At 43.2% G+C, this 259,605-nt stretch overlaps 38 protein-coding genes, 1 long non-coding RNA gene and 1 other non-coding gene across 95 annotated transcripts in view; 18 read left to right on the top strand and 22 right to left on the bottom strand.

Annotated features, from left to right (window-relative positions):
- Positions 1-32,887, bottom strand: part of LOC144004351 (IgGFc-binding protein-like) — a 42,856-nt gene extending 9,969 nt beyond the window's left edge. The window contains exons 1-96 of one of the 5 annotated variants that reach the window (XM_077501550.1): positions 32,123-32,887; positions 30,815-30,840; positions 30,090-30,248; positions 29,750-30,015; positions 28,701-28,785; positions 28,377-28,532; positions 28,136-28,300; positions 27,881-27,981; positions 27,724-27,802; positions 27,087-27,379; positions 26,864-27,005; positions 26,491-26,765; positions 26,257-26,405; positions 26,034-26,162; positions 25,789-25,927; positions 25,556-25,697; positions 25,241-25,437; positions 25,013-25,151; positions 24,873-24,920; positions 24,598-24,791; positions 24,375-24,516; positions 23,994-24,268; positions 23,759-23,907; positions 23,533-23,661; positions 23,288-23,426; positions 23,048-23,189; positions 22,729-22,925; positions 22,499-22,637; positions 22,347-22,394; positions 22,075-22,268; positions 21,852-21,993; positions 21,478-21,752; positions 21,243-21,391; positions 21,017-21,145; positions 20,772-20,910; positions 20,532-20,673; positions 20,213-20,409; positions 19,985-20,123; positions 19,843-19,890; positions 19,564-19,757; positions 19,341-19,482; positions 18,960-19,234; positions 18,725-18,873; positions 18,499-18,627; positions 18,254-18,392; positions 18,021-18,162; positions 17,702-17,898; positions 17,474-17,612; positions 17,335-17,382; positions 17,061-17,254; positions 16,838-16,979; positions 16,457-16,731; positions 16,222-16,370; positions 15,995-16,123; positions 15,749-15,887; positions 15,516-15,657; positions 15,197-15,393; positions 14,969-15,107; positions 14,829-14,876; positions 14,555-14,748; positions 14,332-14,473; positions 13,951-14,225; positions 13,716-13,864; positions 13,490-13,618; positions 13,245-13,383; positions 13,007-13,148; positions 12,688-12,884; positions 12,460-12,598; positions 11,057-11,668; positions 10,775-10,968; positions 10,545-10,686; positions 10,226-10,470; positions 9,976-10,124; positions 9,763-9,891; positions 9,559-9,694; positions 9,336-9,477; positions 8,925-9,121; positions 8,699-8,837; positions 8,475-8,591; positions 8,147-8,271; positions 7,629-7,774; positions 7,294-7,437; positions 6,340-6,447; positions 5,896-6,065; positions 5,470-5,672; positions 5,206-5,347; positions 4,880-5,130; positions 4,167-4,344; positions 3,561-3,669; positions 3,077-3,171; positions 2,803-2,979; positions 2,058-2,411; positions 1,827-1,924; positions 1,612-1,758; positions 1,373-1,537; positions 871-998 (exon numbers count right to left, since the gene is read on the bottom strand). In XM_077501550.1, the coding sequence (XP_077357676.1) occupies positions 871-998; positions 1,373-1,537; positions 1,612-1,758; positions 1,827-1,924; positions 2,058-2,411; positions 2,803-2,979; positions 3,077-3,171; positions 3,561-3,669; positions 4,167-4,344; positions 4,880-5,130; positions 5,206-5,347; positions 5,470-5,672; positions 5,896-6,065; positions 6,340-6,447; positions 7,294-7,437; positions 7,629-7,774; positions 8,147-8,271; positions 8,475-8,591; positions 8,699-8,837; positions 8,925-9,121; positions 9,336-9,477; positions 9,559-9,694; positions 9,763-9,891; positions 9,976-10,124; positions 10,226-10,470; positions 10,545-10,686; positions 10,775-10,968; positions 11,057-11,668; positions 12,460-12,598; positions 12,688-12,884; positions 13,007-13,148; positions 13,245-13,383; positions 13,490-13,618; positions 13,716-13,864; positions 13,951-14,225; positions 14,332-14,473; positions 14,555-14,748; positions 14,829-14,876; positions 14,969-15,107; positions 15,197-15,393; positions 15,516-15,657; positions 15,749-15,887; positions 15,995-16,123; positions 16,222-16,370; positions 16,457-16,731; positions 16,838-16,979; positions 17,061-17,254; positions 17,335-17,382; positions 17,474-17,612; positions 17,702-17,898; positions 18,021-18,162; positions 18,254-18,392; positions 18,499-18,627; positions 18,725-18,873; positions 18,960-19,234; positions 19,341-19,482; positions 19,564-19,757; positions 19,843-19,890; positions 19,985-20,123; positions 20,213-20,409; positions 20,532-20,673; positions 20,772-20,910; positions 21,017-21,145; positions 21,243-21,391; positions 21,478-21,752; positions 21,852-21,993; positions 22,075-22,268; positions 22,347-22,394; positions 22,499-22,637; positions 22,729-22,925; positions 23,048-23,189; positions 23,288-23,426; positions 23,533-23,661; positions 23,759-23,907; positions 23,994-24,268; positions 24,375-24,516; positions 24,598-24,791; positions 24,873-24,920; positions 25,013-25,151; positions 25,241-25,437; positions 25,556-25,697; positions 25,789-25,927; positions 26,034-26,162; positions 26,257-26,405; positions 26,491-26,765; positions 26,864-27,005; positions 27,087-27,379; positions 27,724-27,802; positions 27,881-27,981; positions 28,136-28,300; positions 28,377-28,532; positions 28,701-28,785; positions 29,750-30,015; positions 30,090-30,248; positions 30,815-30,840; positions 32,123-32,184 (15,416 nt within the window). In that variant the 5' untranslated portion in view covers positions 32,185-32,887. Of the gene's footprint in view, positions 1-870; positions 999-1,372; positions 1,538-1,611; positions 1,759-1,826; positions 1,925-2,057; positions 2,412-2,802; positions 2,980-3,076; positions 3,172-3,560; positions 3,670-4,166; positions 4,345-4,879; positions 5,131-5,205; positions 5,348-5,469; positions 5,673-5,895; positions 6,066-6,339; positions 6,448-7,293; positions 7,438-7,628; positions 7,775-8,146; positions 8,272-8,474; positions 8,592-8,698; positions 8,838-8,924; positions 9,122-9,335; positions 9,478-9,558; positions 9,695-9,762; positions 9,892-9,975; positions 10,125-10,225; positions 10,471-10,544; positions 10,687-10,774; positions 10,969-11,056; positions 11,669-12,459; positions 12,599-12,687; positions 12,885-13,006; positions 13,149-13,244; positions 13,384-13,489; positions 13,619-13,715; positions 13,865-13,950; positions 14,226-14,331; positions 14,474-14,554; positions 14,749-14,828; positions 14,877-14,968; positions 15,108-15,196; positions 15,394-15,515; positions 15,658-15,748; positions 15,888-15,994; positions 16,124-16,221; positions 16,371-16,456; positions 16,732-16,837; positions 16,980-17,060; positions 17,255-17,334; positions 17,383-17,473; positions 17,613-17,701; positions 17,899-18,020; positions 18,163-18,253; positions 18,393-18,498; positions 18,628-18,724; positions 18,874-18,959; positions 19,235-19,340; positions 19,483-19,563; positions 19,758-19,842; positions 19,891-19,984; positions 20,124-20,212; positions 20,410-20,531; positions 20,674-20,771; positions 20,911-21,016; positions 21,146-21,242; positions 21,392-21,477; positions 21,753-21,851; positions 21,994-22,074; positions 22,269-22,346; positions 22,395-22,498; positions 22,638-22,728; positions 22,926-23,047; positions 23,190-23,287; positions 23,427-23,532; positions 23,662-23,758; positions 23,908-23,993; positions 24,269-24,374; positions 24,517-24,597; positions 24,792-24,872; positions 24,921-25,012; positions 25,152-25,240; positions 25,438-25,555; positions 25,698-25,788; positions 25,928-26,033; positions 26,163-26,256; positions 26,406-26,490; positions 26,766-26,863; positions 27,006-27,086; positions 27,380-27,723; positions 27,803-27,880; positions 27,982-28,135; positions 28,301-28,376; positions 28,533-28,700; positions 28,786-29,749; positions 30,016-30,089; positions 30,249-30,814; positions 30,841-32,122 lie in introns of those variants that run through there. The other 4 variants (XM_077501551.1, XM_077501552.1, XM_077501553.1 and 1 more) reach the window with 4 other exon arrangements.
- Positions 32,888-32,964: 77 nt separating this feature from the next.
- c16h4orf54 (chromosome 16 C4orf54 homolog) lies at positions 32,965-47,451 on the bottom strand. 2 transcript variants are annotated; one of them, XM_077501558.1, is made up of 3 exons: positions 47,220-47,451; positions 37,816-43,486; positions 32,965-36,501 (listed from the first exon to the last, which is right to left on the bottom strand). In XM_077501558.1, exon 2 carries the CDS (start codon positions 41,523-41,525, stop codon positions 37,824-37,826), a length of 3,702 nt encoding a protein of 1,233 aa, XP_077357684.1. In that variant the 5' UTR covers positions 41,526-43,486; positions 47,220-47,451; the 3' UTR covers positions 32,965-36,501; positions 37,816-37,823. The 2 variants fall into 2 exon arrangements, with proteins under 2 accessions (XP_077357684.1, XP_077357686.1); XM_077501560.1 differs by having other exon boundaries at positions 32,965-41,605; positions 43,401-43,486.
- Positions 34,522-34,603, top strand: trnas-uga (transfer RNA serine (anticodon UGA)). Its single transcript has one exon. It is a non-coding gene; the product is annotated as a tRNA-Ser (tRNA).
- On the top strand, positions 45,038-51,930 carry LOC144004355 (solute carrier family 2, facilitated glucose transporter member 4-like). Its single transcript, XM_077501561.1, has 11 exons — positions 45,038-45,215; positions 45,956-46,051; positions 46,338-46,498; positions 48,098-48,222; positions 48,301-48,416; positions 49,298-49,460; positions 49,658-49,845; positions 49,931-50,035; positions 51,061-51,162; positions 51,249-51,452; positions 51,574-51,930. The coding sequence occupies exons 1-11, from the start codon at positions 45,183-45,185 to the stop codon at positions 51,781-51,783; spliced, it is 1,503 nt and encodes a 500-aa protein (XP_077357687.1). The 5' UTR covers positions 45,038-45,182; the 3' UTR covers positions 51,784-51,930.
- A 570-nt stretch (positions 51,931-52,500) lies between these two features.
- Positions 52,501-55,739, bottom strand: LOC144004179 (Y-box-binding protein 2-B-like). The gene is made up of 10 exons (XM_077501195.1): positions 55,568-55,739; positions 54,680-54,743; positions 54,563-54,596; positions 54,411-54,500; positions 53,899-54,120; positions 53,644-53,726; positions 53,415-53,580; positions 53,245-53,343; positions 53,084-53,172; positions 52,501-52,998 (listed from the first exon to the last, which is right to left on the bottom strand). Exons 1-9 carry the CDS (start codon positions 55,644-55,646, stop codon positions 53,122-53,124), a joined length of 888 nt encoding a protein of 295 aa, XP_077357321.1. The 5' UTR covers positions 55,647-55,739; the 3' UTR covers positions 52,501-52,998; positions 53,084-53,121.
- Positions 55,740-56,822: 1,083 nt separating this feature from the next.
- serpine1 (serpin peptidase inhibitor, clade E (nexin, plasminogen activator inhibitor type 1), member 1) lies at positions 56,823-63,435 on the bottom strand. Of its 3 annotated transcripts, none has more exons than XM_077498834.1 (8): positions 63,131-63,254; positions 59,298-59,542; positions 58,580-58,804; positions 58,301-58,495; positions 58,026-58,224; positions 57,781-57,881; positions 57,456-57,542; positions 56,823-57,106 (listed from the first exon to the last, which is right to left on the bottom strand). In XM_077498834.1, the coding sequence occupies exons 2-8, from the start codon at positions 59,539-59,541 to the stop codon at positions 56,982-56,984; spliced, it is 1,176 nt and encodes a 391-aa protein (XP_077354960.1). In that variant the 5' UTR covers position 59,542; positions 63,131-63,254; the 3' UTR covers positions 56,823-56,981. The 3 variants fall into 3 exon arrangements, with proteins under 3 accessions (XP_077354960.1, XP_077354959.1, XP_077354958.1); XM_077498833.1 differs by lacking the exon at positions 63,131-63,254 and adding an exon at positions 60,429-63,119; XM_077498832.1 differs by lacking the exon at positions 63,131-63,254 and adding an exon at positions 63,325-63,435 and having other exon boundaries at positions 56,824-57,106.
- On the top strand, positions 63,431-66,068 carry trmt10a (tRNA methyltransferase 10A). The gene is made up of 7 exons (XM_077498842.1): positions 63,431-63,849; positions 64,054-64,222; positions 64,282-64,353; positions 64,591-64,665; positions 64,804-64,953; positions 65,059-65,164; positions 65,249-66,068. The coding sequence occupies exons 1-7, from the start codon at positions 63,644-63,646 to the stop codon at positions 65,428-65,430; spliced, it is 960 nt and encodes a 319-aa protein (XP_077354968.1). The 5' UTR covers positions 63,431-63,643; the 3' UTR covers positions 65,431-66,068.
- Positions 66,069-67,982: 1,914 nt separating this feature from the next.
- slc1a1 (solute carrier family 1 member 1) lies at positions 67,983-75,223 on the bottom strand. Its single transcript, XM_077498830.1, has 12 exons — positions 74,972-75,223; positions 72,956-73,096; positions 72,799-72,891; positions 72,588-72,702; positions 72,445-72,487; positions 72,275-72,373; positions 71,896-72,080; positions 71,510-71,617; positions 71,063-71,185; positions 70,616-70,810; positions 69,711-69,845; positions 67,983-68,396 (listed from the first exon to the last, which is right to left on the bottom strand). The coding sequence occupies exons 1-12, from the start codon at positions 75,069-75,071 to the stop codon at positions 68,156-68,158; spliced, it is 1,578 nt and encodes a 525-aa protein (XP_077354956.1). The 5' UTR covers positions 75,072-75,223; the 3' UTR covers positions 67,983-68,155.
- On the top strand, positions 71,062-84,898 carry rap1gds1 (RAP1, GTP-GDP dissociation stimulator 1). 3 transcript variants are annotated; one of them, XM_077498827.1, is made up of 15 exons: positions 71,062-71,208; positions 77,710-77,817; positions 77,888-78,010; positions 78,100-78,225; positions 79,315-79,461; positions 79,794-79,922; positions 80,139-80,264; positions 80,476-80,619; positions 80,688-80,819; positions 80,908-81,042; positions 81,145-81,270; positions 81,429-81,568; positions 82,293-82,419; positions 82,500-82,628; positions 82,963-84,898. In XM_077498827.1, the coding sequence occupies exons 1-15, from the start codon at positions 71,202-71,204 to the stop codon at positions 83,088-83,090; spliced, it is 1,827 nt and encodes a 608-aa protein (XP_077354953.1). In that variant the 5' UTR covers positions 71,062-71,201; the 3' UTR covers positions 83,091-84,898. The 3 variants fall into 3 exon arrangements, with proteins under 3 accessions (XP_077354953.1, XP_077354955.1, XP_077354954.1); XM_077498828.1 differs by lacking the exon at positions 71,062-71,208 and adding an exon at positions 76,172-76,664; XM_077498829.1 differs by lacking the exon at positions 79,315-79,461 and having other exon boundaries at positions 71,065-71,208.
- A 7-nt stretch (positions 84,899-84,905) lies between these two features.
- Positions 84,906-92,088, bottom strand: LOC144003057 (tetraspanin-5-like). Of its 2 annotated transcripts, XM_077498843.1 has the most exons (10): positions 91,621-92,088; positions 91,153-91,203; positions 90,781-90,927; positions 90,508-90,678; positions 88,319-88,444; positions 88,176-88,223; positions 87,979-88,095; positions 87,837-87,898; positions 87,377-87,476; positions 84,906-86,571 (listed from the first exon to the last, which is right to left on the bottom strand). In XM_077498843.1, the coding sequence occupies exons 1-9, from the start codon at positions 91,699-91,701 to the stop codon at positions 87,404-87,406; spliced, it is 876 nt and encodes a 291-aa protein (XP_077354969.1). In that variant the 5' UTR covers positions 91,702-92,088; the 3' UTR covers positions 84,906-86,571; positions 87,377-87,403. The 2 variants fall into 2 exon arrangements, with proteins under 2 accessions (XP_077354969.1, XP_077354970.1); XM_077498844.1 differs by lacking the exon at positions 87,377-87,476 and having other exon boundaries at positions 91,621-92,070.
- Positions 92,089-92,467: 379 nt separating this feature from the next.
- On the top strand, positions 92,468-106,401 carry LOC144003058 (eukaryotic translation initiation factor 5A-1). Of its 7 annotated transcripts, XR_013278878.1 has the most exons (7): positions 92,473-92,770; positions 93,887-94,059; positions 94,135-94,239; positions 94,310-94,441; positions 96,728-96,801; positions 100,253-100,384; positions 106,276-106,401. XR_013278878.1 is itself a non-coding variant. In XM_077498848.1 (6 exons), exons 2-5 carry the CDS (start codon positions 93,892-93,894, stop codon positions 96,788-96,790), a joined length of 468 nt encoding a protein of 155 aa, XP_077354974.1. In that variant the 5' UTR covers positions 92,473-92,770; positions 93,887-93,891; the 3' UTR covers positions 96,791-96,801; positions 100,253-100,882. The 7 variants fall into 7 exon arrangements, 3 of the variants coding, with proteins under 3 accessions (XP_077354972.1, XP_077354974.1, XP_077354973.1); XR_013278876.1 differs by lacking the exons at positions 96,728-96,801; positions 100,253-100,384; positions 106,276-106,401 and adding exons at positions 95,088-95,264; positions 95,395-96,105 and having other exon boundaries at positions 92,468-92,765; XR_013278877.1 differs by lacking the exons at positions 96,728-96,801; positions 100,253-100,384; positions 106,276-106,401 and adding exons at positions 95,088-95,264; positions 95,395-96,105 and having other exon boundaries at positions 92,468-92,770; positions 93,890-94,059.
- gps2 (G protein pathway suppressor 2) lies at positions 97,873-102,173 on the bottom strand. Of its 2 annotated transcripts, none has more exons than XM_077498835.1 (11): positions 102,000-102,173; positions 100,820-100,937; positions 100,630-100,739; positions 100,400-100,512; positions 100,263-100,342; positions 100,089-100,168; positions 98,803-98,974; positions 98,646-98,729; positions 98,413-98,489; positions 98,231-98,326; positions 97,873-98,159 (listed from the first exon to the last, which is right to left on the bottom strand). In XM_077498835.1, exons 2-11 carry the CDS (start codon positions 100,911-100,913, stop codon positions 98,067-98,069), a joined length of 999 nt encoding a protein of 332 aa, XP_077354961.1. In that variant the 5' UTR covers positions 100,914-100,937; positions 102,000-102,173; the 3' UTR covers positions 97,873-98,066. The 2 variants fall into 2 exon arrangements, with proteins under 2 accessions (XP_077354961.1, XP_077354962.1); XM_077498836.1 differs by lacking the exon at positions 102,000-102,173 and adding an exon at positions 101,943-101,990.
- gabarapb (GABA(A) receptor-associated protein b) lies at positions 102,364-104,161 on the bottom strand. The gene is made up of 4 exons (XM_077498850.1): positions 103,927-104,161; positions 103,150-103,228; positions 102,909-103,027; positions 102,364-102,825 (listed from the first exon to the last, which is right to left on the bottom strand). The coding sequence occupies exons 1-4, from the start codon at positions 104,014-104,016 to the stop codon at positions 102,745-102,747; spliced, it is 369 nt and encodes a 122-aa protein (XP_077354976.1). The 5' UTR covers positions 104,017-104,161; the 3' UTR covers positions 102,364-102,744.
- On the bottom strand, positions 105,378-112,191 carry LOC144003050 (serrate RNA effector molecule homolog). Of its 2 annotated transcripts, none has more exons than XM_077498825.1 (17): positions 112,075-112,191; positions 111,890-111,999; positions 111,067-111,189; positions 110,842-110,952; positions 110,625-110,768; positions 110,501-110,561; positions 110,123-110,420; positions 109,123-109,268; positions 108,764-109,060; positions 108,621-108,682; positions 108,471-108,549; positions 108,235-108,399; positions 108,011-108,163; positions 107,795-107,948; positions 106,249-106,361; positions 105,657-106,162; positions 105,378-105,587 (listed from the first exon to the last, which is right to left on the bottom strand). In XM_077498825.1, exons 3-17 carry the CDS (start codon positions 111,183-111,185, stop codon positions 105,512-105,514), a joined length of 2,484 nt encoding a protein of 827 aa, XP_077354951.1. In that variant the 5' UTR covers positions 111,186-111,189; positions 111,890-111,999; positions 112,075-112,191; the 3' UTR covers positions 105,378-105,511. The 2 variants fall into 2 exon arrangements, with proteins under 2 accessions (XP_077354951.1, XP_077354952.1); XM_077498826.1 differs by having other exon boundaries at positions 108,764-109,057.
- ift46 (intraflagellar transport 46 homolog (Chlamydomonas)) lies at positions 108,004-114,396 on the top strand. 4 transcript variants are annotated; one of them, XM_077498838.1, is made up of 7 exons: positions 108,004-111,354; positions 112,386-112,493; positions 112,747-112,845; positions 112,912-113,228; positions 113,346-113,439; positions 113,512-113,643; positions 113,760-114,396. In XM_077498838.1, exons 3-7 carry the CDS (start codon positions 112,750-112,752, stop codon positions 114,105-114,107), a joined length of 987 nt encoding a protein of 328 aa, XP_077354964.1. In that variant the 5' UTR covers positions 108,004-111,354; positions 112,386-112,493; positions 112,747-112,749; the 3' UTR covers positions 114,108-114,396. The 4 variants fall into 4 exon arrangements, with proteins under 4 accessions (XP_077354964.1, XP_077354966.1, XP_077354965.1 ...); XM_077498840.1 differs by lacking the exon at positions 108,004-111,354 and adding an exon at positions 111,532-112,005; XM_077498839.1 differs by lacking the exon at positions 108,004-111,354 and adding an exon at positions 112,039-112,057.
- Positions 114,397-114,708: 312 nt separating this feature from the next.
- On the top strand, positions 114,709-122,170 carry LOC144003393 (RPA-related protein RADX). Of its 2 annotated transcripts, XM_077499572.1 has the most exons (19): positions 114,709-114,824; positions 115,466-115,568; positions 115,635-115,809; positions 116,592-116,686; positions 116,748-116,858; positions 116,955-117,118; positions 117,194-117,350; positions 117,439-117,550; positions 118,312-118,400; positions 118,477-118,593; positions 118,671-118,766; positions 118,830-118,991; positions 119,084-119,208; positions 119,276-119,397; positions 119,986-120,036; positions 120,121-120,164; positions 120,230-120,487; positions 121,131-121,280; positions 121,356-122,170. In XM_077499572.1, exons 1-19 carry the CDS (start codon positions 114,762-114,764, stop codon positions 121,472-121,474), a joined length of 2,313 nt encoding a protein of 770 aa, XP_077355698.1. In that variant the 5' UTR covers positions 114,709-114,761; the 3' UTR covers positions 121,475-122,170. The 2 variants fall into 2 exon arrangements, with proteins under 2 accessions (XP_077355698.1, XP_077355699.1); XM_077499573.1 differs by lacking the exons at positions 121,131-121,280; positions 121,356-122,170 and adding an exon at positions 120,572-121,124.
- Positions 121,599-124,175, bottom strand: asgr1a (asialoglycoprotein receptor 1a). The gene is made up of 7 exons (XM_077499575.1): positions 124,010-124,175; positions 123,730-123,837; positions 123,548-123,637; positions 122,547-122,612; positions 122,249-122,341; positions 121,917-122,187; positions 121,599-121,834 (listed from the first exon to the last, which is right to left on the bottom strand). The coding sequence occupies exons 1-7, from the start codon at positions 124,065-124,067 to the stop codon at positions 121,687-121,689; spliced, it is 834 nt and encodes a 277-aa protein (XP_077355701.1). The 5' UTR covers positions 124,068-124,175; the 3' UTR covers positions 121,599-121,686.
- A 60-nt stretch (positions 124,176-124,235) lies between these two features.
- Positions 124,236-126,127, bottom strand: cyb5d1 (cytochrome b5 domain containing 1). Of its 5 annotated transcripts, none has more exons than XM_077499578.1 (5): positions 125,775-126,127; positions 125,331-125,463; positions 124,974-125,050; positions 124,687-124,905; positions 124,236-124,611 (listed from the first exon to the last, which is right to left on the bottom strand). In XM_077499578.1, the coding sequence occupies exons 2-5, from the start codon at positions 125,452-125,454 to the stop codon at positions 124,381-124,383; spliced, it is 651 nt and encodes a 216-aa protein (XP_077355704.1). In that variant the 5' UTR covers positions 125,455-125,463; positions 125,775-126,127; the 3' UTR covers positions 124,236-124,380. The 5 variants fall into 5 exon arrangements, with proteins under 5 accessions (XP_077355704.1, XP_077355705.1, XP_077355706.1 ...); XM_077499579.1 differs by having other exon boundaries at positions 125,910-126,127; XM_077499580.1 differs by having other exon boundaries at positions 125,331-125,418; positions 125,775-126,126.
- Positions 126,128-126,203: 76 nt separating this feature from the next.
- plod3 (procollagen-lysine, 2-oxoglutarate 5-dioxygenase 3) lies at positions 126,204-131,847 on the top strand. The gene is made up of 19 exons (XM_077499574.1): positions 126,204-126,409; positions 126,979-127,070; positions 127,144-127,280; positions 127,352-127,515; positions 127,831-127,943; positions 128,033-128,096; positions 128,188-128,285; positions 128,437-128,538; positions 128,615-128,746; positions 129,131-129,252; positions 129,325-129,429; positions 129,512-129,637; positions 129,721-129,862; positions 129,937-130,050; positions 130,140-130,211; positions 130,402-130,506; positions 130,760-130,906; positions 130,998-131,123; positions 131,205-131,847. Exons 1-19 carry the CDS (start codon positions 126,286-126,288, stop codon positions 131,358-131,360), a joined length of 2,241 nt encoding a protein of 746 aa, XP_077355700.1. The 5' UTR covers positions 126,204-126,285; the 3' UTR covers positions 131,361-131,847.
- A 343-nt stretch (positions 131,848-132,190) lies between these two features.
- Positions 132,191-141,265, top strand: camta2 (calmodulin binding transcription activator 2). 4 transcript variants are annotated; one of them, XM_077500680.1, is made up of 26 exons: positions 132,191-132,442; positions 132,963-133,056; positions 133,134-133,222; positions 133,569-133,636; positions 133,702-133,837; positions 133,902-133,973; positions 134,075-134,222; positions 134,294-134,422; positions 134,493-134,676; positions 135,153-135,873; positions 135,995-136,459; positions 136,625-136,751; positions 136,836-136,970; positions 137,039-137,229; positions 137,294-137,475; positions 137,851-137,929; positions 138,016-138,220; positions 138,296-138,430; positions 139,200-139,330; positions 139,404-139,576; positions 139,688-139,892; positions 139,969-140,040; positions 140,198-140,218; positions 140,435-140,631; positions 140,699-140,773; positions 140,835-141,265. In XM_077500680.1, exons 2-26 carry the CDS (start codon positions 133,020-133,022, stop codon positions 140,887-140,889), a joined length of 4,032 nt encoding a protein of 1,343 aa, XP_077356806.1. In that variant the 5' UTR covers positions 132,191-132,442; positions 132,963-133,019; the 3' UTR covers positions 140,890-141,265. The 4 variants fall into 4 exon arrangements, with proteins under 4 accessions (XP_077356806.1, XP_077356807.1, XP_077356808.1 ...); XM_077500681.1 differs by having other exon boundaries at positions 132,191-132,529; XM_077500682.1 differs by having other exon boundaries at positions 132,192-132,442; positions 139,200-139,324.
- LOC144003949 (stress-associated endoplasmic reticulum protein 1) lies at positions 141,104-141,875 on the bottom strand. The gene is made up of 3 exons (XM_077500694.1): positions 141,626-141,875; positions 141,424-141,499; positions 141,104-141,347 (listed from the first exon to the last, which is right to left on the bottom strand). The coding sequence occupies exons 1-3, from the start codon at positions 141,707-141,709 to the stop codon at positions 141,307-141,309; spliced, it is 201 nt and encodes a 66-aa protein (XP_077356820.1). The 5' UTR covers positions 141,710-141,875; the 3' UTR covers positions 141,104-141,306.
- Positions 141,876-142,364: 489 nt separating this feature from the next.
- LOC144003948 (C-type natriuretic peptide 2-like) lies at positions 142,365-143,871 on the bottom strand. The gene is made up of 2 exons (XM_077500693.1): positions 143,162-143,871; positions 142,365-142,794 (listed from the first exon to the last, which is right to left on the bottom strand). The coding sequence occupies exons 1-2, from the start codon at positions 143,261-143,263 to the stop codon at positions 142,534-142,536; spliced, it is 363 nt and encodes a 120-aa protein (XP_077356819.1). The 5' UTR covers positions 143,264-143,871; the 3' UTR covers positions 142,365-142,533.
- Positions 143,872-145,419: 1,548 nt separating this feature from the next.
- eno3 (enolase 3, (beta, muscle)) lies at positions 145,420-151,252 on the bottom strand. Its single transcript, XM_077500687.1, has 14 exons — positions 151,100-151,252; positions 150,134-150,223; positions 149,959-150,054; positions 149,835-149,893; positions 148,731-148,800; positions 148,519-148,652; positions 146,906-147,022; positions 146,720-146,825; positions 146,327-146,524; positions 146,188-146,264; positions 145,989-146,113; positions 145,807-145,915; positions 145,638-145,696; positions 145,420-145,556 (listed from the first exon to the last, which is right to left on the bottom strand). Exons 2-14 carry the CDS (start codon positions 150,216-150,218, stop codon positions 145,487-145,489), a joined length of 1,305 nt encoding a protein of 434 aa, XP_077356813.1. The 5' UTR covers positions 150,219-150,223; positions 151,100-151,252; the 3' UTR covers positions 145,420-145,486.
- Positions 151,253-152,633: 1,381 nt separating this feature from the next.
- Positions 152,634-155,293, bottom strand: slc25a11 (solute carrier family 25 member 11). The gene is made up of 9 exons (XM_077500692.1): positions 155,079-155,293; positions 154,567-154,719; positions 154,380-154,497; positions 154,210-154,298; positions 154,037-154,127; positions 153,862-153,952; positions 153,696-153,795; positions 153,076-153,127; positions 152,634-152,980 (listed from the first exon to the last, which is right to left on the bottom strand). The coding sequence occupies exons 1-9, from the start codon at positions 155,141-155,143 to the stop codon at positions 152,825-152,827; spliced, it is 915 nt and encodes a 304-aa protein (XP_077356818.1). The 5' UTR covers positions 155,144-155,293; the 3' UTR covers positions 152,634-152,824.
- Positions 152,829-161,536, top strand: trappc1 (trafficking protein particle complex subunit 1). Of its 4 annotated transcripts, XM_077500690.1 has the most exons (7): positions 152,829-152,986; positions 153,628-153,815; positions 158,823-158,926; positions 160,300-160,398; positions 160,882-160,952; positions 161,120-161,258; positions 161,333-161,536. In XM_077500690.1, the coding sequence occupies exons 4-7, from the start codon at positions 160,300-160,302 to the stop codon at positions 161,459-161,461; spliced, it is 438 nt and encodes a 145-aa protein (XP_077356816.1). In that variant the 5' UTR covers positions 152,829-152,986; positions 153,628-153,815; positions 158,823-158,926; the 3' UTR covers positions 161,462-161,536. The 4 variants fall into 4 exon arrangements, with proteins under 4 accessions (XP_077356816.1, XP_077356817.1, XP_077356814.1 ...); XM_077500691.1 differs by lacking the exon at positions 158,823-158,926; XM_077500688.1 differs by lacking the exons at positions 152,829-152,986; positions 153,628-153,815; positions 158,823-158,926 and adding exons at positions 158,987-159,732; positions 159,856-159,939.
- LOC144003943 (voltage-gated potassium channel subunit beta-2-like) lies at positions 156,042-159,699 on the bottom strand. Of its 3 annotated transcripts, XM_077500686.1 has the most exons (15): positions 158,570-159,697; positions 158,160-158,436; positions 157,920-157,963; positions 157,819-157,856; positions 157,666-157,745; positions 157,553-157,597; positions 157,428-157,472; positions 157,317-157,360; positions 157,140-157,226; positions 156,965-157,050; positions 156,774-156,894; positions 156,621-156,715; positions 156,428-156,548; positions 156,271-156,359; positions 156,042-156,170 (listed from the first exon to the last, which is right to left on the bottom strand). In XM_077500686.1, exons 2-15 carry the CDS (start codon positions 158,432-158,434, stop codon positions 156,078-156,080), a joined length of 1,263 nt encoding a protein of 420 aa, XP_077356812.1. In that variant the 5' UTR covers positions 158,435-158,436; positions 158,570-159,697; the 3' UTR covers positions 156,042-156,077. The 3 variants fall into 3 exon arrangements, with proteins under 3 accessions (XP_077356812.1, XP_077356810.1, XP_077356811.1); XM_077500684.1 differs by having other exon boundaries at positions 156,428-156,715; positions 158,570-159,699; XM_077500685.1 differs by having other exon boundaries at positions 157,819-157,963.
- A 528-nt stretch (positions 161,537-162,064) lies between the features above and the next one.
- On the top strand, positions 162,065-167,701 carry LOC144004048 (7SK snRNA methylphosphate capping enzyme-like). 4 transcript variants are annotated; one of them, XM_077500944.1, is made up of 8 exons: positions 162,065-162,463; positions 162,910-163,203; positions 163,369-163,613; positions 163,758-164,028; positions 164,368-164,902; positions 164,985-165,197; positions 166,445-166,553; positions 166,629-167,701. In XM_077500944.1, the coding sequence occupies exons 2-8, from the start codon at positions 162,929-162,931 to the stop codon at positions 166,664-166,666; spliced, it is 1,686 nt and encodes a 561-aa protein (XP_077357070.1). In that variant the 5' UTR covers positions 162,065-162,463; positions 162,910-162,928; the 3' UTR covers positions 166,667-167,701. The 4 variants fall into 4 exon arrangements, with proteins under 4 accessions (XP_077357070.1, XP_077357071.1, XP_077357073.1 ...); XM_077500945.1 differs by having other exon boundaries at positions 162,895-163,203; XM_077500946.1 differs by having other exon boundaries at positions 162,073-162,218.
- On the top strand, positions 167,639-180,235 carry dlg4b (discs, large homolog 4b (Drosophila)). 7 transcript variants are annotated; one of them, XM_077500937.1, is made up of 20 exons: positions 167,639-167,861; positions 167,943-168,097; positions 169,482-169,552; positions 170,162-170,278; positions 172,238-172,288; positions 172,938-173,062; positions 173,124-173,293; positions 173,370-173,506; positions 173,614-173,764; positions 174,793-175,061; positions 175,136-175,238; positions 175,326-175,422; positions 175,490-175,666; positions 175,733-175,770; positions 175,842-175,880; positions 176,307-176,408; positions 177,595-177,767; positions 177,857-177,966; positions 178,048-178,139; positions 179,342-180,235. In XM_077500937.1, the coding sequence occupies exons 1-20, from the start codon at positions 167,788-167,790 to the stop codon at positions 179,446-179,448; spliced, it is 2,358 nt and encodes a 785-aa protein (XP_077357063.1). In that variant the 5' UTR covers positions 167,639-167,787; the 3' UTR covers positions 179,449-180,235. The 7 variants fall into 7 exon arrangements, with proteins under 7 accessions (XP_077357063.1, XP_077357062.1, XP_077357065.1 ...); XM_077500939.1 differs by having other exon boundaries at positions 167,702-167,861; positions 167,987-168,097; XM_077500936.1 differs by having other exon boundaries at positions 175,136-175,422.
- A 64-nt stretch (positions 180,236-180,299) lies between these two features.
- On the bottom strand, positions 180,300-185,489 carry LOC144004049 (H-2 class II histocompatibility antigen, E-S beta chain-like). The gene is made up of 6 exons (XM_077500948.1): positions 185,349-185,489; positions 184,014-184,286; positions 183,166-183,379; positions 183,026-183,093; positions 181,983-182,096; positions 180,300-181,912 (listed from the first exon to the last, which is right to left on the bottom strand). Exons 1-6 carry the CDS (start codon positions 185,401-185,403, stop codon positions 181,887-181,889), a joined length of 750 nt encoding a protein of 249 aa, XP_077357074.1. The 5' UTR covers positions 185,404-185,489; the 3' UTR covers positions 180,300-181,886.
- Positions 185,490-185,624: 135 nt separating this feature from the next.
- LOC144004050 (H-2 class II histocompatibility antigen, A-U alpha chain-like) lies at positions 185,625-188,513 on the bottom strand. The gene is made up of 4 exons (XM_077500949.1): positions 188,356-188,513; positions 187,545-187,793; positions 187,166-187,453; positions 185,625-186,046 (listed from the first exon to the last, which is right to left on the bottom strand). Exons 1-4 carry the CDS (start codon positions 188,417-188,419, stop codon positions 185,925-185,927), a joined length of 723 nt encoding a protein of 240 aa, XP_077357075.1. The 5' UTR covers positions 188,420-188,513; the 3' UTR covers positions 185,625-185,924.
- A 96-nt stretch (positions 188,514-188,609) lies between these two features.
- Positions 188,610-200,395, bottom strand: ctc1 (CTS telomere maintenance complex component 1). 5 transcript variants are annotated; one of them, XM_077500934.1, is made up of 23 exons: positions 198,008-198,185; positions 197,618-197,705; positions 197,259-197,349; positions 196,973-197,186; positions 196,645-196,856; positions 195,162-195,291; positions 194,824-195,096; positions 194,633-194,755; positions 194,225-194,460; positions 194,021-194,162; positions 192,604-192,812; positions 192,096-192,259; positions 191,904-192,018; positions 191,480-191,843; positions 191,328-191,417; positions 191,115-191,257; positions 190,732-191,037; positions 189,728-189,796; positions 189,511-189,661; positions 189,262-189,317; positions 189,028-189,184; positions 188,858-188,954; positions 188,610-188,796 (listed from the first exon to the last, which is right to left on the bottom strand). In XM_077500934.1, the coding sequence occupies exons 1-23, from the start codon at positions 198,065-198,067 to the stop codon at positions 188,711-188,713; spliced, it is 3,576 nt and encodes a 1,191-aa protein (XP_077357060.1). In that variant the 5' UTR covers positions 198,068-198,185; the 3' UTR covers positions 188,610-188,710. The 5 variants fall into 5 exon arrangements, 4 of the variants coding, with proteins under 4 accessions (XP_077357060.1, XP_077357061.1, XP_077357059.1 ...); XM_077500935.1 differs by having other exon boundaries at positions 190,732-190,867; positions 190,952-191,037; positions 196,973-197,349; positions 198,008-198,184; XM_077500933.1 differs by lacking the exon at positions 198,008-198,185 and adding an exon at positions 200,281-200,395 and having other exon boundaries at positions 196,973-197,349.
- Positions 191,056-193,445, top strand: LOC144004052 (uncharacterized). The gene is made up of 5 exons (XR_013279194.1): positions 191,056-191,670; positions 191,777-191,836; positions 191,942-192,022; positions 192,116-192,264; positions 192,576-193,445. It is a non-coding gene; the product is annotated as an uncharacterized LOC144004052 (long non-coding RNA).
- Positions 199,552-203,208, top strand: LOC144004051 (high mobility group protein B2-like). Its single transcript, XM_077500951.1, has 5 exons — positions 199,552-199,746; positions 201,083-201,241; positions 201,316-201,467; positions 201,546-201,720; positions 202,441-203,208. Exons 2-5 carry the CDS (start codon positions 201,092-201,094, stop codon positions 202,564-202,566), a joined length of 603 nt encoding a protein of 200 aa, XP_077357077.1. The 5' UTR covers positions 199,552-199,746; positions 201,083-201,091; the 3' UTR covers positions 202,567-203,208.
- A 623-nt stretch (positions 203,209-203,831) lies between these two features.
- On the bottom strand, positions 203,832-212,560 carry LOC144003840 (phosphatidylinositol 4,5-bisphosphate 3-kinase catalytic subunit alpha isoform). The gene is made up of 28 exons (XM_077500464.1): positions 212,311-212,560; positions 211,072-211,181; positions 210,895-210,998; positions 210,409-210,571; positions 210,005-210,214; positions 209,672-209,739; positions 209,154-209,282; positions 209,039-209,092; positions 208,857-208,966; positions 208,649-208,790; positions 208,506-208,591; positions 208,323-208,428; positions 208,075-208,227; positions 207,867-207,998; positions 207,674-207,798; positions 207,511-207,592; positions 207,060-207,224; positions 206,877-206,980; positions 206,709-206,808; positions 206,569-206,640; positions 206,390-206,496; positions 206,203-206,324; positions 206,061-206,139; positions 205,821-205,991; positions 205,561-205,678; positions 205,352-205,503; positions 205,128-205,276; positions 203,832-204,417 (listed from the first exon to the last, which is right to left on the bottom strand). The coding sequence occupies exons 2-28, from the start codon at positions 211,154-211,156 to the stop codon at positions 204,293-204,295; spliced, it is 3,213 nt and encodes a 1,070-aa protein (XP_077356590.1). The 5' UTR covers positions 211,157-211,181; positions 212,311-212,560; the 3' UTR covers positions 203,832-204,292.
- Positions 212,561-213,121: 561 nt separating this feature from the next.
- Positions 213,122-217,271, bottom strand: tsc22d4 (TSC22 domain family member 4). Of its 2 annotated transcripts, none has more exons than XM_077500070.1 (5): positions 216,972-217,271; positions 215,389-215,894; positions 214,166-214,287; positions 214,047-214,083; positions 213,122-213,768 (listed from the first exon to the last, which is right to left on the bottom strand). In XM_077500070.1, exons 2-5 carry the CDS (start codon positions 215,875-215,877, stop codon positions 213,559-213,561), a joined length of 858 nt encoding a protein of 285 aa, XP_077356196.1. In that variant the 5' UTR covers positions 215,878-215,894; positions 216,972-217,271; the 3' UTR covers positions 213,122-213,558. The 2 variants fall into 2 exon arrangements, with proteins under 2 accessions (XP_077356196.1, XP_077356195.1); XM_077500069.1 differs by having other exon boundaries at positions 216,976-217,270.
- An 824-nt stretch (positions 217,272-218,095) lies between these two features.
- mogat3a (monoacylglycerol O-acyltransferase 3a) lies at positions 218,096-222,134 on the bottom strand. Of its 2 annotated transcripts, XM_077499647.1 has the most exons (10): positions 222,015-222,134; positions 220,652-221,900; positions 220,175-220,353; positions 220,041-220,101; positions 219,825-219,968; positions 219,474-219,604; positions 218,952-218,995; positions 218,767-218,857; positions 218,592-218,700; positions 218,096-218,506 (listed from the first exon to the last, which is right to left on the bottom strand). In XM_077499647.1, the coding sequence occupies exons 2-10, from the start codon at positions 220,869-220,871 to the stop codon at positions 218,352-218,354; spliced, it is 1,134 nt and encodes a 377-aa protein (XP_077355773.1). In that variant the 5' UTR covers positions 220,872-221,900; positions 222,015-222,134; the 3' UTR covers positions 218,096-218,351. The 2 variants fall into 2 exon arrangements, with proteins under 2 accessions (XP_077355773.1, XP_077355774.1); XM_077499648.1 differs by having other exon boundaries at positions 220,652-222,125.
- LOC144003419 (uncharacterized) lies at positions 220,645-225,842 on the top strand. Of its 6 annotated transcripts, none has more exons than XM_077499644.1 (8): positions 220,645-220,863; positions 221,074-221,143; positions 221,761-222,182; positions 222,637-223,074; positions 223,142-223,535; positions 223,622-223,726; positions 224,067-224,123; positions 224,204-225,842. In XM_077499644.1, the coding sequence occupies exons 3-8, from the start codon at positions 221,784-221,786 to the stop codon at positions 225,082-225,084; spliced, it is 2,274 nt and encodes a 757-aa protein (XP_077355770.1). In that variant the 5' UTR covers positions 220,645-220,863; positions 221,074-221,143; positions 221,761-221,783; the 3' UTR covers positions 225,085-225,842. The 6 variants fall into 6 exon arrangements, with proteins under 6 accessions (XP_077355770.1, XP_077355767.1, XP_077355771.1 ...); XM_077499641.1 differs by having other exon boundaries at positions 221,071-221,143; XM_077499645.1 differs by having other exon boundaries at positions 221,055-221,143.
- Positions 225,843-225,876: 34 nt separating this feature from the next.
- atp1b2a (ATPase Na+/K+ transporting subunit beta 2a) lies at positions 225,877-230,374 on the top strand. Of its 2 annotated transcripts, XM_077499649.1 has the most exons (9): positions 225,877-226,157; positions 227,595-227,723; positions 227,802-227,906; positions 228,039-228,118; positions 228,193-228,318; positions 228,519-228,578; positions 228,682-228,708; positions 228,902-228,997; positions 229,225-230,374. In XM_077499649.1, exons 1-9 carry the CDS (start codon positions 226,052-226,054, stop codon positions 229,387-229,389), a joined length of 894 nt encoding a protein of 297 aa, XP_077355775.1. In that variant the 5' UTR covers positions 225,877-226,051; the 3' UTR covers positions 229,390-230,374. The 2 variants fall into 2 exon arrangements, with proteins under 2 accessions (XP_077355775.1, XP_077355777.1); XM_077499651.1 differs by lacking the exon at positions 228,682-228,708 and having other exon boundaries at positions 225,879-226,157.
- A 177-nt stretch (positions 230,375-230,551) lies between these two features.
- Positions 230,552-233,462, top strand: eif4e2rs1 (eukaryotic translation initiation factor 4E family member 2 related sequence 1). The gene is made up of 7 exons (XM_077500178.1): positions 230,552-230,708; positions 231,216-231,291; positions 231,365-231,499; positions 231,570-231,674; positions 231,772-231,924; positions 232,581-232,717; positions 233,272-233,462. The coding sequence occupies exons 1-7, from the start codon at positions 230,692-230,694 to the stop codon at positions 233,309-233,311; spliced, it is 663 nt and encodes a 220-aa protein (XP_077356304.1). The 5' UTR covers positions 230,552-230,691; the 3' UTR covers positions 233,312-233,462.
- Positions 233,463-233,611: 149 nt separating this feature from the next.
- LOC144003675 (retinal guanylyl cyclase 2-like) lies at positions 233,612-243,380 on the top strand. Its single transcript, XM_077500176.1, has 25 exons — positions 233,612-233,750; positions 234,246-234,415; positions 234,947-235,194; positions 235,339-235,569; positions 235,652-235,807; positions 235,971-236,113; positions 236,264-236,419; positions 236,500-236,649; positions 236,714-236,930; positions 237,052-237,127; positions 237,546-237,630; positions 237,779-237,895; positions 237,966-238,049; positions 238,106-238,282; positions 238,351-238,504; positions 239,722-239,865; positions 239,936-240,084; positions 240,167-240,330; positions 240,449-240,572; positions 241,447-241,515; positions 241,632-241,806; positions 242,501-242,599; positions 242,707-242,792; positions 242,969-243,054; positions 243,162-243,380. Exons 3-25 carry the CDS (start codon positions 234,948-234,950, stop codon positions 243,247-243,249), a joined length of 3,177 nt encoding a protein of 1,058 aa, XP_077356302.1. The 5' UTR covers positions 233,612-233,750; positions 234,246-234,415; position 234,947; the 3' UTR covers positions 243,250-243,380.
- The last annotated feature ends 16,225 nt before the right edge of the window (positions 243,381-259,605 follow it).

Genomic DNA, 259,605 nt, shown 5'->3' with positions numbered 1-259,605 from the left:
GGTGTATGTCAACTAACTAGACAAAGCAATTTCTGAAGAAATTGCGTGGGATGCTGAAAGCCGAATGCTAATAGCAAGTCAAGATGGTCTGTTGCATGTATGGAAGTGGGCGTGGAAAATGGGACTTAGAAAAAATTCAGTGTCAGTCCCATTAAAACTGAATGGGGAAAAGTAGATTTTTAACATTAAATTATGCGAGTACTGTAAGTAATATGAAGTCAAACGATAAATACCCCGAAAGGCGTGAATTTTGTCAGCAAGTTGAAATTTGAACGGTGTAAATCGGAAGTATAATGTAGGAGTAGTTTGATTGCAAAAAGTGTTGAGAATAAAATGCTCTAAGTATAATAATAATAAAGGTTAGAAACAACATATGTGGGATGCTGAAAGTAGGGATAGACCGCTGATTATCGGCGTCGATATTTGGCATTTTGACAAATATTGGCATCGGCCATGTTTTGAAACTGAAGGCCGATAAAGCTCACTGAGCAGGGGATACTTGCGAACGTAGCGAATTTGGGGTTTCCATCAGGATTTGTAAGATGTTCGCAGTCAGTTTTTATTTGTCGTAAACACATTTGGAACATATTCACACAATTTTTCACCGCAAAAATCTTTTTGAAACGTTTTTACGAACCCTAACAAAAACCCCAAATGAGCTACATTCACATGAATTTGTTACTCAGTGAGAAATTATATATAGTTTGAAAGAATTCCCCCCCCTCCCCATTTTACTGCAAATGAATATCGGCTTGAAATATCGGTTATCGGCCGACTTGACTACAAATTATCTGTATCGGTATCGGCCTTGAAAAAACCATATCGGTCTATCACTAGCTGAAAGCACAATTAATTTGGATATTTGCTGACCCAGGATCGCTGTCTCCCTCGGACTTCCAGCTGTTGCCCAGTTGGATGACGTCCTTGGCGGGTTGCTTGTCGGGCATCAGGTTATCGTCAGACATGTTGTAGTTGTAGTTGCCACACATGCCACACAGCTGCCAAACAATACATAGACAAGAATCTTTCGTGACAGTTCTGCGATATGGCGCTTTATATTTCATGCCCCCTATGTAAACTTTCAAAAGGATGTTTGAATGTGTTTAAAGGGAAAGTAAAGTCATAACCTTTCTTTAAAATATGTTTCATGCGCCCACACTAGTCTATACACGGCATTCAGATTAATATTGTGCTTGTGGAATATAAATTAGGCAGCAAAACCCATCCGTTTTGATCAGTCTCAGCGAGTGGACATTTTGCCTTGTGCTGCCATTTGCTGTTGACTGAAAAAGTCTGAAAATATACTACAACATTATCGGGAAACGTATGTTCGGACATGCCCTACATTTTCCAATGAGCGGTTGATACTTACCTTATTAAAGTATTGGCCAGGTACGGTGATCTCCAGGTGATGAACACCATCGAATTTGACTTGCAGACCAAAGTTAGTGTCCAGGAGATTGTACGCGCCACTGCTGATCACCTTTGCTCCCGCCGCACTCACAGAAATTGGTGTTCGTACCCGCCGACCATTTAGCTGCGGGAAGGAAATTGCTTGAAACTGGGAATGTTGAAGACTTGCAACTTGTGACGTGCCATGTGCAGCCGTACCAAAACTCTGCGGCCCTTCTGCAGCTCAATCTGGGTGTCCTGAGGCAGGTAAACCTTGACGGAGCGGACATAGGAGGCCTCCGGTTGTCCGCGCTCCTCGTTTTTCGCTACGATCCGGAACGGCGTCACCATGGAGGTGTTACAAACCTGGCAGGTAGACGGGCAAAGTCACCGTCACTATGTGCATTTTGAGCGGAGCAAAACGGGAGTCGTACCTCAACAAGAGTGTAAGTGCACGTGCCCATGAAGGTGTGCATCACCCCGTCAAAAGTGTAGTAGTGAGGGTCTCCGGCCACATGGCACACTCCTTTACCTGATCAAATCAACACAGACAAATTGTGACTTTATCAGAATGTCTTTTTTCATTATTTGAAAATAAGATCCAGGCCAAATTACGACCTCAACCACATAAAATGGCAACTCAATGTACGAAAATGTAGGCTTACCCGTCGAGTGGCAGTCCAGCACTCCCTCCAGCACTTTGCATTCCTGCGCGGGGCTGCAGCGCCATGGCTCGCAGGTGACATTACGGTTGCTATTACATTTGCAACGCTCCGAGCAGTCGGCTTCCGTGAACCAAGTTCCGCCAACAGGCCTGTATTTTCCGTTCTCGTCGGTGCAGCCGCACTGGCTGAGTGGCACGCATTTGTCCCCGCTCAAAATGAGGCCGGCGTCACACACGCATCCCTCCACGCACGGCTGGTCGCAGGTGCCACCCGGGCCCGCTGGATCCTGACAGCTGGGCTGAGGGCAGGCGGACCCGCATGGGGTGTAATGACTTCCAGCGGGACATTTGAGGGCTATGTTGGGAGAAGGGATAGAATGTTACTCGTAAAAAGATGCAACATCAGAACTATTCTCCTCAAATGACCATAATGTTATAACTGCTGCCATATATATATATATATATATATATATATATATATCATGACTTCAACCAGTTTTCTTGTAATATTGTAAAATGACAACATAGCAAATTGTTATATAAAACTCTAAAATTTAAACTGACTCGATATGTTGTGATTTAATTTGAATAAAATTTCAACTATGAGGTGACTATAATTTTTCTCGAAACGTCTTGCCTCTTAAAAAATGACTGCTCTCGAAATTTAAAGGTATGTTGTTCATTTTGAAAAGTGAATGATTTGTGTTCATTTCCAAGTGAATCCACTGTGGCGACGGCCTACTCACGGCAGAAGGTGTTGTTCCTCCATTGGATGGGGACCCCCGCCGCGGCGCACATGTCGGCGTAGCTCTCAACCGCCTGACAGAGGGCGACGGTCTGGCCGCCAGTGGCGCACATGTCGTACACGCAGTTTTCCAAATACGGCCCCGGGGAGACGACCGAGTGACACGGCTTGAAGATACCTGAGATGAGAATATGTTGGATGATACTGACCACCACTTATTCTTCTGAAAATGCGGCAAGGCTTAAAAAAAAAAAAAAAAAAAAAAGTGGTGTTACCATTAGGATCGGCAATCATGCCACAGCTTGTCGGCTTCTGGGCTTCCTCCTCCACTTTGGGGTCGCAGTCCTCCTGGCCACCATCGTTGGTACAACTGGAACAAACAAGTGGGAATGACATTTACAGTTTTCAGTGTCACAGTAAATTCCTGGCAATTCATGAGTGGCAAATTTTTCTGGAGAACATAAAACTATTAGTACAGCTTTGTGCTCTTTCTTTAACATAAGGTGGTACGTGGGCTCCCTCTAATGGGATGCAAAATGATGACTGCCTAAGTACAGTTAAGTCATATTTATCTCTTCATTACTTTGCATTCAATCTTTCAGGTCTATTTTGTTTTAAACATTTGTTTCAGTACATTATGTCCAGTAATTTTTCCTTCTCATTTAATTGCAATAATATTAAATGCACATTTTTAGGACTTAAAACGTCATCTGATATAGACCACCATGAATATCAAGTTTGCACTGTTTTTAAACGTACTCGGGCCTTGGGTCAGGAACCTGCCAGCTGTCTCCCAGTTCATTGGTGGTAGAAGCGGGCGTCTTGTCTGGTTTCAGGTTGTCGTCTTTGGGATTTCCATTGAAATTTCCTGTTGCACAATACAAGCTTGCATTTTATGTCAACATAGGACACTGATTTGGGATATTCCCGTGACCCGTATTTTCTCGTATTATTAGCAACTTTAGAATTGAAAATAAGCACTGTACTGTATTCTCTTCATCTATAACTTGAACATTTGAACTTTTCTCATAATAGTAGAAATGTTTTTTTCAACCGTAAATCATTGTTGTAAAATTTTGACCATGGCAGCGCTAGCACATAAAAAAAAAAAAAATGTGCTCTGGCATTTTGGCTTGGGCCCACCGGCCCCACTCTTGACGTCCCCTGGCTACCAAGTAGATCTGCCATTGATGCTGATTGCTTCACTTTGCTGTCTATATTGTAAATGGTGATGTTTTGTGGTAATAGTAGAAAGTAGCTTTTGCTTTTTTTTGCGGCAGTAGAAGGTTTTAGAAAGAGACCAAATAAAAGCTTATGTCCAAGTAGTACCACCAAAAATGTACCAGTATATTTAAATGTTCTTACCACACATTCCACAAAGTTGCCCGTTGTACGAAGTGGGAACGGTGACGTCCGCGTGGTGGTTACCGTCAAATCTCACCCTCAGGTGGAAAGACGTCTCCAGAACGACAAACTTGCCACTGAAGTAGATGTTAAGGCCGCCGATCCACGCAACCGGCGGGACCACCGCTGTCCCGTTTACCTGCAGGCCACACAAACGTTATTACAGACTTGGATCAAAATAGCAAATGTGCTTCAGTCGGGAGCCTTTAGGGCTACACGAAACAGAAATATCAAGTAAAAACATCAGAAAGCTGTCAATTTATGTAAATTCAATAACGATATTCTAGAAAAAAATGTCAAAATTAATGCAAGAAGAAAGTCTGTTTTTGATTTAATTTGTTTTTATCTATTCTTATAAAATTGCGACTTAACTCCAAAAGACATTATTTAAAAATGTTACCTTATTTTGAATCACCTTTTTTTTTTCAAGAAATAATTATTTTCTACCATTTGTAAAATTATCTACATATTTGAAATTACAACTACAGGTATGACCAACAAGGGGCTCTAAAACATGAGCCATTAGAACTGCTATACACATAAATGACAAAAGTTATTTGTTAAAATAAAACTCTTTTCATCATATGACCTCTAGTAACAATTGACGAGCACTACAACATTTCCGTAAATATTTTCGTGCAATCCTTCTATACAGGTGTCAAAGCAATGTGCACCTGGACAGTTCGACCCTTTCCGAGGATGACCGTCACACCGTTCACTTGGACCACAACGGCCCGGACGTAGGAAATCTTCTTGTTGCTGCCCCTGCGCTCGTTCTGGGTGTCCACGCTGAAGGATGGTAAGCCGGAGGTCGAATCATTGCAGGGCTTGGTCAGGGTGTACGAGCAGGCTCCCATGTAATGGTGGGTGCGCTTGTCAAAGGTGGTGTAGTGCGGGTCACCAGATACCGAACATATACCATTTCCTGTTCCGTGAAAAATGATATTCAGATTTCCCCAATATATTTTTCACTGAATTACTAACTTTGCGAATAACCTACCCAAAGGACGACATTTGTATTCTCCGTCATGCAACAGGCAAGTCTCGGTGGTTTTGCAGCTGCTGTTGGAACAGCGGATCACGCCTCCGTCTTGGCATGTGCACATCTGCTTGCAACCCTCCAAGTACCAGCCATCGCCCACCTTGTACACAAAACCATATCCATCAAGTGTTCTACACAAGTGACACTCAAACACATATTCATGGGACAGCGTTCCAAAGTGTGTCCATGTGTGTTTGTGAGCACTAAGCAGACCCGACTTACCGGATGGTACGACCCGGCGGGGTCGACGCACCCGCAGTCTTTGAGAGAGACGCACTTGTCGTCGCTGAGGATGAAGCCCGGGTTACAGGCGCAACCCTCCACGCACACATCGCCGCAGCCGGGCGCTCCCACCACGCCGAGGCACGTCTCCGGACACGAGCTCACGCACAAAGAGTACGAGCTGTTGGCGGGGCAGTCCAGGGCTGTGTGGTAGAAGTGCAAATACTGTTACGCATGCATCAGATGCTCAATGGCTGCAGTCAGTGGCAGTCCTAGTTGGCTGTCAATGTGTGTTTTAATAAGTTTAAATGTTTCACGCGTGTTTTGCAGATGGAATGTAATCCTGCTTATCCCTATTTTAATTTGTATACATTTTGAGCACTTGTTGGTTAATTGTTAGCTGTCACAGGCTTCATGACGACTTACGGCAGAAGTGGGGACTCCTCCACTGGTGGACTTTGGCTCCTGCACTGTGACAGGCCTCCGTGTAGGCCTGCAGCTGATCACACAGGACCTGCTGCTGCCCGTTGAACCGGCACATGTCATATACACAGCTCTGGAAGAAGGGGTAGGGGTTCACCACGCCGATGCAGTCCCTGAACGATGCGAGGAAAGTGCAGATAAGGGCCAAGCTCCATAACACAATGCAATGGGTGTTTCTGTTTTACTGTAGTCCAGAGTCCGGCATGTAGGACAATAATAATAATGCTAATCTGATTTGACAGATATGCTGATAACGTGTTCTAATCTTTATGAGTGGATGATGATGATGATGATGATGATCAAAGTTGTGCTTTGAACTACAGAACCCACCAAAAAAAAAAAAAAAAGTAATCTTGACAAAATGAGGGACAACTCCGAGCAACTCACCGGAAGGGTCCAGCGGTATCGGTGATTTTTCCACATTTTTCTGGTTTGACCACCTCAGCCTCAAGTTGGGGGTCGCACTCTGGGTCAGGCTTGGTGCCCGGGGAACACCTGAGTAACCAAATAAGTACAGTGCAAAATGCATCAGCACGCCGTACTGTTTTGAGATAAAAAAAAAAAAATGTCACAGTGTCATGTGAAGAAGTTATAGGAGAATGAAGTCAGTCCTGAATAAAAAAAAAAAAAATATATCTATATATATATATATATATATATATATATATATATATATATATATATATATATATATATATATATATATATATATATATATATATATGTTAGGTTCGAAGTTATGTAAGAATTAGGTTGTACGTTACATGAAAACAAATGTAAAGGATAAACTATTCTGAAGAAAATGAGTAATATTTTTGAGGAAAAAGACGAAATACCTGAAAATAGACAATGTCCAGAATTTTATGAGAATAAAGGCCTTATAACCCCTGACAAAATGTCAGAAAATATTGAAAGACAAGTCGTACAAGAATAAAGTTGTAGTGCTACAAGAAGTACTTAATTATGCAAAGCAACTTTATATTGTTACAGTAATTAAGCCCTGTCTTTTGTGGCTAATGAGGAATGAAAATAGTCATAATGTGACAAGAATCATGTAATAATAATAATAATAATAGTAACAACAACAATAATAATAATAATAATAATAATAATAATAATAATAATAATAATAATAATAATAATAATAATAATAATAAAAATAAATAAGGCACAATACCTGGAAAAAGTTGAGAGGAAAGACGTTTGAGAATAAATGTTACGGGGGGGGAAAAGTGATACATGTGTTGGTTTAATTGATTATGGTAATTTTTTTCTCCAATTGTTCACATTAATTTGGAAATACTACTATTAATCATCATATTTCCAAACTCTAGAACTCACGAGTCATCCTCGTCTTCTTCCGTCTGCCAACTGTTGCAGAAGTCATTGACGTTGGCGACAAGGACACCATCTGGTTTGGTGAAGTCATTGTCCGGGTTCCCGTCCAAGTCGCCGCAGAGACCGCACATCTGGTCGTGGTAGGAGCTGGCGAAAAAAAGCTGGATTAAGCGATGGAAAATTCCTCTCCATGCTAAGTCTCATTCAGATGGTCAAGAGTAAATAAGTGCGGAAATTATTTTGAATTATAATCCACGTTACATAAGAGGACTAGCAAAACAAATGGTCATTGAAAAACCCATTCAAGTTTTTCTCTGGTAAAAATCCCACTGACCAACCTGGGTACTGAGATCTGGGCAAAGTGGTTCCCGTCCCAGCGCACTTGGAGGCCAAAGGACGTCTGCACCGTCACATACTGACCGGCACGACTGACCGTCACCATGCGAGACGGGGAGTGTGGGAGTGCCACACGTAGCCTGTTCACCTGTGAGGATACGGCGAGGAACATAGCACAACGTCACAATATCACACTTGGCTATATTGCTGACTTTTCGTGGATCGTATCTACTTGACTGTCGCGGAAATCTTACTATTTCCTGAAAATTTGGGGTTTATAGAGACTTTTATTAGTACGCGTTAGTGCTAGTAGTTGTTGAGGGGTTAAGCAGATGAGGGATTTGTGGGATTATAGCAGCAAAGCTGAGGAAGATAATGTACAAATGAGACAAAAGGAAGGAAGCCTTGATTGAGATGCAGGAACACAAAACCAGGATTAGCGATGCAGCTCCCGTGAAGAATAAAGTTGGAATGTTATAAAAGTGTATTTGTGTACAGGCCTACAGGTTGTCGTACTGACCAAGGTCCTCTTGGCTTTCATCAAAGTCACGGTGATTCCGTCCACAGTGATGTAGAGTTTTCGCAGGTAGGAGACTCCTGGCAGCCCTCTTTCCTCATTCTTCCCCTCCACAGAGAACCAAGGCCCTTCGCCAGAGAAACCACAATACCAATTACACAGAAGGCACGTTTTCGATATCAGTATGGTTCTCAACGGACTAGAACTAGAAACGGCCCTAGACAGGGGAAAAAGCTCCCAACCTTCCCCTGACTTAAAATAATATAAGCCTATCATATTATTTTGTGAGGATTCTGCTTGACGGCGACAAAAATGTAAAGACTGTCCTTACCTGTGTTGTTCCTACAAGTTCTGGCTAGCGTGTAGGTACAGGTGCCCATGAAACTGTAGAACTTTTTATCAAAAGTATTGTAGTGTGGATCTCCAGAGATGATGCAATCCTGGGAGCCTGAACATTGAAGTGCAAGATCAAGATGGGGGTGTCTTTTGTCATTGCGAAATGTAACACATTCTGTCTGTTCTTAGCTGCTATTTTTCATGTTGAGGGTTACTGACCTGTGGGATAGCAGCCCAGCTCTCCCTCCAGGAGTTTACACTCGTGCATTGGGGGGCATTCAGACGGTTTACAAGTAACCAAGGGGGCGTCACACCTACACTTGAGATTACAGTTCTCAGTGTAGAATTCCTCTCCAGGCTGAAAGAAACACACATGGCAGATATAACCGGTTTTTAGGTGCATTTCATAGTCCGAATGTACAGTGGCTTGTCCATCATGCAGTACCTGATAATATTGCCCGTTGGTGTGTTTGCAGCCACATGAAGAGTTGGAGACACATTTCCCAGCACTAAGGATATAGCCCGGATCACACACACAAGACTCCGTGCATGGTCCACTGCATGAAGGGGGTCTACCCGCACATGTCTCCTGGCAGGGGTCCGCACAGGGCTCGTAATGGCTGTTAGGGGGGCAGCTCAAAGCTACAAGGACAATCAGGAACAGTCGAAGAAATTGGAAAGGATTTCCAAGTATTAGTGTATATCAGTATCGACATGTAAGATTTACCACTAGGAAAGACAAACGGATCTCTTTGCTCTCTGCTCTCACACGTCATAGTTCAGTGTTTCCCTAACTTTTACTGACCACCCAAAAATGTCATAAAAACACATACAGTTCAGTTGTACGAGTACTCACGACAGAATGTTTCGTTCCTCCAGGGTCCAATATCGACTCCACGATCCTGACACTCATTGACGTAGGATTCAATGGCTTCGCACAGGACAGGCTTGGCGCCATCCAGTGCGCAAAGGTCAAACACACAATCCTGGAAGTAATTCTTAACACACACACACGCACACATTTGACACTTCCCACTATAATCCACCACTGTTTAAAGATCTCTGTTGGTGTGACTTACATTGGGGTTGACCTTGGGATGGCACACAGCAAAAGGACCATTCTTGTCCAGCAGCAAGCCACAATATGCAGAGCTCTCATAGAGCTTCTCCTCTTCATCGTCACATCCCGGCTCGGTGGTGTTTAGTTTCTTACACCTTTTGGAAAAAAGGTTTGAGTTCAGTAGGGTGACTGCGGTGAACTGTGAACTGTATTCAGTACTCACTCTGGATCAGTGTTCCAACTGTGTCCAAACTCATTGATATCACTGGTCAATGAGCCATTTGGTTGGCGGAAGTCATCTTTGGGATCTTCGTTGTAATTCCCACACAGTCCACACAGTACATTCTTATAACTGCAGGTGACACGTTACAAGATCCTTCAAGCCTCAACTTCTCAAGGTACTATTCAGACTCCATTGTGTACAGTTTATACTCACTCTCTAATCACTTTGATGTCCATGAAGTGGTTGCCGTCATATCGCACAACCACACCGAAATCCAAGGACACAGTGTATTGCTTTCCAGATTTGAACACGGAAACTCCTGGAGCCGGAGTCACAGGCAGGTTTACTTTGGTCCCATTCACCTGAATGTCGACAAGCAAATGAGTGAGAAAAGTGAACAAGCAGAGAGATTTTATTTGTTTCAAAATTCAATAAATGATGAGTTCGACCAGAGTTCACTTACAAGCACAGAGTCACCTTTGAGGATCGAGACCTTGACCTTGCGTGCATACACGTGTACAGCTTTCACATAAGAGATGGAGGGATTGTTATAGCGGTTCTCGTTGTCAGCGTAGACCTCAAAGTTTTGTGAAGATGTCACATTGCAGACACCGGACATCAAGTAGCTGCAGTTGCCCATGAAGCTGTACTTGCGTTTGTCAAAGGTTGTGTAGTGTGGATCACTCGTGGCAATACATGTGGATGCGCCTAAACGGAATCACCCACATTTTAAGACTATCATAGAGAGCTTGGCAATGTTTTACAATTTCTAGGTGGGTTACCTTTAGGGTAGCATCCAGGGATGCCGTTAACCTCGCGACACTCTTCAGTGGGATCACAAGAGCTATCCACACATTCAAAAGTGTAATTTCCGACACAGCGACATAGCTTGGAGCAGCCGTCCGCATACATGATATGTCCAGGCTAAAGTGACACAACAGAGATTAACTTGATAAAAGATGCCAGGATATTCTAATCATTTCTTTCTGAACATATTTGTAGGTATACTGGCCTCGTAATAGTTGTTATTGTGATCTAGGCAACCGCATTTCTCCAGTGGCACACAGTGTTTGCCCTTGAAGACAAACCCTGGTTTGCAAAAGCAGCCGGTGATACAGGAGCCGCTACAGTTGGTGGAGGGTTCCATGCAGGTGGGGATACAAGCTGGGCCACATTCGATGTATTCTGCATTCGGAGGGCACTGAGCTGTATGGGGAAAAAAAACAGCAGGTTGGTAATAAGAAAACAGCATTCATAGTTATCATAATGGGCTTTATAAATAGATGTGCTCTACTTGGTGTTGTCATTCCCGGAGTTGTTGGTTCAGCTGTAGTTACATTTATCCATCCTGGAGTTGTTGGTTCAGCTGTAGTTACATTTATCCATTCTGGAGTTGTTGGTTCAGCTGTAGTTACATTTGTCCATCCTGGAGTTGTTGGTTCAGCTGTAGTTACATTTATCCATCCTGGAGTTGTTGGTTCAGCTGTAGTTACATTTATCCATCCTGGAGTTGTTGGTTCAGCTGTAGTTACATTTATCCATCCTGGAGTTGTTGGTTCAGCTGTAGTTACATTTATCCATCCTGGAGTTGTTGGTTCAACTGTAGTTACATTTGTCCATCCTGGAGTTGTTGGTTCAGCTGTAGTTACATTTATCCATCCTGGAGTTGTTGGTTCAGCTGTAGTTACATTTGTCCATCCTGGAGTTGTTGGTTCAGCTGTAGTTACATTTGTCCATCCTGGAGTTGTTGGTTCAGCTGAAGTTACATTTGTCCATCCTGGAGTTGTTGGTTCAGGTGTCGTCCATCCTGGTGATGTCATGTTAGGTGTTGGCCCTCCTGGAGTTGTTTGTTCAGGTGTAGTTACATTCGTCCATCCTGGAGTTGTTGATTCAGGTGTAGTTGGTCCTGATTCGAAAAAGATTATATTTAGAACCGATAACTAGTAATTTAATGGTGTCTTGAACGTGTTCCTTTAATCAACAGCAGGTACTTTTGAGCGGTCTCATATTTTTTTTCTCCAAAAAACGTTGAAGACAAGTAGAGGTACCATTATATTATATTTTAATAAAGTGGTGAGGACCTTGTCACCAGTTTTTCAATAACTTTAAGGACACAATTTCATGGCACAGAAAAAGGGTCATGACGTTCAAACACCAGTGTGAACAAATAGTAGGTTTACACAGTAAATTCTGTAGAGTAAATTTGACTCCATTTAGAATAAATTTGACTATATAGAGTGGGAGTAAATAGACTCAGTTTTAGAGTAGGCTAATATTTACACTTGAAAGAGAGTAAAATACAGAATTGGGGGTTGGGGGTATCGATCTTTGGTTGTGGATCAAATTCACGACCTTCAGCTTGGGAGACTGCCACACTACCACCTGAACTATGCCCCTCCTAAGGTTAGCTTATCTCCAAGAGGATACCAAAAACATTGTTTTTGGTCTCATGGCGTTAGGAAGATTCCAGCTGACACAAGCGATATATTAACATTCAGCAGGAGCTGCGTGGCTCAGGGCGTACCGTAGATTGGTCTCCCAAGCTGAAGGTTGTGAGTTTGTTCCTCAACATTTGGGTGACTTTTATTTAATTTGTTTTTTACTTCACTCGCTTCCAAGTATGACTATTACTCTAAAACTCTATTTAGTCCAACTCAGAATTTACTGCGTAGACACAACAGAATAGGATGTGTTTACCTGTTGGGTAGCAGCCCAGCTCTCCTCCCAGAACTTGACACGAGTGCATTGGGGGGCATTGAGATGACTGACAGCTAACTAAGGGTGCATCACACCTACATTTCAGAGTACAGTTCTCAGCGTAGAACTCCTCTCCAGGCTGACAGAAACACACAATGGATAGACCTGTTAGGCTTATAGGTGTATTCCGCAGTCCGAGTGTACTGTTGTTTGACTATCTCGCAGTACCTGATAATATTGGCCGTTGGTGTGTTTGCAGCCACATGAAGAGTTGGAGACACATTTCCCAGCACTCAGGATGTAGCCTGGATTGCACACACAGGACTCAGTGCACGGTCCGCTGCAGGAGGGGGGTCTGCCCGAGCATGTGTCCGGACAGGGATCCGCACAGGACTCATAATGGCTGTTGGGCGGGCAGTCAAAAGCTGTGCAGAAGATGAGATGGCTCAAGTTAGAAGTATGCCTAGCAAATGAATTAACATCTGGACACATTCAGAGAGAAGGCTAAAGGAGAGTCCCATGTCAACAATCTGCACTTTCTACTCACGACAGAATGTTTCGTTTCTCCAGGGCCCAATGTTGACCCCACGGTCCTGGCACTCATTGACGTAGGCTTCGATGGCTTCACACAGAATGGAATGAGCTCCATCAAGCGCACAAAGGTCAAAGACACAGTCCTTGAAGTAATCCTAAAGACAAAACCAGCATGATACAACCTTTTTCCCCAATGTAAATCACAATTCCAATTTTTGGTCACATGCTCGCTCCAAGTGCTTGTGACTTACATTGGGGTTGACTTTGGCGTGACATACAGCAAAAGGACCATTTTTGTCCAGCAGGATGCCACAATATCCAGAGCTCTCATAGAGCTTCTGCTCCTCTGCCTCACATCCAGGATGAGTGGTGTTGGGTTTTTTGTTACACCTGGCGCAAAAGGGAATGTTAGACACAGAGTCAACACAAGGCAATGTTCAGAATCTGAAATGATTTAACAGAATGAATTTATACTTGGCAATAATACTACACTCACTGTGGATCCATGTTCCAGCTGTTTCCAAACTCATTAGGATTGTTTGTCAATGACCAATCGGGTTTACGGAAGTCATCTTTAGGATCTCCATTGTAATCTCCACACAATCCACACAGTGTATTTTTATAGCTGTGGGTGACAAGTTACAAGGTCCTTCATTCCTGAACTTCTCATGAACTTCTTCTATTCAGACCCCATTAAGAACATGTGTACAGGTTATGCTCACTCTTTAATCACTTTGACGTCCATAAAGTGGTTGCCGTCATAGCGCACAGTCACGCCAAAATTCAAGGACACGGTGTAGTGCTTTCCTGATTTGAACACAGAGACGCCTGGAAACGGATCCACTGGCAGGTTTACTTTGATTCCATTCACCTGGATGTGGAAAGCCGGTGAGAATGATGAGTGAAAAGGCAGAGAAGTCCTCATTGTTTAAGATAAGGTAAGGTTCCCCTTCTTACATGCACGGCACCTCCTTTGAAGATGGAGACCTTATGCACTGTGCTCTCATTGAAGAGTTCCCCTCTATGCAATACATACACGTGAACCGCTTTCACATAGGAGATGCTGGGTGTGTTATAGCGGTTTTCATTGTCAGCGTGGACCTCAAAAAGTGGTAAATCTGACACATTGCAGACTCCAGCCATCAAGTAACTGCAGTTGCCCATGAAGTTGTACTTGCGCTTGTCAAAGGTCGTGTAGTGGGGATCGCCAGATCCAATACACGAGGATGAACCTTCAGGGAAAACAATTTCTTTCTGTGACACTCAGATTACAGATGAGTATTTTACAGACTACTGATCAAATTGAGATGTTCAAAGTAAGATTCCTTGATATGTTACCTTTCGGGTAGCATCCGGCGACACCGTTAATCTCCCGACATTCCTCAGTGGGATCACAGGTGTTATCCACACATTCCAAAGTGTAGTTCCCTGCACAGCGACACAGCTTGGAGCAACCGTCTCCAAAGACGATCTCACCAGGCTAAAACACAAAAGTCAGCAACCTGGTTAGTGGCTACTGTCATTCTTCTGAACACAAGTGTCGGTATGGTCACTTTCTGACCTCATAATAGTTGTTATTGTGATCCAGGCAACCGCATTTCTCCAGTGGCACACAGTGTTTGCCCTTGAAGACGAACCCTGGCTTGCAAAAGCAGCCGGTGATACAGGAGCCGCTACAGTTGGTGGAGGGTTCCATGCAGGTGGGGATGCAAGCTGGGCCACATTCGATGTATTCTGCATTCGGAGGGCACTTAACTGTATGGGAAAAAAATAGCATCATTGCATTAATATCTAGTAAGTAGATACGGTATTGGGCTTTTAAAAAGACACCATACTTGGCTTTGGTGTTGTTGGTTTTGGAGTTGTTGGTGTGGGTGTCGTTCCTAAAATGACATTAAAATTCATTCAGTATTGGAATGATTTTTTTTCCCCATTGCTCAAATGAAAGACAAAGGTAGAAAAAGTGTGAGCTTACCTGTGGGATAGCAGCCCAGCTCTCCCCCCTGGACTTGACATTCGTGCATTGGGGAGCATTGAGATGACTGACAGGTAACTAAGGGTGCGTCACACCTACACTGCAGAGTACAGTTCCCAGTGTAGAACTCCTCTCCGGGCTGACAGAAACACACAGTGGATATACCTGTTAGGTTTATAGGTGTATTCCGCAGTCCGAGTGTACTGTTGTTTGACTATCTCGCAGTACCTGATAATATTGGCCGTTGGTGTGTTTGCAGCCACATGAAGAGTTGGAGACACATTTCCCAGCACTCAGGATGTAGCCTGGATCGCACACACAGGACTCGGTGCACGGTCCGCTGCAGGAGGGGGGTCTGCCCGAACATGTGTCTGGACAAGGGTCCGCACAGGGCTCATAATGGCTGTTGGGGGTGCAGTCAAAAGCTGTGCGGAAGATGAAATGGCTCAAGTTAGAACTATGCGTATCAAATAAATTAACATCTGGACACATTCAGAGAGAAGGCTAAAGGAGAGTCCCATGTCAACAATCTGCCCTTTCTACTCACGACAGAAGGTGTCATTTCTCCAGGGTCCGATGTTGACACCACGGTCCTGGCACTCATTGACGTAGGCTTCGATGGCTTCACATAGAATGGAATGAGCTCCATCAAGCGCACAAAGGTCAAAGACGCAGTCCTTGAAGTAATCCTGAACACAAAACCAGCCTGATATAACCCTTTTTCCCAAATGTAAATTCCAGTTTTTGGACACATGCTCGCTCCAAGTGCTTGTGACTTACATTGGGGTTGACTTTGGCGTGACACACAGCAAAAGGACCATTTTTGTCCAGCAGGATGCCACAATATCCAGAGCTCTCATAGAGCTTCTGCTCCTCTGCCTCACATCCAGGATGAGTTATGTTGGGTTTTTTGTTACACCTTGTGCAAAAGGGAATGTTAAGACACAGAGTCAATACAAGACAATGTTCAGAATCTGAAATGATCCAGCAGAATGAATTTATACTTGGCAATAATACCACACTCACTGTGGATCCACGTTCCAGCTGTTTCCAAACTCATTAGGATTGTTGGTCAACGACCAATCAGGTTTACGGAAGTCATCTTTAGGATCTCCATTGTAATCTCCACACAATCCACACAGTGTATTTTTATAGCTGCGGGTGACAAGTTACAAGGTCCTTCATTCCTGAACTTCTCATGAACTTCTTCTATTCAGACCCCATTAAGAACATGTGTTACGTGTTATGCTCACTCTTTAATCACTTTGACATCCATAAAGTGGTTTCCGTCATAGCGCACAGTCACGCCAAAATTCAAGGACACGGTGTAGTGCTTTCCTGATTTGAACACAGAGACGCCTAGAAACGGATCCACTGGCAGGTTTACTTTGATTCCATTCACCTGGATGTGGAAAGCAGAGGAGAAAGATGAGTGAGCAGGCAGGAAGGTCCTCATTCTTTCAGATAAGGTAAGGTTTCGCTTCTTACATGCACGGCACCTCCTTTGAAGATAGAGACCTTGTGCACTGTGCTCTCATTGAAGAGTTCCCCTCTATGCAATACATACACGTGAACCGCTTTCACATAGGAGATGCTGGGTGTGTTATAGCGGTTTTCATTGTCAGCGTGGACCTCAAAAAGTGGTAAATCTGACACATTGCAGACTCCAGCCATCAAGTAACTGCAGTTGCCCATGAAGTTGTACTTGCGCTTGTCAAAGGTCGTGTAGTGGGGATCGCCAGATCCAATACACGAGGATGAACCTTCAGGGAAAACAATTTCTTTCTGTGACACTCAGATTACAGATGAATATTTTACAGACTACTGATCAAATTGAGATGTTCAAAGTAAGATTCCTTGTTATGTTACCTTTCGGGTAGCATCCGGCGACACCGTTAATCTCCCGACATTCCTCAGTGGGATCACAGGTGTTATCCACACATTCCAAAGTGTAGTTCCCTGCACAGCGACACAGCTTGGAGCAACCGTCTCCAAAGACGATCTCACCAGGCTAAAACACAAAAGTCAGCAACCTGGTTAGGAGCTACTGTCATTCTTCTGAACACAAGTGTCGGTATGGTCACTTTCTGACCTCATAATAGTTGTTATTGTGATCCAGGCAACCGCATTTCTCCAGTGGCACACAGTGTTTGCCCTTGAAGACAAACCCTGGTTTGCAAAAGCAGCCTGTGATACAGGAGCCGCTACAGTTGGTGGAGGGTTCCATGCAGGTGGGGATACAAGCTGGGCCACATTCAATGTATTCTGCATTCGGAGGGCACTTAACTGTATGGGAAAAAAATAGCATCATTGCATTAATATCGAGTAATTAGATACGGTATTGGGCTTTTAAAAAGACACCATACTTGGCTTTGGTGTTGTTGGTTTTGGAGTTGTTGGTGTGGGTGTCGTTCCTAAAATGACATTAAAATTCGTTCAGTATTGGAATGATTTTTTTTCCCATTGCTCAAATGAAAGACAAAGGTTGAAAAAGTGTGAGCTTACCTGTGGGATAGCAGCCCAGCTCTCCCCCCTGGACTTGACATTCGTGCATTGGGGAGCATTGAGATGACTGACAGGTAACTAAGGGTGCGTCACACCTACACTGCAGAGTACAGTTCTCAGCGTAGAACTCCTCTCCAGGCTGACAGAAACACACAGTGGATAGACCTGTTAGGCTTATAGGTGTATTCCGCAGTCCGAGTGTACTGTTGTTTGACTATCTCGCAGTACCTGATAATATTGGCCGTTGGTGTGTTTGCAGCCACATGAAGAGTTGGAGACACATTTCCCAGCACTCAGGATGTAGCCTGGATCGCACACACAGGACTCGGTGCACGGTCCGCTGCAGGAGGGGGGTCTGCCCGAACATGTGTCTGGACAAGGGTCCGCACAGGGATCGAAATGGCTGTTGGAGGGGCAGTCAAAAGCTGTGAGAAAGATGAAATGGCTCAAGTTAGAACTATGCGTATCAAATAAATTAACATCTGGACACATTCAGAGAGATGGCTAAAGGAGAGTCCCATGTCAACAATCTGCACTTTCTACTCACGACAGAAGGTGTCATTTCTCCAGGGTCCGATGTTGACCCCACGGTCCTGGCACTCATTGACGTAGGCTTCGATGGCTTCACATAGAATGGAATGAGCTCCATCAAGCGCACAAAGGTCAAAGACGCAGTCCTTGAAGTAATCCTGAACACAAAACCAGCATGATATAACCCTTTTTCCCAAATGTTAATTCCAGTGTTTGGCCACATGCTCGCTCCAAGTGCTTGTGACTTACATTGGGGTTGACTTTGGCGTGACACACAGCAAAAGGACCATTTTTGTCCAGCAGGATGCCACAATATCCAGAGCTCTCATAGAGCTTCTGCTCCTCTGCCTCACATCCAGGATGAGTGGTGTTGGGTTTTTTGTTACACCTGGCGCAAAAGGGAATGTTAGACACAGAGTCAACACAAGGCAATGTTCAGAATCTGAAATGATTTAACAGAATGAATTTATACTTGGCAATAATACCACACTCACTGTGGATCCATGTTCCAGCTGTTTCCAAATTCATTAGGATTGTTTGTCAATGACCAATCGGGTTTACGGAAGTCATCTTTAGGATCTCCATTGTAATCTCCACACAATCCACACAGTGTATTTTTATAGCTGTGGGTGACAAGTTACAAGGTCCTTCATTCCTGAACTTCTCATGAACTACTTCTATTCAGACCCCATTAAGAACATGTGTACAGGTTATGCTCACTCTTTAATCACTTTGACGTCCATAAAGTGGTTGCCGTCATAGCGCACAGTCACGCCAAAATTCAAGGACACGGTGTAGTGCTTTCCTGATTTGAACACAGAGACGCCTGGAAACGGATCCACTGGCAGGTTTACTTTGATTCCATTCACCTGGATGTGGAAAGCCGGTGAGAATGATGAGTGAAAAGGCAGAGAAGTCCTCATTGTTTAAGATAAGGTAAGGTTCCCCTTCTTACATGCACGGCACCTCCTTTGAAGATGGAGACCTTATGCACTGTGCTCTCATTGAAGAGTTCCCCTCTATGCAATACATACACGTGAACCGCTTTCACATAGGAGATGCTGGGTGTGTTATAGCGGTTTTCATTGTCAGCGTGGACCTCAAAAAGTGGTAAATCTGACACATTGCAGACTCCAGCCATCAAGTAACTGCAGTTGCCCATGAAGTTGTACTTGCGCTTGTCAAAGGTCGTGTAGTGGGGATCGCCAGATCCAATACACGAGGATGAACCTTCAGGGAAAACAATTTCTTTCTGTGACACTCAGATTACAGATGAATATTTTACAAACTACTGATCAAATTGAGATGTTCAAAGTAAGATTCCTTGATATGTTACCTTTCGGGTAGCATCCGGCGACACCGTTAATCTCCCGACATTCCTCAGTGGGATCACAAGTGTTATCCACACATTCCAAAGTGTAGTTCCCTGCACAGCGACACAGCTTGGAGCAACCGTCTCCAAAGACGATCTCACCAGGCTAAAACACAAAAGTCAGCAACCTGGTTAGGAGCTACTGTCATTCTTCTGAACACAAGTGTCGGTATGGTCACTTTCTGACCTCATAATAGTTGTTATTGTGATCCAGGCAACCGCATTTCTCCAGTGGCACACAGTGTTTGCCCTTGAAGACGAACCCTGGTTTGCAAAAGCAGCCTGTGATACAGGAGCCGCTACAGTTGGTGGAGGGTTCCATGCAGGTGGGGATACAAGCTGGGCCACATTCGATGTATTCGGCATTCGGAGGGCACTTAACTGTATGGGAAAAAAATAGCATCATTGCATTAATATCGAGTAATTAGATACGGTATTGGGCTTTTAAAAAGACTGGTGTCTTTACTTGGCTTTGGTGTTGTTGGTTTTGGAGTTGTTGGTGTGGGTGTCGTTCCTAAAATGACATTAAAATTCATTCAGTATTGGAATGATTTTTTTTTTTCCCATTGCTCAAATGAAAGACAAAGGTTGAAAAAGTGTGAGGTTACCTGTGGGATAGCAGCCCAGCTCTCCCCCCTGGACTTGACACTCGTGCATTGGGGAGCATTGAGATGACTGACAGGTAACTAAGGGTGCGTCACACCTACACTGCAGAGTACAGTTCTCAGTGTAGAACTCCTCTCCAGGCTGACAGAAACACACAGTGGATAGACCTGTTAGGCTTATAGGTGTATTTCGCAGTCCGAGTGTACTGTTGTTTGATTATCTTGCAGTACCTGATAATATTGGCCGTTGGTGTGTTTGCAGCCACATGAAGAGTTGGAGACACATTTCCCAGCACTCAGGATGTAGCCTGGATCGCACACACAGGACTCGGTGCACGGTCCGCTGCAGGAGGGGGGTCTGCCCGAACATGTGTCTGGACAAGGGTCCGCACAGGGCTCGAAATGGCTGTTGGAGGGGCAGTCAAAAGCTGTGAGAAAGATGAAATGGCTCAAGTTAGAACTATGCGTATCAAATAAATTAACATCTGGACACATTCAGAGAGAAGGCTAAAGGAGAGTCCCATGTCAACAATCTGCACTTTCTACTCACGACAGAAGGTGTCATTTCTCCAGGGTCCGATGTTGACACCACGGTCCTGGCACTCATTGACGTAGGCTTCGATGGCTTCACACAGAATGGAATGAGCTCCATCAAGCGCACAAAGGTCAAAGACGCAGTCCTTGAAGTAATCCTGAACACAAAACCAGCCTGATATAACCCTTTTTCCCCAAATGTAAATCAAAATTCCAGTTTTTGGCCACATGCTCGCTCCAAGTGCTTGTGACTTACATTGGGGTTGACTTTGGCGTGACACACAGCAAAAGGACCATTTTTGTCCAGCAGGATGCCACAATATCCAGAGCTCTCATAGAGCTTCTGCTCCTCTGCCTCACATCCAGGATGAGTGGTGTTGGGTTTTTTGTTACACCTGGCGCAAAAGGGAATGTTAGACACAGAGTCAACACAAGGCAATGTTCAGAATCTGAAATGATTTAACAGAATGAATTTATACTTGGCAATAATACCACACTCACTCTGGATCCATGTTCCAGCTGTTTCCAAACTCATTAGGATTGTTTGTCAATGACCAATCGGGTTTACGGAAGTCATCTTTAGGATCTCCATTGTAATCTCCACATAATCCACACAGTGTATTTTTATAGCTGTGGGTGACAAGTTACAAGGTCCTTCATTCCTGAACTTCTCATGAACTTCTTCTATTCAGACCCCATTAAGAACATGTGTACAGGTTATGCTCACTCTTTAATCACTTTGACGTCCATAAAGTGGTTGCCGTCATAGCGCACAGTCACGCCAAAATTCAAGGACACGGTGTAGTGCTTTCCTGATTTGAACACAGAGACGCCTGGAAACGGATCCACTGGCAGGTTTACTTTGATTCCATTCACCTGGATGTGGAAAGCCGGTGAGAATGATGAGTGAAAAGGCAGAGAAGTCCTCATTGTTTAAGATAAGGTAAGGTTCCCCTTCTTACATGCACGGCACCTCCTTTGAAGATGGAGACCTTATGCACTGTGCTCTCATTGAAGAGTTCCCCTCTATGCAATACATACACGTGAACCGCTTTCACATAGGAGATACTGGGTGTGTTATAACGGTTTTCATTGTCAGCGTGGACCTCAAAAAGTGGTAAATCTGACACATTGCAGACTCCAGCCATCAAGTAACTGCAGTTGCCCATGAAGTTGTACTTGCGCTTGTCAAAGGTCGTGTAGTGGGGATCGCCAGATCCGATGCACGAGGATGAACCTTCAGGGAAAGCAAGTTCTTTCTGTGATACTCGGATAACAGACTACAGACTGCTGATCAAATTGATTTTGTTTAAAGTATGATTCCTTAACATGTTACCTTTCGGGTAGCATCCGGCGACACCGTTAATCTCCCGACACTCCTCAGTGGGATCACAGGTGTTATCCACACATTCCAAAGTGTAGTTCCCTGCACAGCGACACAGCTTGGAGCAACCGTCTCCAAAGACGATTTCACCAGGCTAAAACACAAAAGTCAGCAACCTGGTTAGTGGCTACTGTCATTCTTCTGAACACAAGTGACGGTATGGTCACTTTCTGACCTCATAATAGTTGTTATTGTGATCCAGGCAACCGCATTTCTCCAGTGGCACACAGTGTTTGCCCTTGAAGACGAACCCTGGCTTGCAAAAGCAGCCGGTGATACAGGAGCCGCTACAGTTGGTGGAGGGTTCCATGCAGGTGGGGATACAAGCTGGGCCACATTCGATGTATTCTGCATTCGGTGGGCACTTAACTATGGGAAAAAAATAGCATCATTGCATTATTATCTAGAAAGTAGATACGGTATTGGGCTTTTAAAATGACACCATACTTGGCTTTGGTGTTGTTGGTTTTGGAGTTGTTGGTCTGGGTGTCGTTCCTAAAATGTCATTAAAATTCATTCAGTATTGGAATTGTTTTTTTTCCCATTGATCATTCCCATTGGTCAAATGAAAGACAAAGGTTGAAAAAGTGTGAGCTTACCTGTGGGATAGCAGCCCAGCTCTCCCCCCTGGACTTGACACTCGTGCATTGGGGGGCATTGAGATGTCTGACAGGTAACTAAGGGTGCGTCACACCTACACTGCAGAGTACAGTTCTCAGTGTAGAACTCCTCTCCAGGCTGACAGAAACAAACACGGCAGATATATTCGTAAGGTTTTTAAGTGTATTTCACAATCCAAGTGTACTGTTGCTTGTCTATCTCGCAGTACCTGATAATATTGGCCGTTGGTGTGTTTGCAGCCACATGAAGAGTTGGAGACACATTTCCCAGCACTCAGGATGTAGCCTGGATTGCACACACAGGACTCGGTGCACGGTCCGCTGCAGGAGGGGGGTCTGCCCGAACATGTGTCCGGACAGGGATCCGCACAGGACTCATAATGGCTGTTGGGCGGGCAGTCAAAAGCTGTGCAGAAGATGAGATGGCTCAAGTTAGAAGTATGCCTAGCAAATGAATTAACATCTGGACACATTCAGAGAGAAGGCTAAATGAGAGTCCCATGTTAACAATCTGCACTTTCTACTCACGACAGAAGGTTTCGTTCCTCCAGGGCCCGATGTTGACCCCACGGTCCTGGCACTCATTGACGTAGGCTTCGATGGCTTCACACAGAATGGAATGAGCTCCATCAAGCGCACAAAGGTCAAAGACGCAGTCCTTGAAGTAATCCTGAACACAAAACCAGCATGATATAACCCTTTTTCCCCAAATGTAAATCAAAATTCCAGTTTTTGGCCACATGCTCGCTCCAAGTGCTTGTGATTTACATTGGGGTTGACTTTGGCGTGACACACAGCAAAAGGACCATTTTTGTCCAGCAGGATGCCACAATATCCAGAGCTCTCATAGAGCTTCTGCTCCTCTGCCTCACATCCAGGATGAGTGGTGTTGGGTTTTTTGTTACACCTGGCGCAAAAGGGAATGTTAGACACAGAGTCAACACAAGGCAATGTTCAGAATCTGAAATGATTTTACAGAATGAATTTATACTTGGCAATAATACCACACTCACTGTGGATCCATGTTCCAGCTGTTTCCAAACTCATTAGGATTGTTTGTCAATGACCAATCGGGTTTACGGAAGTCATCTTTAGGATCTCCATTGTAATCTCCACACAATCCACACAGTGTATTTTTATAGCTGTGGGTGACAAGTTACAAGGTCCTTCATTCCTGAACTTCTCATGAATTTCTTCTATTCAGACCCCATTAAGAACATGTGTACAGGTTATGCTCACTCTTTAATCACTTTGACGTCCATAAAGTGGTTGCCGTCATAGCGCACAGTCACGCCAAAATTCAAGGACACGGTGTAGTGCTTTCCTGATTTGAACACAGAGACGCCTGGAAACGGATCCACTGGCAGGTTTACTTTGATTCCATTCACCTGGATGTGGAAAGCCGGTGAGAATGATGAGTGAAAAAGCAAAGAAGTCCTCATTGTTTAAGATAAGGTAAGGTTCCCCTTCTTACATGCACGGCACCTCCTTTGAAGATGGAGACCTTATGCACTGTGCTCTCATTGAAGAGTTCCCCTCTATGCAATACATACACGTGAACCGCTTTCACATAGGAGATGCTGGGTGTGTTATAGCGGTTTTCATTGTCAGCGTGGACCTCAAAAAGTGGTAAATCTGACACATTGCAGACTCCAGCCATCAAGTAACTGCAGTTGCCCATGAAGTTGTACTTGCGCTTGTCAAAGGTTGTGTAGTGGGGATCGCCAGATCCAATACACGAGGATGAACCTTCAGGGAAAACAATTTCTTTCTGTGACACTCAGATTACAGATGAATATTTTACAGACGACTGATCAAATTGAGATGTTCAAAGTAAGATTCCTTGATATGTTACCTTTCGGGTAGCATCCGGCGACACCGTTAATCTCCCGACATTCCTCAGTGGGATCACAGGTGTTATCCACACATTCCAAAGTGTAGTTCCCTGCACAGAGACAGAGCTTGGAGCAACCGTCTCCAAAGACGATCTCACCAGGCTAAAACACAAAAGTCAGCAACCTGGTTAGTGGCTACTGTCATTCTTCTGAACACAAGTGTCGGTATGGTCACTTTCTGACCTCATAATAGTTGTTATTGTGATCCAGGCAACCGCATTTCTCCAGTGGCACACAGTGTTTGCCCTTGAAGACGAACCCTGGCTTGCAAAAGCAGCCGGTGATACAGGAGCCGCTACAGTTGGTGGAGGGTTCCATGCAGGTGGGGATACAAGCTGGGCCACATTCGATGTATTCTGCATTCGGAGGGCACTTAACTGTATGGGAAAAAAAATATCATCATTGCATTAATATCTAGAAAGTAGATACGGTATTGGGCTTTTAAAATGACACCATACTTGGCTTTGGTGTTGTTGGTTTTGGAGTTGTTGGTCTGGGTGTCGTTCCTAAAATGACATTAAAATTCATTCAGTATTGGAATGATTTTTTTTTCCCATTGCTCAAATGAAAGACAAAGGTTGAAAAAGTGTGAGCTTACCTGTGGGATAGCAGCCCAGCTCTCCCCCCTGGACTTGACATTCGTGCATTGGGGAGCATTGAGATGACTGACAGGTAACTAAGGGTGCGTCACACCTACACTGCAGAGTACAGTTCTCAGCGTAGAACTCCTCTCCAGGCTGACAGAAACACACAGTGGATAGACCTGTTAGGCTTATAGGTGTATTTCGCAGTCCGAGTGTACTGTTGTTTGATTATCTTGCAGTACCTGATAATATTGGCCGTTGGTGTGTTTGCAGCCACATGAAGAGTTGGAGACACATTTCCCAGCACTCAGGATGTAGCCTGGATCGCACACACAGGACTCGGTGCACGGTCCGCTGCAGGAGGGGGGTCTGCCCGAACATGTGTCTGGACAAGGGTCCGCACAGGGCTCATAATGGCTGTTGGGGGGGCAGTCAAAAGCTGTGCGGAAGATGAAATGGCTCGTTAGAACTGCGTATCAAATAAATTAACATCTGGACACATTCAGAGCGAAGGCTAAAGGAGAGTCCCATGTCAACAATCTGCACTTTCTACTCACGACAGAAGGTTTCGTTCCTCCAGGGCCCGATGTTGACCCCACGGTCCTGGCACTCATTGACGTAGGCTTCGATGGCTTCACACAGAATGGAATGAGCTCCATCAAGCGCACAAAGGTCAAAGACACAGTCCTTGAAGTAATCCTGAACACAAAACCAGCCTGATATAACCCTTTTTCCCAAATGTAAATTCCAGTTTTTGGCCACATGCTCGCTCCAAGTGCTTGTGACTTACATTGGGGTTGACTTTGGCGTGACACACAGCAAAAGGACCATTTTTGTCCAGCAGGATGCCACAATATCCAGAGCTCTCATAGAGCTTCTGCTCCTCTGCCTCACATCCAGGATGAGTGGTGTTGGGTTTTTTGTTACACCTTGTGCAAAAGGGAATGTTAGACACAGAGTCAACACACGACAATGCTCAGAATCTGAAATAATCCAGCAGAAAGAATTTATACTTGGCAATAATACCACACTCACTGTGGATCCATGTTCCAGCTGTTTCCAAACTCATTAGGATTGTTGGTCACCGACCAATCAGGTTTACGGAAGTCATCTTTAGGATCTCCATTGTAATCTCCACATAATCCACACAGTGTATTTTTATAGCTGCGGGTGACAAGTTACAAGATCCTTCATTCCTGAACTTCCCATGAACTTCGATTCAGACCCCGTTAAGAACATGTGTACAGGTTATGCTCACTCTTTAATCACTTTGACGTCCATAAAGTGGTTTCCGTCATAGCGCACAGTCACACCAAAATTCAAGGACACGGTGTAGTGCTTTCCTGATTTGAACACAGAGACGCCTGGAAACGGATCCACTGGCAGGTTTACTTTGATTCCATTCACCTGGAAGTGGAACACAGAGGAGAAAGATGAGTGAGCAGGTAGGAAGGTTTCATTCTTTCAGATAAGGTAAGGTTTCACTTCTTACATGCACGGCACCTCCTTTGAAGATGGAGACCTTATGCATTGTGCTCTCATTGAAGAGTTCCCCTCTATGCAATACATACACGTGAACCGCTTTCACATAGGAGATGCTGGGTGTGTTATAACGGTTTTCATTGTCAGCGTGGACCTCAAAAAGTGGTAAATCTGACACATTGCAGACTCCAGCCATCAAGTAACTGCAGTTGCCCATGAAGTTGTACTTGCGCTTGTCAAAGGTCGTGTAGTGGGGATCCCCAGAGCCGATGCACGAGGATGAACCTTCAGGGAAAGCAAGTTCTTTCTGTGATACTCGGATAACAGACTACAGACTGCTGATCAAATTGATTTGTTTAAAGTATGATTCCTTAACATGTTACCTTTCGGGTAGCATCCGGCAACACCGTTAACCTCGCGACATTCCTCATCGGGATCACAGGTGTTATCCACACATTCCAAAGTGTAGTTCCCTGCACAGCGACACAGCTTGGAGCAGCCGTCTCCAAAGACAATTTCACCAGGCTAAAACACAAACGTTAGAAACGTGGTTAGGGTGTACTGCCATTCTTCTGCACATAAGTGTTGGTATGGTCACTTTCTGACCTCATAATAGTTGTTACTGTCATCCAGGCAACCGCATTGCTCCAGTGGCACACAGTGCTTGCCCTTCAAGACAAATCCTGGTTTGCAAAAGCAGCCTGTGATACAGGGGCCGGTACAGTTGGTGGAGGGTTTCATGCAGGTGGGGATACAAGCTGGGCCACATTCGATGTATTCTGCATTCGGAGGGCATTGAACTGTGGGCGTAGTTGGTCTTGGAGTTGTGGGATTCGGTGTAACTGTTCCATTAGTGGGTGTTGGAGTCGACACTGGCGGCTGTGGCGTGGTTAATTGCTCTTTGAATGAAAGTGTTTCAAAAGTATAGTCAGTGAGGATAAACTGCTTGACACGGAGATTCAAAATGAATCATTTCCAGAAGAGGCAGGAAACAACGAAAGATTATTCACCGTCAACATTAAAATCTCCCTTTTAGCTGTCATGATTAATGTCAAAACTTTTACTCTCCTAATTTCCATTTCAGGACATCTTAGAAGCATGTACATTGTACAAAGGCAGTGACGGTAACACTGGCGATGGTGAGTTTTTCCACCTTTTATACCAAAGTAATATGTTTCCTTTTTCAGTCCCACAGATGACCCTACCCCACCGTAAATATACAAACGATAACTGGCCAACTTACCTTGACAGGCCATGACACACACAGCATCAACAGCAATATCAGTCAGAGAAGTCTCTCCAAATGTTCCCACAATAACAAACTGAAATCCAATAAAAACAGAATATTCTTATGCTGCATGTATCAGCGCACATACAGAGACGATAACTTGATTGTTTACCTGGATGTCAGTGTTGCCGAGGTGACGGACTTCGGCAGGCTTCCAGGCTGCACCCTGGTTTCCCTTGACAGTGAAAAGAGTGGGTCCAAGGACTTCCCCTGCTAAGTACAGAATGTAAATTCAACCAATAAGAAGTATAGATTAGCGCTGAGTGGAGTTCAAATTAGATGGAGCTCATCTGAGAATAGACAAAATCTATGGAAAATGAGACCTTCAAACTGAAATGGTCAACTGCTTGTGCATTTCACCTCTTACCTGTCAAGGTGTGGACGCTGAGCTGCATGGTATCACTGGTGCCATATAGATAATAATAGAACGTAAGCTCTAGGCATCCAGAAGAAGAGTTTAACACAGGACTTATGATTTGCCCCTCAAGTCCAGGCACAGCATAGATAGAATCCATAAGCATGTAGAATCCAACTAAGAGAATGTTAGAGAGTAATGAGATGCTTGGCTGGAAACCCCATGACAAATTCGGCCCGCTCAAGCTACTTACATCCCGGCTTGGAGAAATCGTCATCAGGTCCGGTGCCTTCGATGTTTGTTGGGCCAGTCCATTGCTCAAAGCCATATATAATGTTCTCGTCATGTACGAAAAGAGTCCACCCACATAAGTCATCCAGCTTGTCGAAGTCACAGCCAGAGATGCAAGCTGTGGACCAAACTTTAGCCTTCATGTACAGTATATTGTCATTGGCAAACTGTTAATAATCCCGGAGGCAGTATTGTGACCCGTTTTGGGCTTTTTGATGGTTCTAACCAAGCCATTTCAACATAAGATACTGCTTACAAGATACGAAAACATTGTGAGTTTACATACTGGGACACACTCCTTCGAAAATGAGGATGTTGTCTAGTGCTGAGTCGCAGTAAGGAGTTGTGCCTCGCTGAGCCTCGAAGACAATCTAGACAACCACAAAGTGACATCAAGAATCGGCAAGTGTAGGAAGTCAAAGTAATAAGGCTGAAAATAAACTCAAGTAAAATATAGATAGCTGAAAAATCTACCTGAATACAATCACAATCTATTTTTACTTTGTTACTTCAAAACACTGCAAACCATGCACGTGAGAGCATTAAATAGTGTTATGAGGTATGTCCTGGGGTGTGGCACAACCTCAGTGTTTCTGAAACACCCATAATTGCTAACACTGACTGCTGTGATTGCTTTATGGGGCTATAAAAGCAATACAAGGGCAAATAATTTAACTGAGACTGAATGAAGTGATAGGGCAAACTGTTATCTGCACGTGTTGCTGCACTGATAAATCACTGCATACTTTTTCATTTCCTTAAGCAATGTACATACATCATTTGAAACAACAGGCACCCAATTCCTCCCTCTGTTCCAACATTCTGGGGCCTTGGAACTTGGAACTAGTCAAACAAATGTTTGAATTTAAGTTGAAACTTGGAATTTTTGTTGGAATTTAGACTTGGAACCTAGCACTTGGATCTTTCTATAGTCCGGAACCAAGTCCCATTCATTGTGTATGGCAACTCCCTAGCCCCAACCCCATTTTCAAGCCTTAAAACTATCCCTAATCCTAGTCACCATGGCGATAACATTTTCTCCTGATTTAAACCTATCTTCCATCATAGGTCAAACTCCGGTCCTCGAGTGCCGCACTCCGACAGGTTTTGGAGGTTTCCCTCTTCCAACATAAGCTGATTCCAATCAACAGGATCATTATCATGCTTATGCAGAGCTTGCTGATGAGCTCATCACATATCAGCTGTATTGGAGAAGTGAAACCTCCAAAACCTGTTGGAGTGCGGCCCTCGAGGACCGGAGTTTGAGACCTATGCTCTACATACATTTGAAGCCACAATGCACTATATGCTTTTTGCTTGAAAGCAAACACTCACAGTGAGGTCCTGATTGCCTGGATTGGCCACGGTGATGGAACCCATCAGCCACGATGGACTCTGGAGACCGGTTTTCTTCCACAGCTCTTCCTCGCTATTTGGCCTCTTCGCCAGTAGCCTCAATACATAGGTATTGTCCAAACCATGCATGTAATATCGGAACTGGACGCAGATCTGTGCAGCCGCCTCTAAGTACGTGGGACTCAGCAGACGAATCTTACCCCCGTTAGCCACGTTGTCACATTCCTGGTAGATGTAGAATCCGTCTGGGAAAGAAAATGGATTGGATGTTTTTCACAAGTGATTTTAGTGTTGACCGCCGATGAGGTGCAACACTGACTTCCATCGGGGTAATCTCCTGGAGGACCCGTGTGAGGCGTCGGGGTTGGGCCTTTGTGTCGGGTCCAGTCGGCATCGTCCGCCGAGTCCTGGGTGAAGCTGCAGAATGGCTCGCTATTGTTGTTAAAGCTGCAATACGTCAGCACGTGAGCTGGGGAGACTGAGGGGTATCACAAAGAAAAAAGGGCTAGACCAGGGTCGGGAAAGGGTACATGAAGAAGACAAACAACCTTGCATCCAGCCAATTGTACAGCGCTAGTCCACTTTTGAGTTAAGGTTCACCTCAGACAATAAACAACCTCCACTGTTTCCCTGGATTAACAACAGGCCTAATCCAAAGCAATTTTTCTTAGATTGATACTTTATTCTTGGCCATCCATCCATTAGTGAGCTCATGTGTACACTTTTTTTTTTACACTATAACACGGTCATTCACACCCTTGCTGAAATGCTGTTTTTATTGTAGAACTATGTGTTGAAAAAAAAAATCCACAGAATACTGCAAATATATGTGGTTTATAATGATTCTTATATAGGGGTCTTTAAAAATGCATTTCAATCAATTTAAATGGTGTAGATGTAAATCATAACACAGATTTTAATCTGCAACATCTAAAATAGTTGTTTTGAATTACGTCTGTGTTACTTGGTCGTCATAGGATAGCAATCGTTCGTCACGTGCTAAATTAGAGTGCTGGTGCTAATAAAAATCGTGCTTTATCTTACCATTGCTGGTCGGCACGCTCTCGAGGCTGAAAGAGAATGACATAGATCAATCATTTGACATATCACACCTAAATATGACTCATTTACTCTCGAGGCACACCTATATTTAATGAACAAATTTATAGGAAATCTCTTGTTATTCCTGAATGATTTATTGCATAACATCTTACTTCCCGCTCAGATAAAAAGAAAGAAAGAAAGAAAGAAAGAAAGGAAGGACCATAAACAAAAAATATGTGAAATGTTTGGAAAATGGATGGATTACACCACAGTATAAGTTATCCTTTTCATACTGTTATGATATATATTATATATAATACTGTAACCATAACTGTAACAAAATATAAAAGATTAGCTGAGTGAAATTTCATTTTTATAACATATAATTATGTATTACTGGTGTATCATTACTAAACATTGGTGAAATTTAATATGAATAAAATAATTTGTAATTTAATATCGCTCTCAGAGCGTAACATCATTAATCATTTTTAAAACAGTTGTGGTAAAGTATAACCATGTAATCATAATTATGAAAATACAAAATTTAGGGCAGCAAAATTTGGATTTTTGACAGATAGGAAAAAAAATATTTTTACAAGTTTTAAAAAGTCTTGTGTTTAAAATAGGGACGTCAAAGTTAAAGCGTTAAGAGATTAATTAATCACAGAAAATTGTCGCATTAATCACGTATTAATGCATATTAATCACACTATTATTTTCAAGCGCACTTGAGCCTTGAACGTAACCGCGGATGGTTACATTGAAGGCTGCGCAGGTCAGTGATTAGGTCAATGCACGGCATTTCCTACGCCTGTTGTTCCTAAATGAGCGGGGTGACTCCATTTGGTGTGCTCGGTGGAAAATTTCGCTTTAAAAAACACCTCGACGGGACTTTAGATAAAACAAAAGTAATTTGCGTTTAATTAATTAATAATTGCTGAATTGCACCCAATTGATATGATGCTGTTACGTTTTGAGCAATACACGCATGCATGCAATTGCGTACATGCATTTAATCAATGTTTGCAAATGACATTCAGATAATAAAATGTGTTAATGTAAAAATATTACAGTATTTTATATTTATTTTATATTACGCAAATACGCAAGTAATTTAGCTGATTAATCGTGATTAATCAAAATTAAAAAGTGTGATTAATCAGAATAAAAATTGTGATTGTTTGACAGCACTAGTTTACAAAATAAAATAAAAAACGCAGATCACTTACCTCTGAGGATGATTTTATCATTTTTTTTTTTTTTTAACAGTTATTTCACTTTGACAATTCACAGTTTGGGACTCACCTCTGCTGCTTTGTCAGTGTGAACATCCATAAGAGTAAAATAAGGAATCGCATTGCATCCATGGCTAACTGAACAGTTAGCAGAGGGATGAGAAAGGAAGGACACAGTGGGGGACTTTATATATCCACATACAGTACTGTACTTATACTGTGACCTGTTATTGGGTGGATACTGTACAGTATACTGTGATTGTTGCAAAACGTGTAAATAAGTAACAGTGCTTGATATGGACAGGGTGTGATCTTTGTTTATAGGTGTGTGTCTGCTTTTTGAACTCAAAGCACTTCACACAGTGGGTGTGGATGCCCGACAGAAATTAGTTTATAAAACATCAACTTCTTCCGTGAGCATAAAGTTAGTCTGATTAGTGCACCCATCCTAACTGTGTCATTTAATAGAGAGTAAATATGTAAAATTGTGCCTTGTATTGTGTTGTAAAACAGCCCTAATGATGTACAATTTCAAATTAAACCAGTTTTCCGGAAATACTTCTCAAGATTTGTTCGATAACGGCCCTGCCCTGGTGTGGTATAATTAATCATTCACCTTGTTATTTGTGTTTAAAACAGAAAGAAAAAGCTGAATACTGAATTTTTGTGACTTTTGAGGCAAAACATATGCTGAATTTTTCTGACTTTCGAGGCAAAACATATGCGTAAAATATGGCCTCTTTATTTGTCTTTGCTGGCCAGTAAACTCTACTGATACTTTAGAAAAATTTTGGATTAGATTGGATTCTAATCTAATTAACTCTTAATTAGCTCACTGAACTGAAATTTTGTGCTAGTTAAATCATATCGGGAGGGCGGGGGGAAGGGGGGGGGGGGGGGGGGGTTCCAATCAAAGTTAAGACTAGTGAAGTCGAGACTGGGGTCAAAGTTTACTTGAATGTAGTCTGAATGTAGGTTGCGCGTGTCCATTTATAAGCTTTTTATTTTAATCATACACATTAGACAGGAATGTTCTTTTCTTTTCGCTTATAATCTTTTGGCCTCTCTCCTTAAAGTCATTTGTCAGTTAGGCCCACCACCACCACCCTGAACCTTTCAAGGGCCTTAATCAATGCTTAAACATCCCAATGTAATGCCAATTAAACAATAAACATAATATTTTGTGACTCCAAGGGAGTGACTCAAAGGGTAATTCCACACGTTTTGCAATGAAAGCGCCTTTATCAACTATGTATGGACTTTCAGCATCAAGTGATAACGTCATGTGTGAAATTTTATCATCTCTGCTGATCCTTAACTATTACTCTTGGTTTTATGCGTCCTAGTTTAGTATGGGGGCGGGAATTTATAAGCTTTATGCTTCTTCCTGCCAGCCCTTTTTCTTTTCGGTTATCATATGTTAAAATTGTATGTTGAAATGTTTGTTTGTCACAATGCTGTCCGAAAGGAAAAATGAACAAATAAATCAAATCAAATCAAATCAAATCAAATCAAATCATCGTAAACATGAATCAGACCAAATTCCATCATAACTAATGTAATAGTGCCACACATTTATAGTAATGTGGATAAGAAGAGTATGAATTCATTTAAAAAATATACAAGTTATGCAGAAATTATAGGTGGATAATGAAGAGCTGATACTGAATTTAAATATGTATCATTTTAAGAAATCGATATGTAATCTAATAAGTACTATTTAAGAATCCTGTGATGTGGTAATATTAACTCGACACTGTCCGCATTATGAAGCAGCATTCCGACGTGTTCTTCATCTCCTCTTCAATATAATTAACCAGTTAACACAGAAAGAGAAGTACAAGTTTTTCGAAGCTACAGATGCGTCCAAATGCAGCTTGGTTTTGCCATATAGTAACCACTACACACGTAAGACGTAACTAAATGATAACTTTAAGTCTACAGTAATTGCTCGTTGTTTGTACGTTGAGCAAGGATTTAACTGTGTGTCAATATGAAGAGCATACTTGTTGAAAAACAGGTGTTGTGCTAAATGGTACTTACTTACCCCCGAAAAAAAATGTACAACACCGGCACCTAGAGGTGCAACCATAATGGGTCCCTCAGTGACGAACAGTCTATTTTTTAAATTTAGTTTATTTTTTTCTCAATTTATTATAAGTAAGACATTGTAGTATTTCTCATTCAAATACTTTATAAAGTTTCCAATTACCCATCCGCCAGCATTCACTTTTAAATGGCGACGTAAAAAAAAAAAAAAAAAAAAAAAAAAGTCTTCAAAACGGACGCGCTGTGCTGCCATCTGGTGGACAACAGGAGACACCACCGTGGATTGGATTTTACCGTGCTACCTTTGGAAAGGCAAAATATGCTATTTACGTTCTGTTTTACACCAGTTCAAGTAGTACGGCACGTGGTCCCTACTTTACTTTCTTTAAAATATGTTATCTATCACGTAGAGAGCATTCAGCTGCGATGGCCGAGTGGTTAAGGCGTTGGACTTGAAATCCAATGGGATCTTCCCGCGCAGGTTCGAACCCTGCTCGCAGCGTCGTTTTTCTTTACCTGCCAACTTGAGGTAACAGGTAAGACTGTTGTTTCAATATTCATTTTACTCCCTGGTGCACCGCAGTGCGATTGCGTCAAAGTGAAGTGCCTACGTAGTTCTAACTCAGGCCGTTGCATTCTATTAGCTCACCACTAGATGGCAAAACAATTCTACACATTAATCCATTTTCTGAACCGCTTATTCCTAACGCGTGTTGCATTGTCGTTTAAAAATGAATTTCAAGAATGAATAAATTGTCCAACTTTGTTTCATAAGATTAAAACTTTGTTCCTCGTTGTATTATGACTGTCATCGTGTTATATCCATATCATACAACAACTTCATGTAAAACAAGTTTAAAACATTCTTGTTATTACGACCATTTGTATAACTCAGGGGCAAACTCAGTCCTCAAGGGCCGGAGTTGTGCAGGTTTTGGACGTTTCCCTTCTCCAACACAGCACATATAACTATTTTGGTTAATAAATAAATAAATAAATAAATAAATAAATGAATTAAAAAAAAAAAAAAAAAGTTTGCCTTGTTTTGTCATGACTTATCTATTTTACTTTACTCATAAAATATTATTTCCTTTATTAACCATTGCACTTTCACATATAATTGAATCCAAAATGTATGCAGGTACAATTATAGAAAATTCTCATGTTCTTTTGTTAGACATTTTATATCGACCACTCCAAACAAATAATACATAATTAAATATTTACGAGGAAAACGTCAAATTCCCCCATAATAGCTGAGTAAATTTAAAAAATGTAGACTGATATTTGAAATCAGCATTTATTGGGGCCGTGGGGATTTTATAGTGTACGATTAGCAAACTACACCTTTTTGGGGGAAAAAAAAGTCATATCACCAATAAGCAAGAATTCCTGACTAGTTATAAAATATTGCTATTTTATTTAGCATTGTTATTTTACTGGTGTTGTTACATAAACACCTTGTCTAACAAGGTTGACCAGCAAAAAATACTGAATTAAAAATTCTTTATGAAAAGAAATGAATTCTATAAGCCCAATTAAAGACTATTAGCCAAGTAAATTCCAATAGAGATTTTTATTTGTTCAGATAAAAGGAATTCCCCTTACCCCTAATAAAATTAAGCATAAATGGACATCACCCGCCGGTTATTTGAGGAAATTATACATTGAGCCAGGCGGCACGGTAGTCGAGTGGTTAGCACGTCCGCTTCCCAGTTCTGAGGTCTCCGGTTCGAGTCCAGGCTCGGACCTTCCTGGGTGGAGTTTGCATGGTGTGCGTGTGAGTGTGGATGGTTGTTCGTCTCTGTGTGCCCTGCGATTGGTTGGCAACCAGTCCAGGGTGTCCCCCGCCTACTGCCCAGAGCCAGCTGAGATAGGCGCCAGCAGCCCCCGCAACCCTTGTGAGGAATAAGCGGTCAAGAAAATGGATGGATGGATACATTGAACCAAAAGAAAAGAGGCAAGTGTGAGAAGAAAAAAGTTTTATTGAAACACTCCTCCATTTATGAACGGAAATCATTTTCTGACGTGCAAATATGAAGCAAGAAAACAAAAATGTGGATTTTTTTTTTCCATCACATATTGTCCCTTTCACTGTTTCTTCACTGCTCTCAAGCAACCCTCCTCGCATTTCTATAAGAATCACAATGTGCAACTCTCCACTTTCCTCTTTCCACTTACATTTCCTTTCCCACCATATAGACTACATATTATGAGGCAGCATACAGTAAATGTTATAGTAATTTGTTTGTATGTGGCGTTGCCCTGGAAATAACAATACTAGTAATATAAAACATCTATACGTTAAACTATACATTCATTCCTAAACAGAGAGGAGACATTCAAACTAAAGCAGTTCAGTCCAGAAGAGTTACATGGTGGCCACCAACATCTTCCAACCTGCTTGGAAAACAAGAGAAAACAAGTCAAGCGCTTTAAACAGTATTTGCACATAAAAATGGCACTAACCTACGTACTTCAAACATCTATACCTATAAGTAAATACTTGCATAATACTGGCCAATTTACATAATTAACTTAAAATCTACTGTACAGTATTGACTATCTACCAACTAATTACTACATGTACTGACCAAATTAGATAATGCACCTAATTAACGGAACAAATAAAACCAAACCAAACCAAACCAAACTACAAGATAGCGAGTAAATACAATATTGCCTACCAATCTACCAGCTGATTTGCATACCTAACATCTATTACCTCCCTTGTTGCCAACTCACCTATCTACAACAAACTAAACACTTACCAACATACCTACCTACCAACTAAATACTTACCTACTAAGCCACTTGGAGAATGTCACTATTTACCTATCTTGCAACTAAAACCTTACTCATACCAACCAACTAACCAGGCCACTTGCACACATGCTTTCCTACCTACTATACATACATATCTAGTCTACCTCGCTATATTCTTAACTACCTATCAATATACTTATTTACAAACCTTTCTATCACCTACCTATCAACTAATTACTTAGTGTAAATAGAAACGAAACCCCTGCTTACATACCAACCTACTAATATGTACCTACCTAGATAGAATACTTAACCTTTCAATCTTCCTGGTCTTACCAAAATTTTCGACCTAACCTACCAAATAAATAATTGTCTACTTCTACACTGTACCTCTATAACTACCAACCTACTTAACAGATGTCTCAATACATGTTTGTCCTAAGGAAAAATAACATTTGTACAGTCTGGCACCTCGGTTTGTGGGTCTGATGAGAAAGGGCAGCTACCACGGCGCATGTTGTGTTTATATAATTGGTGTTGATCGGAAGCCGGGAGAATTTGACTTGTCACTCTCGCCGTCTCCTATAAAAAGCCTGCTGAATCTGCCGCCACCTGCCTAAGCGGCTTCTTGACATTCAGCAGCAGCTGAAAGGAGTCTCAGCAAGTCTGAGGCTGCCCTTGGGTCCTCTCGGCTCTGTCGCTGTTTCTACCTTCTTATCTAACTGCCTACTAACATTTTCCCCTCCTACCAATGCTAATCTGCTACCATTGTGCTTTTCTGCTTTACTGCTAAATAAAATTAAGGACACTCGTTAAGGGGTTTTCACTTCTATTCATGACAAGGTTTTACAATGGAAAACAGTTTGTTAAGAAGTGTACTATAAATACAAGAACGGGATAAGTTCCTTTTTGTGGTCTCTGCTGGATGTAAATAGTGAGATGACTCACCTCTTTTTTCACCTGTGCTCCACCACAAAGCTCATGGTTGTCCCATCAAATGAGGTTGGTGCAATAATCCGCGGCCCCTGCGGCGATGTGATGCTGATGACCGGCTGCTTGCCACCGGGGATGCCTTGCTGTGGTCTGGTGATGCTGACCACATTCGGGCTCCCTGATGCCGCCTTCCCAGTGGCCATGTAGAAGGGGGTCTCCATGTACATGCCCTCACATTGGTGAGGCAGCCCCTTCTCACCACTCTCCATCAGCATCTGCGGCTGCACCAGCGTCCGGGTCGAAATCATGGGGGGAGACGTCATGAAACCGGGGTAGATCATGTAGGTGTGTCCATATGTGGCAGAACCCAGGGCCAAAGGGGAAATTGGCATGGGAATGGGGGTCATGGGAGGTTGGGGTATGGGTACCTCGACATAGTGACCCGTTTCGGGGTCGAAGAGGCGGCGTGTGGAGGGTTGGACCGGTGTGTCTACTAGGTAGTAGCTTCCACTGGTGGGATCCAGGAGCATTTTCCTCTGTGTGGCTTGGAATGGGTCGAGCACAGGTGTGGGGGTGATCGCAGGGGAGAAACAGTATACCTGTGGTTGATTTGCAGACACACTCAAGGGCATAGAGTGATAAATGGTCGTGGGGGTGGCATCTGATGAATTGGTTGCCATAGCAGTGTTGGAACTTGTCAGGGACTGCTCCTCCTGGCCCTTAGTGCCTGATGTAGCGATGGGCGAGGGAAGAGTGGTTGAGTGGGACTGGCTGGTAAACACAGAAGAGCCCTCTTTACTGCCACTGGCATGAGACTTGACCGGAATGGTTAGATAGTTTTCATTATCAGAGTTTTGCTCCCTGGACTGTATTTCTTTTGACTCGCCGCTTGTCTTTGATGGGTACACTTTTAAGGGCATGGGTAATTTTGGCGACTTGGGGGCAAATGTTTTGGTGTTGTAAGACACAGATGTGGCATTATTCGGCTGCGGAGTCTTTGCGGTGATACCCATGGTGATACCTGTGGATGCCTTGCGGCTGGAATTGACAGAAGTGGCCGACAACCTGGCTTTGGGGCGGTCGTCTGGGTCGCCAGGAGTCCTTAGCCAGCTCACTGCTGCCACGACTGGTGGTGTTCTGTTCAAGCAGGGATATGAATCCCATCTTGACGTTTTCTCCACGACTGAGCCCCTTAGTGCTTCTTCCTCACTGTTCTCCTCACTTGCAATCAGGGAGAGTACATGGCTGTCCATCAGGGTCTGTGGCTCATTTTTCCTTTTCCATTCATTTTTGTCAAACACATAAAGCTGCTCCATTGTTTTCACTGCTGCCTGAAGCTTTTCCAAAGCAACCTGATTTGGCATTTGTTGTTTATCAGTAACCTCGGGTATTTTTTCTTTATTTGAAGCCAATCTGCTTTCAATTCTTAAACCCATCTCTTCTGGGGGATTATCTTTGATCCCCGGGGCCACGTTCCGTGCCACTCTTTGCATTGCTGAACTTCTGGTGCCATCAGGAGATGATCTATCTTGAGATAAGTCACATTTGCTGCTGTTCGTATTCACTGACTGGCATTTTATCACAATGGGGGAAACAGATGTAGGATGTCGACAATCTTGGTGGCTGCTATTGGTGGCAAAATTGGATTTATGATCTACTGAAACTAAGTGATAGGAGCTTTTAACCAGTTTGCGTACATCTCTAACTTGGTGTATGGGCGTCTGCAGCTTTCCTTTACCGTCTCGAATGTCTCGAACCATAAAATGTGGCACTTTATCCCAGGACTCACCCTTCAAAGCTGCAGCCAGAACCCCATGGTCTTTGGAGTCATCGGTTCTGATCAATCTGGCCGCATTGCAGCTCTGGAGATTAATTTTAATTTCTGGGGATCTGGACTTGGCGGCACTCCTGGAGTCTGCTATGTTTAAAGTGTGGTCAGATCCGAGCAGGAGGTCCCTATCCTGCTCGCTACCACTGGCCACACGTTGAATGTTTGGCACAAACAAATGTGACATTTTAGTCAGTTTGCCGCCACTCGTCGAGTACTGATCCCCCATCCCCTCTGGAGGTGGCGTCTCTTCGGGGATTTTATGGTTTTTATGATCCAGTGGAAACCCTAGCTCCTCATTCCTCCAGCATCTGAAGGCGCTATTTTGGCTGCGAAGCAAAGTCCCTTTGGACGCTTCTATTGCACCCCTTTTAGCATCCATCGCTTTACCCGGCGCCTCTGACTGTGCGTCTTTCACCAGAGAGTCCCTTCTCGAGCTGCAATCCATAATGTCCGAAAAGTCCTCCGCGCTGTCGGAGTTGCTCTCAGAGAGTTTGGAGCTCTGTCTTTGCAGACCCTTGCCCCTTTGGCAGTCACCCTTGTGGCTGGGCTCCCTCACCTCCCCCCTTTCCATCCGGCGCTCCTGCTCAAACTGCATCTTTTTGGAAAGCACATTCTGAATCACACTGGACGCGAAGGTGGCTTTCTTGTGGGTGCTCTCCATGCTGTTCGACTTTGCAGTGGACCCTCTACCCCTGCCGCCCTGCAAACTGTTAACGGTAACCTCATCCGAGGAACGTGATCCCGCTCCCATGGGGTTTGGAATGACGCTAGCGAGCCTTTCTCCAGCAGACATTCCCGATTTTACGTTGCAGCGAAAATTCAGTGTCTCTGTGAGCCTTATTACTCCGCTGTGCCCCTGACCAAACTTTCTCATTAGTTCTATTTTCTTTGTAGATGACGCACTGTGAGGAGCTCCATCCCCATTCAGCTGCTCGGCAAAATCACTGCTATTTTTCCTCCTTTCCAGCTCAGCTGTTGGCTGGGAAACAAGACTCTGGCTCACATTGGAGTACTTCAGGTCAACAAACGTGGACCATCTGTTGATACCGTGTTCGGATGTGGAAGACTCACTGGAGGTGCTGAAGTTGATGGCATCCAAGTAAGGATCAGACAGGCTCTTGAAGGCTCTGGCCGTTAGGTTGCGCACCTCTTTGTCAGCGTCATCCAGCTCGCTGGAAGCACAACTGGAATACTCGGCGCTTTCCTTTGCTTGCAATTTGCCGCCCGGTGCGGGAATGACACCCTTCGCCCTATCATGCAGTCCCTCGATGTTCCTCCCATCCACTCCCCCCGCCGTCGAAGGGCTCGTATCTCTGGCGTCTTTGGCATGATAAACAGTATTTTCTTGGATAGGGTCATTTATAGCCCGGGAAGTAGCGTTGACTGACAGGTGGACCTGTCCGCCACCCTCGTCACTAGCGCCAAACTGCAAGGACGGATCGCTTTCATGCAGACTGCTGATTGCCGTGTCTCCCGCCCTCTTCAACATCAGCACCCCATTGCAGTTGAATGAGGCGTAATCCACAAAGGAGAACACCTGCTGTCCATCCTCCATGTCCCACGTGGACGAGGAGGAGGAGCCGGCGCCCGTGTCCGAGTCGGTGTCGTGGTCGTCGGACAGCTCGGAGAGCCGGATGGCGTGTGTGGTGATGTAATGAGACTCATCCTCGGTCAGCAAAGTCACATCATCCTCGTCCTCGTCCACACACTCATCTGAGTCTGTTTCAATCCCCAAATCAGACATTTGCTGACCCATGTCTTCAAGATCCTGCTTCAAATGGTCAAATTCACTCGAATTCCCATCAGAATCTACAATTTGGAGTAAATCCGTCACCTCCCGGAGGGTCAGAGGCTGTGGCGGAGGAGTCATTGTGTGGCTTCGGTCAGTCTTCATAGCTTCAGGGAGTGAGAGCACCCCGGGGTGCTGCTGCTGCAGACGGTGGGGCGCGCTATAACCCCCCTACCCCATTGCAGCTGACATGGAAGAGTATAAAAAAGGGGCGAGACATTATTAACTCCTGTCTAGGCCACATGATACTCTAAGATGTGAACCAATGAGAGGCCTCCCTCAAAATTGACTCATCCGTCCACATTGTTTTCAACCACTACATGCAAAATTGCACCAAATTAAATTGTATATGAAGATTGACATCATAAATGCCTTGAGTGCCTCTGCCTTTTCCTGGGACATGTCCGTCATATTTAATGTGACATCTGTCCCTTAAATTAATGCAAATCAATAATACCAAAGTATTTTACCCTCTGTGAAAAACATTCCATGACTACAAAGAAAAATGGGTTTCACAACGTCGTGCCTCAGTTGTGAAATTCATCTTTGTTTATCTGTATGATTGTATTATACCGCCCCGCTATGGCCAAGGCACTGCATTTTTTTTTTTTTGCTCTTTTTGCTACAACTGAAGATCCCTGAAGATAGCGTCAAAGTCCGAACTAATAACGAAGTAGAAAATCGGTGTCAAAGAAGCATGTTCAAGTGATACATCATTTTAAGGTATTTGTATGTTGGGGAGTACCCCGCCTACTGCCCAAAAGCCAGCTGAGATAGGCGCCAGCACCCCCCGCGACCCTTGTGAGGAATAAGCGGTCAAGAAAATGGATGGAAATGGATGGATGGATGTTGGGGAGGAGCCAAATTTACCTGGGCTGTTAGTGGACCTTCTGGAGTCTTCGGGGGCGTCCATTACTCTCATTTTTTTGCTGTTCAGAAAAAGTTCCTATTCCCCACAAATAGCTGGGGTTTACTAAATGTTGAAATCAGCCGGACTAGGTTATCATTTGCATTCTCTGAGAATTGATGAACTTTTGCATCGTGAATTAAATGTGGAAAAATAAGGGTTCATATATTAGCGAGTATGATACTTTCGGGATAATGGTAAAAGACAAAACCTTACTATTAAGACAGATGGGACTCTACCATGTGCATTCTGGGGAGGAGAAAAAATAACATTTCCACTGTGACATAACAGGTAATACCGGTAATTTAAAAAAATGTTTTTGTCTGCATTATTGCTTGACACAAGACGTGATATTATACGGATGGGACGCTACCATTTGTATTCTAGGGCAGGGGTCTCTGTTTATACACACGGGCAGTATATTTAGCACACTATTCCTAGTGCAACTACAGGACTTGAGAGGATACTGTTACTTCTGGATACCACATTGAAACTGTGGCCAAAAATATGTAGTATTTAATCATTTATAATGTATTTTAATATACATTTTAGAAATAAATAATTCGATCAAAGACATTTTTATGTTAACATTCTGTATAGTATTCACATTATTCAAGTATTTACTCATTAAAATGATGCCAGGAAAAAACAAATGTTTACAAGGCCTTGAATGGCCACCCAAGAGGATGTGAGCTTGCCAGTGCTTGGAATAAATCCTCGATTTGTTTTACATGTCACTTAGCAATAGCTCAAGCATCCAAGTGTATGAGTGTGTATGTTTGAGGTGGGTGAGGGCGTGATTATCTTCAATGTATGGCGTTATTCCTGACCTTTTTGTGATTTTTGTATAAAATCACAGGTTAAAATATATCTTTTAACCCCGACTTTGAGCTGTTTCCAAGCCAAAACACTATAAGAGCCCACAGAAATGCAAAAATGAGCCTAAAAAGGCCCCTTTAAAATAATCACGTTTTACTGTGGGAGATCTTACCTTTGTTTTGCCAGCACTTCCAGGCCATCGTAGGCTTTCTTCAATATTTCATAAAGGAAACTTTGCCTTTGTTTTGACTCACCAATATGTAAATAATTTGTCTTCTCCGTCCACGCTGGAGGCTGTTGGCCTTCCTAACAGAGGCGGAGGCCAATGATAGGCTGTTATCTGTGGGGACATTGGAACAAATGATTACTATTTATTATATACGGTACATACCATATACATTATGGTCATTTGTGGTAGATCAGAAAATTCAGCCCAGGAAGCCAGTTTCACTTCGCAACTTGAAATTTCTTTGGTATGACTGGCTAACATGAGGTGAGCTGCAGCAATGAGTACAGGCCTATGAGCCCCACACAAACAAACTTCTTTGGACGTCAACGCGCAGCACCTGCCGGTGGGTCACGCTACTCCATTTAACCGGAGCATGATTCTGAACCAGCTGACCCGCACACACAGACCCACGTGAGGGAGGTGTGTAAAGTGAGGGGCCGGATTTGGATGACCGGTATCACACGATCCACAGTGGATATTTTCGGTAGAATGTCTTCCCAACGTACACAGATGACCATTAGGGGACTTACGAACATCACCTGGCTGCGACTGGAAAGAAGAATATCGATATCACCATTTATCAATACGGTATTAATATCCAAATTTTATGGTGTTTGTATACATACAAAAATTGATAACTATACATACCAACATCAATGAAACTATATGCCAGGGGTGGCAAACTGCGGTCCTCGAGGGCCGGAGTCCTGCAGGTTTTATAGATTTCCCTACTCGAAGTGCAGCTGATTCCAATTAACAGGCTCGTTATCAGGATTCTGCAGAGCTTGCTGATGAGCTGATCATGAATCAGCTGTGTTGAAGAAGGGAAATATCCAAAACCAGCAGGAATGCGGCCCTCGAGGACCGGATCTCGCCACCCCTGCTATATGCGTTTTTCCATCGTTTGGGTTGTTCATCAACCAAATTTAGTACAGTAACAAAATCAATACCGATACATGGTTGTCTCAGAAAAATAAAATTTGTTTTCATGTTTTGAGTGACAATATTCTATGATGGTACTGATGGTATAATGGTATGGTGTACAGTGCCTGGATATATACTGTACGACATTATCGATTACAAAACAGTATCGCTACACCACACCATCAATTTGGGATAAGGCCACTGTCACTTATTCAAATAACATCTGAACAACAGTAAAATCTGATTTGGTTTTATTGATTATTGCCACTTATTGCTTTTGCTCACCATATGATATTGATACATTGCTTCGAGATGTGTACCTTATCAATTAACGGATAGGTCTCAATACCTAAATAAAAACGCGTGCCCAAATTTAGGTTCCACCTGTTCTCCTGTGGCTTTGTTGTGTGACTACAACACTAGGGGGCGGGGGGGCGGTTTCAACCTTTTGGCTTGTACCCCAAAATAGAAATCCATTTATAGGTGGTAAGAAGTACAGACAATGGCAAAGACGGGGTCAGAGACGACGAGCCCATCTTCCACAAAAGCGCGCTTTTATCAAAATAGACTCAAAGTACTGGATTTTGTGACCTTCTACTTCAAGCTTCAAACAGCATACAACCCACCCAACCCCTCTGCCACTCCCAGCACCAACAACCAAACACTCCCTCACCCCTCCCTTTGGATAGAGATGTGCACGTGGTTGCGCTTGGTGTCACTTTACAGTCCAGCCGTGGACAGTGGACAGTCTTGCTGAAACGCAGGACAGGGCCACGTTTGTCTTTTGGATCGGATCGCATTTGGTCTCCACGTTTTAAGTCCAAGAGGGGAGCTGCCGGGCACGCTCTCTCTCGGGTGGAGGTTGACGGAGCTGCCAAAAGTCATGCCGGCCGGCTTTCAGCAACTAGGAGGAGAGGTCAGTGGCCTTAGGAGGTGTGCCCAAGAGGGTTTTGGCCGGGCAGCCGATCGCATTCGGGATGAAAAGTTTGTGGAGTTTTTTTGGTGGAAAAAAATTAAGCCTCTAGAAGCAAACACTTGATTTGGTTTTGCGCTTTGACCTTGAGGCCACCTCCTTTGACTGCTTCCTGCAGAAACAATGTCGACTGTCTATGCTGCCACTAGATTATTATGATTTAGTTGAAATACTTTTTATAACATAGAAAATAGTCATGTTTATTTTTTATTTCAATGGATTTATTATATTTATACTTGTTTATATTTATGAAATCTTTTCCCCCATAGCAAACATGAGTAATATATATTTTTAAACATTCAGTGGTGAACTGTGTACCTTAATTTGCTTACTATTGATAAACTATTAATAGTCATTTAAAATGTATTATAACGTAGAATGACATATAATTATTTCCCCCCATAATATTCACTATACTGTATTGTAAATATTTGGGGAGGGGTTTTTTTTGGGTTTTTTTAAATTTGGCAACCCACTGTCCAAATTTATAAATTAATTTTACACCACTGTTAATATTATATGTTTGACTTTCTGGGAGGTCTCATTTAACTAAAACATAACATCAGAGACCGGAGGGAAAGTGCCGTGTCTGTCACTGTGGAAACAGGTGCCTGTATTGTAATGTAGCCTGATGGGAATATGGGTTATATTTATATATGTCAATATTAGTGTGCATGTTGCAGACGGTGACTGGAACCCTTGCCCTGTCCGTGTTCACTGCTGTACTGGGATCACTGGAATTTGGATACAACATTGGCGTCATCAATGCACCTCAGAAGGTAAGAGCAACTGAGCAAGAGTATCAAATTTGGTTTGATTTCATTCCACTCAAATCAATAAAGTTATACATATAATTGCTGTAAAACCAAAATGCCCAGAAATTACATTTAGCCATTCATCCCAAGTGGCTGTTACTGGCGAGTCATGTGACCCGTTTCACCTTGAGCGTCACGCAAACACCAGCTGACAACCAAAACCAAAATAGGGGCCTAGATATTTATGTTGAACACAGGCCTTGGCGGACGGTGAGCCCGGGCTTGTGACTTGATGTTGTTATGCGCTCAGATCATCGAAAAAGACTACAACGCCACATGGGTGCACCGCTACGGACAAGCCATCCCGGCGGGGACCCTCACGTCCCTGTGGTCCCTGTCAGTGGCCATCTTCTCCATCGGAGGCATGCTGTCCTCGTTCTGCGTCGGCTTTGTTTCCGAGTGGCTGGGCAGGTAAGGGAGTGCAACTTCAAAAGTTGGCGGAGATGGGGCGGGGGAGGGTTGGGGTCACATGGTGGCACTAGCCCCCATGAAATGTGATTGGACCACCTCGGCACCAAATGATTGACACATCACAGCGCCGCACATCTTTGTAATCTGCCAGCATTTTTAAATATGACAGCTACTGTTATGTCCCTCTACACCGTAGTTAATGTTATGTACCACACAGTAGTTAATGTTATAAACCACAAAATGTTGTAATTTACCTCACTAGGAGAAGAAGAATGATAAAATAAATGCATTGTTGTTACACAATATAATAGTACCCTCAATTGTTCGAACGTTCAGACACATCTACAGTGGTCTCTATGCCCGAACGTTTTAGTCTAGAAGTGGGGGATTTAATAACAAGGTTGTAAATAAAGTAAACTTCAGCAGGCACTCTAAGGAGAAAGAATGTCAGAACATCAGAAGATTGTTTTATTTTGATTCCCGGACTTCCCCCAACCCCGTCCCAATGCGAGCTAATCGGCGTTTGCAATATTATCTCAGGCCGTCGACCTACAAGTTTGGCTCCAAAATTTCACTTAGCGACAACAATGCGAGCACAAAATAACGCAAAATAACTTCTAACAATGAATTTATCGACATAACGCGACCAATCTACTTTAACGTTGAGTTTTATTACTTTAATCATGAAACCTTTTAGGAGAGAAGGGAATACATGTCTTACCTTGAAACATTCACAACGAGAGTGGCAGTCTGGCCAAGTGAAGTCAAACACCACAAAGCGTACGACAACTCGTCATAAAAGCACAGGTAAATAAAATAAGAAAAACAAAAGATAAAAGAAAAAAGAAAAATCATTTTTGGTGAAATTAATTCTTCTAGGCTGTTACACATCTCTAAACTACTACTACTACTGCTACTGCTGCTGCGCTAATCTGACATGTTTGGCGGAGACCGTCGAAATAAAATGATTGTCAAACAGCACTGACCGTCATGACCGATAGGTCTGCGCATGTGCAAACTAAGCTACCGTCTGGTCTGCGCATGCTAATTAGTCACCGTGAGCTCTTACCTATGTTTATCCATTTGACAATTATATAACATCCATCCATTTTCTTGGCCGCTTATTCCTGACAAGGGTCGCGGGGGTGCTGGAGCCTATCTCAGCTGGCTTTGGACACCCTGGTCCGGTTGCCAGCCAATCCAATTATATAACATTTGAAATAAAAATAAAAATAAAACAAACTAAAACAAATGTGAACAATGAACTTAAGTTAATTTGATTTCATCTCTACCTGCCTCAATCCTTGCCTTCGACAAATTTGCGTGTTGTGCATGCACAGTGTCTACAACAGGGCCCAAAGAGTTCAAACGCAAAAGCGGACATCCCCATTACTTGGGAATTGTGTAAAACGATTTTTTTGTAAAACCAGATTGCATAGAGAACGTCTAGAAAAAAGGTGAGCTGTGACGTTCGCAATGCGAGCCCGAAGAAAGTTGTTGTTGTTTTTTTCTGTGTAATGACTATGCCCAATATAAAAAAAAAATAAAAAAAAGAAAGACGTTAACCACTGTTGATAAATATGAAGTGCCTGGTTGCAGGAGAAAAGGCATGCTCATCAACAACCTGTTGGCCTTTGTGGGCGGCAGCCTAATGAGCCTCTCCAAGCTGTGTCACTCTTTTGAAATGATGATCCTTGGACGCTTTGTCATCGGCGCGTTCTGTGGTGAGTGCATTGCTCCGACGTCGCACTATTCTTCCGCCGCCATGGTGTTTGACGGCGCTACTTCTGGTTCACCCCCAGGGCTGGCGTCAGGCTTGACCCCCATGTACGTGGGTGAGATCGCGCCCACCGGTCTGCGAGGAGCGCTTGGCACGCTGCACCAGCTGGCCATCGTCATTGGAATTCTCCTGGCGCAGGTAAGACGGCTGGTGACTAGGGCCCAACCGATGAATCGGCCGCCGATTATAATCAGCCGATTATTGGCCTTCAAACATCGGCCAAAATAAATGGACAACTATTTTCCCTTAAAACGTTATCGAAGAAACCAGAAGTTTCCGACGCTTTCAAAGTACCCTGAATGCACCATTTTGCTTGCGTAGCATTAGCAACTAACAAGTGTGTAACGTATGTTATTCTGGTTATTCTGTTGGCCCTGAGCGCCATTTAAGCTGTTTAATGACACCGCAATTGTAATTAACTGTAAAACATTAAGACTTACATCCACTGTATATTTAAATACAAAATATGCTTCGTTTTTCAGAACATCGCTAGCTTAGCGCTAACAGGAAGTTAGCAAATGCTAATAGGAAGTTAGGATCGACTTCTGGAGTGTTTTTCTTTCAAATAACGAATATCCACCCACAAATCTTGTGGGAACACATACCCACAGATAAGATAACTACGCAAAGGCACAACTTCTTCCCAATGTATGAAAAACTAGTTATGTTAATAGAATTCAATCGCAACTTTCTTCTCTACTCACTTTAAGTGTGTACGCCATGGATGCACGGCACCACACTGCCCCCATGAGGCCAAAGCGCACAGAAACAGTCAGTATTTGTTCTTACTGTTTTTTCTAGTTACTATTATTTTAGTTTATTCTAAGAGGTTAATTTTATGTGTTATATATATTTTTAAATAGGCAGATTAATTGGTAATTGGTATTTTTTTTCTACCTAAAATCGGCATCGGCCTCAAAAAATACACATTGGTCGGTACTTGGGGCCTACTGGTGACCTTGTGGTGATTTGAAGGACAGTCATGGAACAGTCACTGATTGTAAGGCGCCTCGGTTCAGATTCTGGGGCTGGAGCAGCTGCTGGGAAGTGAGGAGCTATGGCCCGTCCTGATGGGGCTGACGGTGCTGCCGACCGTTCTCCAGATGGCGTTGCTGCCTTTCTGCCCCGAGAGCCCCCGCTTTCTCTACATCGTCCGATGTCAGGAACACCACGCCAAGAGAGGTGAGCCACATCCAAGGACGCATTCCTTCATGTTCTTCTTCCTTCTCCAGTTCTACCTTTCTGTTTTTATTCTTCATATTCTTTCATCTCTTCTTCCTCCACCTTTTCCTCTTTTCCCATTGTGAGTAAACAAAAAAAAACAAAAAAAACATGGTTGACCAGAAGGAGTTTAAGCGGCGTTCCCGTCGGGTTTGCAGGCCTGAGGAGGTTGACGGGCCGCCAGGAGGTGGGTGACCTGCTGGCAGAGATGAAGGAGGAGAAAAGGAGGATGGACATGGAGCGGAAGGTGTCCATCCTGGAGCTGTTCCGCTCGCCACTGCACCGTCAGCCGATGGTCATTTCCGTCCTGCTGCAGCTCTCTCAGCAGCTCTCTGGGATCAATGCGGTAAGCCATCAACAGCACGTGACCAAAATCCTTCAAGCAATGAAGCCCCCCCCCCCCCCCCCCCTCCACCTCCACCTCCGTGCAGATTTTCTACTACTCCACGAGCATCTTCACCAAGGCCGGAGTCCAAAGTCCAGTTTACGCCACAATTGGAGCCGGAATAGTGAACTGTGCTTTCACCGTTGTTTCGGTCAGTTGGAAAAATTCCTTCACTATTTCATCATTTTATTATTTTCCATCAGTTTGTGTATCCAACACACAGGATTGACAATGTGAAGAAAATGTTTACCAAAAAAAAAAGGGGGGGGGGGGGGATCACATGTAAATTCACAGTCTTTGCTCAATAATTTGATGTACCTTTGGTAGCAGTTATTCTTTTTTTTTTTTTTTTATATATATATGAGGCCACTTGGTCTCGGTCAAATAAGGACTTATTTTGTAACCTGAGCTCACAAGAGCCGCTACACTCTCATTCACTCAGTCACCAAGGCAGGTTCCAAAAGTCACAGATATTACACTGTAGAATGTGAGGATGGCGACCCCAAGAGGACCATAACAATGTCTTCACCTCACATGCATATTTTGGTGTTGGTATTAACCAATTTAATCCCAATTTTTTCCCAGACATATAAAAATCAAAATCAGGTGTCATTGATTGCCCTTTAAATAATCAATAATCACTCACAGAAATATTTCAAGATTTTTTTATTTTTTTTTTATTACATAAATTCCCTTTTTTTTTTTAAGATAATTTTAACACAAATCTAACTTATATGATACATATTTACTAGTCTATGAATCCTATTTATTTGAAGTGCAAAATCCTCATGTTTATGTATTTAGCATTAAGAAAGTATACTTTTATTTTTATGTGTTTGGAATGTTTGCATTCAGTTTCATCCCAAAAACATGTAAAAAAAAAAAAATGGACACAAATGTTTTTCACATAGCAGTATATGCAATTGAAACAATATACGTTATGTATGTAAAATAAATACTCTCATTATTATTAATTTAGAGTAACTATATTTTATTAATACTAAATACAAAAACCTGAGGATTATGCATTTCAAATTTACTTTATTCGACCAATGAATATGTATGTACCTCTCCAGAATATGTATTGTTTGTAGAAGTTTGAGGGAAAAAAAGGTTGTAACATATGTGGAAAAAGTAGTGCAGCATTGTGACTAATTAAAAGCAACTTCTTGACAGCTCTTCCTAGTTGAGCGGATGGGCCGAAGGACACTGCACATGCTGGGACTGGGCGGCATGTGTGTCTGCGCTGTGGTCATGACTGTAGCTCTCAGCTTATTGGTCAGTGCTCACCCCCAGCGTTCCAGTCCGTCTGGAGCGGTGCGGGCCTTCTCCTGATGCTTGCTTGTCCTTCCTGTTCCTCACAGGACACCGTCCCCGCCATGAGCTACATCAGCATGTTGTCAGTCTTCGGCTTTGTGGCCTTCTTCGAGGTAGGTCCGGGTCCAATCCCTTGGTTCATTGTCGCCGAGCTGTTCTCGCAGGGTCCCAGGCCGGCTGCCATGGCTGTGGCGGGATGCTCAAACTGGACCGCTAACTTCATCATTGGCATGGGCTTCCCCTATGTTGCTGTGAGTACGCCAATCCAGGGGAAAAAAAAAAGAAAAAAAAAAAAAAAAAAAAAAAAAAAAAAAAAGGATCATAATCCAAAGCATTCCACATCACAACCCATTTATGCTCCATCACCCCCAGGAGCTGTGCGGCCCATACGTGTTCCTGATCTTCGCTGCTTTGCTGCTCTTCTTCCTCATCTTCACCTTCTTCCGTGTGCCTGAGACGCGAGGAAAGACCTTCGACCAGATTTCCGCCAACTTCCATCATGCCTCAGCAGACATGATGGACATGGAGCTCAACAAGACCGGCACAGAACTGGACTACTTGGGGGACGAAAGCATTAACTGAGAACTGGACTTTTCCATTATATAAGTTTTGTTGTATTTACTGTATAACCGAGTGTGGTGTTTTGACAAAATTCTAAAACATATACTTCTGATTCCACACAATGGATTTTTTTGCACTTTACTGATAGTGACAGTTTAAAAAAAAAAAAAAAAAGTCTTTAAAAGAGGAACTCAAACAGTTTAACCAAGCCAACTATACAGACGCAAAAAAAAAAAAAAAAAAAAAAAATTATCAATAGCTGCTTTTCCATCAAGCCCAGGATCTTTGAATGCTGCAGGGAGTTCTTGGTTGAAAAGTTCAGCAGTGAATTAAGAATTGTGTTTCCAGTCTACGTTCATACTGTTGGTTTTAATACTCAATTCCGTTTATTTTTTATTTTGGTGAAATCCGACTTTTTGAGTAAGCGTTCACAATATCTATTAATTGCGACCTCAGGGATCATAATAGAGCCGATACAGGTCGCATTTAGAAGAAAAAAAAAAAAAAAAGCCAATTTTCAGTCCATACCAGTTTGCTAAAAATTGAGTTTCTGCCATAGCTTTCGCACTCATCTTTGTCACCAACATGTCAGATGGGCTTTGGTGTCCCTATCAATACAAACTATTCCGTCAACACCTCTTGTGTAGATACTGTATGTATTTGAAATTTTAAGGCGTGATGTTTGTGTACATTTCTTGCCCCCGTGATGTAAATAAAGAGGAACGGAAGATAACAGGATTGAATCCTCAGAATTGCAAACATTGTTTTATTAACATTGCACATAACCCCTCCAAGAAAAAAAAAAAAATTCACAATAAAACAAAGTCTTCCCATTAATACTCCATCCTCAACCGAGGATAACAAAAAGGGAACCTTTAAGAACTGTTAGGTGGTAACAAATCCCAGCCCCATAATGCACCTGCTTTGTTCTCCCCTCATCAAATAAATTAAAAAGTTAAATAAAAATCAAGGCTTGTTCCTGTAGTAGCTACTTGATGCGATTTAAAGAAAAAGTTTGGTTTTTTTTTTTTTTAAATAGGGAATTGGAACAAGCATTTTTTGATCCACATCCTTTTTATGCCCCTTCTAAAGATCATTCCACACCTGTGTCCTTCCTGCCTATAGAGTAAGGTGGGGGCGGCGGGGCAGAGGTGTTCCAAGAGGGTGACGCAGGTTTTGGGGGGGCGGGGGGTTAGTGCAAGGAGGGGAGACGTGCCTTCTCAAACAGGGCCAGTCCTGCAACCCATCAAAACAAAAACATGTGTTGGACAAATTATGGCTGGCTGTTAGAAACGCACTGAACTGAAAGGTTAAGTCGCACCTCTTCCCAAGGGTCCCGTGACCTTCCGCTCGGGAGAGTCACTCCGTCTGTGCTGGCGCTGGGGACGAGGCACTTGTGTCGGCAGCCTTCTGCAAGTCAAGGTCAAAAAGTTGACGCAGTCCCCCGAAATTAACAGTCGGTGGTTTACTTTGTTTCCTTACCTCTGGTGATTTGGACGAGTCCTTGGGGGATTTGGGCTTCACATCCACCTTGGTTTGCAGAGGCGCATCGGCTTCCGTGGGAGGCTTCTCGGTACCATTCTGCGGAAGAGCAACAGCTCAACTCTCATAAAACCCTAACCAAATACACCGTGTACTCGCCGCTAGCTCACTTTGGAGACAGATGACTCCGAGTTCCTCTGCCAGCGACGCCTGGGCTGGCGTCGCTGCTTCTGGCCCTCGGCAGCGGCGGATAATTGCTCCTCGGGGGCGCTAGCCTGCTGCTGATTCTTGTCTTCGTCCTTGGGCTGGTCTGATGCAGGTCGTGGACGGGATGGTCTAGAACCAGTGCGATACATATGAAATCAAGAATTTGGCAAAAAATAAATAATGCAACATTACCGTCGATAAGGCCGCCAGAACCGACGCCGTGGCGGTCTTTGCGTTTGTTCTCCTTCTGTGGCTTTTGGCTCTGCAGTGTCATCCTGAAAAGGAGGGGGGCAATGAATAGGTACCATTAAAAAAAATAAAACAAAAAAACTCAATAAAATGCTAACATGCTACTAGCAAGTATGACGACATGCAGCACAATACACAATAGAAACAAGAGTAAAGAAATCACTCAGGCAGAAGTGGAGCCAAGCATTTTCATGTTACATTTGGAGGCTGTAGGCGCAGTCTGCGAGGCCTTTGGCGTTGCTGCTGGGGTCTGCCATCCTCGGCCTGCCCCTCCTCTTCACCGCCAGGAGGTTGGCCATCTGCCAACTTATCGCTGGGCCGTGGGAAAAACCGCCGGCGGAAGCGCCGCTTGTTGGGAGCATAGCGGCTGCCCTTGACGGGCACCCCACCGGGGCCCGTCACATTGGCTGCTTCTGAACCCTGAGGGAAGTAGTTGGAAACAAGTCATCTTTTAAAAAGGTCCCCTGAAATGAAATGTTCACCTATTGTAGTGGATTAAATCCTAGTTTAAAATTTTTCATAATGAAGTCAACCCATTATGATTAAAAAAAAATAAAAAATAAAAGTCTTTCAAAGAAACTACTTTAAAATTGAATGAAAAATAGACTAAATCATTTTCCAGGTTAAAAAAAAAAAATTCACATTGTATATAAAAGAAAGCCTCTACCACCACTTCCTTTTATAAAAGTACAAGACAAAACTGAGTTTACCTTGACGGCCTCAATCACGTCGAACTCTACCACCTCACCGTCGCCAACACTCCGAAGGAACTTCCTAGGGTTGTTTTTCTTTATTGCGGTCTGAGAAAAGAAAAAAAGCGTGACTGAAAGACGTCGTCCGACGGCAAACTGTCTCGCTTTACCTGATGAACAAACACGTCCTCTTTGGTATCGTTCCTGAGGAAAGCAAAACAAAAAACAAAATCACTGACTTCTGCTTCTAAGACAATCATATGTACAAAAAGAAATGAATAAGATACCTGTTTATGAAGCCATAGCCGTTGCGTACGTTGAACCACTTTACGGTCCCTTGCACCAAGGAGGCTGAAGAAATGTTTGCATTTGATTAAAAAGTATTGTCAACAAAATAATCTACATGCATGTAATATTGCTAATAATTAGAACAGTAGCAAGGATTTAACTTGGGAATGTCCCAGTCATTCTAACGCATGTATGAGAATCATTAACAGTAAGACTTTGAAATCAAGTGCACACCAGGTCACAGGGAAGGGCCATGTCATAAATATGAAAGTTGTCGACTTTTAAAAAGTGCTTTAAATTATCCTCTCAATTTTTTTTAATCACAATCTAACAAATACAATCATTGATCCTTTTTTTTTTTTTCTTCGTTAAAACAGTCACCTTCATCAAATGTGAACAGCACGTTGACATTTTGACATCTTGAGACCATGATGACACCTAACAATCCCTCAACAGTACAAAGCTTAAAAACAGAAGCGGCCACAGTGCAACAAGTTGCTTCAGAGAAACAGACAGGGTCACAGATTAGCATAGAAGTGGATATAATTGTACAGCTCAAACACTGGTTGTCAGTGTTTCAGTTCCACAGAGGTCACTAAAAAGCTTTTAAATCCTCAAAATACATTTTTAAATCCTAAAAATACAAACATTACTTGCAAATATACACATTTAAGTTTAAGCTCACAACTCATATTGATTACACTGATGGTTGCACCTGTGCATGTTTGACTAACTTTAACTAGGTCAAATGAATAAATCACTCAGATTGCCCAGAATCAATTTTCTGTCACACACACACACACACGGCAACAGTACTACAAAAATGGCTGCGCAGGTGACCTCGTTTACGCCGTGATTAGCAATCAACACAAACACACACGATTCACCTAGGACTTTTCTCTCAGCTTGTGGCTTATCTTCTACTGGGGCCGAAGGCGGCTCGCTCTGTGCCTCGGTGTCGGTCATGCTCGCCGTCGGTTTGCTGACTGTAGCTCCTCACTCCGACACCGTGGTTCGCACCCCGACCGACAATACTGCAAAACAGCATCCACCTGCTCAGGTTTTTATCCATGTGTCGCTTGGGGTCACTGAGTAGAAGTCGCTTCCTGATTGGCGGAAAGTGCGCAGGGCGGGATTTGGGGCTGATGGGTCAGCCTCTGACTTTTCTTTTTCTTTTATTTTTTTCTCTCTCTTTTTTGTATACATTTTAATCTACCCATGTGTTAAAATAAGTCATCTACTTTTGAAATTAAGATCCAATAAAAAATAAATAACTTTAGAAGTACAGTATCTGTGGTGCATGGTCCCATCTGCCGTCATGTGCATGTGGGAAAGATGGACGTTACCACTCGGATCTCATAATTACGACCGAGTTCTGTTCTTTTAGTAAAATTGTGTTTGCTATGTAATTGTGCAGATTTTAAAACAGCTTGTTGTGCTAGCGGATGTTAACGCCCTCATTCACGAATCCTTCTGCGCTCTCCGCCATGTCGAAACTTGAAAAGTTCTCTCAACTCTATCAAAAGAAATTCCAAGTTGTCCAGTAAAAAACACGACACGCAGGGGCGTCCACGTGCAATTTTCAACTAGACATGTGGTATTTACCATAATTACGATACCACATGAAGGCTGTTGATCGTTTCTTCTTTTCTCGCAATAACTAAATAAAATAAAATAAAATAAATCCAATTGTCTTTACTCATATTTCCACATTTTAAAAATTAAATTTTTTTTTCTTGTAATGTTATTACTTTCATAGCAGAAAAAAAATACAGCATTATTCTCACAACAATTTCATTTTTTTTTCTTTTTGGTGACATTTCTCTGGTCATGTTAAAACTTTTTCCCATGTAAAGTAAAAACTTTATTCGTGCAGTTTTACGACTTATTTCACCTCAAATTTGTATTTTATTCGTATATTTCCACTTTTATGAATGCGAAATAAGGATTTTGTTCTTGTAATATTAAGACCAATGTAAAAAAAAAAAAAAGTATTCTTGTAATGTTAACACTTTTTTCTCAAATAGGTGCTAATTTTATCTCATACAATTAGGATTTTTTTTTTGTGGTGAAAAATTGCGCTTTGAAGGCAAAACTTGGAGGAAAGATTTTGACAGAATATATATATCTTTTAATAAATACAATATAAATACAAATGTAGCATGGCAATGAGACAATGAATAAAAACAAATAGAAAGAGGAAGTGCATCTGTGTCATTCATGTCAGCAAAGTCCTGGTTTTGAAAAGTTGTTTTCTGGTGTCCAGCAGTAGTCGAGCACAGTGAAACTTGTCTTAGCTTCTTAAGCTGGATGATTGAACTGGCCCATGAACAAAATTGCCCCCGTGTGTTTGTGTTGGATCAAGAAGAGAAATGGTCGATCCAAAGTGAGCTCCTCCACTGCCATTCGGGAAAACATAACAGCAGCTGAAAAGACAAACAAATGCTTTATTGTACAAATCTACCACTTTTCATGTGAAATTGCATTTAATTCTCGTCATGCTCCCATTTTCATAAAAATTACAATTTTATTCTCGACAATTACAACTTTTTCACGTGAAATTTTGACTTTATTCTAGTGATGTTGTCACACGTTATTCCCAAAGTATTATGACTCGCATAAAATTAGAACATTATTTTTATGTGACCATTTTTTGTCGTGTAAAATTAACTACTCATACTAAAGTGCTCAAGTGCTATGTGGTTGTGTGCATGTGTCGGTTTTTAAATATTTTTAAATAAAGACCTCTCATCTGCAGTTGAGAAAGTGCCTTACCTGTTGCCGCCGCTCCCTTTGTTCCTTGTTCATTGACCTCAAGCTTCACTGTCTGCAGGAACTTGGACAGGCAAAGCCTCTCGTCAGCTAAAGGGAAGAATCAGAAATTAAATGCACTGTAGTTCCACGAATAGAACGTTCTGCTTGGGTAAATGCCATGCCCAGTTCAAATAATGGATCTTTGACTTCCTTTGCCGTCAATGAGAGTGAATGTTAATTGAATCGAAACCAGCAAAAACATTCAATGAATAAATATCTAGGATAATAACATGTAAATGTTTGTCTTCAATTTCTCTGGTAAAATGTGTTTTGTTGTTTAACTCACTTGTAATGCGGGTGAAATCGGCAGTAGCCAGATTGAACATGTTCCCCAGGCCCATGCTGGTGAGTGCAGCCTTCAAGTTCACGTCCGAGTTCAGAGTAAACCTGGAAACAGCAATAAACGCACTTTAATGCTATAGGCTAAGAGGCCAAATAAGGGAGAGCAAATGTACGTATATTATGTTACCCTGGTAACATGATGAATTTTTCAAATAATTGTACAACTTTATTAACATTCTTGTTCCTTACCTGGGCATGGTTAACTGTCTCCGAACGCTCCTTAGTTCGGCTCTCCACTGCCAGATCCGCTGGCTGCTCAGGTCATCACTGAGCACGCTCAGCGGCACGTCGGCTTCAAAGGGCGACACCAGCAGCATGCTCAGTGAGTCGCCCTCATACGGGACCTCCACCACGTCATAGTCCACGCCGCTGGCGGTCACAAACTCTCCTATGGACACAGCAAAAGAAGATTGTAAATAAGAAATATGAATACTTGGTAGATTTTTCAACGATTTTGATGCTACCGTAGTTGAAGCGGTTGGTGAGTGTCATCATGTGAATTGGTACAGCGCTGCCGTTGGCGCAGTGGAACATCCTCTCGTGCGTCAGCTTCCGGTCGAACGGAACCTTCCAGAGTCCCTGGAAATGGAGGGCGTTGAGGAGCACCAGGCGGGTTTCGTCGCTCAGAGATCCTTGGGCAATGAACTCGGGAATGGCGCCTGCAAAAATCCAAATTACTACTACTAACTACAAACATTCCACCTTTTACTGTCTGGTACAGTAAAATTGTGTCTTCTGTGTACCTGCGGTGTGGTCCGAGACCCAGGCGTTGATAATGTCCACCGCCTGGTCAGGCCTGGTGAAGTCCACTTGGTGTGGGTGGCTCCTGAAGGCCTTGGACAGGGCCTGGCGGTATCCCTTCTCCAAGCTCATCTTTCTCTCCACCATGACCCCGCTGGCCATTTCCAAGCCTTCCTCGATGTGGAGGTCGCGCTGCAGAAGGCGCTGCTGTCGAGACATTCCTCGCTCTGCCGGAGAGATTATCAACCATTTGGAACTGTTACAGTATCTGTACATTTTCTGATCCAATCAAAGCAAAGTAGAAAGCAGAGGTGGGAGTAAGTCATTGTTTTGCAAGTCACAAGTAAGTCTCAAATCTTTGCCCTCAAGTCCCGATTCAAGTCTCAAGTCAAGACTGACAAGTCATGGCCGTTAGGACTTAGGAATACAACTTTAAGTGCAATATAAGGCAAGATACATAATTATTTTATACATGATCCATGTATAAAATAAGGTACCCTGCCTCACGTTGTATTGCACTTGTAATGCACTTGAAGTTTTGTTTTTAAAATCCAAATGGTCATATTATACATTTTTAATGTTTTTTGGGGTTTTTTAAGTTGTCAAATTCATTACTCTGACTCGAGTCCAAGTCACATGACTCGAGTCCACACCTCTGGTAGAAAGTGAGTAGCTGATCACTATACAAACAAAAACAAAGATGAATGTTGTGGGCGTCACCTTGCAGGGAAAAGCCCATTGCGGCGGTCATGGCTTTGCGAGTGGTCCCCGCCGCGCCGAGCTGTGCCATCGCCAGGACGGAGGACACGCCATACGGGGAGAAAAGCACGTTTTGGTCTGCTGAGGCTGCGGCCAAGTGGGCGTACACCTTCAAGCCTAAATCGCTTTGTTTGTCCTGCAGAGAGCCATAAGATCCTCCGCTCATGGCCACAAACAGCACAACGCTAAAGTACCTGCAAAACATCCTGTTCAGGAAAACATAGACACTTTATTATTGGAATGAACAGCTCTATATCCTACCATCTTTTATAAAAAAAAAAAAAATGTGGCTCATAATATTGTAATTTTCCCATGTGCCTGTTTAATCCCTCCCTGTATTCACCATGTTTACACAGTAAGACGCGTTCGCACCCGTTTGTCATCCCAGGCAACAAACAAGTGCACTATTTGGTCGGTGACCTTTCACTCGGGTTGTGTTTGTGTAACGACTCACTTTTAGCGTTGCGCAAACATTGCTGTCCAAATTGCAAAAGTTGACATTTGACCATAATTATTTATTTAAATAAAATCACTACTTTCCTCTTGTAATATTTTGACTTTTTCCTCATGTTTTTTTCCCCTGTAAAAAGTTAAAACATGTCTTATCTTGTAAAATTAAGATCCCCCCCCCCCTTTTTTTTCTTGTAACCTGACAATGTTTTCATATAACATTATGCTTTTGTTTTCGGAATATTAATTTTTTTTTATTATTACTTTTTCTCATAACATAATGACTTTTCCGTAACATTTTGGATGTGGTCAAGTTGTCACAATATTAAGATTTTTTCTAATAACAGTAAGAACTCATAACATTTTATCGCAACAATACGACTTCTCTCCTAACATTATGATTTTTTTTTCCTGCAATGTTGTAATTTTTCTTGCAATAGTAAAACATTACATGGTAATCATCACAACAATCTAACTTTTTCAAATAACGTTTCAACTTTTTCTTATAACATGCCAACATTTCCACACAACATTTATATTTCTTTTAACAATCACATTTTACTTGTAACATTACAGCCTTTCCTCGCAACAATGTGACAACTTTCCGTAACGAACAATACAACTTTAGGAATTAGTTCTTACCTTGTCGCTTCGGTCTACTAGGCTGTGTGGTTTACTGTGGCTTGTGCTTGAATGTAAATGTCCCGAGGAGTTCCTTTGCTTTTATAGAGTTTGCACACACATACGCAGCCTCAACACCGCCCCCCCCTCGCCGGCTTGCGCACACAGATGTTATTTGTGATGATGATGTCATTTGGCACTGTCTGGAAAGGCTTCCTTTTCGTACACTGACACATCCGCCCACGTCCGACTCGTTCCTCTGTTTGATGAGTGGAAAAAGTCACTTCAGTGTTTTCTCCTCGCCACTAACAACACACACGCATCACTCTGGTATGCGGGAAACTCACTGTCCCAGAGGGGAAAGTGCACCACTGGCTGTTGATCAATGCCGTAACAATGAACAAAAGTATCTCCAAAAATAGTTTCATGCTTAGTAGTACCAAAATTATGGGAATAGGATGTCAACCATTTCAGATAATCATATTTTGCTAAGAGCCAAATTCATTATTTATGTTTGAATGAAATCTAAAAAAAAATTATGATTGACACATGGAACGCCCAATGACTGCATCAGCACTAAAAAGCTGACTCGTGATACTTCAGTCAAACCATACAGAAAAGCAGAATAATATATGCTGACTCATGATCTAACAGTACTACATTCCATTGGTGCTGACCGACAGAACACAAACAATTACACACCGTGTCTTTAATACAACCTTGCCTTAAGACTGGCTTGCTAGCTTTATGCTAACATGTAATGGAAAATCCCATTGACAAGCTAACAGCTTTAATACTCGCAGTTTCAGAACCTTTTAAGCAATGGATGTTTGACCACAAATTGTGCAGTAACACAGTAACTTAATGGCTGATCGCAAAGTAGAAATACTGTACTTTGTTTGTGTCAAATGCCAAGGTGGACACGCCATAAAGGAGCAGCACAGTGAATTAAATTGCAGCATTAAATCATCAAACTGTGTAATGCTCTACATTATTAGCGTGGCAACGGAACAAATAAAATCACATTTTAAGGCATTACAATTACACAAGTCAGCATGTATTCTTCCACTTTGCTAGATGGTTTTTGACTGGACCATCAATGGTCAGCTTTTATTTAACTACGTACTAACCATAGAGTCAGCATGTATTTTTTTCACCTTCTTCCACACATATAACTTATTTTCGCCTGTGGTACAAGTCCAACTTAATTCTCGTCACATGCTATTTATTGCATGATGAGGGACAACTATTTATAACCCCCTCAAAAAATTTGTTATTTATTTTATCCTTAATACAGTCATTCATTTGTACTATCTCTGGAGGGTGACACATTGAAAGAACATATTTTTCAAGGGAATACCAGCATTCCTTATCACCCTACTCACCGAGCATCTGGTACAAACGGGAAGTAACACAATTTTTCCATTCTGTGCGGGGGGTCAGACATTTGGCAACCCCCAAAAAGTCCCAATGGGCTCATTTCTTATCGAACTGGAAGACTTTTAGGCACCCACACCATAAAAGGAAAGGGAAAGTTTGAAACAGACTTGAACAATGGTGTCTAAATATAAAAAGATGCATCGACACAGCTGTTTGCTATTAGCCACATAACCCTGTGCTTTTTTTTTTTTTGCTTTTTTTTTTCCGCCGTAAAACCTGTAAAAGGTTACACATGGCAAAATCATCCAAAAGTAAAATTGAGGATTTTTCTGTGATCACTAAAATGTACTCAAAATCAATAGCAATATTGCATAAAATGTGTAATATGATGAGTTTTTTTTTTTTTTTTTGGTACTTGAGCAAAAACCTCAGCTTTCTGTTTCTGTTAATGGCGTCTATCACCGTGGCAACAGTCCAGTACATACATGACAGGCCGATTGTATAAGACAAGCGTGACTGCGTTGTGTTCACGTTGGCCGCCGCCTCACTGACTCAGCAACACTTCATCCTTTCCATTCCTTCTACCACTCGATGACTCTTGCCATGTGCTCACTTTAGTTACTTTCTAAACTAACATGGAAATATTAAAATAAATAAATACGATGATAAATGTTTGCAAATTGCTCCCCAGTTTCCCAGTTAGATAATATAACTGTAGATGACTGGGGTTAAAAATAAGTTTGTTTGTTTAAAAAAAAAAAAAAAAAAAAAACATCCGATTTCAAAAATGACAATAATAAAAGAGTAGTATAAAAGGAAGGATGGAAGGGAGGAAGGAAGAGTGAATGCGAGGGGGCTAAGAAAGCAAGGAAGGATAATGCAAGGGAGGTAGGAAGGAAGGAAGGAAGGAAGGAAGGAAGGAAGGAAGGAAGGAAGGAAGGAAGGAAGGAAGGAAGGAAGGAAGGATAATGCAAGGCAGGTAGGAAGGAGAGATGTATAAAAAGATTTAGGATGGCGTGAAAGGTTGGAAGTGGGAGGAAAAAGGAAGTATGGATGCAAGAAAGGAAACAAGGATGTAGGAGAGGAAGGAAGGAAGGAAGGAAACGGAGGGTAGAGAGAAAGGATGCAAGTTAGGAAAGGTGGCAAAGAGGAAGGGTTGTAGGAAAGAATGGTGTATAAAAAAGGAAGTAACCGGAAGCCGGAGAAAGACTGAAAATCAGGAAGGAAGAAAGGAAGGAAGAAATGCTATAGAGTGGAGGAACTAAAATAGTAAGGGAAGGCAGGATAAAGGAAAAACGGAATGATGTCACACTAGGACTTTAAACCCTAATACTATTACTTACCTTGAAATGCTAATTTGACATGTTTACTGTTTAAATCCCTAACCCCAAACCCTAACCCAGAACCACGACATTCCCCTTCACGACGCTAAGCCTAAATTGAAACCAATTCAAAACATGTATTCAGTTAATTGGTCATTTGTATTTGAAAAGTGTAAATACAACAAATAGAAAAAATGTTTAAAGCATATACATACGTTTGGGCCACTGTAAAATAGGAAACTGCGATTAAATGACGCTTATAATGACTGAAAAATCGCCGCCTCTGTGGTAAACGGTGGCATGTGAACGCACCCGTCGCGCTTAAATGACGTCACAAATAGGCGACGCCATGTGTAAACTCAGCTGGTCGTTGACGTGCTTGTTTACGCTTGATTTACATTTTAATTTTATTTATAATCTCATATTAGACTCCCGTATGTATATAAACACGTCTTTTTCCTTTTTGGGGGTGTTAAAATAATAATAGTAACGTACTGAGTCCTGTAGTTTGCGATAGGACACGAATATTAACAAATGGATGATGACGGCAGCGTTAAGACCGGTGACAACAAACACCTAAATAATCTTGATATTCATAATAATACTAATAATAGTAATAATTATACAGTAGACGGTGACAAAGAAGACGGAGAAGCCACCGAGAAGCAAGCTTTATCCAAAAGGCAAAGGAAGAAGCTTCTAAAGCAGCAGAAATGGGAGGAGGAGAGGGAGCTAAGAAAGTAAGATGCCAATTTATTATGATAGAATAAAAACTGCATGTTATGTAGCGACCAACCCCCAGTAAAATGCAGTGTTGCAGTTTGATTAAACCAAGCACTGGAAGTGAAAAAAATCAGAATTTTACAAGTATTAATGTTTTTGTTTTTTTTCTTGCACAGAGATTTTGTGACTGCCTGATTAACTTTAAATGTGCCATGATACAGGCAGAAGCGAAAGGACAGGAAGCATCAGCGACGCCTGCAGAGGCAAAGCGATCGTCAGGAGAATGAGGGCGAAGACCACAGGGCCAGGAAGCGCCCGAGGCGAGAGGCGACACCCTCAACTCTTAGGCTGGTGGTGGACTGCAGTTTTGACAACCTCATGTTAACCAAGGTAAAACTGATCCATTCCAGGATCTGCTTCTGATTTATCAGTCGCTCCCCTCTTCTCAGGATGTACACAAGCTTCACAAGCAGATCCAAAGGTGCTATGCTGAAAACAGGCGAGCCACACGTCCAGTCCAGGTTTGTTGCTGTTACTTTGACACATTTTATGCAGGAGGAGAGAACAGGCAGTGAACAAAAAGGCGTTGACGTTTGTTTTCACTTCACATCAGTACAACTGCAAATGGCAAAAAACATGATGGACAAACAAAAAAAAATTGTGTTTTGTTTAACACAGTCGACAAGACGGAAGGACAAATTTTATTCAAGGGGAGAATATGGGCAGGAAAAGCCATAAATTGTCTCCCTTTTGTCCAGTTTTATCTGACAAGCCTCGGAGGACAACTCAAACAGAGTATGGATGAAAAAGATAAAGGATGGATCAATTGGAAGGTGAGTACACAATTTCAATATTACGAGAAAAGAATGGTAAAACAAAAAGTTGGAATTTTACGAGAGAAAAATTATTAATATGGTTTTGCAAAAAAAAAAAAAAAAAAAAATCAAATTATTGCATATTTATTTTTGCAGGACATAAACATAAAATTGGAGCACTACAGTGAAGTAGTAGCCAAGGATGATGTGGTCTACCTGACATCGGACTCCCCCAACGTGCTGACGGAACTGGACCCCAAAAAGGCGTACGTGATTGGCGGCCTGGTGGACCACAACCACCACAAGGTCTGGGCCGCAAACGTCGAAAGCTCCCTCGGAACATAACTGCGGTGTTCCTCAAGGCGCGCCTTCCTGCCCACCTTAATATCTTTGTCTATGCTGTTTTTTCAGGGGATCACATTGGAGCGGGCGCAGAAACTGGGAATCTGTCATGCCCAACTTCCCCTTGGCAGCTTCGTCCAGATGAACAGTCGCAAAGTTCTAGCGGTGAACCACGGTACCAAGACGCGTCTCACTTTATTGTTGTCAGGATTACATTCCTTGGCCTTTTGTTGAGGGTGCGGTATTTATTCCCCATCAGTGTTCGAGATCATCCTGGCGTACGTGGAGAAAGGTAGCTGGCAGGAGGCCTTCTTCTCCGTGCTGCCTCCGAGGAAGGGAGCCAAGGCCGTGTCTGGGGATCCAGGAGACGGCGATGGAGACGAAAAGGAGCAACCAGAGGAGCAGTCGGACACTGACGCGCCCCAACCAATTGATAAGTGAGCCCCAACCTTGTGTTACCGAATTATTTAGATTATTTATTGAGCATTTTGACCTTTTCATGGGCTCGTTCCTTCGTTAGATTGTCAACAAAATGTTTACTTTTTATTTTCGTATTGATAAATTTTGCTTTCTGATTGTGCCAAATCATGGATGTGTATGTTGAAATGCTACACACATACAGTATATTAGAAACAGACAAATTATGTCAGCATTTTATGGGTATGATGCTGGAATATTGAGGGGGATTTTTTTTTTTTTTTTTTTTAATTCTCATTTCACCATTTATTAAGAGCAATGTAATGTTCTCATATATATATATTTTAAATGCTTAAGATGCCAACTTGTGTTGGCATGATTTTCTTTCCTCATTTCTCATGAAATTTCAATATTACAACTTTCTTCTTGTAAAATAATTTTTTTGCACATACTGCTTCATTCTTGTAAAATAAAGAAAAAAATGCTTATATTATGACTTTATTCTTGCAAAACATTTGTTTGTGAATTACAATTTTTATTTTGCTCTTAATTATATGATATTCTTTCAAATGAATGTTATTTTCCTATTGTCACTTTATTACCATAAAGTCAAGTTGTTGTTTTTTTGTCAAATTATAATTAAACACAAATTTTGTAAAAAATTTTCCACATATTTTTGTTAAATGATAACCATATTACTTAATTATCTTATTTTTTTTTTTCCTTCCAACTTTATAAATTAATTAATTATTGGGGGGGGGGGGGGGGGGGGTTCCCAATAATTTTGCGACTTTACATTGGTACGACAACACATTGGAGTCGAGCTCTTGGGGCGGGAACAGGTACAAGCAGTGTGGAGGTGCTCTGACTTTTTGCGCGGTGCCTGGATAACTGCGCACGCTGGCATTAAATCAAGGCGAGGCCATTAGTGGCTAACGGCGTAGCAAGGCTGTAGATCAGTGGCTACGAGAGGAACATTGGGATCTATTGCACAAGATGTGCCGAAGTGGGCTTCTATTTTCGTCAGCTTTTTTCTCCCCAAACCACCTCGTAAATTACGGGACCGACTGAATTACCTGCTTGGCAACAATCAATAGTCATTTGTGCTTTGGAAGCGACTTGTTTTTATTCATATACTGGACAGCGAATACATGAATCGACAAACTCATCAAGCACTCGAGCCACCTCGTCGATTGCTTCGAAGAACCTTGTCCTCTTTCGATGGCAAAATGTGTTAGAGGGTATTTAGTCGTGTCTTAGAGTACACTTGGAAAGATGACTGGAGGTAACAAGAGCATAACAGTACAGTACGTTGGTCTCCTCGGTGTGTGTGTGCGTGTTTACAAATTGGGCTGCTTACAACAACAAAAACAAAACAAAAAGAGAGGTTCTCGTCTAATTTGTAACAGCCTAAACACAAGACACTACTTAAGAAGCCTGTTCTTGGGAGAATTTAATACTACATTTGACATGTTTCATATTTTCCACATTATTTTAATATTGTATTAGGGCGTATAGGACAATACTAGCAAAATATTTAATTTTCACAAATATATATAACCTTGAACCTTTACTTTTGTCGAATAACACTCACTTTCTATTTACATCACATATTAACATTTTTATTTTATTATTAATAGTGTAGTGTAGGACAATATATATTTCTTTAATAAATAGGTATTTATTTTAAATGCAAATCTTAAAAATATCCTCTTGCCAATTCCAGATTCCTATTTGTCTTTTCTCACGTTATTTTTTCGCATTACGACTACTTCCACACATTTTCTGACCTTTATTTTTTAAGTTGCATTTTTTTCTTTTAACGTCACAGCCTCACAACACTTTCACTTCCCGTCAAAATGCTCCCACTGTTTTTTTTTTTAAATATTCCTCTAATAATCTCAAAACACTGCAATTTTTTTCTCATAACATTACGATCATTACAATATTAGGATCTTTTTTTCTAATATTTTTTGCAACATTGACTTTTTCTGTAATTACAGCATTTTACAGCATCACCACTTTTTCTTGTAATACTCTGCCCTTAATCTTGTAACGTTGAATTTTCTTTTTACCACTTTTTTGCAACTTTACCATTTTTTTTTCTTTTTTCGCAACATTCTGACTTGTTCAGATGTTCCACCTTTGTTGCAACATTATGACTTTCGCAATATGACTTCTCGTGCTGTCACGACTTTTCATAATGTACGTTTTTCTCCCTCACATGACTCCTTCAACAACATTCATTTTTCTTGTAATATTCCGACCTTAATCTCATTTTTTAATCTTACAATATCACAATTTCCTGCGACGTTTTCCTCCAAAGAGGACTAAATTCTCCCGAGAACAGGGTGCTACGTTTATTATGCGGCCAAAGTTCACAGTGTTTCATGACTCGAGCCTTCAAGTCAACTCACCTCGTCACAGTCTTGGCACAGTTGTAACATTCTGTACAAATAGTTAATAGGAGCCATGCGTTTCTACTCAGAAGCAAATAAAGCTGCATTGTGGAATGTCGCTGCTCGATAAACACGCCTCACATCCATCCATCCATCCACTGAGGACTTTTCCAGGAGTAGGAGTATAAATGTATCATTTTAGTGTAAAAAGGAAGCACTTGAAATCAGTGGTAAATGTCAGTGATGATGAATGGAAGCTGCTATTGCTGATGATAGGTGCTGATAGAGGGTATTTATCCCTCGGCGTATATGGCACTTTCTTCAGGCAGGGGCGAGGGCGCGGCAAGGGGCTAGAACTGTGACGTTTCAGTGAAGGAGATGGCGTCCGTCTTGTCGACGGCGAAGCCCCCATTGACGTAGGATTTCTTGTCGCACTCGTCGCTGTCCGGCGTGACCTCCAGGGCGAAGGGGTTGGCCACGTCCACGTCCAAGATCAGGTCCATCCTCTCCAGTTCGCTCTTGGAGAGCTTCTGGACGATGCCGGCGCCGTACGCGTCGCCCAGCACATTAATCATGGTGCGGAAACGGTCTCTGTGGCAGAACCACATGGAGGGCCCACTTATGGACTGGGATATTAACACGACTTTCCTCATAATGTTAAAATGGAAATCAACCATAAACATTTCTTGACAATATGTTATATGTGACCTCACTAGTCTAAACATAACATTCTGATTAATAATACATTTTTGGAATATGAGGTATGAAGAAAAATCCTGCAGTTTGTATCCATCTCAGGGGGCGGCCATTTTGCCACTTGCTGTTGACTAAAGATGACGTCAATGTTGCTCAGGCTCAGGCAACACTAATCAGAGCTCACCTGTTTTCTGAAGCTACGTTGTGATTGGTTATGTGAGACCTGAGCAACTTTGATGTCATCTTCAGTCGACAGCAAGTTGCAAAATGGCCAGCCCCTGCGATGGAGAAAAACGGCTAGATTTTGCTGCTTAACTCATATTCCACTAATGTGATATTAACCAGAATGCCATATTTAGACTAGTGGGGCTGCATAGAATATATTATTGTTAAAAAAAATAATAATCTGAAGGATAAGCGGTTCATAAAATAGATGGCTAGATGGCATTCAAAATTTTCTACTAATATTCTGACTCTTTCTGATAACCTTATGACTTTTGTATTAAAACGTTAAAGGGATACTTGACTCATTGAGCCATTTTCAGCAGTGAAAAGTTAATATTTTGTCCATAATTAATGTGGTAACTTCATTATTTTTCATGTAAATGAATACCTTCACTGCGATTGGCTGGCAATCAGTTCAAGGTGTACCCCGCCTACTGCCCAAATCCAGCTGAGATAGGCTCCAGCACCCCCCGTTACCCTCGTGAGGAACAAGCGGTCAAATGGATGTATGGATGGATGAATACCTTTAAAAAGTAATTTTCCAACTTGCTGTCGACTGATGATATCACCTGTGCTGAGAAAGTAAGTAACAACCAATCATGGCTCAGTTTACTGACCAAACCCAGAAAACAGGTGAGCCATGATTGGCCGTTACCTACTTCCTCAGCACAGGTGATGTCATCATCAGTTGACAGCAAGTAGAAAAAAATACTTTTTAAAGGTATTAATTGTACATGAAAAAAATAATGGTTAGCAAATTAATTCTGGACAAAATATTAACTTTTCACTGCTGAAATTGTTCAATGAGTCAAGTATCTTTTTAAACTTAAAAAAAAAAAAAGGTTACCTTTTTTCTCTCTCTAAATGTGTGGCAAAGAGGAATGGTGCAATGAAATGGAACATGTTCCTATAAAGTGACTGAAGTGGCACACAAGATAAAGATGAACAGCTCACAGGCCAACTGTATGGAAACATATCACTTACAGCAACCAATCCACAGCGACGATGAGCGTGACATCACTGGCAGGCAGTCCAACGGCTGTCAAGACAATCACCATGGTGACCAGGCCAGCATTTGGTACGCCTGCAGCGCCGATACTTGCCACTGTTGCGGTAATACTACAACAAAGAAGCGATGTGTCAAATGGGGCCGTGTGGTACAACTATATCTAGTGTTAAGCGGCATTAAATATGTAAAAACATATACAGACAAGAAAAGTCGTTTAGTCCGCTTGTTTGGTCCTGACCAAAAGCGGACTTTCTTTTTTTTTCGTTTGGTGCGGTTCGTATTCACGCTGTGCTTTTTGCAAGTGCGTAATCTCGTCGACCCGCGTGACGATCTGTGCTCCCATTGGACAATAATGACGAGCGCTGAACGCACAACGAAACCCGGAAATAGAGGAAAACATGACTTTCCGACGTGCTGCATTACTGCTAGGCATATCTGTGGCGTTATTAGATGTAAGATATTTGCAAGCGTCAAGAGCAGCTCATTCAACGGAGTTTCCGCGACGCTGTTTCTAATTCATTCTGATTAATATTGCCTTTGAGTTAAGAAGCAACCTGTTTTTTCCCCATCTCAGGGAGCGGCCATTTTGCCACTTGCTGTCGACCAAAAGTGACATACCAGTTGCTCAGCTAACGACCAATCATGGCTCAGCTTCAGAAAATAAGGTGTGGAGCAAACGCAAACATTTTGAGCGAAAAATAAGTCATTTTCTTTGAAAATTCGGAATCTAATGAGGTCATAATGTTAGGGAAATATAATGGTAACATGAGGAAGACAAAGTTGCAATGTTATAAAAAAAAAAATTGTTATTGTTAGGAGAGAAACTGTTGTAAAATCCAACAACGCTTGAATTTTAAATGAAACATTTCAGTCGTCAAACCTGATGGTCACAATCTGTCCCACGTCCAGGGCGTAGTCATTGAGCTGTGCAATGAATATGGCGGCGACGGCCTCGTAGAGCGCCGTGCCGTCCATGTTAATGGTGGCCCCCACGGGGAGGACGAAGCGGGTGATGCGCTTGTCCACGCGGTTGTTTTCCTCAGCGCAGCGGAAGGTGACGGGCAGGGTGGCAGAGCTGCAACACATCATTTCATCACAGGAGGTAGGCCAAGACCAGTCATCGCAACCACATAACTTCCTAAGGTCCACTAGCTTAATGCTAAAAACATACTGAGAAAATTCAGTAACAGGCTAACACTTAGCATATCATCTGCATAGAATATCACTGCAGTTTACTGAGACAGTCACAGTTAAGGAAAAAGCAAAACTTTTTTGTAATGTTATTTATTTTTCTACAAACAATCAGTTGTTTTGATGAATATTAAACCTGGAGGAGATCATGAGCGCCGTGACCAGGGCCTGTGCCATCCCCAGAGTGAACGTGTACGGATTCTTCCTCACAATGACGAAGAAGATGAGCGGCAGGCAGACGATGGCGTGGATGGCGAGTCTACGCGAGAACAAACATGCATGGTGAGCGACGCCGCTTGCTTTTGCCCATTCAAAGAATGCAGCAAAACGTCACGCGTGTTACAATGCAGTGCGTGTTGCCGCTGATGTTGGATAATGGCGCTGGTGTGTATCCATATCTTGAGACCTTAGCGCAGCGAATGTACTGACCCTTACTTTAGATTTACAGGTGTGAGCTTATAGCTTTCATTACGCTATGTGCAGGTTGAGCAGTTTTGAGATGTCCTTGCCTTTATCTGTGACCACTGGACGAGAGAATTGGCCCAAATGTCAAGCATAAATCGCCCCCCTCTCTCCGGCTTACCCGCTTAGCACCGTCACCATATAAAGACCCATCTTGCGGAAGATCTCCCAGTCTTCCACCTCGATAATCTTGGCAGCAATTAGGAACAGGATCCCGATTGGCATGTAGCTAAAACAAACAAACAAAAAAATTAAAGGTACATCAAATTAAAGGAACATCAAGTTGTGCAAAATGTATGAAATGTTAAAGAGACCAATGATGATCTGTAAATTTAGTGCATTTTAGGTTCATGTGTGCGATATTTTGCTGCATGCTTTGAATGGTGGAAATAAGCGGGTGACATAACAGGTGACAAAAATTAAACATCCCTTTTCAAATTCTACCTAAATTTATCCAGCATAGCCAAAATGGCTTTAAAATGAAAACCTCAATGACGCATGACCTACCACATAATTATATGCACCAGTTTCATGGTGGCGTCGTTGAGGGCATCAAAAAACTCCAGAAGGATACGTCCCTTATCACCCATCTTCCCGATGACCAGTCCGAACGCCACGCAGAATACGATGAGGCCCAGAACGTTGATTCCGTCGGAGTAGCTTCCGCTGATTTTGTACTCTTTGGTGATATTCTGATGACAGTGAGCACAAGGAAATGAAGAAATTTTGTCGTCGGCCACAAATTGTCCAGGCCTTATTTAACAAATTTAGGGGGGAAAAGAATGAATTACAGGACTCTTGCTAAGGTAAACATAAAGTATACAGTGTGCTGTATTGTGGCAGACCTGCCATTTGTAAAGCTGACATTTGTAACAGAGTGGCCTACCTCCACGGCAGCCATGACAGTTGTCGCAAGAGGAGGAATGTCCGTGTTTGTGACCGGATCCTTCTGAGGGGGCTCCAACTCCTTGCGCTTGGTTTTGTACTAGAGTGAGACGCTTGTTAGCATTAGCTGCACGTGACATGAGGACCACCCGCTGGTGTACGTTTGCTTACCTGTTGGAAGCAAGCCTGCACCAAGTTTTCCGGAAACATGTTTCTGTTCATCAGAAATGAATACGATTAGGAAGGTGCCGTAACACAAACATAGAGCAGTCTTTTTTTTTTTTTTAATGGAAAGAAATACTTAAATGACACACCTGAGGAGGTCCAGCAGCGTGTCGATGGTGGTGACATTGGGCGTGGTTCCGGCTCTGTCGATATGCTGCGCCGTTTGAGAGACTCCAGGCTTGATGGTCATCACCAAAATAATACCTGCCAAGAATCAACGTGGACACATTTAGGTACTTTTACATAACCAGAAATCACCTGACTCTTATATTTAAAAAAAAATGTGTAAGTTGAACTCGCCAAGAATGACAGCAATAATAGTCGTGGAGAAATAGTAGATGACAGCTCGCAGGCCAATCTTGCCTGACACCTCCGAGTCCAGGGCTGCAACACCTGTGAACATGATGCACATAACATTCAGTATACTGGTGTCATGTAATAATTCTCGTGTTTTTACCTGTTATCATGCTGGAAATGATCAGTGGGAGGATAACCAGCTTTAGCATTCGCATCAGAATCTCTCCCGGGAAGCCAAAATACTGCTTGTGGAGATTGGACAAGGAGGCGTACTCTCTTACTGCAACACCCAGACTGATCCCTGCAATGTCAACAGAATTGTCTGCTTAATGCAACAACAATACACAACTGGAGGAAGACACTCTAATGGTATCCACCTACAGTGCAAGAGTTGTGTTCCCATTAAAAAAAGGCTCAACTCAGCTATTAGCAATTGATTGTAACAACTGCACATGGCTCTTATAGTGCCAGTTTGATTGAATGCAACCATTACAAAAAGCAAAAGCACATGAGGCTTTAACAAATCTCGCGAGACTTTAAAAGGCTTTATCTGTAATGTGACAACAATGAAGTATAACGACAATAAAATCATAGTGCACGATAAAGTAATTTCATGAGGGAAAAAGTCATGTTAAATGTAAGAAATACAGTAATCTTGTGAGAAATCGTACTCTGACTAGAATAAAAAAAAAAAAAAAAAGATCTTATAAGTGTAATGTTACGGAAATTCAACAACAGTCACAGTGTTACAAGAATGAATAAAAACTTCATTTTGTGAGGGAAAAGTCATCATGGTATGAAAATAAGTCCAAATGTAATGAGAAAGACAATTTTGTATGAATAAAAACGAAATATAAAAAGTCAGTGTTAGGAGAATAATGTCGTAATGTTATGAGACTCTGCGATTGGTTGGCAACCAGTCCAGGGTGTCCCCCGCCTACTGCCCAGAGCCAGCTGAGATAGGCGCCAGCAGCCCCCGCGACCCTTGTGAGGAATAAGCGGTCAAGAAGATGGATGGATGGATGGATGTTATGAGACTATGGTCTTAATGATATGAGAATACATTTTACGAAAATGAAGCTGTACTCTTGTTAAAATAAAGTTGGAATGTTACAAGAATAAAGATTTGAGAATAAAATTGTAATTTTACCCAAATTGACACTCAGCGTTACGGGTTGGAATTGGAGGGTTAGCTCACTAAATGGTCCCTAAATACCTGCTGCTGCTCACTGACATCAGTGGTTCTTTATAAAATGCGGGACATCAAATTGAATGTTAATTCAGTTAATACTAAATGAATTAATTTGGTTCAGTACCTAAAATGTTATAATAAGCGGGGTAAAACTTGTTACAGTGTACACGATTCAATATGTAATTGTGTGAGAATAAAGTCGTAATGTTATGATCATAAAAAGTTGGAGGTCAGGAGTTACATTAAGGTGTGGGAAAAAATAAAATGCTCTCTCTCTCTCTCTCTCTCTCTCTCTCTCTCTCTCTCTCTCTCTCTCTCTCTCTCTCTCTCTCTCTCTCTCTCTCTCTCTCTCTCTCAGTGATAACTTATTGAAATGAAACAATGTACTGGGAACCAAATGCAGCGATTCCTGCCCGCCGTATGTCGACTGGTGGCAGCAGTGCATACGGCATCCGACATGCGCAGATTAACATTTATTAAGATTTAACGACGGGCCACCGTCACCCCTGATTATTACAACAAATATTTGCACCGTTACATGAGCAAAGTCATATTACAAAAGAGAGAATGAAGTCATATCTGTACAACTATTTTTTTATGTTACGAGAATAACACCTCACCAACAACTCAAAATGTCGAGAATAGCATAATATTACAACAAAAGTCATAGTATTACATGAATATTAAGTGACTAAAGATTGTAATTCTGACTTGATTGTGGTCGTGTTATTTGCAAGCCCAATTGTGAACACACTTTTTGACTGTTTGCAAATGCAAATTGTGGCATGCAGTAAACTACACCTTATTAAAAACAGTGCACCCAAGTGTTACGGTTGCCCCCCCCCCCCCAAATCTATTTTGTATGCCCCCAAAGATGACTCGATAGAGAAAAAGCTCCCCCACCCTTCATACAGCATCACGTATGCGCTCAGCGTGCACCGCAAAAGACGCTAGGGTAAAATGGAGATGGATGCGCATGCTTACCGAGTAGCACTGATACCACCGTGGCAATCAGCAGCCAGTTCTTCTTCAATAAGCCTTTGCAACTGACGCGTCGCCGCCCTTTGTCGCCCATCATGTCCATGGTGGTCCACGAAGAAGGTCTTCCCCCCTCTTCGCTCGGACACAAAAGCCGGAATGTCACGAGCAGATGAGGCTCTGCGTGCGTCGCGTCAGACGCTGCTGATGGCCAGCGACGGTGTGAGTAGAGGAGGAAAGGAAAGGGGAGGGGAGGGGGGTTGAAACAGGAAGGATGGAGAGCCCCCGCAAGGTGTCTGAGACATTTTCTCCTCTATTACTGGGTGTTAGAATCCAGCACAGTGATGGAAAATTCGGGGTGATAACATGCATATGAAGAGACAAGGGGGGAAATCTTCATTTGAAAATAATATACTGAGGGGAAAAAAAACTGCAATGTTATACGATAAAGGAAAACATTCACGAGAAAGGTGCGATTTCATTTGATTTGAGCCTTAATATGAGGATGAAAGGTCAGTTTTACAAGATTGGTGTAAGATGGATTCCCGAGCAAACAACTGAGAAGAGCCATCCATCCATTCATTTTCTGAACCGCTTGCTCCTCACATGGGTCGCGGGGGGGTGCTGGAGCCTATCCCAGCTGGCTATGTGCAATAGGCGGGGTACACCCTGAACTGGTTGCCAGCCAATCACAGACAACTAAGAAGACACTGTATTTATTTAAGCAAAAAGAACACGCAAGCCTGAGGGAAATGTAAAGCATAAAAGCCAAATGGGGGGAAAAAAAGTTACTGATGCAGGAGACTGCGCCCACCAACGCTCTCAAAACAGATTGCAACAGAGAAAAGAAAAGAAACGAAAAGAGGGGAAAAAAGCAGACAAGCAGGCATACGACACCATTAAATTTTACGAGCAAAAAAAGAGACATTTCGACGGGGGGGGGGGGAAAGTTTAATCTTACACGAATACATTTGCAGTTTTATACAACATTAAAGTCGTAATATTATGAGAAAATGTTTACATTTTTACAAGATTAAAATTGTTAAATTACGTGAAGAAGTTCTTATAGTTTTGCAAGATTAAAGTTGCAATACTACGAGGAAAAGTATACATTTATACGAGAAAGTTGGTGAAACAGAGAAAATGTTGCAATGTTGTCGCTTTCTCATTAATTTGAAAGCGTCTGACATTTTATTTTGAAGGTTCAGCCGGAAGTGTTTACTGACCGACTCGTCGCCGCATTCACTTTGAAGGGAGTGTCTGTGCTTTTTTTTCTTTTTTGAAAGCTTAACCGGACAACTTGTCTTTACTTGCCGACCTCACTCTCTCATTGGTTCTGTACTTAAAAGACCGTCTCACAAAAAATACATATATATATAAATATATATATTTATACATACTTGCGTGAGGTGGGCAATGACAGGAAGTTAGTCGTGTAGCAACAACGAGTCGCAGCTTTTTACCTTTTTTTTGGGGAGTTGCTGACTGGCTGAGTGTTAGCTGGTTAGCTCACTCGCCACATCAGCGAAGACGTGTGGATAAGATAAGCGTGGCAAGAAGAAGAAGAAGAAGAAGCAGCAGTGCGTATGTGTGTATCGTGGGGAGCTGGCCTTCATTAGACCCCGCAACGACGAGCTGGAGAGCTTCCACACCCCCCCCACGTTCGTCTCTTTCCCGGTGCAGCATCCCGTCAAGATGGGTGAGTCGCTAAGCTAACAAGCTGGCCTGTCAATCAAAATCACTATGGCCTGTCAATATATATTTTTTAATATTAATGACGTAATCGCAGCCTCTGACACAGTTGCTATGTTATGAGCGATGTGAAAATGGCAGCCCTTGCGGGCGGGTATCTTGTGTGTGTGATTAGGATGCTGCATTGCAACGGCAGTAAATAGTGTCATGCTTCTCGGGAGGCTTGGGTGTGGGCTCCATCCTCCGAAATGGCACCGCCGGTTGCGCTGTTGATGGTGCAGATGGCACTCCTCCATCTTTTACAGCTGTTACGCAACGCAGTCCGGTTGTATATTACTCCGCTGGAACATTTCTTTCTTCATTTAGGCCAGGGCTCGGCAAAGTAGGGCCACGTATGACCCGCTAGTCAGGACCAGTGCAGCCTTCTCTGCAGAAACACTTTCACAAGCACTGACCTACGTTTTTGAATATAAATTCAAATATTTGATCCATGCATTAATCACATCCTCACAATTCTTCATTTCAGAGGGTTTATCTTGGCTGAACTGCTTCCAGTATGTGGACGTTCGATTCATTTGTCTAATCAGCCTCTCTGGCCTGTCTCACACCAAGCAATTCGACTGAACTGGACAATCAAAAACAAATTACAGTTGGCGACTCACCCTTGCACATGACTTGTTGGAAAGCGCGATATAAGTACTATGGTATGACTTGGCGGCAGCCAGATGGATTGCTCTACCCTGGTTTTGGAGTGCTTTTCGGATTAATGACATTTCCGTTGAGTTATTTCAATGATGAAAAATGACTTGACATACGAGTGTGAGTTAGTCAGGGAACAAAAAAACTGATCTCAAAATACTACTGTACGTATATTCAATATATGTATTATGATAAACTGCTTATACTAGTATTTTTAATCTTGATTTTCCACAAATCTGGTATTAAACATAACATTTTCACATTAGCTTTACAGATGCCATTTCTGCACTGCAGGCAGTGTGCAATGTGGTCTGAATCGCAGCCAACTCTCAACGGAATATTTTTGCTTCCAGATAACCTGAGTGATGCCTTGGCGAAGCTGAAACTGGCGTCCACGGACAGCGCCTCGGACAGCGTGGAAAGCTGCCTGGATTGCTTGCTGAAAGCGCTAGTCAACAACAGTAAGTATGCTTGCTCAAATCCGCTCACTCGAGCTCTAGTGATACCGTTAACTGGGTATGTTTGGCGCAGACACAGAGGCCAGTGTGAAGATCCAGGAAATGGGCGTTCTTCCCCTGCTCTCCTCCCTGCTAAGCCCCCAATCTTCCTGCACCCCTAAAGTCGCCAATATCATCGCAGAGGTCGCCAAAAACGGTGAGGGTCCATCTCCAAGCTAAAGAGGCAACCATTTTGTTTCGAGCCACCCTGGTCTATGACTGCACTGATAATGTTTTCCTCCCTAGAGTTCATGCGAAGTCCCTGTGTGGAAGCCGGCCTCATCCCTCCGCTCATTCAGCTGTTGAACTCCACCGATCAGGAAGTTCTCCTGCAGACGGGTCGGGCTCTTGGCAACATCTGTTACGACAGCCGTAAGTAGCTCTGCCGCATGAATGCGGCCCATAAAGGGCCTGGTGCTGGTTTTGGGTTTCAGGGCCCAACAGGTTGCTAGCATTGTGCGTTTGGAATGTGACATTTGCTGGGGAAAACAGCAGAGCCTTTAGTAACGTATAACGTCATTATGATGAATCAATGTGCATCAAAACATTCAAACGTAGTATGTTGGCTGGAAATACAAATGGTATGCATCGGACAGTGAGTGATATACTTAATGGTTATTGTTGTTGTTGTTTTTTATTATTGTTTCCCCACCTTCTTTGAATGATGGGGTTGATACGTTATGCCAACTGCTGTCGAATTTTTGTTTTCTTGATACGTTTTTAAAGACGGATTAAAAGCACAGCCTGTTGTCAAGCTTTAAATACCAGCTGTCGGTTCTGGCGCTTTCCGTGCTGAAAAGCTTGCTCATCTGTGGAATTCAGTGGGACGTGACATTTGTTTTTGGCTTGATTATGGAGTCATTGGTGGGCGTGTAAAGAAGCATGGCCCTCATTTTGCTGTTTAATGGTGGTGGGGAAAGACAAAAGTGCTGAGCCTTAATTAGTTTCTTACATAAGCATTCATATGTCATATGTGTATCTAAAATCAATAATAGTGCACAATGCACATTTAATTACGAGAATTTATCACCTGCAGACGTTAGATGTTTGTTTGACAAATTGTACAAGCTGGGCAAAATGAGCTCTGCTACATAAGCTAGTACGTCATCTGAGGTGTTCATCCTAAAAATCTTCTGAACATTTAAATTAATAAGGATCCAATACATCCATCCATTTTTTGCACTGCTTATCCTCACTCGTAACAAAAAAAAAATATATAAAAAAAAAAACAGTTATTGTTAGGAGTGTACTACTAGTACAACAGATTAACAAAATATATATATTTTTGACAATTTTCTGTAGATTTGTTGTCTATATTTTTGGTTGATTGTATTACGTTGCAAGGATAATAGATAGATAGATAGATTTTTTATTTTTTATTTTTTTAAATCTAGAGTTTCTTTTCCTTTTTTTCTTTTTTCTTTGTGGTTGATTTGTGTCCTGGCCTCTTTTGTTTTGCAGATGAGGGCAGGAGTGCAGTTGACCTGGCAGGAGGGGCTCAGATAGTAGCTGAACACATTAAATCCCTCTCCCAAAATACAGAGCCGGAAAATGAGAAGCTCTTGACAGTCTTTTGTGGCATGCTGATGAACTATAGCAATGATAATGGTAATGACCGTCAGATCAACTGATCAACTAATCATCTAATACGTCGGTGTTCTCCTGTACGCAAAAAAAAACAAAAAAACGTGAGGGATTTTTCATTCTTCTCATCTTTCTGCAATGCTCTGCTATTTTTCCAGCTTTACCTCTGAAAATTAGATCAACTTATTTGCTACATAAACTAATGATAACAATCTCGCGAGCCAATAAAAATTGACCTGCGACAAATTTGGGGCCCTTTGGTGGACACAGTCTTTAATGGCGTGCTTCACATATTTTTTTTAACAAAAATGTCTGTCTGATTCTACTTTCCCTAAACCGGCCCCTCCCCTCTTTAGATTCCCTTCAAGGCCAGCTGATCAGCATGGGTGTGATCCCCACTCTGGTGAAGCTGCTCGGCATCCATTCCCACAACGCTGCCCTGACGGAAATGTGCCTCATCGCCTTTGGGAATTTAGCCGAGCTCGGTGAGTTTAGCTTCTCAGCCCACACGCAATAAGGAGAACGCGAATGGCCGCTTTATGGCAAAATGACTGACGGCAGCACCTACTTGTCCTCAAAAACAATCTCTGAGAAAAATTAAAATGTGAAGCCTGGCCGCTTGTTCTAAACTAAGCTGATGTTATGCTACGAGGAGACGATGTCCTTTGAGATTTGTGACGTGGCTGCCATTGTCTCGTCAGAGTCTAGCAAAGAGCAGTTTGCTTCCACCAACATTGCTGAGGAGCTGGTGCGACTTTTCCAGAAGCAAGTGGAGCATGAAAAGAAAGAAATGATATTTGAGGTCCTGGCTCCCCTTGCAGAAAATGGTAATGTGCCATATTGTTTTTTTTAAATACATTTTTTAACTCGTACACGGGGGGGTTCTAATTTTACTTAATTGGTCCAAAAATTTATTTACTACAACTAATCGATCTTCGTACATCTATCTATCTATGCCAGTGCCTAATAATATCGCTCCATGTTAATGTTGCACATCCATACAATTCCTGATTTATTCTTGCCTTCGCTATCGTCCAGATGTGATAAAGTTGCAGATGGTCGAGGCGGGCTTGGTGGAATGCCTCCTGGAGGTGGTGGGCCAAACAGTGGATGGCAAGCGGGAGGAGGATGTGGCCCAGCTGAAGACGGCCTCTGACCTCATGGTGCTCCTGCTGCTCGGAGGTAAATCACCACTTTTACAACGGCATTCCACCTCCATCCCTGTTAGTAATTCTTGACTGTCTGTGCAGACGAGTCCATGCAGAAGCTGTTTGAGGGAGGGAAGGGCAGCGTCTTCCAGAGGGTGCTTTCCTGGATCCCATCGCACAACCACCAGTTGCAACTGGCTGGTGCGCTGGCCATTGCGAATTTTGCCCGCAATGGTAAGACTCAATAAGCTGTCGGTTTGTTCAATCATGTTGATAATTATTCAACCAATTTTGGATTGTCCCCCCCGCCCCCTATGGATAGATGGCAACTGCATCCACATGGTAGACACTGGTATTGTACAAAAGCTTTTGGAACTGTTGGATCGGCACATTGATGAAGGCAATGTCACAGTTCAACACGCAGCGCTCAGTGCTCTTCGGAACCTGGCCATACCTGGTGAGTGGAGTCTTGATATATGGTGAAGTTTGGACACATTCTCTCGTCTACATGACTACATGAGGGCCAAGAGTCCACCATGATCACGTCATGTCCCACCAGTTGTGAACAAATCCAAGATGCTGTCAGCTGGAGTGGCAGATGTGGTGTTGAAGTTCTTGCAGTCAGAGATGCCGCCGGTCCAGTTTAAGCTACTGGGGACCTTACGCATGCTCATCGACACACAAGGTAGTCTCATTCTTCTTGTCATAGGGGGATACATTGCAGATCCTCCCACAGTTGGTGAAAATCCGCCATAAAGACAGACAATGTTTGTTGGTCATTATGATTAAGAAGCTGGGAAAAAACATAAAAAAGATGCACTGACTCTGGCTTGTTGGTTTCAGTGGAAGCAGCGGACCAGCTTGGGACCAACGGGAAACTGGTGGAACGGCTGGTGGAGTGGTGTGAAGCCAAAGATCACGCCGGGGTGATGGGCGAGTCCAACAGGCTCCTTTCTGCTCTCATTCGACACAGCAAGTCCAAGGTCTGTAAGCTATTTCGATGACTTGTTTTGACCGGCCATTACTAGGGGTGTCAAAATTAGAGCGTTAGTTCCTTTAATGCCACTAATTTTTTTTAACGCTCATTTAATGAGCGTCCCCTACTTGGACAGACTGTAACTGGGGGAATTCTATTTGCAACGCAGCAGAAGACACGCCCACGTCAAAATTTAGCAATAATTTAATAATAATGCATATATTTTTGTCAAGTTGCATTTTACGCTTTTAAAAATGGGCAGAATTTCACAAGTTACTTCATTGGGCACTATATGGTGTAATTAAAGCGCTCTATAAAAAGCAGTCCAATGTTAAAGATTAGATAGCTCTTAATTTTAAAAGAAAAATACACTGAGCTGTCACTCTTACAAATGCAATTATGCCATCTAGTGGCAGAAAAATGACCTCAAAACAAATCAAGATCACACTTGTTTTTTTACAGCAATCTTTTCATTAATTCCATCTTATGACTTATTATGAAATTGCTGTATCAATGAATAAAAGATGCAGCCGTATTTAAACATTTGTTCCCACTTTTATGTTAACAAGAGTTTGTTTAAAAACATTAAAAAAAATATTTAGAACAGATATAAAATGTGCGATTAATTGTGAGTTAACTATTGAAGTCATGTGATTTATTGTGATTAAAAAAATTTAATCGCCTGACACCCCTAGTCAGGGAAAAAATAATAATTTAATTTGCTTTATCAGGAAGTCATCAGGACAGTCATCCAGGGAGGAGGAGTCAAACACTTAGTCACCATGGCAACCAGTGAGCACATGATCATGCAGAACGAAGCACTGGTGGCACTAGGTCTCATTGCGGCGCTCGATTTGGGTGAGAACAATGACAAGAAATAACTTGCGTGCAATTAGAATCCGTCCCCAAAATGAACTGTTCTTATCATCAATTCACAGTTGCAGCAGAGAAGGACTTTGTGGGGGCGAACCTCGTTGCTGTGCTTCACAAGCTCCTGTCGGATGAAAGGAGTGCGCCGGAGATTAAATACAATTCCATGATACTCATCTGTGCCGTCATGGGCTCTGGTGAGAACACACACGCGTTTGATGATGACTTTTTTATGATAAATGCACGAGCGGTTTGGTTTGGTTTTGTTATTTATGTAGGCCCAGATGATGATCAGTATTCCACTTTATTTAAAGGGAAAATGTAGTGCTGATGGTTATTACCAGCTGTACTCAAATTTATCTCACATTCCTAGTTTCACTTATCAAAGAAACATCTAGCTTATCAATCTTGAGGCGACATAATGCCACACGACTCCTGCAGAATGAGGAACTGCAGTTTTACGACACTTCTCAGTCTCTGTTAGCTTTGTGGATTAAATGCATGCTGAAGAAGAAACTCGTCTCCCCTCAGAGCCCCTTCACAAAGAAGTCCAGAGCCGGGCGTTCATCGACGTGGTGTCCAAACTTCGCTCGCACGAAAACAAGACGGTGTCCCACCAGGCGTCGCTCACGGAGCAGCGGCTAACCGCCCAGAGCTAAACGCCGTCAACACCCCCTCCCAGCCACCGCACCCGAACGCCCTGCACCTGATCACCCGATGAATGCGCTGCCCCCTGTACTGTAAGGCCATCGTCATGTGCCAAGGTACCATGTTGCATTAACTGCCAGACACACATCCTCTTGACTCAAGTACAGACTGAATATGTCATGACATTTGCGACCACAAAAACTACAAAAGCCATCATGATAAAACGCACCAGTCGTTCTTCAGTCCTTTCACTTGTACATGCTAATGTCATGGTACCAAAATTCTGACTTTGATACTACACCTGCATAAAGTACCTCCATTCGGAATGGATACTGAAACGATACCACCACTGCAAAAATCTAAAATGTCAGTAACTACAATGGAATCATAAATGACAAAACATGAAAATTAAAAGGAGTATTTTTAACAATTCAAAATATTTGGGCAGCGTAAGATTTTAAGTATTTATTAAGTTTACGTGGTAATGTTTCATTTTGACGGTGAGGTATCACTGTACTTTTGTAGTACCAGTATACCGTGCAGCACCTTTCCAACTAACATAAGCTGTCACGCCAGCTGTCATTTTAAACCCTTGCGGCCAGTTTACCTCTTACACAAGAGTGGGGAGCCAGTTTCACTTCATTCAAAAGTTTACAGGTTAAATTAAGTACACCGGTTGTAGTGCATTTTAGGTTCATCCAGAAATATCCAAAATTCCAATACCCAAAATTTTTTGTGAGTAGTGTATTTGACCCTCCCAGCCGTTCTAAATATAGTCTGTTCAACTTTCTTTGATATGTTGAGGTTTGAGTATTTATTTTTTGTATTTTTTATTTTTTTTTTGCCGCATTACCTCATTGATCAGCTGTTTATCTACTTAATTGCAGTTTATCGGGCATCTATGGCGGGGACAGAACCAAGCCAAAAGGCAGGATTTTGAAATTTTGTAGGCATGTCTATCATGATTTGAACCACCAAGCGTTTCAAAAGTCCCTGTCTGAAAATACACAGGAAGTCAGCCATTTTGGCTTGAAGCAGCCATTTTGGCTTGAAGCAGCCATTTTAAGGTCTTTTTAGCCATTTCCAGGAGTCCTCCAGGATGAACGTGTCCTCCAGATTTTGTCTTGTTACGCATGTTAGACTAAACTGTGAAACATTTGCATTGTCATCATTGCGTGTGGGCACAGTCAGCTTTACAGATGCTACGTCTGCTCTGGGCATCTGTGTTAAAAAAAACAAAACAAAACAAAACAAAAAACGAGCACTGCAAATTACTTAGCACCCCTGGTCTGTGTCAGTGCTGTTTCTACTGTAGATGAAATAAATTGTGGACACGACTAACCGGAAACTACATACAGATCATGGTTTTGTGAGTTGTTTTCCCCCGCCTGTGTCACTGCTGCATTGTCAAAAACATTGTTGAGATATTATGACATCATTCACTGAGAGCACAAAGGCAAAAAAAACACCTTTTTTAAACACTTTTAGCAGTGAATAAAAGTGCAACTAGCGTCGGTAATTAAATGCACATTAGTAAAGAAATGCATGTGCCGCCGCCCTAATGGATCTCTCAAGATTGCTTTATCAATGTCACCTTGCATATACTGTAAATCTTGGCATGTCCCACCTATAACAAATGTTACCATACCGTTGTTGTTTTTTAAAGGTATGAATGGTTATTTATCAGATTTGTGCTCTTAATGAGTTGTAACCATAGCAACAGCGTAAAAGTACTATAAACGTAAATGTTTGTTGTAAATGTCAAAAAAGTTGTACATTTGGAGGATTGTAACAGAAGATAATTAAAAGATGATAGCTAGTGGGGGTCAGTGTCTTTGTTTCTTTATTACCAGAACAAAAAAAAAATTTTTTACGATGAAGAATGATGCAACACAAACCCCAAATGGAATGTGTTCGTTACATTTTTTTTTTTAAGTCCCTTCACACAATCTTAGTCAATATTTCAGTCATTTATTTTAAACGCACCCCCGTTTTCAAGGTAATAAGTGAGAACATATAAATAATGCTTTTGTGGGAGATACTGTGATCTAAAACAACCCAAGGTAGTAAGTCGTCAGTGATGAGTATTTTACACACTTCTGAATCATATCAAATACATTTTTTTTTTTTTTAGTAATTCAACATGTTTACAAAAAACATACAAGATGCTTGTGTCAGGTGTTTGATTCAACTGCAGAAACATACTGTGTGTCACGAATGAGCAGCAAATATAATAATGAACTAAAACATGGCAGCTCCTGCCACATAACCAAAACCAAATGGGTAGCAATCCTTATTGACACACTTTTAAAACAGTGTATTACACGCCTTATAAAAACTACTTGAACCTCAAAACCTTCACAGCGTTGAAGACCTCAAATGACAGTCAAAATAATAACAAAAAAAAAAAAGTCAGTAAAATATTGTACCCTCAAATGAGTCGTGTTACGTGAAACGTTGTCCTTTAAGTAACTTTTTTTTTTTTTTTTTTTTTTTTTGGTAGTAAATTCCACATCCTCAAACGGTTCATGGTTTAGATAAAAACTCAGTACAGTGAATAGATTTGTTCTTTTTCAGACAGCTAAAGTTGTGCTGAAGCTAATGTGGTGGTTCGCAACTGTTGTCCTGGACTTTTATGGAAGGTAGGAACAATACAACTTCTTTTCTTTTGTTTAAAAATAGCCTTTGAAAATACAAGTACAAAGTACAAACGCTGTTTCAAATGAATTTGGCTTTACCACCAAAAGCATATTGCCAGCTATGACGCCTGTCAGCCAAAGGCTGAGCTGCATTGAGTTTGTTTACAGTGTAAACTATAGTGACTAGAGCAGAAGTGAGTAACATTTCCTGTCACTTAGCTAATATGTTCCATGTGGGAACCTGGTACCACCTCCATATTGTGCTGAAATTTTTTTTTTTTTTTAAAAATCAGTATACAAATACATTTACCTTTTTACTAACTTTCTGTGACCCACCACACAAATATTAACGTGCGCAGGGCTTTGTGGTGAACTTTACGCATTATGGAAAATACTGATCTAACGTTAAAAGCATTAATCAAAATGCTCTCTGTATTTATCAAAACCAGTCAATTGAATCCCTCAAAAATCAACAGGCTCCCAGGTAAGCTATGTATTAGCCATGTTAGCTATTAACGCGGGGCTGAGTTACTACCAGTCGGCACCAGCAAGCTTAGCCTGGTAAGCTAACAAGATGAGCTCTTGGTTGCCCACATTTATGTAATCTTATTGCTGTTAAGGATTGTAATGGTAAACGGAGAACTAGCCAACTTTATGGGAACAGTGTCTTAACTACAACAGTAACTAAAGACGGGCAGTGTTTTTCTTTTTACATGTGTACTGTACATATTTTCTTTCATACAGTAGTAGTGCCTTGAAAAGGTGCTAGGTCAGTGAGTAGCGCAGGTGAATGTCCCCTTCATTGATGTCCTCATGGAGGCCACAATTCCTGCAGCTGACTCGTCAAAATCCACTAGAACAAAATCAGAGAGAGAAAAAAAAAAAAGAATCGAATCAGGTTGTTTCGTGAGCTACAAATACTCAATACTCCTTTTTTGGGCTTGCTTGTCATTGGCAATAAATTGCAATGGGGGAAAAATGAGGAAGGACTTGAGTAGAAAGCAACCCGTCACAACAATTTTAAAGGAGAAGGCAACCCAAAAATTTTGTCCAGCAAAATCCACCTTTTTATTTTATTTTATTTTTTTATAATCTATCTCATGAGGGAGGCCATTGTGCCACATCCTCTCGGCTTAGAAGAATGACATCACAATTGCTTAGGACTTAACGACCAATCATAGCTCACCTACAGAAAACAGGTGACCCATGATTGGTCGTTAGCTGAGCCCTAAGCAACTGTCATTTTTAGTTGACAGCAATTGGCAAAATGGCCACCCGCAATTATGGAAAAAACACAGGTGGATTTTGCTGCTTAATGACATTCCACAAACCCAATATTAATCAGAATTCTGCATTTAGACTAGTGAGGCTGTATAGAACATATTTTAAATAAAATTTCTGGGTTGACTTCCTTTCTAAGCAACGTCACAATGAACACACAAAGCACTGATGCTAGCGCTAACGCAAGACATGTCCTGGCTGCTCCACCAATCTTAAATAGGTGATCCCGGGTCACCATGACAACAGTGGATGTGATTATCCTTATAAGCCGACGACATTTTATCTTTAATGAAATTGAGATATATTTTTGTACAGAACGACTGGTGGTGCAAATTATTAACGTCTAAATACGTCACATCAAGCCAACCAACACCAACCGGATACAAACACACATCGCATGTGCCTCACGAGTAGTACGCCGGAACGTTCTTGCCCGAATGGTGCGGGGGTCGACGTATGGAGAGTTGGGGGGGCACCCTGATGAAGCATGTGAAAGGGGTGGGATTGGAGGGGAGAAAGAGGGGTGAAGTGATTTCCTGTATTGCCTGCTTGTGGAACCTCTGAAGTCAAATTTGTTCTCGAACCAACTATATAACATGAAATACGTTACGCAGGTGGAAAAACAGTTGAAATTGAGACAGATGTTCACGCCTAATCAGAACAGATATCATAACGAGGAACAAAGATGGAAAGCGATGCCATTAAATGATGGTATATTCGACTTTAAGAGGTTCTACCACATTCTCGTCAGGCAGCAAACGGAAGCTACAAAGTGCCGAGATGAAACCGAACGGATTGAAAAAAACTGCTTCAGTGGCTTTCCCGTCATTTCCTTACCAGCTTGCGCGCACAGCCTCAATGTCACTCACTAGATTCTGCGCCAAACAAATTCCAAAGATCTGTGGACAGCAAATTAGCAACTCTTAATAATGAAATGACGTTAAATTAGAGAACAGTGAAATAAGCTAGCAAGACTGACTTGGAGCAACGCAACACCGATGAACATCCCTGCTACTAAGGTAAGGTTGTCCTGTAGCCACTTTTCAAACTGCGGCACGCAGCCTTTCACATTGATGTAATCCTTCTGCTCGGAGTCCTGCGGAACACAAACAAATTAATTTGCACTGTTTCTTGAATGAATATGTGGTTAATAATGCCAATTAATGACACACTTACCGGTTTGGCTCGAATGTCATATCCACACTGAGTGTTTATTACATCCTCCTGAAGAGAGGAAAAAAAAAAAAAAGTCATCCATCTTGTTTCTGTATCAATGAACTAGTAATGTGTCCACATAGACTAGGAGTCTATTCACATACTGCAGGATCCTTAGTGCAACAGGAGAAGGGAACACCGCACTTTTCCCGACTGGGGTTTCCATCAGTGCAGTTAAAGTAGATGTTGAGGTTCCAGTCGTCCGCTCCAAAAGCACCACAGCACTCCCACTGAAATCCGGTAATGGCAAAATAAAAAGTTGCATTATTTACAGTGACTAGTTTAGGCGCACTATATGCATATGGATGTGGAAATATGTGGTCAAATGGGCCATTAAAAAATAGCACTCAATATCACAGGTGTCAAACTCAAGGCCCAGGGACCAGATCTGACCAGCCACATCATTTTATGTGACCCGCGAAAGCAAACCGCATATGTCAACTTGCACGATCCTTGCTTATGTAACAAAAATTGAAAGTAGTAGTAAATAATGCTTATGCAAGATTTTTTGTTACCCTTTTTTTTTTTTTTACAGTAACTTGAACAATCATCCAGCAAATTATACAATAACAACAGTACAATATTTCTAAATAGTTCTCATTTCAAAACTAGTGAGCCATGAGAGGTCGTGACCCAGTAGTTCAATCAAAGATTGTCTGTATATTTGTGGATGCTTACGACTCAGCCAGTAGCAAAGGATTAATAAGTAAATTATATAATGGTATTGTTTCATTAAATATGGTCACCACGGACTATGTGAAGCATCGCTGGGAGAAAGAACTGAACATCGAAATAACGGACAACATGTGGCTGGATTCTTGGAAAACGCAAGCTTCTTCTACTGTCTCTTGGACTTGGAGGGACTTTTGCTGGAAAAACTTAATTCGCTACTTCATTACTCCTAAGTGGAAGTCTAAACAGACTGGTACACAGTTGAGCTGCTGGAGGGAATGTGGAGAGCCTATGGCGGATCACGCTCATATATTTTGGTCCTGCCCCTCCATCCAGTTTTTCTGGAAGGAGGTGGCAGGGATTGTTTCGAGGGTTTTGCATCTCGATATATGTGTGTCCTTTTCAGTTCTTTATCTGGGAATTATACCGGAAAGATTGGAAAAAAGCGATGTTTATCTTTATCGGATTTTGTTGGCAGTTGCCAAGAAGGCTATCACAAAACACTGGATGCAGAAAACCTGTCCCAGTGTGGACCTTTTTATTAATATTGTAAAACAGATACATGTCTTAGAGCAGATGACATATACCATTCGTCTTCAAAAAGATCTGGGTGAAAGACGATGGCAGAAATGGTATGCATACCTGAGTAATGCTGCAGATTGTCTGTAAGGATGTGTCATTTGAGGTATTTTATTTTTGGTTTAGGCATTTTTTTGTATTTTTGTTTGGTAACATCTCGGACCTCTTCTCCTTTTTTTTATTTTTTTATTTTTTTTTTTAGTTTTTTGTTATTTTTGTATTTGGTAATCGCTTGCAATGTTGATTGTTCTTTGCAAGTCTGCTTGTTCATTTGTGTGATTTTCATTTTGTATGTTGAAAAATGGTAAAATAAAAAGTTAAAAAACAAACAAACTAGTGAGCCATCAATTTGTTGTGTATGTGTATATATATAATAAAGAGTCTGTCAATGATGTTTTGCATTGTTGGTTAGCATTAAGCTAAGCAGATGTTCCAAAGGCAAAGTATCCGGTTGTTATTAACTCATTTGCTCCCAAAACCGTATAAAGAGGTTATATTTTAAGTATTACCAGAGTCCCAAAGACGTATTTGTTTTCTGTTTTTTTTTTTTTTTTTATGCTAGAGCATACAGAAGGCTTTGATGCAGCGTCTCAACTGAAGAGAATGGTTGAAGCAATGGTAGTTATTACAAAAATGTCCCGCAGGTGGCAGTAGAATATAAGAGATCAACCATGGCCATATTGCAACAAGCTGTTTTTCCAAGTTTTCAACAGATTTGTGAATAATGATTAAACTTAGCTATGTTCTAATGCTAATTGCTACAAAATGGAAACAGATTTTTTTTTTCCTGATGAAAGAGACTCAAATCTTTCTTTTGGTAGGTTCCATGCTTTTACAGCAATAGAACACAATATTCTGTGGGCCTTTTGAAAATCAATCAAAATCCAGTAGAACAGCCGGGGGTTGCTTCCGTGAAAATGGCTGGGAGTCAATGAGTTAAATACAAAATGTGTAAAAATGTTTTTTTTTTTAAAAAAGATGTTCGTAATTATAGAAAAAAAGAAAAGAAAAAATAAATACTGACTGTATGATTTGAGCTTACATATTCCTGAGTGAAATCGATGAGGTTCTGCAGGTCGATGTCATCCCGGTAAGCTCGGATGTTGTTGTTGATGAACAAGTTCAACTGGTCCTTGATCCAATCCTTGAAGACGAAAGCCAGGATTCCGGTGGTCAGCTCCAGAAAAAAGATGATTCCCAGGAACACGGAGAACTGCGGGAGGAAAAGATTTCAGCCACGCGGGGGAAAAAAAAAATGACGGTTATCGTTCGTGACTGATTGAAGGTGAGCGCTCGCTAATTGCACGCAACGTACAAATTTGAGCAGGAAGGTGTTTTCCCGCAGCGCTCCGATGCATCCGGCGAAGCCCAGAATAAACATGACCCCACCAACCACCATGAAGAGCCACACTGGGTCCAGGCCACCCAGGTCTGTGATGGATGAAATGTTGGACAAAACCCCCTGGAGGAAACACAAAGCATCACGTGTCAAGCAGCGGGAAACTGCATAACCTAAACTGACGACAAGTTGGACTGAGGGGAGACAAGGGAATGCTGCAGCAAAGTGGAGATTGTGCTGCAGGTAAAAATGAGGTAAGCTAATATTTAAAATCAAAATATTGCTGATAAAGTCATATGTGTATAAAAATAATCGCGAGTTGCAGCCCTCATCTCCATCTCCACTCACCTTCTCACTCCATGCCCACAAGCCAATTCCAACTAAGGCCATGCCCAACAGCTGCAAAACAAAGCAACACATTGAATTAGCACAACAAAAAGACACACTCAAATGAAATAAGAACTCGATAAATGCTACACTTGCCATAGGCGTTAAAATAATTTTAAAATGCAGAAGATGAAAAGATGGAAGAAGCTGCTAAAAGTGAGCAGAACATGGGGGAAAGTACATGAAATATAAACGACATTGTCGAAAGTGACTTGCTGCAGCTTGCCACAAAACTTGTGCTTGATGTCTTTGCAAGGCTGACAGTGAAGGGCACCAACAAGCCGATTAGCAGCTGTCACCCAGCTTTTGGTACTGCACCAGCAGGGCTCCGTTCCGTTATTTTCGGAGCAAAACGCATCTTTTAACGCTATTTGGATTAATCCCGATATGAATCGGAACAGATGCGATGACGCAGGCCTTGTCGCTTACCCAGAAGAGGATGTTGAATCCGAAAATGAAGTATTTGATGCAGCAGCTGACTTCGTGGCCTTTGTAGTGATTCCCTGACATGTTTGCTCATCATCAGCTGGTAGAACCACAAGGGGGGGAAAAAAAGAAATGAAATGTAGCACAATTGTAAACAAAAACACGGGCGGGCCTGCTTCACGGTCTTTGTGGAGCGGGTTCAAGAGGTACTCCACGGATACATCTCATCACCATATCCGCTAGTCAAAATGTCCTCCAAAGGCATTGCCTGGCCGGTTTAATGTCATGGTGAGGCGCTCGCTTGGTACGTATGCACGCCGCAATCCGAATGAAACGCGTGCCTCGTTTTGTTGGTCGCCGTTATGCGTTCCTTTGCTTTGGGATAGTGCGCCCGACGGAAGGCGGAATCGCCGAGGCAGGTGCTGTGCTCTCATTGGACTACGGCAACATTGAAGGACGTCACTACAAGCCAATCAGAACTCAGGGTAAAAATGACCCTTGTTACATTTCCGGTACATTATACGCAACTTCCTCTTAAAACAAATACATTATGATCACGATTGTTATTTAAAACTCGAATAATCCAATTATATGAACGTGGATTAAAAAAGAAGAAAATTTGATCAGTTAAACTCAATGTGTTAAATTGTCCATAAATTTCAGCCAATAAGTAAACATTATTGGTTCGTGCGTTTTGAGGATTAAATCACCTTACCAAGATATTACAAGGTGAAATACGTGACTTCAATGTGCTTATTACTGTATCAGCAATGACGGACGGATCGAACTCTGATTTTATTGTGAAGGTCCGGAACCGGACGTTGAGAATCCTGCTCCTTCAGAAAACTGCTGGATGGGAGGAGGCGGCGGCGTGGGGCGGACTGGGGTCTCTGACGCCACAACCAAAAATCTGGACGGTAGGGCGGGCGTGTTCTGTGTGGTCCGGCATCGGACTTTTGTCGGTGGAACCGAGGGGCGAAAAGGGCGCAGCAGCGTGTTGAACAAAGATAACAACAAAGTTAATCGGGACTGAAATGAAAGAATAATAACGACTAGCTTGCCAGACAAGGGAGAGCAAGTGGACGACGAGGACACTCCACAGGGCGACTTGAAGTGAAGCCACACAGGAGATTCTTTGTCCAAAAAGGGTGAGGTACGTATCAGAACATATCATATAGAACATAAATAATGATACAGAACATAAATATCTTCCAATTAGCACATGACACATTAATATGAGTCGGCTTTATCCTCGCCAGCTGAAGTCCATACACCTGACATTAAGCTAATTCAACATCGAAATTAACAAACCCCTCCATAATGTGTACGTAATTATTGCCACGTTTTAAATAAACACTAATAGATGGACTTTTGAATTTTGAGGAATCTGCTGTCTGACTTCAAATACAGAGGGAGAGGAAACAAAGTGTAGCATCAAGTAATGGCTTAGTCATGACAGCTGTAGCTTAGCTCGTACCAGCTACGTTAGCGGGCCAATATTCACATGGACAATGAAGGAATGCTTGTGCAAATGGCACATTTGCGTGGACTATCGTTACGTGTTTGTGGCGTGGACTTTTTTTTTCTTTTTCTTTTTTTTTTTGGGTGGCGACGGGATGATGCTGAGACTGCTGTTACACTGACGCGGTGCCGCCGTGGCACGCACGGACGAGGCCTCAGGCGTCAATAGTTGCATTTCCCCCCCTTTTTTTGTTTTAACTTGAGACAGAGTTACTTGATTTTGAGGATTCACAAGATGTTTTTGTTTTGTTTTGTTTTTTACATAAGGTTTTTATTTTGGAGGAGGCCTTTATTTTGCACTAATGCTTGTTCATCACCTACTGTTTACATGAGGAAAAGGGTGTCTATTTGAGCTGAGGCAATTCTTAAAGTGTACTTACTGATTATTTGGAACACGGCATCTATTATTAGTGTAGGCTACCATTTTAGGGCATATAGTTCATTTGTTTGAAGCAATTATTGCTAAAATGAGACAAACCATGTGTTACAAGATATGTTGTGTCTGACTAAACTACCGAGAGTATAATTTGAAGTAAAGCATTGATTTTGGAGGAGACTTGTGTGTGATAGCGACTGCTATATTTTTTCTCAGGGGCAAAAAAACATTGTGTGTCATTTGAAGTGATGCATTTCTTTAAGTGGATATGCAAATTATTGAGGGCCCGGCGTGTATTCGAGTGATGAGTTGCTTATCTGGCAATGCTGTGGAAATGCTGTGTTAAAAGTGCATGTCCGTGTGCCTCTACAGCAGACATGGCGGATGCAGAGCTGGACTTCCAGACAGGCGATGCCGGCGCGTCGGCCACCTACCCCATGCAGTGCTCGGCCCTGCGCAAGAACGGCCACGTTGTGCTTAAAGGCCGCCCCTGCAAGATTATGGAGATGTCCACTTCCAAGACGGGCAAGCACGGCCACGCCAAGGTGAGCAACGGCACCGCGCGCCCGATCTATCATTTGGTGTTCAAAGCCGAATCCGAGTTTTGCTCGTATTCACAGGTCCACCTGGTTGGCATCGACATCTTCTCCGGGAAGAAATACGAAGATATCTGCCCTTCCACCCATAACATGGACGTCCCCAACATCAAGAGGGTGGACTACCAAGTGAGACTTCACAAACACCGCTAGTCGCCGGACCCCAAATTTGCACAAACCTCCCTTTCTTCTCTCCTAGCTGATTGGTATCCAAGATGGTTACCTGTCCCTGCTTCAGGACAGCGGGGAGGTGCGAGAGGACCTGAAGATCCCGGAGGGTGACCTGGGCAAAGAGATAGAGAGCAAAACCGAAGCCGGGGAAGAGATCCTGGTCAGTATTTACTCAACTGCAAAAATACTCGACATTCATTATTTGAAGTATAACAGTCGTTGAATGTATTTCGTACTTATTTCCCTGTTATGTGTGGTCAAAATGCCATCGAAGTCTTGGCAGTGTTATTCATGTACGTTAGCAACTTAGCAGATGCTAAATCGGACGGGGCTGCCGTCATTTATGCTGTCAAGTCTTCTTTATGGTGTTGGCTAGTTATTCAATTCAACTGTGTAATATCTATTAAACTGTAGCAGCACAAATGTACGAAACAGATTATTTCCCCAACAGTTTGCATGTGCTAACAGTTAGCATCCGACTTTTTTTATTTTGCCTCTTACTGTTGTGGCAGCTGGTCCACAACAGCTGTCAATCATTGTTCAAGTGTGGCGTTTGCCGTTTACGCAAAGTGACACATGCGTTTTCTAACGTGCCAAAACGGTTGCGCTAACGTGAAGTCAACATCAGGATCTCTATAGAAGCGTCACAGCGCCTAAAGAAGACGGATGCAACAGATCATTTGTGTTGAAAAACTTCAGAGCACCCTACAGCAACCCATAGAGCAGCGTTTCAGTCACATCTACACAGTCAGTGTTTTTTTTACAATTCTGGCCCCGAGATAATAAGGACTGCTATTTTGACCAAGCAACAAGCAGGGAAGCAACAGAAGGTGCAATGTGCAGCCTCAGCAGAAAATACTGAAGAGCCAAAGGAGAAGAAGGCCAAGGCAGATGACGAGAAGGTTTCTCTGCTGACAATGTATGAATAAATCTTTCAAGAAAACAACACAAAAGAGCAGACCTAAAGCCAAACTGTTCAGCAGGTAATTCATTTATTTATATATTTTTAAACAGAGCTTTCGCTATAGCTGTAAAAAAAATAAAAAATAATAATAATAGACCGAAACATAGTTATGTTAAATCTATAATTTTATTGTTGTTGCTGTTCTTTAGACTTTAGATTCAAGCCTCTCAGAGCCCACAATTCTTCAATCCGAGAGCCCCATGGAGGACAGCAAAGCCCGCGTCTCACTTGCACCAAAGTACCCGTCCTCCCCTTGTGCCTGCGTAGATAGTGAACGTTTGTTTTCTACTGCTGCAAATGTTATTGATGAAAAACGAAACCGGCTCGGATGTGAGAAGGCAGAAATGTTTTTGTTCAGAAAAAAAATAAAAATCTCCCATTGCTGCTGTTGTGGAAAATAAGTATTTAGCATGTATTAACATAAGTTGATACTGTACTGTATTGTGGACACCTGTATGGGCTTTTCATTTCTTGTACATGAAGCAATAACAAAGTGACCTTGACTGATAAGCCTGTTTGAAACAAACTACTTGCCTTCCTGCCTCGCCGAGCCTCGCTTTCTCCTCCCAAAACCTAACCAGGCATCATAAACTTCCCATGATTCTTACTACGTACACAATCGACCACAATATTGTAGACTGCTCTGTTAAGACTTGTGTATATTTGAAGCTTCAAATATAGAGAAACCCAAAAGACAAATTGTTTTCCAGACTGTTTCATACATCTCGCCTTGCTGCTTAAAATTCCACTTTTATTTAATTGGTTGTGTTTACATATGGTAAATGTTTGTCCTGCAAATGTCTTTGCTGCTATTGTTTTTAACAGCAAATGAGCAGACATTTTTGTATGATGTCACACAAAAATAAACATTTGAAACAGAAAAATTAGTTTTACTGAAACATGTTTTTCATGACTTCAGCCTAGATTAGTTTCTTTCCTGGATGCACAAACCAGATTATATGGAAACTATATTAAATACAAAAATATTCATTTATCGGTTATCTGTATTGGCCATAAACAACAGAAAAATTCTCGGTATCGGTTGACATTTTTCATAGAGTGCATCACTAGAAATTAGTCATTTATTAGAGCATCTATTAGAGCAGAAGATGCTATTTGAGAAAATGCAAAAACCTTTCAACAAGGCCAGAATAATTTTATTTACAAAACTACAGAGGCTACTCAGAACTTAATTGGAGAAGAGCTTCTATTTTAGAAGAGGTATTTAATTGCATTTATTTAATAACCTCGAGATTACATCGTGTTTAATTGAGAGTAGGGCTTTTATTTGAGAGGATCACCAGGTAATATTTTTGGGAGGAGAGAAAACGGTAGGGTTTCTTCATTTAGGGCATGGCCTTAATTAGAGTGGGGACCAGTATTTAGAAGAAAGAAAAAAAAAAAAAAAAACAGTGAATGACATCCCCTGTTATCCTTGTGGAGATGTTTATTTGAGGTGACGCATTGACTTTTGTCTTTCAGGTGACCGTTCTCAATGCAATGGATGAAGAGGCTGCCATCGGCATCAAAGCTTTGGGGAAATAAGCGGCAGCAAGGTAAATACGGACGGTACATATTAGCGCCATTTTACATTTGAGTCATGTTTTGTTCTGGGCATGGCATCACAAAAACTCATTTTTTTCCTTGGATTTTCTGACTGCTCTTTCCTTTTTTTCTCTCTCTCTCTTTTCATCTTGCAATGTGTTAACAGGGGCTGCTGGACCTTTTGGGGGGGGAAAAGGAGGAAATGTTGCTATCCTCCTTTTGTTCTTTCTTTTTCATAGCTCTTCCTCTCTATACTTTAGAGCACGGGTTTCTAATGTTTATTACCGTATTGTTGTATATTATGAGCATTTGGGGTTAAATGTCTTCTGAGCAGATGGGAATATCCACTAAAACACAAAGAGAGTTTGGGGAAGGCAGAGGTTCTATATGGCATTAATGCTACTCTATTTTTGTTTTACTGTATTTTTTACTTGTTCCCCAGTTTTATCGAAGGGCTTCATTGCAAAAATAATGGAGGCTTGCAGTACATTAAGGTTTCCTCATTTTAAGTATGGCCATATTCAGTTCCTGCTCATGTTTATTTTCCAAACGCTTATCACAGGAAGTCCAATTAAAACCGAGGTTACCAACAAATCGAGTTGCTGTTGTTGATTCAACTCATTTACAAAGTTACCAGGTTTTCTCTGTGGTCAGTGATCAGTTTTTCTAATGTTGTGTATTATTAAGTTATTTTCATAGTAAAATAATAATAATAAAGGGATAAATTGTGAGGCATTTGGGGGCAAATAGAAAAATGAACAATCTGTAAAAAAAAAAAAATAAAAATAAAAAGCAAATAAAACATCACTTAGTGTAAAAATCCGACCAATCTTGTGGCCGTTTTACAATCAGGAAATATAAATTAGCAAAATAGAAAATTGAGATTGGGATCCAAATATATAGGGCTTTAAAAAAAAAAAAAAAAAAATTCAGGGAAATTTTAATTATAAGTACTAGTGGTATTGGTGGCTACTGAGGAGTTAAATACTTGTACTGGTGTCTATAAAATAAAAAAAAATTAAAAAAGTGGTATTGCACATCCCTAGACAAAATTATTAATAGTGAACCAATGCACTACAAACTTGTGCACTTTTATTTTATTTATTAAGCAACATACAGTAAAAGCTCGAGCTGGTTTTCACCATAACATAAACTGTACATAAACTTACAATAAAGAAAACATGCAGGGGGATCCAAATCTCCTCCCACGGGAGAAATCACGCATGAAAGCAGAAACTCTAAATGTCAGGATGAAGTGTGGAAGATCTGGAATGAGTCACTTGGCGTGGTGGTAAAACCTCTGGCCGCTCTGGGCGTGGGGCAGGAAGCTGTGGCGCGGCGCAGCCTGCGGCGAGCTCTGGAACGCGGCCTGAGCGACAACAGAAAATCGTGTCACCAGTAAGTCAAACGGACGGCTCGCTGTGGGGGGGTGGGGGTCACCTTAGCCGTGGGAATCTGAACGGCCATGGACGGCGTGGGCAGCAAACCTTGAGCCGATGGGTGCATGGCGGGCGGGTGCATGGGCCTCAGGGCGCCCTACGGGGACAAATGCAAATGGCGGGTTATTCGGGCCGACGTTTCCGTGGTGGGAAAAATAAAAAAATAAAAAAAAGGTCACGTACCGCGTCGGTAAAGCCCGACTGCTGATTGGCGTGTTCCAGCTGCTTCTGGAGAGGGATTCCTGCACCCGGGATGTAGCCTGACATACAACAGTAAGTCACATCAACTACTCACCACATCAACTAACTTAATATTTTTTTTTTTATATATATATATATTACAAACAAAAGAATGGATGCTTTTGTGTGTTTGACAGTCAAATATTTATCGCAAAGCAACGTGAGCAGGAACTGACCAGGCTGGGAGGTGAAATGGCTGTGGACCGGGTAGCCAGTCTGCTGGTGGGGCAGATACTGCATGGCCTGAAAGGCGGACGCTCCTGAAAGGGAGAGAAGGGAAATCCACATGTAAATACTTCCGCTGCATAGCATTTGTCACGTGAGCCATCATACCTCTGATTTGAGAGCCGCCGGCGAAGCTGACCGGCACGGACGGTCCGGGAGCGTAAGTGGCCGGATGCTGGGCCTGCGCCACCCCGTAGGACTCGTGGACCCCCTGAGCCCCGCTGAACTGGCCGTGCTCCGCCGAACCCGAACTGAACGCAGGCGTCTGATAGTGACGCGACTATTCGAAGAAAGGACATCACATTCAAAATCCTTCACTACTCGCTATAGTCAGTCAGCCATTTTGGAGTGCAATTACGGGTTAGCTTAGCCCTATATACAGTATAACGCATCTTAAAGGGATAATTGACTCATTGAGCCATTTTCAGCAGTAAAAAGTTAATTTGTCTTTAATTAATGTGGTAACTTCATTATTTTTCATGCACAATTAATACCTTTAAAAATTAATTTCAGTCTCAGTGCGCAGTCTGTGCTGAGGAAGTAAGTAACAACCAATCATGGCTCAGTTTGCGGAGCAACCCCAGAATGCAGGTGAGCCATGATTGGTCGTTACCTATCTTACCTTACCTCATAGTCATCAATCAGTCTACAGCACAAAAAAAAATAGGAAAAAGTAGTTTTTGAAAGTATTAATTGTACATGAAAAATAATGAAGTTATCAAATTAATTCTGGAAAAAATATCAACTTTTCACTGCTGAAAATTGTTCAATGAATCGAGTAAAATGTATTTACTTGTTTAAAAAAAAAAAAAAAAAAAAACCCAAAAAAACCCTGCTTTTGCACTGCAAAATGTTTGCTTTGTTCTTGTTTGCTGCAAAACTGATGTTTATGTACAGCAGTTTGTATACAGCAATGCCTGTTCTTAAAGCGCTTTATAAATAAAGTTGAGTTGAGTTATAATGACCTTGTTTTTGTAATGTATTTAAAAAAAAAAAAAAAAAAAAAGTTCATTCGACGCATTGTGTAAGTTGTGTAGCCCGTAGGCAGTATCTTGTTTTGAAATGACTTGGTCAGAACCACCAAAATTATTTTGAAGTCCTGCCTTTTAACAGGATGTGACGCTGAAGTTGCCGAGCTGATAGGGAGGCTTGTTATTGTCTTGATTTGTTGTGTAAAACTTTGCCATCTGTTGAAGCCTTTTACACAACACAACAGAAGGTTCTTGTGGCAGCCATGTGATAAAGTACGGTAATACAAAATTTACTTTGTAGTGACTAGGGAATGATGAATGATTCATTCCCTACTCCCTGATCATGCAAGTGGAGGAGCCAAGTCCTGAATGATTGCATGTTGGCAGTATGGAATTATGTCAAAGACACCGACAGCTACTTACAGGTAGAACAGCGCTTTGGAAAAGCTGCTTGCTCCGATCTCCGAGCAGCGCCCCGGGTCGACTGTGGCTGACGGGACTGCCTGATGGACGAGATGGGCAATTTTAGAATCTTAATTGAAAGGTGACGCATCACATTCAAGCATAAATATTCACGTTATCCCCAGTGCGACTCACCCTGAATGTTGAGGAGGTGCTGGCCCGCGTGCATGGGAAGACTGGCCTGGTAGCTGGCCGACGTCAACGTGGTGATGTCGCTGAAAGGACAGGAAGTGAGCGAACGGCACGTCGGGTGTCAGGTAAGAGGCGCTCACCTCTGCTCCTTGCGCCGTCTTTTCTCCTCTTCGTGGAGGACTTTCTTGAGTTGCAAGAAGAGCTGATGTTTCTCCTCTTGGAGCCCTTGAAGCTTCTCACCCATCTTCATGACCTGAACGAGGGTTCAAAAACTATCCATTAACAAATTCATCGATAACTGTTTTGATCAAGGAATTCCAATGTAGTACTTAATCTAATTTGGATTTGCAAAGATTTTCTTGATCCAAACCTGTTCCTTGGTTTCCTCCAAGGACATCCTCTCCTCGATCTCCTTGGTCCTCTTCCTCTCCTCCTCCTCTTTCAACTTCTGCTCCATCATCTTATCCACTTCCTCCTCCTCTGGAAAGAAAAACGGTCAGAACGTCATGTTAGCGGTGTGTCTCCGGAAGAAAAGCGGGGAAGGGGCTGTGGGGTCTCACCTTGCCGCTTGCGCTCTCTCTCCCTCATGATGTGCTTGTGGAGGGCTCGGGCCATCGCGTTGGAAAGCTTGGGTCTCTCCAGCAGGGCGGGCATGGTGACGGGCAGTGGAGGGGCCAGCTAAAAAGCAACAGCACAATTTCAGGGATTTTTGGTTTCATTTTATTTGTATTACAATAAAAATTTAAACATTAAAACAAAAAAATTAAAACATCGTTTTCCCTCTCTATATATTTTACTTTACTCAATTTGATAATCAAATGTATAGCGACAGCCATTTTTTAGCACAGTTTGTAGTACTGTTATTTTATAGTAAGAACATTTCAACTGAGTATAATGGCAGAGATATTTCTTATAATAGAAAATAAAGTACTATGTTACAATACTGTAGCAGCTTTAGTTTCAATATATTTTTCTCCAATAGCAGGTTTACTTCTGAAAGAAAGAAAGAAAAAAAAAGTTCTATTTTTATAAATATAGATACAGGGTTTTTTCCCCCCCTCCATTATTGTTTTCGAAGTGATTATTTTTGCCGTGACCTACCTAGCATCATCTTGCCTTGAATCGCGCGAGAACTACAAGTACAAATTCTGCGCCAGTGAATATGTACCGTCTTGTGGTAGAATGAGTAGAGAAACGTTTTTGTAATTGTTCTCAAAATCTTAAGAGTAAAAAATAAAATGTAGAATTAATATGTAGTTGCAGATTACCTGTCTGCACTTACTAACAATTTTACAAACAGGAAAATTCATTGTGTGAGTGGTTTGGATACTTTTATCATGTATTGGTTGTATGTTATAATTAATTTGGTTCTTTTAATCCTGGAAAATAACCTCGAGTAGCATGAGAGGCGCCCAAAATAAATTGTATAATTTATTATTGCTGATAATAAAAACTGTAAAACTAGCTAGTAGTTAATAAGTTTAGGTAAAGGCCTGCACGTCAGATCAGCTAGCCGCGAGGTTAGCCTTGCATTAGTAAGGTAAGACACGGTTGTGAATTTGTATTTATAGTAACGTTTTAATGCGCAATAGCGACTGAAACTATGCACTTAAAGCAAGCAAGTTCAGAAAAGCATTTAAGTTTGCGCCACCTTCCCGAATGCAGCAAAATGGAAGCAATTACCTTGACGTAGCTAACAGCTAGCGGAATCGTAAACAAAAAGAAATCTAAAACGCTTACTTTTGACGTTGTGCCTGTCCTTGAACGTGAAGTCAGTTGAGCTGATAACTATATAACACTCTTTTATGTTTGACGTTTCTACAAAACCCGGCAGTATTTTCGACACTAACAGCAGCGTAGTATAACGAGGAAGTCTACTGTCCGATGCATTCTGGGAAATGTAGTTTTCTTCACGCAACGATTTCTCTCTCGATATTGGCGTAAATTATTGTAATACCTTTTTATTAATGGTTGAACGTCTCCCATGCATGAAACAGCTGCACTAAAAAAAAACTATTTTCAAGAAGTTTACGATTTAAAATTGGAAGCATTCATATAGTAATGTCAATCATTGTCAGTCAGGAATGAAGAGAAGGGACACAAGTAACTTTCATAACATTTTATGATCACGAGTGGAGAGAAAGCGCCAGTAATGCAGTTCTATAGAGTTCTTTAAAAAAAAGAAAAGAAAAGAAAAGAAAGCACTCAGCTTCACATTACAGTAAATAAAGCCATCTAAAATTAACAATAACCGCAATGACTCATAGTCAACATAATAGTTCCGCAGCAGTCGGGAGATAAGAAATGGAGGCCGATAGATACAACGTGAAACTGACTAATGGAGGAGATGAAGGGAAGAAGGGCGATGAAAGTGCATCTGACGCCTTTTGCTCTGTGAACTCCAAGATGCTGAGCTAGATTAAATATTTCCAACGGATGGATGTACGCGTCACGGGAAGGCGGCGGATAAGCGACGGAGCAGGGATCACATTTCCCTTTGGCTGCTCCCGTACACACTCTCGTCGCTGTAGGCAATGTAGAGGAAAAAATCCTCTTCGTGATGCTCCTAAAGTGACAAAAATAGAAAGCGGGATGTAAATAAATCACAGTGGCGTATACAATCTGAAACAGAATGAGCAGTGAGCTCACCTGGTACAACAGTCCCATTGTGGCCGAGGTGGGTGGAATGACGTTGTTTACAAAGAAGAAGAGCGCGTCCTCAGCTCGCAAGTGGATTCGTTTTCGGATGAGGAAATAAAACTGGCCCACTGGATTTAGAAAAAGGAAAAAAAAAGGGTCATATTTTACACATTTCCGTATGTTTTTTTTTTCATGTAAAAATACTCTTTAATTGTCTTAATATTGGGTAGAAGCATAAATGTTTAGTCACCTGTTAGGTCGGAGGGGACGAGATACTTCTTCTTGTCCAGATCACCTATTCTGGCTTTGGGAGCTTTCTCCACAATAACCTGGAAAATAAATGACAATTAAAACAAGGGAAAATGGTTCCTTCCTGGGAAAATATCAAACCAATTATTTATTCTATTTTATTCATAACTGAATTTATATTTAGTTAAACGATTATTTGCTAAAATACAAAATTGTTAAAAATATTAAAATGTTTGCCAGGGTTTTTTGTAACCATAAAATACACAAACTAATGCATAATTAATTGACCAATTGCGCAAAATGTTTAATCAAGTATTTCATTAAATCATAACAAACATGTTTTTTTTTTCAATGATGTACTGTTTTCGCTTGTTACATAATTTGTATTCAAATATTAAATTAATTCTATGTCAACGAGTGTTTCTTTTTTTATGTTTCGTTTACTTTTTTCCTTTTACATTTACAACAAATCAATTTCGCCATCAAAGGTGATCTCACTAAATAAACGCTTTTGAATGAAGCCTAAGTCGTGTCGTTACCAAACGCGGAAGCTTATTACTACGACGTTGAAGTGAAAGGTAGCCTGAAAGGGGCCTGTTGCTGCCCACTGAGGCGGCGTTCTCGTCAACACCCCCGCAAATGAGAATCGACATCCTTTTCAGCACATTTGTGGAAAGCACTCATTTAAATCCAGACATTCGGTTAATATAGATTTGTGTTGAAATTCCTCATGGTAGCCAGTCTCCGAGTTAGCTGCTAACGTTAGCCGGCTACTTACGGGAACCCTGTCGGGGTACTTCTTCCGAATCTTCTCGCCTTCGGACCGCCTTTTCTCAAAGGAGTGCTCTTCTTTGTACTGGAACTTCATCGTTACGAGAGATGACTGACGGCGAGTCGGTCGGTCGCTCGTTCCTTATACGGACTCGGGGGAAAGAAAATCGCTGACAAACGAACTCAACAACAAACGATGCTAAAATGGTTAGCTATGGCGCGCGGAGGGATATACAATAACAACGTGACGTAAGGGGCTACGTACAAGTCAAATCGACGTATGATGCGAATTCGGTCGTTACAATACAACAATATTCCCTTTGCAGAATGGCGACATAGCTCAAAGTCGACTGTGTGTGTATGTGTTTGTGATATTTGGGGGGAAAGTTAGGTGGGGGACTACTTTATTTTGATCATATGCTGCGCCTGACCACATAGGAACAGAGTGGTGATTCGGCCGCTGCCCTTGTCATATGACACTGCGGTTCGGCCGACTTCCGCTTTAAACTCGATGCGTTTAGGGAAAGCGCCTCTTTCAAAATATAAAAAAAAAAATCGTCAGAAATCAGTATGATTTTATGCCATTGATCATTACCCTTCACTACACCATAAAAACCCTTTGAAATCTGTTAGATGTGACTGCAAATTCAGAACGTTTTGAAAAAAAAGAAAAAAAGAATCACTGCTTTGATAAGTCAAATCTTAACCATTTCAGAAGACCCACCCTTAAAAATCTGCATAACTGCACATTTAGCCTCATTCAGTGTAATTCCCGTCACCACTAAGACATTGTTTATTTATGCAGTAAATAATACTGCAGTATCCCAGGAGGTTGAATCTAAATCTGTGGTATAATTACAGAATGAAGGCCTTTTAGTAATCTAGAAATGCACCTGCAAATTTAGTCACATTTACAATTGACTTTATTTTTTAAAAAAAAGTCACAGTTAACACTGAATCAAAGCGAAAACTTAGTCATTGACAAAACTGTGAAAAGTATATCTAAAAATTTTATCTAAAAATTAAAAGGAAGCATTGGGGATGATAAAGTCATTGGTGGTCAGCATCCTTTGATTATGTAGAAGGTGGTAGGCTTCTGTATTTCATTCCTAGATTCTAGATTTCGCCCAAATCAGTGGAGAAGCAGTCTTCCTGATTACCGGCATTGTTGCCATCAATCATTCTCAGTGAAAAATAAAAACAAAAGACAAACTGCGAGGAATCATAAACACGAGACCAATGCATCTGAAAAAAGTGACAATTTGTATAAACACACATTACAGGCTGCCGCTGATGTACGTGACATTGCATCAGTACGATCGAACTAACCTGTGTCACGACGGACTAAAACCAGTTCATATTCCCTATTAGTGGGTGAACAAGCAAAATGTTGCTTTTACAAACATTGTAAAGGCCTTTTGTTTTCCATTTTGAAAGCAATCATATTAGTTCACACTGTATGGTTATTGTTTTCTTTATTATGACATCATGATTTGCAAAAGTAACCTTGGTCCAGCTGGAAGGAACAAACGCACTCAGCGTACACAAACGGAAGCAGTGAGGAGATCCTGGGAAACAAGTTTGCCGGTTGTTTAAAAGAAGTCCAGGTCATCTGGAGCGTCCAGGTCTCTGTACTCAATGATAGAGCGCGGGTCTCCTCGCATACCCCTACACAAACACAGAAAATTAGACAAGGTACACCCACATGGGTGCCCACTGTCATGATGTTTCCTTTACCTGTTGTTTGGATGTTTCCCCGGGAATCCCAAGTTGCCCCTGAAGTTGTCAAAGTGACCGCGGCCGGCGCCAAACTGGTTGGCGGGGTAAGGAGGAGCGGCGGGGAAGCCGGGCAGCAAAGGCCTGATGCCGGGCGGGTATCCCAGAAGGCTTTGCTGTTGAGGCGACTGAGCGGGGAAGTTGGCGGGGGGAGCTTGAAGCAGTAACGCAAAAGGCGGGATCAGAGGCTTGGGGGGCAATTTTCCCTCAAGACTTCTCTTTTCGAGCTTACCTTGAGTTGGGGGCGGCGGCGGCGGTTTGTTCTCAGGCAGCGCTGGTCTCTTGGCGTCCATCAGGTAGTTGTTAAAGTAGTCCACTTCCTGTCTGACGGCATCCACCTTGTCGCCGTGTTTGTTGAGGATGTGTTTACGCACAAACTCTGGCGCCTTAAACTTCTTGCCGCTCAGAGGACACAACCACTTGTCTTTGCTGAGCTCCTGAGTGTTTGCTGCCAGGAACTTCTCCACCTGCGTGCACCAACATATACGCCGTCGATACTCTCGTACGCGCACACGAGAACGTGCAATAGCTCGCGGGAAGCTCAAAGTCTCACTTCCTGTTCCGGGTCTTTCTTTCCCAGGCGCGCGGCGTCGTCTGCACTCACCACCTCGGGCGGACTCAGCAGAGGAGCCAGACGCTCCTCACACATCTTCAGGTGTTCACTCACTGTCCGACCACAACAAAGTACGTCACAGTGGGTTCAACCACACAGGTATCTGTACGTATTCGCCTCGAATATTCTTCCAGAACTTATACCTTCAGTGGGGACTAGAATGGCGATGTAAATATTCCCCACGTTCACCATCGCTTGCTATCTATTTTGTTTCTGATTTGGGGGGGCGGGACGATTGCAATTGATCGCAATTAGCGGAAGGATACATGAAAAGGAGGGGAAGCGATTGTGACAGTTGTGTTGTGACTGTAGAGGAAGACGAGACAAAGTTGTGCTAGAGCTATTCCCTCCCCGAATGCTGTTTCTTTTTCCCACGATCTTCGTTTGGAGTGATCCACGATACACTCTCGTCTTCCCGAAGACCTAGTGTTACATTATTTTCACGGGTCGTCCCGTCAAGTGCGCATATCTGCCCATATAAACTCAGCACTGATTTATGTAACGTAATTGCTTGTCGTCTTCAGTTGCAATTGCAGTTGAATGTAATAATGCAGTAATCATGACAAAACATTACTGTATGTATGAATAAAATTCCATGTAAAAAATATAGGGGTATACAGTTGAAGAAAAAAAAAATTGGATCAGCATGTTAATACGATAGCATAGTAGACCTAAGTGTTTTTAAAAACAAGGTTGAGGTTTTATTCCTAAAATATACTTCCATTTATTATTGTTGCTAGGCCACTGCAACATTTAGCTGGCAGTAGCCAGATAGACACAAAAAATCTATCTTCCCAGAAGTGATGTGTGTTTATCAGTTGAGCTACAATGTCTCTGCCGTGTGCATGCAGCACTGGTCCACGTAGTGAGATAGCGGCAAAATAGGCGGCACTGCCACCACATAAACATGTGATGTCGTGGCTAGCTGCACTCAAATCTGGCTAGGAGATTTTTATACTGTTTAGTAGGGGTGTTAAAAAAAAATCGATTCGGCGATATATCGCGATACTACATCGCGCGATTCTCGAATCGATTCAATAATAGGCAAAATCGATTTTTTATTTTTATTTTATTTTTTATTTTTTTTAGGATTCACACCTTGAGCATGGAAGAATGTTATATGAACGGAACATTAAGCCTTAATATTTTATTTTAATGCTGTTCAAACATGAAACAGATTACAACCTCTATAAGACTGAAATTTCAGATCAATAAATAATACATTTTCATATAAATCTTACACTCTACAAGCTTACTGATTAGTATTTTCTAAATTTGAATGAAAAAAAATCGCAACAATCGACTTATAAATTCGTATCGGGATTAATCGGTATCGACTCGAATCGTGACCTGTGAATCGTGATACAAATCGAATCGTCAGGTACGAGGCAATTCACACCCCTACTGTTTAGCCACATTGGCTAAAAAGTTTTGTGACCCAGCGCCAATCTTGAGCGTATTCTCTCGAAACGTGTGAGGGTTATACCTTCAGTCGCAGTGATCTTGGCCACAGGCAAGGGTCCTCGCACATGAATGAGCCCACAGCGATGAGGCATGTGGTCCTCGGCGGGATACTGGCAGAAGTTGTAGTAGTCCAGCGAGTGGACCACACGCAAGTAGAGCAGCAGTGTGTCCAGCACCTGCGCATAAACAAATACACTTGCAACACTGCACAAAAAAAAAAAAAAAAAGCGAGTCCCACCTTTAACAAGGTTTTATCCATCTCCACCGCTACTTCAGAGGATGTGACGTCTTTGGCGTCGCCCGCCTCGCCACCCGTCAGCTCCTCCTCTTCGGCGCTCACCTCCTCAATGAGATAATCGGTGATGTTCTTCAGGACGGGGTTGGTGTCCGTCTGGCGGCGCATTCGTAACGTGGGTTTAGAGCCAAGCAGGAAGTGACGAGGTGGAGAGCAGGAAGTCGCACCTGTTCCTGCCACAGCTCCGCCCTCTGGTCCAGCGTGTGCACCAGTCTGGCGGCCAGGCGGACGTCGTTCCTGGCCACGGGCTTGTGCTGGGTCAGCCCGTTGACGCTGCGGACGCGCCGGCACAAGTCGCGGTTGACCACCGGGGACAGCTCGCAGTCTCGGAGCTAGCAGAAGATGAGATGAGATGTGACGAGATGAGGGGGAGATTGCGTCAGGAGCGCCGGACGAGGGTTACCCGAATGTTCTGCAGGTTCCAACAGGTTTCTTTGATGTTGACGCCGCGGTCGAACGTCAGCCAGCACCGTCGGAAGAACCTGACGCACATTTGTACTGTGATGTGCCGTCACTGGTTCGCCACTGCCACATTTTACAGCTTTGTACTCACCCCCTCTCTGGCTGAGGGTCTGACAGCGCCACCCGCAGGAAGCCCGAGTACCTGCGACACAGCTGAAAAAACACCAAGGTGGGTCAGTGTGCGTTCAAAGGGCGGCGGAAGATGCCAGCGGCGGGACCAAAAGCGACACTCACTGCAGCGATCTCTTCTTTGGAGGCGTCGGGTGGGACGCTCCTGATGAAGAGCGAGGTGGTGAGGTGCAGCGGCCGAGGGACGGCCGGCGACGCGGGCTCTTTCTCACCGTCAGAGTGCGAGGAATCGGAGGCAGAGCCTTCGCCGCTGTCGGCCGACATGCTGCGCTTCCTCTTTCGGCCTTTCTTGGCCTCCTCCTCTTCTTCCTTCTGTTCTTTGTCCTCCTCCTCTTCTTCCTCCTCCTCCTCCTCCTCCTCATCCTCTTCATCTTCACCGTTCTGCTTGCCATCCTCATCCTTCTGAAGAGTAAAATCATCAGCGCCATTTATTGGTACTGCAAACATATGAAACCGTATCTCACCTCAGCCTGAGGCTTCTCCACCTCGCCGTCAGCCGGCTCCTTGCTCGGACTCACCACCGAATCGCCTCCACCCCCGCTGGCGTGCTCCCGACCCGGCTCTAGCACCTTCAGGTCCAAGTCTGTGCCACCCTCCATCTTGATGACGGCTGCGGATGAGAACGCGAGGTGTGACCACTCATCTGCGTGCAACCACAGCTGACCTCCATCAAGGTTATTTTAGTTAACAACTAACGAAATCACTAAAGCTAAAATTGAGAAAGCATTTTCGTTAACGAAACAAAATAAAAACAAAAATGCTATTAATTATTTTTCTCCCAAAACATATAAATACGTTCTATTTTAAATGTTTTAAGTGTCCCAAAGACAAATTTATACGTTTTGTTTTGTTTATGCTAGAGCATACTGAAGACTTGACGCAGCCTCTGAACTGAAGAATTGGTGAAGCAATAGTAGTAATTACAAAAGCGGCCAACAAGTGGCAGCAGAGTATAAGAGATCAACCAGGGCCATGTTGCAACAAGCTGATTTCCCCACAGTGCTAAACAGATTTGTGAATAATAATGAAACTTAGCTATATTCTAATACTAATTGCTGCAAAATGTAAACAGAGAGAAATATACTTTTTTTTCTGATGAAAGAAGAGGCTCTAATCTTTCTTTTGGTATATTCCATGTTTTCATAGCAATAGTTCCTTATAAAATCAGTCAAAATCCAGTAAAACAGCCAGAAGCGAAGAGGGTTGCTTCAGTGGAAAATGGCTGGGAGTGAATGAGTTAGAAAACAACATTTTACAAAGCTAACAAAAAAATATAATTATATAAAATTCTTTGGTTTCATCTTTCGGTTTGACTTGAAATGTACAAACAAAACAAAAACTAAACTCTAAGTAAAACTAATAAAAATGAACAAGTTACAACCCACTCTGAAATCTAATTAAAACTTAAAAAAAAAATAATAATAATCAAAATACTGAAAATTCCCAAACTATTTTAACCCTGACCTGCGTCCAGCACTTTGATGATGGCAGTGGTGTGCTCCATGTCCAGCGAAATGTCCTCCAGCCATTTGTTGTCCCACAAAAAGAGAAACACGCCCAGGCGGCGTTTGAGGGCGGCAAGGGACTCCGCCTTCCGGGCCGTGATGTCGTCGGGGTGATACTTTGAGCGGAACCACTCCTGATCTTTGTGCTGAATGAAGAAGTCCTGCAGCTGCTGCCGCCGAAAGTCTACTTTGTACTGATTATAGCGCTTGACTGCCTCCGTCTCGTCCACGCTGTCTTCCGTGTTGAGTAGGAAGTCCTGCGCAACACACCTTCGAGCTTAGGCCAAATATTTTTTTTATCTTTTTTCTTTTTGCCCTCACTGAATGCTTTGCTCACCTTAAAGCTCCTCATAGTTGGGGGTCCAGGGGGAGGCAGGTCAGGATCCACCATGGCTAATCTAAGGAAAAGTAAATGTTCATCTGTCATGCTGCCGAGCGTGCAAGCGCGCCTGTATACGTACCTGCTCTGAAGCGGGTGAGCTCCGTGATGTATGGGCAGTTGAGGAATGTCGGGGGGCCAGCCCTGAGGCCCCAACCTTGGGAACAGAGCTGCGCCGCCTCCAAAGGGCTGCTCGAAGCGGTACGGGTCACCCCGGTGGTCATCCCTGTCAAAACCGGGACACTCTTGAACTGCGAGGCGTCGAGATCTCGGCGAGCTATACACGGGCAACCACTCACCAGTCTCTCCTCATGCGCTTGTGCTGAGGGCTCATATGTCTTGGCGGCGAAAACCTCTCCCTGCGACCGCGATCGTAGTCCCGTCTTCTCTCTCTGCCTCGTTCCCAGTCCCTGAGTGTGCACACTCATTACATCCGTGCTAGCCACTACTCGATTTGCGCTGCCATCACAATATGACCTCATAATTACAAAATACATTTAAAAAAAAAAAAATCTTAGTTTTACCTGTCAGGCCAATCGTCACGTCGCCTCTCTTCTCGCTCTCGCGATCGCCCCATGTCACTCCGCTCTCTTCGGAACTTGTCCCGGCGCCTCCTGTCAAATTCATCATCGCTGTCCCCCATTGGTCTGCACACAGATACACATATACATTCTTTGGTCTTTTTGGATTCAATAGCCTCCGCTGGACTATTACAAAAATATGAGAGAAAAAAAATCCCAGAGCTTTGTATTTTTCAGTCAGCACCTGGCTAGTTCCAGATTCATGGAGGATATTCCACTGGATAACAGAAGGTAAGACAACCTGCATATCCGCCTGTTGCCATTCATGCAATAGAATGATAGCTTTGTGTTCACACTGAGACAAAAACGGTTGGGAAACAGGGGGTTTCCACAAGACTTTTACACAGTACTGTAAATACACTAAATGAAGTATGCATGCATTCATAATGCAGTAGTACTAATTGTACCGGCTAGTCGAGACAAATGCATACAGACATACTAGCCGCCAGATGAGCAAATAGCTAACACGTGTTCGTCGGCGTGGGCGCTTAGTGCTCATTATTTCCTAGCTAAAATATACAAATTAAAAATTTTAAATGGGCTGTTTCGTGTAACAAAGTACATTGCAGGGATACTAACTTTCCATTAGCAGCTAACAGCTAGCGCTCGCGCGATGTTAGCCTTCCTATAGCTTAAGCGCGGCTAGTTATCCCTACTCCCGCTCACTCTGCTTATTACTCGGACTTTAGATCGTATTTACCAAAACTCTGTTGTCGAGTTTGCATCGTATATATTTTTTTTATTTTGTTGCTGTGGCAAAATTTACCTGAAAACGTTGCGAACAAAAACAAGGAGAGCAGCTCACACAACGGTCCCGCCGCTACACCGACCAATCGCGACACCGTCCCTACCGGGCCCAAGTTGCCCTCTAGTGCCCTGGAGGTACAAAGAAACCATCTTGAGATGTACTTTTTGTATTCAACAAATTAATAAGGTGCAATTTTGTTTTACTTTTGTGACTTTTGATGTGTTGTTGGTCCATTTTTCTCGTTGAGAGAAAGCTTATTTAACTCGCGTACGCACCAGTCTACCCGGTGGCGGTAGAGCGCGCTTGCGGCGAGCCGCTTTGTTTAGCGATAGGAGAAGAAGAACAAACCACGCAACGTCAGAGAAGAAGAGGAAAAATAACATGGCGTCGTTGGTTGCTAAGCTACAGAAGCATTCGCTGTTGTTGTTTTGTGGTGTTCTTTAGCGAGTTTAGACTGAGAAGTACAACTTTACTACATTTTTTTAAAACATTGTCTTCTACATTTATTTGACAGGAGACGCCGCTAAAGGAAAACAGTGACTGGAAAACAGGCGCGCAAGATCTCTCACTTTGCCCACAAAAAGCCAATTTTCCGCTGGAGCTAGGTGGCTAACGTTAGCATGTAAGCTATGCTGACACGTTAAATAGAAATCAGACCAGGAATTGAAACGCATGTTATAAAACTAAGTTAATACTGAATCTATGCTATGCTAACACTGTTAAAGTTGAATTAAAAAGTGAGTATGTCAGATATAATATGGAGACGTGAATCGTGTGTTTCACGGTATGGTATAAGTGTGTTACCATATAAGCTGTGATGACAAACGTTCATGTACTACCTTGTTCTTGTACCTTATTGAATTATGTTTGTGTAGTTCATGGAGCGAGCCGACCGTCGACTTGTGAAGAACCAACCTTACGACGAGAGCGTGGAACTGAGTGACTCGGCGGAGGAGGCAAGCATCCGTGGCCAGGTAACAAGGGTCTACCCGTCCGCATCTTCAGTGTCTGGGCAGCGGTCACCATTTCTGCATTTGCAGGCGGAGCGCGGGAGGAACAGGAGGGGGCGCGGCCTGATGTCCAGCAACAACAGCAGTGATGAGATGGACGAAGATCGCGAGCCTTTGAGGGCCAAAGGGCCGATCAACAGGCAGCCCGAGATCAGCCCCAACAAAGAAGACGAGGAGGATGAGGAGGAAGAGTCCGAACAATCAGATGATGACGATGATGATGATGACGACGACGACGATGATGATGAGGAGACCAGCGAGGCTCCCGAGGGTGCGTACGACGCGGCCGACTACGACAACCTGCCTGTCAGCTCCGAGATCAAGGAGTTATTCCAGTACATCACACAGTGAGTTTGGAGTACTGTCTGTGTGGCAGGGACACCACTGCCTAACCTACTAACTGATATTTACTCACTCATACTAGTGTACTAACTGAAAGATTTTGTGCGTGTGATCTCCGCAAGGTACTCTGCTAAGTCCATCGTGCTTGAACACAGCCTGAGACCCTTCATCCCGGACTTCATTCCAGCCGTGGGCGACATTGATGCCTTCCTTAAGGTGGATTCTTAATTGCTGCTCCGCTTGAACCCAAGTTCATAATCACCAGTCTGTTCCCTCTGCGGCTCACAGGTGCCAAGGCCGGACGGCAAAGCGGACGGGCTGGGCCTTCTGGTTCTGGACGAGCCCAGCATCAATCAGTCGGACCCCACAGTCTTGTCGTTGTGGTTGTCCGAGGAGACCAAGCAGCATGCCACCAGCGAGGTACGAAACCTCAGCCAGCCTAGTTCACCAAACAAAATACAAGTTTAGCTACTTAGCCAGCATCTCTAGTGAGTATGATGTTTTTTTTAAATGTTGATTTTTCATGTGTCTCCCAGCTGAAGGTGACCAGCGTGTCCAGTCCTCAGTCCAACCCACGCGCCGTGGACAGCTGGGTGGAGAGCATCGGTGCCCTGCATCGCTCCAAGGCGGCGGCCAGCGTGCAGTATGCGCGCGCCATGCCTGACATCGACGCTCTCATGCAGGAGTGGCCGCCAGAGGTGGAGGAAACCCTGGGGCGTGTGCGCCTGCCCCCAGCCCGCCTCTCGTGCAGCCTGCCACAGTACTGCGATATTGTGTGCGCCCTGTTGGACGTCCCCGTGTACTGCAGCCGCATCGAAGCGCTGCACTTGCTCTTCAGCCTCTTTCTGGAGTTCAGAGACTCGCAGCACTTTGCGCACACTTGATGCGCCTTCCACGTGCATAATATTTTTCATGCCTCCTTTTTTGAAAACCACATTCAAGTGTGCTTCCCTTACCAACTCGGGCTAAACTTGCCGTGGCGCCAACATATACAGTCTTTGTCAGTCAGAGGTCACAAACATCCAGCAATCCCTATGGGATCCCGAAAGATCACATGAGTAGCCTGGGGGCATGTTCTGGAAATAGCTCACTAGTAATGGTGTGTTGTGATTTCCAAGGAATGTTGTTTAAGTGATTGTTTGCAAATAAAACCGCTTGCTGATATTTATAGAATGTTGCATATTGATTTTTGTTTCCTAACTTGTTAAAACATTAGTGATAGTTACTGTAGTAAATAAATATCACCATCAGTGTCTTCATACAGATGAACGTCATAAATTAATAACTTATTTAAAGGTAGTGCTTTGGCACCATCTTGTGGCAAATTTAAGACAGGATTCATTGTATCGCTTTTTTGTTGTTGTTGTTTTTTTTTTTGTATATGCGCAGCGTATATATTTATTTGTGATTTGATTGTTTTTTTTTTTGTTCGTAGTGTTTTGTTTCCGATCACGTGACGTCGACAGACTCGACACCCGTTGGCGCATGCGCGCTCGCAGGGTTGCTTGACGTCAATCCCAATCCAATGATTTTTCAGCATGGCGGCGCCTGACTGCCTTTTACGGCGAATACTGGCGCGCTCCAGAATCGCTACAAACCAGGTTCTTACTTATGTTATATTTTGTTGTCGTCTGTGAAACAAAGAGGAAAACGTGTGCAAATGGATGCTGACACAACGTTATTTTCGAAACAAAACATGAGGGTTAACGGTACACTCACAGCGTTTGAACCATTTTGTTATTGTCGTACACAAACATTCAATTTGCTTTTAAGCAACTGCTGTAAAACGGAGACCCGTTGCATGTTGTCAGGTACACTGTCTAATTCCATGGCTAAAACAAGGTTGCTATTTAACTACTGGCTTTTATGTTTCGGGGCAGGGTTGTGGAATTCAGGTCCAGAAAGCCTGCCACAGATTGGCTTTAGCCACAAGCACCTTTGAAGTTGACGCACCAGTTTGTAAAGTAAACTGTTTGAGGGTTTGTTATCTCTGGACTTGGATTCCCCAGCCTTGTTTAGGGGAGACCTTTATTTTCACTATCATAACGATTGTATATGACACCTGCTTGTATATTAGAGGAAAGGGGGGATCTTTTTGAGGTGAGCAATTTCTTTAAAACAAGTTACTTGGGAAATGGTGTATATTGGAGTGGATAGGCTAGACTAAAGCACAAGTGTTTTAAAAGAAAATAATCAACCAGCTATTAATAAGTGTCACTGTATCACCAAATTGTGTCTTCAGCGCTCTGAAGTGGTCTGCAGGGAGACACTCTACCTGTTGGACGTGCTGCGATACACCAGAGACCTGGGCTTCACCGTCTACTTCCCGCACGCCATTTTCACTGGTGAGTACGCTGCCCTGTTTGGGGCCCTCTTGTTCACCTTTGACCCCGGGTCGTTTCTGTGTCCAGGCGACGACCTCTACGACGTTACGCTGAGCGATGGTGACTGCCGCCTGCGCGCCACTCTGCATCCCAAGCTCAACGGTCTGGTGGAGAAGAACGTGCTGCGGCGGGGAACGGCCATGCGGAACGTCACCCTTGCCCCCGCCATGACGGGCTTAGCGGACCGTGCAGAGGATGAAAGGTAGCCGCTTGGAAGATTTAGGAAGTTTATACACAGTGTTCCCTCGGTTATTGCGGGTTCATCTTTCGCGGCCTCGCTCTTTCGCTGCTTTTTTACAGCATGCTTTCGTGCTTTTGGCTTGTTTATTTTTTTGGGTCTTTGCGCGGCCGTATCTCTCGAACCCTATGTCCGACTGGGGACCTACGGGCATCGGCGGCCTCGTTTCAGTGAGCCCTTTCCAACGGTGGCTGTGCCGTCTCTCTATGACATTGCATTCCGGAGATAGAAAATATAAACTGTGCTATCTAACAAGTAAATTTAAAAAACATACTTTTAATGGAAAAAAATGAATGTAAATGGAAAAAAAACATAAATGATGAATGAAAACGCATTCATAATAAACTAAAAATCATAACAAAACAACAAAATGTATCTAATAAATGAAAAAAATATATACTGGGCTGTACACTGTAGTAAGTAAATCAAAACACATATACTTTTAATGGGAAAGATGAATGTAAATGAAAAAAGAACACATGATGAATGAAAAAAGTATTTATAATAAAGTAAAAATCATACCAAAACGAAAAAAAAATTATATATAATAAACAAAAAAAATATACAGAATTAATGGTAATTAAAAAAATAAAGAAACACGGATTTCGGTAGTTGTTGGAACGTAACACCCGCGATAACAGAACAGTGTAATCATAAAGCTCTCTGAGCAGGAGGGGAGGGGAGGGGAGTTGAGAAGAGGCAATAAAACAGCCCAAAAAGCCACATGTCAACCTTTCTCTGCGCAGCTTTATCGTGGTCAGCATGGAGGTGGGCGCATTTGAGGGTAACCATGACTTGGACCAGGACTCGTTGCCTTGGATCGGCTCGTCTGATGTGTCAGGTGAGTGAGCCAAATGGTGCCCTATGCTGTCGTGCTATTGGTTGACATGCGTGTGCTTCAGGTCCATTGCTGGCCAATAGGAAACTCTTTCTGCCGCTGTGGAACAGCGTCGATTTCTACGGTGATGCCTGGAGAAGGACGGCCCCTACCCAAGAGGATCAAGAGGAGATGGGTGGGTTGACGATGCACGCATACTACAGAACATACGTGATTTCGCATTCTCTTTTTTTCTCTCGTTCTCCTCCCATCTCTCACGTTCTGGCCACAGCTCTCCGTCCCACCGCGACCATCAAAGACCTCCGCCAGGCATTCTTGAATCACGACGTTTGGGTCATGGGCACCATCTTGCGGCGGCTGATCGTGCGCATCACGGCCAAGTCGCACCTGACGTATTACGGGAGGGCGGATAGGAACTGCTCATGCCCCTATCAGGTGGGTGAAGGCGACGGCGTCAAGGGAAGAGAACGCAGCAGCGGTAGCAACGTTTCACGCACACGGTGTGCGCAGGCACTGTTGGAGGCACACGACCCCTCGGGAAGCGTGTCGCTGGTGTTGTGGAACAGCGTGTGCGTGGACTGGTACTGTGTTCTCATGCCCGGCGACATCATAAGCCTGAGCCGCTTTCGCGTCAAGCAGCGGTACAACTCGGAGGGCGACGATATTGGTACTTCCTTCCAGCTATCCATCATTCAATTTTTTTTCCTTTCTTCCATTTCCTCCTTTCATCATTTCCTTGCCCCATGTGCCCTCAGAGCTCAGCATAAACAGCCAGAAACCGGCCGCCCACATCACTGTGCTTCCGGAGGCATCCGTGGCGCCCGACTGCCTGCCGCCGCCCGCGACCAAATTCAGCTTCTGCTCCAGGTATTCTCATGCCCACCGCTGACATGCTGACCTTTTACCAACATCACAATGGTTGCTCAAAGAAGACAAAAAAAACAAAACATTTTCACTTAATAATGAACAAACAACTGTTTTTCATTTTTAGATAATCAGCTTTTTTTTTTTTTTTTTAAACTTACATTGAAACTGTCCTTAGGAACACACTATTTTCCTCTAGAAACATTAGTGAAATTTTAGACAAATCTCCCCCCATAAATTGTGTTCATATTGTCGACTAAAACACATATTTTAGTAATCCCGGTTTGTTAAAGTGATCAATGGATTCAGTATTTTAATTTTTATTTATTTTTTAAAATTCTTTTTCTCTTCTTTCTCCATCACTTTACCTTCTGTCTATTTTTTTTCTAAATGCGTATGTTTTAGTTTTTTTTTTGGTTTTGTGCTTTTTTTTGGGTGTGCCTTGTTGCTGTTGTTTTTGTTTTCTGTTAAGGTGGGACTTTTTATTGGCACTCGGCTTGCGATGAGTTGGAGAATGCTACGAACTGCTGTTTACACAGAATTGTACAGTCCCTTCTGAACAATTGGGTGAACAATTGTTGCTGCATTAGGCTTGACGACTTCCTGGTAGTGTGCATGTAAATAAGTGTGTATACGAGGCATTAAAAATGCCCCTAAGCATTTTTTGAACCAAGGTACTTGAATTTCACTCCTACAGTGTATAAACGGACATGGCAGTGCTGAGCGCAATTGACTTTTTATGTCTTCCGCGTTTGTTGTCATAGTGAGGAACTTGCGTCTCGCCCTCACGGCGCCCTGTGCGACGTCATTGGCTTGCTGACTTTCATGGGGCGCGCCGAGCGGACGAGAAAGGGTGAGGGGACATCGCCGTTGTGATGGGACGCAGACTCGTACTCGCTCAACACTCAACATCGATCGTGTGCGTCCAGGGTCCGAGTTGTTGGAGTATCGCTGGCTGCGGGTGCAGGATGGACGCAGCTCTTGGCCAATCTGGATCCAGCTTTTCTCCACCTCGCAGCCTGAGATGCACTGCAGTCTCCACCCATGTGAGATGAAGTCAAGAGAGAAACAAAGAACTCGGGAAAGGAAGGTCCGCTAACAAGCGCCGTGTGTGTGTGCGCAGTGTCGGTGTTTATGTGTTCGCGTCTGAAGGTGGTCCAGGCGGCATCAGGACTCTTCTACCTGACCAACACGCTGTACACGCAGCTGCACCGCTCAAGTATCAGCTCCATTTGTGACATGGTCATCGTGGCGTCGTGTTAACGGCGGGCTTGATTGACAGGTCGACGCAACCGTTACCGCCGTCTGCCGGAAGTCCGGCGGTTCCTCGACTGGTTCCGGCAGCAGGACGAGGATCGCCTCTTGCGCTCGGCTCTGATTGGCGGATACTTCGTGTACCCGCCCCCTCCCGTCTCCTTGGAAGCATACATGAGACAAAGGCGAGGTCGGCTGACCGACAGCTCTGTACTTGAAAAGGAAATTGAACAGGTCCTCACTGTGTCTGTCTGTCTGCCCTCCCTTCCTCCTTTTTTGAAGGGGAACCCGGTTTCCTCTCGGGGGCAGAACTTCTGAGGGAGATGGATAAACTTTGTTACAAGGAGCGACGCACCTTCTGTATCCAGGCAACCGTTACCATGGTTACATATTGTCGCAGAGGAGAGGTACACACACACCAATAATTCAATTGATTGATTGTTTGTATGTAATAATAATTAAGATGCAAATTAGGAGGAGCGTTGCATCTTTTGGCAAGATGCGTCTTCATCTCAGTCTTCGCCCTCCTCGGCTGACTCGTCCCCCCGGCGTTTGCCATCGTCACCTGTCAATCACTCGACGCCCTGCAGTGGCAGGTAACAGCATTTCCTGCTTCGGCTTTCGACTGAAAATCACATCACATTTTTTCAGGGTTCATTTAGTGACCAATCACGGCTCAACCGTTGTCTGTGTTTGGTCATGTGACTAGAGCTGTCACTCGAATCTCTTTATATCAATTTTCCTATCGATTATTCCATGAAATACTTGCCATTTATCCACTCAGGTTGAACGTGAGTTCAATTGATTGGATATAACTTATTCTGTCTTCTGTGCATGAGCATGATTAGACACCAACAAAATAAGTCTCTTATAAACAGTTAGCAATAATGATTAGCATTAGCGTGCTCGCGATTGCACGCACGGTGTCGGTAACAAATGTGATCGGTCGACTAATGAACACGTCCCGCTACAGGATTGGCTGGAAATTATCCAGTTGATGTCAAACATTGGAAAGGAAATGTTGAAGTTATAATTTAAATGACAAAATGTACGGACTGAAATTATAGAAACGTAAATATATAACCACAAAATATATTGAATAAATAATAATTAACAGTTTAGCCATTGGTTGAACTCCCTTTTCCAGCGTGTTCAGTCAAGCGTGCTTTCGTGTTTGTGCTCAGCATGCTGTCTAAAAGGAAGCTGCTGCTGCACTGGGACACTCCGCAAAAGCGGTGAGACTGGGCCACGCCGCACTCGTTCAAAATGAAGCATTTCCGATTTGCCCAAGTGATGACGACGTCCCTGTGTCTCCGCAGTCGTCCTCGTGCGACCGTCCAGCACGAAGTCGGCAACATGACAAGTACGTGTGTGTACACGACGGCATGGTGTTAATGTGCGTATGTACTAAGATGTCATCTTGTCCAGCTATTCTTTTCGGGAACTCAAGGGAGTTCCTCGAAGACGACGACGACGACGGAGACGAGGAAGAGGAGGACCAGGCCAACTCGTCGTACGCCACCTGCCCCACACCGCCGGATTTCCCGCATGTCGCCGTGGAGACGCTGGTAATGCCCTATGACCTCGACCATCAGAAAGAACAGGTGGTTACCGTGACGATGGGAGGATGCTTGACCTATGACGCCGTCTTCACCTGCGACCACTACTATACGCTCAGGCTCAAAGGTGTGTGCGATGTCTGAGAGTGGTGCGTCTTCCTTGATTTATTCTTTCTTTCCTTTCTGTCTTCCTTCTTTTCTTCCTTTTTAGTTTCTTCCCATCCATCCATCCATCCATTTTGTTGACCGCTTATTCCTCACAAGGGTCGCAGGGGGGTGCTGGATCCTATCTCAGCTGGCTTTGGGCAGTAGGCGGGGTACACCCTAGACTGGTTGCCAGCCAATCGCAGCTTAAAAGAACAACCAGAAAATCCATCCATCCATCAATTTTCTTGACCGCTTATTCCTCACAAAGGTTGCAGGGGGGTGCTGGAGCCACTGTTTCTGAGGTCCGAGGGCAGTGTGAATCCAGAGCGACTGAAGGCTCTGCCCCCCATGGTACTGAGGCACATCTTTATTACAGTTTAGTTTGTGAGGTTTGCAGTGAACCAGGTTTTGAATTCAGAGAGGCAAGAGGTGAGGGGAGTGGGTGCGAGTGTGGAGTTGGGTTTGCAAGAGAGGTAGAGCTGGGTGTCATCTGCAAGGAAGTGGATATTTCTGCCTGTCTTCCTTTCTCTCATCCCATCTTTCCTTTATTCCTTTTATTCCTTCCTCGCTTCCTTTCTGGTAAACACCCACCGATAAGTAACGCGTGACATTGACCTCCACAGCTTTGTCGGACGGTGTGTGCATCCCCGCCATCTTTCTTCCTGAGTCGTCCGCTTCCTCCCTCTCGCCACCCTCCCCCTCCCATGACAACACCTGGGCCTCCATCTTGTCCCATGGAGCCTTCTCATCTCACGCGCCCCCGCCTTCGCCAGGTGCGTACGCTCACACACAGTCATCGCCCAAACTGGCTGTCATAGGTGACGACTGTTCCTGTCTCGCTCCGCCAGGTGACCTCATCGCTACGGCAACGCAGCTGGCCAATGAAAGGCTGGTGTGCTTATTAAATGTGTATAATCTGGGCGGAGACTCAGAAGTGGTAATCAGCCGGGCATTCAACAACTGTTGAAGTTTTGAAAGTTTTAGCGGTACAGTTCGTTCTGCATCACAGTTAAGCGCCAGGGTTCGATTGTTTGCCAAATCGTTTTTGGCTTTTTGCACTTTTGTATGTTTACAGAAAAATTGTTGCACTGTTTACCTGTGTGAATTTGTTGCACTTTATTGTATTTTCATTGAAAAGTGTTAGCACAGACATTTTTTGGACTTATTTTCCTGGCATGGTCAGGCGTGCCTCTGGCAGAGGAATCCCAGCCTGCTGGAGCAGTGCAGGTCATTGAGGCGTCCGTCTGTGTGCACGTGAGCGCAGTCCTCATCTCCGGGCCCCAGGCCGTGGTGGGTCCAGCTGTCGGGCTGCCCTGGCCGCCAGTGCCTATCAGCCGAACAACACCGCTATTATAATCGCTTGACTTCAATCAGAGGATTAGACAAGAGTGTGGACGGATGCGGCGCACCTGCGGTTCATGACATAAGGCGTCTGGTTGACCCACTCCCACGACCCCGTCCTCTCATCGCTCAGGCCCACCCAAAAGAAGTGACCCGGCGCGTGACGCTGCACAAATTCCCACTCCTCGTCTGTCAGGATGATGGCCAAGTGCGACTCGTGTCCGTTGCACCAATCGCGTGCGTCGTGCCAGGACAGCAGAGACTGACCGAACAGGTAACAGCTGGAGCCCACCTTTTCCCAGTTTAGAGGACAGCAGCCGCTGCTTCCTGTTGTAGAGCCTTCCAACCACAAGCCTTCAAATGCCCGCTCAATGTGTATGTTTGTGTGTGTGTAGTGTACCGTTGTTGACGATGTGTTGGATGGAGCATTGGAGAGTGGCTACCGCCCTGCTGATGGCGTCCAGCGTGGCGAGCTGCTTCAAGGCTTCAGAGGCTGAAAAGAAAAAAAGTCAAACTGTCATCATGCGGTAGTGGTATGACAACAAAATATTGCATGATTTGCAACACGTGTGGTGGTGTGGCATGTTTGAGCATGGTGTCATATGACAACGTGGCTTCGTACTATATGACATGATGTGTAGTATGAAATAACAGCATGCTGTGTTATACACAACAACGCGACGTTTGTCAAGACTCACTTGACCGCAGCTCGTCTTTGTTGCTCGCCACCGCAAACTTGAGTCGCTCCAAATCTTTGGCGGCGTCTGCGACATCAACATGAGATGACACAGCAAAACATGGTACGGTGCAATATTACATGGCATTATACAGCATGACATGCTACAATATGGCGATGTTTTACCAGAGTTATAATAATTCTGGATTTTTCATTAAAGCTAGTTTTATTTTCACTTTTGTTTACTTTTTATTCAGGTAGTTTTTATTAGTTTCTAGAGCAGGTTTGTTTAAATTGATGACAATGGAGGCTTTGTTTTAGTTTAGTTTTTTTAGTTTTAGCATGAGTGAAATTTTTTTTAAATATTTTGATTATGGAGTCTGCCAAGACTGTTGGACCTTCCTTTTTGTATCGATGTACAGCAGTACCAAAATAAATCCATTTATATGCACCCCAAAAGCTCTTATATGAAATTTTTTGATTTTTTTTTTTTAAGTTACATTTTTTACTTTATTCATATTAAATATAGATACAGAACATTCATTGACAACACAATAGAATATGTAAGAAAATGAAAAACACTTTGGGACCTAGAAAGTTGAAGAAAGCCGATGAGTGGAAAGTAAATATGTACCAACATGTAAATTAAAATTATAAAAAACATAATGTGGGGATCCAGTCAGTTAAAGAGGTATCTCATATCTTTGAAATTCATCAGCACTCAGTTTTAACTGTGCAGTTAAGGCTTCTACCTCCCCAAGCTTCCATTGTGCCTGTGGAGTCACCCATTGTTATATTTATTGTCAACAGCAATCGAGAATATATGAAGCAGGTGTTTTTCATCTCTAGTGTACATATCTTCAGCTGGCGGATCAAAAATGAACTGTTTTGAAGTACTCACTCCAACTATAGTTGGGTTAAGTACAAATTTGGATACCACGAGAGTTTATTTTGTTAGTTTTCAACTATAATAACCTGGCATTATACAATTGAACGTAACCTGACAGCAAAGCGGGTGTTTACCTGCAGTGAGCTGCTGAATGCTGCTCAGTGATTGGCTTATGTTGGAAATACTTTGCTCTGCTGACCACAAGCGACTCGTCATCCTGGAGTCTGTCACACAGACACACACATTTCTTCTCTTCTCTATGCTTGTAACAAAATTGTCAATAGTTGTGTTCTCTGTATGTATTTTGTGTGCTCACAGCTGGCTCCCAGTGCAATTGTCAGAATTAAGATGGCTGCGAGGGTCAGAATGGGAAACAAGCGGCGGGTGAGCCTGGACGCACCTGAGCGAGGGCTGAGAGGGGGATCTGATACATGGAACAAATGTGAGATAATACACAGAACACACACTCTAATAAGAGAATTGGTGAACCAATTTAAGATTACAAATTGAATTGTTGACCAACTTAAAAAATTGCTTCAATTGGTAACACACGATTGAATTAAGTTAGTCCACATACACTCACGCACACAATTTACTTTTGTTCCAAAAGGAGCTGCTGTCGTCGTCGACCTCATCATGGTATTCCGTCGTCATGGCGATCAGCTTCTTTGCATCGTCTTCGTGATGAAGAGGAGCTCAGCGACAGATCAAGTCGACGTCAACTGGAGGTGACTGACCGCCGAGCGAACTTTGAACTGGAGCGTTGGCCGTGTGTGTTTGTGTGCATGTGTGTGGCGACGTAGTGGCAAAACATACCACACGTTTCAAATTCAAACGTGTGCTTTATTCGCACAACAGCATGGCGGGATTTGATACGTGACACAACATGGCTTGGTGTAACAAATTATATGACATGGCATGATACAAAATGACAACAAAACATGGCAGACAAGACACAACACGGCATTCATCCCTCAGTGAGGTCGTCGTTAAAGTGGAGGAGGATGGCGGGCGTGAAGAGATCGCAGTCGAGACGCAGCTTCTGGAGCTTGACGTCGTCGTCTGGGACGTTGTTCTGACTTAGAGTATTGCTCATGTCCAGGCTTGCGCCATTGTGCTTCCACGTGTAGCTGCACGCGTGCGAGTTGTACGGCAGGTAGCGCTCCAGGATCTCCGCCAGCGTCTCCTCAGAACACACCTGAAGCAGAAAGGGGTGGTATGGGAGCCGTTAGCTTAGCACAGATGGTGGGGGGGGCTAAGCCAGGTGGCTGACCTCCAGCCGCTGCTCCTGCGACGTCAGCGTGTTGATGACGCGTATCCACCTGGTCTTGGCGGAGAGCCGTCCCACCTCATAGCGCCGGTCCTTCCACCAGGCCGGCTCGATGTCGCTGGCCCAGTCGGACCGCGGGCCGGCCGGCGGGACGTGCACAAAGCGACCCCGCGGCGTGTAGTAGCTCACGCAGTCAGTAACTGGGTGGACAAAGGTCAAGACCTGCGCACAAGTGCGGCTGAGTGCTAAAAGGCTCTGTGCAATTGGTAGCTCTATATGCGCACACTCACGTCTTCGGTCTCGGGGTCAAACCAGCTGCTGATGTCCTTGCCCGCAAACTCCATGATGGGCAGCAGCAAAACATCACCTGCATGAAGTTATTAACAATATTATTGTGTGAATGCTGAAGAGCATGTTCTAGTAATTTACATGACAATTTTCAAATGGAGACATTTTTCAATTTACCTAATCTTTCCACATTTCTAAATCAACTCAAATTCTAATGCCAAACAGTTCCGCTCATTTAGGGCATCAATATTACTATATATTTTTTTTTTACATTCAAATTAACATCGTAACACTAAAATACCCAAAGCATTCTCTAGTTAGAATTCTTTTTATAATTCTCCAATGGGCGTGCTGCTTACCCTCATGCTGCTTCATCAGGGGGGTCAGGTCACACACTTTGCCCAGGAAGGAAACCCACAAGTCTGCCGCAGTGTTGTGAGCTGACACCTGAGCAGGCGTGAAGAAGCGTGGCCTTTTTGGCATCAACTTAACCTAAATTAAGCAATTAAAAAGTGACAAAAAGGCTACCTCTATTTTGTTGTTACGTTACCATGGTAACAAGGGGCGGGGGCTCACGACGGTTTTTTTTTTTTTTTTTTTTTTTTTTTTTATGGTGGCAAAAGACAGCTAAGAAGCCAGCCCTCATCCCCGCAGAATAATACAAAGGATACTTATTTTAATTACATCATCTGAGGTGTCACAACATCCTGTAGGTTTACAATAAAAACAGACAATGAAAGTGTGTGACGTGGCAAACGAGAACATTCGGTAGCCTCAGGACACAGAAAAAAAAATAAAAATACCGTTTGTCTTCCTGTGATTGGCTCGTTCGTCGACACGCCCGATTGGCAAGAAGCCGCGGTCGCCAAAGCTGTCAAGCTACTTATTGGCCGCTACGGATGGGCGGCCAATCATTTTCCGTTGATGTGTTTACGTACCTCTGGGTTTGTTGTCTCACCAGCAAATACGCATTTTTATAACTTTATAAGTTGTTTTAAAGTCACCGTAGTCCTGAAGTGGACAATGAGAACGTAAATCGTGACCCTCTGAGACGTGGCAGAGTTTAGGTCCTCGTTCATAAAGTTTCTGTAAGCTGAGGACAGCAACAAAATCACATTTGTTTTCTTGTGATTGGCAAGAAGCCCCGTCGATCAAAGCTATCGCGCTTCTCATTGGTCGCCGTGTCGAGATGGGCGACCAATCACATCCCGTTGACGTTTCGGTGCCAACTGGGATTGTCCTCGCGAGATTTCGCCAGGCTTCCATCGGAGCTGCGAAAGGGAGAGAGGAGAGGAGCCAAGCAGGGTATTTGCGATGGGACGAAATTGTTTACATCGACAAGTGGCCGCTGCCATGTCTTCTTGGCTTCTCGGGTTGCTAACACTGGGCGTTATACTCCATTCTTCCTCCGGGGCTCAAACGCGGAGCCTCTCGCCAGGTAAGGCCGCTCTGGAGGGTCTCCAGGCGGGCCAGGCGGACCGCCGTACTCCGCTGAAGTCTCTCCACACCTTTCGTTTTTCCGCTTCTTGCCCTCTCCAACTAAACGCTTTCCGCTCAACTTACGTCGCTGTAAACTTTACTTCATATTGACGTTTTCCACTTACATCAACTATTATGAAGTCACTCTTGACTCTCCACCAGGGGGCGCTAACTTGACTGTACCAAGACTCCAGTACAGTGAACCCCTTGCTTTCACTTCTCTATCATTTTGGAGGGAATTTTCTTTCTTTCTTTTGTTTTTTTTTATGGGATCATTTTGTCACAGTGGTGCCTTTTTGATTGGTTTATTTATCACTACTGAGATTCACACTTATTTCTCCTTCTGATTGGATGCCTGGGTCTGAAGGGAGTGAGGGAGGCTAGGCGAGCAAGACTGTTGTCATGGGAACGACTGCATTGTTGCATTGTTTTAAATGGCCCTGAGTACTCGTCCTTCCACACATTTTCCCACCTCATTGTGGAATTCCTTCTTTTGGAAATTTCCAACATGTATGTGTTTGCATGCAGAGAATCTCCTGGTCATCACCGCTGCAACGGAGGAGACGGACGGCTTTGTGCGCTTCATGACGACGGCCAGAGAGTTCAACTACACCGTGAAGGTAACCCAGTGGTGACCACGATGATGATGATCATCATCATTTGATGGTTAATGATGGTGATGCTGCGGGTCAGGTTCTAGGCCTGGGGGAGGAGTGGAAAGGGGGCGACATCGCTCGTACGGTGGGTGGCGGGCAAAAGGTGCGCTGGCTGAAGAAGGAGCTGCTCAAACACTCGCAGCACGAGGACCTGGTGGTCTTGTTTGTGGACAGGTAACGCCCACCTTGCTGTTTCAAAGCACTGGGCCGGTTGTCAATTGAACCCCCTTTGTCTTGTCTTCCAGCTACGACGTAGTATTCGCTTCGGGTCCTGAGGAACTCCTGTACAAGTTCTCGCGGCTGGGACACCGCGTGATGTTCTCGGCCGAGGGCTTCTGCTGGCCAGACCAGAGGCTGGCTCCCAAGTACCCCGCCGTGCATACTGGGAAACGCTACCTCAACTCAGGAGGTAGGAGAGCACCACTTGGGCATTGTTGAGAAGCATTTCCGGATATTTTCTGACTCTTGGTTTTCTCACTCGGACTTGGCTGGACTGGTTTTGTTCCAACCAATCAGAGGACGGAAAAATGCTGATGTTATTCTAAGGCGAATTTGAAATCGGATTTGGTTCAAGAAGTAGTCCCAGTGCTTATATAGACTAAGCCAGGTGGTGTTAACTTTTTTGACTTTGCAGCCCAACTTTTCCCATTGTGTACCATACGCATACTAGAATTGTAAATATGTTTTAAGTAACCAAAAATGAACTTCATTGCACATCTGTCAGGATTCATCGGCTTCGCACCAGATGTCAGCGCCATAGTCCAGCAGTGGAAGTTAAAAGACAACGACGATGACCAGCTCTTCTACACCAAAATCTATTTGGACCATAAGCAGCGGGTAAAATGGCATCTGGCCTCCCACATTAATGTCATGAGGACATTCTATTTTGTCACTATTGTTTGTTTGTTTTTCCCCCCCACCCTCAGACCAAATTCAACATAACGCTGGACCACCGCTCCAGAATTTTCCAGAACCTCAACGGCGCTGTTGGTGAGACCTCGCAAGCTGTCAGTTGTTGCGTTATAAAGCGAGCTGTTACTAATTGCACTCGCTGAGTTCTCGTCGATGTTGATTTTGTCAGATGAAGTTGTCCTCAAGTTCGAGAGGGCCAGGGTCCGCGTGAGGAACGTTGCCTACGACACACTTCCGGTTGTCATTCACGGCAACGGACCCACCAAGGTCGGTTGCTCAACACTTTCTTGACCACCAACGCAAATTTTCACAAAGTAAATATAATTGTTGTACCTGTCACTGGCAGAGATAAATGAACCAAGATACATCTTGTAAAATCATCATCATTTTCAAATGTGATGCCACTTTTGCTCTGCAGCTGCAACTCAACTATCTGGCCAACTACGTCCCGACTGCGTGGACATACGAGGAGGGTTGCGGCAACTGTGACGACAACCTACTTTTCTTTGATGAAATCGACGTGCGTAAGCCGCCACTGCTTTATCTGTGAAAGGACCATATTAAGATTTTTTTTTTTGTTGTTTGTGTGATTTCAGGATCAGGACATGCCACTGGTGCACGTGGCTGTGTTCATCCATCACGCCACGCCCTTCATGGAGGACTTCCTAGAGCGGCTGACCACACTCAACTACCCTTTATCACGCCTCCACCTTTTCATCCATAACAACGTATGTGGAGTAGCTTTTGAACCACTCGTTTTGATGAGCTAGCTGACATGCTAAAATATAGCAAAATGGTAAGATGAGAATGGAAAGCAGAGATCTGAAGCTGTAAGGGTTTAAATTGGTCTAGAGATGTGGAAGAGAAAGGTAAATGTGTAAAATGTCTCGTAATTTGGGAACTTTAATGTGAAAATCAGAATTTCTGAAAAATTAGGCATTATTGAAAGATAGAATCCAAGATGTCCTGAATCAGCTGAAAATGTAATGGTTTGAATCAGAATAAGTATCAAAATATGGAACGATGTGTGAAGCTTGAAAAGCATCTCTACTCACTTCAATAGTATTTATTTGTTCTTGTGCAATTCTCAATATGTGGCTTCCCGTTGGCAGGTGGTGTACCACGAGCGCCACATTCACTACTTTTGGCAGCGTCACCGTTCTCTCTTTCCCGACGCCGTGCTGGTGGGACCCGAGGAGAACCTCCAGGAGGACCAAGCTCGCAAGATGGCTGTGTGAGTGCACGACCAGTCCCGGCGAGCTTTGGGTGCTTCCGAAGCTGAGCTTGCCACTGTGCATGTCCGTAGGGAGGCGTGTCGGAAGGATTCTCATTGCGATTACTACTTCAGCATCGACTCGGATGTTGTCTTGACCAACCCTGACATCCTGAGGATCCTCATGGAGGAGAACAAGTATGCGTGACATGTGCTTGGTTTAGTCAGGTTGTTGTTTTTGTTATTATTCTCGTTGAATGAATGCCGGAATGTTTTCCAGGTCCGTCATCGCACCAATGCTTTCCAAACCCGGGAAGCTGTGGAGCAACTTCTGGGGTGCCCTGAGCGCCGAAGGCTACTACTCCAGATCGGAAGACTACATCGAGATCGTTCAAGGGAAGAGGATGTGAGTGTCCGTGACCGTCTCGTCCTTGCCCCCTCTCAGCAATCCGACCACTCGATCACTTACCCCGCTCGTGTGTGTTGCAGCGGCCTGTGGAACGTTCCGTACATGTCGCAGGCCTATCTAATCAAAGGCAGCGTTCTGCGATCCAAACTCTCCAAGCTCAACCTGTACGAGGGCCCCAACTTGGACCCGGACATGGCGTTCTGTCGGAGGGTTCGAGAGCAGGTAGCTATGAATGCTCGTTGGAAAAGAAAATACAACTGGAAACGTAACGTAACGTATCTCCCACCCACCGACAGGGAGTGTTCATGTTCGTGTCCAACCGCGACGACTTTGGGCGTCTGGTGTCGTCCAATAACTTCAACACGTCCAGGCTGCACCCAGACATGTGGCAGATCTTTGACAACCCTCTGGTGCCCTCAACAGACACAAACACTTCTCAACATGTACCTCAATATTCACCTGTTTGTGTAACTGTCACTAATTGCTTGTCCTGTGGCAGGACTGGAGGGCCAAGTATGTCCATGAGAATTATTCCAAGATCTTTGAGGACCCCAAGAGCTTTGTGAAGCAGGTTAATGACATTATTATTATTATTATTATTATTATTATTATTATTATTATTATCATTATTATTATTATTATTATTATTATTATTGTTACTTTTAATATTTTTTTTATTATTGTTATGAGTACTACTTTTATTATTATAATTTTTATGATTATTATTGTTTATTCTGTGGACCATTTTTGTGTTGTTCCAGCCGTGTCCGGACGTGTACTGGTTCCCGGCCTTTTCGGAAAAAATGTGCGACGACTTAGTGGAGACCATGGAAGACTATGGCCAATGGTCCGGCGGCAAACACAGGGTAACGCCCACGTCACGAGTCCCCACGCCAGACTTCACAAGATCAATCAATCTTTATTTGTATAGCACTTTTCATACAAAAAAATGCAACTCAAAGTGCTTTACATAGTTTAAAAACAAATCCCTAACAATACTGACCCACAAAAAAAAAACTACCTTCCGCCTTCAGCCCGGCCGCCATCTTCCTTTCCTCTGACGTAAAAAGGTATGTCTTGATACATGGCGCTGGCTGTTTGTGTGCATGTGTCACGTAGGATGAGCGTCTGACCGGCGGCTACGAAAATGTTCCCACTGTGGACATCCATATGAATCAGATTGGATTTGAGAAGGAATGGCTCAAGTTTCTTAAAGAGTACATAGCGCCCATCACGGAAAAACTCTATCCCGGATATTCGCCTAAGGTAAGAGCTCTCTAGGTTCTTAAGAGTCATAAACCTGTTTTGACTCACAAATGATTTAACACATTTCCTTGATTTCTTGTGCCACATGCAGGCTCAAGCTATAATGAATTTCGTGGTGCGCTACCGCCCCGACGAGCAGCCGTCTTTGCGGCCACATCACGACTCGTCCACGTTCACCGTCAACATCGCCCTCAACAACAAGAACATCGACTACCAGGTACTTGTGCTGACCATGCTAGCGTCAGCTTAGCTTAGCTCACCCCCAGGCTTGACCAGCAGATGTGTTTGCGTGCATCAGGGCGGAGGATGCCGGTTCCTGCGTTACGACTGCAATGTGGAGTCGCCCAGGAAGGGCTGGTCCTTCATGCACCCCGGCCGCCTGACGCACTATCACGAGGGTCTACCCACCACCAGTGGAACCAGGTACATCATGGTGTCCTTTGTGGACCCGTAGACCTGTGAAAGGAGAAATTATAAGGAGCTCCAGGATTTCACTACTCTAGTATTTTGGAGGGGATTTTCTATTTTTTTTATGGGATTATTTTGTCACAGTGGTGCCTTTTTTTCTAGAAACTCCAACACACTGTGTGTGTGCATGTGACTTTTAAGGCGTTTTAGAAAGAGTGAAAAAGATTTTAGTGTTGAATTTCCTTTTTACCTTGGTCATGTAAGTGGGGCTCTTCCGTGGACTATTTATATTTGACAAAAAAAAAAGGATCCACCTCCATGCTTGGCTTTGTATAAACTGCTTTAAATTATTTAAAAGTGAGTGAATTAACTTTTAAGAATTTTTAGACAAAATGAAAATACTCGAAGCTCTTGTGATTTTTATCCCAATTGTATTGGATCAAGAGCACCACTGACTGGTAAGAATGTGAGCCGTGCTGTTGTAACGGTGTGAAGAAAAGTGCTATACAAATAAAGTATAGACTTAAAATGACAACAAATGTATTTGGTGTTTCTTTTTTAGCGAAGCACACAAACGTACTGAAAACCCATACGGGCACATTTTGATCAATTTTAGTGCTCATATCACATCATATACTTTCATCCTCATGCCCTCCTCTGACATTTGTCTGGACACCTCTGTGGCCAGTGATGTTTTTTCCCCACTATTTGTAAAATTGTGATTCACATAAACAAATTCAGATTTAAACTGTTTTACAAACCACAGTATAATAATGTAAGTTCTGAATGGCTGTATTATACTGCCGCCTGGTGGCCAAATTGCGCACCTGCAAATGAACTAATCAGGATACTTGCCTCGTAGGCTTGAAGCTTGTGAAGTTGGGGTGGAGAAACCGAGCCTTGATTTGATTTAATAAGGGAAATAGCACTTTGTAATATTGCTCTTTAAAAAAATAACATGAATAAATAAGATGGAAAGAATTAAACAGTTTGGGCATGACCTCTACCGTTGAATGTGGCCGCGCATGTTCAGCCGTTATTACGGTAAAATCATTCCTACTGGGCATTACGGTCTGGGCGCAAAGACGTCAGAGGAAAGGAAGATGGCGGCCGGGCTGAAGGCGGAAGGTAAAGTAGTTTGTGGAGGTGTTTGTGTCGAACTGCAGATAGTCACGACGCGTCCCCAGATTAGCGTCAGCACCGCCACACTCGGAGGTAAAGTCCCCCTCAGCTTTTTTCCGATGGCGTCAAATCAGTGTTGTTAGCATGGCTAGCACAGCTGGGCTATATGAGCAGCTAAAGATAAATATTACTCCTATTTGACCACTTTGACACGAAACAATGCCTGTTGGTTTAGTTTAGAGTGTAATGTGGCAAATAAAACTTATTTAAATAAAAAGCAAAATGAAAATTTTCGTCCGGGAGTGGCACAGCTTGTAGCCGGCAGAGATCCACAAGCAGCCAGGAAAGGAGCAAGGCGAGTGCCCGGTCTAACTTGGGCCTCCACGAGCAAGGGCTCCCTTTTACGGTGGTTGCTAAGCAACAAGGAAATGTGTTTTCCCATAGTTGGCCACTGCGAGTTCAGCCTGCATGTGTGTGTGTGTGTGTGTGTGTGTGTGTGTGTGTGTGTGTGTGTGTGTGCGTGTAGTGGGTCAGTGTAGGTGGCTGTGCGTCGTGTGAGACCACCCTGCATGGACTCGTCGCCATGAGCAACAAGGAGATGGTTTCCACAGGTCACACTGGTCAGTGTCAGCTCTGTTGCTATGGTAACCCTGTAGATGGGAATATCAAGTTTTGATGGAGTGTGTGTGCGTGTCAGAGAGTAAAGGACAGAGGAACAAGCTGCTGGAGTGCCTCCCTCGCTCGCCCTTTCTTCCAAATGAGCGCCTGAGATGGAACACTAATGAGGTCAGTGTGTACTTATTAAAACCAACTAGCACAGACTCTACGCGACTAACAAACATTTGACTTGCAAAAATTTGAATTTACAACCTGACTGTTGTATAAGCCAGTTTGAGGCTGGCTATTTGGGGACTTAATCCACCTCATAATGTCATCATAATTACATCACAATTGTATAAAAAGAAAAAAAGTCAATCTTAGAGTTTAATTTTGCTTTTTCTGATCAAACAGAGGAGGGGAAAACGTTGACGTTATAAGGCAAATTTTAAAAGTACAGATAGACTTCTGAAATGCATTTTATTTGTAACTACCCTACTGTATTTTTCAAGTCGAAGCTTGTGTGTGTATGCAGGAGATCGCGTCTTATCTGGTAAGCTTTGATAAGCATGACGAATGGCTCTCCTGCACCCTGAAAACCAGGTACACACATACACGCACCTATAAATACAAAGATGGTGGACTCTGCTAACCATGCACCGTTTCAGGCCAAAGAATGGCAGCATCATCCTCTACAACAGAAAGAAGGTTAAGTACAGGAAGGATGGCTACTGTTGGAAGAAACGCAAGGATGGGAAGGACACCCGAGAGGACCACATGAAGTTGAAGGTGCAGGGCATGGAGGTGAGCAGCAGCACTCCACCAGTATGGTGGTCTCAGTTGAAAATGTCGCTAACTGTCTTTGCAGTGTCTCTACGGTAACTACGTCCATTCCGCCATTGTGCCAACATTCCACCGGCGCTGTTATTGGCTGCTGCAGGTAATCACACACACAGCGAGGCATACATGGACAATGTTTCCCAATGTTTATTGAGCCAAGGCACACCAGGTGATCTCTGATTGGGACTTGCATTTTAAAAGAACCCAGACATTGTGCTGGTCCATTACCTGAACGTGCCCTCCCTGGAGGATTCTGGCAAATGCAGTCCGCTGCTGTGCGCTGTGACCAGTCGCCACGACAGCGTGAAATGGAGCCGCGACGACTTGCTGGGTCAGCTCAAGCCCATGTGTAAGTGTACACACCCGTGCATTACAATAGTACACGACAATAGTGTGTAAGTGTGCATGTGTGCGCTTCAGTTCACAGCATGAAATGTTCTGGCGGGAGCGGCGATTTCAGCATCGAGGATCTGGTGCAACTCATCCTGGAGCGCCAGAGAACCAAACCGCAGCCACGCACGCACGCTTGCCTCTGCAACGGCAGCCAGGGTAACGCGATAGACAAAACAAGGAAGTGGAAAATGTGTAAACGCAGTCACTCAAACATTGTGTGTGTCAGGAGGGAACATTCCCCACAGCTGCAACAGCACCAAGCACCGGATCATCTCCCCCAAGCTGCCCCCGTCGTCGTCCTCGCCGCTGTCCTCAGAGACGGGGGAGCTGGGGGGCGGCGGGGGTGACGCCAAACTTCCCCAGCTCCAGGCTCAGGGAAGCCCCGCCTCTTCTCCTGTCCCCGCCTCCACGTAAGTTTGGCACATTAATTTACAGGGCGAAAAAGCCATATTAAAAGTATCAATTCATGGTTTTATGAATCGATATTGGGCTCTGAAAAGCAATATCGATATAGCGATATTTTAGACCAGCCCTAAATGTTGTCCTTCCTTGTTCTTCTTCTGTGGGGTTTGTCAATTGGCAAACCTCTTTTATGGAGCAATACTGACACCTACTGATATTGCCTTTCCATGTTTTTTTTTTGTTTTTTTTGGCTGTCCGTTTTTGGCATTTTTTTTTTTTTAATTGAAACCTATGTTGTTTAATTTTTGTGACCTTTTGTAAACTTGCACCTGACACAGTATTATAAATTAACTAACACTAAAACAAACAAAATAAATAAACTTAAGTCAACAAAAACTAGCAAATGTGCTCTGAAAACAAACAAAAAATGAACAGAATTTGAAAAATTAAGCAAGTGCTGAATCCGGAACTTGTGCTTCCGCAGCTCGGCCACGTCCCCCCCACTGACCACAGTGGCGCTGCCGCACAACGCCGTCATCGTCATGGCGACCACCGCCGCCATCTCCGGGGGCGGCGGGGAGGATCCCCCCAAGGAGAGCCTGGCGCTCACCCGCTCCAGCCAATTACTTCTCTCGCCCCCATTGCCTCCCCATGGCAAGCCCCCCTCACCCTGCCCGCCCTCCCTGCCCGCCCCTGTGCGCCACACCCTCTCCCTCACACTCCTTCCCTCCCCCGTCATAGGAGGCCTGCTCCTCACTCCCTCCTCCTCAGCCTCCCCTCCCTTACCTTTCTCCTCACCCTCTCTCCCCCCACCTTTCCTCCCACCCGCTTTTGACCCAGACTCCTTCCTGAACTCCCCCAAGCAGGGCCAGACATACGGCGGGCCCCTTCCTCCCATCATCTGCTCCTCCTCTCCGCTCTCCCCCTCCTCTCTGGCACTCTCCCCCACGTCCACTCCGCCGTCATCCATCTCCCCTCCCTCGTCGCTCTCGTCGTCCTCCTGCGAGACGGACAGGAAGGACACGACCTCGCTTCCGCCCTCCTTCCTCCTGTCGCCCACTTCCTCGGTGGCGCCGCCCCTCCTGCCGCTCTGTCTGGAGCTGGGAGCCGTTGAGGTGCCGGCAGAGACGGTGGGAGGTGATCACGAGGAGAAGGAGCAGGGACGTGACACTTGCATCTTAACGCCTCCCACAAAGCTGCTGCAGGTGAGGAGCAGTTAGTGCTGGGCAACCGATTGGGGTTTAAAAAAAACTATCACCAGCCATAAGAGTACAAATTTGAGTCAATTTTGCATAATCACCATGGCAACGTGTCTGTGTGGTGCAGCCCAGCCAGTCGTTAACGCCAGGAAGTGAAACCACATCACAGGAGCAGCCCTATGGTCACCTGCCCGCACCCACCGACACCCCCAACCCCCACGATGTCACCATGGAAACCTCCATCCAGGCGCCGCCCACCATGCCGGCGAAGCAGGTCAACGGACCGGGCCCCGATGCCGACCCGCCTCCTATGGACACGCAGCAGGAAGCGGAGGAGCTCGAAATCTCTTTCGACAGCCAGTTCCCGGACCTCATCTCGGACCTCATCACGGTGGAGGCCAACCCTGAGTCGGCGCCACCTCCCCCCGCCGACCCAGCCCCCGGCCCAGCCGTCTTCTCGGCCGGGATTCGCTACATGGTGCCCCCGCAGCCCTCCCCCTCCACGTCCTTCCTGCCCTTTCCTCACCCGCTGCCGTCTTCGTTGCCGCTCGCCTCCATCACGGACTTCTCGCCGGAGTGGTCGTATCCCGAGGTAACCCGCAACTACAACCTGCGTTTCCTTTTGTAAAATAAGATTGGTCAAAGTAGAGGTACTGATATAACTACTCTAACGAAAAAACTGTTTGGTAAAAAGAAAAAACAGGAAGATTAATATCGTAGTGAAGTACAAATTTCTGAAAGTGTATGTATTGTGTAGGGCGGGGTGAAAGTATTGATCACAGGACCGTGGAGTGAGCAGTCGGGTCGATACTCATGCGTGTTTGATCAGAGCGCTGTCCCGGCATCACTGATCCAACCTGGTGTGCTGCGCTGCTACTGCCCTGGTACACGCACACACACACACATTCGCATGTACACACACACACGCACACAAATCCTAACTGCATCATTTGGTTTTCTCGTCACAGCCCACGAGGCCGGTCTGGTGTGTCTTCAGGTCGTTGAGTCCGGGGGTTCCGTGTCGTCGTCGGTTCTGTTTGAGTACCGCGCCAGGAATGCCAGCTCGCTGCCCAGCTCTCAGCTCGACTGGCTCTCGTTGGACGGTCCGTGCGCCATAATTCAATCTATTTGAATGTAATGGAGTGACCATTAAGCTATTTTTGTTCTCCAGACAATCAATTCAGGGTGTCCATCCTGGAGCGCCTGGAGCAGATGGAGCGCAGGATGGCGGCCATGGCGGCACGAGACCTCGCGCAACGACAACATCAGCATCAGCAACATCAACATCAGCGGCAGCAACACGCAGGCCAAATGGCCGCCACCGCGCCCCTTCCTCCGCACACGGCGGAGGACCGCGAGCAGGTGAGGGAGGCCAGAGCCGCCGCCGTGACAACGTTGCCATCGTTAAACTGTGCGCGCGTGCCAGTCGTCCCAGTGGTTCGAGAGGAGGATCGTGAGAGTGTGCGAGAGGATGATGAGAGGAGTGCGGTGGAGCGGAGGCGACGAAGAGCGGCTTCAGCACGCGCCGTGTCACCGCGGGATGACGCTGCTCCATCTGGCCGCCGCGCAGGGTTACACGCACCTGATACACACGCTGATCACATGGAGGTACGTGTACACGCGCTCACGCAGGGGTGGGCCAACGTTTTTGCTCAAGGGCCACATTTGATTTAAATTAACCAAGTATTCAATTATTTTACAAGATAAATGATTAAAAACAAATTAATATAGATATTATTTAATTAAATAAAAACATTATGTCTTTGTAATCATTAACTCATTATTCAACCATTAAGATAAATGGCTATAAATGAACAAGCATTAATAAATACATTTTAATTAACCCATTTCAAAAATGTGAAATATGTATTATTTACAATCAATAAATTAATGAAAATGGATGGATGGATGGATTGTTGATAATGTCAATGCTTAGCTGGCCCCATTAAAACCTGTATGTGAAACCACTGTTGTGTTTTGTAGGCGTATACACAGCGACAGTTTGGACCTGGAACAGGAAGTAGACCCTCTCAATGTGGACCACTTCTCCTGCACGCCTCTGGTATTACTTGCTCCGTCCCGATCATCCGCCAACTGGTTCAGATTCCTGTTCAAAACACTGTGTTGCCACGGTTACCTGCATTTCAGATGTGGGCGTGCGCTCTGGGCCACCGGAGGGCGGCTGAGCTCCTGTACGGCTGGAGCGGCGTGGCTCTCGGCATCCCGGACTCGCTGGGCCGCCTCCCGCTGGCCGTGGCCCGCTCGCGAGGACATACTTGCCTGGCCGCCGCTCTGGAAGAGCTACACACGCATGCCGCCGCTTCCTCGCCTGCCTCAACGAGCCCGGACACAGGTGACACGCACGCCGTCAGTCATGGCTGCCCTTCGGATCTGAATCTGTGACCTGAACTTGTGCCTCTCCCTGCAGGCCTCAGCTCCTCCAGCAGCCTCTCATCGTCCCCCTCCCAATGTTCGGCCGCCCCCATGGACACCTCCCCCTCCTCCCCTTTGTCCCCTTCTTCATCCTCGTCGTCATCCTTGCCTGTGGTGGAGCCGCACGCAGGTAATATTTGATGAACATCACAGCAAAGATGCGATAAATAATGAGACAAGCGTTATCACCACAGTATTATGTATATACATGCACATTTCCAGTTTTTTTTTTTTTTTTTTTTTAAATAGTAATCTGTAAGGCATTTATTTGTAACCGTTTTGGGATCATAGGTTGAGATTTAACAAAACGTATCTTAAAAATAGATGTCTTACAGATTATTTAACTCATTTGCTCCCAAAAATGTATAACTACATTCTATTTTAAATGTATTAAGTGTCCCAAAGACGTATTTATACGTTTTGTTTGCTTTTTTTTTTTTTTTTTTTTTTATGCTAGAGCACAAAGAAGGCTTTGATGCAGCCTTTAAACTGCAGAGAATCGTGAAAAAATTGTAGCTATTTTAAAAATTGCAAGCAGGGGGTAGCAGAGTATGAGATCAACCATGATGAAAACAAGCTGTTTCCCAACAATTCTAAGCAGATTTGTGAATAAAGATGAAACTTAGCTATATTTTAATGTTAATTGCTGCAAAACGGAAACAGATACAAATGTACTTTTTGTCCTGATGAAAGAAGAGACTTTAATCTTTATTTTGGTAGGTTCCACGTTTTTATAGCAATGGAACACAGTATTTTGTGGGTCTTGCAAAATCAGTCAAAATCCAGTGAAACAGTTTTTGACTCAGTAATGCACAAATACTTTCAATAACGCAAGTGAATCTTTTGAAAGAAAATTTCATGAATAAGTGAAGTGGCCCTGGTTCACTCGCACTTTGCAGCTTTGAGCCTCTCAGAGTGTACGAACGAGGGCCCCGCGTCCCCCCGCCTCCCCCCCACGCTGGCAGAGCAGCTTCTGAGCTACAGCGACAACGTAGAGAATGAGGAAGAGGATGAAGAAGAGGAGGTGGTGGTACTGCCACACGCAGCGCAAGTGTCTGTTGCCACGGCGACGCGTGTTTACTCTCTGGCCTCCCGTGCGATAGGTCGACATGGCGGCGCTGGCGGAGCAAATCATCGAGGCCACGCCGGAGCGAATCAAACACGAGGACTTTGCCAGGGGGGCTGAGTCGTTGCTCCGTGAGAGGCAGGACGTCCAGGACACCTGGCTGGCGAACTACCTGGACACGGTGGACGCCCACACGCAGTCTCTGCCCAGGTAGCCCTCTACACCCCGTCGTGTACCTGTGATTTCTCTGCAAAATGGGTCTGAAAGTCCCCATAAAGTGAAAACAAAAGTTGTCCATAAGCGTGATCTCCATCTACGCAGGCGGGTTTGCCCCCCCTCACCCCTCAGCGCGTTGGCCCTCCAGAGGCTGCGGCCGCCCTCCTCCGCGGCGTGGGCCGAGTTTCTGAACGCGTCGGCCAACGGTCGGATGGAGCGCGACTTCGCCCTGTTGACCTTGACGGACGGTGAGCAGAGGGAGCTGTACGAGGCCGCCAGGATCATCCAGAACGCTTTCCGAAGATACAAAGTGAGCTTTTTACGTTGGCTTGTACTGACCTCTACTGAGCCTCATGCTCATTGCCTCTTTGTTTGCATGTGCGCAGGGTCGCAGGTTGAAGGAGCAGCAGGACATGGCTGCGGCTGTCATTCAGAGATGCTACCGCAAATATAAACAGGTACGTCTATTTATGTGCATTTTTTCATGGCTTCTTTTTAACATTATGAAATCACTATTTCTGCTTGACAAATTGTTTTGCAAGGGCGTATCACCCAGCCCTAGTTTGTGCTTCACTAACACTTAACCGCTGTTTCTCTACCTCTCTTTCTGGCTAGCTAACATGGATAGCGCTGAAGGTAATAAGGTGAACAGTAGATGTTTCGATGTTTGTGTGTGTAAGCTCATCGCAAACTGGGTGATGCAACTGAACTAGACGGAACAGGACAATTGAGAATAAACAACCCATTTATGCAGAAAATAGTTGAAGCTAATAATGCTACTGCCTGCGTACGTTTAGGCAGGAAAAAGGTAATACCCCTAACACGTCTCTTCCTTCGCCCCCGCCTCCCCAGTACGCCCTCTACAAGAAGATGACCCAGGCGGCCATCTTGATCCAGTCCAAGTTTCGCTCGTACTACGAGCAGAAGCGCTTCCAACAGAGTCGGCGCGCGGCCGTGCTCATCCAACAGTACTACCGCAGCTACAAGGAGTACGAGAGGCTCAAACAAGGCCCGGGTGGCGGCGGTGCAGGCCACAACCCCAAACTCAAGTAAATGCACTTCGCGGGCGTCATCAGTCACATGTGCAAGTCAGCCTAAGCTCACTCTGTCCACCAGGGGGACCTTCCTGACCAAGAAGCAGGACCAGGCCGCACGCAAGATCATGAGGTTCCTGAGACGCTGCAGGCACAGGTAACACACACTCGCGTACGCCAAGTGACGAGCCAGTGATTTGACACTTGTGTTTGTGCAGGATCAAGGAGCTGAAGCAGAACCGGGAACTTGAGAGAAGAGGCCTGACCACGTAAATCCACCACTCAGCATCCTGACGAATGTAGTTCCCGGCAGGGAGCGCATGGAGGCAAATGCCCATCTCTGTTAATATTGACATGTTGGTACACATGTATCCATACATATAATACACGGGACTTTTGAAATATTGTTATTTATGACTGCAAGTGAGTCTTAATGAACTGAACTGTGATCGCCTGTTTTGCATGACGCCATCACAAAGGAGGCATGTAGAGAAAATATCGGCTTTAATTCAGACACACTTTGAACATCAACAAAGCAAAGCATTGTGGTATGTGTAGTTCACATGCTTTGTATTGTATGTGTAAAAAACGAAAACAATCATCAATATCTGATCAACAATGAAAACAAACTAAACAATGACTTAAACGAGTACAGTGTGTATGTGTCAACAAGGTCCGGGGAACCGCTCATCACATGCCCTGTCTGATACTCTGGATGATTTGGAAGATGGCTGCAAAACACACAAACACACTTTATAGCGGAAAACTGAGTGTCAGTGATGATGTCTGTGTGAAGTTTGAACTCACCTGATCCACAAACCACGAAGACGAAGAGCGCGAGAAGCCACGGACCCACCGGAGACTTTTCCTCGTTGACCGGCCGCTGCAAGGCAAAAATCCCGCAGTCATATCGGAACGTGAGCAACTCTTCGCCTTAAATGACGTTTTCAGCACGGAGATGAAAGACAGTAAGCCCTATTAGCTGTGTAGTTTAGCTGTCGGTACCAACCGAGGTTTTCTGAACGTGTCCCCGCTGCGTGATGGTCTTGCTGTGTCGCTCGTTCGCCACCTTCATTCGCTGCACCGCCGACATGGTTGCGGGTGAGACCGGGACGGGAGAGCGACGACGACGCGGATTGTTGCCGAAAACAGAGGCACTTCTACTCGCGTCCGATGGTAACTGTTAGCAATAGCCAGATGGAGCCCAGCTCGTCACGTGACGCGCTGAGGCTTCTTCGCGGCACCAACGCGTTTCGGGAGCTTACACCGTCACCTGCTGGATGGCGTCACAATAACTTTTAGTAAAGAACATTTGATGAAACGATGATGAAACAGCAGTGCACCAAATACATTGATTGTAAGTACTTCAAGGTAAAGGCGTCAAAAATACAATTTCCTCGTAAAAAAAAAAAAAAAAGAACTACTAAAGTCAAAGTAGAAAGTGTTGTATTCAAACTGTTTTAAAAAACAAACAAACAGCATATTAGGCTTAGACCGTGTGTTAAGAGTTGTGTGTAATATTATAGTCAATTTATATTTAATGCACGTATCCAAGTTATTCACCATAAAGGTGGACTTTTACTCTAACAAGCATTGTTGAAAAGGAATAGATGGTTTAAGCAAAATGGAAGCATGGTGTTAAAGTTGGACGTAATGGATGTTGTTTTTCAACACAAGATCAACCAATGGGGTCAACTATAACAAAAGTGGAGCTATTGGAAATTGATGAATTGAATGAGCAAACAAAGGAGTTTTCTCTTCTTTAATTCAGGGTCACACACAGACACACTTACATCCCACAATGGAATGTTGTCATGGTTCAACACACAATTGCACATGTTTAACACGTTTGTCAAGTAACACATACAACAGTCTTCCAGCAGCCTTTGCCAGGAGTCAGAGGTAGCATGTCAGAGTTCAGCATCCAAGTCGGCTGACGGCCCCGATGCGATCCATCTTCAAGCCGAAGCATCCTCGTCCTCCAAGCGACGTCCACTTCCCGCCGCGTCGATTCATCTTGGCTTGCCGCCGCAGGAGATCCACAAGGAAGCGCGAGCCCCCCGCCGCCTCTTCTTCCTGTTTCGGGGGGACGGCCGGGCCTTCCGCTGAGCCCTCAGACTGGGGCGGAGGGGACAATAGGAGAGAGGAGAGCCGCGATCCAAACAATGCAGTCATGGCCTGAAGACAAAAGCAAGTACAACTATTGGTAAAATTTGCTTACTTGTAATGAATTAGTGATTTTATTTATTTTCTTTTATTTTGTGGCAGCATGTGGTGGATGGGTTGTTATTACTGATTGTCAGGCAAAAATAGGTTTTAAAAAATTAGCTGCATGCTTCAGCTCACTCCACAGGTTTTCAATCAGGTTGAGGTCTGGAAACTGACTTAAGTGCATTACACACCTTCGTTAATGAGGCCCCAGTTGTTTTTAGATCATTCCAACTCATTTTGTAAATCTTCCATGGTTCCTGCATAGGAACCAGCCAATTTGCAGGGAATTGAAATCATTTTATTTCTGCAGTTTTTGATCTGGACCTGGACCGACCTTGACATCGCGGCTCCGAGGCGGCGGCCTGGCCTGGGCGGCGAGTGTGAGGATGAAGATGAGGACCAGGAGGGAGAGGAAGGAGGCGGCCGAGGCATCCATTTTTAGGTCAGTAACGCTGTGCTGTGATTGGCCGGAATCTTTGTTGTCGTTTCAACGCCTGTCCCAAGATCCCGACAGAGCTCGTGTCGGTCGTCGTTACCTAATCGATATAAAGTCTTTTTTCCGAGCCAAAAAAAAAAGAAGTTCCTCCCAGTCGGGATGCGTCTGAGGACCAAGGTCCCCGCCGGCCTTTTATAGCAATTTGGTGGCGTGATGTCACGCATGCTTGGCTCTGGGGTCGCCGTGGTGACTGTGTCTCTGTCTCTCTCTCTCTCTCTCTCTCTCTCTCACGCACACTCACAAACTGAAGGTTTGGAAGTGGTGATTGGGAGTGTTGAAGTGGGATTGATGCTTTGATGGGAAGTCACCTGGACATGATTCCATCCATGTTATATCCATCCATCTTCTTCTCCAAGACGGGCAATTATAGACATCCATTTGCATTTAATTGGACAATATAAAGTCTTCAATGAACCTAGCATGCATGTACATTCCAAAATAATGTATGCTAGGTGAATTGAAAAGTGTCCAAAGTGATCCACACAAAGTGATTGTGATTCACACCTGTGGACAATTCCGGTTCACCGTGCCGCTTCCATCCAGGTTCATGTGAGAAAAGTCATCATCATCATCATCACTTTTTTTTTTTTTCCCCCCACGGTGACCCCCGGACTTCGCATCACGCCCCCTCGTAAAGTGTCGCCGCGGCGACCGGGTCGTCCCGGTGAAATATTTCCTACGGGAGGGGTGCCGGGAGGCACGTTACGGAGGTTCACATGGTGCAGACCCCAAGGTGTGGCTAATGACCCGCCCGCCCCTCTTTTGTCTCGGCCCCCAGATTGACGTCATCGAATACACACGCAGTGATGGGCCTTTTTTTTTGCCTTGTGATTGATGTGCTATTGTGTGTGCTAGCAATATGCACACATCTGTCTATATATATGTTGATAGTGCATGTATTATACATTTTATGTATACATATAACAATATCAAAATAAAAAAAAAAAATGTATATTATAAAATACTATATATCAGTGGTGTCCAAACTACGGCCCAGGGGCCATTTGCCCGCGACATATGCTAAAAATGGCATTTGACTCAGTTCAAATAAAATAAAATAAGAAGGGAGGGGATGGAAAAACAGGCGCCATTAAAGGTTATTTTAGTTCACTAAAACTAATGAAAAAACTAAAATTCAAAAAACAATATTGTTACCGAAATAAAATAAAACCGAAAACACTTTTTAAAAAAACGAAAATTAACTGAAACTACATTTTATGTTTACAAAACTAACTAAAACTATAATTATAGCAAACATGTCCTTCGTTTTAGTCTTTGGTAATTAATTTAATGCATGAGCCTTTGGGGATGATTTTAAATGTGATTTTTAGTAGATTTATTTTGACATAAACCGGAATGATGACGTTTTAAAGTATGTCACACAGAAGTGACGTCATCTAGCAGCAGCCAATAGAAAAGCACCTTCAGATGACGTCGCTCCCATAGTGTTTTTTTAAATATTGCGCACAAGTAATACACATTGAAGAAAAACAAATACTAATACTGAAACTAACAAACTAAACTAAGCATTTTTAAAGAACTAGACTAATAAAAACAGAGCCAGCCTAATAACCCTACTGTCATATTACAAATAAATTGGTTTATATACTGTAGCATTTTTCGAAATATGCAAAAGCACAAATAAATTATTTGGACCTATTTTTAGGACTGAACACATCTATCTATATATGTTATTAACCATTTTTATAAATAAAATTAAAAAAAAAGTTTCATTATGCGTTGTGTAGAATTTTGAGGGTGAAAAAAAACAAAAAAAAAACTATTTTGGAATAATGCTGTACCATAACAAACTATCCTTTTTTTCCCCCCCGCCCTCTTCCACCTTCTCTCTCTTTTCCCATCTTTCTTTCCCCATCTTCTGTTCTTTCTTCCCCCTTTTTTCTTCCCATCTCTCTCTTTCTCCTCGCCCTCCACACACACTTCGACGCGGACATTGCTGGCAGTGGTTTTGTCTTTGATGATGTCTTGTCACATGGCCGCCGCCCATCGCCAGGCAACCGGCGGCCTTCGCCCAAACGTCCACGTTGACGTCACAGATGCGTGTGTGTGTGTGTTATTGACTCGGTGACGTTAGATTGTTGTTTTTCATTGTTTTTATTGTTGTTGTTGTTTTGTCTTCTGTGGAAAACAGCAGCCGGGGCCTCAGTGGATCTTGGGGTGGCGGAAGTCCTTGCCGGCGAACTTGGCCTTGTCGCCCAGCTCCTCCTCGATCCTGGGGGGGGGGCACAGCAGAGAGGAGAAGGGTGGGTGGAAGGAAGGAAGTAAACCAGAATGTAAACCAGGAAGTGCTTACCTCATCAGCTGATTGTATTTGGCCAAACGCTCGGACCTGCAGGGGGCGCCGGTCTTGATCTACAGCACAGACGGTATAGATTGCGATTTTACTATATTTTAGCAAAGTGCAAGATGTGAAGCCCTTATCAATCCTTCTTAGCGCTTTTTTTTTTTTTTTTGGGTGTGACCTGTCCAGTGCAGAGTCCGACCACCAAGTCAGAGATGAACGTGTCCTCGGTCTCTCCTGAACGATGACTGACCATCACGCCCCAGCCGCTGCTCTGAGCCAGCTTGCACCTGCCACCCGCACACAGGTGAGGTCAGACAGACAGACAGACAGCCAAAACGGTTAGGCAAACGGGTGTCTTACGCGCGAATGGACTCGGTGACGGAGCCGATCTGGTTGACTTTAAGCAGCAGGCAGTTGCAGGCCTTCTTGTCCACCGCCTGTTGGATCCTCTTAGGGTTGGTCACCGTCAGGTCATCTCCTACGATCTGATAGGCCGCACTTTTAGCTAAAGCGGACTGTCGGGATATATTTGCGTGTGATGCGAGACGGCGGCCGTCACCTGGATGTCCACGGAGGACGTGAATTTGGCCCAGTGCTCCCAGTCGTCCTGGTCAAACGGGTCCTCGATGGACTGGACTGGACAGAGGAGGCAGGTGTTAACCACCTAGCTTGTTGTTTTTGTGTAGTTTTTAGCCTACCGGGGTAGTTCTTGATGAAGCTGCGGTACAAGTCCCCGAGCTTCTCGCCGCTGATGTGTCTGGAAGGGTCGTCGGGCGACTTGAAGTCCAGGTCGTACTTTCCGGCGCGGAAGAACTCGGATGCCGCCACATCCATACCGATGATGATCTTGTCCGGGTAGCCGGCCTTCTCGATGGCCGTCTTCAACAGCTCCAGAGCTACGGCGCATGATGATGTCATGACCACAGACATCAAATATAGAACGGAATGTACGTACACCATGCCACCATATTGGATGTGTCAAATGGAATGATGGCTGCTTGGAGTTACTTAGTTTCAAGGGCAGATCTGACACATTCAACATGGCTGACGTATTGCGTGCATTTGACACCGACGTCGCGCCGGCGTCTCACCTTCGTTGTTCTCCAGGATGTTGGGTGCGAAGCCTCCCTCGTCACCCACGTTGGTGGCGTCCTTGCCGTACTTGGCCTTGATGACATTCTTCAGGTTGTGGTAGACCTGCGGGACGGACGACGGACCGTTAAAAGGGCCGGCGCCGCGCCGCGCCAACTGCCGCCACGCGCCGGCGTGAGCCTCACCTCGGCGCCGATCCTCATGGCCTCGTGGAAGTTGGAGGCGCCCACAGGCAGGATCATGAACTCCTGCATGGCCAGTTTGTTCCCGGCGTGACTTCCCCCGTTGATCACGTTGAAGGCCTACGGGCGATACACACTGATACCTAAGACACTAGGCTAATAGCGCCCTTGTAGCATTTAGTCCAGATCCCACAAGTGAAGAACAACCGCTTTACTGGTGACGGTTTTCCAAAACTGATTTCCACTAGTGGTTTACATTTCTGCACGTTCGTAGAATTATGTTGCCGCACTCGTAGAACCAATATTTAGGAAAGTTTATTCAACTACTGCCTCTCACTTCGGTGCACTAAGACAACTATGTTTTTTCCACTGCTGGCTTTCACTAGTAGGGATGTAACGATAACTTCAATATCGTGATATCAAAACTACCACAATATATCGTCGCCGTCGTGTCACAATATTAAAACCAGCACATCTGTTCAAAGGTCAGGTTGATTTCCATTTGTGCACTTCTAGCACCCTCTGGTGGCTAGCTTTTTAGTGCAATTTAATTTTCACAAGGCATGTTTTGGCCCCTATATGTTTGAAATCCACGCTAATGGTCACATGAAGGGGCAACGTAATATGCTTATATGTGGGGGAACTCGCTGTGTGCTTGCACTAGCAAGTAAGTGCCTCAATATTAATTATTAGTGATTGTAGGTTGTTTATTTTATTTTTTACAATATTGTGACCTTTTTTGTATCGCCAACCTCCGCACAATATTGTTATAATTATCGTATCGTGAGCTTCGTATGGTGATGTTTGGATATCGTTACATCCCTATTCACTACTAGTGAAATATTTGTCAACTAGTAAAACAACCAGGGCACACTAGTAGAACGACTATCTTACTATTGACATTTTTAGTGAGGCTGTGTGCTACGACTACTACTAGTGACATAAAATTCTACTCGTCAATATCTGGTGCTACAGTGTCCTAGTACCTTCTGCACTACTGTGTAGTGGTTCTAATAGAAAGTAGAAATAATGATAATGGTGCACTAGTAGAACAACTAGAGTGCACTAGTAATTTTCTTTTTTTACACGGTGTGACGTTTCTGTACACTAGCAAAATGGCTAGTACACACTGGTAGAAAAATTACTTGTTACTAGTGAGGCAGAACTAGCTAGTTGGGTCCTGGTTGTTCTAGAAATTTACTAGTGACATTATAAAATGCAGCTAGTTAATAACTAGCACTACAACAATGTTCTTGCACATGGCATTATCTATTTCCTTCCATGATTGTATGACATTTCTGCACACTAGTAGAACAAATGTCTTACGAATGACGTTTTTTCACTTATGTATGACATTTCTGTGCACTAGTAGAACTACATGTTGCACTTGATAGCTGCGCACTATTCACTAGTGGTACTAGTAACAGCAGTTGCCAGCTAGTGTACAGTCGAGCTTCACTAGTAGCATGTGGTTGTCCTACTAGCGTGTCCTAGACGTTCTACTAGTGTGTTACGTCTTATTAATGAGGACAAAAAGTGTACTTGTACTATTATGGACAATGGAGCGCACTAGTAGGATATGGACGAAATATTCTACGCTTGTTCTAAGCACTGACGGGAACGGGAAGGATGACGTCCTTGTGTCCGGCCAGGTCGGCGATGTGGCGGTAGAGGGGGACGCCCTTCTCCGCGGCTCCCGCCTTGCAGACGGCCAGCGACACGCCCAAGATGGCGTTGGCGCCAAACTTAGCTGCCGAGACAGACGGGTGACAGTCGGGTTAAGACGCCGACGGACAAGCCCGAGACAAAACAGGACGGGTGGACTCACATTTGTTGTCGGTGCCGTCCAACTCCAGCATGAAGTTGTCGATCTTCTCCTGCTCGACGACGCTGAAATTCTGGAACGGGACGGATAGCCGCTTAGTGCCTGAGCACCAAATGTGGTACTACTTTCCTATTAGACATGAATAGTGAACTGTGAAGCTGAGGAGGGAATTACTGTGCAGTGGTGCCTTGAGATATGAGTGTAATTTGTTTCCCTGACCACGCTCATAACACTTGTATCTCAAATCATCTTTCCCCATTGAAATGAAGGGGAATACCATTAACACATTCATTGCCAGACCAGAAAAAAAAAAGCATCATTTGACGTCTTTTTCCGTCAATGGCAGTGAATGAGTTAAACATGGTAAAAATCAATGAAGCAATTATAAATTGTTGATATAATGTACAGCAGGTGTGTCCAAACTTTTTCCTCTGAGGGCCACATACAGAAAAATAGAAAGCTGCAAGGGCCACTTTGATTTTTTTTTTTTTTAAGTTATTTATTAACACATTCATTGCCAGACCAGAAAAAAATGCATCATTTGACGTCTATTTCCGTCAATGGCAGTGAATGAGTTAATAAGTTCCAGCATCCACCTCCCCCCCCCCCCAAAAAAAAAAATCTGTTTTTTTTAATAAGGAAAAATATCACAATAATATTGTTCTTAATAAAATAATTAAAATGGGTGTACACAAACAGTTTTTGCATTAGGATTTAATGCTGCAATTTAATTCATTTAATTCACTCGCCTTGGCCACCGGGAGGCAGTATAATACAGTCATGCCGAAACAAACGAAGAAGAATAGTCCTAGTAGTATTCACTAAAATGTTGTAATGGTCACTTTTGTAGAGGATAAAAAAATATATATATATGCTTGTGAGTATTGATTGTGCTCAAGTATAGTGTTATCATGTCAATGATGTTTTCTATTTCATGTTAACACTAATCTAGTAGGCCATCCTAAAGGCAATATTTTTGTTGTTGTTGTTTTTGTCTTTGGTTAATGTTTAGTTTCCGAGTAAATTTCACGTGGGAGTTGAAGCCTCATTTTTGATGAACTCTTAAGTGGGATCAGTCGTATCTCAAGGCACTACTGCAGTATTCACCTTAGCAATGAGGCCGGGGGCGATGTCCTTGTTGACGTGCTCCACCGCCTTCAGGGTCCCTAAAGAAAAGTAACAAACAATTGAATGTCTGGACTGTCGTGGAAAGGCGGCGACGGGGGCGTACCTTTGCCCAGGTAGCGGCTCTTGTCGCCATCTCGCAGTTCCAGGGCCTCGTGGACGCCGGTGGAGGCGCCGCTGGGGACCGCCGCTCTGAAGTGACCTGAGTAAAATGGAGGACAACTGAGTCTTTGTGAACGCTAGGCTAGGCTAGGCTACTCTCGGCTATGCCGCACGCTCACCCTTGGCGGTCCACAGGTCCACTTCCACTGTGGGGTTCCCTCTGGAGTCGAGAATCTCCCGAGCGTGGATTTTTGTGATGGACATCTTGTCTGAGGACAAGAAGTAGTGCATGTGAAAATCACTCAAGCCCCGCAACCCCCCCCAGCTAATCTGAATCAGCGTGGGGGGGTGGCAACACTGTACGGTACAGAAATATTTGCGCTATTAATACCGTGACCTTCTCTAATCATTTCAATGAGCTAAAGCATTGGCTTCGTGCTAACTTCCCAGTATTTGTACAGGAAATAGCTAAGCTAGCTAATGAAAAGTCCTGTAGTATTTTAATTCATTCATTGAGCAGTTCTTCACCTAAATTATGTAATGTGTTTTTTTATTACATGTATCACAAATCATTTAATTGACTTAAATATTTGTAAGAAAAGTAAATGGTTGGTAGTTACCTTATTAGTTAAATGAAACCGTTTTAATATTAAATTATAAATTAAAGTACAGAAAAATTAAAGTAAATTGAATAATGAGTGGATAATACAAATCATGCATTTTTAATTTATAATCTAAAATTAGCATGAATTTTTTTTTTTACATAAAATACAAAACTATTAATAAAAAAAAAAAAAAAAATTATAAATACACATTTTGCCTTTTTTCCCTTTACTTTTGTAAATATTTGTTAGATCAGTTAGCAACAATGCAATTTAAAACAAGCGTCAATTACTCTTATTATGAAAATAAACAATTATATGTTACCATTAAAACTTTTTTTTTTTTTTTTTTTTTTTAAATCTAATCGAGGAGTAACTTCTCAGTCAAACGTGGCCCTTGAACTCAAAAGTTTGTCCACCCCTCTGGACTTTGTCTTCACTTCCTGTTTGTCTCAACTTTGACCTTGTGAAGGTCGCTCACAAATGACAAGAAAATAGCACAAGTGGAAGAGCGTGTGTGGGCGGACATGGGAGGGGGCCTACCTCAGCTGTCTTCAGTGTGGGGGGGCTGCTGGTGCGGGTGGTTTGTCCGATCGGAGAGGAACTGTCCCACTGCCACGAGGAAGTGTCCTGCAAGGGGGCTGTAGGCGGCTCTTTATGGACTTCAGCTGCCTTGGGGGCGGGCCCAGCAGGAGGCCAAGGGAGCGTGTGCAAATTTGTTGCGGCTGTCATCTTCAAGCCTGTTTGCGTGCATGTGTTCGAATGTAACATGTGTCACACGGTAACGTCATGTGTGCGTGAGAGTGAGAGAGACTAGAACTTGTCTTTGTGTGTCTGAGACTTAAGGATGAAACTTGAAACCAATGAAATTTTTGAGTTCATTTGTAGTTGGGTAGAGGATGTTAAGTCACCAATTCTCGAAATCCACATTTGTTGCATTCTTTTTACCCAAAAAAAAAAAAAAGTGATTTTATAGTATGTGTGTAATAGTCAGTCAGTCCCTGGCTTGCACCAAGAGAAGGTCAGAGTTCATCTACAGGAGAAATGTGACACGCTCAGCCTTCAAGCAAAGGTCAGTCACAGCCCCGCACACACTTTAACCTTTACATTCACCTTTAGCGGTGGAGAGCAGAAATAGAAAAGTCATCTTAAGGACTGGCCGGCGCGAAAGTGGCCAGCAGGTCTGCCTCGCACTTGTGAGGCCCAGGGTTCGAATCCAGGCTCCGGCCTTGCTGCGTGGACTCTTAACTGTTTGTCTTGATGTGCGCTGTGATTGGCTGGCGGCTCGTCCAGAGTGTCGCATTGCAGATTAGCGTAGTAGGAAATGGATGATATTCATAACTATGTGTACAACTGTACATCAGCGTGACGATTGCGTAACACTTACAGTCGTAGTCGCCCACCATTTGAGTGACTTCATCATGTGTTCAGTGTCATATGATGACTTTAATCCTTGTGTGTGCATGTCTCCATTTGTGTGTTCTTCTGTCTGTTCCTGTTTGTGTCATTCTTAGTGGTTGTGTCTTCATTTTTGTGTGTATCGCTGTAAGTTAGTGTTTCTGTACATCTGTGTGTCCTTCCAGGTGTTTTGTGTTTGTATAGGTCTGCATCAATATGTATTTGTATGTCTTGTGTTTTTGTATCACAGTGTGCAATTAATCAAAATTCAATTACAATTTCAATTACAAATTACAAAATTGGCATGATAAAAAAAAACAACTAAATAAAATAATACTAATTTTGAGTCGTTTAAATGTATACACTTGTACCTTTTTTATTTTTAAAATGACTAATAAATCTTGCTTGGTCCAAAAGAAATTTGCATAATTCTAGTGTATCAAATAAATTTGTCTTATTTTTTACATTTAAACATATTCCTGTTTTGTACCAAAAAAAAAAAAATCATCCTACCATGTCTGTTTTTTGTGCGTCTACGAGTCTCTGTGTTTGTATGTTTTTGTGTCTTAGTTTCCGAGTGTCCCAGTGTGTCATCTCCATGTTTGTGTGTCTGTATCACCGTTTGTGCGTTCTTGTTAGTCACAAATACAACAACATGGCATTGACATGAAGTCCGACCAACTGTCCCAAAGTTTTTAATAGATCCCCATCATATTTAGCATCGGTAACCATGGTGATGCTGGTTGTTGTTGGGCTGGTAAACGACTGAAAGCTCTAATCCATAAATCCTAAATCCTCATTTGTTCCATTCTTTTTTACAAAAACACCTGTGCATGTGTGTGTTTGTGCGTCCGTCTCTGTCCACGTGTGTTAGCGGTCGAGCACGTAGGTCTTGTACAGGCGGTTCATCTGCTCCAGGAAGATGAAGGTGAGCACCGTGTGCGGTCCGAGGCGAGCGTAGTACGGCGTGAAGCCTTTCCACAGCGAGAAGAAGCCCTCGTTGCCCACCACGCGCACCAGCACCTCCTACAGGTCAGAGCACATACCGGCATGCTCACACCATCATTTTTCGGTATTTTGGAAAGCGGTTTGGTCATTGATTTCATCCCGCGCAGACTCACCAGGCCGTTCTTGTACTCGGGTTTGCCGTCGATCATCCTCATGTTCTGAATCCTGGAAAAAAAAAACAAGGCGTGTGTAGGAATAATTGTAAATAAGTTATCATACATTTGCTGCAAGGAAGAACTGCTTCTGCTTGCAATGAAGAATGTTTTGCTCTGTTCCCAGTCACATTCACATAGCCTGGCTATTTGAATAGGACTCAAAAGCTGAAGAACCACAACATTAACGCAGCAGAATAGTTCGAGCCAGTCTGCTGAGGTCGCCTGTTTCCTGTTAAGAAATGATTGTAAACTTGACCACACGTACTCAGCAATCTTCCACTCACATGCACAACACACAGACAAACAGGTACACTGTGTTCCAACTATGCCTTGCATTTGCATTTTTATGGTTGGAACACCCATGTAACGAGGGGCGTGGAAAACCCAAAAAATAGAGAGGGTGAGGAAAGGAATCTTCGGAGAGTGGAGGAGTGAATTATGTCAGTCAGTTCCTCTCCTCGCGAGCCCTGAACTGAGTGTCTTCTCTCCTTTTTGTGTCGTGTTTAATAGATGTCAAACAGGTAACCCTGACAGCGTGAGAGGCGCACGCCCCGGTCCGGCGACCGATGGGGTCTCACCTGGTCTTGACGATGTCGACGGGCATGGACGCTGCCGTGGTGACCAGGCCGCTGATCATACTGGCGCAGAAATGACACAGGATGTCGTCGCCGAAGTAACCTAAAGGGCACGAAACGCACGTGAGTGGACACAAGCTGGGTGAACGTGCGTGCGAAGCGTATTTACCGGTGTCCAGCAGTGCTTGTTTGGACTGTGAGTAAGACGCCAGCTGGGCGGCATTGACCACAACTGCACGTGCCATGGTGGGAATACACCCCTTTAAAAAAACAAAAAAAAAAAACAGAAAAGTGAGCCAGGGCAGGCCAAGAAATGTGCGTGTGGCAGGCAGGTTGGCGCTCACCCTCCACAGCGTAGTGATCCCCTCCTCACGCATGATCCGAGCCAGGGCGTTAAACACGTTGGTGTAACCTCGTCGCTGGTCAGCAGGAAGTCTGCGTGCATGATGTCATTTGAGAGCATGCCACAATTGTGCAGTGACGTATAGTAGCGAGGGTATGATGACGTGACCCTCACCGTCCGTCCGCCGTCATCCGGATGAGCGCCACCTCGGCCGGCGTTCCCACGAACGCCCCCGTCGCGCCGGCCGTCATCCCAATCAGAGCCTGCAGGGGGAGCACAGTACAGTGTCAGAGTGGAGCGCCGTTCAGTGATGGATGGAGGTCGTGGTGGATGACGTCGAGCACCTTGAGGAAGAAGTTTGGCGGGCGTCCGTCGGCTGACGTCATCTTCTCGAACAAGATGGTGTAGATGCCGAGACGGGTGGTGGTGTAGGTGGCCTGGCGCAGCAGACCTGCCGATAGACTGAGATGGACACACGGAGCGGACATTAACCACTAGTAGTCAGGAAGGTGAAAGGTCACGCTGGCCTACCCAGTGTAGATGCCGCTGATGCCTTCGTTCTTCAAGATGGAGGCAAGCGCGTGGAAGCTGGTTTTGTACTCGCGAGCCTTGGTGCCCTGACCGCTCAGCTGCATGCGGTTCTTCACCAGGTCCAGGGGCTGCACGAACACGGTGGCGCCCATCCTATATGCCAATCACACCCAGCCAGCACACAGACACACACCGTTAATCAGGTTTATGCTGTTCAAAAAAGTTGGCCTAGTTCCAGAGCTATTTTAAAACCGGCTTTTCCATTTACCAACGAATCTGAACATGATTGGATTATTTCAACACTACTATGAGTTAATATGGATAAGGAAAATGATGAACAGGATGCTCTTTATTGGACAGCAAGATGAAAGGGGGAGAAAAAGCGCTTGTCAGTCAGACACGAAGAGCTCAAAGGTGATCGATAAACTCGGGAATGGCGACAGCTAGCGGGCTAACGAGCTCGGTTGCTATCTGTTAGCGCGCTAGTCTAGACAGCTAGCGGTTCCGCTTACCCGGCCAAGCCTCCGAAGAGGAACTTGATGGCCTTCGGAGACGTCTTGCTCTTCGGAGACGTCATGGTTGGGCCGCTCCAATTCCGATTCCCGGCTCCCTTCCTGTCTTTGTACCTGCCTGTGGGCCGGACAGTCCACCTGCAGCAGCCGGGCCAAGGTGACACTGTGAAGAGGCACGGCGGGTCACATGAGGCGATGGGCCAATCAGCAAACGTGGCCGAATGGTTCCGAACACTTGTGCAGGCCGAGGACCAATCAACAGCAGCGACCGAATATTTCCGATCACTCTGTTACCTTTAAAGTAGCTCGGAAATTAGATAATCAGTGTCTGATAACAACGGGAAATGATACGCGAACGCACAGCTAAAGTTTAGAACCGACACTCTTTGATTCTGGGTGTAAGAACGAAAACAAAAAGTTAGTTCAAATGTTTTGTTTTGAACTGTTTTTGAGATTTTAGCACATTTTGTTCTTCTGACGTAAACGTCAGAATTTGCATTTGCAGTCGACGCTCATTGGTTGGCTACTAAAGGAGGCGTGGCTAGGTCATGTTTGAGGCAGTGTAACAAGCCGAACCCTAAATTAATGTTAAACCGGTTAGTGAAGCCAAACACGATTAATGACAATTTTGAAATAATTTAAGAGCTATTGTTGTTCTCCCGAGAGCACACAGTAAAAGAGTAGCACACACTACGTCAAATAGAAATGAAAACGAATAGTGTACTGTTGTCTGTACTTCAGACAAAATGCCATGCAATGCTACCATCTGGCGGCTAATAGGAGTAAATACAACCAAGTGGGAAATGGAATTTATGTTATAATTGGCAAGTGACGTTTTTATGTGTCTGCAGAGGTTATACATTTATATATTAATTCAACAAAAGACAATAACGAAAAGTTATCTTTTTATTTGTCAAATTTGTATTTATTCTTTTAAGCGAGGTTCATGAACGTCTTGGCCACCTTTCTCTCTGCCCCCTTCATTTATATATGGCTGCCTCAGTTTTTTTCCTCCTTCTTGGGCTTCCGGGGCTTGTTGCCTAGCAACGTGTCCATCTCCGCGATAAGGGCCGGACTTAGCTGTGACAGGACCTGAAAGAGAGCAGGATGCGCTCTGTGTTTATTGCTGTGTGACTTCTTGGTGCTCAATGATTCAGATGACATCTGATTGGTTGTTTTAGCCGTGGGTTACCTGGATGGAGCTGAGGTTCTCCATTAGCTGCTCTGTGTTGGACACGCCAAGTAGAACCGAACTGATGCCTTCACTGCGCAGACACCAGGCTGACACACACCAAGTTATGCCTTTACTACTTCGTCGAACTTGTGTATGTCACCATGTGTGCGTATACCAATGGCAAGCTGAGCGGGGGTGCATCCGAGCCTGTCCGCGAGCAGGTGGAGCTCTTTGACTTTACTCAGCTGCTGCTTGGCCTCGTCGCTATAAAGACGTTCCTTCAGCCAACCGTGACCCTGCACATGCATTATGCATCGTTGGTCACCATGGCAACAGATGATAATGATGGTTGTTTTGGGACGTTGCACCTTTATGGCAGCTCTGGAGCTTTGCGGAACACCACTGTTGTATTTTCCCGTGAGCATTCCACAGGCTAAAGGTGACCACGTCATGGTTCCGATACCTGAAATACGTCACATTAACTGGGTGTGTGTCGCATTGGGTGACGGCGTGTGTGGTACCGATCTTGTGGTAGAGTTCTGGCAAGTGTAGTTCCACTTTGTCTCGCTGAAAGTAGTGATACTCGGCCTGCTCACACACTGGAGGAACCAGATTAAACTGTCGAGCGATGGAGTATGCTTCCTGTCAGACACAGAAGACGTCGTTTTTGTAGTACGCTAAAGTTTCAGGCTCCAGCCCAGATGGAGTTTACCATGATCTCCACCGCATTCCAGCGTGAAGTGCCCCAGTACATGGCCATGCCCTGGTTGATCACAAATGTCATTGCTCGCACCACCTCTGCGTACACACACACACACGCACGGGGCTATGTGTTAGCTTGCTAATTGTTAGCATCGTAGCTTTGGATGTCAAATGCCTTCCCGAACCCTCCATGGGCGAGTTGACGTCGCTCCTGTTGGCAAAGACGATGTCGACGTAGTCCAGCTTCAGCCTGGCAAGTGAACCGCGAAGCCCTTTGTACACACACAAACACATTTTTAGTGTTGGTTTAAATTTAAATTCATCCAAGGGTTAGCATGTTTGTTACGTTTGTCTCTTTGCACCTTCAATGATGTGTTTCCGCGACAGCCCTCGCTCTGTCTCGGCCCTGCAAATTGCAACGCAAAGTTAACATCTCTGCTCATCTTTTCTTGTGACTGTCAAATCATACTCACTGTCCACCCCAGTAGATTTTTGTGGTCACCACATAGCTGGACCGCCTGCTCAACAACAACATCAATCAAAACAGCAACAATAAAAGCAGGACACGAGTCACTTTTTATTATCATTCTCGCTTCACCTCCAGTCTTTCTTCTCTAGGATGTTTCCCAAAGTTGTCTCAGCCCTGAAATACACACATGGTTACATGATTCTAGCGCACACTCAGACACAAACACTTGGTGTGCAGCGTACCTGCCAGAGGCGTAGACTTCGGCCGTGTCAAACAAGTTGACGCCGTTGTCGTACGCCAACGTCATCACACTCTCTGCCATCTACGCATAAAAACACACACAGTGTCAAGGACATGTTGTTTGTGAGGTGATTACGAAAACCGCACACACACACCTCATCGGAGATCTGAGAGCCAAACGTCACCCACGTTCCTGTGAAGAGAAAATAAGCACAGAATTCCGTGTGTTTGTGTGTGGTGTGTGCATGGTGTTCACCTAGTCCCAAACAGGACACCTTGAGTCCGGTTTTTCCGAGATATCTGAAAAAGACCAAATGATGTTGGTATTGTATCAATTGGCATTGCGTGAAATAATGCAATTATCAGAAAGGGACCAAAAATTAAAATGATGTGGATAATTGTCATTTGGACGGTGGCCATTGGGTGGCACGACAGCCAACAAACAGGAAGTGGAGGGCCCAAAGAAGGAGGTGCTGTGGGCGTCTAGCTCACTCACCTGTAGGGCATGCAGCTGTCCTCCATGGTGACATCACACTCCCTCATGTAGATTTCCAGCCTCCGCCTCTCCATCACCCTCTTGGCCGCCTCCAGGATGTGAAACGCCAGTACCGATTCTTCTTTCTCTTTTGCATCCTTCCTGCCATCCGCTTTATCCGCTTTCCCGCAATGCCCTCTCGTGACCTTGGGCTTCTTGGTGAAACCGTACAGCTCTTCCACGGAAAACTTGCCGCCTTTTCCCGTCGGCGGCGCTGGCGCCCGGCTCGCGAACATAGCTAAAAAAAAAAAAAACCGAGCTTGGATTCAGAAAGTAACTTTCTAAGGTTCCCTAAAAACTTAATATGTGTTAGATTAATAAGTTAGATTTTCCTGTAACAATGCTAATGACAATGTGGTGCATTTGTCTACCTGGTGGTTTGTGGTCTGTCCCCCGTCCGTCCGTCCACCTTTATCCGCCCGTGCGCTCGCATGCTTTTTAAACCGAGCCCTTGCACTAATCCGACCTATCACGGATCGCATACCATGATTAAAAGTAAGAAACACCAAAATACCAGGGCCTGTATACAGATGTCACGCGTGGACGCTTGCCCACTTTTTGATTTGATCGCACCCTAATCCTCACCCTCCCCATCCCCGCCGTCCCCATCATATGTGTTTACAGCTGTGACGTCTGACCCCGGTGAGGCTGGACTTTAGCTCACAATCCATGATGACCTTGTACGGAGGACAGAGGATTTGGTTTCTTCTGGATGGAGAGTGTTTCAGGTGCATTAATAGCAATAATAACCCGGAATGTTGACACATGCTCTTTTAACCGATGGGAAAACGTGTGGTCAGACCATCAATCTGTTTGTCCTCATATATCTCCACCTCAAATGATAAACAACCTGGCACAGGTTCGTGTAGAGAAAACAGGCTCTATTATCCCAACTCTTGACTCATGGTTGAATCCATAGTTCAATCTTTCTTGGGCCATCCATCCATTTTCTATTGTTTCTCCGCATTAGGGTTACTCGGATTTGGAGCCAATCCCACTGGACTTTGTGTAAGAGAGGTACACCTGGGACTGGTCACCACTCAATTGCAAGCCACATATAGACAGGCAACCATTCATAATTACGTTTCCATCCACGAGCAATTTTGAGTACGTTCAATCAACAACAGGGATTCGAACTCAGAACCTTTCGACTGCCTGCCCTACCCACTCGGTTAGCTTGCCAGGCTGTTTGTCAGCTTCGTAATCGGGGTCATGTCCATGACTCCACCAGGCAGTCGGTGCACGCTTGCGTTCCCAAGCAACACGGCTTTGTCAACATAATAATCTGCCGCCACCTGGTGGACATTAGTACAGCAACAGCTCCGACGTACCAACGAGATGTTCATTAGATTTAAGTCTCACATATTCACAACGCATGTTTAGTAGAAAATCATCCCGTATTTATGGCCAACACCCCGATAATGAATTATTGAGCTTCGTATCATCGTTAGAAATTTTACGCCGCTTCAAAGGTAGCATCATTTCGACACTATCAGGACCCTGGGACTGCTGCCCGTTGCTGCCGCCGTCCTGGGTAATAATTTATGTGAGGCAGTTTTAAAATTGCACACATACACGTGATTCATCGGGTAATTTAAAATGTATTATGTGTTGTGTCTTCCATTTTCTTTCTTTTTCTTTACGGGCTATTTCACAGATGAGTATACGGCGCACATATTGTAATCAGGCATATCAGCAGGCTTCTTTGTATTGGGGGTCCTACGGGAAATGGGAAAACAAGGTAAATACAGATTTCGTTTAATAAATTCCTCTGTAATTTTTTACTTCCGAAGACTTTAGTTCCCTCTTTCGTTTCAAGCCATTGAATTTAACAATACTGTGAGGACGGGCGTGGTGCTTATAAGGGAATTGGCCATTTAAAATCCCCGAATTCCAATGTAAAACCTGATGCGGCAGCAAGGTGAGATAGTGGTTTTCACGTCTGCCTCACAGTTCGGTCGTTGGTTTGAATCTCACCATTGCTTTAGTGGAGGTTTTCCTTCCACATACTGTACCAACAACACGTCTAAGTGCCATAGAAAAAAAGGACAATTTGAAATGTCAAAATGGTATTCCCGATCATTTGTGGTGTGTGTTTCAGATGACAGTTCATAACTTGTACATATTCGACCGAAATGGGAAGTGCCTGTATTACAACGAGTGGAACCGAAAGAAGCAAGCTGGCATCTCAAAGGAGGAAGTACGGTAGAACTTCTTACAGTCTTTACAGCGGCACCTTGGCTTATAAATTGTCCAACTTCATCATTTGCATTGATATCGCAGAAGTTATAAACCTTTGAACAACTGATATTGAACAAAAGTGCTGCAAAAATACATGCAGATAACAGTACAGTAGCTTACTTGTACTGTATTATGTATTACACTGCCCCCTGTTGGGCCAGGCGTGCACACCAGGAACAGCACAATGTCCATTGAATTGAAGTGATGATGTCAATCATGATGTAAACTTGTTAAATTATTTACATTCCATTTAATAATGTTATTACTGTAGGTTTTTGTCGTAATTAAACGTTTCAAATTTTGGGAGTGGAACATATTTGTGGCATTTCCATTCATTTCAATGGGTAAAGTTGATTTCAGTACAAGTGATGTGTTGAACTAATGAATCCTCTTTTCAAGTAGGATAAAAAAATATATAAATCAGTGACTGTTTTGCCTGTAGGAGTACAAGCTGATGTATGGCATGCTGTTCTCCATCCGCTCCTTCGTCAGTAAAATGTCTCCTTTGGACTTGTATCCTTTGAACAAGAACAACCCAGGTTTGTTTGTCAGTCTGTTTGTCATCATTTATTTTCCATGCCACCTGTCCTTGTCAGGGTGAATATCCACCTCAAAAAATGAACAACCTAGACATGAGTGTCTGTCTGTCCGCATCACACATGTTCCTTAGCCGTTTTCAGAAAGGAGGGCTTCCAGTCCTTTCAAACCAGCCGCTATCGTCTTCACTACTTCGAGACCCCCAGTGGACTCAAGTTTGTCATGAACACAGATCTAGCCGTGAGCAACGCAAGGGACGCTTTGCAGCACATCTACAGCAATGTCCGTGAGGCACCACGTAAATCAACACCATTATCCCCACATGAATGACGTGTGCGGGCGCGCTTGTGTTTCAGCTGTACGTGGAGAACATCGTCAAGAACCCGACGTGCGTCCTGGGTAACACGTTGGAAAGCGATCTCTTCAGCACACGACTGGACGCTTTTGTCAGAGCTCTGCCGTATTACAGCCCACGCACCACTTGACACGTTTCTCATTTTGAGGGTTCTGATGGAGGTGACTGGATGTTTGAGTCGAGCATTAAAGTGGTGCGACATTCATGTGGTTTGGGTCTTTTATTTCAAAATGTAAAAATGCCCGTTTGAGGCTTTGCCTGCTTCTGTGAACTTTCTTCCTTTGTTATTTTTTCTCTGATGATTTCACCCATTCTGATTTTCTTCTAATTCGGTATATTTGTTCATGCCATCTTTGTTCCCTTCCGTTCATCCATTCTTACTACCTCCATTTATTATTTTCATTATCCCTTCAATTCGTTCTTTCATTCAGTCCTTCCCTTAACCACCCTTTCTTTCCTTCATGTCACACATCTTTTTTCCCTGCTTCCTTCTATCCTTACCAAACTTGCATCCTCACTCGCACCGTTCCTTCCATCCCACTCTTGTTTCTAACTCCCTTAAGTTAATTTAAATGGTGCACAGCTACTTTGGCTCACCCGTGTACATCAATTTGTCGCTTGTTTTTAGTCAGGCGTCGTCAGGGACGTCTCTTGTATCTGATTGGTGCTTTTGCGGGAGGCGGCCATAGAGCCTGTTTTGTGTGCTGTGATTGGTCATTCGTGTTGTCAACCATCCGGGCTGGCGTATTCTCCTGTCCTGACTGGTGTAAATTAATACAGGCCGTCTCCCCACGACGAGAGACGAAGCCAAACAGCTCGTGGGGGCTAACGCTAGCTATGTCGTCTCGTCAAGGTACATTTGGCCCGCAAGTGCACTCCAACCCGCGGTATGCAACGTTTGTTCTCATTGGACTTCTCGGAGAAGTCGAATTAGCCCGGTGCTAGCCACTTCCTAGAAAGTGCTAATGAGAAGCTAACTGTCCGCTTAGCTTGGTCTGCGATTGGCGTATTTAGCTTCCGGTAGGCGGGACAAAAAAAAAGGGCACTTTTCTATTTTTGCTGTCACACTTGGAGTGGAAGCGAGGGTCGTTTGACAACAACACGCCGGAGAAAACACAAGTCTTTAGAACAAGTAAGTCCCCCTTAAACAAAACAAAAAAAGTAGACTTTATTTTTATTTTTTTTTGTTCTTGTGTATGGTCTGGAGCTCAAGTAGCTGGCATTTTGAGTCTGACAGCATCTGCATACAAAAGGCAAAGGTGTAAACGGGGTGTGTTGAGGCTTCACAAAATAAATTTAGTACAGTGGTTGTCCACTATTATAACCCTGGGAGCCGCATTTTCCCACTCTTACATAAGTTAAGAACAAAGAAAATATTTTTTTATTTAGAAAAACAAAAAACAAAAACTCATTAGCATTTAGGACTATTAAAACCACACATGAAATTTCAGGATGGTCCTAAAATGGACTATAACCATTACAGGTGAACTTAATTGAGCTTTTGTAAACTTTTGAATGCACATGGCGAACTGTTCAACATTTTGTTACTTTGTTAACATCTAGCTGTTGTCTTGAAAGGACCTGAAACAACCGAAAAATGATGTCACTGGACAAGTCAGAAAAAATCACCATCGTCCGTCAGCCTCGACCCCCGTCAAGCAACAGCGGTCAGAGCAACCCGGCGGCACCCGCTCAGCGCATCCCGAGGAAGCGCTACTCTGTGGGCGTCGCCTTCAAGAGGCCAGCCAAGCGTCGTCGACGCATCCGTAGTGACAGTCAAGTGGAGTCCCTGTTGCCCACACACTTCCTGCTGGGCGGGAACATCTTCGACCCGCTCAATCTGAACTCGTTGTTGGATGAAGATGTCAACAGGTGATAAAAGCAGTATATTTCTTTATGTACATTTTGTTATGTTTTTACAAGTACAGTAATGAAGTATTTGTACTTGGTTACTTCCCCCTACTGCCTATATCCATTCTGTATTTTGCCTTCCCTGTATATCTGAGCTCCCGCCATTTTTCTGTTTCTCGTCCACAGGGCGTCTAATCAGACAACTCCCAAGTCTTCACCCCTGCCATCCCGCAGCAGGGAGCCCGTGGACATCCTGGTTCCCCGAGACATCACGGACCCTTTGAACCTGAAGGGAGAGGGAAGACGAGGCGGTGAGGCGGAAGGTGTTCTGCTCTCCCCCCTCAAGTCCAGGAGGAGACACAGGAACCATCATGGCGGCGACAAGGAGGCGGTGACTCGTCCCATCTTTCCCTCCACAGATGGACTGACTGGTGAGACATCCGCTGGCATGCATACAGTACAGTCAACCTAGCTATTTGCGTGGGTTGGTGACCATGACTACATAAAAAAAAAAAAAAATCAGCAAAATAAAATTGAAAAAAACAACAACAGTGCTTGATGTTTTGTTGTGACAGTTCCGGTATTGTCCAGAGAGGGCAGTGCTGCAGTGTCTCCTCTTCCTTGTGAACTCAACACGGCCATCACCTGTCGAGAGGACATCGCCCCGCCCCCGATCCTTCCCAGGAGGCACTCACACCCTCCTCCGGCCGCGGCACGCAAATCCGGTGACCGCCGCCAGAGAGGTCGACGGCGCACCACCTCGGCGAGGTCGACGCACACCATCGCCGACACAGTGGAGGCGACCCGGTTCCACACACCGCTGGCGGGAGTGCCGGGGCCTGACAGGTGAGTGCTCCCGCTGAAATGCAAATACTGGAATGTGATTGGGGGAAGGGCTTTAAAGTAAAGGTCAATTTCCGGGTTCATTTCTTGATCGTAAAATGGCCTCCATCACAGTATGGGTCAATACCTTGCAATAAGACCAGGTATTGGTCCGATATTGATACCTGGTATTAGTATATGCCCATCCCTAATATAAACAGTTTTGTCAAAATCAGAATTAAATAAAATGTTTAAAAAAAATGAGACATATTAGCAGATGTATAAGTAGGTAGACCCTTACAACATTTTTGATATATATATTTTTTTTATTGGCTGTCGGTCCACATGACTGTTGCTCTGAAGGTGCACACGTAAGCCCCCAGAGAAGAAGGACAAACACCGCTACCAGTTTGGCAACTGTTGCCACTTCTACGGCTACCACGGTTTCTATGGCAACGGGTGGGAGGGGCGCGTGGGGCCGGTGGAGGACGCGCGCCTCCGCTTGCTGCAAGCCGACTGGTTCCGAGACAAGAAGGTGCTGGATGTGGGCTGTGGCGCCGGTCACCTGACGCTCACCGTGGCCCGCACCTTCAACCCCGCGCACATCCTGGGGGTGGAGCTGGATGGGCGACTGGTGCATGCTGCCCGGCAGAACATCAGGCACTTCCTGTCACATGACCTGGTGGAGGAGGAGAGGAGGAGGAGGTGCTCCCTCGTGTCCTGCTACTCCCCAAGTAGCGAGGGAGCTCAAAAGGAGCTGAAGGAGGACGATGCCGTGCGTCTTATGGCCTTCCCGCTGTCAATGAGGGTGAGTCGCGGTCCACTGGCCGCGCCCCCTCTGCTCCTCGCCGATCCCCCGCCCTCGCGCAGGTTTCCCAAAAACATCTCCTTCATCCAGGTGAATGTCACGCACTACTTCCTGTTTGTGGCCATCATGACTTGACAAGTTTTGACAAGACTTTTTGTGACTCGTGGCACAGGGGGACTATGTGTCCGAGAAGGAGGCGTGGCCTGGGAAGGGTCAATATGACATCATCATGTGTCTGTGCGTGACCAAGTGGGTGCAGCTGCAAACCGGCGATGGGGGCGTGGCCCGACTCTTCCGACGAGCCTATCAGAGCTTGTTGCCGGGCGGATTGTTCATCCTCGAGCCACAGCCGTGGCGACGCTACGGCCGCAACAAGAAAGCCTCGGTAGTGTACACACGCACTAATCATCAGAGGTGGGCGTTTCGTCAACATTGACGGAAGGTCCGTCAAACCGTCAATGGCGGGCGTCCATTTTGTTGACGATTGGCGATTGACGGCTAACTTAAAAAAAAAAAAAAAAAAAAAAGGACGAATTAACCATTGACGGAAGTAGGTTTCCTTCCGCCAATGTAATCATCAATCCGTCACACCGTCAATTAATGTACCCCAATGACAGATGTCAAATTCATCATTAAATGTGTCAATGTGTCTATGTGTGTAAAATAGATAGATAATAGATACAGCATGTGTCTATGTAGCGTCCTCGTCATTCGCCCCTCGGGCCGTGAGGTGTTTAGATGGTTTTACGTAAATGTATTAATTAACGGCCGACAAATTTGTGCAAAAATTCAAACAATTGGTGATTGATGAAGACACAGTAAGTTTTTAATTGCGACGAGATGGGTCTTTTTTTGGAAAAAGATGCCTCGCCGTACCTGAAGTTTCCATGTAGGTTCGGAATTTGTCGAAAAGAATTACCCAGAAAAAGTGTTCACCAGTCGGGCGATTGCTCACTAAGATGATGTTTGCCTTGGACATTTTTGAAGGAAGAGAAGAAAAAGAAAAAACAAACAAACATCCTTGCATCGGTTCTTTACAAAACACCAGGCAAAAAACACTTCTGAGAGAGAACATGAACCAAAGAGGGCAAAAAAACGAAGAGGACAGCAGTTAAAAAGGTAAATGACCATCATTTGTATTCTTTATTCTTTGTGTTTTACATTATGCACAACTCTCATTTATTGTGCAATAATCTAATTGGAACATGTATTTGTTACATGTTTTGATGCATTTTTATGCGTTATAAAACATGTCTGAATTTTGGGAGGCTTGGAACAGATTAGCGCATTTACATGGAAAATGCGTCTACTTACAAAATGTTCTACTTGAGAACTTCCAGAACCAATTAATTCCGTAAGTAGAAGTACCACTTTATGCGCATTTTAGTTAGATATGTTCCTCGCTGTCCGACAGTCCGTCAATGATGGCGGCGTGCCGATGCATGGCGAATGACTGATTGATGATTACAATGCTGTTGAACTTCAGATATTGACGGATTGACGATGACGGAAGATGGTCCTGACTGTTGACGATTGCTGAATGACGGATGCTCAAAATTCATTGACGCGCCCACCTCTGCTAATCAAGGTTCACTGTATGACTTGATTGACGGAACTGGTGTCGTCTCCTAGGCAACCACATACCATCACTACAGGAATTTACAACTGAGACCAGAGCACTTCACTTCCTACTTGATGGACAATGTCGGCTTCAGCTCCTATAGACTACTCACACGCACTGGTATACACACACACACACACACACAAACATACACATTGAATCACAGACACGCACTGATCTGAAGTTTGTTTCCAGGTGAGAAACAGCCCATCTACTTGTTCCACAAGAAGTGAGCCCCCATGGTGACGTGAGCTTGTGATTTGGATTACACAGACAGGAAGTTTTCCAATCATGCATTTGGTGGGGTTTTGGAATCGTTACACAGAAGTCCGTTTGGCGATGTTCTCGCTTGCCTCTTGTAACGCGTGATGGTTCGGGCCGAGTACAGTACTGCTGGATAGCCAAGTAGGGAGCAAACATGGGCTCAATGTCCACATGTACTCTATTGAAAGAGAAAATATTTTACTCAGTGCTGTCACGCATCAGATCCATGGTAAAAATGTATCCATCCATCCATTTTCTTAACCGCTTATACCTAACAAGGGTCGCACTGAAAGGCAAAAGGAAAAAGTGAGCCACCGGCAAGACAAAACAAAGAGGTGCCACCATGTGGCGCGGTGCCATACTAGGGATTGTTACACTGTCATGTTTCAGCTGTTGGATTTTGAAAGTCACATGACCATCCATCGGTTTTCTGCAACATTTGCCCTTATTATGTTCGAGGGTGAGCTGGAGACTGTCCCGACTGACTTTTGGCTTGAGACGGGAGAAACACGATCAGCGCTCACCTACGGCGTCTTCTCTGGAGTAAAACAGCTGAACTTGAGGTGACAGGACTTGATGTCTTCAAGGTCAAATTAGAAATAAAGAGCTCCTCTGTATTTTACTTATAGGTTTTTACACTGTCGGTTTCTAACAGCACTGAACAGCATTTAATGTTTCATGACAAATGACGAATATATGCGTTTAATCGGCAATACTCCAGCCTTTAAATCTGAGATTCCTGTTCCTTTGTTTGTTTGTTTATTAAGAAATACCCTTAAAAACGTTACACAAAAGATGAAGAAGGGCCTGCATCCCTGCCAGCCACACCCCCAGATAATATCTGAAGAACTGTGAGAAAGTTGAAAAAAAAAAACAAAGCAGACTGTTGGGGAAGTCTTCTACCCAAAATGTATGTGGCATAAGGTCCGAAAAACCACAAATCTAGCGTGCAGCCTGCACTGCCTGATCATTCAAATAAATCAAAACGTTTGCTTTGCATTTCATGAATGATGTCAGTGTTTCCTTCGTGCATGATTGATTCCTTCATTGGAGCTTGAGTAGAGTCAATCAACAGACTTCACTACCCAGCATGCAATGCGCCTGTCAAATCCCTAAAGAGGATTTCCGTGGGATCACAGGACAACATGCCGCTGAAGCGAGACGGTGAGATATGACCTTTTTGTTTTTGTCATTTTCAACAAGTGCTTTATTTATTTTTTTATTTTTATTTTTGCATTCTCTTAGTGTACTTGTGTTGTCTCAGCTCACGTGCTCCGTGCGTTTTCCAGACACTCAGCGAGCGCTGCAGCTGATGGAGGCCTGCTCTGATGCGGTCAAAGGGAGAGAAGCCGAGAAGCTGCTCAACATCTTCCAGAGTGACCTGTTTCAGGCGTTGCTCGGTACTGCAATTTCACTTTACAAGCACCGACACTGGCACTGGAATGTGTATATTGTGTATGTACAGGACTGTCTCCAAAAATTAGAATATTGTGATAAAGTCCATTATTTTCTGTAATACAATTAAATAAGCACAAATGTCATACATTCTGGATTCATTACAAATCAACTGAAATATTGCCTTTTATTAGACAGTCCTGTACATAAAAATAGATTTTAAAAAAGTCTGCACACCCCTGCTCAAATAGCAGATTTGTGTGACAAACACAGCTGTGTTCAGAATTAATCGCATTCAAATTTTGTGTTAAACGGTAATTCATTTTAGACACTTCAATCATCAATTCATAAAAGTTCAGATGTTCTTGAAGGCATTTCCAGACATTTTACATTGAGCAATGTGAATGTATTTGCTAAAACCCTCACCTGGCTGGAATATGTCCTACCAACATGTTTCTCAAAGGGGGGACATGATATATTAAAATATATTATGAGTAGCATCCATGCAGAAGTTATTTAAAATTATTAAATTGTGTAAATGTTTCAGGAAAATAAGTTCATAAAATGAATGTTGTATACAGTAGTCTGTTAAATCATTGTATTAAAAACCCAGTCTCCCCATACCCAAATGGTTTGACCCAACCTGTCAACCACTTGAAAACATAATTTTAAATTTTGTTCATATCTTTTTTACGATGGATGCCAGGATACTTTATGATAATAATTTTTAGGTGCTCTAATCTTTATTTATCATTAATTCTTTCTTTGTTTTTTTTCCCCCCAAAATATTTTGAGAGACCACTACACAAAAAAAGTTCAGAAGTTAAAAGCTCAATAGATAAGTTAGCGTAAATAAATCAAACAATAATGCCACAGCACAGTTTTTTTTTTCTCTCTCTCCCTCTTTCAACCAAAAATGCTTTGCATTTGTTGGGGCTTTTTTGGCTGAGAATATTTTTCACATGGGGTACATCACTGAAAAAAGGTTGAGAACCCCACCTTGACAATGACAGCGCTCGAAAGCATCCCCCATGCCAGTGTGAAATCCTGGTTCACAAGCTGTCAACTAAAAAAAAAATAAAAATATATCCCACTTGTTCTTCTCTGCATGACGTACACACACTCACAGCTGACAACGGGGCACTCTAAAGCAGTCAAGACAAAGCCCTATCTGAAGGGGAGATGCATTTTAGTGGTGTTTAACACTTTATCTCCATAACTGAATACTACATAGTTTTCAGTCTTTGCCTCTTTTTAACAATTATCTTTCGACTCATATAATATTTAGAAGCAAATCTCTGAATTCGCTTGACAGTTGTTTTTTTTTAAAGTACAGTCATGCTGAAATATTTTTACTTCCAAGCACTAAATACGTAAACATGTACGCAGACATCCAGGAGTTCTACGAGCTGACGGTGTGTGAAAGCCAAGCGGCGAGCCGTCCGCAGACACCTGTCCAGGTACGCTTCCCGTCCAACAGCCGGCCGCCGTTCCTTAGCAACAGCTGCATCACACCATGGCAACGAGAGCAGAGCCCCCTTCCTCTCCTCTCGTTCTCTCTCTGTCGTCAAGGAGGTGACCCCCCCGCCCCCCCCCCAGCAGAAAATAACACACTCGTTGCATCGTGCCCCCCCCTCCTCCACCTCGTTGGCTCATTGTCGACAGACGGTGGGAAGCGGAGGAGGAGAACGGCGGAGGGGGGGAGGGGGCGCAAAGTGCGATCAAAGTGTGTGTGTGCGTGTGTGTGAAAATGTGTGTGTGACTGTGTGTGTGTGTGTGGATATGGACTGCCTCTGCATTGTCACCACCAAGGTAAGAGCAGAGCGACACACATCAGCGGGCTCGTGTGTGTGAACGTAACCCGTATGTATGTATACACCTGTGTGCGCGTGCATGTGTGTGTGTTGACTGTCTCGAACGTACCACTCGTGTGTCTTCCACTTCCTGCTCCTCACTCGGGTCACACAAATGTCGGAAGACGGCGCCGCCGGCTGTTTCCGGGTCACGCTAGTCGCCGAATGCTAACGCTCGCTTTGTGACTGTGAGTATGTGCCGCCCCCCTTTCGCAGAAGTATCGTTACCATGACGACGACGACCAGCCGAGCCCTGGAAACGTGACTGACGGACACGCCCCCGAGTTTGCGCGCACACACCTGGACAGCCTTGCACAGCCCGCTGCGCTCACTGTACGTACCAACACGCACGCATGCACACACATGCACGCGCCTTCCTGCTTGTCGCCATAGCAATGGGCAAGAAATGGGGGATGGGGGGGGGGGGGGGGGTCTCCATGGCAGCAGTATTTTTCGTCTGTCTGTGTGTGTGTGTGTGTGTGTGTGTGTGTGTGTGTGTGTGTGACATCACGCAGGGGAGGTGATTCCTGGCATGGGTGGGGGAGGGGTCAGAAAGAGAGAGAGAGAAGAAACGCAGCAGCTGAGTTGAGCACAGCGAGCGGGGGAGGATGAGGATGAGGATGAGGATGACGAGCGCCGAAGAGCGTCGTCTTCCCATCGCCGGATTTTTTTGTTAGTCCGTTTTCTTATTTTTTATTTTTTTTTCTTACTGGGATGAGCCGAGTCAGCGATCACGGCAAGACCTAACAAGGCCGCTCGTTTGTTCATCCATCACTCCTCCATCTTGATGTAACCCTCCTCACCCGCCACCCCCCCCTTACCGCGAAGGGGGCAAGACACCACGGAGACAGGAAGTGATGTTCGTTTCGGTGTGGTACGCCAAGAAGATGGGACGACGCTTCATTAACAATGTGCGCAGAGCCAAGAGACACCGACAGAGGATGATGGTAACGTTACAAGTTCGTTCACCTTTTGCCCGGCTCTACCAATAAGGGGGCGCGTGGTGGTTCGGGAGGGTCTGGGGGGGAGTTGATAACCACCCGGCTTGTCGTGGCGTCCTTGTGTCACTTGGCAGCGGAGGGATGCTGTGCGCCTCTGCCTCACAGTTCTGAGGTCGGGGTTCGATTCCCTTCCTTTGTGGGGTTTGCACGTTTGCCGGCATCCTCCCACATTGCAAAAAGCTTCAAGAGAGCCGCCGCCTCCTACTCCTCCTCCTCATTGTGCGATAAACGCTAGTTTTTGACCTCCACATGCGCGCACACACACAGAGGTGTCATGGGAAACTGAGTGTGAAGTGTAACTAACATCGCTGTTACATAATCACCGACTCCACAACCTCCTCCTCCTCCTCCTGTCATCTCCTCATCTTTCCACCTGCCCATTCTGCTTCTCCGCTCAAGTCCAAATTTGTTACCTCCGCCAAGCATCAAGCTTCAGTGAATCCCTGGGAGTAGTGAAAATCCGCCAGTATTTGATGCTCCCTCTGAAAACGATCAAAATTGCCAGTGTTAATAGTTTTAACTATAAATATAACACAAACTATGATCCCCAAATGCTTACATATTTTAAGATAATACTTTAACATTAAAGAATAAACAGTAACTGCAGTTTGGCAAATCATCAACAATTATAAAAAAAAAAAAAAAAAAAGACACTTCAGGCTGTTTAGTGACACTCCGTTTTTTTCCCCAGCTAGCTTAATGCTAACACTCAGTGGAAAGCGCCATAGACGAGACGGGCTAACGGATAGCATTGATAGTGCACCGTTATATCCCTTGAGCACAAACACTTTGGCAACAAAACACTAATATTACAGAAGCTATACTGATTCACAGCACCTTAATTGTGAAAGTATTCTTCATTTGTGCCCGCATGACTGTGTTATACTGCCACTTGGTGGCCAAGGCAAGTACACCAGAAGGAGCAGCACAATTAATTTCATTGAAGCATGCAAAAGCAATATAATTCTTTTACATTCTGTTTATTGTGGAAAGTGCGATACATAAAAATACTATACAAGTTTCCTGTTGTGTTGCTGCACCCCAACACCCCACCCCCCGCCCGAACCCCATTATTAGTATATACTTGTCGTGCAGTCTCCTGCCTCGTTGCACAACCTGCACATAGGACAGGCGGAAGTGATGTCATAGCAACTGCCGAGACTTGAGAGCGAGACGCTCGCCACGGCCGCCTGCGCCCTGAAGGCGACTGTTTCCGTGGCAACCGGTCGTCAGAAGTGGATGGAGGGGGGGGTGCGTTGAATACGATTTAACCCTCTGTGCGTTTTCACAGATGAACGGATCCGAAGGAGAGCTGGAATATGAGGAGATCACGCTGGAAAGGGTGAGCATGCTCTCATATTCATTGTTACGCACAGGGAACGCTTGTATCATTTTTCTGAAAGAAAATGTTTAAGAAGTTCATCTTGAAATAATAAATACCATTATGGTGTGTATATATAGGTTTAATTAGTAGGAACATGCTAATTTTAAGACATCGGTGTGGATCTTTGATGCTCAATGTGTTTGTTTTTTGTTTTAAGAATAGTCAAAACTTCCATTTAATTTTGCTAAAATTAAATACCACGTGTGCATTAAGATACGAGTGACTCCACGGGCATTTTGTGAGTTACAAGCCGCCATTCAACCAATTTTTACTTTAAAATACGAGCACACATAACTTTGTTTTAAAGTGGTTAGCTTAATGTTATCACATAACGAGAAATGCCCTAGATGAGCTAACTCATAGAATTGACGTGGCACAAATGATGCAATGACACAAATAGTCAATATATGTAATCTAACCACTCAGTCATATATTTTTTATCCTCTCTATAAAATTAGCATGTTGCAGCAGCTTACTGGGTCACTTACAGTAGTTGTGAAACATTTATTTTAGAAAACTAGAATGGATTAATGGCATTTAGGATTCATTTTTGTCATTGCTTTTATCTCAAGGTGCGTAGTTAAGAAGTTTAACTGTGTGTGTGCAGGGAAATTCCGGGTTGGGCTTCAGTATCGCAGGAGGAACCGACAACCCTCACATTGGAGATGACCCGTCCATCTTCATCACAAAGATCATCCCCGGAGGAGCCGCCGCACAGGACGGCCGTCTAAGGTGCGCACGCAAACGCGCGCACATGCACGCACAAACCGACGTTTGCGCCTCCGCCCCCCAGGGTGAACGACAGCATCGTGTTCGTCAACGACGTGGACGTGCGCGAGGTCACTCACTCGGTGGCCGTGGAGGCCCTGAAAGAGGCGGGGCCCGTGGTGCGGCTCTACGTCCTGAGGCGACGCCCGCTCAACGAGCACGTCGCCAAGATCAAGCTGATGAAGGGACCCAAAGGTAGGAACGGGGACGTCCGGGTTTCGCACAACTCCCACACCTGGACAGGAGGGCCTTTGATGTTTTTTGGGGTCAGGTCTGGGCTTCAGCATCGCCGGCGGGATCGGCAACCAGCACGTCCCCGGAGACAACAGCATCTACGTCACCAAGATCATCGAGGGCGGCGCGGCGCAGCGGGACGGGCGGCTCCAGATCGGCGACAAGATCCTTGCTGTACGTACGCCGTGTCTTTCCGTCTGTTTGTAATTTTCTTATCAGTATGTACTGTATTTGCACCTGTATATTTTTTTTCTGTCTGTGTTTATTTTTATCCACTGCAGGTCAACCATTTGTCTCTGGAGGACGTCCTGCACGAAGACGCCGTGTCAGCTCTGAAGAACACAGGAGAGGTGGTCTACTTGAAGGTGGCCACGCCCACCTCGCACTACATCCACCCGGCCGAGCGATTCAGCCCCCCGGACCTCACCAGCTGTATGTCTGCTGTCGAAATAACCGCGTTGAAATGAGCTGTGGAGCTTCAGTTTGGCAAAAGTAGTGCCTTGTCGCCATATTTTGGCATCTGTAGTTGAATCGAAACCTTTATGGGGGAGGGGGGGGAACTTTTGAAGTCTCGAGTCCGCCATATTGCTCCTCCCCAAGAAACGTTTCTCAGCATACGATCGTATACATTTAGAGTATCAAAATTGGAGAATATTTGAGGCAGTACTTACTTAGTAGATGATTTATGATGTTTTAAATTTGTTTAACATAAACAAGAGTTCTTCAGACATTTTACAGCTTGCCTTAAATATGGTTATGGATAAATGATGTGCATAATGATGTTTACAGGGGGAAACTTGTATACTTTTTATTCAAGAATTATAACTGTAATTCAACAAAAGATGCCTCTGCCAAATCTACATTATAATTTGAGGTCTAAGGAACTGAGCGATAAAAGAAAAAGGGTGTCTTCAAAGCAGCACATTACGACGCGTATTAGGGTCACGTATAAATAGTTTTTTAGAGGGCGGGCGGGGGCAATATTCTGACAAAAAAAAAAACTTTGTCAGCAAATTTGTGACTTTCTTAAGTGGCAATTTTATTTATTTTTCCTGGGAATATAGCCCCCGCCCTCTTAAGAAAAAAGAGGAAAAAAAAGCATTTATACCTGGCCCTAATACGCCATCGTACACATACTGACATCCTTGAAATTTTGCTTTAGTTTTTATTTTATAAATTTTTTTTTTACTTGTTAAAAAATAGTGACGAAACCGCTACAAAACCCCCACCTTCACCCTATACTGACTGTCTACTATGTCTAATGTGTATGTACAGTTTACAAAGTAGTCTGCTCGTGAGATGGGAGGAGCAAGATGGCCGCCCTGTGACTTCAAAGGCTTGCAAGGGCGTGTATGGGCTATTGGCTATCCAGTCATATATTCAGATCAGTGGGGGTCATCCAGGGTAGATAGCTTATATCCCATACCTAACCCTAATTTTCCTAACGGACCTGTTTCCAGCCTACATGGAGCCGGACTACATGTGCGATTACCCACAAGCCCTCCCGCCGCCGTCCCCGCGCCGCTACTCGCCGCTCCACCGCGGCATGATGGGAGAGGACGACTACGGCCGAGAGCCCCGCCGCGTGTGCGTGCAGCGCGGCGCCAGCGGGCTAGGCTTCAACATCGTGGGCGGTGAGGACGGCGAAGGGATCTTCATCTCCTTCATCCTCGCCGGGGGGCCGGCGGACCTCAGCGGAGAACTCCAGAAGGGCGACCAGATCCTCAGCGTGGGTGTCGCACGTACGCGCCATCACCCTGACCTGACGTGACTTTGACAGCAACCATGTGTTTGTGCGTACAGGTGAATGGTGTGGATCTCAGGTTTGCCACACACGAGCAGGCCGCAGCAGCTCTCAAGAACGCCGGTCAAACTGTTACCATAGTAACACAGTACAGACCTGAGGGTGAGTGCACACGCGTCATCGTCGACAACAGTGACATCAGTGTGCTTACAAAATTGCTGTTTGTGTGTCTTTTGTCCATGTATGCAGAGTATAGTCGCTTTGAAGCCAAGATCCATGATCTGCGTGAGCAGATGATGAACAGCTCGCCAGGAAGCCTGCGAGCCAACCGCAGCTTCTACGTCAGGTAACATACACAGGAAGTTCGCCACAAGTGACTCATCGTCAACACCACCACATCTGGTGTGTCGCAGAGCCTTGTTCGACTACGACAAGACGTGGGACTGCGGCGTCCTGTCCCAAGCTCTGGACTTTAATTTCGGGGAGGTGCTTCACGTGATTGACAGCTCGGACGACGAATGGTGGCAGGCCAGACGGGTCAACCAGCAGGGGGAGCTGGAAGAGCTGGGATACATCCCGTCCAAACACCGGTGAGGCGCACTCGTGTCACACCTTGGCTTCGTGACTGACGCTGTGTGTGTGCGTGTATGTTTCAGGGTCGAGAGGAAGGAGTGGTCCCGGATGAAGACCCAAGGTGAGTTGTGTGATGATGATGACGAACGTGATGAAGAGGCGACTTGTGACTGTTGTGGTTTCTTGCTGCAGGGCTGGTCCAGAGCTACGAGGCGGTTGCACAGACTGAAGGTGGGTTGGGGGGGTTCGAAACAAGGTGCATTGAATCCTTTTATATTTGCGTCTGTGTGGCGTTCACAAATATCTTCGAACAGTGGAGACGTAGTATCACTTCAATATACATCCTTGACAACAATTACTACTTTCCTATTAGCCAGGGCTTTGGCGCACCCTTGTGGTATGACAGAAAGAACACAAAAACAAATGTTGGAGTTTTTCAATGAGAAACCTTTAACATGTCTTCTGACATAAGGAGAGGATATGATGTGAAAGAACAACCAAGAATAAATCTATTGTAAATTACATTACTTTAAAGATTACAGCTAAGTAGAGTGCAATTAGATAAACAGTCAAGGATTGCAAAAAGGCGTACCAGCTATTTTCCTCATCAATTGTGCGCAAGCGATCATGACGAGCCGTTAACTGCTGTCTCCGCAGTGGACTACGCCCGACCAGTCATCGTCCTGGGACCCACCAAAGACAGAGTCAACGACGACCTGCTCACCGACTTCCCGGACAAGTTCGGCTCCTGCGTGCCACGTGAGTGTGAGGGACGCGGGACTCGCTCGGCTAATGCTTCACCTTGCTCGACTTACAACTTTTTTTAAGATACGAGCTCGTTCTGCTGCTCTTTGGCAAAGAGTGAACAATTCTTGACAAAAGAGGCTTCAAATGATAAATCCTAATTCAAGTTTGCTGTCAAGATAAACCTAGAACTTGGAGAATTACACAATGTGCTATGAAAACAAGAAATTATTTTAGACATTAGTCTGTTAGCCCAATGCTAATGCTATAATGAGAAATGTGTAGCAACACATTCAGACATTCAATGTAAGAATTCTCACAGGAATATTTTCTTTATCATCTGTGAGGAGCTAAACTATAGTAATCTGTCCGTCTTATGCTGCCCCCATGTGGCCAAGTCAGGCAGCCATTCGATTGATGCAAAGTGTGACAAAAATGATCAAGTTTATTGTATTTTGTCATGTCATTACTAAGTTTTTACAAAGTGCAATACGGTGTTCCCTCATTTATCGCGGGTGTTATGTTTCAAAATCTACCCGCGATAATGGAAATCTGCGTTAATTAAAAAAAGAAAAAAAAATTATCAATTATATATATATATATATTTTTTCGTTTTAATATGATTTTTACTTGATTATAATAGCGTTTTCATTCATAACTTGTTCCTTTTTCATTTAGATTCATTTTTACCATTGAAAGTGCTTTAAAAAAAATATTACAGTATACAGCACAGTATTTTTTTTTTCCATTTATTATGTTTTTTTGTTTTGGTATGATTTTTAGTTTATTATGAATGCTTTTTCATTCATTTTTTTTTCTTCTTAATTTATAGTCATTTTTTTTTTTTTCATTAAAAGTACTGTAGTGTTTTTAATTGACTTGTTATACAGCACAGTATATATTTTCTATCTCCGTAATGCAATATCGTGCAGACACCGTTGGAAAGGTCTCGTCGAGATGAATCCGCGGATGCCTGTATTTCTCCGGCCGGGCGTTCGAGAGTTACAGCCACGCAAAGACCAAAAAAATAAAGAAACCAAAAAGCATGTTTTTTTGTTTTGTTTTTTTGTTATTTTTCAAAAAAAGCACGCTGTAAAAAGTCTGCGAAACAGCCAGGGAGCGCAAGATGAACCCGCAATAAACGAGGGAACACTGTATTATAAAATGCTTGCACATGTGTGACCTCCTCCCACCTCCGCAGATACAACTCGTCCCCGCAGGGACTACGAGGTGGACGGTCGCGACTACCACTTTGTGGCGTCCCGCGAGCAGATGGAACGCGACATCCAGTCGCATCACTTCATCGAGGCGGGCCAATACAACAACCACCTGTACGGCACGTCGGTGCAGAGCGTCCGGCAGGTGGCCCGCCAGGTGAGATGATGTTGCTCGAGTTCGGGTTGCCATGGCGACGCTTGCACGCCTGCATTTATCAGCTCTGCTACGGGTTCGTGCATGTCTAGGGCAAGCACTGCATCCTGGACGTGTCGGCCAACGCCGTCAGACGGCTCCAGGCCGCTCAGCTCCACCCCATCGCAATCTTCATTCGACCGCGATCTTTGGAGAACATCCTGTGAGTTTGTCATGCCACATGTAGACCAGTTAGGAAATGTTGTCATTCTTTTGTGCTTCTGTTTGTGTGTGTACTGTGTAGCGACTTGAACAAGCGTCTGTCTGAGGATCAGGCCAGGAAAGTTCTGGATCGAGCCATCAAAATGGAACAGGACTTCCTGGAGTGTTTCACTGGTAAATGTATATTTGTTGGATACGGTATACGCAAATAGTATTCACAGTACTTCACTTTTACATATTTGTTTTGAAGATTAACTCATTCACTCACTGCCTTTGACAAGTATACTTGTCAATTGTATTTTTTAGAGCGGTGCTAAATGGGGGCGAATCTGAGCATGCTCCACTGTAAATATCAAACTTGGAAACAACTTTACTGATGCCCAACCACCGGTAGATGACATCATTGCCCCATTTTATAGGAAATAAACACAGTTTCAGAGTCCATGGGAGAAATGGCTGTATTTTGGCAAACCTACATTTTTCTGCTGTCAATTATAAAAGAACGGGACGGGACAAAAAGTAGGGAGTCTATTCTGTTATTTGGTAGATTCGGTTTATATATAATTATTGAATGTAATATCACGTGAGTATTGGAAATGTAAACATTTTCTATAATGACTGGCAGTGAATGAGTTAATAGTTTATTCCTTCCATATCTAAATTACTATTGTGAAATGTAGGCTAACACATTATATTTACAAAAATCAATAACATTAGACTTTTCCATTTGTAGATATTGTGACATTGAAAACAACTATGTTAATGCAGAAAGTTTTTAATTAATAATGAAATGTTGGAGAACGTTAAAATAAAAATAGTTATTATTCTACCAGGTAACTCAACTAATTCCAACAAACACGTCAGAACAACACTAAAATTGCTTTCTGTTTCAATCGAAAGAGCTAAATTGTGTGAATGAACTAACACTGGAACTTAAAGTATGAATCTCTACTGCCACCTATGGCCAAAAAATGAAACGGCATTTTCCCTTCTTAAATATACATAAATGTGCACATCCACAGAAAAAAGGTGGCAAATTTGAACTTGAATCCTTTCTGAATACTATTGGCCAGATGCTTACAGGAGTTCCAATTATAAACAGCTAAGATGTTTATCTACTAATTAAAAAAATGTTTCAGTTATAAATGGTCAAATAAAAAGGCGATTGTAAAGATATTTTGGGGCAAACTGTTGCCATATGCAGCTTTAAGAATATTACATCACATCCACTTTTCAAATGTGAAATTGGAACGACGTGTCCTCGTTCCCATTTATTTTTAAAACTGAAATGATTCTAATTTAATGTAATCCAATTTTTTTTTTACCGTGGGAGGGCTTCATTTCACAAACGTTGATTTAAACCTGTGTGTGCGCAGCCATCGTGCACGGTGACACCTTCGAAGAGGTGTACCACCAGGTCAAAGTGGTCATCGAGGAGCAGAGCGGCCCGTACATCTGGGTGGTGACCCGCGACCGGCTCTGATTGGTCAGCAGAGGTCTCCCTCTCTCCTCCGCCACCCCCCCTCCTGTGCACATGTTGTATATCCATGGCAACGCCGGAGCGAGCGATGTATGATCGGTGTAGAGTGTAGGTAATGTGTTTATATTCTGATATTTATTTATGGATTGATTGGTTGATTGATGGATGTGCTATACACACACTGCGTGCGTGTGTACATACATTGGGGCTTAAACACGCAGTCACACGCATACACATACACACACACACACAGTGAATTCAGGGCTTTGAGATCACATGATGCTTTGCTTTGAGCACAACACTGGGTCATGTCTGAATCCCCCCCCTCCCCCTTCCACATGGACTACATTTCCCACAGTCCCTTTGTGCAACACTGTGGCCACGCCATGGCTCCGCCACCTCAACTGTACAGCACAGAGACTCTGTAAGCTAACGCTAACAGCTAACGACTGTCAATCGGCACTTCCCAATGATTTCCCCCGCCGCTGCGTCAGTGGGAGGAAAAGCGGCGACCGAATTCGTGGAAATCTTGGAATAAATTGCTAAGAAAAAAAAAAAAAAAAAAGCCAAGTCTCCCGAGTCGTGACTCCGTGCAAACGGAACGCAATTCCACAACAGGCAAATTGACCTGACTCTCCTTTATGGTTGTGAGCATTTACAGGGATGGAATACCTACCAGTGCACTGCTTATCCATGTTTAGGTACGCCCTTTGAACTAATTCGAGCGCTTTATTGTTTTACAAATGAGGACAACGAGCGCACTACTATCAGAATAAATGCTCAAAACGGCTTTCCCTTCTTGGCTGCTGGTCCCGAAGTCCAAAACCTCCTCACCATCACACAAAAAAAAGACGTCACAATCACTGAAGTTTATTCATAAAATGCAAAGCAAAGCACATTCTAATCTACTCCCAACTGTTTTAAGTCTGATCTCGTCTGGTGTCAATGATAAATGGACTAAATGTATGTACAGTAGCACTTTCTACACCGTTATGGTGCTCAAAGTGCTTTAGTCAAGGTCTATCTGAGCTGATCTGATCTAATATAGTCTGTTTTGGTCCAGTTTGGTCTTTTGTAATCTAGGCTAATATGATTGTCTGCTGGTCTGGACTATCCATTTCTACTCTGGTCTTGACAAATCCTGTCGTATTCTCCACTAAACTTTTCTAGTTTGGTTGAATTTAGTCTGTGCTGGGTGGGTCAGTTGCATTCTAGTCTATTGTGGTGCATACTAGGATGGTCTAGATCAGTGGTTCTCAACCTTTTTTTTAGTGATGTACCCCTTGTGAAATATTTTTTCAGACAGGTACCCTCCCCCAACCAGGGCAAAGCAATTTTCGTTGAGAACCATAAATGACTTAAAATAGTGTTGCGTCACCTTTATCTGATTATTATTCAACTTTGGAACCTCATTTGTTCAGTGGTCTCTTGAACTATTTGGAAATAAAAGATATAACTGACAATAAGAAATAGACAAATTATTCTAAGTCAACACTTGTGCACACAAAAATTATCACTATTATGAAGTGTCATCCTTTGGTGTCTCGTAAAGATATCTTCTCAAAAGGAAATCACAAACTTAATTCTAAATAAAGTTTTGAAATGATTGACAGGGTATGTTAGGTGACATGACAGGTTGGGTCGAACCATTCTGTTTTGGGGAGACTACTTTTTTTTTTTTTTTTTTTTTAAGGACAATGAAACTGAATAGCCTACTGAATCGAATCTTTATTTTAAGAACTTACGTTTTTCTGAAATATTTGGATCATTTAATAGTTTTTAAATGAGTTTTGCATAGATGCTACATTTGAAATTTATTTTAAAACTCTCACGTAGCCCTAGAGTGCATTCACGTACCTTCATTTGAGAACCACTGGTCTAGATCGTAGGTGTCAAACTCTGGTCCTTGAGGGCCCGCAACCCTGCATGTCTTAAGAGGTTTCCTCTGTCCAACACACCTGATTCAAAGGATCAGTTAATCAGCAAGCTCTACGGGAACCTGATAACAATCCTGATCATTTGATTCAGGTGTGTTGAAAGAGAGAAAACTCTCAAATCTGCAGGACTGCAGTCCTCGAAGACCTGAGTATGAGCTATGGTCTACTCAATATTGTTTTAATCTGGTGTAGTTGTGTTGTAGTGTGGTCCGTACTCTTGTCTTCTAGTCTAGTATGTTCTAGATTCTCCTGTGCTAGTCAAATTTAATCTGGTTGAGAATAGTCCGTCTTGACTGTTTAGTCAATCCTGCTGGAGTTTAGTCTAGATGTACTGACTTATCTGTCCTTGTTTAGTCTGATCCACTCCGTTCTAGTCTGTAGTGGGGTCAATCAAGCTGGACAAAATAGGCAGCCAATCACTTTAGAGTTATTCTGTTGATCACACAATGCGAGCAGAAATGTGTACAATCTTGATCAAACAAGCAGGCTGATCCAGGAGCAGTTTCAGTCTGTTGGAACCAGACTGCGACCTAGGTGAGAAGAAGAAGAAGAGTCAAGAAGAGGCAGAAGGAATCACGTGACGTGCTGAGCAAGTCTTACCGCGATACTTCTTGCGATAGTACAAGAAGCCCCCCAGGGACAGGACCACACCCAGAGTCAGTCCAGACGCACCGATGGCCAACTTGTTCTTTTCCGACTCGGGGAGGGACGGATCTGCCCGGAGCGGGGAGAGAGACACGCACACGAACAGGTGAGTGAGAGTGAGACAGGTGACTGAGTGAGCGAGAGAAACAAATGAGAGTGGCAGAGAAAGAGACCGTTGATTGAGAATGAAATGGGGGATCAGTGTGAGGTTTTATTCCAAAAGTTGTGCTAGCAGAAAAAAATGTAAAGTTTATGAGAAAAACTTAAAATTATACATTGAGTCATATTACAAAAAAAAATAAAAAATAAGAAGAATAAAGTCTTGGCATGTGAAAAACAAAGTTTACAGGAGTTGATATTACGAGAAAAAAAAATCCAGACTAAAATCAGAATTTGACAAGAAATAGTATTGACGTAACGTGTCATGTACAAGAATAATGTCAAAAATATTATAAACAAAAACTCGACACTTTTGCAAGAATGGTTGTCCAGCAAAATGTTGTGAAAAACTGTGAAAAACTTCGTTGTCAATTACTTTATGAAAACAAAGTATTAATCTGAGAAAATTAGATAAGAATAAGGTCAAAATATTACAAGAAAAAAAATTACACACGAAAAAGAAGTTGTAACATTAGGACAAAAAATGTTATTTAATCAAAGCGAAATGAAAATTAAATAAAAATGAACGCAAAAAGTTAAAGGCAGGGTCTTCCGTTTTATCTCAGGAAAATGCACTATATAAATACAGGATATACACATGAACTCCTTCTCAATCTACACCTCCGGGCTTCTGTTAATGTGTGGTGGTGATTTTTTCCTGACCTATATAACTGATATAACTGAACTGTACTTAGGCAGTGATTCTTTTGCCACTAGAGGGAGCCTGTGTACCACTTGTAATCCTAGTAACCATACTGAGAATTATTGCGTTCAAGTGAGAGGATATAGTGAATGAAACAGGTGAAGAGTGAGACAGGTGAAAATGAGACAGGCATTACTCCAATCCACATGCAGAGGTGTATCAAGGCTGACGTGCTCCACCACACAGGTGATCTTCTCCCCTGACCTTTGGAAACAAAACGCCAACCTTGAGTTGATTTTCATCGCCGCCAACGTCACGGCGCGACGGCGGACTCACTTGGGCGTGTAGACCAGGTGAGAGTGAATCTGGTAGTACCAGTCGCCGTCGCGCAGCTCATCTGTGGACGTCACCTCGGAGGTGACTTCCTGTCCGTCCCTCTGCCAGGTGACGCGGATGTGCTTGGGGTAGAAGTCGTAGACGATGCACACCAGCATGGCGGTGTGGCGGTCGTCGGGAGACGATTCCGAGTGAATTCTGACGTAAGGCTTGACTGCAACGGGTCACGCAAGTAAAATTGACGGTCTTGCAGATGAATAGCTTTTTTTCCAGTGTTTCTTTTGTTACAGCCTTATTCCAAAATGGATTCAGTTCATTTTTGCTCCCAATAGATTTAATCGGACAGCAGATTTAATCTCTTAAAAAAAAATAATAATAATTCCGCAAAAAAAATATGGCATCCTACTACCACAATCTGTCAATGTAATAGTGGTATGCAGGCTCCCTCTAGTGGTTTGCTAAAGTACTGTTCAGTTTGATTTAAAGTTGGACAATAATTTGCATTTCATCTTCAAGAAAACTTTAGTTTGAATTACTGTTATTATTATCTTGATGCTATTTCTACTTAACTTTTATGTGAATACATTTGACATGAGTTTTTTTTTTCTTTTTCTAAGGTTGTATGAAGTTTGAGAACTAGTGGACTCTCGTCTAATGTGGTCTGGTCCTGTCTAGTCGTGTTGTCATTTAGGGGTGTTTGATTGCAGACCTTAATTTGATCCATTTTGGAAAGCGGCTGTAACATTAGTTGCACATACTCAGACGCCATGGATGTAACACACACACACAAACGCACGTACGTGCATTTTCTGTTTCTGCTTTGGTGGCTGATGAACGTGTTTTTGTACCTGACTTGGTGAGCGCAGCTTCATACTCGTTCTTAATGTTGTGTAAACAATATAGTTCCTTTGAATGTCTCGCGTTGGCAATGTAGTCGGGGTTGGCATTAAAGGCTTCGGCCTGCTTGATGCCAAACTCAGTGTAGCCGATGTACTTATCCAAAGTGCTGCTGAAGCGAAACAGTTCCAGTTTGTTGTAGAAGTACGACTCGATGTACTCAATGTTGTTCAGGTCAGTCGAGTTGAACACGCAGAAACTTTCCAGATGCCATAGGTAGCCATCTGCCCAAATAAATAACTTGATGATTCATACATGTTGATCGCGCCTCTGTGCTCACATGCACGTCTACATGTGCATTTATTAAAAATATATAAAGGCTATGTAGTAGTTACTTTTATGGTATTATCTATTTATATTATGTACAGTATTTTTTGTATACATGTTTGTTATATAATAGTACACGTGATGTTGTATTCATGATTTATTGTATGTAGTCATAATAATATAATTATGCAATTATGCACAATATGTAATATATACGCAGTGGACAGTGGAACCCCTGTAATATTCATGGTTCGGCATTAGAAAATTCATCATCGTTGTGGGTGGGTTTTGTTTGCTTTTTTTAGTTTTCTTCTTTTTTTTTATTTATTTCTTTATTTATTTATTTTATTTTATTTTTTTTTTAAACAATTACCCCAATCATTTGTGGGGGGGGGGGGGGGGGGGTTTCCCATCCATTCACAAATGGTTGGTATTCACTGCAGGGCCTGGTCGCTATTCCTTGGAAATAGCAGGGGTCCACTGTCAGGATATAGAAATAAATGTCAGGAAAAGCCTATTACAACTTCTGAACTTTAGTTAGGGTTAATCAGAGGCACTCAAAATGGTGGCAAGTGTGTGCCGCTGACACTTTCAACATCACAGCCACTGAGTTGTGAGGGTATGCTACTTGGACTTTTTTTTTTTTTTTTTTTTTTGTATTCTAAAAAATAGCAATTCAGGTTATAGGTCGAAATTATTGTATAAAAGTTCAAAAAGGATTTATCTTCTTTGGTGTCTCTTTTTAGATCACAAAAGTTGAACAATGGTGTGTAGACTTTTGATATCCACTCATTGTTTTACATACTTTAGTTGCACTGTATACAGAATATATTTTATTATATACACTACATATTTTGTTTCATGCAGTAAATGTGCAGTTGACTGTTTTTATGTAATTGTATGGGGATATTAGAAATTATATTGTAATACAGTTGTACAAAACGTATTTAGTAGCATATAGTCCATTATGCAGTTGTATACGTAGAATTAAATAAAATAGAGCATATAAATACACCTACCTGCCACGTAGAAGGTGAGGAAGAGGAGACCGATGACCCGAGCTAATGAAGCCATGTCCTCAAGTGCCGAAAAAGTGAACTGTTTGCATGAGGAAGTGACTCTTTAAAAAAGAAGCAGCTGGTCACATGACCTGTATCACTTGTTGCCAGGCAGACGAGTTAGCCAACCTGAGCACAAACTAGTCAACTACTAGGATCTCAGTCTGAATCCAGGAAGAATATTTGGAAAACTGACAAAATCGGATAAGACATTTTGAAAAATGAGTGGTACAAAAATGAAAGGATCACATCTTTTTATTTATTGTCATCTTCAAGTAGCTAAAAACTTGGCAAACAAGCAGACAGAATCACCGGAGAAGAGAATGTACAGTGAACCACCAATAAATAGTGATTTGATTTTTCTGACTGCTCTGTATAGTGAAATTCTTAAGCAATATTTTTACCAGATTTTACAATTCCAGTATCAATGCTAATTTCCCTGATCCAGTGCATGGCATTTTGCGTCATATGTTAGCATTGAGCTGGTGGATTTGTGTTGAGAAAAAAAAAAGCAATGATGTCGTCAGTGCTAGCCAATCAGTTGCAATTGTTTCCTTTGATGAGGAAGAAGGTTCCGATGGCCACGCCCATGAGTCCCACCGTCAGCCCCAGTGCACAGAAGACCGTGGCGCCGATACCCGGCTGGGCCACCTTCGCCACTAGAAACAGGAAATTGTGATTAGCACTAGCATTAGCGCTAATAAAGGTCTGCTACATTTCCAAGGCAAGTTCAGATGGCAGATTTTGGAAAGGCAGATATCATCCATCCATCCATTTTCTTGACCGCTTATTCCTCACAAGGGTCGCGGGGGCTGCTGGCGCCTATCTCAGCTGGCTCTGGGCAGTAGGCGGGGGACACCCTGGACTGGTTGCCAACCAATCGCAGAAGGCAGATATCAATCTATCTCAAAATACTCACATAATCTTTCCACACTGGCATGAATGAAAATGCAATTAATCTGTTCCAACCCCTTGGGGGGGGAAAACACATTTTAAAAACGTGTTTATTTTTATGTAAACCTCACTTCAGTATTTTACTGTTTGCTCTCCACATAACCTGCAAACACGGAAAATGCAAGCCCAAAGCACTAAAGGACCTTTGAACCTGCTAGCTTAATGCTAACACTAATTAGCATTTATGTTGTGGTGCTATAAGTCTAGTCATCTTCCCTTTAGTTAACAGACAGATTGAATATGTAGCAATAATGCTGCAAGCATCTCACGTATTACAAGAGTACCCAGTTTATATATTCTTTATCATCTAGATAGAATAAATTAATATAGTGCCGCACTGATGATCTGGAAGAGGAGTTGAGCCGCCTCAATATTCTACTATCACGTGGAGGCCAAGGTGTAAAACATGAAAGTGAAGAACAATCAAAATGATGTTTTTACTGTTTGTTTTTAAAAAGTACAATGTTATGCAGTGCTATATTAACTCATTCACTCCCAGCCATTTTCACAGAAGCAATCCCTTTCGCTGGTTGATCTCCTTCCTTTGCTCTGCTGCCACCTGCTGGCCGTTTGTGTAATAACTACCATTTCTGCAACCGTTCTTTGCAGTTGAGAGGCTGCATCAAAGCCTTTTGTATGCTCTAGCATAAAAAAAAAAACAAAAAAAACGTATATATACGTCTTTGGGACACTTAAAACATTAAAAAAAACAACGTATTTACACGTTATTGGGAGCAAATGAGTTAATCAAGATTGCTGCTTTTCTCATCATTGTTTCCCACGCAAAGTCCCCAAGTCTGACAGTTTTGCAACCACTCACTTACCCCAGATGGTGGCGAGCGGCTGCTGCAGGGCCGGGTGTTCCACCACGCACGAGTAGTAGTCGTCCTGCGCGGGTGTGAAATCCAGTCGGAATGTCTGGTGGAACGAGCCGTCTTTATGGGGGTAGGCGCTGCCGGCTCCGCTCCCCGCGCCTGCCACCCGCTTGCCGTTCTTGGTCCAGTTGACTTTAACGGGCGCCGGAAAGAAGCCGCTCACGTGGCAGACGAGTGTGTTCTTCTCTCCCAGCGCCACCTCGTCTCTCGGGTAGACGATGGGACGAGAAGGAGGATCTGAAAAGACAAACGTGTTTGTTCGCTCTGTCTGTGTGTTTGTCTCTATGTGTGTGTCTGCGTTTGGGCTCGATGGGTTCCATCACAGTACCAGATTCTAGCGGCTGATCCTTCAGTGCTTTCCGGACTATGTTGAGGTTTCGTTTGCATGTGATTAGCTCGCCCACCGCCGCGGAAAAAGCATCTTTGCCGTAGCTCATGTGATCCACAAAGCTGGGCTGAGGTTCAATGCCCTTGTTGGAGGTGAAATCGGCAACCCACATGTCCTCGCCGTCCAGTCCATAGAAATCTTCTCCCTCCGTGTCAGAGCAGCCAATTATTTTTATGTCTGTGTGGAAATCTGAGAAGCAGCAGCCCGTGAAATATATTACTGTCAACAACTTGCTGAGACGAATCTGTTGCAAGTAGTGAAAAGTCACGAGTAATTCATGACAGCCATCCAAAAGCTGTCTTTTGCCCAATTATTTGCTCTCACTTAAGATACGAGTGCCGTATGGCGACATTTAAATCGCCCAAATGAAAGGACCCTGCCCCTTCTGTGGTGGTGTTACCGCTAAGGGAAGATTTTGTAAATGAGACACAGGTAATCAGGAAGTTTAATTTTATTTTTTATGAGGGTGCTGGTAGTTTTCCTCCTGGCCATGTAACTTCACTTGCTCTTTTGCACACTCTGAAGTATTTTTTTATTTTTAATCAAAACAATCGCTTACTTTTTTTCTTTAAATTGTACTTTTACTTGTGTATCTGAAAATGACATTTGCTATATAAATACAGAAAATCTCAGACACTTAAAAAAAGACTTTTAGTCCAGTTAAACTTTAAAAGTTGACGTTAAATTCTATCAAAGTGATTTACTGTTAAGAGACTTCTACTCAAGTATTACTTTCAGGTACAGTACTTACATTTATCGCTTGCCACACCGACGCCGCCATGGAGGAAGAGCACAAGAAAGACGAGCGCCTTCATCTTGTCGACTTGCAGCTTTTCTGCCTCACTTACTGTAACCTGACAGGCAGCAGCTCAGCTCAAGAGGAGCGGCTGACCTCGGGCCAATCACAATGCAGAGAATTGATGGTGTCATCAGTTACCGGGTAAGCCAGTCTCAACATTTCCAAGTTGATTTTGTGTGGGAAGAAAAATCAGAGTGACTTGGTGCTTGTTTCACTTCACTTTATTTAACATTTGCAAACATCACGTGACTTCCTGTTATGTCGGCTGTTGCCGTGACAACCGATCATACAAATTGAGGTCATCTGCTCAGTGAATTTGCAGACAGGTGAGCTTGAGCGGAGGCGCCATCCTCGTCAGGAAGTCTCTCTTGCCTCGTCTCAAACGTTTGACCTCTGAAACAAACCGCTGTGATGATCAATCGCGAAACACATTCGGCCATTTTGTGCGTCTCACCTTCTTTGGCCTGGCGTTCTATGCTGCAGGTCAGAAACAGCGAGTTGACGCCACCCGCGCACAACAACAGGAAGTCAAGTAGCCCGTCGTCGCACGCCTGCAAGAAGGAAGCGGGAAGCGCCTTATTGACGAGCAGGCCGATCGCCTTCATTGACGGTTTCCGACCCGACCTGGCTGCGCCCGCGGGGGTACACCTGGATCTGTCCTCTGGCCTTCACGGCTCTTTGAAGCCCCTCCCACTGGGGACAGCTCAGTCCCAGCAGCTGGCGGACAAGCGGCCCGGGGAAGTGCACGTGAGCTTGGCCTGTGCCGTCCTCCATGACCAACCTGGCGGCCGCCATCATCATCATCATCATCATCATCATCATCAAGGTAAGCAGCCGCCAATCACATGGCACACTTACTTGGCGGTGCAATCAAAGACAGCTGTGGGCGAGAGACACTGACCATGGCAAGCTGACTGAGGGAGGGAAGGAGAGAGGGAGAGAGTGTGAGTCTACCAGTAATTAACACTTGGCGCCAAAGCAATACTTTTATTTTAGACATGGCTTTGGCCTGAACACAAATTAGTGAATAGGGGAGATTTTTCGTGAATAACAGATGTTGACCCCCCCCCCATTAAAAAAAAATAAAAAAATTGTGTGTGTGTGTACCTGTGTGTACACACTGCCACACTCGAAGCAGTTCCACTGCAGCTGCATGAAGAGGAAACACACCACGTGACCCTTGACCCGGCCCACGGTGCGGCTCTGCTGCGTCCACAGGGCCAGGTGCATGATGGGAGCGGGTGGGCGGTGCTCTGACCTGTTGGAGAAGTCCAGGTGATGTGCGTGCGTGGGCGACGACTCAAAATTGGACGCTTGCCAATACCTCTGGTCTCCAACCTGCAACACTGCCACCCAGCTGACTGCTATATTACTGCAATAGACACGGCCTGACCTGGAAAACACACACAAGTAGCAACAGACATATAGTATGACAAGAATGACATTTGTCACCACAAAGTGGCGCTATATGTATAACCGAATTTTATCATATAGATGTTTTCAGGCCCTGACTATTAAGATGCTAAAGAAGTTTGGGATTTTTTGGAGCTTGTACATGGGAGTTATTAAGCATTTGCTCTTTCTGGACAAAATAAAATTTAAAGCCAATATTTGATGCCCCGCCCCCGTCATATATTATTTCAAAAAGTCAAGATTTTTTTGCCCAGTTGTTATCTGATGATGTATGATACATGCATACAAAGTTTGAAGTAAATTAGATGAAAACTGTTTGCAAAGGGGGAAAAAGTATGACCACAGTGAATGTTCAAAAATGAGCCAAAATTGGACGTTCAAAAATTCATAGCTCACTTTCTGTACATTTTAGCTACGTGGTCCAAATACTTTTTTTTTTTTTTGTGTGTCTCGGGGTGCTACACGTGCCTGCCAATTTTCGTCGCTCGAGGTCAAACGTGCCGGGATTGGTTTTTATTTTACTACGATAGGGGGCGCTATAGGGTCAGGTTGTTATGACGTCATATCAAATTTTTTGCCGGTCCCGAAGAGTGCGCAAAGTGATGATTTTAAATGTGATTTTAAGTAGATTTATTTTGAAATAAGGACGTTTGAAAGGCAGAAGTGATGTCATCTCGCAACAGCCAATAGAAAAGTATCTTCAGATGACGTCGCACCCATGGTGTATTTTTTATTTATTTCTTTTTATATTGTGCAGAAGTAATACACTTTTTTTTTTAACTGAAACTAAAACTAATAAAAATGACCAGAACCACCCTGAAAACTACTTAAAACAAACTAAATGTAAAAAACGAATCTCAAACTGAAATAACTAACTAAAATGAAAAATTCCAAAACTATAATAACCCTGCTCACCTGGATAACCTCCTCCGAAAAGCAGACAACAGCAGCGTGTTGCCCGGCAACAGGCCAGGCGGGTACGCGTTAGGGTGGAAGTTCAGGAAGACATGGAGGCTTCTGCCACTTTGGTCACACACTGTGAGGCGCACACCTGCACACACACACACACACCAAGTCGGTGAACTGCTTTCTGTTGTCAAATGCGTGTATGTGTGCGTGTGAGTGCAAGACACACCAACGTTTGTGTGTCCAATGTCACTCATCCTGTCATTCAGATTGATCCGGTCTAAGACAAAACCCTGAAAGGACACTACATCTCCACTGTACGCACACACATGAAAAGAAAAACTCGATTGGCACGTCCTGATGATGACATCACATTAACGAGCGTTGACCACCTGCCGTCCAGGACTTGCGACACGCTGGACGGCGCGGGCCGGACGCTCCGTTGGCAGGCGAGGAGTGGCCGCGTCAGCGTGTGGAACTTCCAATCGGGCCGGACCGTCAGCGAGTCGCCGTCGCCCGCCAGAACGCCGACATCCTGACGGGACGGCCGACAAATGAGCCGACGGACGGCGCGGTGGTGACGTGATGTCGGCGTACGTACGTACGTGCGTGCCGCCAGCCACCAGTCTGTAGAAGCGTCCCGGCTGCAGAAGAGCAAACCAGCGAGCCGACGCGCCCGAACACAACACGGTCACCTGCGCACACACCAGCATCATCTGTATGTGTGTGTCACCTGAAACATTTGTTGACCTCTCACCTTTTTCTCATCGCCTTTCTCAAAGTCTTTCATTGGCGCGTTCTTGGGGTCCCGCCCCCAGGCCGCCACCGGCCCAATTAGAGCCGCTGTGACGGAGAACGACGCCTCCTCGTGCTCCCGCCACATCACGCCGCTCTTCTGCTCCACCCCGAGGACCACCGAGACGCAGGTTGTCACGGCAACGGACAAAGGTGAAGGCCGCGAGGGCTCCGGGTCCTCATCCTTTCGTCTTGACTTCCTCGCCACAGCTTCCTTCTCCTCTTCCTCTTCACCTGACTCCTCCCCTTTGTCACACAGCTGCATTTCCATGGCAACGGACGGACTCAAAATGTGGATGCGCTCTTTGGAGAACTGGAGGTAAATGCTGTTGCACACACAGGATCAGAAACCACACAGGTAGCAATGTGAGTGTATGTGTGCACACCTGCAGTGTTTTTGTGTGATGAACTTGTGCTGATCCAGGTGTTGGTAGGAGGGGAAATCTGATTGGAGGAATCTCTCCGTTACCATGGTGAACTGCTGGATGCACACGAGACAACCTGAGTACGCACACACAGAGGAGTAAATACAAGTTGTACATGCAGTTAATCAGTGTGCGCGTGTATGTGTGCGTAACCTATCCACGCCGTATTGAAGGTCGCGCTGTGGCCTTCAACACCTTCCTGGGTGGTTTCCGTGACGACGCATGCGACAGCCCCCGTGCGATCTCTTAGCTGCAGCGAATGTGGGGACGCGCTTGACGGCAGCTCCAGCACGCCCACAAGCAGCAGGGGGCGCTGTCTATGGTGAGAGGCCCACCGGCACACATTTTATATAACAACATATATATTTTTTTTTTATCCATATTTCACATTTTGCAAGTCCTAGCCCCAGATTAGCTACTTTTTCCATATTTTGTAAATATTTTTTTTTATGTTCCACTTTTTGCATATTTTAGAAAATATTTTTATCATATTTATTAGAAGAAAAAAAAATGCATAATGTGTAATATTTTTCATATTAGCAAATTATATATTTTTTTTTGTTTTAATTTTGCTTGGTGGGAAAAAAAGCCAAATACCAACACGTGTGCATTTTGGTCCCCACAATTGTTAAGATACTTTCCCGCAGAGCTGGACGTGTACCTGAGGGTCTCTCCGGGCTGCAGCCTGGGGTCCGGCGTCAAAGTTCTGCTCGACCAGGTCAGGGCGGCGTTCATCAGGGTTCGGGTCAGACCACCTCCAGCGGGTGGCAGCAGAGAGCTGAGACGCAATGAAGCCCAGCAGTCCTCCTGGAGGGACTCTCGGAGCTCTGACAGGCTGACATACTGATGCTGCACCGAGTCACCCTCGTACTGGAGCGATACGCAGGTACACAATACAACACAATGGGTGAAAATATGCAGCATAGAAAGTACATATAAAAACTTATTTACAAAAAAAAAAAAAAAACATTTCACCCCTCCCAAAAAACTTTTTAACTGATTAAAACTCACCTTTTAGACATTTTATAGTGTTTGTACTCAAAAAAAAAAAAAACTGCAAGTATAAAATGCATTGAAAAGACTGGACAATATGAGCCTACTTGACTTGACTTTACTTTTGCTGTACACAGGCTCCATCTAGTGGTAAGTGAAGAATAGGATTTCAATGTTCAAACTGCATTATGCTAAAAATTATATCCATCTGAACTGTATTTACCATGTACTGTACTGGATTTAAAAAAAAAAAAAAAAGTACAATATTTTCATGTACTGATAGAACTGTTGGTTTTCAATCAAGTTTTACAATTTTTATTTACATTAAAATTCTAATTTGTATACTTTTTTTTGTCCGATATTTAAGCGCAGTGTTGATATTTGACTATTTTAAAGTCAATTATGAATCTTAGGGGTGTCAGGCGATTAAATTTTTTAATCGTAATTAATCTCAAGACTTCAATAGTTAACTCACAATTAATCACAAATTTTATATCTGTTTAAATATACAATATATTTTTTTTCTAACTTGTCATACACATAAAAGTGGAAACAAGTTAAACTAATAGAAATATGGCTGCATTTTTTAGTCAGATAATTCATAAAATTGCATTAAAATTAAAAAGATGTACTGATTACTGAACAATAAAAAAAAAAAAACGATTTGTGTTGAGGTCATTTTTCTGCCACTAGATGGCATACTTGCATTTGTAAGACATTGGTGACAGCTCAGTGCATTTTGTTTTCTAATATTTAACATGATTCTGCACATTTTTAAAATTGTAAAATACAGCTTGACCCCAGTCTTCACAAATATATGCATTATTATTAAATTTATTACTGCTAAATTTTGATGTGGATGTATTTGCTGCATTATAACTGCAATAATACTTCCAATAAAACTTCCTAAAATAATAAGTGAAACATGACAAGCATTTTTGTCACAATCCCCCTTTCAAAATAAACTGAAAACAGGGTGAACAAACTGGCCCTCCAAGGGAAGCCATGACTACGATGTGGCCTGAGACAAAAATACAATAACATATCAACGATGGTGTGGGTTGTGTTGTTGCTGTGGCGTCTACCTGCGTCAGTGGACAGGTGTGCGGCTCGTCCAACATCTCAGCGTAAATGTCTCGTCTGTGTCGTCGTCCTTGTCCAAACGCCTTCTCCATCAGTTTCCACGACAACACGCACGTGCACTGTGTTGACGCGCTGGGGAGAAGGCTGAGACGGCCACGCGAGTTAGCGCGCGACGGCTAACCGAGCCCGAACCGCCCACCTTTCACCTGCGTCGAAGCTGGGCGCACAGGTGGCACGTCCACAGATAACGGGACACGTCCGGGTTCCTCTCCACCAGTAACCGCTGCAACACGCCGTCGTCGGGGCAGTTGCGGTCCGGCTCCGAGGCCGAGCTTAGAACGGCGCTAAACTTTGTCACCCTCACAGTGGACCGCAGGCAGGTGCAAAGCATGCTGGGAGGGAAGTCGGGAGACGGCCGGTACAGGAAGTGGACGTGATGGAGCTGAATTGAGAGGGCAACATTGATCCTTTTGGTTAATAATCACGCTAAAATCAATCCATCAAGTAATAAGCATATTAAATAGTTGTTTTAAAAAAAATACAGTGATGGCTAACATGCAAGCCCCAAAAAAGTTCAAAGCCCGCTTAGCCCGGATTGGCTAACAGGATCTCACCGCCAGCGCGTCGCCAACTCGCAGTTTCCTCTTCAGCTGGGGCTGATAGGCCAAGCACAGGCCCAGCTTCCTGTCCATCACGTAAAGCCCCGCCCCCGCACTCACGACTTCCGTGACCGTTCCCTAACACGGGAAAATGAGCAGCATCAGGTGAGCCATCGTCAAAGTCTCCGCAGCGCTTCTGTTCTCACCTGGTAACTGATGACTTGGGACCGTTTGGTCCTGCCGTCCGATTGGTCCTCGCATCTCCCGGGCTGTGACGTCGGCGGCGAGGGGGGAGTGGCCGGCAGCGCATCCTCGGCCGGCGTGCCCCGCTGATCATGAGTCTTGTGGATTTCGGAGTGGTCGGTCGTGCACAGGATGTTCTTACCTCCCCACGGTGGCAGGACACACACGCGCAACGCTGTCACGCGCACACACTCGCCGACAGACACGCACTGTGCCCACCACAGCTTGTTGCGCTTCTACACACATGCGTCACAAAGTTCAAAACACAATGATGACCATTCATGTGTGTGTTTGCTGGTACCTTGACCAGGACGGGTAGTGTGTGCGTTTCATCTGAAAGCGTGAAGAAGAAGAAGGAAGTTCCTGAGATGGCCAGCAGGGGGCAGACGGAAACCACCTCACCGAAGGTGGACAGCCGCAGTCCTTTTACCCTGACAACAGGTAAGATGGAACTATTTTCTAAAACTGTTAGCACATTTTGGTGCTTTTTCTGTAACTTAACAGGTTTATGGAAGATTCCAGTAAAAATCAGGTAGGCAAGCCTCCTTGTAGACTACATGTAAAGTTGGAATCTATCTTCAGAAGCTAATGTTGACGCTAACAATGAAGCTAACGTCAGCTAAGATAAGTAGTCGTCTGTAATATGTATATCTACTGCTGATAGTCAAGTTGTCATTGGTACTTTAACATGTTGCAACATACTGTACACAATCATTATATAAACTGTCAACAGACCCTTCTAGTGGGACGTCAAGTTTGTGTGCCGCCCATGCTAGAGGACAGACCACCAACGTGAGTGAATGAGAAATCAGTTAGTGAGACGTCGAAAATAGGTGAAACATTTTCTAAATCTGCGACAATTGCAATGGTAAACTTCTGCGAGGCCTATGGTTGCTCTAACCGGCAAATCGTTCTTTTGGCTACCGACAGCGATTTTAAACCGGGGGAAAGTTCACTAAAAACAATGTAAAACTGTGGGACAATTTTCAGCAATCAGAAACACAAAACGTACCCAATGTTGGAATATTCAACATTTATTTATAATTACAAATTTTCACATTGATTTAATATTATACATTTTTCGTAGGTCTTGCAAACATTTTCACATGATAATCATAACATTTCATCAAAGTTTACTTGCTAACTTTGATGGTTTTTTTTTTTTTTTTTTTTTTTTTTTTTTGCAATTAGCAAACTAAGATAGCTTGAAAGGCTTCGCCGTACAGCAAGACGAGTTTATCCGGACACAAACATTTCAATAAATGACGTTTTACACCAGTAACCCGTGTCAACATAAAAATAGAACAAACATTTGCTGCCATGAGGCAAACGTTGCCGTGTTGAACGCAGCCGATATCCCACCCATCCAGACACAACTCCAGGCACTTGATAGCATCAAAGTCCTCCCAAGTGTAGGCGCTCTTCTTAACAATGAAATAATTTAAAATGTTGTGGTAGCTCACTTGGGGGAGCGTTGTGGCTTCCTGTGACCAAGCCGATGGTGAAAGTCCATACATAGGGATCTTGCCCGCCAACCAACAAAGGCTTTTGGAGATAGCGGCTCAGAACGGCTAGTTCCAATTAGGGATGTTTTTTTGCTACATTTGTCATATTTTCGCACCAATTAAACAAAACCCTAACCGAAAACAATGTTCTCTTTGTGTATTTCTATTGATTGTTTGCCCTCCAGTAGGGGTAGCTAAGCATTCTGGGTAAAGTGACGTCAGCTAGAAGGGTCTCTTTTCACAATGTTGAGTTTGGAATGATTGGGAAGTGTGACACACCTGTCGCGCACTAAGGCTGCAGCCTCTTTGACGGAGACAGAACCGGCAGCCAATCCGTGCGCAGGACCAGGACACAGCAGAACAGGAGAGCCAACCAACTCCACGTAGCCATGGGCTTCCGGCTGCGCTTGCCCAAGGGAATCGTGGGGGATGTAATGCCAGTGCGGGAGGAAGACGAGACGACCCATCCACAGAGGTGAGGGGGAGACAACCTAGACAGGCAGATGTCATTTCCTGACCACTATACTGCAGAACATGGATGGATGCACTTCCTCAATTAAGTGAAACAATCATTTTACATAGCGAATCACCACACTAGCTAACTCACTTCACACCAAACGCTACCATCAGCGTCCTTCAGCGTCCACTCTCCGTCACGGCCGTGCGTAAGGCGGCCGATCAGCAGGAGGTGCGCCCGGAGTAGAGCCCGCAGCGGCGCCGCCACTTCCTCGGCCAACGCCCGCTCCTGATTGGTGCTCCACGACAGGTTACTGACGCACGCCAGCCTCTGGTGAGAGAGAAGCTCGGAGACGCACACCGGCCTGGTGAGCAGACATCCAAAGTGAGGAACATATCGCAACCATTGCACAGGCACGGGGACGGTACGTCTTAACCTGTAGCTGACGGGCAGCGTGTGTGTGCTGGACATCTTCCCACGTATCCTCTTGAGCACACTCGCACTCAGGTGAGACACGCCCTCATCAGCTGAAAATCATAGACTGTGGTCAAACATGTATGGTGCATTCGTATATATAATTTTGGACTGCTGTTCAATTGCAGGAGGAGAAACCTCATGCAAACTCCACACAGGTTGGCCAGAGGCCGAATTCAGTATCTAAATATATATACACATATTGTACATGTACAATGAGATATTTTCAACTGTATCCCTCCTATTTTCCAACTTCATAGTGTCATGCAACACAGTCTGTTCAAAATAAATTGAAGTTAACAATTAAATAGTCAGACTCACCCGTCTGACTGCAGGGGGCAGCATCAGAAATCAGAGGCCACACGTGCTCTCTGACGAAAAGAAATAGTCCTTCTAACCATTTGGCCTCCTGCAGACAACATTAGAGAAGGTTTTGCTGCTTTGCAGTTGCAACCCTATGTGAATTGACTCTTTTGCTCAATAGCGAAACAACTATTTCATAGCACACTCGGGTTTTTGAGTCGATCGCATCTGGACTGTTGTGCATTTTAACCACTGTCGTTTTGCATCCCAAAAGATTTATTTAAATTGGGACGTGCCTCTACTAAAACAACCGGAACGGTCTCGTTTTGATCGAGTCAATGCCCTAGAATGGAATAATCGCAAGCGCCAAAAAACACTTGTTTTAATGCTGAGTGTAGTGATACTGACGGCTTCACTCTGCGGATTAAACTGCTCCCGGAACAGATGCACGACGTCCATGTCATCCATAATTTGTACATTTGTATTTTTTCCAAACAAAAAAAAGTGCGCCTTGAGTAGTCCGTGCACACGCACTTCCTGGTTGACGATGGCGGCCGTTAAGGCTCAAACATGACGCGTTAGCTGCCTGTTTGCTTCAACCTATCGACAAATTATCTTTCTACCCATGAAACAAGCCCTACACCATTTCTGCATTAGTTATTCGTTTCCCCCTCAGATTGGATCCCTAAAAAGGAAATTATAATAGTATTACCTGAAAAAAATGTATATAGGCCTATAGCTCTCAGCAGGCACCAGTACGACCAACGTAAATGTTCATCAAAAACAATGCATTAATGTCAAAAACGTAAATGTATTAGAAAATTGGACTTAAATGATTGTTACACTTGAATGCACATAAGATCATTTAAAAAAATAAAAAGTTCTTAAATAAAATGCAAATGTATTTTAGGCTACTATACAGTACAACCGACCTTTAATAAATGTACCGTGCTTGAAAAGTAAAAAAAAAAAAAAAAAAAAAAACATTCCAACAAGCTTTCTAGATGCGGATTGTATTGTAACCTGTATTGTAGAATCACTAATTTAAATTGTAATTATGAGTAAACTTAACAATTTTAAATTAATTTGTTACATAGTAATTTGAATTACATTCACGAATACATACATATATATATATATATATATATATATATATATATATATATATATATATATATATAACGAATTACACATTCTCTTCCCTTTAGCTATGAATGAGCTGATCCATTTGTCCGTTTTAAAAATCAAAATGTCCCTTGAGTACAAAAGTTTGCCTACCAATGTACTACATCATACATTAGAAATTTACGTGGCCCAATGTACAGTATTCATTTTCCTACACGTGCACATTTTTAACACATGCCCTTATAATCCAAGCCAGTGAACCTATAAAGTGAATTATTGCAAAAATGTGGGTTCAAGCAAATAAACTGATTGCATAGAGTGCCAGTGCGATTGGCTAGCGTGGCGACAGGTTTAGGGTGCGACCCGAGTGAAAACAAACAGTTGAGAAAATGCTGGATTTTATTGCACTTTGTTTACCACGAATGTGTCCAAAGTGTGGATTCAATTTGATAACTACATTAATAAACGTGTATTGTTTGGGTTGTTGTTTTACTTTATCGTATATGCATTTCCTTATTTCCTCCAATACTTAGTGACTATAACCGTGTGTTTGTTTACAAATGCAGTGATAATAACTCCCAAAAGCAAATATTTCTATCGGCGCCATTTTACCAAACAAAACAACGTAATGTAACGCTGACGTCATACTTTGACTGACATGGGTTCTAACCAATCGTGCTGCAGTACCAACTCGCCCCGCCTAACAAAAACTAGAATTTCCGCCCCGCGTCAACAACACAGCCAATTAAATACGACTATTGACTCAAGCCCTACGTAGGGCGCCGCCCTCTCTCCGCCCCTCTGATTTAGTAGAAACGACGTGGGGGGCGTGTTCTGGGGGCGGGAGCGGTCTTCAGTTCGACCCAGTTTGAAAGTGAACGGACGATCCAGTCTCCGCTTCAGCCACCAGACATCAACAATAGGCCGACTTGTCAACAGAAAAAAAAAGAAAGAAAAAGAAAAACAAAAGCCCCTGTCCCACTCCCGAGTGTGCTTCAGCCTGTCGCCGGCCCTCCTAACGAGTGAGTACAGCCGGCCATCTTGTATGGAACGCGGGTTTGCAAAAGCTGGGGTACAGCGCTCCATTCACCTCGGCCATAAAAAGGCAATAAAATGAACCGCAGCGGGGCTCAAAGCGTGCCTCCGTTACTGCCGGTTTACGTGCGTGGCCTCTGGCGACTATTCAAGCCGCGTTGCGGTGACCAAGAAACGCCCATTTTGAGGCACTATGAACGCCAGGAAATAGTCTACGCCGCCCCGTGCCCCACTCACTCCCCGGAGTATAGCCGTAGCCCCCGCGGTTGAAAATGCGCAGCTGGGTGGCACTGGGGAGTCAATTTCCATTGGAAACACTTTAGTGTCGCTCGGATAATAATCGGAAAATCGGAAATTATTGTTTTCTTTTCCATGCGCCTTTGTGCTCCAAAACGGCCCTGTTGTGACGTCTTGTAGGGGGATGGGAGGCTTGCTCCGCAGAGGGCGGGAAGCAAATGGTGGCTCATTGTTCTGGTAGCCAGGCTAAGCTAACAGTTGCTAACTGCGTGCCCCTAACATACATCCATTTAGCCACCGATGCTTCTTCTTTCCACGCGTCACCGAGCGGCTGCAGCACTCATCCCCTCGTTCCCTCGACACGTCCCGGGCCCGTCAAGTCGTGCCTCCGAGAAGCCCGACTTGAGAAAATCGATGCCCATCGGTTCTTTGTTAGTGGCTGGCGGATGGGCCGTTATTTGGCCCCCCACATGGAGCTTTAAACGTGACACTTGAAAGTAAAGAACACGTCCAATCACTATATAAATTAATTTCTTGTTACTACCTATAGGTTTTTTGTTTTTTTTTTGTATCATGGAAAATTTTTTACGTTGGAATTAATTTTCTTATATATGTGACCAATGATTGGTCGGCGACCAGTCCAGGGTTACCAAGCCTTTGAACTCAGGGATATCTGGTGGGATGTCAAAACTTTAGTCAAACAAATAAATAAATAATAATAATAGCCATCATACAACTGACAAAAAAATAGTGAGTCAGCCTACATTGAGAAAGATCTCGGAAAGTGCAAAATGTCAATTATTAGTAGTAGTACTTTTTAGCTAGGATAGGTTGAAGCTCACCCTGATGAGTAAGCAGTGTAGGAAATAAACAGATGAATTAAATGGGGTGGGTGGGGATTGTGATTATCACTCATTGCTTTGTGTAAAGATTAGCAACAAAAGTTAAAGTATCCATAACACAACTAGCAAAAATAGAATACTTTCTTGAAGCGAAAATGGTATCACTGGTATCTGTATGATGGACATTGCATTAAATTAAAAAAAAAAAAAAAAAAGGATTTTCACCCTCTGTGTCCTGTCTCAGGCCGCCACCATGATGCGAAAGGACGTTAACAAGCCCAAAGGGAAGACGTCTGCGTACGCCTTCTTCGTGCAGACGTGTCGAGAGGAGCACCGCAAGAAGAACCCGGAGCAGTCAGTCAACTTCGCCGAGTTCTCCAAGAAGTGCTCGGAGCGATGGAAGGTGAGATGGGCGATAATTGGGATAATTGGGGTCGTGATTCTCTTATTGGAGTTGAACATTTGTCTCTTTGACAGGGTTTGTCTCCCAGTGATAAGAAGTGTTTTGAGGACATGGCCAAGGCCGACAAATTGCGCTACAACAGGGAGATGCGAGAATACGTCCCACCCAAAGGCTTTGGAAAGAGAGGCCGCAAGAGGAAAGATCCCAACGCACCCAAGCGGCCCCCGTAAGTCCAGTTCCTACCTGTTGGTTGAAATTGGCCACCTTATCGAGCTGACCGACATGCATCTCTCGCGTCTCGTAGGTCTGCATTCTTCGTGTTCTGCAGCGAGTACCGTCCGAGTGTGAAGCAGCAGTACCCCGGCCTCTCCATAGGCGACTGTGCCAAAAAGCTGGGCGAGATGTGGAGCAAGTTGTCGCAGTCCGACAAGCTGCCGTACGAGGAGAAGGCGCAGAAACTCCGGGAGAAATATGACCGGGTGAGAAAATGCTTGTCACATATCACATCAACACTGCCCCCCCCCCCCCCCCCTTATTATTATTAATATTTTTGTTTTTATTTGTGAAACATATTTAGTTGCCTGCCATGGAAATCTACAGTTTTGAACTTTATACACTAATAGAAATACAGTTTAGGATTGAAATGTGTAAATATTGATAATGCAGTAAAAAGTCAGCATGTATCATGGACATTTAGACAGTCTTTGTCTCTTGGGCTCTGATTGGCTGCTGGTAACACCACACATTGTCGACTGGAACAATTTTAGTTTGGTATTAAGCCCCATTATGGCCCCTGAAGGTTTCTGCTAGTGAGCCTAAGCGCCAGAGGAAGATACTTTCCATTAAGAAGATGAACTCCTGAATATGCTTCAGTTAGGGCGGAAGGATGCTGCTGTTGTATTAAGAAAGGCTTATTTCCCTCTCGGCTTTGGAACTCCGTAACTTAGTCTTTACTGCCACCTAGGGGTGTTCACAGTACACAACACTTAAGAAGACTGAACAACGATCACTGTATTTTCTCTCCATTTTATATTAGCACTTTTTTTACTCCAAAGTGTTTACTGTGTGTTTTAATGTGTTTAAAGCATGTGGCACGGGTAAGACTTTAAAAATATGATTATGGCTTTTCACCTGTCGTGAGTTTGTAAGGTTTTCCTGTTGCAATAAGCAGTGATTCACTGTACTTTCTGTCTTCCCAGGATATGGTAGCATATCGGGGTGGCGTCTCATACGCCAGGAACCCCGGTTCGTCCGCGCAGGGCGTTGAGGAAGAGGAGGATGACGAGGGCGAGGATGACGATGAAGAGGAGGAGGATGACGAGTAGGGACCTGCGGTTGTGTGTGAGTGCGTGCGTGTGGGCATCTGTGTGCGTGCGTGTGAAAGAGAGTGAGAGAGAGAGAGAGAGAGAGAGAGGAGAGGTAAAGTCAAACATTCAAATATTTTGCGTTGTTTTTTTTGTTTTTTTTTTAAGACATGTCTCCAAGCTGCTGATTGGCTTATAAAGTGGCAGGGGCGGAGCTTCACAAGAGGCTCGGTTACAGCCAATCAGAGGCACTTGTGTCGCCCGCAGTGACAGACACTACCCCCAATGGGCTGATGCCTTTTTAATTGTAATTATGAGTTCTCAAAGCACCTTGCTTCCTGTGTGGTGGGTCCCAGATGTGAGATAAACACACTCGGGATGAGTGAGCGAGCGAGCGACTGTGTGTGTGTGTGTGTGTGTGCGCGCTCATGTGTAGGTAAGGTGAAGTCTGAGGACGTTGATAATAGAGGCCCCCCCCACCACCATTGTTGCCATGGTTAACCCAACACCAGCCCCCTCCCTTCAGCCATGCTTACCCGTATGTTGCCATGGAGACCCTGGACTCTTCATTGTCATGTTTTGTTTTGTTTTTTTGTTTGGGTTTTTTTTGTTCACAGTTAACGTAGAAGCAACTTTTATAATAAAACAAGAGAGGAAAACGCACACGGCTGTTTTTTTTCCCCCTCTCCCTCCTTGTTTGAAAAATTCTTCATCATTGTAGCAGGTGTCACTTGCTGGGCGACGGAGTGGTGAGTAGTCTTGGTGAAAAGTTATGGTGGTGGTTTTATGCAGTGTTTCCCAACCAATATTGAGCCAAGGCTAAATATTGTTCACAATAAAATGTCTTATAGGAATGGTAAGAGGTGTTTATCATACCTCTTAATTGTCCTGCCAATCACTATACATCATTGGCATAGATGAACTAAAGATACGTTATTTGTAGTAAATAATTTTCAGACCAATCAAGTGGCGTTGTACCATTTCCTACGGCACACTAAAGTGTTGTGGCATTTGGTTGGGAATCACTAGTTTGATATTGCATAGTTTGTCTTCTGATAACGCAATTTGCACATGTCTATGTCCTTTATTTTCTAAAAAGAAGACCAACTTGGTGCTGCATTTTCTTAAAGTGAAGACAAACTATATGGACTTTATTCTGACAAGCTTTTGAATTTGCACTTAAGCAAAAAGAAGACCAACTATTGGTGTTCGGCACTGTTCTTAACAGAACAAATAGCGTTTTGTAAGTGGCATAGCAAAAGACTACTGCTATAAATCTTTTTTTCATTTATTTATTTAGCAAAAGTCACACTTTGTTCTAGCGAAGTACTGTCACACAGTGCAAACATCACGATACACGTAGTGCACCAAATCAATACACAGTGATCACATCATAATCATTCCTAGAAGCATATAATCTTTATCATCCACCAATTATGCTGCTGTAGATGAGATAATTCAAAAGTTTGACCCAAAATTTTGAAGGTGTATCCCCGCTTATTACTTTGACCTCTGCTATCGAAATCCCACTCTGATTGGCTAAGGCTGATTGTCTCAAAGTTTTTATTGCTTTTTATTTTTTATGTCACAGCAGCTGGTCAATAAAGTTTGTTTCAAATGTATGCTACAACAGCAGCTCACTGGCTTAACATTAGCACCAAAGAAGGGGAAGACGCCTTTGGCATTCTCGGACCCGCAACCCTGAGATTGGCGTTGCTGTGACAACGCTGTAGTGCGTGTGCGTTAGTTAGTGCTCATTGGGCATATGTCGGATAGTGTGGAAGATCCAGTCCATCTTGGTGCTCCAGCCTCCATGATGGGCGTCATTCATCTGTTTGCTGAAGTACTCCAGCGCCTCCTGCTGGCTTTTCTCTGTCCCCAAAACATAAGCCGTAGATATCGTTTTAACTTTAATTCAAAATACTTCATATCCATCTTAAGGCCAATGTAACCGAACGACTTGCCATGATGTGATGACGCTATTTGGTAGGGATAGACCGATTATCGGCTGGGCCGATTATCGGCACCGATATTCAGCATTTTGACAAATATCGGCATCGGCCATTTCGAAGAATCATATGACCAATAATAGATCCAGAAAAAAAAAAAAAAAACGGAAAAAAGACTAAAAAGACTATTAACTAAGTAAAATAAATAAATAAATAAACCCCCAATATTTTACTAACCCTAAAACTTGCTCAATAAACATATGCTTTAAAATAAAAAAAAAATTCAGAGCTGGAGTTTGTATTTTTTTCCAGATTTTGATGCTAATATTTGCTCTTTTTTTTTTTTTTATAGTGGAAATGAATATCGGCTCCAAATATCGGTTATCGGTGTTCTTGACTACTAATAATCGGCATCGTATCGGTCCCAAAAAACCCATATCGGTCTATCTCTACTATTTGGGCATTTATTCAATAGCCTACTCGTGTGCCAAATTATCTTAATACTGAGGAGAAAGAGTGTGCTATTGAACTAGTACATTGTCCTCAAGCTGAAAATCAAGCGTATTGAATACATGTTCAAACGGTTTGCCATTGTTTTCACTGTTTTTCGTATGTGTGCGCACGTGTGTTTACCCAGTGCCAGTGTTTTTCTCAGGTAGGCGATATCGTCGAAGCTCTGCAGTTCAGGCATCCCGCATCCGAGCAGCAGCGAGAACAAGTTGATAAAAAGACTGGCGTGCTGGCGAATGGCCAGGTAGGCCTTGTAGCACATTTCCTGAAATCTGGCGGCGAGGCGCGGGTGAGAAACGTGCTTGGATACGGATCGACAGGCAGGCGGGAAAAAGACTTGAGACCACCTGTCAAACTCCTTTGTCTTTATCGACTCTTGGACTCCTTTGCTGATGACGATCAGGAAGTCCTGCGTGAGGACGAAGGGGACGCGCTCTCGCTTGTAGCCGAACTTCTTTTTCTTGTGGTCCAGGAAGTGACCGAAGTCGATGTGGAAGAGCTGTGGGAAAGCTGGCGGTCAGAGATGGGCTGGACGTAGGGGAGCAGGAGGGCTCACCTGTCCGTTCTCCTTCACCATGATGTTGGAATTATGCCGGTCGCCGATTCCCAGAATGAACGTGGCCACGCAGTAGCCGGCACACGACCTGGTGAACAAGTCGATGGCACGGTCATACCTGAAAAGAGCGAGGCTACACTAAACAAGTTGGATTCCTGTGCAGTGTTGCCTAAATTGCGCTTCACCTAATGTGGCCAAGTAATCTCACAGATTTGTCATGTGGAACCGACAAACGGACACACAGACAGACATATACTGACGCCTCTCCACGATTCTTGTCTTTAATCCAGTGGTGCAAAGTGTTGGAGTTGAACTGTAGCGCCCCCTTCAGGCCTCCTTTGCACTGAATCTGCATGATGGTAAAACTGCTCTTCACGACCTCGATGAGACCAACACAGTCGCCGATGGACAGGCATCCATAGGGGAGCATGCTGAGACCAAAATACACAAAAGTGTGAATCGGGTGTCAAGGGTGTCTGTCATTTTCACTAATGTCTAACCGCAGATCCAGGCCTTGGTTCTGCCAGATATTTTCCATAATCTTGATGATCTGTAGCGTCAGCATGTCCTGCCGTAGATCTGGAAAAACACGGTGGTTACACGAAAGCCATGTCACCCACAATCCTGTGGAAAACGTCCTACCATCGCCATTCTTGAAGATGATCTCATTATTGGTGAAGAGCAGCTCCGACATGATGTCAGGGTTCTCCCAGTTCAACCACAGGGGACGCTTCGCTGATGACATTATCCTGCACTCCTCCAGCCTGGCCACACAAGGTCAAGTTTCATAGACTCCCAAGTAGGAAATCAAAGTCAAGTAGAGTATCACCTGAGGTGTCCTAGCTGGTGCACAGGGTTCAACGGAGAGACAAATCCTTGCAGAGCTTCCATGTAATCTGGACGGGACATGTGCTCAACCAGGAACTTCATCTGAGTCTAACAACCAATCACAGCACGGGGTTACGTGATGAGTCAGACTCGGGCGCAAGGCTTGCTTCCGTTCCTTACTTTCTGCGTCTCGTCCTTCTTTTCCTGTTTCAGCGTATCTGTGAGGTTCACCAGTTTATCCATTGCCTCCACCTGCATGCACATAAGTAAACAACTCGTGGATCAGCCAATCAAGGACAACAACAGAAGGGCCTCCTCACCTGTCGATTCAGGTGTTTGAGGTACATGCCACAGGCTCTGCAGAAAGCCTCCAGCAGCAGGCCAAATCGACGCGACACTGTCTTGTTGTGCATCTCTGACCTGCCGACAACAAAATGTCAATATTGGTTTCGTGCGTTGGCCTCACGAGTCATCCCCTCCTTGCTCACTTGAGATGCCAGAAGAAGAAGTGTCCAATCCTCTGATTGGTCAGGGCTTTCTTGATAAGGAAACGGGCCAGCGGGTTGTCCAGGTACATCTCATACTTCAACACCTGAAAGTACATGACAAAGATACTTCTACGTGTGTTCCGTTGATGGTGGCGTACCTTTCCCCGACGGCGAATGGCGAACCTGTACGAGCTGCAGTAGGTACTGGGACAGCTTGTCATCCGTCAGACTCTGGACCAGGCAGCGCAGTGCAAACTCTCTCACCATCGGGTCGGGAAAGTTGCAGTCCAGCAACTCCAGAGCTGACTCGGACTCCATCAGAGGCCACTCCTTCAAAAGGCAGTACATCTGGTAGTAGGGGGTGGGGAGACAGGGAAGCAAGGGGCCACTCAATTCAGTTTTCCCAGGTTTTTGTACATTAAATAGTGTTTTGCAACAGCTGGTGGAGGTGTGAAGGCAAATGTGTGCATTTCAACAAGAGGAAGGAACTCTCCTTCCCTTTGAGAATTTCTTTGACTGTCTGCCTGGCTGGACTTGACTTGGTACTTATCGGGCTTGAACTACTGATGTGACTGAGCAAGATTCTATGAAGCTTCTGACTCCCACCTCTGGAAGTCTGTTGTACATCTCCTACCTGAGATACTTCATCTCTGGAATTCCATTTGACAGAAAGAAGCAACTTGGGAAGAGACTCTGGGATATTGACACAGTAATGTCTGCAAAAGAGAGACGCACACACACACAAAAAAATTAGAGACGAGACGCTTGGTTGAACGAGCGGGAAGTTCAGACCTCACCTGTGTCTCCACAGGAAGTCCTTCTCTTGTTCCGAAAGTTCGTACAGAGGATCTTTAGAGCAAAGGCATCGAAGCTGCTCAGCATCTGCTTCTGAAACACTGCTGTCGCACGCCAGGCGACTGTTCTACATAGTGAGACAGGCTCTAACCGTCTGTCTGCGAGACCTGTTGTGTATATGCATGTGTGTGTTACCAGGCCATGCGTGTAGTTGAACCCGAGCTCCCTGCTGATGGTCCAGTTGGCGTGTTCTTCAATTTGCTGCTCGTCTGGAAAAACAACCGGCTGGTTGAACCAGGAAAACTCGAGTTCGACACAAGGAGATTCCTAGAGATCAGGAACAACCAATTAGGGGAGTTCATCCGGGACCCAAGAGCAGGCACAAAAACCCCAGGTGGCGTACCTTGTTAGGATTGGACCCAGCCACCCCGATAGGGTTCAGCAAGTCCTCGAGGCCGTGAGGGACGGGCCATAAACTGAGCGCCACTTTCCCCGAAACCAGAATGTCCTTATAGTCGAAAAGGTTGACGTTTCCCCAGGCTAGTGGACAGTGTTCCTGAGAAACAACATTCATACAGAGAGACATCCATTTGGTGGCTTAGCTTCCTCTCCTCTCGAACTTCCTGTTTCCCTTCCTCTCTCTTTTCCTACCTCCTTAGCTCCTTTCCTTCCCTTCACCGAGCAGATAGACAGGCAGAGTCGGGCTGAGCGGGGCAGGTCGGCCAGGTAGATGTCATAGGTCAGCCATTCGTTCCATCTATGTGTTATTCAGGGTGGTAATAGTACTCAGTGTACTTAAGAAGTAAAGATACATGTTTGAACTCCTATACTTACCTCGGGTTGGAGCACGGGACTCTTTGTGTGTTGACATTGTCGCACAGTGGCTCTCCTCCATGATAAATCCCCGTTCTCACGTAAATCTACACACATGAAACAGTTGGACTAAGATCACATGAGACATAGATCGGCAGACGAACCTTGTCGATGTCTCGGATGTTGACGTTGACATAGGTGGCGCAGAGCAATCGGACCCTCAGCCGGGTGTTGAAGGCCCACAGCGAGCGCGGCGGAGAGCCGTCAGACCCTCCAGGACAAGGAGATGGCTGAGGCGTCCGGCGACTGGAACACAAACCAAAGTCCTCTACCTGGCTCCTGATTGGTTCTCCGTCTGAGCTGCAGCCTTACCTGTAGGAAGGCGTGACAAAGCTGGAGGCGGGAAGCTGACAGTAAAGACTGTCCTTGGAGACCAGCATTAGGTGAGGAAGACGACCGACGATGATGCAGGAGCGGATGTACTGTGGGCAGACACAAGTCACAGGCAGGTTAAGACGATCTGAAATAAATGCTCAAACTGTGAAAGCTGTTACCTTGTACTGACTGAGTGGATACTTTTCCAACAGATACTCATCACAGCCACACACCTGAGGAGATAATGTGCGCGTGAGACAGATGGCCATGGTGAGCGTCGACTTCCGCGCATACCTTCAGGATGTACTGGCCCTGGTACTCCTGTACGCAAAGGCGAAGCTGCTGAGGGGAAAGGTGCATTGATCTGCTCTTCTTCCTGATGGACTCTGCTATCAGCTGTTCCGGAAGACTGTCATGGCTCACCTGCACACGCCGAGGAAAATATATCTTTTAGGTGAGTTATTGAAGTAAAAAAAAAAACAGAATTCAAGTTAATCTACCGTGGCACCACCATATTGGGAGAAATCTGCGGTTCATAGTGATTTCTTCTTTTTAATACATTCTTTTTATGTTAAAATACTGTTCAGTATTAAAAAGTCAGTATGAGTTAAAAAGAACAGTTAAGCAGTTTGTAAGCATTTAATTGGGCTCTGATAGGCTGCTTTCATGTCACACATGCTTTGTTGATATCGCGTATATTTTGGTTTTATGCCCGTTTAAAAAGTTTGCTTTGATAGGTTTAATAATGTTTTTGATTTTTCAAATATGGCCTCTCTTTTATATTGGATTTTTCTGTCTCCGTGGTTAGTTACCTTTAACGTATATTTCTGTTTGGAGTTTGTTGGTGACACAATCACCCAGATTGTTACAATCAGTCTGCCTGTAAAGAGATACAAGGAAGCAAGTCAGTTCTTGACATTTCTTTTACGGGAGGGTCTGGGACAGGCGTGGACAAAGTTTCTTCATGTCCTTCAAAGTCCTTACAAGTCCATGTTTAAAATGTCTTAATGTACCAAGAAGTCCGTAAAACTCCTTCCAAGTGTCACCATGTCCCTAAAATTCATGTCCCTTCAAGTCTCTTCATGTCACGTGCCTGTAAGTGAAGGCAGGGCTCATTCAAGGTGCAAGTGATGGACGTCTTATACCTTTGTCCAGCTTGCTGTAGATGTGCTGTGGGAGTTGGTGGCTGGACTCTACATTTGGGGGGTAAACATAGAGTGCTTGGCTGTGGGCGCCGCCCCCCTCCCGCTCCTCCATGGCCTCCCTGCATACACCCAGTATGGCTCGACGAAAGTCCTGAACCTCCGGGTCCTTCATCATCTCGAACTCGCAGACAGGCATCCCAATGGCGAATCCTGTAACACAGCAAGATCGCCAGTGTTAGATTAACATGAGAGTGTCAAATCTGTAAACATCTGCACTCGTAAACACTGAGTAGTGTTGAAAGTACTCTATACTAGTGTTAGTGTTAAACAGTATGACATGGCCGTGTAATTCTAGTCAGGCAGTCGACACTTCGTCCCCCACACATCGCCCCCCCGCACCTTACCGATTTCTCGGTTCAGGATCTTCTCCTCGCGATTTCCCAGAGGCTCAATCACTTTCAGGATGGGGTGGAACAGGCGGAGGTCACACAGTCGCCTCGTCTCATCGTAAAATTCTTCCCTCTCTGCTTCCTGGGTCACACCCACAAAGATGTAGCTGGACTCCTCCTGTAGTCGGCCAGACAGCAGAGTGTCTTACAAGTCACCTCTAGTCTTCTCATTCCCCTACAAATCTCAACAAGTCTTTTCCATGTCCCTAAAAGTCCCTTCATGTCCCTACAAGTTTCCTCATGTCCCTTCAAGTCTCTTAATGTCCCAAAAAGTTTCCACAAGTGAGACGCAAGTTTCTTCATGTCCGTTACTCCTGACTCGATCTCTTCTTGTCCCTACAAGTTTCTTTGTGCCTGTTCAAGTCTTTTTGTCCCCCCACAAGTCTTTTCATGTCCACACCAGTAATGTCCCTACAATAAAGTTACTAAGGATAGCTGTACCTGCAGAAGGTGGTAGAGTGGATACTTCCTGGCCTCTGTGAAGAGCTGCTGCTTGATGCTGATGAGAGGAGTTTCTCGAAGACACTCCAGACTCACCATCATCCCTGTGCACAGCACAACACGGATGTTGGAACCAGCTTCGGATTAGAACCCGAAAACGGCGGAGAAAACCCATACCGTTGGGAAGGCAGCAGTCCACCAGGATGCGCGGGGGCATCAGGTGGAGGCCCCATAGTTCCCCTGACGACGGTCGGGGCGCCATGGCAACTGCCTCACCTCCGGAGTGCCTGGTGACAGACAGACAAAGACAATTAAATGTAATAATGTCTTTGGCATTTGTTCATCTTACTTTCTGATTCAAGTCTCTTCATGTCACTTTAAGTCCTGTTAAGTCCATAAAAATCCAACAAGTTTCTTCATGTCCCTCCAAGTCATGTGTATACAAATCTCATCATGTCCCTAAAAATCCCTACAAGTCGTTTCATGTCCCTAAAATTACTTTGTCTCTTCAGTTCCCTCCAAGACATGTCTACAAATCTCAACATGTCCCCAAAAAGTCCCTACAAGACTCATCATGTTCCTAAAAATCCTTTCAAGTCTCTTCAAGTCCCTCTCTTTCATTGTCCCTACAAGTCTATTCATGTAACTAAAAATCCTTACAAGTCTCTTTATATCCCTCCAACTAAATTTCAAATAAATCCCCACAAGTGCCGTTATGTCCTTAAAAATCCTGAAAAGTCTTTTGATATCCGTACATAGTCTCATCGTTCCATGGCAACCACATTATCTGTGGCCTTTGCTCCTTGTAATCTTTAAGTTTCGTCATGTCCCTAAAAATTCCTTTAGGTCTCTTCGTTTTACAACAGGTATCTATAAATCTCGATGTCCTTCCAAACCACATCCTTTCATGTCTGTGAAAGTCCCTACAAGTCTCTGAGTTCCCCTGACTACGTTCAGGGTGCCATGGCAACCGCCTCACCTACTGCACACGGACAGACAGACAGACAGACAGGTGGATGTGATAAAGCCTGCTGGGCTTTTATTAATCTTTGAGGAACCTTTTGGATGCACTTGACTGTCTTATATGCTTATATGAAATCTCCATTTGTGTCGTCACATCTTTGTGGGTTTTCTATGGGGCCGTCAAACAAAGGCCAAAAAGTAGGACACGTGCGCGCACACGCACATGCACACGTTTCCTGTTGCTCTGCGCGGAAGAGGATTTGTCACTAAAATGATTTATATCTGAAAGGAAGACCTTGACTTAGCTTCATCAAAATGAACCAACAACCTCCCCTTCTTCTCTCCTCCTCGTGACTTCAGACTATTATATGGTTGCCATGACAACAGTAAAGGTAGCATCAGGCGGTGATTACCCACCCCTTTGTTCAGTGTGTGTGTGTGTGTGTGTGTCACCTGAGCTAGTTCCCAGTCCGGCGGCGTGTCTTCACTCAGAGCATCCTTGGATCCACCCGGCGTGTCTTTGTGCCCGGTTTGAGTGTCAGGCTCCTAATTGTGCGTCATCAACGGCGAGCAGGCATTCCACCCCACCCTCCAGCGTGGGGCGAGCGTCCACATCCAGCCCAGGCGTCCGTCAGTCTGTCCGTGTGTGTTTGCCGCGGAGGGCGGCGTGCGGAGGAAGCCGCTTCTCGCCGGCAGTGGCAGAACAATGTGCTGGAGGAAGGGGGTGGGGGGGTTCCAGGGGGGGCTTATCTTGCCCGCTTCCTCTCTTAAAGGGCCAGCATCCTCCGCCAAAGATGCTTAATGGGGAAACAAAGTGCTCTCACTCTGTTATCAAAACAGGAGGCTGAGTTGTCCCGGGATTATTGCAATCGATTAGCTTCGGACTCGAGCTTTTGACCCTTTTGAATAGTAGACACTGAATAATATTTATAAACGTTCACAGGAACAAAATGATAGAACACTGTTCGTCTCTGCTTACGTTCCAGAGTGATGCACCTGTCTGTAGGTAACATCTCTGAACAAGCAGAGGATCAGTGATGTCACATCAGCTGTTAAATGTTACACTCTCTCTCATACACACACAGTAGCTGTCAACAAAGACAATCTAGACAAAGATTAGGGGGGGCGGGGGATTAACAGAATGTATTAAGAAAATCATGATGCATATTTTTTGGTGTGTCTTCTTGATGTCAGTGGTTATAAAAAGCACAAGTCCTAAATTAGAACCTTTGAGAAGCATTTGTTGTTAAAAAAAACAACTAAGTTCTGTTGTATAGACAATTTATTTTAAGATCACTACATCCTGCCCTGATCATCTAATGTATCAATCACATGGAGACACACAAAGCGATCAACCATCACGTCAACTCCCGATGATTGTCCATTTGATGGGTGGCACAGTGAAACACGTCTGCCACACAGTTCTGAAGTTTGGTGTTAAAATCTCGGCTGCGGCCTTCCTGAGTGCGAACGTTCTTTCCTAAAATTTGCCATGCAATCGGCTTGCGACCAGTCCAGGGTGTGCCCTGTTAGATGGCCTACAAAAAACTGAATTATGGGTTAGGCCATGTGTCAAGAGGTGGATAATGGGAGTTTTAAAAAAAACCCAAAAAAAAAACCCGCTGTTAGGCAATTTACAAGCACTATAGAAAATGGACTGAAGTTTATTTGACAGAAAAGTCAAAAGTGCTGTTGCCGTCCTCATACTCCGCCTTGCGTCGGACTGTTGTCCCGTTGGCTTGTTGTTGCATCAGCAGGTGAGGGAGGCCTTGGGTCAGAGTGTGCGTGCGTGCGTAGTATGCGGTTCTCGGCCTCCAGCTGCTGGTTCCTCTCTTGCAGCTCCTTGATTTGCTCCCTAAGAAGCTCCACTTCTTCCCGTACGGCCAGCATCAGGTGACTCTTCACCAGGTCCTGAGTGGGGCAGAGGGTACATTTCAGTTGGGAGCAAACATGAGTACTTTTTTAACTCAATCAACTACAGTCCCTAAAACAGTTTTCATGTTCCTTTAAGTCATTTCCCAGAAGTTCTGACAAGCCTTCTCAGTGCCTGCAAGTGTTTTCAAGTCCAGAAGTCTCTTCGTGTCCGTCAAAATTCAAGTCTTCCAATATTGCAGGGAGGTAAACCACAATATGGTGCGGTGAACACTGTGCCCCACAAAAGGTGTAAAAGTGCACGATGAAAGACTCACCATGGCCTGTTCGATCTTGTTGTCGATGGCAACCACGCTGCCGACAAACAAAACAAAACATTTGATCACAAAGAGCCCTCTCCTGTTGCGCTGTTGTCTCCAAACCCACACAAAACTACCTGATGTCCGCCGGCAGCCTGAAGGGAGCGCTATGGTCCAGGTCGAACGCCGCCCGAGTGGGGATGAGGGTCACAGTGGGAGGGGGAGAGCTTGGCTGAGAGCGAGACAGCCTGACGATGGACTGGCAGAGAGAGAGAGAGGAAAAAATGGGAAATATTTTGAATAGGGTCTCATCTGTGATTCTTGATCATAAGCGCACACACACCATCGTCTGGAAGTTTACCATTCTGTTTCTTCATCATCAACCTCACTATATTCCTACATGTCTCTAAAAGTCCCTAGAAGTCTTTTCGTGTCCCAAAAACTCTCTCAAAAACCTCTACATGTCCCTTTAAGTCCAGAAAAGTCTCTTCATACACAGTAAATTCATCCATCCATCCATTTCCTTGACCGCTCATTCCTCACAAGGGTCGCGGGGGGTGCTGGAGCCTATCTCAGATGGCTTTGGGCAGTAGGCGGGGTACACCCTGGACTGGTCGCCAGCCAATCGCAGACACAGTAAATTCTGTCGAGTGAATTTGACCTTATTGAGCGTAAATTTGACTCTATTTAGAATGGGACCAAATACTCAGTTTATAGTAGGCTAATATTTACACTTGGAAGAGAGTAAAATAAAGAATTTAAAAAAACATAAAATTCACTCAAGGGTTGAAAAACGAACGGCTGTCTGCAAGCTGAATGTCGTGGATTTGTTCCTAAACCCTTGAGTGACTTTTATTTATTTTTTCAATTCTTTATTTTACTCTCTTCCAAGTGTAATTATTACTCTAAAACTGAGTCTATTTGGTCCCACTCTAAATAGTCAAATTTACTCTACAGAATCTACTGTGTATCTTTACAAACCCCAGCAAATGTCCCTTCATGTCTTGTGTCCTTAGAAGTCACTATGTATCTTAAAGTCTCTTTATGTCCTTACAAATCTCTTCACATCCCTACAAGTATTTTCATGTCCCTGAAAGTCTCAACATAACCCTAAAAGTCTCTTTATGTCCTTAAAACTTATATTTGTACAAGTGTCTTCATATCCCCACAAGCCATGTCACCTACAAGTCTCTTTAAGATTCCTTCAAGTTTAGTCCCAAAAAGTCCTTTCAAGTCTCTCCATGTCCCAAAAAGACATATCCCTACAAGTCTCTTCATGTCTATTCAAATCATGTCCCACCTCATCTCTTCAAGTCCTGATAAGTTGCTTCATGTCCCTATTGGTGATTCCTGGTCATACCTGCCCCCCAGCATTAGAGGCCAAGCGTAACGTAGGAGGTGGAGAAGGCACGAGTCGTCCCACTGTCTCCCCATCTCTGATTGGCCGAGATGGTAAATGGACTGCTCCTCTAATTGACTCCAGGGACTCCAGTGATTGGGCGTGTCTCATGCTGTCCATGACCCGCTTCAACCCCGGCCCATCTTTAAAGTCTGTGCACATCCAGCGGCCACGCCCATACGTGTCGCCATGTCCTCGCCCGCTTGTGCTGTCTCTTGTCAAGCGGACCACTCGGAACCTGGAGGAAGCACCTGCGTCATGTGATATGTGTTTCCTTTTCAGGGAGGGTGTCGAGGGCTGGGAGGAGCTGCCCCGGGGACTATGGGAGGCAGCCGACGATTGGACGACGGTCAGGAACACGCCGGGAGCTGATTGGCCAGCCCAGGTTTGACTGAAGTCGGATGTCACGCTGGTGATCTGGAAACCACTGCGCTTTTTTTCACAGGTCATCACCAAGCATACGCTCCCTGACAACAAACACAAAAGTAAGCCTTGAAAATGAATGAATGGATGATCTAAGCAAAATTGACCTATGTGGTTATAGTATGTTCAAAGTTGTTTTTCAACGATGAAATGCACCAGTTTTTTGTTTTGTTTTTTTAAATGAGGTGGAAATGTTCCCAATTAAGGACAGGAATTATAACACATTAACTTATTTGCTCCCAAAGACGTATTTATACGTTTGTTGTTGTTGTTGTTGTTGTTTTTGGCTTTGATGCAGCCTCTGAACTGAAGACAATGCTTGAAGCAATGGTACTTATTACAAAACCGGCCAGCAGGTGGCAGCAGAGTATAAGAGATCAACCAGCAGCATGTTGCAAAAAGCTCTTTTCCCCACTGTTTTAAACAGAGTTGTGAATAATGATGAAACTCAACTATATTCTAATGCTAATTGCTGCAAAACAGAAACAGAAGTATACTATTTTTTGTCCTGGCTCTAATCTTTCTTTTGGTAGATTCCATGTTTTTATAGCAATAGAACACAATAGTCGGAGTGAAGGGGGTTGCTTCAGTGAAAATGGCTGGGAGTGAATGAGTTAATGAATGGTTGTTTGTATGTATGTGCCCTGTGATTGGTCCGCGACCAGCCCAGGGTGTAGCATGCCTCTCGCGGAAACAGACACCTGGGAATCTGGGATAGGCTTCAGCTCATCTACGTCAAGCACAAGAATTTCTGGATGACTGTTTGTCCATTTGGTTCCTTTGATTGGCTGGCGACCAATCCAGTGTACCCCGCCTCTTTCCCTAAATTAGCTGTGATGGGTCTCTGGTCGGTGTAAATCCAATGAGGACAGGCGAAAACTGCGGAACTGCTAGTTTTATCAGATACTTCCACTTCCAACTCAAAGAACATATAAAAATATTTACACAGGGAGGAGCATTTTCCACTTCATGGTGCACTAAAACTAGGAATTGTATGAGGATGAAGTAAATAATTTTTTAAATCTAAGCACAATCACAGTTTAGAGCAGGCTCTTCCTGCACAATCGTAATGTTGTGTAATGCCTGCTAGCGCTTCATATTTGCTTTAAGTATTGTCTCACCTACTTTTTGCGTCTTTGGAACTGTTGTCAAACTTCCTGTTTCTCTCCTCACTTCTTCGCTCGTCAGCTGCCGCTTACGTTAGTGCGCGTGCGTTATAGGAGGCTTCTCTTGTGGAGGGCGGAAAAAAGCAAGAATAAAACAATTCCGAGCTCTTGCAAGACGAGTCACAATTGTTTTGTCCTCGTCCACTTTCGCGACAATGTGGTTAAATGGCATTTTTGGTACGCGTGACGTCACGGGACTCGAGCAGAACAGTCGGTGTAAACAGCTCCTCCTCCGTCCTGCGATGACGTCACAATGAAGCTATTCTTTTCTTTTTTTTTTATTCTTCCCTTCAGTCGGAAGGACATACCAGCTCAATGTAACATGCGCGTTTTACGACCCCGACCCTGGAGAACTCGTTTATTATGTAAGGATTGTGAATATTTAGCGGAAGTTATCCCTCGTTAACAATGCTCTTATTTCTTTATATTCATGTGGCTGGTTGTGCAAACTTTTATACTTAAGGGTCACATTGATTTTTTTTTTGATGTGCCAGGACATTTGTAGGTAGCGAGTGTCAAATGTAAAAAAAATACAAATAGTTTAGGTTCTTTTGCTAACTACAGTGTTAATTTAATTTACCAAAGTGCAAAGAGTACATGTTAAAATGGTTCATTTTGCAAATATTTTCCTCTTCTTAAAATTATTGAAAATAAATATTGAACATAATTCATTTTTAAATTGCATATTTTAATTGATCATATCATTTATTCATTACTAATATATACTTTATCCATCCATCCATTTTCCTGACCACAAGGGTCGCGGGGGGTGCTGGAGCCTATCTCAGCTGGATCTGGGCAGTAGGCGGGGTACACCCTGGACTGGTTGCCAGCCAATCGCAGTGCACACAGAGACGAACAACCATCCACACTCACAAGCACACCTAGGCACAATTCGGAGCGCCCAATTAACCTACCATGCATGTCTTTGGAATGTGGGAGGAGACCGGAGTACCCGGAGAAGAACCACGCAGGCAAGGGGAGAACATGCAAACTCCACCCAGGAAAGTCGGAGCCTGGACTCTAACCCGAGTCCTCAGAACTGGGAGGCGTACGTGCTAACCAGTCATCCACAGTGCTGCACGTATATACTTTATTTACAATAAATAATTATTTAATGACAAAAATATATACTTTTTAGAAGGAACAGATTAATGTGACAAAAGTAAGACTGTATTACAGGACTTTTGGTCATGTAAATCCTTGGTGGGACAGATTAAAGAATATTGTGCCTGACCCTTTTATGAATCAAAAATTTAGATTCATATGTCAATCATGCATTTGTGCGTATCATTTTTTTATTGGACAGAGCGGGAGAAAAAAAGTGCAATAAGGTCAGGTGAATGTCAGATGTTGGTGCTCCTGCAGACCATATTCGTGTTTGTGCCGCTCAAACAGCTCGCTCAGATGCTCCAGGTAAACTTTATGAAGCGCGTCGATATCCTCACTGCTCGGACTCGGACTGGTTGCGACCTGGATTGGCTTCCCCACTGCAAACAGTCACACTGTTGAGTGGCGTGGAGAAACAGACACAGACCACACGGGTGGGGGTTGGCATGTCTGGATGGATCGTACCAACTGTGAGTATGGCTTTTCTGTGCGGCAACAGCCCAAAGCTGTACTGGAAGACTCCTCTGCCATGAATCAGAGGCAGTGATATTCCCATAATACTTTGCAGCCGGTCCTGTCACATAATGAGACTCCTTTCAGTGCATACAAATCGTGTTACTACTATGTCAACAAAACTCACCTGCACTGTCCTGAGACGAGAGCCGGTCGGGTTGTGAATCTGATCAAACAGCTCATTTTCTCCGAATGAGAAGACGGGTACCAGTTGAGCACTGCGCACACGCATAAAAGCACAAGTAGAAAATGCAAAGACAAGCATGTTGATGTGCCCTGGCTAGCCCCGCCCATCATGTTTAAGTCACACACCCGTGTCTCAGTGCCAGTTTGATGAAGCCCTTCCTTTTCCGTAGCTGTAAGAAGAATTAACTTCATTAATACAGACAAACACACATTTTAGTTTCTTGTCCCTAATCCTTATTATGTGCCCACATCTTCGATTTCCTAAAAATCTCTTCAAAGCACGACAAGTCTTAATGTCCCTACTCGTCAAATCCCGCTGAGTTTCTGGTCATGTCCCTCCAGATTCCTACTTACGTCGTTGCAACTTAATTTCCCTACAAGTCATGTCCTAACAAGTTCCAACAAGTCTCTTAAATTTTCAAGTTCCTACACGTTAATTTAAGGCAGCCCTGCATTGCCTACAAGTTCCCACCAGTCTCTTTAAGTTCCCTAAAAGACATGTCACTACAAGTTTCTACTGGTCTCTTCATGTCCCTACATGTCATGTCTCTACACATTCCAAAAAGCATCCCAACAAGTTTCTCAATGAACTCACAAGTTTTCATTGACACAAATGAAGAAACAAACATTTGAATTACATGTTCACACCTGCAGTGTCAAAGCTCCTGGGCGAGCATCCAGCGCCTCTGGAGCTGCGCCCACTGCGATGACGGCGACGTTTCCTCCTTGAGGACGGCTCAGCAGGTAGGAAAGGCTGGACTTGGAGCTTGATACCAGACCTGAGAGACATACATGGTCAGTTTCATTACATCCCTGCAAGTCTCTTCATGCCACTAAATTTCCCCACGAGACTTGTGCTTCTACAATTTGGATCCCTACAACATACAATTCTCTAAAAGTCTTCCGGTTTCAGCATCTCTCTTTTTATTTGGTAAACAGGCACGTTGATATGCAAGCAGACCAACGGTTAGTTTGGCTGGCCAACAGACAGGTGTTTACCGCCACACATGATGTAATCTCTGAAAAACGGCACACGGAACCAGAAGGGCAGCATCAGCAGGTGAGACTTGAGTCCAGGAAAGAGACCGGAGAAACCCGTGGACTCTGTGCAGAAGTTACAGAACGCCCCTGTGGCCAGCACGCCTGGTGAACGACACGGGGCGATTGAGACGGGCGAGACAGACAGACAGGTGGACAAACAAGCATGCGTCTGACCATGTGGATGGAATCCAAATATGTAGTTTTTGTCAGGGTCCAGGTCGACCGTTTTCACCAGCTGAAGATAGACGAGACTGGTCAAGTCCACGTCGCGTGACAAACTTGTGACTTCGTCATGCAATTGGAGACACCTTTATAGGAAAGTAGTCGCGGAAATGTTCCCACGCGCTCCAGCGCCGGATCCACTGGCACCTGCGACCTCCACAGTTGGGTGTGTCCCAGTCCAGCCATAACCAGCCGGCGTAGAGCAGCGCCACAATCCACCAGGAGGAGAGAGACAGCAGGATGAAGGCGGCCAGACAGCACTGGGCTGAGGGACAGATGTGTAGGTTGGTAGGCAGACAAGTCCAGACCGGTATCATTATTGATTAGTGTTTTCTAGCTCCTCCACAAAAAAATTAAAAAACATCATATTGTTACTATTGGAATATAAAGACATATGTATATAGTATTCAGTATTATTTCGTATACTGTAATAGTGTGTTTAATGCGTTTTGCTTTCCTTTATTGACTCACATTGATATTCTTCCAATACCTATCGATTAAGCATCATGAGCGCATCGTTGAAGAAATCTCGCGAGAATAAATTACAGCAAGTTCCCTTTTACCTAAACCCAGGAAGGAGAAGAGCCACTGCAGCACGGCGGCTGTCTGCAATCTTCGCCTCAGAGGGACGTTGAGTGGGGCAAAGCGAATCATCATCGGGGAAGGACTTCTGGGGGAGTCGCGCAGCCTCAAACTCGTCGAAAGTCCGGCGGATGTTCTTGCAGAAACTTTTCGCACAACCAAACTTTGTAAACACGCCTTCACGCTCCCGAAGGTGCGCATGTGCAGTTTTCGTGGGCGGTACGGCGCTGGCCAATCACAGCACTTTTTACACGAATGCTGTTTTTAATCTGTTGTTATTGTTCATTTAGTCATTTCTCGTATTTCCCCCCATGGAATGTATTTCGTGTATTTAAATTGTGTAACAGATTTGAAAACTAATCAAACGCGGCGTTTCACTCGTAGTTTGCATCCCAAACAGCAGGTGGCGAGCGAGGTAGCAAAACGGTGAAGAAGAAGGAAGGCAAGGGCGGAACGGGGCTGCTGTTATACTGGTTCGTGTTTGCTCTTTAAAAAAACAACATTCATTCAATGTCGTTAAATCACATAGCTTTTTTTAAGGTTCCAAAGTAAGTTTACTTTATTGTCTTCTCATTAATTAAGCTTGGGTTTTGTTTCACCAGCTATCGGTGCATTGCACTGAGATGTTAACGTAACTTACCTGCCATTGTGGCAGTAACCGTTAAATTTAGATGTAGTTTTTGCCTCCATTGTTGAATGATTGCTGTCTCGTCTAACAATGGGCTTTGCTTTGGGGAACTTTGAACATCAATCATTGCTTTTTATTAGTTTGTGTTTCACTGCTGGATGGAGTGTGGCGCGAAGAAACGAGTACTGTATCGGTAATGCCCACTGATCTATATATATGAATGGATAGCCGATAGGCCAAGCGTTTGAGTTCACGAGGCCGGACTGTCGGCTATCAAGTCATATATGCAAGTCCGTCGTAATGCCATTTGACAACACAAATGAGCAAAGAAATAACATGACAACAGAACCAAAGAGAAAGCATCCCAACTTCCGGCTTGATCTCATTTTGGACTTTTTACTTTACTGTATAGTTGAAGTGGCTACCCTCTGATTAGAATTGCCATTGTTTCCATGGTGACAGCAAACAACAACGCCAAGATTGCCATGGCTGACTGCAACATCTCCCCTACTAAAGAAATCCCAAAACCAGATGGCCCTGATCCCTGCCAACGAACTGCTGCAGCTGCGGGCAGGCGAGGGCAGAAAATGAAGCGCTGCGGTCTGAAAGAAAAGAGACAACTTCAGAAGGGCAAGAGACGAGTCCAAGAGGTGAAGCCGGATGTGATAGTGAAGAAGATGAGTGGCGGCAAGCGGAAGTGGGATAAGAAACATTACTGCGTGTTCTGTTGCCGGCCGCAAGTGAAGATTGGTCGCCACCTGCTTAGGAAACATGGAGATGAACAGGAAGTTCTGGCAGCCAGCGTACTGCCTGCAGGCTCCAAAGAGCGCCACCTGCTGCTGGAGCAGCTGCGCTGCAGAGGAAACTACCAGCACAATATCGAGGTTTGTTGAAGCAATGGCATAATGTTTATGGTGATTATGATCTTTCTATCTTTCGCAGCAAAAAATTACGTGTGCATTACTGTTGATGTCATTTGATAAATGTCTTCCAAAAAAAAGTTATCAAAACAATTACGTGTGCTATGTGAAGATACAGCCACGACTGCCAACATACAACAGTACTACTCACAAAAATAGTGTGCTTTTGGTTTAAATATCAGGATGAGCCTAAAATTATGAAATTTAAATTCACCTTCTCGAAGCATTTGATGTTGACTTAAAATTACACAAATGTTTACTGATAAGAACTCTAGGGATTGCATTTGTTTGTTGCAGTAAGTTCAGAATTATTTGTAAGGTGTGTCAGTAGCAGACTGCAAATTGTTTGCAATTTTCCAGTTCTGTTTCACTTTTGCGGGTGTATTTCTCGCAGCGTATTGATAGTTCTGTCTATCAGGTGATTAGGCAGGGCAGCGGCGAGATTGTCCCCTGCCGACGGCCTTCTCAGGAAGTGGATGCCATGAATTACCTTCCGTGCCCACGCTGCCTTGGCTTCTTCAAGCGTGCTGACCTGTGGAAGCACCAGGCCTCTTGTCGTAGGAAAATGGCCAGCGACCCCACCACAGATTTAAGTCACCCTACAGCTGACGCATCAAACGGTTCCTCCTCTGACCCAATGAGCAACTGCAGCGATAACTCGCCAGAAGACGCAACTCAGCATCTTTCAGATGAGACGTCAAGAACTGACCAGCTCGGTGCTTGTGAGCCGCAACCTCCCAAGAAGCGATATAGAGTCCAGGTCGCCGCGTCCCGCCTACTGCCCATTTCCAGTGAAGCCTCTGAGAGCTGCAGCAAAATTCTACACCGCATGAACCAGGACCATGTTTCACACCAGGTCAGCAAACATCTTTTTACCCTGTTGTGCTGTCCGTCCGCGTCAACCAGTCAACTCTTCCCTCCAGGTGAAATCGGATTGGTTGATCTGTAAGTATGGGAACACACTGATGGGGAACCAAGACAGAAGCAAAAAGAGATATGACTACATCAGTCAGAAGCTGAGGAAGCTTGGCAAGTTCCTCCTGGCTGCTAAATCTATGGACTCCAGCATTCAGAACCTCCAGGACGTCTTGGCTCCAGGATGCCTCACCCTGGCACTGGCCGCCGCCAGGAAAGCATCCGATCATCGGTTGAGCAGTCTCCCACTGTCCGTGAAGACCACACTGAAAGCTGTGTGTGAGATTGCCATGAGGGAGAGTCTTCAAAATGGCGACGCGGAGGCTGCAGCCAGGACCAACGACTTTTATCAGCTCTTAGGGAGGGACTGGGACAGCCTGAGGCTGCCGACCACAAAGTCAGGTAGCTCCTTGAAATGTGGTTGCTGACCGAGTCCAGATGTTCCTGCTCGTCAGCGAATGACAGTTTTTCAAATTGTGATGTGTCAGCAGCAGAAGAAGAAAACCTGAAGGAGCAGTCGGCCCAATCAAGAGGTGGAAAAAAGTCCCAAGATAAAGGCCCTGGTGATAAGAACTCTGACCATCGACTACTGAGTAAGTCCTCTCCATGAACACAAATTTGGTTGATTCTGATCCCAATACTGACAGCCAAAAAGTGGTAAAAGTACTGTACTTAAATAGAAGCACAGACACTTGCGTAAAAATACTGATTCTACTTCTTTGCCTAGAAGAAAAATAAAAGTACATGCTATGAAAGTAGCAAGCACAGATATAGCAAAAGTTGTCAGGAAGGGTCAAGTACAGATGCTTTGCTTCCCCTTTCTGCTGACAACTGATTTCTCAATTGCATAACAGAAACCTCGATCCATCTCTGGATTACAATGCCTGCTGGCTGGTGCTGTTTTACATTCTTGTTCATCTTGCATGTTCGTAGTCCTGCCGAAGAGCTCAAGCACAACGATGGCGTCCACGCTGCAATTTCCTCTGACAGGTAGGTTTAAATTATTATTAGTCTAATGTCTTCTCGTGGGTCTGTTTTTATCTTTATCTCATCAACATTCTATCTGTTAGTCCTTTCCGCACCAAAGAAGGTGCATCGTCGGCCATGGTTGACTGCAGAGAAAGAGGCCATCTGGAGACAACTGGGATTCTATGTTCTGGGGCAGACTGTGCCAGGCAAGGAGGTCTGTGAGAAATGTCTGGCCCTGGAGCCTGTCCTCAGGGGACGGCACTGGAAAGACGTCAAAAACCAGGTTTACAACCAGATCCAGAGCCAAAAGAAGCAGCAGTTCCATACTCAGATGGAGGTTCTGGAGAACCAGGATCGACAAGACCTGGTCCAAAACCAAAAGAAGCAACAGCAGAGTCATGTGAACCAACAGCCCAAAGACCTCACCCAAAGCATAAAGAAACAACAGTGCCCTTCCCAACCGGATCCGGTGGACCAAACTCTTAATCCTGTCAAACACAAATGCCAGGGCCAAGTGGACAGACAAGACCAGGACCAAATTAAAAATAAACCTCAGTTCCAGGCTCAAATGGACCACCCAGATCACGTTCAGGTCCACAAGAAGCAGCAGTACCATGCCAGAATGGACAACCAGGAACCCATTCCACAAAATCAGTTCCACAAAAAGCACCTTTACCACATAGACCAACAGAACCAAGGACTGCAGACGAGCCTGAACAGGGACACTTACACACTCAGCGACTCCCACTTCAGAATTGGGACATCTCTTGCACCAGGACAGTTGGTGGACAGGGACTCTACCATCAGTCCTTTTGAGCATGTAAGAACATCTGGGCCCCACATGGACATGTTGTCGGGAACCACATGGACAGAGGATTGCCTGGGCCAGAACTACAACATCAACAGGCCACTGGCCAGAAACGTCCTACAGGAAGCAGATTCTGGAGCAACGAATCCACATTCTGGACATATCGGCTACTGACTCTATTCCTGGCTAGTGTGATATCTGTTGAGCTTGGGTTCCACTTCTAAAGACACTGTAACCTTAAATGAGCCCACCATTGTCATGGAGGCTACACTCGTCAATGACTAGTATTTTCTGCTATGATTCCTGGCGTTGGGAACCAGGCCCTGAAGTGAATAGAATTAAAAAAAAAAAAAAAAAAGTATACACACACGTTAACATAATTTCAAACTTATCTTAAATTTTACGAAAGAATAAATGGTTTACAGGTTATTTGATTCTGAAAAAATGTACCAAAAGTGCAACTTGGCACTGAGGTTTGTGTTGCTAGTTTGGTAACTATACCATTACCAACTATGACTTCCTTATTAGCCATAAGCGGCTTCGCCAGCAAACGAGCCTCGGTCAAAGTGCTGATCTATAAGAGGAATCGATAAGTGGAATCTTCAGGTAAGCGAACAAAATAAATCTAAGGAATCAAATTACAAGCAACTGTTTCTCAAAATGAATCTATTTTCATTTCCATCTCTACCTTTCACTGTTAACATACTCCACATTTGAATTATCATCCTTACCCTTACATTTCAAAGCGACCTTCAATCTACCTGAAGCCGCGGATTCAACCAGGCAGCCCTTTTCTTTTCGGATGTTATTGTAAATGTTTGTGGGGTCAGTTGTATTAACATGTCTGAAAGGAAAAAATAAAAAAATATTGTGTCATTGGAAGTGTGTTTTCTGCGCCCACCAACCCCGCGCGTTAAACACGTGCGTGACGTGGCATTGGGCGCACGCGCAGAGAACGGCGTGCGTGACGTCACGCGGGGAGGTGCGCTGCATGTGACGCCATCCTGTCCCTTCCACTGTCGTCCTCGGTCCGTCTCGCTCCTCGCAGAGCATCTTCCTCGCCATCGCCATCTTCATCGTCGTTCGAGTCGACTCTCGTCTGTCCTTTCGCCAGGCCTTCATCCTCCATCTCCTCCTCATCATGTCCGCCGCCAAGCAGGAGGACCGCAAGGGTTCGGGCGAGTGGCGGGAGTTTTTCTGGAACCCGCGTACGCACGAGCTGCTGGGTCGAACCGCGGCCAGCTGGGGTGAGTCACGCGCACGCGCGCACTAGGTAGCGTACCAACAAACAAAAACTAATGCTTGACTTGGAAATCGCATTTTATTGATGCATATATTCATGACGTGTTTGGAAAAAGTATTTTTTTTAAATATATATATATATATATATATATCTCAGTTACCTGAATATGTTGTTCTGGATGCTGTGTTATTATTTGTGCGTGTGCGTGTCAGTCCAACGATGTGGAAGCTGCCCCCTTGTGGCTCACGTGTTACCTTGTCTTTTGCATCACGCACACACTCACACAAACATAAGGACATCCACTCTTTGCATAACCCCCGTGATGATGTCATACATCCCAGCATGCACCAATGCAGTGGCGCTTTGGCCTTGATGGAAGCTGAAGGACACGCACAGATGAACAAACGCATCTAACTGAGGGGGGAAATCTGTGTGTGCTTTAATCGGGATTATTTGCCGGGACGCAGTTGAGTGGATTGTAATCTGTTGAAACATTTTCCTACACCTCCGAGGGCCAGCTCTCTTGAAATGTGTCACATAACCACTATTCGTAGCCTACCCTAAAATAGATGCTCATGACCTGTTTAATAGGAAGGAACTTAAATTCAATTGATTTAATATTTAGCCATCACACCAGACATTCACTTCAGACATCCACACCAGGTCCCGCCTCTTAAAGGGATGTATTGTACTACACCTAACACAGACACAACAATATTTACAGTATGTTCTATACATTTTCGTGCATGTAATTTTGTGTGTATGTTCAAATTTGTTCACGTGTTTCGCTTGACTATGTTAAAAAATATTTGACATGGATAAAGTATTTTTTTATGTCTATGTCGTGGATTTTCACCTATTACAGGTGGGTCTTGGTTTCCTGAATTCTATTAAAGAATGCAGCAAACGAACGTGAAAATAAAAGCCATTTACTCGTTGGGCCTGGACCCGGTCCAGTTTTGCCGTGTGAGATCAGTGCAAGGATCGCGACAATCCTGTTAGTCCACACGCGTTAATCTTCCGCAGATAGCAACACTTTTAACGACTTTAACTCTGCACGAGACCTGCGAGTCTGGAGCCATGCGGGCGCCCACGGGGCTCCTTTTGAAGACCCTTTCACGGGGTTCCTGATTACTTTGGTGGTCTTGGAGTGAAAGGGTAGAGAAGGTGCAGGGGTGCGAAAGTACCGGAGGTAATTCGATGTTGGGTTTCTGTGATAAGAGGATTTTTTTAAGACTCGGTCTGTTGCCGGCTCAAAAGTGTCAATAAGTGAAAAACACAACACTGGTGGCACCCTCCCCCTCCAATCATTCTGAATTGGGTCATCAGTGGGAGGCGGGGCTTAACAACACAAGAGGATTATGGATATTGAGAGCATGACGGGGGAAGGGAGACTGCTCCCCTGGACCCAAATAATGAATGTCGCCCACCCCCTCCCTAGGTCTGATCCTGCTTTTCTACCTGGTCTTCTACCTGTTCTTGGCCGGGATGTTTACGCTCACCATGTACATCATGCTGCTGACGCTGGACGACTACAAACCCACATGGCAGGACCGCCTCGCCACCCCAGGTAGCGGAGAGGAGGGAATTGTGATTGGTTGATGAGGTTCAGCCTGTGATTGGCTGAAATTATGTTGTCATCTTTCAGGGATGATGATTCGTCCCAGGGGCAATCAGCTGGAGCTCACCTACTCCTTGTCTGAGACGAAAAGCTGGGAAGGCTTCGTGCAGAATCTCAACTCGTTTTTGACCCGTAAGAAGCCCCTTAATTCATAATTCATAATGATCCTATTGTATATGACTCAAGTGAGTTAAATCGCCATGTGATGCACATACATGGCAAAAATTGGCACTGCATGTGACTACTTTTTCCATCTGCCCGCAGCGTACGACGACACCCAACAGGTTCAGATGAATGACGACTGCCCTCCAGATCAGTACTTCATCCAGGAGGACAGTGGAGAGGTAAATCCGTCTCTCACCCAGCTGCCTGTATTCGTCTCACCTGTCTGTCTGTCTGTCTGTCTGTCGGTCTACAGGTTAGGAATAATCCCAAGCGCTCCTGTCAGTTCAATCGATCAATGTTGGAGGAGTGCTCAGGGTTTCCGGATCGTTTCTATGGTTACAGCCGAGGGCAGCCCTGCGTGCTGATCAAACTCAACCGGGTATGGCGAAACCTTGTAAATAGTTTTCTGTTCACTCACATTCTCCTCATTTGATAGACCTTAGAACTTGCCAGTTGTATTTGCCTGGCATTTCTTTGACGTGCAAAACAAAAGCAAGCCACCAGGGGGCAGTCTAGGGCCTCCTCTGTCTGTGTCGACAGTGCTGGTTTATTCACAAGGTCCTGTCTGTTTACCTGCAGGTGATCGGGATGTTTCCGGGAAAGGATGGACAATCTCCTTTTGTCACCTGCGCAGCCAAAGTAGGCCTGTCTGTCTGCTCATCTTTCTGTCTGCACATCTGTCTGTCTACACATCTGTCGGTCTCTTTGTGTACACGGCGCGTCTCCGTCCTCTCTCCCTCAGTTGCACAAAGTGGGAGAAGACGAGTTGGTAAGACGAATAGTGCTCATTAGTACTTGTAGCCTTTCAGTGGAAATCAGTTCTTGAATGGAACGCTCGCTCATAGATGAGAAGAAGCAGCTTTTAGTCGTGACAGAACTCTCAGAAGTACTCTAAATGTTTGACGGAGGACTTACCAAAGTTTCCATTTGACCAATCAAATGGCATTTGTGTGTATGTGCAGAGGGAGGACAGCGATAAGATGGGACCTCTGGCTTATTATCCTCCAAATGGAACCTTCAACCTCATGTATTACCCTTATTATGGCAAGAAAGCTCAGGTGACACAAAGCTACACGTCATTCCACCGTTACGTTGTTGTCATATTAATAAATGTTGATTTTGAACTGCTCCAGATGATAATGATACTTTTGTATACTGTCATGTTGCGATTTTGGATAGAATTGATGGTTTGTATAATTGTGACATGATAATGTTTCATGAAGTGGTGGATCAAGTCAGCCCACTGTTAGAAGTCGGTGGTCATGCTGTGCTTTGTGTATGTCAGGTGAACTACACTCAGCCGCTGGTGGCCGTCAAGTTCCTGAACGCCTCCCTCAACACCGACATCGACGTCGAGTGCAAAATCACCTCCAACACGCTCGCCCCCGGCAGCGAGCGGGACAAATTCGCCGGCCGCGTGTCCTTCAAGCTACGGATCGACAACGAGTAGACGCACAGCACCAGGGCGCGCAAGGCCGCGAACGTCACCGCACTGCAATCATGACTCTGACCACCCCCAGTTATGCCCCACTTCACACGCAAACTCGCTGACCAATCACAGCCACCCGCGCAGTTTGACGTCAGCCTACCAGAATCTCAGTCTACCTTACCTAACCTCAATCTAGCCCTTTATTTATTTATTTATTTATTTTGCACAATCACTGTCACCATATCCTGGCTGGAACTTTGGCTTGCATTTCTGTCATTTATTTCGATGGTTCTCAAACTGGGGTCCTCACACCAACTGCACAAGCCGTAACTTGAAAGTTCGCAAAATGATTTGCAATAAAATAATTCATATCATTTTTAATGTAAGTGCATACCTACATATGAGGAAAGATGCGCCAAATAAAGCAAACAAGCCAATTATGCCTTGCTACCTTAGCTTTGGGCCAATTAAGAGCTCTGTTCAGATTATTTATCAAGTAAATTTGATGTGAAGGAATAAAATCCCGATTATTTAGTTATTTATTTTGGTACTAATACTAGTACTAATACTAAGTAGGTAAAGTTGCACCGGACATCCTTCAAATTTTGACTTTCATATCATGTCTTGGAAAAATAGGAATTTATTTAAAAACGATTATGACTGTAAAGATGACTACTTATGCAGAAACAAATGCGACTTCATTCTCATAATATTGGTTATCGTAAAATCACAAATTGTGGGTCTACTGTAATATTGGACTTGTTGGCAGCCACCGTCACTCCAATGGTATTTTTTTTTTCTATTCAATTAAGTACTGTAATTAGTTTCTTACTTCACAAATAGATAAAAGTTTTGTTTTATTGATTTCTTGTGTACTTTCCTCACACGTCTTCTCTCTTCCAATCACTTTAGTTCGTGTGCAACCAATCAAGATGTTGTATGATGTCATGTGACTTGGGTTGTCTCGTCTGAACATAACCACGTGATTAAAAACACTACGATTTTGTGTCTTCTTTTGTCTTATTTCCCTTTTTCGTCTCTTCTGTCTCACCTCAACGATTTATCGAGCTGTTTGCGTGTCATAGTCGTCGTTTTCATTGATAATGTGGATTAATCTGTGGGTTTCTTCATTGACCGGAAATCTCGCGTGGTTTTAACGAGCCGCGAAGTGGGCCGTTGTGATTGCGCATGCGCAATCGTCGACTAGTACAGGAAGTGATCTGTAACGGATGAGAGTCACGAGTGAAAATTAAAGTTTTAAAAGCGACAGCAAAAGGACGTGGCTAAACTCCGAGAATTTGCAGCGGAGCCGTCAGAAAAGCAATGGACCCGCTGGAGTGGTGAGACAACCAAATTTGAGAAATAGACATTAAAAGCAACTGAAAAGTTGGTCGCCGTTAGTGTTAGCATACTGAAAACTGACAGTTGAATGGGTTTAGATTACACGGACCGAGACAACACGTAAAAAACAAAACAACATTATTGTTATATTAGTACATTTATTTATCGTTCGTCGATTTGCTTTTTTTTTGCGGCATTTACAAATTTACATCCTTATCAAATGATGTCAGCCAAAAAAAACGACCTTATACAAAATGATTAAAAAAAATTAAAAAAAAACAGTGCCACAACATTTGAGCTGTTAACAAGTTATTTTCCCCTATTTTTGCCTTTGTTTTTTGTTTTTTATGTAATTGTCGTTTCATACACTCAGTCTAAAAATGATTGCAATTCTATCAAAAAATAAAAATAAAACGCAAACATTTTTAATAGGTTGTGAAAAGATTAGAGAGAACTGAGGCAAATAATGTCCATATAAAGTGACAGTCACACTCTCAAATTTGCAGTCAAAGTGCAGATGTGGAAGAGACCAGATGTCATCATGAGAACAGCAAAGTCGCCAACAACAACATTTGCACCAAGGTGATGTCACTGCCTCGTCATACCCGTCGTCCGTCTATCTGTGTCTGTCTGTCTGTCACGTGTCTGTGTACAGACGGTGAGTCCGGCCGCGGGAGAACATCCTCTGCAGTACAACTACACATTCTGGTACAGCCGAAGAACGCAGAGTCGTCCTGCGAGCACGCAGAATTACGAACAAAACATCAGACGAATTGGCACTGTGGCATCGGTATGCCTTATGCACACACAAACATCCCAACTTCTTTGGATTGCCAGTGTTCAAAGTTTTGTGTGTTCAGGTGGAGCAGTTTTGGAATTTCTACAGTCATCTAGTGCGTCCAGGAGACCTTAGTGGACCCAGCGACTTTCACCTGTTCAAGGAGGGCATCAAACCTATGTGGGAGGTAAGGAGACCTTGACGTGACATGTACTTTCTGGGTGGCAAAAATCTTGATAGTCTCCTAGACAGTCTGTCGTGACATGTCTTTGTCCTCTTTTCAGGACGAGTGCAACCGCAGCGGGGGCAAGTGGATCATCCGGCTTCGTAAAGGGCTAGCAAGCCGATTCTGGGAGAACATCATTCTTGCCATGGTGGGAGAGCAGTTCATGGTGGGGGAGGAAATTTGCGGCGCTGTGGTATCGATACGCTTCCAGGTATGAGAATACGATTGTGATTCTGCCAACAATAGTAATTTATGTAGATGCAATTACAGTAGGAAATTCCTGCAATTTTTTTTTTTAAACTGAATCTTCAAAATTAATAGAATCTTGGATATTAATTATCAAATTAATCAACAATTACTTTACAATTAATTGCTTAGCGACCTCGTTTAAATTATTTTTTCTCAAATACTTGCAAGTTTTATCTTCACAACATTAAATATTGACAGATTTCTGTAGTCCTCTATGAAAAAAAAACAACTTTATCTTTGTGTTTAATTAAAAATAAGGCATTTGAAAACATCAGCTTCTACAGCGATCAACATTTTTTCTTGGGTGAATGTGTAGCAACAAGTGGAGCTCATGTTTTGTAGAGTCAGCGGTACTTTGACTTACTTAGCTAAAGTTATCCACAATTTCGTACACAGTAAATTTATGACTCAAATGAGACTTTTATATTGTGACATTTTTGTTTGGTGGTGTGCCTAATACATATATTTTTGAACATGAAATGAGTGTACCTAATAATATTCTGACATGAGATTGAAGAAAGTAAACTGTTTCAGATCAGGACCTGGTCTCTGGTCCCTGGTTAATGCACAGCCTACAGAAGTGACCGTCAGAAGTGAAATGAAGCTTTTGTGTGTCAGGAGGACTTCCTTTCAGTATGGAACAGGACGTCCAGCGATCAACCCACGACGTCCAGAATCAGAGACACTTTGAGACGGGTTCTCAACCTTCCTGCCAGCACCATCATGGAGTACAAGACCCACAATGACAGCCTCAGGTATGAATGCATCGTAACGATCAAATATGATAATTGTAAGTCCTTCAAAGCATCCTGGGAAACACATCTTTTTGATGACTCATGAACTCCAAATCCCCAACATGCTAAGCAGCATTTTGTAAATGGTTAAGAAAGATTTGTTTATCATTTATGTTAGTTGTTTATTATTACCCTAAGAGTAGTGTAGAATGTAGTTTGTACACATCATGCATGAGCTGCATACAAGACATGATCCTAGCCCACACAAAGATTAAAATGTTGCCAAGGTGTGAATCACCCAGTTCTGACAAAGTGGCAAAAGCGCAAGGAAATGTTTTGATTTAAAAATACTGTAACATTTACTAAAAAGTGTGTTTTTTTGTAGCATGTTACTATTTTGAATTTTATAATTTTGTTCAGTTTTTTGTTGTTGTAGCGGAACATATTTGAAGTTATTTTAAGTTCTTAGCCTGCAACCTAAAGTGTGATTTAAGTTTTTCCCCCTTGTGTGATTTGAGTTTGACACCATAGTGGTTTCTACTCTTAAATGAATTTCACAATATGTTCTGTTTTAGAGACAACTCGAGCTTCAGAAACATGAAGATGTCCTACTGACAGTTGTCCCTGCTCGCTGTCCTGTCCATCCGTGGAACGGAAAGCCCCTCATCACGCCCTTGTCTTGTGTTATTAGAGGTTACGTTGCAGCAGATTGTATGTGTATGTGTGAGTGTTGGCATAGTGAACCAATTAAACCCAGTGGAAGTCATTTAACTGCTTGTTTTCTTTTTTTTTTTTTGCCTTTCATGTTTGACTCTGTAAATGAGAACAGTACTTATCTTGCTCTTCCAGACCTCACCCGGCTGGGCTAATCCCATCTCTATTCCTGGCCGCAGACCAGCTGGGACAGTAGAACTAATCCAGATCTGGATTATTAGATTGGCCCTCAATGGCGAAGCACTGCAGCCAGTGAAAGTCGAGTCCCGATCTGAACTAAGCCGGAGTTGTCTTCACATATACTTATCAGTGATCCCAACTACTGTGCATCAACCATCAGGTGTGACTTGGGAAATTATATAATTTCACTTAATTGCTCTGAAATTGCTTATTCAATTATTACAAGTGATTTATCTTTGTTCATCGACCTATGTCTTTGATGTATAGTGATAAGTGGAGCAATTTAATGCTATGCTCCTAGATGGCAGAAAGTACATAACCTGTGTATCCCGTTTTGCTCGTGGTACAGATATTTGTGTAAAATCAAACCAAAGTATAAAATCTGGTTCAACTTAGTCAAAAGTCAAGAAGTACAAACTGTAAATCAATCAATCACTATTTATTTGCATAGCACTTTTCAAACAAACAAAATGCAACTCAAAGTGCTTTACATAGTTTAAAAACAAATACCACCCCACAGTACTAACCCACAAAAAAAAGAAGAGCATAAACAAACATTCAAAACAAATGATCCAAAGCCACTTCCCATGACTGCTAAAATGATGTGTCAAATGTCTTGATAGCTGACTGCAAGGTCTGGCCTCTGTTTCGCCAGCTCACCTTGCACTCGTTCGCACACGCGACCATCAAGCTTCTCATTAGATGTCACCTGAAGTTAAACGAGATTAAAGTCAAAGCCTCTTTCTGGCGCTCGACGGCTTCTTCCGCCTGACTCAGCGTCAGTTTGCTGGCTTTTCTGTGGACAAATGACGCTCGAACGCGAAGGTAAATGGCGCGTCCTTGCTACCGGGTCTCCAGTTACTTAATGCTTAAATGGGATTTATTTATTTTTTTAAATCAAAGATTTTCTCGTAAAATGTCAAGTGTATTTGTTCAATGGATGACATTTTTGTTTTGTTTTTTTTGTTAAGGAGGTTAAATTGGGGAAATTGGCTATTGACTATTAAGGCCTTGATACAGTATGTTTGTATTCGGTAGAATCCAACAGACTGAATTATGTGAAGAACTAGTTGAGTTATCTAAATTTTGCTGTTTATCGATTTTGGGGCTTTAAATGGGGGATTAGTTGAGTCGTTTTATTGGCATTCAGGAATTTGCAGGAATCTACTTTTGCAACATCAGGTTCAAGCGTGTGGCGTTTGCTCCTTGCTTGACTGCTCTGGTGAGGTGTTTAATCCTGTAAAGCTGCCAAGTAAAAATATCCCTGAAACCTGGATTAGACGCGCATGCCGTTTGTATTTTTTTCATTTTTTTTTTCAATTGGATGTTTTGCATTGTTTGTTTTTTGCCTTCCAGAATGACAATGCCGCTGCCCAGGTGGATGCTGGGGCTGTTTTTCTGGTGGCTGAGTGTTGCAGAGGTTTGGAGCGCTACCTTCAAGTTGGCTCTCATTGGTCCCTGGACATGCGATCCGATGTTCTCCAGGGCAATGCCAACGGCGGCGGCCAACTTGGCGCTCTCAAGGTTACGGGTTGACGGCAGTCTGAGCCGAGGCTATTGGTATGATGTCAAACTACTGGATGAGGAATGTTCCACTTCCAAAGGTGTGTATCGTGCCAATTAATTTGGGGTACCTGTACTTATTGAATGTAATGCCCTCTGATATGGGAAAGGAGAGCAACAGTCGCCAGTGCACTTTTCAGCTGCTTATTGAACACCAGCTGAACTGCTCGCTGTGATTTTTGAAGCTTTAACAGAACTTGCTGACATGGAGGGTTACGGCCACGCCTACGTTGGACCCTTTAATCCCGCCCTCTGCCACGCCGCCTCTTTATTGGCTCAACACTGGGAGGCGGGGCTGGCGTCGCCCGGCTGCCTGGATGCCGATTGGCTGAACCTGCCGCCCATCCCTCGCCCCAGCGCCGTCCTGTTCGCCGTGCTCCGGTTCTTTCACTGGGCGCACGTTGGCGTCATCTCCGGTCAGGAATGTGATGAGCTCAAATTTGTCGAGAGGTTTGAAAGCTCGCTTACCGACTTGAGTTGTCTAACGTCCCAACTCAGCTCCGGTCGATATTTGGAGGAGCACCGGAGAGGAAGTGGCGTCCGCCCTCAGGGCCCTCGGTTTACCGGTCGGTCCTGTTGTTGCCATGGAAACAAAGAGCAAGGACGGCCCTCGGGCTGCACTTCAAGCTATCAGAGATGCGGACAAGGTCAAAGGTAAGCACTGCTTTTGGTTCATAATTTTGGCATGGCCGAAACACGCTGACGAAACATCATTGACTTTGGCGGACATCTTGGAGCGTCAAAACAAATTTACTGTCTGAGCATGCGTGAGTAGAGGTTGAACGGTTGTGTTTTTTTGTTGTTGTTTTTTTATCAGTGGTGATCTTGTGCATGACTTCTGTCCTTATTGGTGGGGAGGATCAGCGAAAGCTCCTATTGGCTGCTCTGGACATGGGCATGGTGTCTGCTGGCTACATCTTTATTCCATATGACGCCCTGCTGTATGCGCTGCCCTACCAGGTAACTGATGAGTGGAAATGGATTTCCCGTTATTATGTTTACCCAAACTTGGAGCTCATCCGAAGCAGTACTGTCTGCAACAGTTTTGTCATATTTACATTTAGCAAACTGAGCATTGACTGAAACCTTTTGTTGCCGTCCTTGTGGAAGGACATGACGTTCCCCCAGCTGACCAACAACACCAAACTTCGTCACGCCTACGGCTCAGTTTTGACTGTCACCATGGCGTCGGATCAGAATTTCTACGAAGCTTTTCATCAGGCTCAAATGAACCGGGAGATCCGATCGGTCGTGGCGGCAACAGAGGTACAAAAATGAACAGCACGATCACGGTGATACTGCTAAGAAAAAAAAAAAAAAAAAAGTCAACCTTATCTCATCAACAGGTGTCTCCACTCTTTGGGACCATCTTCAACATGGTTTACTTCGTCGCTAAGGCCGTGGAGGAGCGTCGCCAGGCGGGCGGCGGGCGATGGGTGACCGGTGGTCAGTTGGTGCAGTCGGACGGAGGTTTTGACTACCAGGGATTCAACCAGGTCGGTCCTTGTTCCAAATCCGAGTTGTGCTCGGTTAATAACCCGCCGCTGTGGCTGCCGTCAGGTGTTGTACGGCGGCAGAGACGGCCACGGTATGCAGGCCGGCTATGTGGTGCTGGACTGCGGCGGTGACAAACTGGTGCCCACGCACACTCTCGCTCCAATGCACAACATCGGGTCGGTTGGAAGTTTGAAGCCGCTCAAGCGCTCCTTCAACTTCCCGGGAGGGAAACCCCCGAGCGGCAGCTTCTGTTGGTTCAATCCAGATGAGGCTTGTAAAGGTGCTGTATGATCCACTCAGTCGGTTTAAAGTCAAATGTGGGCACGGGATTTTTGTAGTATGTCTTCTTGTACTGAAAGTGCAACATCAGTAGATCTTGACATTTGATTTTTGCCTTGTAGACACAGACGGTGTGACGGGCTTCTTCTTCTTCATCTTGATCTGCATTCTGCTTGGAGCCATTTTCTTTTGGATCAGGTAAGGAGTCATAATTACAGTAAATATTTGTATGGAAAGTAGAGATAGGCCGATATGTTTTTTTTTTTTTCAGGGCTGATGCCGATTATTAGTAGTCAAGGAGGCCGATAACTGATATTTGGAGCCAATATTCATTTTCAGTAAAAAGCGTGGACCGAGTTTGCCCAGCCCTGCTAATGGAAAGCACTTCTAGGTCATAAATATAAAACAATCAAATGAATAAACAGTTAATTTGGCACTTAATGAATGTCTTATTTTGGCAGAGATAGCGATGTATTCTTACATCGAATGTGCCCCATTCGCACCCTTGCAACGTCAGAACTGTCGTAAACCGAGGCCCCCCCCACACCCCACGTGTACAATGTCTGACTTCCATCCTTTCTTCCCAAAATAATCAGATCATAATCTGTTTGCACAGGAAGCACAGGGGAGCAGAGAACACCTCGAAACTTGTTCTGACGCTCGATGACATCGTCTTCATCGACACTCAAGTCAGCCGAAAGGTTTGCAGTTAAACCCGTTTCAAACAGTCCAGTCGAGTTTGGTTGGCTATTGGAGCTCCTCAGTGCTTGGATGGCGACCGTCCGTCTGCGCCCTCCATTTGAACTGATGTGCGTAACATCTGTACTGCGTTGTGAATGGACTCCGTAGAAGCTGAACGATGAGTCGATCATGAGGAGTCTTCTGGAAATCAAAACGCCATTCCGCTCCATCGCCAGAAGCTACATACTGACCACACCCGAGAGCTCCAACATCGGAATACTGGAGGTACGTGTGCTCCTTGACTGGAAGTGAATGCTCCTTTTTGCGGTACTTTCGATCTCCGCTCTTTTATCAGGGTGACTGGGTTTGGCTCAAGAAGTTCACAGCGACGGGGAATATGACGGCTGCCAGTCAAAACACACAGAAGCTCTTCAGCCAGGTATGAAAGACATGCGTCACAGGACTGTGCCAAATCTCTGAATTTCTGCTTTGCAGTTAAGGGATATGCGGCACGAAAACCTGAACCTCTACTTGGGCCTCTTCGTGGACTCTGGAATCTTTGCCATGGTGGTGGAGCACTGCCCTCGCGGCAGCCTGGCGGACTTGTTGGCCGACAGCGAAATGAGGTTGGATTGGATGTTCAAGTCGTCCCTCCTGATGGACCTCATCAAGGTGACAGCATGATCCTCGCAGTCAAATCCAAAAGGAACTGCTGAAAAGAATCGACGGGTGTGTTTCAGGGGATGAAGCATCTCCATCTACGGGGTTTAAGTCACGGCCGCCTCAAGTCCACAAACTGTCTGGTTGACGGGCGCTTTGTGCTGAAGATCACCGATTACGGAATTCCCATGCTCCTTCACTCGGGGAGTCTTAACATTTCTGAGGACCCGCAAGGTGAGGAAGAGCGTCGTCCACATTGAGAAAGATTCGTCTTTCCATAGTTTTCAAAGTGCTTCACTTTTTCCACCTTTTATATTACAGCAGTATAGTGTTCCCTCGCTTATAACGCGGTTCACTTTTTGAAGCCTCGCTTTTCACAATTTTATTTTATTCCAATTTTGCATGCATTTTTTTTTTTTTTGCTCCATTAACTAATATTCTTCAAATTGATGGAGGAGGAAATATCCGGCAAAAATACGTTTTAGAGCCTGTACTTTTTTTTGTTTTTGTTTTTTTGTTTTTTAAACTTTTACTTGAGTAACTATTTGAGTGAGTACTTTTACCAAAGTAATTGTATTTTAACTCAAGTAGAGAAAGTCAGAACTTTTCCCATCTCTGCCTCCCACTAGGGATGTAAATCATCACGATACGATATTATCACAAAATGAAGGTCGTGATACGATAATTATCACCATATCGTGGGGAGGTTGGCGATACAAAAGGTCACAATATTGTAAAAAATGAGCTCGTACTAAAAAAAAAAAAAAAAATGTACACAATATTGTTTTTGTACATTTACAGCAATGAAAAATATAAATATTATAACATAAAAAAGATGTAAAAATAATATATATATTGAGGCACTATTGCAAGCACACATTGAGTTCCTCCACATATTGACTCACAAGCATATTATGTCCCTCTTCATCTGACCATTAGTGTTGATTTTAAACAAAGAAGGGCCATACATGCCTTGTGAAAATAAAACTGCGCTAAAAAACTAGCCACCAGAGGGTGCTCGAACTGCACAAATGGAAATCACCCCGATTTTTTTTTTAACAGATGTGCTGCTTTTAATATTGTGACATGATGACGACGATATCTTGTGGCAGTTTTAATCTTGTGATATTGCCATTATCGTTACATCCATACCTCTCATCATAGGAGATTGACAGCAGAGCAACCCAGGTAAATGTTTTAGAATTTTGAAATGCCCATTCATGTTTTGATCGCTCTTCAATGTCATCCATTTCATGCAACATTTATGAAAGATGACACGAAATGAGTCTGTGCTTTGACGTGCTGTTAAGTGTTCATTGTTTTACACTGGGCTGAGAAAAAGTTTGAGTTGAATCCATTTTGAAATAAGGTTGTAACATAAAATGTGGAAAGGTGAAGCACTGTGAATATTTTCCATATGCGCCGTGCTTCATGCGTGCGCGTTGTGCCAGATTTGCTTTGGACCGCACCCGAGCTTCTGAGGAATCCCGTCAGAGGGGGCACCATGGCCGGGGACGTTTTCAGCTTCTCCATCATCATCCAAGAAGTCATATCACGAACTCCCCCCTACGCCATGATGGACATGCCCGCCCTAGGTTAGATTGGTCTCGTGTGTCGCGTCTGTGTCACAGTCGACTCTGACCGCTCGCTCGTCTTGTCTCTCAGAGATCGTGGAGCGATTGAAGGAGCCGCCGCCTCTCTGCCGGCCCCTCGTTTCGGTGGACGAAGCGCCGGCCGAATGTCTGGCGCTGATGAGCGAATGTTGGAACGAAGACGCCGCCAAGAGGCCGAGTTTCGATGAGATCTTCAAGCAGGTGAAGCGATTTCAGGATGCTCTTTCGTAAGACGGGCCAATCTGATGTTGAAGATCCTAGTTTAGTTTTCATCTTGCCGTAGTTTCGGGGCATCAACAGAGGGAAGAAAGCGAACATCATTGACTCCATGCTGCGGATGTTGGAGCAGTACAGTTCCAATCTGGAAGATCTGATCCGAGAAAGGACAGACGAACTCGAGGTGGAGAGAAACAAGACGGACAAGCTGGTGGGACAACTGCTTCCCAAGTGAGACACGTTTGATCAATTGGATCAATTGGTTTGCTTCCTGCGGTGCTCTGGTCATCATCGTGGGCGTATTTAGAAAAGGCCGAGCATTTATGCTAATCATTGCTAACTGTTTCAGGTCAGTGGCTCAGGCTCTGAAGAAAGGGAAGCCGGTTCGTCCAGAGCATTACTCGGACTGCACGTTGTACTTCAGCGACATCGTCGGATTCACGACCATCTCGGCTCTCAGCGAGCCCATCGAGGTACAAACCACTCAAGTCGCACAGCCGTCCTCAAGTGTGACTGTCTACATCTTGTCGTTTAAAAACAAAAGTCTTACTGTACTGTTTTTTTTTTAATCCAAATTATAAATGTTATTTTAGATTACTAGACCTATGATTATATAAAAAAAAAAGTGTTCATTGTGATGGAACTTTTTTTTTGTATATCATGCAAATTAAGTTTTTTTTTTTTTTTATGCATAAAATTCATCAATTGGGTTTTGGGTCAATTTTTAATACCCTGGATCATATTAAAACATGTCACTGAAGGTTGTGTGTGTCTCAGGCTCAGTGACCATGGAATCGTCTTGACAAAATCCCCACTGAGAGAAGACAGAAGTTTCCAAATTGTAAATGCTTTTTTAGATTGCTAGAACTATGGTTATATTAAAAAAAAAATGTAAATTGGTGTGATATAATTTTTTTGCATATTATTCAAATTATTTTTTTAAAATGATTCAACATTGAAAAATTAAATATTTCTACACTCTTGACAAAATCCCCATCAAGAGAAGACAGACGTTTCCAAACTATAAATGTTATTTTAAGATTACTAGAACTGATTATATAAAAAAATAAATAAATTGATGTGATATAATTTTTTTTTTTGCACATTCAAACTTAAATTATTCGTTTTTTTTAAATGACTCATTGAAAACTAAAAAAATTCTACATACTGTCCCTTTAAATAAATCATGACATATAAGATGCCTTATTACACTTTTTTTTTTTTCCAACCTTACTGTATCATGTCATATTACAACATACTTTCCAGTACTTCATGGCATTGAAAAATGCTTTACTATGCTGTGTCATATAAAATGACACTTTTCTCTCCATCATCTGCTTTGTGTAGGTTGTTGACCTGCTCAACGACCTCTATACCATGTTTGATGCCATCATTGCGTCTCATGACGTCTACAAGGTAGAAATCGACTCCAAGGAAGATCTGAACGAGTGTCCCGGTTTTAAGTTTTAAGTTAAGCTCATTGTTGTTGTTGTTGTTTTTTTTTCTTTTCTGTATTTTGTGTTTGTGTTCAGGTGGAAACGATTGGCGACGCCTACATGGTGGCGTCCGGCGTTCCCAACCGCAACGGCCATCGACACGCGGCCGAGGTGTCCAACATGTCGCTGGATATCTTGCACTCCATCGGAGCGTTTAAGATCAAGCACATGCCGGAGATCAAAGTCAAGATAAGAATTGGACTCCACTCTGGTAAAAACAAAAAGAAATGCCTTACTATAAATGTGCATTAGAGTTTTACAATACATCTGTCATTAAAACTCATTCACTCGCCGCCATTTTCACAGAAGCAATCCCGTTCGCTGTTTTACTGGATTTTGACTGATTTTGCAAGGCCCACAGAATATTGGGTTCTATTGCTATAAAAGTATGGAACCTATCAAAAGAAAGATTAAAGTCTCTTCTTTCATCAGGAAAAAAAAGTATGTTTCTATCTGTTTCCGTTTTGCAGCAATTAGCATTAGAAGAGAGCTAAGTTTCATCAGTTTTCACAAATCTATTTAAAATTCTAAGTAATTGAGCTTTTTTTCTACATGGCCCTGGTTGATCTCCTTTGCTCTGCTGCCACCTGCTGGCCGTTTGTGTAATAACTACCATTTCTGCAACCGTTCTTTGCAGTTGAGAGGCTGCATCAAAGCCTTCTGTATGCTCTAGTATAAAAAAAAATAAAAATAAAAAAAAACGTATAAATATGTCTTTGGGACACTTAAAACAAAAACAAAACAAAACGTATTTACACGTTATTGGGAGCAAATTAGTTAAAAAAAAATGTGATACCTTATATACATCCTGTCATTGTTATTAACAATGTTTAGTTGAACACAATGAATAAAAAGAAACGGGAGTGTGTGATTTTATTTTTATTTATTTATTTATTTTTGTCCAGGCCCAGTGGTGGCAGGCGTGGTGGGTCTGACGATGCCCAGGTACTGTTTGTTCGGCGATACTGTGACCACCGCTTCACTCATGGAATCCTCCGGACTACGTACGTGTGAACATACAATCGGTTGTGAATGTCGGATAATATGAAAAAAAAAAAAACCCGGACCACCTCATCTTTTTTTTTGATTATGTATCATGTTTGTTTTGCAGCGTACAGAATCCACATCAGTCTGAGCACAGTGAAGGTCCTCTCCAGCCTCAAATTGGGTTACTGCATGGAGACCAGAAAAGCTCAGGTACGCAACAACTTTTTGAGCTCACCTCCTCATGTCTGTTATTAGAAACGCTTGAAAGAATTTGAGCATGTGCTTTGCTATATTGTACATCACTACTTATGTAATGCTAGTACATAAAACATGTTCTGTATTTAAAAATGCCTACAGTGTGAAACATTTGGAATATGTTGTTTTAGGTGAAAGGTTCAGAGGACACATTTTGGCTGGTGGGACGAGACGGCTTCAATAAAACTCTGCCTGTTCCGCCTGACCTCATGGGATGGTAAGGATGGACATTCACACTAAACGTCTGACACGCTTTAGTATTTATTGATATGTTTTATTGGTTTTGGTGGAAGCATGTCACTGAAGGTTATTTGTGTCTTTCAGTGCCAGTAACCATGGAATCAGCCTTGATGAAATCCCCGTCGATAGAAGACAGAAGTTTCTGGACCGACAGAGGAAAATGAAGAAATAGACATTGCCAATTTGCACGCACAAACACACACATGCACACACACACATGCACACACACTACCTCTGAGTCTGCACTTGGACAATTTTGTGTAAATAAAAATGTTGGTTTTTTTTTTTATGGGAACAGCAAAATCTGTGTGGACATTGTACTCTGCAGTATACCAGAGGAAATAATTTGAGCAAACAGGCCTGCAGGAAGGATTAAAAAAATAATACAATAAAATAAAAATAAATAGCATGGATTTCAGGCAATGTAATGTAAGTAAAACGTGTTTATATTGAGTCATTGCAGAAAGGCTTTTTTTTTGTTTTTTTTTTGTTTGTTTTTTTATATATATGTATAATAAAAGCAAAAAATTCCATGAACAGAAAGACTTACAAAAAAAAACAACAAAAAAACAGACCATGCGTAGTTAAAAAAAATAAAATAACAAAAAGCAGTCATCATGACAGGTCAGTGGGTGGCGCTATAAATCTGTGATTTAAAAAAAATAATAATGCAGCCTGAATCATAGCCACGTTAATAAGGTTTGTAATAAACCAATCCGTTTGTAAACCCGTCAAGAAATCAGTGAGTATTTAATAAGTGGGTAAATAATCTGCCTTTACCACCGACTACAGCACAGCGAGTCTGTCAGCGCCCCAGCGGAGTTCCGACCTTGTCCTGACTCCGCCATCTAGCGGTAGAAGTGAAGCCCTTGACCGGAAGTGCCTTAGGGGCCATTTTACGTTGCCACATTCTCTGTTCTCATAGCTTGAATATATTGATACGTTTCTTCGTTTTTCTCACAGCGCGGACAAACCAGATCAATTCAATTCAAGTTTATTGATCAGACTCAGGTCCGTAAAACAAACATAACATATTATAAAGAAGAAAAATAAGATAATTTATACATCAACAAATAAGACATTGGTGCCAATATGACCAAAAATGGGATCCATATCGTACAGCACTGAATTTAGAATTTGTTTTTATGACAAATATCTCCCCATGCATTTGGTCTAAATTGGGAAACCGTGAATGATATTTCAAGTGAGGATGTGTCCCCTTCTCAGTCGTGGGCTTCATAATTGTAATTGTTGTCAAGCAATGAGCTTAATATTCTTTAATGAATTCAGGATCACTTTTGCAGTCCAACCCCCCCCCCCCCCCCCCCCCCCCCCCCCGCCTTTCTGCTGTTCCCCCTTCCAGGCCTGTATGTTGTATGTTGTACGTGTGTTGTCATTCTTTCAATCAAGTACTCTGACAACCAAAAATGCTTTTTGAATATTTGCACTCAGTGGCGTAGCAACATTCCTCAGGGGCCCCAAGCAAGAAGGGATTGGGTGCCCTGGCGGCCATTCGTAACATACATAATACGTCATTTGAAACCTAAGTGAACTAGAAAGCAGGAAAATAAAATTACGATGTTTAAAAAAAATGCATGGTTGTTTAAACAAAATCCTTGCTATACATGGTCATTTCCTTTAATAATTATAATATTACTATACATACATAGTATTTTTATTATTATTATTATTATTTGTATAGAATAAAAGCCTTGCCCATCCCTGCGATTGGCTGGCAACCAGTTCAGGGTGTACCCCCCCTACTGCCCAAAGCAGGCTGAGATAGGCTCCAGCACCCCCGCGACCCTTGTGAAGAATAACCGGTCACGAAAATGGATGGATGGATGAAAGGCTTGCTATACATGGTACAAATGCCTGGCTATACATTGTCATCTTTAAAAAAAACAAAAACAAAAAAAAACAAAACAAAAAAAAAAAACTTACTATAAGTTTGTTTTATTTTTCATCAAAAATGCCTTACTATACATGGCTATTTTTTTTTAAATGTCTGATTTTTTAAAATAAGTTTTCCTATACATGGTCTTTTAATTATTTTGATTTATAATATAATAAAAGCTTTAGTCTACACCATTTGTTTTTAAAATAAATGCCATAAGGCGTTTTTTTTTTTTTTGTTTCTTTGTTTTTTTATCATGTATAGTAAGGCGTTTTTTTTTTAAACGACCTTGTATAGTAAGGCACTTTGGAATGACCTTCCACAAAATATTAAGCAATCCCCTTATCTGCTTTTAACACACGTCTTAAAACCGATCTGTATTCTTTGGCTTTTGGCGCACCATGAGACTTAACATTGTTTTGTGGTGTCTGCTGTATTTTGTGTTGTGAATTTGATGTTTGTTTTTATATTTATTTATTCATTCATTCATTACCTACTTCTAGTTATTAATCTATTGATGTCAATTTTATTCACTTGTATGCTTACAATGTTTTGTTTTGCTCTTATTTTACTGATCTTCCTCTTCACTGCATGATGTTCCATGTTTCATGTACAGCACTTTGTACACACCAATGCTTTTTTAACGTGCTTTTTAAATAAAGTTGAGTTGCGTTGTGTTTTATTTTTGAACTACCATGTACAGTTAGGCCCAAAACTATTTGGACAGTGACACAAAAGTTTAGCTGTTGACAAAAACATATCCACAATAGAATCATATTGATATAGAATTAAAGTGCAGACTCTCTGCTTTAATTTGAGAGTTTTGACATCCAAATTGGAGCAAGGTTTAGGAATCACGGCTCTTTAAGATGTAGCTGTCTCTTTTGCAGGGGACCAAAAGTAATTGGAAAATTGACTCAGAAGGCTGCAAAAAAAAATCTAATTGTTTTTTCGCGACAAAAAAACGACCATGTATAGTAAGGCTTTTTTTTTCGCGACAAAAAAACGACCATGTATAGTAAGGCTTTTTTTTTCCCGACAAAAAAACGACCATGTATAGTAAGGCTTTTTTTTTCCGACAAAAAAACGACCATGTATAGTAAGGCTTTTTTTTCCGACAAAAAAACGACCATGTAAAGTAAAGCTTTTTTTTTTCCAACAAAAAAATGACCATGTATAGTAAGGCTTTTTTTCAGACAAAAAACGACCATGTATAGTCAGGCTTTTTTTTCCGACAAAAAACGACCATGTATAGTCAGGCTTTTTTTTTTCCGACAAAAAAATCACCATGTACAGTAAGTTTTTTTTTTTCCCGACAATAAATGACCATGTATAGTAAGGCTTTTTTTTTCGACAAAAAAACGACCATGTATAGTAAGGCTTTTTTTTTTCGACAAAAAAACGACCATGTATAGTAAGGCTTTTTTTTTCGACAAAAAAACGACCATGTATAGTAAGGGTTTTTTTTTCCGACAAAAAAACGACCATGTATAGTAAGGCTTTTTTTTTTTCCGACAAAAAAACGACCATGTATAGTAAGGCTTTTGTTTTCCGACAAAAAAATGACCATGTATAGTAAGGCTTTTTTTTTTCCGTCAAAAAAATGACCATGTATAGTAAGGCTTTTTTTTCGACAAAAAAACGACCATGTATAGTAAGGCTTTTTTTTTCGACAAAAAAACGACCATGTATAGTCAGTCTTTTTTTTTTTTTAGACAAAAAAACGACCATGTATAGTAAGGCTTTTATTTCGACAAAAAAACAACCATGTATAGTAAGGCTTTTTTTTTCCGACAAAAAAACGACCATGTATAGTAAGGCTTTTTTTTTTCGACAAAAAAACGACCATGTATAGTAAGGCTTTTTTTTCTGACAAAAAAAACGACCATGTATAGTAAGGCTTTTTTTTCCGACAAAAAAAACGACCGTGTATAGTAAGGCTTTTTTTTTTTCCGACAAAAAAAACGACCGTGTATAGTAAGGCTTTTTTTCCCCCGACAAAAAAACGACCATGTATAGTAAGGCTTTTTTTTTCCGACAAAAAACGACCATGTATAGCAAGGCTTTTTTTTTTTTAGACAAAAAAACGACCATGTATAGTAAGGCTTTTTTTTTCCGACAAAAAAACCACCATGTAAACTAAGGCTTTTTTTTCGACAAAAAAACGACCATGTACAGTAAGGCTTTTTTTTTCCGACAAAAACACGACCATGTATAGTAAGGCTTTTTTTTTCCGACAAAAAAACGACCATGTATAGTCAGGCTTTTTTTTTTTTTTAGACAAAAAAACGACCATGTATAGTAAGGCTTTTTTTTCCCGACAAAAACACGACCATGTATAGTAAGGCTTTTTTTTTCAGACAAAAAAACGACCATGTATAGTCAGGCTTTTTTTTTTTTCGACAAAAAAACGACCATGTATAGTAAGGCTTTTTTTTTTTTCCGACAAAAAATCGACCATGTATAGTAAGGCTTTTTTTTTCCGACAAAAACACGACCATGTATAGTAAGGCTTTTTTTTTCCGACAAAAAAACGACCATGTATAGTAAGGCTTTTTTTTTCCGACAAAAAAACGACCATGTATAGTAAGGCTTTTTTTTCCGACAAAAAAACGACCATGTATAGGAAGGCTTTTTTTTTTCCGACAAAAAAAGGACCATGTATAGTAAGGCTTTTTTTTTTCGACAAAAAAACGACCATGTATAGTCAGGCTTTTTTTTTTTTCGACAAAAAAACGACCATGTATAGTAAGGCTTTTTTTTTCCGACAAAAAAACGACCATGTATAGTAAGGCTTTTTTTTCCGACAAAAAACCGACCATGTATAGTAAGGCTTTTTTTTCCCGACAAAAAAACGACCATGTATGGTGAGGGTTTTTTTTTCCGACAAAAAACGACCATGTATAGTAAGGCTTTTTTTTTCCGACAAAAAAACGACCATGTATAGTAAGGCTTTTTTTTTTTTCGACAAAAAAACGACCATATATAGTAAGGCTTTTTTTTTTCCGACAAAAAAACGACCATGTATAGTAAGGCTGTTTTTTTCCGACAAAAAAAACGACCATGTATAGTAAGGCTTTTTTTTTCCCGACAAAAAAATGACCATGTATAGTAAGGCTTTTTTTTCCGACAAAAAACGACCATGTACAGTCAGGCTTTTTTTTTTCCGACAAAAAAATGACCATGTACAGTAAGTTGTTTTTTTTTCCCGACAAAAAATGACCATGTATAGTAAGGCTTTTTTTTTCGACAAAAAAACGACCATGTATAGTAAGGCTATTTTTTTTCGACAAAAAAACTACCATGTATAGTAAGGCTTTTTTTTTCGACAAAAAAACGACCATGTATAGTAAGGGTTTTTTTTTCCGACAAAAAAACGACCATGTTTAGTAAGGCTTTTTTTTTTTCCGACAAAAAATCGACCATGTATAGTAAGGCTTTTTTTTTTCGACAAAAAAATGACCATGTATAGTAAGGCTTTTTTTTTTCCGTCAAAAAAATGACCATGTATAGTAAGGCTTTTTTTTCGACAAAAAAACGACCATGTATAGTAAGGCTTTTTTTTCCGACAAAAAAACGACCATGTATAGTAATGCTTTTTTTTTCGACAAAAAAACGACCATGTATAGTCAGTCTTTTTTTTTTTTTTAGACAAAAAAACGACCATGTATAGTAAGGCTTTTTTTTCGACAAAAAAACAACCATGTATAGTAAGGCTTTTTTTTTCCGACAAAAAAACGACCATGTATAGTAAGGCTTTTTTTTTTCGACAAAAAAACGACCATGTATAGTAAGGCTGTTTTTTTCCGACAAAAAAAACGACCATGTATAGTAAGGCTTTTTTTTTCCCGACAAAAAAATGACCATGTATAGTAAGGCTTTTTTTTCCGACAAAAAACGACCATGTACAGTCAGGCTTTTTTTTTTCCGACAAAAAAATGACCATGTACAGTAAGTTGTTTTTTTTTCCCGACAAAAAATGACCATGTATAGTAAGGCTTTTTTTTTCGACAAAAAAACGACCATGTATAGTAAGGCTATTTTTTTTCGACAAAAAAACGACCATGTATAGTAAGGCTTTTTTTTTCGACAAAAAAACGACCATGTATAGTAAGGGTTTTTTTTTCCGACAAAAAAACGACCATGTTTAGTAAGGCTTTTTTTTTTTCCGACAAAAAATCGACCATGTATAGTAAGGCTTTTTTTTTTCGACAAAAAAATGACCATGTATAGTAAGGCTTTTTTTTTTCCGTCAAAAAAATGACCATGTATAGTAAGGCTTTTTTTTCGACAAAAAAACGACCATGTATAGTAAGGCTTTTTTTTCCGACAAAAAAACGACCATGTATAGTAATGCTTTTTTTTTCGACAAAAAAACGACCATGTATAGTCAGTCTTTTTTTTTTTTTTTAGACAAAAAAACGACCATGTATAGTAAGGCTTTTTTTTCGACAAAAAAACAACCATGTATAGTAAGGCTTTTTTTTTCCGACAAAAAAACGACCATGTATAGTAAGGCTTTTTTTTTTCGACAAAAAAACGACCATATATAGTAAGGCTTTTTTTTTTCCGACAAAAAAACGACCATGTATAGTAAGGCTGTTTTTTTCCGACAAAAAAAACAACCATGTATAGTAAGGCTTTTTTTTCCCGACAAAAAAATGACCATGTATAGTAAGGCTTTTTTTTCCGACAAAAAACGACCATGTATAGTCAGGCTTTTTTTTTTCAGACAAAAAAATGACCATGTACAGTAAGTTGTTTTTTTTTCCCGACAAAAAATGACCATGTATAGTAAGGCTTTTTTTTTTCGACAAAAAAACGACCATGTATAGTAAGGCTTTTTTTTCGACAAAAAAACGACCATGTATAGTAAGGTTTTTTTTTTCCGACAAAAAAACGACCATGTATAGTAAGGCTTTTTTTTTCCGACAAAAAAATGACCATGTATAGTAAGGCTTTTTTTTTCCGTCAAAAAAATGACCATGTATAGTAAGGCTTTTTTTTCGACAAAAAAACGACCATGTATAGTAAGACTTTTTTTTCCGACAAAAAAACGACCATGTATAGTAAGGCTTTTTTTTCGACAAAAAAACGACCATGTATAGTAAGACTTTTTTTTCCGACAAAAAAACGACCATGTATAGTAAGGCTTTTTTTTTCGACAAAAAAACGACCATGTATAGTAAGGCTTTTTTTTCTGACAAAAAAAACGACCATGTATAGTAAGGCTTTTTTTTCCGACAAAAAAAACGACCGTGTATAGTAAGGCTTTTTTTTTTCCGACAAAAAAAACGACCGTGTATAGTAAGGCTTTTTTTTCCCCGACAAAAAAACGACCATGTATAGTAAGGCTTTTTTTTCCCGACAAAAAAACGACCATGTATAGTGAGGGTTTTTTTTTCCGACAAAAAACGACCATGTATAGTAAGGCTTTTTTTTTCCGACAAAAAAACGACCATGTATAGTAAGGCTTTTTTTTTTTTCGACAAAAAAACGACCATATATAGTAAGGCTTTTTTTTTCCGACAAAAAAACGACCATGTATAGTAAGGCTGTTTTTTTCCGACAAAAAAACCGACCATGTATAGTAAGGCTTTTTTTTTCCCGACAAAAAAATGACCATGTATAGTAAGGCTTTTTTTTCCGACAAAAAACGACCATGTACAGTCAGGCTTTTTTTTTTCCGACAAAAAAATGACCATGTACAGTAAGTTGTTTTTTTTTCCCGACAAAAAATGACCATGTATAGTAAGGCTTTTTTTTTCGACAAAAAAACGACCATGTATAGTAAGGCTATTTTTTTTCGACAAAAAAACGACCATGTATAGTAAGGCTTTTTTTTTCGACAAAAAAACGACCATGTATAGTAAGGGGTTTTTTTTCCGACAAAAAAACGACCATGTATAGTAAGGCTTTTTTTTTTTCCGACAAAAAATCGACCATGTATAGTAAGGCTTTTTTTTTCCGACAAAAAAATGACCATGTATAGTAAGGCTTTTTTTTTTCCGTCAAAAAAATGACCATGTATAGTAAGGCTTTTTTTTCCGACAAAAAAACGACCATGTATAGTAAGGCTTTTTTTTTCGACAAAAAAACGACCATGTATAGTAAGGCTTTTTTTTCTGACAAAAAAAACGACCATGTATAGTAAGGCTTTTTTTTCCGACAAAAAAAACGACCGTGTATAGTAAGGCTTTTTTTTTTTCCGACAAAAAAAACGACCGTGTATAGTAAGGCTTTTTTTTCCCCGACAAAAAAACGACCATGTATAGTAAGGCTTTTTTTTTCCGACAAAAAACGACCATGTATAGCAAGGCTTTTTTTTTTTTAGACAAAAAAACGACCATGTATAGTAAGGCTTTTTTTTTCCGACAAAAAAACGACCATGTAAACTAAGGCTTTTTTTTCGACAAAAAAACGACCATGTACAGTAAGGCTTTTTTTTTCCGACAAAAACACGACCATGTATAGTAAGGCTTTTATTTTCCGACAAAAAAACGACCATGTGTAGTCAGGCTTTTTTTTTTTTCGACAAAAAAACGACCATGTATAGTAAGGCTTTTTTTTCCCGACAAAAACACGACCATGTATAGTAAGGCTTTTTTTTTCCGACAAAAAAACGACCATGTATAGTCAGGCTTTTTTTTTTTTTTGACAAAAAAACGACCATGTATAGTAAGGCTTTTTTTTCCCGACAAAAACACGACCATGTATAGTAAGGCTTTTTTTTTCCGACAAAAAAACCACCATGTATAGTCAGGCTTTTTTTTTTTTTTGACAAAAAAACGACAATGTATAGTAAGGCTTTTTTTTCCGACAAAAAAACCACCATGTATAGTAAGGCTTTTTTTTTCCGACAAAAAAACGACCATGTATAGTAAGGCTTTTTTTTTCGACAAAAAAACGACCATGTATAGTAAGGCTTTTTTTTTCGACAAAAAAACGACCATGTATAGTAAGGCTTTTTTTTTCCGACAAAAAAATGACCATGTATAGTAAGGCTTTTTTTTTTCCGTCAAAAAAATGACCATGTATAGTAAGGCTTTTTTTTCGACAAAAAAACGACCATGTATAGTAAGGCTTTTTTTTCCGACAAAAAAACGACCATGTATAGTAAGGCTTTTTTTTTCGACAAAAAAACGACCATGTATAGTCAGTCTTTTTTTTTTTTTGACAAAAAAACGACCATGTATAGTAAGGCTTTTTTTCCGACAAAAAAAACGACCATGTATAGTAAGGCTTTTTTTTTCCGACAAAAAAACGACCATGTATAGTAAGGCTTTTTTTTTTTTCGACAAAAAAACGACCATGTATAGTAAGGCTTTTTTTTTCGACAAAAAAACGACCATGTATAGTAAGGCTTTTTTTTTCGACAAAAAAACGACCATGTATAGTAAGGCTTTTTTTTCTGACAAAAAAAACGACCATGTATAGTAAGGCTTTTTTTTCCGACAAAAAAAACGACCGTGTATAGTAAGGCTTTTTTTTTTTCCGACAAAAAAAACGACCGTGTATAGTAAGGCTTTTTTTTCCCCGACAAAAAAACGACCATGTATAGTAAGGCTTTTTTTTCCCACAAAAAACGACCATGTATAGCAAGGCTTTTTTTTTTTTAGACAAAAAAACGACCATGTATAGTAAGGCTTTTTTTTTCCGACAAAAAAACGACCATGTATAGTAAGGCTTTTTTTTCCGGCAAAAAAACGACCATGTATAGTAAGGCTTTTTTTTTCCGACAAAAAAACGACCATGTATAGTAAGGCTTTTTTTTTCCCGACAAAAAAACGACCATGTATAGTAAGGCTTTTTTTCCCGACAAAAAAACGACCATGTATAGTAAGGCTTTTTTTTTCCGACAAAAAAACGACCATGTATAGTAAGGCTTTTTTTTTTCCGACAAAAAAAACGACCATGTATAGTAAGGCTTTTTTTTTCGACAAAAAAACGACCATGTATAGTAAGGCTTTTTTTTCTGACAAAAAAAACGACCATGTATAGTAAGGCTTTTTTTTCCGACAAAAAAAACGACCGTGTATAGTAAGGCTTTTTTTTTTTCCGACAAAAAAAACGACCGTGTATAGTAAGGCTTTTTTTTCCCCGACAAAAAAACGACCATGTATAGTAAGGCTTTTTTTTTCCGACAAAAAACGACCATGTATAGCAAGGCTTTTTTTTTTTTAGACAAAAAAACGACCATGTATAGTAAGGCTTTTTTTTTCCGACAAAAAAACGACCATGTAAACTAAGGCTTTTTTTTCGACAAAAAAACGACCATGTACAGTAAGGCTTTTTTTTTCCGACAAAAACACGACCATGTATAGTAAGGCTTTTTTTTTCCGACAAAAAAACGACCATGTGTAGTCAGGCTTTTTTTTTTTTCGACAAAAAAACGACCATGTATAGTAAGGCTTTTTTTTCCCGACAAAAACACGACCATGTATAGTAAGGCTTTTTTTTTCCGACAAAAAAACGACCATGTATAGTCAGGCTTTTTTTTTTTTTTGACAAAAAAACGACCATGTATAGTAAGGCTTTTTTTTTTCGACAAAAAAACGACCATGTATAGTAAGGCTTTTTTTTCCGACAAAAAAACCACCATGTATAGTAAGGCTTTTTTTTTCCGACAAAAAAACGACCATGTATAGTAAGGCTTTTTTTTTCGACAAAAAAACGACCATGTATAGTAAGGCTTTTTTTTTCGACAAAAAAACGACCATGTATAGTAAGGCTTTTTTTTTCCGACAAAAAAATGACCATGTATAGTAAGGCTTTTTTTTTTCCGTCAAAAAAATGACCATGTATAGTAAGGCTTTTTTTTCGACAAAAAAACGACCATGTATAGTAAGGTTTTTTTTTCCGACAAAAAAACGACCATGTATAGTAAGGCTTTTTTTTTCGACAAAAAAACGACCATGTATAGTCAGTCTTTTTTTTTTTTTTGACAAAAAAACGACCATGTATAGTAAGGCTTTTTTTTCGACAAAAAAACAACCATGTATAGTAAGGCTTTTTTTTTCCGACAAAAAAACGACCATGTATAGTAAGGCTTTTTTTTTCGACAAAAAAACGACCATGTATAGTAAGGCTTTTTTTTCTGACAAAAAAAACGACCATGTATAGTAAGGCTTTTTTTTTCCGACAAAAAAACGACCATGTATAGTAAGGCTTTTTTTTTCGACAAAAAAACGACCATGTATAGTAAGGCTTTTTTTTCTGACAAAAAAAACGACCATGTATAGTAAGGCTTTTTTTTCCGACAAAAAAAACGACCGTGTATAGTAAGGCTTTTTTTTCCCCGACAAAAAAACGACCATGTATAGTAAGGCTTTTTTTCCCCACAAAAAACGACCATGTATAGCAAGGCTTTTTTTTTTTTAGACAAAAAAACGACCATGTATAGTAAGGCTTTTTTTTTCCGACAAAAAAACGACCATGTATAGTAAGGCTTTTTTTTCCGGCAAAAAAACGACCATGTATAGTAAGGCTTTTTTTTTCCGACAAAAAAACGACCATGTATAGTAAGGCTTTTTTTTTCCCGACAAAAAAACGACCATGTATAGTAAGGCTTTTTTTTCCGACAAAAAAACGACCATGTATAGTAAGGCTTTTTTTTTCCGACAAAAAAACGACCATGTATAGTAAGGCTTTTTTTTTTCCGACAAAAAAAACGACCATGTATAGTAAGGCTTTTTTTTTCCGACAAAAAAACGACCATGTATAGTCAGGCTTTTTTTTTTTTCGACAAAAAAACGACCATGTATAGTAAGGCTTTTTTTTTCCGACAAAAAAACAACCATGTATAGTAAGGCTTTTTTTTCCGACAAAAAAACGACCATGTATAGTAAGGCTTTTTTTTTCGACAAAAAAACGACCATGTATAGGAAGGCTTTTTTTTTTCCGACAAAAAAAGGACCATGTATAGGAAGGCTTTTTTTTTCCGACAAAAACACGACCATGTATAGTAAGGCTTTTTTTTTTCGACAAAAAAACGACCATGTATAGTAAGGCTTTTTTTTTCGACAAAAAAACGACCATGTATAGTAAGGCTTTTTTTTCTGACAAAAAAAACGACCATGTATAGTAAGGCTTTTTTTTCCGACAAAAAAAACGACCGTGTATAGTAAGGCTTTTTTTTTTTCCGACAAAAAAAACGACCGTGTATAGTAAGGCTTTTTTTTCCCCGACAAAAAAACGACCATGTATAGTAAGGCTTTTTTTTCCGACAAAAAAACGACCATGTATAGTAAGGCTTTTTTTTCGACAAAAAAACAACCATGTATAGTAAGGCTTTTTTTTTCCGACAAAAAAACGACCATGTATAGTAAGGCTTTTTTTTTCGACAAAAAAACGACCATGTATAGTAAGGCTTTTTTTTCTGACAAAAAAAACGACCATGTATAGTAAGGCTTTTTTTTTCCGACAAAAAAACGACCATGTATAGTAAGGCTTTTTTTTTCCGACAAAAAAACGACCATGTATAGTAAGGCTTTTTTTTCTGACAAAAAAAACGACCATGTATAGTAAGGCTTTTTTTTTCCCGACAAAAAAACGACCGTGTATAGTAAGGCTTTTTTTTTTTCCGACAAAAAAAACGACCGTGTATAGTAAGGCTTTTTTTTCCCCGACAAAAAAACGACCATGTATAGTAAGGCTTTTTTTTCCCACAAAAAACGACCATGTATAGCAAGGCTTTTTTTTTTTTTAGACAAAAAAACGACCATGTATAGTAAGGCTTTTTTTTTCCGGCAAAAAAACGACCATGTATAGTAAGGCTTTTTTTTTCCGACAAAAAAACGACCATGTATAGTAAGGCTTTTTTTTTCCGACAAAAAAACGACCATGTATAGTAAGGCTTTTTTTTCCCCGACAAAAAAACGACCATGTATAGTAAGGCTTTTTTTTTCAATAAAAAAACGACCATGTATAGTAAGGCTTTTTTTCAATAAAAAAACGACCATGTATAGTAAGGCTTTTTTTTTCGACAAAAAAAACGACCATGTATAGTAAGGCTTTTTTTTTCCGACAAAAAAAACGACCATGTATAGTAAGGCTTTTTTTTTCCGACAAAAAAACGACCATGTATAGGAAGGCTTTTTTTTTTCCGACAAAAAAAGGACCATGTAGAGGAAGGCTTTTTTTTTCCGACAAAAACACGACCATGTATAGTAAGGCTTTTTTTTTTCGACAAAAAAACGACCATGTATAGTCAGGCTTTTTTTTTTTCGACAAAAAAACGACCATGTATAGTAAGGCTTTTTTTTTCCGACAAAAAAACGACCATGTATAGTAAGGCTTTTTTTTCCAACAAAAAAACGACCATGTATAGTAAGGCTTTTTTTTTCCCGACAAAAAAACGACCATGTATAGTGAGGGTTTTTTTTTCCGACAAAAAACGACCATGTATAGTAAGGCTTTTTTTTTCCGACAAAAAAACGACCATGTATAGTAAGGCTTTTTTTTCCCGACAAAAAAATGACCATGTATAGTAAGGCTTTTTTTTCCGACAAAAAAAAAACGACCATGTATAGTAAGGCTTTTTTTTTCCGACAAAAAAACGACCATGTATAGTCAGGCTTTTTTTTTTTTCGACAAAAAAACGACCATGTATAGTAAGGCTTTTTTTTTCCGACAAAAAAACAACCATGTATAGTAAGGCTTTTTTTTCCGACAAAAAAACGACCATGTATAGTAAGGCTTTTTTTTTCCGACAAAAAAACGACCATGTATAGTAAGGCTTTTTTTTTCGACAAAAAAACGACCATGTATAGGAAGGCTTTTTTTTTTCCGACAAAAAAAGGACCATGTATAGGAAGGCTTTTTTTTTCCGACAAAAACACGACCATGTATAGTAAGGCTTTTTTTTTATGACAAAAAAACGACCATGTATAGTCAGGCTTTTTTTTTTTTCGACAAAAAAACGACCATGTATAGTAAGGCTTTTTTTTTCCGACAAAAAAACGACCATGTATAGTAAGGCTTTTTTTTCCAACAAAAAAACGACCATGTATAGTAAGGCTTTTTTTTTCCCGACAAAAAAACGACCATGTATAGTGAGGGGTTTTTTTTCCGACAAAAAACGACCATGTATAGTAAGGCTTTTTTTTTCCGACAAAAAAACGACCATGTATAGTAAGGCTTTTTTTTTTCGACAAAAAAACGACCATATATAGTAAGGCTTTTTTTTTTCCGACAAAAAAACGACCATGTATAGTAAGGCTTTTTTTTTCGACAAAAAAACGACCATGTATAGTAAGGCTTTTTTTTCCGACAAAAAAAAAACGACCATGTATAGTAAGGCTTTTTTTTCCGACAAAAAAATGACCATGTATAGTAAGGCTTTTTTTTCCGACAAAAAAACAACCATGTAAAGTAAAGCTTTTTTTTTCGACAAAAAAACGACCATGTATAGCAAGGCTTTTTTTTCGACAAAAAAACGACGGAAAAAAAAGCCTTACTATACATGGTCGTTTTTTTGTCGAAAAAAAAAGCCTTACGATACATGGTCGTTTTTTTTGTCGGAAAAAAAAGCCTTACTATACATGGTCGTTTTTTTGTCGGAAAAAAAAAGCCTTACTATACATGGTCGTTTTTTTTTTGTCGGAAAAAAAAGCCTTACTACATGGTCGTTTTTTTGTCGAAAAAAAAAGCCTTACTATACATGGTCGTTTTTTGTCGGAAAAAAAGCCTTACTATACATGGGCGTTTTTTTGTCGAAAAAAAAAGCCTTACTATACATGGTCGTTTTTTGTCGGAAAAAAAGACTTACTATACATGGGCGTTTTTTTGTCGAAAAAAAAAGCCTTACTATACATGGTTGTTTTTTTTTTGTCTGAAAAAAAAACCCTCACTATACATGGTCGTTTTTTTGTCGGGAAAAAAAAAGCCTTACTATACATGGTCGTTTTTTTGTTGGAAAAAAAAGCCTTACTATACATGGTCGTTTTTTTGTCGGAAAAAAAAAGCCTTACTATACATGGTCGTTTTTTTGTCGAAAAAAAAAAAAGCCTGACTATACATGGTCGTTTTTTTGTCATAAAAAAAAAGCCTTACTATACATGGTCGTGTTTTTGTCGGGAAAAAAAGCCTTCCTATACATGGTCCTTTTTTTGTCGGAAAAAAAAAAGCCTTCCGATACATGGTCGTTTTTTTGTCGAAAAAAAAAGCCTTACTATACATGGTCGTTTTTTTGTCGGAAAAAAAAAGCCTTACTATACATGGTCGTTTTTTTGTCGGAAAAAAAAGCCTTACTATACATGGTTGTTTTTTTGTCGGAAAAAAAAAGCCTTACTATACATGGTCGTTTTTTTGTCGAAAAAAAAAAAAGCCTGACTATACATGGTCGTTTTTTTGTCGGAAAAAAAAAGCCTTACTATACATGGTCGTTTTTTTTTTGTCGGAAAAAAAAGCCTTCCTATACATGGTCGTTTTTTTGTCGAAAAAAAAAGCCTTACTATACATGGTCGTTTTTTTGTCGGAAAAAAAAAGCCTTACTATACATGGTCGTTTTTTTGTCGGAAAAAAAAGCCTTACTATACATGGTTGTTTTTTTGTCGGAAAAAAAAAGCCTTACTATACATGGTCGTTTTTTTGTCGAAAAAAAAAAAAGCCTGACTATACATGGTCGTTTTTTTGTCGGAAAAAAAAAGCCTTACTATACATGGTCGTTTTTTTTTTGTCGGAAAAAAAAGCCTTACTATACATGGTCATTTTTTTGTCGGGAAAAAAAAGCCTTACTATACATGGTCGTTTTTTTGTCGGAAAAAAAAAGCCTTACTATACATGGTCGTTTTTTGTCGGAAAAAAAACCCCTCACTATACATGGTCGTTTTTTTGTCGGGAAAAAAAAAGCCTTACTATACATGGTCGTTTTTTTGTCGGAAAAAAAAAGCCTTACTATACATGGTCGTTTTTTGTCGGAAAAAAAAAGCCTTACTATACATGGTCGTTTTTTTTTGTCTGAAAAAAAAGCCTTACTATACATGGTCGTTTATTTGTCGAAAAAAAAAGCCTTACTATACATGGTCGTTTTTTGTCGGAAAAAAAGCCTTACTATACATGGGCGTTTTTTTGTCGAAAAAAAAAGCCTTACTATACATGGTCGTTTTTTGTCGGAAAAAAAGACTTACTATACATGGGCGTTTTTTTGTTGAAAAAAAAAGCCTTACTATACATGGTTGTTTTTTTTTTGTCTGAAAAAAAAGCCTTACTATACATGGTCGTTTTTTTGTTGGAAAAAAAAGCCTTACTATACATGGCTGTTTTTTTGTCGGAAAAAAAAAGCCTTACTATACATGGTCGTTTTTTTGTCGGAAATAAAAAGCCTTACTATACATGGTCGTTTTTTTGTTGGAAAAAAAAGCCTTACTATACATGGTCGTTTTTTTTTTGTCGGAAAAAAAAGCCTTCCTATACATGGTCGTTTTTTTGTCGAAAAAAAAAGCCTTACTATACATGGTCGTTTTTTTGTCGGAAAAAAAAAGCCTTACTATACATGGTCGTTTTTTTGTCGGAAAAAAAAGCCTTACTATACATGGTTGTTTTTTTGTCGGAAAAAAAAAGCCTTACTATACATGGTCGTTTTTTTGTCGAAAAAAAAAAAAGCCTGACTATACATGGTCGTTTTTTTGT

This window comes from Festucalex cinctus, chromosome 16, assembly GCF_051991245.1.
Source record: "Festucalex cinctus isolate MCC-2025b chromosome 16, RoL_Fcin_1.0, whole genome shotgun sequence".
Classification (NCBI taxonomy): domain Eukaryota; kingdom Metazoa; phylum Chordata; class Actinopteri; order Syngnathiformes; family Syngnathidae; genus Festucalex; species Festucalex cinctus.
The sequence above is the reverse complement of the archived record's forward strand: the minus strand, read 5'-3'. Positions and strand labels throughout refer to the sequence as shown.

Excerpts from the sequence above, each read along its gene's own strand:
- slc1a1 (XM_077498830.1), bottom strand. The coding sequence starts at position 75,071 with ATGGACATGATGGGCGACAAAGGGCGGCGACGCGTCAGTTGCAAAGGC. Across the intron at positions 72,081-72,274 it reads CTGTCATGGCTGCCGTGGAG|AATATCACCAAAGAGTACAA; the intron begins GTAGGCCACTCT and ends CACTGTCATCAG. Across the intron at positions 69,846-70,615 it reads GGACAGATTGTGACCATCAG|TATTACCGCAACAGTGGCAA; the intron begins GTTTGACGACTG and ends TCTTTGTTGTAG.
- slc25a11 (XM_077500692.1), bottom strand. The coding sequence starts at position 155,143 with ATGACGTCTCCGAAGAGCAAGACGTCTCCGAAGGCCATCAAGTTCCTC. Across the intron at positions 154,128-154,209 it reads CGGATGACGGCGGACGGACG|ACTTCCTGCTGACCAGCGAC; the intron begins GTGAGGGTCACG and ends TCATGCACGCAG. Across the intron at positions 153,953-154,036 it reads GGATCACTACGCTGTGGAGG|GGGTGTATTCCCACCATGGC; the intron begins GTGAGCGCCAAC and ends GTTTTTTTAAAG.
- camta2 (XM_077500680.1), top strand. The coding sequence starts at position 133,020 with ATGAGCAACAAGGAGATGGTTTCCACAGGTCACACTG. Across the intron at positions 139,893-139,968 it reads ACGCTTTCCGAAGATACAAA|GGTCGCAGGTTGAAGGAGCA; the intron begins GTGAGCTTTTTA and ends GCATGTGCGCAG. Across the intron at positions 140,632-140,698 it reads GGCCACAACCCCAAACTCAA|GGGGACCTTCCTGACCAAGA; the intron begins GTAAATGCACTT and ends TCTGTCCACCAG.
- plod3 (XM_077499574.1), top strand. The coding sequence starts at position 126,286 with ATGGGACGAAATTGTTTACATCGACAAGTGGCCGCTGCCATGTCTTCT. Across the intron at positions 129,430-129,511 it reads ATCCTCATGGAGGAGAACAA|GTCCGTCATCGCACCAATGC; the intron begins GTATGCGTGACA and ends AATGTTTTCCAG. Across the intron at positions 130,907-130,997 it reads ATCCCGGATATTCGCCTAAG|GCTCAAGCTATAATGAATTT; the intron begins GTAAGAGCTCTC and ends TGCCACATGCAG.
- LOC144003050 (XM_077498825.1), bottom strand. The coding sequence starts at position 111,185 with ATGGGGGACAGCGATGATGAATTTGACAGGAGGCGCCGGGACAAGTTC. Across the intron at positions 110,421-110,500 it reads CAACTATGAGGAGCTTTAAG|GACTTCCTACTCAACACGGA; the intron begins GTGAGCAAAGCA and ends TGTGTTGCGCAG. Across the intron at positions 108,550-108,620 it reads GACCCTCAGCCAGAGAGGGG|GTTCTTCCGACGGTGCTGGC; the intron begins GTGAGTACAAAG and ends AATGTGCGTCAG.
- LOC144003948 (XM_077500693.1), bottom strand. The coding sequence starts at position 143,263 with ATGGATGCCTCGGCCGCCTCCTTCCTCTCCCTCCTGGTCCTCATCTTC. Across the intron at positions 142,795-143,161 it reads CTCGGAGCCGCGATGTCAAG|GCCATGACTGCATTGTTTGG; the intron begins GTCGGTCCAGGT and ends TTTTGTCTTCAG.
- LOC144004048 (XM_077500944.1), top strand. The coding sequence starts at position 162,929 with ATGATGTCACTGGACAAGTCAGAAAAAATCACCATCGTCCGTCAGCCT. Across the intron at positions 163,614-163,757 it reads CTCCACAGATGGACTGACTG|TTCCGGTATTGTCCAGAGAG; the intron begins GTGAGACATCCG and ends TTGTTGTGACAG. Across the intron at positions 164,029-164,367 it reads GGAGTGCCGGGGCCTGACAG|GTGCACACGTAAGCCCCCAG; the intron begins GTGAGTGCTCCC and ends GTTGCTCTGAAG.
- LOC144004049 (XM_077500948.1), bottom strand. The coding sequence starts at position 185,403 with ATGGCTTCATTAGCTCGGGTCATCGGTCTCCTCTTCCTCACCTTCTAC. Across the intron at positions 183,094-183,165 it reads CACCTGGTCTACACGCCCAA|GTCAGGGGAGAAGATCACCT; the intron begins GTGAGTCCGCCG and ends TTGTTTCCAAAG. Across the intron at positions 182,097-183,025 it reads ACCTCTGCATGTGGATTGGA|ATCCGTCCCTCCCCGAGTCG; the intron begins GTAATGCCTGTC and ends CGCTCCGGGCAG.
- mogat3a (XM_077499647.1), bottom strand. The coding sequence starts at position 220,871 with ATGCGCACCTTCGGGAGCGTGAAGGCGTGTTTACAAAGTTTGGTTGTG. Across the intron at positions 220,102-220,174 it reads GCGACTACTTTCCTATAAAG|CTGGTGAAAACGGTCGACCT; the intron begins GTGTCTCCAATT and ends GTCTATCTTCAG. Across the intron at positions 218,996-219,473 it reads CAGGAGCTTTGACACTGCAG|CTACGGAAAAGGAAGGGCTT; the intron begins GTGTGAACATGT and ends TTCTTCTTACAG.
- LOC144004050 (XM_077500949.1), bottom strand. The coding sequence starts at position 188,419 with ATGAAGGCGCTCGTCTTTCTTGTGCTCTTCCTCCATGGCGGCGTCGGT. Across the intron at positions 187,794-188,355 it reads CGGTGTGGCAAGCGATAAAT|ATTTCCACACAGACATAAAA; the intron begins GTAAGTACTGTA and ends GCTGCTTCTCAG. Across the intron at positions 187,454-187,544 it reads GGATCAGCCGCTAGAATCTG|ATCCTCCTTCTCGTCCCATC; the intron begins GTACTGTGATGG and ends TTGTCTTTTCAG.
- c16h4orf54 (XM_077501558.1), bottom strand. The coding sequence starts at position 41,525 with ATGAAGACTGACCGAAGCCACACAATGACTCCTCCGCCACAGCCTCTG.
- eno3 (XM_077500687.1), bottom strand. The coding sequence starts at position 150,218 with ATGTCCATCACAAAAATCCACGCTCGGGAGATTCTCGACTCCAGAGGG. Across the intron at positions 148,801-149,834 it reads CCCCCGGCCTCATTGCTAAG|AATTTCAGCGTCGTCGAGCA; the intron begins GTGAATACTGCA and ends GTCCCGTTCCAG. Across the intron at positions 145,557-145,637 it reads AAATACAATCAGCTGATGAG|GATCGAGGAGGAGCTGGGCG; the intron begins GTAAGCACTTCC and ends CCCCCCCCCCAG.
- tsc22d4 (XM_077500070.1), bottom strand. The coding sequence starts at position 215,877 with ATGACCTGTGAAAAAAAGCGCAGTGGTTTCCAGATCACCAGCGTGACA. Across the intron at positions 214,084-214,165 it reads AGGCTGCCGGCGGACATCAG|CGTGGTTGCCATCGACAACA; the intron begins GTAGTTTTGTGT and ends GTTTGTCGGCAG. Across the intron at positions 213,769-214,046 it reads ACAAGATCGAACAGGCCATG|GACCTGGTGAAGAGTCACCT; the intron begins GTGAGTCTTTCA and ends TGCCCCACTCAG.
- LOC144003393 (XM_077499572.1), top strand. The coding sequence starts at position 114,762 with ATGGCGGCGCCTGACTGCCTTTTACGGCGAATACTGGCGCGCTCCAGA. Across the intron at positions 115,810-116,591 it reads GACCGTGCAGAGGATGAAAG|CTTTATCGTGGTCAGCATGG; the intron begins GTAGCCGCTTGG and ends TTCTCTGCGCAG. Across the intron at positions 119,398-119,985 it reads TCGACGCCCTGCAGTGGCAG|CATGCTGTCTAAAAGGAAGC; the intron begins GTAACAGCATTT and ends GTTTGTGCTCAG.
- LOC144004179 (XM_077501195.1), bottom strand. The coding sequence starts at position 55,646 with ATGACCGACACCGAGGCACAGAGCGAGCCGCCTTCGGCCCCAGTAGAA. Across the intron at positions 54,597-54,679 it reads GGCTATGGCTTCATAAACAG|GAACGATACCAAAGAGGACG; the intron begins GTATCTTATTCA and ends TGCTTTCCTCAG. Across the intron at positions 54,121-54,410 it reads ACGTGATTGAGGCCGTCAAG|GGTTCAGAAGCAGCCAATGT; the intron begins GTAAACTCAGTT and ends TACTTCCCTCAG.
- LOC144003058 (XM_077498846.1), top strand. The coding sequence starts at position 93,892 with ATGGCGGATGCAGAGCTGGACTTCCAGACAGGCGATGCCGGCGCGTCG. Across the intron at positions 94,060-94,134 it reads GCAAGCACGGCCACGCCAAG|GTCCACCTGGTTGGCATCGA; the intron begins GTGAGCAACGGC and ends TCGTATTCACAG. Across the intron at positions 94,240-94,309 it reads TCAAGAGGGTGGACTACCAA|CTGATTGGTATCCAAGATGG; the intron begins GTGAGACTTCAC and ends CTTCTCTCCTAG.
- trmt10a (XM_077498842.1), top strand. The coding sequence starts at position 63,644 with ATGGATGATGACGGCAGCGTTAAGACCGGTGACAACAAACACCTAAAT. Across the intron at positions 63,850-64,053 it reads GAGGAGAGGGAGCTAAGAAA|GCAGAAGCGAAAGGACAGGA; the intron begins GTAAGATGCCAA and ends GCCATGATACAG. Across the intron at positions 64,666-64,803 it reads AAGGATGGATCAATTGGAAG|GACATAAACATAAAATTGGA; the intron begins GTGAGTACACAA and ends TTATTTTTGCAG.
- rap1gds1 (XM_077498827.1), top strand. Across the intron at positions 79,462-79,793 it reads GAACTATAGCAATGATAATG|ATTCCCTTCAAGGCCAGCTG; the intron begins GTAATGACCGTC and ends TCCCCTCTTTAG. Across the intron at positions 81,043-81,144 it reads TCGGAACCTGGCCATACCTG|TTGTGAACAAATCCAAGATG; the intron begins GTGAGTGGAGTC and ends ATGTCCCACCAG.
- serpine1 (XM_077498832.1), bottom strand. The coding sequence starts at position 59,541 with ATGTTTTGCAGGTACTTTAGCGTTGTGCTGTTTGTGGCCATGAGCGGA. Across the intron at positions 58,805-59,297 it reads AATGGGCTTTTCCCTGCAAG|AGCGAGGAATGTCTCGACAG; the intron begins GTGACGCCCACA and ends TCTCTCCGGCAG. Across the intron at positions 58,496-58,579 it reads GGTCTCGGACCACACCGCAG|GCGCCATTCCCGAGTTCATT; the intron begins GTACACAGAAGA and ends GGATTTTTGCAG.
- ctc1 (XM_077500932.1), bottom strand. The coding sequence starts at position 198,067 with ATGGATGACATGGACGTCGTGCATCTGTTCCGGGAGCAGTTTAATCCG. Across the intron at positions 197,706-198,007 it reads TTAATCCGCAGAGTGAAGCC|GAGGCCAAATGGTTAGAAGG; the intron begins GTCAGTATCACT and ends TGTTGTCTGCAG. Across the intron at positions 191,418-191,479 it reads AGAAAGGCGATGAGAAAAAG|GTGACCGTGTTGTGTTCGGG; the intron begins GTGAGAGGTCAA and ends GTGTGTGCGCAG.
- ift46 (XM_077498838.1), top strand. The coding sequence starts at position 112,750 with ATGGAGCGAGCCGACCGTCGACTTGTGAAGAACCAACCTTACGACGAG. Across the intron at positions 112,846-112,911 it reads AGGCAAGCATCCGTGGCCAG|GCGGAGCGCGGGAGGAACAG; the intron begins GTAACAAGGGTC and ends CTGCATTTGCAG. Across the intron at positions 113,440-113,511 it reads ACATTGATGCCTTCCTTAAG|GTGCCAAGGCCGGACGGCAA; the intron begins GTGGATTCTTAA and ends TGCGGCTCACAG.
- LOC144003057 (XM_077498843.1), bottom strand. The coding sequence starts at position 91,701 with ATGTCAGGGAATCACTACAAAGGCCACGAAGTCAGCTGCTGCATCAAA. Across the intron at positions 91,204-91,620 it reads GATTCAACATCCTCTTCTGG|CTGTTGGGCATGGCCTTAGT; the intron begins GTAAGCGACAAG and ends TTTGTTTTGCAG. Across the intron at positions 88,224-88,318 it reads GTTGCACTAAGGATCCTGCA|GAGGATGTAATAAACACTCA; the intron begins GTATGTGAATAG and ends TCCTCTCTTCAG.
- LOC144003840 (XM_077500464.1), bottom strand. The coding sequence starts at position 211,156 with ATGGCGCCCCGACCGTCGTCAGGGGAACTATGGGGCCTCCACCTGATG. Across the intron at positions 207,799-207,866 it reads TCAACTACACGCATGGCCTG|AACAGTCGCCTGGCGTGCGA; the intron begins GTAACACACACA and ends CTCACTATGTAG. Across the intron at positions 205,277-205,351 it reads AAGACAAAGGAGTTTGACAG|ATTTCAGGAAATGTGCTACA; the intron begins GTGGTCTCAAGT and ends CCTCGCCGCCAG.
- cyb5d1 (XM_077499578.1), bottom strand. The coding sequence starts at position 125,454 with ATGCCAAAAAGGCCACGCTTCTTCACGCCTGCTCAGGTGTCAGCTCAC. Across the intron at positions 124,906-124,973 it reads TTGACCCCGAGACCGAAGAC|GTCTTGACCTTTGTCCACCC; the intron begins GTGAGTGTGCGC and ends ACTTGTGCGCAG. Across the intron at positions 124,612-124,686 it reads CGCAGGAGCAGCGGCTGGAG|GTGTGTTCTGAGGAGACGCT; the intron begins GTCAGCCACCTG and ends TTTCTGCTTCAG.
- gps2 (XM_077498835.1), bottom strand. The coding sequence starts at position 100,913 with ATGCCCGCCCTGCTGGAGAGACCCAAGCTTTCCAACGCGATGGCCCGA. Across the intron at positions 98,327-98,412 it reads AGTCGGGCTTTACCGACGCG|GGCGCCCTGAGGCCCATGCA; the intron begins GTACGTGACCTT and ends TTGTCCCCGTAG. Across the intron at positions 98,160-98,230 it reads TTCAGATTCCCACGGCTAAG|GCCGCGTTCCAGAGCTCGCC; the intron begins GTGACCCCCACC and ends GTTGTCGCTCAG.
- LOC144003675 (XM_077500176.1), top strand. The coding sequence starts at position 234,948 with ATGACAATGCCGCTGCCCAGGTGGATGCTGGGGCTGTTTTTCTGGTGG. Across the intron at positions 237,128-237,545 it reads GCCATTTTCTTTTGGATCAG|GAAGCACAGGGGAGCAGAGA; the intron begins GTAAGGAGTCAT and ends CTGTTTGCACAG. Across the intron at positions 238,283-238,350 it reads TCCTGATGGACCTCATCAAG|GGGATGAAGCATCTCCATCT; the intron begins GTGACAGCATGA and ends GGTGTGTTTCAG.
- LOC144003949 (XM_077500694.1), bottom strand. The coding sequence starts at position 141,709 with ATGTCGGCGGTGCAGCGAATGAAGGTGGCGAACGAGCGACACAGCAAG. Across the intron at positions 141,500-141,625 it reads GACACGTTCAGAAAACCTCG|CGGCCGGTCAACGAGGAAAA; the intron begins GTTGGTACCGAC and ends TTTGCCTTGCAG. Across the intron at positions 141,348-141,423 it reads CTTCGTGGTTTGTGGATCAG|CCATCTTCCAAATCATCCAG; the intron begins GTGAGTTCAAAC and ends TGTGTTTTGCAG.
- atp1b2a (XM_077499649.1), top strand. The coding sequence starts at position 226,052 with ATGTCCGCCGCCAAGCAGGAGGACCGCAAGGGTTCGGGCGAGTGGCGG. Across the intron at positions 228,579-228,681 it reads TTGTCACCTGCGCAGCCAAA|TTGCACAAAGTGGGAGAAGA; the intron begins GTAGGCCTGTCT and ends TCTCTCCCTCAG. Across the intron at positions 228,998-229,224 it reads ATTATGGCAAGAAAGCTCAG|GTGAACTACACTCAGCCGCT; the intron begins GTGACACAAAGC and ends TGTGTATGTCAG.
- LOC144004355 (XM_077501561.1), top strand. The coding sequence starts at position 45,183 with ATGCCGGCCGGCTTTCAGCAACTAGGAGGAGAG. Across the intron at positions 46,499-48,097 it reads GTTTCCGAGTGGCTGGGCAG|GAGAAAAGGCATGCTCATCA; the intron begins GTAAGGGAGTGC and ends GCCTGGTTGCAG. Across the intron at positions 48,223-48,300 it reads TGTCATCGGCGCGTTCTGTG|GGCTGGCGTCAGGCTTGACC; the intron begins GTGAGTGCATTG and ends GTTCACCCCCAG.
- LOC144003943 (XM_077500684.1), bottom strand. The coding sequence starts at position 158,434 with ATGTTCGCGAGCCGGGCGCCAGCGCCGCCGACGGGAAAAGGCGGCAAG. Across the intron at positions 157,964-158,159 it reads GACAGCTGCATGCCCTACAG|ATATCTCGGAAAAACCGGAC; the intron begins GTGAGTGAGCTA and ends GGTCTTTTTCAG. Across the intron at positions 157,473-157,552 it reads CTAGAGAAGAAAGACTGGAG|GCGGTCCAGCTATGTGGTGA; the intron begins GTGAAGCGAGAA and ends GTTGTTGAGCAG.
- trappc1 (XM_077500688.1), top strand. The coding sequence starts at position 159,574 with ATGTTTAGTAGAAAATCATCCCGTATTTATGGCCAACACCCCGATAAT. Across the intron at positions 159,733-159,855 it reads CGTTGCTGCCGCCGTCCTGG|ATGAGTATACGGCGCACATA; the intron begins GTAATAATTTAT and ends GCTATTTCACAG. Across the intron at positions 160,399-160,881 it reads CTGGCATCTCAAAGGAGGAA|GAGTACAAGCTGATGTATGG; the intron begins GTACGGTAGAAC and ends TTTTGCCTGTAG.
- dlg4b (XM_077500936.1), top strand. The coding sequence starts at position 167,788 with ATGCAATGCGCCTGTCAAATCCCTAAAGAGGATTTCCGTGGGATCACA. Across the intron at positions 172,289-172,937 it reads AGGAGATCACGCTGGAAAGG|GGAAATTCCGGGTTGGGCTT; the intron begins GTGAGCATGCTC and ends GTGTGTGTGCAG. Across the intron at positions 175,771-175,841 it reads GTCCCGGATGAAGACCCAAG|GGCTGGTCCAGAGCTACGAG; the intron begins GTGAGTTGTGTG and ends TTCTTGCTGCAG.
- LOC144004051 (XM_077500951.1), top strand. The coding sequence starts at position 201,092 with ATGATGCGAAAGGACGTTAACAAGCCCAAAGGGAAGACGTCTGCGTAC. Across the intron at positions 201,242-201,315 it reads AGTGCTCGGAGCGATGGAAG|GGTTTGTCTCCCAGTGATAA; the intron begins GTGAGATGGGCG and ends TCTCTTTGACAG. Across the intron at positions 201,721-202,440 it reads TCCGGGAGAAATATGACCGG|GATATGGTAGCATATCGGGG; the intron begins GTGAGAAAATGC and ends CTGTCTTCCCAG.
- eif4e2rs1 (XM_077500178.1), top strand. Across the intron at positions 231,500-231,569 it reads GAATTGGCACTGTGGCATCG|GTGGAGCAGTTTTGGAATTT; the intron begins GTATGCCTTATG and ends TTGTGTGTTCAG. Across the intron at positions 232,718-233,271 it reads ACCCACAATGACAGCCTCAG|AGACAACTCGAGCTTCAGAA; the intron begins GTATGAATGCAT and ends GTTCTGTTTTAG.
- LOC144003419 (XM_077499644.1), top strand. The coding sequence starts at position 221,784 with ATGGCTGACTGCAACATCTCCCCTACTAAAGAAATCCCAAAACCAGAT. Across the intron at positions 223,075-223,141 it reads AGGACCATGTTTCACACCAG|GTGAAATCGGATTGGTTGAT; the intron begins GTCAGCAAACAT and ends TCTTCCCTCCAG. Across the intron at positions 224,124-224,203 it reads GCTGCAATTTCCTCTGACAG|TCCTTTCCGCACCAAAGAAG; the intron begins GTAGGTTTAAAT and ends TCTATCTGTTAG.
- asgr1a (XM_077499575.1), bottom strand. The coding sequence starts at position 124,067 with ATGACGACGGAATACCATGATGAGGTCGACGACGACAGCAGCTCCTTT. Across the intron at positions 123,638-123,729 it reads AATTGCACTGGGAGCCAGCT|ACTCCAGGATGACGAGTCGC; the intron begins GTGAGCACACAA and ends TCTGTGTGACAG. Across the intron at positions 122,188-122,248 it reads CCAACACATCGTCAACAACG|GCTCTACAACAGGAAGCAGC; the intron begins GTACACTACACA and ends TGTGGTTGGAAG.
- gabarapb (XM_077498850.1), bottom strand. The coding sequence starts at position 104,016 with ATGAAGTTCCAGTACAAAGAAGAGCACTCCTTTGAGAAAAGGCGGTCC. Across the intron at positions 103,028-103,149 it reads CGTCCCCTCCGACCTAACAG|TGGGCCAGTTTTATTTCCTC; the intron begins GTGACTAAACAT and ends TTCTAAATCCAG. Across the intron at positions 102,826-102,908 it reads CAATGGGACTGTTGTACCAG|GAGCATCACGAAGAGGATTT; the intron begins GTGAGCTCACTG and ends TTGTCACTTTAG.